A 270,175-nucleotide genomic window follows, 5' to 3' on the forward strand; every position below is an offset into this window, starting at 1 on the left:
CAAAACAAACATTTCGATCATGGATTACAAAAAAAAAACAAACATTTCGATCATGTGTTACAAAACATTCGATCATGGATTACAAAAAACTCAATCATGGGTTACAAAAAAAAAAAAAAAACAAAAAATTCGATCATGGATTACAAGAAAAAAAAACAAACATTTCGATCATGGATTACAAAAAATTCGATCATGAATTACAAAAAATTCTATCATGGGTTACAAAAAAACAAAAAATTCGATCATGGATTACAAACAAAAAAAAAAAAAAAAAAAAATCCGTACGGGACTCGCCGATTCACTGTTCGGACTCGCCCGATTCCGTGCAGTGAATCGACGAGTCACTGTACAGAATCGTCCGGTTCTCTCTAGAACCGGACGATTTCCGATTTTTTAGCCGATACGATCCACTTTTTGCGATTTCCGAGTCGATTCGGGCGAGTCCGGTTCGACTCGGCGTTTTTTAAAACACTGCTTTAACCGTTTGTGGACTTCGAGAGGCTACTTTCGTAATTAAAACTATCCAAACTCGAACAATGGGGCGGATTTTAGCAAATGTTTTCCAAAATGCCCCTCGATTTTGTTTCCTCGGCAGCTGAAAATGGCCTTAGTTTGGGTATAGGTCACATGCTAGAGACAGGCAAGCTTACTCCCATCATGCTGGGAACTTGGATATCATTCTGATTTAAATCATATAGTTTTCTTAATATTTAGACTTTTATCTTCTAACAACAATCCGGTTAGATGCGAAATAAAAGAATCTTTCAATCAAGATTTACAAGAAAGTAATATATTGTCAAATGAATCTTTTCTCATATTAAAGAATTGGTAGATGGAAAAAAAAAAAAAAATGGGGTTCTCATTTATCAGAAAAAACAATCATTGATAACTTCAAAATAACATGACGTCAACAAACACCTCAATCCATTATTTCAGTGGCATGGTTATTCCCTTAGCCCTAGTATTACAAGTTGAATATTGAGGGTGCCTCTATACAAAACCCAGGTTTGGCAGGTGGTGGTGGTGGTGGTGGTATTATCAGATTCAGTAATGATGCTTTTATAGTTGTTTTTTTAAGCCATTTGGATATGCATCTAACAATTATGGAGAGTTTCATACCCTTGAGGAAGGTATCCGCTTGACCATTCAGACAAATTGCTTTCCTCTACAAGTAGAAAGTGATTCATCTTTACTAGTGAATTCCATTCATGAATATTACTGAGCCCCATGGAGATTACATACAATTGAGGCTAATCGTCGAAGTAATATTTCAAATCGTATATGATCAATTTTTCATATCTTTTGTGAGGCCAGTATGGTAGCCGATGCTCTTGCTAAGAAGGCTTCTTTTAGTTATAGAGCTATTGTTTGGCTCTTTCGACCGCCACACTTTATTTCTTTTATTTTATTTTATGATTTGGCACAACTACCTTATTATATGATTGTAAATTAAGGAACCGTTTGTTTTTTAGTTTTGTTAATGGAAAATGGGTAGAGGGCTTTCTTCCCCATTGACTTACTTGAAAAAAAGAAAGCTTACTATATATCCTCACCCATATATATTTTGTCTCTTATCTCTAAGTCGTCCGATCTAATTGGATAGCTAAGATAAATATAGATATAATGTCATGAGTGTGTTACTAACCATTTGATCTAGATTTGACCTCTCAAAGTATTTATGTTTGATATTTTTTCTACAAATCAAATGAATTTGAATTTTGCTAAGAGACGAGGGACGGAGATAAAATATATATGGGTGAGGATGTACGATAAGCATTCCCTTTAGAGATTGTCTCATCCTTTCCCTCTTTCCCATATGAATACTCATGGCTTCAAGATTTAAGGAGGAATGCTTCAAATTTCTTGTATCAAATGCGGTTACCAGTCAGAAATCCTTAGAACAATACGGCCCTATTTGGATGCACTTGCGTTTGCGTGCACTCTTGAGAAGAAGTACTATGAAATGGGCATAATCACTGTTGACTAGTGTTTTAAAACCCGACGAATTCCCGTCTTGAAAATTGATCTAGATAGGAAACGGTCGAGACTGAATTAGTTTTAGTATAGTATGGGTCCCGGCCTAATTCCCCCTTAAAAGCTCTCATATACATATCTAAGGTTCAAATTGAACTTTTTTTTTTTTTGGGATTGATTATTGAGATGAAAAGAGTGTGTGTGCAAAATTTGAGATCATAAAAATACCACAAACATGATTTTCTAAAAGTATCGTTGCATTAAACTATGATACAACCGTTGCATTGGATCTTTGCTATATATATATATATATATATATATATTAAACTTGCCTGATGTTTTCATAGGTCCCTTAAATCCCTATTCATAAGCCTCTATGTTTATTTTTATTTTATTTTATCTATTTATTAATATTTTTTGAATTTATCGATTGATACCGATCTAAAACCGATTCGGATCGTCGATCAAGTGATTTGACATGGATTTATGGGGGAATGATCCGCCCCATCAATGCATGTTTTAAAAACACTGCCGCTGACAATATGAGTTTTTAGCGATAAGAATTATTCAATTGTTTTGTTAACAGCATTTTAGGGTGGCTTAGTTGCGGCTTCCAAAAGCCAAAGCTTCCATGAATTATTGCACTCTCATACCCTAATTAGGAGTGCTATTTGGCATTCGTTGCTTCCAGTGGCCTTAAAAAACAAGATTGTTTTTGGAAGAGGGGGCTTTGACTTCCACAAAACAATCGGAAGAGGGGGATTCAGCAACCCTTCTTCCACAAGACAAACGTGCCCTTAGGGACAAGAGAAACTCTAGCACAAATTCTAAGAGCCCGTTGGTGTTGTGGGACACCACCCACCGAAGTTTCCACTATCCAGGGGTATCCAGGGGTGGCAACAGGTCGGGTATAGGTCTAGATCCGATTGTAACCGCATTCACCAAATTTAAACCGATCAGACCCAATCCAAGAATTTAAATATCTATGTATATAACTATATGACCCGACAAATATTGCTAGGTCGGACCCAGACATGGACCAAAATAGTGCTTGGGTTCAAGATTTGAACCCGGACCTAACGCACTGAGTCCAATTTTTGAACCCATGCTCGAATCCGGATCGGTTCTACCCCTCGGGTCCCAAGTTGGGTCGGGTCTATTGCCAACCCTACCACTATTCTCTTCAAAAAAAAGAGATGAAGTTTGTATTCAAGATGTCGACCTTGTATTATTGAAGTAAGATGCGCCTTAAAAAAATCCTCTAAAAGAAAGCATTCTGATGTTAGAAACCCTCCAATTTGATCATATTAGTCTCAAGATGTATGGATAGGAAGAAAAAGTGAATTTCAAGTCTTAAAAATTATATAGTTGTAAAAATTTATTTGGACCTTTTATTATCTAGATTTTCAAGTGTCTATGGATCAACTCGGTCTAGACCACTTTTAGAATTTTAAATCTCATAACTAGAGATGAAATGGGTTTATAAGTCATAACAAGGTTTCCGAACTACATCTCCGGACAAAATTTAGAGGTGCGTCGTACTTCTACGGTGCAAGGAGGGCGCCTTGTACAAACATCACCCCAAAATGGGTTCCTAGGGCATTACAATTTCCTACAATGCTTTAATATCACCCCAAGTGCAATGCTAATGTAATTAAGGTCCCAACTTTTCGGATGGAGAAATGATGCACTCAAGCAATCCTTGGTTTACAGTAAATTGAATATTATTTTAAAAAATATGTTATTTTTATATTATTTTAAAAAACGTGTCTACCCCACATTATTTAATTAAAATGGATCATATAGAACATTACAACTTTACTTGTAAAATTAAAATTACAACATTACACAAATCGCACCCTTTATCAAAAAGAAAAATCAATATAAGGTTGAGGCCTTAAACCATCAAACTTAGGCGTACCTTAAAAATTCCCAAGAAGAGGTTATTTTGATTTTAAAAAACCCTCATCTCGATCTCGAGATATATGAACATGAAAAAAAATGAATCTAAGTATGGGAAATAGTGCATCTTGTAATGCATTATCTGGGCCATCAATTTTCAACATTTTCAAGTGTTTATAACTCTGCTCTATCTACACCGTTTTTGAAGCTTTAAATTTATAATTAGTTTATGAAAAGATTTCCAGGCCACCAAAGAATTTTCCCATGAAAAAATCATTTTTCAATACCATTTAGAGGTGTGCCTTACTTTGATTGTTTAGGGCCTCAGCCTTATAGAAACCACACCACTTATCAAGGGGTGTGGTTTGTATGACGCTGAGGCCCTAAATAATCAAAGTAAGGCTTCAAATAGTGTAGTGAAAATCATTGGAATGGCTTGGAATGGCCTGAAAATTTGTTTTCATCTCTAATTATAAAATTTAATTTTAAAAAATAGTATACATCAAGCAAATATACATTTGAAAATCTTGAAAATTGATGGTCTAAAAATGCATTACAAGATTCACTAATTGATGGTCGAAAGATGTTTTAGTACTGAAAATCACTATAATAGCTTAAAAATTTGTTTTTATCTTTAATTATAAAATTTAAGCTTAAAAAATAATGGACATCAAGGAAATCTACACTTGAGAATCTTGGATATTGATGGTCTAAAAAATACATTACAAGATGCACTATTTCTAAAACTTAAATTTTTTTTTTTTCTCATGTCTATACATCTTGAGGTCAAGATGATTGATTTGAGGAATTTTGGGCTTCAAAACAACCTTTTGTTAGTGAATGTTTTTAGGTGCGCTGTAATTTGATTGTTGAGGCTCCACCCTTATATAATTTTTTTACCTTTTTATAAGTATTCTAAAAGGGTTAGAATTAAGCCAAAAGATTGATCTCTATCATGACAATGTCAACCCTAAAAAAAGAGCTCCTCATATTTGCCAAATTAGCCAAATTATCCTTGACATTGCTTTTAGGATGTTGCTCAAAGAGACATGAAGGATTTCTTTTCTACTCGAACTTTTTCTGTTTTTTCACCCCATAGTTTCTTCATAAGATTTCATCGAGAAAGAAAAAGGCATGTTTTAATGAAAGCAAAAAGGTTCTCCAGCTCTAAAAACCCTGATTCAGAGGAGCTTTCACCCTAGAATCAGAGCCCACCATGAAAAAAACCAAGCTTTTTATCATCCCAAATAAGAGAGAGCCCACTCTTGTTCTTCCCAAATATGCTTTCTTCTCCTTCAAGCCTCTTTTTTATTCCCCGACACAAAGAGCTAATTATCGATGTAGATTCCAACCATTTCTGCAACAGGGCTGATCCAGGTCAATGGGGAGTCTCAAAAACATTTCAGCACCTCTCCCCCAAATTTAGCAGTGAGAATTGGATTGAACCATAGCATTATTCGGATGTCAACATCATCGTCAATGCCATTTCCAATTAACTGACATCGGCTACTTGAATCTTGATATGTCATTCTTCTCTATTAAGGGCTATATCTTCAGTGGGGCGCATTATTTGGATGTTACTGATTGAATATGCTGAATTTTAGCAAGAAATTACCGAACAAAATAAAAGTTTGGAGATCGGAAATACCATAGTCATCAACAGGGGACCAGATGGGTTGAGCCAACTAGTCAGAACTTCGAAAGGTACCTTGGCCAGTATGATCCAATGCAAATACTACGTTTGGCACGATCAAAACCAATTTTCAAGCAGTTTTAGCTTATTAGAGCAATCAAGTTTGACCGGTTCTACGGTCTACATAATGTTCGAAAAATTTGTATAGATTTCATATATTGAACTACTATTTATATTTTTTTTATTTTTAGAATTTATATCCCATTCGACTGGTTGTTGGATCGATTTTAACTGCACCAAACTCTTATCAGGTTCGGTGGCCAATCCTATCTTGATAACATTGGAAAATAACCATCTAACTTCTTAAATTGGCATTAGTGAATTCATTAGAAAAACTTAATCCAAGACAATGGGTTAATTTCCTTACTTATGCAGCATTTTCTTGAACTCCGAGTAACTTAATGTCTCATACTATTTTGCATCGTGACTCTTGATCCTAAAGCATTGTCATGATGGGTGGTACTTATAAGGGTGTTTTAGGGCTAAATTAGGATTTAAGATACTAGGACAGTTTCTATGAGTCCATGTAGGAAGGAGTCACTTTTTAAAAATCTATTTTTGAGCTGGATTTTTTGACCTAATTATTTAAGATGTGTAATCTCTAACATGGAGATCATGAATATGAATAAATAAATAAATTTTAAATATAAAAATAATAATTCTATTAAAAAAACATTTGGACCGTTAGTTTCAATTATTTTTAGATGGACCAGCTATTTTCATCCATCTTTACGATGGATGCTTTATACCTTAGGGACTGTAAATGTAGAAATGTGGTCCATGCTACATGAAATAATTTTCCTATTATATAAGGTTATTTGTTTTGGATTTGATGTTTCTTTGGGACAGTCATATTACACTTTTTGAGAGTTTATTTAGGTAAATAAGTGGGAAAAGGGTCTCTTAATATGAACGGAACTCAAGAGCTTATGTTGTGGTACCCACCACCTTGACCACCTATCCTAAGTTTATTCTTATACTTTTTTTAGAGTCCTTATAATAAATTCATTTGTTGTTTTGCCTAAACAGCATCAATCTCAATGTTCTTTTGCACCCTTTATTTTTGATATGTTTGTATTATGTTTTTTTTGTTGTTTATGGTAAATTTTCTTTCAAATTTTCACATTAATTTCTACCAATTGGGTTAGGGTTTTTTCCGGACCAACTTATGCACCCTTAGTAGGTCTTGTAATATTCTCTTATTCAATAAGTTTTAGGGGTTGATAATCTCTACCGTGGTGAACATGAATAAAACTAATAATTATTATTTTTTAAATAAAATAATATTTACTATTTTTCTCTTTTTTTTTTAACACCATTTTAAAATCTGATGGGACAATTTTTCGATAAGATAGATGTTTGATGCGGCAAGGCATGCTGATGTAAAACTACTTTCTCTTACGCATGAAACAGTTTTCCTTCTAAAAATCGTAAAATCTCAAATTTCTTTTCTTCTTGGAATCATGAGATTTTCTTAGACCTAGAGAAATTTAGGCATGGACGCAAAAATAATTTATGAAATTAATAGATGGTTTCGGATCTTTTTACATTCAGGTCTAAAATTCAGTGAGGTTTTTTTCATTCTCCGAAGTTTCAAATCTCTAACTCATCTTTTTACAGATCGAATTATAAACCGGTTGGGAATCGGACTTGGGCATGAGTGGTAAGCAGTTGAATTTTAGCAGCTACATTTCAAGTTCGATTCTTACGGCTGAACTGCATAAAAAATAAAAATTACAAATTGGTCCAAAGATCAATAAAAATCAAATTTATCCCGTAAGTTGCGTGTTCTATAGACTACTGACAACCCAAAACTGGGCCTAAACAAACTCAAAACCCTAGCTGTTTCGAGCTAACCGGCCAAAAAACCTGTGGATTTTGCTAACAATGCTTTGAACCACTCTAAACACAAAATAAAAACCGAGTGTGGGGGGTGAATGTCGAGCTTTTAATTACCATCCTTAATGAGGAAAGTCAAGTAGTTGGATGGTGAATCTTCGACCCAAGTACCACTTGGAAAAAAGCTAGCACTAAGAGGTCCGAAAGCTGGACCTTTAAACTGCTTTAAACTTAAAAAAAAACATGTACATGTGCGATTCGAATGTCCAACTTGAACCCGCACCAGAGCAGTGGGGTATGCACGCAGGATCGCAAGTTCATTCTTTGATCTAGGCCTGACTCGGATCAAAAAATGTTATGAGACAAATCAGGAACCGGACTCGATCAGATCCAAATATCAAAGTATCTATATATTTAAAAATATTTTAAAAATATTTTTAAATATATATACGTATTCTTTAAATATTATTAATAAATAATATATAATTATATTATTTAAAATATTATTTAAAGGGAAAAGTTTATATAAAATTGCAACCTTAAAATGTAGAATCACATATGCACCTCAAAAATCTATCGGAAATGTTGTTTTAATGTTGAAAAAACCTTCTAATTGATCATCTTGACATTGAGATGTATGACTATGAAAAAAAAAAAGATTTCGAGTCCCGGAAATACTGCATCTTGCAACACATTATCTAAACCGTCCATTTTAAAGATTTTCATATATTTATAGATCTACTTAATTTTAACTACTTTTGGAAATTAAAATTTTCTAATTAGGTATGAAAATAGATTTTAAGATAATAGTAAGAATTTTTTACAACAAATTACATGTTATGATAAAATTTTAAGGTGCGCCTTAATTGGATTGTTTAAGGTTGCAACCTTATAGAAACCGCACCCTTATTTAAATATCAAAATATTCGAGTCTGGTCTACATGGACCCGGACCCGGATAGTGTGCGAACCGAGATTTGGATGCGGACCCAACGCGTTAGATTAAATTTTTGGACCATACGCAGACCCAAGTCAGATCTACCCACTGGGTCCCGAATCGGGTCCGGATCCATTGCCACCCCTTCTTTGATCTGCCTACAATTAAGGTTGTTCAAAATTTGGATCTCTGAAATGTCCTTTTCAAATAGGAAATTCCGTTGGAAAAAATGAGGGTAAAAGGGGAATAAAAAAACTAAAAAAAATAAAAAATTTAGAGCTCACAGTTAAATGTCTGAAAATATGGGCAATTTTTTAATCCCATAAAATATTTTGGCTCCATACATAAATTTTCCTTTTGTTTTTTTAATATAACAGAGATCTTCCTAGTCTTAGGTTCAGAAAAACTTAATGCAAACATTAAGCTTAAATGTAAAATATTTTATGGAAAATTATATGTACTTTGGACTAGACAAACCCCCCACCCAACCCCTAAACCCCAAAAATACTTTTTAAATCACACAACTAAGCCAGTTAAAACTTGAAATTTGAAATTTTAGATCAAAAAACTATCTCAAATTTTTTTGAGAGAATATAATATTTCATGTTTTTAAATGGAAGAACTATCTCAAAATTTTTAAACAAAAAAGTTAAATCAAATTTTAAGTTTTTAGAGAGAAAATATTTAAAATTTTAAATTTTTAGAGAGAGAAATTATATTAAAATTTTTTAAAAAATAAACTTACTTAAATTTCAATTTTTAGAGAGAAAAAGAAAAAGTGAAGGGATGGGAAAGAATTGTGAGTATTTTTATCGGCTATTAGGTCTTTTTTTGAGGTTAGCTACAAAAACAAATAGTAATAGGGTGAGTTGTGTGACTTAAAAGCTATCGGTGTATACTTAGAAACTATGGTCTACAAGGGTATACATACGGGTAGTAATCGAGTCATGTCAACCTGCCTATCGGGTCGACTGGATCTGAGTCCAGGCCCATATTTTAGATTTGGTCCAAATGGTTTGGACGTGACCTAGATCGGGTCCCCTTTGGACCTCATCAGGGCCAGTAAAAAAAATATATTACATACAATATAAACTTCTTTTTTTTTAATGTCTAGACCCAAGTCCAGGTCCATGTGGAACCTATTTGGCTTGGTTCGGGTCCAAGTCGACCCGACCTGTTGCCACCCCTGCATAAATAATTTTTCCCAAAATTTTACAAAAGAAAATGCAAGTTACATTTCGCTAAAGCCAAAAGACATTCTATTCCCACAGGAGTAGAATGTCCATTTACGCCCGCAGATAAAATTCCACTTAGAATTAGTTTTAGGACTCCAACTTTTGGGGATGTTACATTTTCAACCATTGATTAACCTCAATAAAAAGTTTTAAAAAACGCAATGTCTAAGATTGAATAGAGACCATCCAATTTTTAGATGGTGAGATCCAAATGTTAGAAAACTCAAATTACAATTTTTTTTTTTGAAAATAAAAATCTGGTAATTATTAAGTGGTTCCCAAATTTTCGGACCGAGAAAATCCTCCGAAGTAGCTCTTCCAATGGAGGGAGTAGAAGTGAACCATGCTCCCGAGGGAGCATAGTATGAGTGTCGTTCTTTAAATTTCACAACGATCAAGGCTAATCACTTTCACTTTGTATCCTTCTATGTTTGTCTAAATATTCTTCTAGAAGTAATATTTTCTAATTTCCCTCTAGTTTTTCTATAGATATATTTCAAATTAAAATTTCAAAAAATATTGACCAGGAACTTCAACAAATTTAATTTAAGGTGTAGTTTGTATAAGACCAGGGCCTTAAAGTAAGGCGTGCCTTCAAATAGTATCGAAAGATGTTATTTTCAATACTGGAAATATTTGTGATAGTTTTAAAAATACTCTAGATCGATCTATGAACAATTGAAAATCTTAAAAATTGACGGTCCAAAATTGTATTACGAGATACATTATTTTTAAGACTTAAAATCTTTTTTCTTTATCCATAAATCTTGAGGTTGAGATGATCAATTTGAGGAACTTTGGGCATTGAAATAGTCTCTTCTAATGAATTTTTGAAAGATGTCTTAATTTGATTGTTTAGGGCCTCACCCTTATATAAACGTTTTTCTTTAATTTACGGGGTAAAGCAAGAACAAAATTTGTCGGCAGCAAGAATTTGCAAAAATAACATTTATTAACACTATCAATTTGTTAATCTTTAATTTTAAATACTTTTTTTTCGAATATTCTATTATTAGAATTTATGTTGGAAATTTCAAACATACCTCGTGATTTGACTCAAGGGAGACAAAGCTGTCACCCTGTTGCCGGGGCATGGATTGAAACAAAGGTTTCTTTTTCTACTTTATGGGTATTTATATTTTTACTTTCCTACAGTATGATATTTATCTTTTTGTTTCATTAATATACTATATTTTTTATTGTATTCAATTTAATTAATTTACTAAGATCAATGGGGATATTTGGTCTGCTGCCAAAGAATTAAAAAAAGGAGAAAACTGGGTTCTTGGGATTATAAGCTTCTCCCTCTAAAGTCTAAAACTTGTTTGGGCAGTGGGGGCCAATGGGTTTTCTTGTCCCTAACCAGTCCATTGGCTGCAAGCCCAAATTGCACCCTGCATGTGTCTATTAAACAACTCCCTTTGCGCCCCCCGTTTTAGATTTTGGGACCATAATCTTTTAGAGAGAGAGGAAGGGAGGTTACTCCAATTGCAAATACCTTTGAGATATCAGCCTAGAGAGAGAGAAATACCTTTGGTATTTTTCTTTTGAAACTAATCCCAGTTAAGGGAGGTACTGTCCAATTTTCAGAAATAGGATAACAGTACCACTAGATATGAGTTACTGTCGAATTTTCAGGAAGGGTTTTGTTAGGCTACATCATTTAGTGGTGTATACCTTTTAAGTCTTCAATATTTTGGACACTTAAATACCTTTATTTTATGGTGTTGTAGCTTTTTATCTAGAGGTATTTTTAGTAATTAATTAAGGGTAAGACAAAAATTCTTAATAGAAACAAAAACATTCATTAACAATAATGGACAATGACATCACCGATATAGTGTGTTACATCACCCACAAAATAGATTAATTGTTTTTTAACTATTAATAAAATGTTTTTTTTTATATAAAAATATCCACTCTACTCTTTTAAATGACAAAAAATGCCCCTACTTGAAAAATTTTGTATTTCAATTCAAAGGTATTTAAGTGTCTAAATATATTGAAGATTTATGGGTATACACCACAAGTGGTGTAGCCTAACAAAACCCTTTCAAGAATAGGTCAACAATAACTTAAGGGGTACTGTCGAATCTTCGAGAATAGGATGACAGTAAAAACTGAAAAACCTTAACATATATATATCTAGTGGAGAGACTAATTAAATTGAAAATGCCTTTTGAGATATCAACCCAACCTAGAGAGAGAGGTGGCAACTTCAACACGCAGAGAGAGCAAGAGAGCATTTCAACTCCATCCATATACTTACACTTAAATCATGTTGAGATATATATATATATATATATATATATATATATATATATATATATATATATATATATATATATATATATATATATATATATATATATATATATATGTGTGTGTGTGTGTGTGTGAGAAACAATCTTTCTTTATATTGAATTGATTGAATTAGACTATCATACAATTGTAGATTTATAGAGAATGTACATGCAATACTTCCTAAAACTATAAGATATAGTTTCTATATAGGTATAATATACAATTAGACACTAACAACTTTCAATTATTCAGTTGTTATATCTATTCATACTCCCCCTCAAACTTGAGATGATTTGAAAGGAATCATGGAGAGTTTGAAAACAAACTGTGAAAACAGATGCGGGGGATGAGACTCAGTGAAGAAGTCGGTGAGTTGTGCTACGGTGGGTACATATGGTAAGAAAATTGTGTCTGCTACATATTCTTGTCGAACATAGTGGCAATTGACTTCAATATACTTCATCCGCTCATGAAACTCCGGATTTTAAGAAATGTAAATAACACTCTTGTTGTTACAATAAAGTGGAGTAGGAGTAGGAGTAGAGATAGTGACACCCATGTCTTTGAGCAGCCAACGTAGCCACACAATCTCGGTAGTGGTTTGTATCATAGCCCGGCATTCAATTTTCGCAGTTGATTGAGCAATTTGTTTATGTTTCTTGCTTTTCTAAAAGATAAGATAATTATCGAGAAAAATGCAGAATCCTGTGGTAGATTTGCGATCACTCGAATTACCTACAAAATCGTAGTCTGTACAGGCTTGGAGCTCAAATGAGGTGGAAGAGGAGAAAAATAAAGCTTTGTAACAAGTATCCTTGATACGACGAACGATGCGCAAAACGGCAACGAGATGAACAGAATGTGGAGCACTCAAAAACTGACTAACCATATGTACTACATAAGTAATGTCTGGGCATGAAATTGTTAGATATATCAATTTTTCAACCAGTTGCCTATAAAAGGTTGGGTCAGGAAGAGCTTCTCCATCGGTAACCCGAAATTTGGCATTGACTTCAAGAGGGGTATCAACTCTTTTTGTATCATCTTGAAGTTGAGAAACAAGCTCTGAAACATATTTTAGCTGTGACAACAGATAGCCACGAGTAGAATAGACAACTTCTAATTAAAAGAAATACCACAAGAAACTCAAATCTTTCATTTCAAAGGTGTTATTAAGCTTATGTTTGATTTTGTGAATTGTCTTCATATCATCACCAAAGATAATAATGTCATCCACGTATGGTAACAAGAGAACCCGTCCTTCAGAAGTTTCGGACACAAATAGAGTTGCATCATGATGACTTTGTCGAAATTCAACCGAAAGAATTTCATTACGAAATGTATCAAACCAAGCATGACGTGCTTGTTTGAGGCCATATAAGCCATGTCAAAGTTTATACAATTGTTTTCTAGAATCCACAACTCCAGGAGGTAACTTCATGTATACTTCCTTATCAAGATCAACATTGAGAAAAATATTTTTGACATCTAATTAACAGAGAGGCCATTGCTGAACAGAAGCTACTGAGATTAGTGTACAAATTTATGTCATATGAGCAACGGGAGTAAAAATTTCTGCAAAGTCGATGTCGTATTGTTGATTGTAACTTTTTGCCACCAGACGGGCTTTGTATCGTTCAAGGCTGTCATCTATATTAGTTTTAATTTTATATACCTAGCGACAACCTACAACATTTTTTCCTTTCTAGAGAGGTGCTAGGCCCTAAGCATGCATACGCTAGAGAGCATTTAACTCATTAATCATTGCTTGTTGTTACTCAAGTTGACATGTAGCTTTTTTGTAAGTCTGAGGTTCAAAAAAAGAATGAACAGAAACAAAGAATGCTTGATGCGGAGGAAAGAAGGTTTCATAGTCAGTAAGGCGGGCAGGTGGGACAGAGACCCGGGTGCTCTGTCTAAGAACAAGAGCGGCAGAGGATCAATAGGTGCAGGGTTCTAATCAGGACTGTCAGCATGAGGTAGCGGAGTTCCTTCCAGGACTTCAAATGGAGGGACACGGGTGGAACGACTAGAGGAATTGAATAGAGTCAAAGGACACCAAGAAAGAAAGGTGAGAGGGTCAGGGATCATATATATTTTCAAAGAATGGAATGTATTCAAAAAACACCACATGTCGGGATACCCAAAGTCTTTTGGTCATGGGGTTATAGCATTGATAACTTTTTTTATGATCAGGATAACTTATGAAACAATATTTGACAGTTTTTGGAGAAAACTTATCTCTCTTAGTTGGGGGTAACAAGACAAAGCAAGTGCAACCAAATACACGGAGGAGGGAGTAATCAGGTGATCGAGTAAAGAGTTTTTGAAAAGATGTTTTGCCACATAAAATGGAGGATCGCATGATATTAACGAAAAAGATTGTTGTACGAATAGTTTCTGCCCAAGATTCTTTTGGGACAGATGTAGAAAAAATAAAGGATCTTGTGGTTTCGAAGATATTACGATTTTTCTGTTTGGTAACACTATTTTGTTTTGGTGTATAAGGACAATTTTTTTGGAGTTTAATGTTTTTATTAGTAAAAAACTATTGGAGTAATCCACGAATATATTCCTCTCCAGAATTTGAGCATAAAGCTTTGATTTTAGTGGAGAATTGGGTTTCTATATATGAATAAAATTGGGAGAAAATTTTATAAAATTTAGTGCGATTATTCATAAAAAAAACTCAAGAGTATGTTCATCAATAAATGTTACAAAATATCGTGACCCTCCTTTAGATAGAATCGATGCAAGACCCCATACATCAATATGAACAAGATCAAACATAGAAAATGAAATGGAAGTACTTCGAGAAAAAGGTAACACATGAGATTTAGCAAATTTGCAAGTTGCACAATGTTGGACATCAGTAAAAAATTTATTTCTAACCATACTAAGCACATTGCGAGAAAATAAAAACTGTAAACGAGAACCAAAGATGTAATCAAGGTGTTTATGCCATAGAAATACATCATCAATAGTAGAAATAGCAAAAACATAAGAGGTTGGCATATACAGATAACCCATGTAGTACAAATTTCCAACTTTACGCCCAGTCCCAATCAATTGCCCTGATTGCCGATCCCGTATATAGTAAGAAGATAGAGAAAAAAGAACATTACAGCTCGAATGGGTAATTTGACCGACAGACAATAAATTCATGGCAAGGGAATGAATATGATAAACATCATAGACCCTTAATTTACCAGAAGGGTCAGAGGTTAGGGATGTGGAGCCAATTTTTGAAACTTTCATAGTGGCTCCATTAGCAGTATATCTAGTATCAAAAAAAGACTTACAATCAAACTAGGATTGACTCGTTGGAGGTCATATGATGAGAAGCTCCTGAGTCGATCAGCCAAGTGTTAAAAACATGGTTATATGAGAAAGAAATGGTGGGTTCAAAGGCCAGATGTGACCGGAAAAGCATAGACTGTACTTGTTCAAGTGCAAAGGTCACAGTTGGTGAAGCAAGAGTGGGACTGTGACATCCAGTTTGAGTTGGTGGATACTTGAGAGAGATAAGAGGGAGAAAGAGAGAGAGAGAGAGAGAGAGAGAGAGAGAGAAATCAGAGAGATAAGAGAACGAGAGAGAGATAAAAGAAACCACACAAACAAAGACTGCGATTAGAGAGGTTTGAGAGAGATATCGTGATAGAAAAATTACTTAGAGTCAAGCTTCCACAGATCATAAATAACAGAGAAGGGTGAACTTGCATGGATTGCAGAGAAGGCCCAGCCAGTCATAGAGAAATAAAGTAAAGAGGGCCCGATAAGATTGCATATAACCAAATTCTGATACCATGTGATAAACAATCTTTATCTGTATTGAATTGATTGAATTAGAGTACAATACAATTGTAGATTTATAAAAAAAGTACAGGCAATACTTCTTAAAACTATATGATACAGTTTCTATATAGGTATAGCATACACCAGAGACAAGTCTCAATTATCTATTTACCATATATGTTGCAATTGTCATATCCGTTCATAAGAGAGAGAGAGAGAGAGAGAGAGGGAGAGAGAGAATTTGCAATGGTGGGTGCGTTACAAATTTCACTGGTTGAGGTGACCTGGTGAAGTCCGATGCCTCAAGCTGTAATGGAAACAAAAGAAAAAAAGAAAATGGAGGAAGAAGCAATTAAGAAGTGGGTATTCACAAATATCGATGTGATTCTTATTTCCCTAACAGTCGGAACTGCAATTTTAACTAAAATAACCAAAATGGAAGGATAGTCCCCATTTTTGCTACTTTTAATTGTGACAGGCTTCCATACTATAGAGACATCAACATCTTTTGTTTTGCATTGAGTCCTAGTGATACAGAGAGAAAATTCGACCCACTCAATAAAAACTGCCATTTAAATCAATTGACAAAGACCTGACACAGTTTCAATCGAGAAAGCGAGAGAGAGAGAGAGAGAGGTTTTCCTCCTCTCATTTGATGAAATTCTAGAGAGAGAGAGAGAGAGTTTTCTTTCTTTCGAAAGAGGAAAATTTGGAAACAGCAACACAGTTGAGGAAAGGGGTGTTTCTGGTAGTGTGGTATTGGATTGACCATGAGTCAAGAATTCTAGAGTTTACATGAAATCCTAAGAAAACTGTTGCTATGAGTTGATGGCTCTCAATCTACACTTGAGGCACAACAACTACACAGTGAAGCAGTAAGTTTTTACAGGTGAATTGACAGGTTTTGAATGATTTGAGATCCTAAATTATTGTGCTTGTCCCAACTAATCATTGATTGGAAATCTCAGGGCCGTTGGTTTTGGCCTCAATTTTTAGATATATAGAGAGAGAGAGAGAGAGAGAGAGAGGCATATGTTCCATCAACAAAACTGCCCACTACCCAAAGAGAAAGGCATCCTGGACAGTTTAAAAGCTGATCCAATCAGAGACTGAAAATTTTCAATGGGTCTCGAAATTTTGCCGAAATTTCTATAAATTTCGGCACCCGTAAGGGGCCTTATACTCTCTTCAGTTTTAATGGAATTGGCCTTTCTCATCCCTTATCCTCCCTAACTATGGTGAATTCTAGTTCAATTATGCTTGATTTCAATTGAAAATATGCATTAAAACTAACCAAATATAATAAAAAAATAAAAGTCAAAGGAATTCATGAAGAAAGTCAGTGGACCGGACCAAATGAATACTGACTATATGAGCTATTCGGATAGTAAGACTCGAGATAGATGAAGTCGTGGAAGCCGTTGATTTCTTCGGACCCGCAAAAATATGAATTTAGTTTCGTGAAATTCGCACCAAATTTTTTTGGGGCGAGTATTTTGAATATATATAAGTCAGGTTTTGCTTGTGGATTTGTAAGATGAAATGCTTAAATGTTGATGTCTATGAAGAAACAAATTATCAGGAAAATTTAATATAAATGGAGGCATTGAATTAGTAATATAATTGTCAGAGAAATTTAATGACTGGTTAGTTTGTAGTGGGGAATAAGAAAAATGGTCTAAATTTAAATAAATGGCACAAAAATACATGGAGTAAAGCAAAGTGGTTCGATCTAAATTTGATTTAGAGAGAGAAAGTCGACACTTCAAAGTGAAAATAAAGAAAACTTGGGGAGCAATAAAGTGCCTATTTGGATTAAAGCACTTTCTTTTGGATGGGCGAAAGATATGTTTTGGATTAAAGCACACCTCTTCGTTGAAACTTCATATAGAAATATAGAAAGGACAGAGATATAAAAATAGAGAAAGAAAGAGAGGGTTAGAGAGAGAAAGAGAGTTTTTATCTCTATAGGTGTACTAATATCAGAAGGCAATCCCACTGAATGTGATATCTTTTTATAAAGTTATGGCTTAATTTCCTACATTCAAGGATTCTGAACTTGACCAAAATAAAAGAAAACATAGAATAAGTGTGAGATTTGAGAGCAAAATCAACAGGTAGAATTTCAAAAAAAGCAGCTGATAAAAGGAATTCAAAAGTACCCACAGTGAACAAAGCAAATTGATTTACATAAATTAGAACTATATCTCAAGAACCCCCCCAAGAAAAAAAAACAAAAAAATTAGAATTCAGTTCTCAAATCTACTTCACTAGCAAGTATAGATAATAAATTAACCCAAGATCAGTCAGTTCCTTCCACTACACAATCTACTCTCTCTCTCAGACTCACTCTCATTCACTGGGACTCATCATCCTGCTCGATCTCGGAGGCGGGATCATCATCGTCTTCGAAAGAGTCGACACCATAGGCTGCATGGCCATGGCCAAAGGCCTTAATGTGATCCTTCAAGGACCTTTTGTGCTTGAAATCAGACCCACAAATGCAAAACCAAAGCTTCCCACAATTCTTCTCATGTGTTCGCCAATCTCCCCTTACTGCAAAGGCTTTGCTGCATTTTCTGCACATGAAAGGCTTGATTCCATGCTTCCTCTTATAATGGGTTTGAAGGGTTCGAAAATCCTTTAATGGCTTCGCTCGAGGGTGATCGATGTTGTTACGACAGCCGGGTGCACAGCAATAACATGGGAGCCTGAGCATTGCAGTTGGTTGGGTTCCCCTTAGGGATTCAGGCCCTTTCCTGTATTGTGATCCATGACCCCACATGTGCATCTGTACAGAAATTCATGTAAGAAACTCAAAGAGAAGAATATGAAATTTTCAAATTTATGAGTACAATAATGTTTATGCACATGGAAAGTTATCTATTGTTTACAGATATATACATTGATACCTAGCTAACAAAAGAGAGAGACAGGGGGGGGGGGTGAATTGTGTAAGAATTTATCAAATTTTGAAATGGAAAAGAATCTGCAAAGTGAGAGTTGAACATGGGTTCTCTTATCTGACAGAGATAGAAATAGTAGCATGACTCTTTATATAATAGATCAAAATCCCAAATGGAAACTTACATGAAATGGAGAGAGAGAGAGAGAGTTCAACTGAGAATTGTTTACATAATCTCACTCCAGGTACTAACAAATGTTACATTCAATGTTGGGGTTATAAGTTTCAAAACTTGTTCATAATTTCAAGGTCTTGATGGCAAGATTCCCAGATGTGTTCTTCCTTGAAGATTCTGAAACAGTCAGTAGCAAAGCCATTGGAGGATTGTACTGCCATTTACTGAATTTTCCATCTCGACAGATGTCATTGGTTCAGATAATTTAAGTGCAAGAGACTTAGGAAAGCAAAGAGCTAATGACCAGAGGACTTCAACACAATATCTGAGCTTGGTTAAATATTACGTAGTGGTTTTCCACCATTACAATCAGTTGGAGGTCAACTAATGGAGAACTGGGTTCTTTGGTTTCTTTTTCTGATAAAAACTAAGGATTCTTCTATTTCAATCAGAGAGAAAGAGAGGGAGAGGAGAGAATATGGAGGGGCAGAGAGGGAGAGATAGACATGTCTTGTTGATTTGAGCAGTGGTAGGGAGAGAGAGAGAGAGAGAGAGGGGTGAGGAAGAGAGAGAAATAGGGATGGGAAGAGAGAGAAAGAGAGGTGATGGGAGAGCGAGGAGTAGCAGACAAAGCTGTAGCCATGTCTTCTTCATTTGAGCAGTAAGTATTTTAGAGAGAGAAAAGGCTCCAGCCATGTCCTCTTGGTAATGATGAGTAGTGGGGGGTTCTTTCATTCAGTTGCAAGCAAAGGGAAAGAAGTTTAATGGACATTTCAGTGAAAGTTGGATCGAATGGAATCTGCAGGTTTTAGAGAGAGAGAGAGAAAGAAAAGAGAGCACAAGTGCAGTGGAGCTGAAAGAAAACTCAAGTGCAAGAAGTGAGAATTGAATCAAATCAAATCCTTGAACAAACAATAACTGAGCAGGTTTCAGTCAGATTTGACGGGTCTGCCAATGTGTCAAAGACACACACTCCCAAGTACACCAAAGGGCAGAAGGAAGTTAGAGAGAGAAAGAGAGTGGAGAAGAGAGAGAAAGAGGATGTTATGTGATGTTCAATCACAAGCCAAAAAGGTACGTACCCAGTCCCCAACACCCCACCCCCTTACTTTCCCATCCTGACCTTCTTCATACCCCATGCAAAAGGGGAGAAAAGTGGTGAGGTGAAGAGGACGACCAAACTCTAGAGAGCGAAAACCAACATCTAGAGAGAGAAACAGGACGGCGGATCATTCAGGGATACTCAAGAGAGAGGAAGACCAGAAAAGTCGAAAATCACATAGACCAACATACGAAACACTGATAAAGAGAGAGAGAAAGTGCAGGTCACAGAGGTTAGAGAGAGTTTATAGAAAGTGCAGGTCACACAGGTTAGAGAGATAGATAGAGAATTTATCTCCTAGATTTTACAGAAGTCGATGAATTATGTTCTAGCCTAATATCACCCAGCTCTGATAGAGAGAGAGAGAGAGTGATGGAAATCTCTCTTCTCAGACATCAAAATTTAGAGAAAGAGGGGAGCGCTGGAAACCTCTCTTCTCGTCCATCAAAATTTAGAGAGAGAGGAGAGATGGAAACCACTCTTCTCGGACCTCAAAATTTAGAGAGAGAGAGAGAGAGTCATGCAATGAACCTTCAACATCTAGCTCGAGCCCCAAAAACACTTCATCCAAAATCACACGAACCAGCACCAGAATTTGTCTGTGCACACAGAGAGAGAGAGAAAGAGAGAGAGGGGCACCTGCATGTTGTTGTAGCGGTTGAAGGTCTTGCAACAAACTGGGCAAGAGAACTGCGTAGGTCCAATAAGGATCTGAGCAGGAGTAGGGATCCAATACTGCCCTTTGTTGAGAGTGGCCGTAGGGTATGCCTTCTCTCTCTCATCAACCTCCATCATCTCACCAGAAGAACCTTGATGGCTCACCCCACTATAGCTCGGAAGCCCTATGCGAAGGGCCACTGTGACTTCCCCTTCATCATCTTCACACATGAGCTCCTCCTTCTCCTTGTAATTTTCGTGCTCATCTGTCCTTCTAGGGCTCAAGCTCAATAGGGGGAGGGCTTCTCTCAAAGGAGGTGAGCTAGGTTGTGTGTAATCTAAAGGGAGAAAGTTGCAGAAGGGAGAAGAAGAAGAAGAGGAGGAGGAAGAAGGAGTTGCAGGAATGGCAGTGTAAGTAGAATTGGGGTGCAAAATGGGGTTGAACCATCCTCCTGTGAAGTGATTTGAGTATGGATCATTCATGATGGAGAAATGGAGTGAGAAAGTGGGGAGATTTGGGTTGGGGATTATTATAAGAGAGAGAGATAGAGAGAATATAAACCAGAGGGAAAAGAGAAAGGAATTAATGAATAAAAACTTGTGGGGTTGGGTAGAGAGAGAGAGAGAGAGAGAGAAAGAGATAGAGAGGGAGTGAGAGAGAGAGAGACTTATCAGACATGGGGTGAATAAAGTATGGGATGAAACCAAAGACAAAGTCAGATTGGGAGGTAGAGGCTGTCTCCCATGACATATGTACATGTATTTTTTAATTTCCCTTTTGTTGGATGACCTATTAAATCACATATCTGGTCTTTCTCTCTCTAGACTACACACAAATAATTAGGGTTTATATTCTCTCTCTAGGTATAATCCCCTGATGTTTAGGCTTTATATTCTTTCTCTAGGTATCCATTACCTCAGCTTGTTATTTCACTTTTCCTTAAATATTTCCTGGTTTGACAATTAATTTGCCGTGCTCAAACCTGGTTCTTGAATTCCCTGTGACTTCTCTCTCAAAGCTCAAACAGATTTACATTCCCACTTGTGGGTTCTTAGCCTTTTTCCATATTCTCTCAAAGTTGATTTGACTCTTATGAAATTGAAAAAAATTATAGAATATAGATCAATATTCTCTCTCTCATGTGTCCATTCCAACGCAAATTTCTCTCTGGATTCTCTGACATATGTCTCTACTTGCATGAGTAAGGGAAAAAGTTTTTACACAGGGTGAACCTCATACGGTAGAAGTAATGTGCACATAAAAAGTACACAGAAAAAGGGTTGATCTGATGCTGAAAAACCCCATGAACAGATCATTTTACCTCTCAGATGCAAAGATATCAAATAATAATACAAGGATCTCAAATCATGAAAATAGTATATCATGGAAGGAATTATTTAGACCATCTATTTTTAAGGTTTTCAAGTATTTATAGATCTGTTTAGTATCGTTTTTTAAAGCTTTATACGTTATAATTTGATTGAAAAATATTTTTAGACTATCATCAGAGCTTTTTTCATCAAAAGATTTGGCATTTTTATCGTATCATCAAAGTTTTTTTTTCAAACTAATTGGAGTTGACTACATGAATTTTGATCTGGCATTTTAGATACTATTTCAGACCCACTAGATATCTTAATTAGATATAGACTAGTTAGGAATTAGACGTCCATTCGTATATTAAACTCGCACTATGAAAAAATATAAAAAAAAATAATAATATTTTCAATTAAATAAAATGACCAAAATACTTTTGAAAGTTTCAAGGGGTATTTTAGTCATTATATTTTATCAAAAAATTATTTTTAATATTTTTATAGGTGTGCCCCATTGAAAAGATGGCACGTATCAACTTTTATATCCATAGAATTATTATAAAAAATAAACTAAAAAATACTTTGAAACGTCAGATCTAAAATCAAACTGAGTGGCTCTCTTGATCAAAATTGAACTGCTGGATAAAAAAAGGAAAATGAAACTTCTATGGTGGAAGGGAAGCATAGAACCCTTTCCCATAAATATTACCCCTTCTCAACATTCTCTATAACTCATTGGATATGCCCCTCTCTCTTGAGTCTATAACCAAAAAACAGCTCTCTCAACGTATCAACCTAGGGTTAGCAATGGGCCAATCAGCCCAGCCCTAAAAAAGTAGGGCTTAGGCCACGAACTATGGCCTGAAGGCTAGGCTAGAGCTAATGCCGGCCTGGTTCGGCCCGGCCAAACCCTCTTTTTTTTTCTTGCTTTTTCTTTTATTTGTCGTCATTTGCTTTTGACCTGGCCCGATCGTAACGGTTGTCGGCTTGCCTTGTGGGAAGAAGGGCCGGACCGGGCCGGGCCAACTTATACCGAGCCAGTTGCCTCTCTTGTCTCGATATTCTCTCTCCTTGGATATCAAAACACCTACCCCTTTCTCTCTCTACTATCACCTTGGATCTCTCTCTCTGTCTCTAGATTGTGTTCTTGGGACATAGGCAATTTGAGTCGCCGGCATTTGCTTCGGTATGAGGGCTTGGGAAGAGAGTGTGTCGGCTCCCCTCAGGACTGAGCTCAACTCGCATACTGCGTCAACACCACCACCATCATTGTCTTATCCCTGACCACACTGTTCAACACTCATCTCTTCTACTATTCACACCATCACTTTTCTTCTTTTTCCTTTTCTCTCTCTCTAAACCCCAGTAACTTTTCCCCCTTTCCCTTCATTTGGTCTTCCATCTTATTTTCTTTTGTTTATTTTTCACTTTTGTATCTAAAAATAGTAGAGTAGTAGCTAATGTGACAGTAATAAATTTGGTTTTTTTTAGGATGAAAAGAAGAGGGTTTTATTGAGTTATTATAAAAAAGAACTTTGACGAAAGAGTCTAGAGAGGAGAATATGATAAATCTGAAGTAAAATAAAAAAACAGTATCCCAAAAAAGTAAGAAAAACTCTAGAGAGAGAAGAAGAGGGAGTGTGGCACCATAGGTAGAGAAAGATTCAAATAGCTTTTGGTTGGGACTGTTTTTGTTTTCTTCACCCAAATAAGATGAAAATGTTAATCTGATTCTAGAGGCCTGTATAATTGAAACCTGGAGAGTCATGGCATGGAGGATGGCTAGCTTCACCCAGTTGGTACAGCTGGTCTCTCTCTCTCTCTCTAGGGAGAATGCTTAGTGGGGGGGAGAGAGAGAGCAAATACTCAGGTGGGGTTGGGTGCCTCAACTCTCTCGAGTAAGAGAGAACAAATACTGGATGGGGTTGGAGAGAGAGACAGACCAAATACTTAGGTGGGGTTGGATGTCTCCACTTTATTTAGGAGTGGCAATAGACCCGACAGGGATTCCCTTGAAGATGAAAAGTATTTAAACGATTTTAGGTTGGGTTTGACATTTTGTTAAACTAAAAATTCGGGTCCACTTTCAACCGGGTCGGGCATAACAGGACTTGTACCCAGACCTAAGATTATACAGGTATCCTTTATTGCAACTGAATCCTACCCACGAGTTAAAAACCTGGATCCGTATCGAGTATACCTGACAGATATTGATCGGATCTGGTTCCATTGCCACCCCTACCCGACCCGTTGCCTCAAAATACTGTCATGGGGTTGAGAGAGAGAGAGGATAAATACTTAGATGGGTTATTATAAGAGAGAGAGGATAAATACTTAGATGGGTTATTATAAGAGAGAGAGAGAGAGAAATACCTTGGTGGGGTTGAGTGTCTCGAGTTTTTCAAGTACAAAAATGGCATAAATAGGGGGGAAAGAAGTAGCTGCGAACGCTGACCCGCATGTATTCGTAGATTACCAGTTTGGATGACTTATATCGTACTACACCTGCACTTGGAAAGGCCTCGTGCTGCATCGAAACCAGGAGAGAGAAACAATACCATTTTGTAGGAGAGAGAAACTGGTTTGAAATTATTGCACAAGTTTGAGTTGGGGTTGTAGCTTTTCCTTGGAAATCTAACCAGAAGACATATGGTACACTCTCTAGATAGAGAAAGAGACAGAGTATAGAGAGAGAAATACTGTAGGGCTTTAATGAGTATAGAATGTGGACAAAAGGAACCAAGCGTATTTTTCAGAAAAAGTTTGTGATACAATTGGAATGGTTTTCCATCTTTTCCATTGGGGCTTACCACATGGGTGATGCACTCCTTAAGTTCAATGTGGTACAATGTTTTGTAACTTTTCCCACTTTGTAAAACATTTCTCACCCACTTGGGGTGCAATTATTTGATTGGTGAAAAAAAAAAAAAAAACAAGAGAGAGAAAGAGAGTTTGAAGAGAGAGAGAGAGAGTAACATTCAAGGAGAGAGATTTCCTCAAAAGAAAAAAGAAGAAAAAACATTCAAAGAGAGAGAGAGATTTGAAAAGACCTAAACTCTTTTACTGTGTGATACTGAAACTACAGATGCAAAGTGAGAGAAAATAGAGGGGTGGGGTTGCACAAAAAAGGGCAATCTAGTCAGGAAAGGGCTCAAGGTTCATCCTATATACAAACCGACAATTTAGAAGATGAGTCCTATGCTAAAATCAAGGCAGAGTGACAAAAGTCCCAAAAGGTCCAGTTTCTTGACAAAAAAATTATATACATTCTCATTGCTTGATTACTCTGGTCATCACATTCCCAATAATATCTTGAAAAAAACTAAATCCTAAAATTGAAAAAAAAATGAGTTATGGCCTATCTCAAATACCTCAAAAAAAAAGAAAATTTGACTGGAAATATACATTCTCATTACTTACTTTTCTTTTTGGTTTTCACTGGAGGTACTTTCCAAAAGGCAAGCTTTTTATATTTCCCCTAATGTAAAGAAGTTATATACTTCCCCTTATCTAGTCATCTAAATGAACGGTTGAGATGGATCCTATTACAATGTCACGCCTATACATTGTTTAATTTTTATTTCTTTCCAAAGAATATTTTGACACCAAATATCGGGCCTCCATTTCTCTCTTAAAGTCACATTTGAAAAACTATAAAACAAATATTCTGGATAAAATAAAATGACCAAATACTTATGAAAGTTTTAGGGGTAGTATGACCATTTTATTTTATTAAAAATACTATTTTTATTTTTATTTTTAGTTGTGCCTCATTGAGATGATGGCACTTATCAAATTTTATATTCATATAATTTGAAGAATTAAAATTAAAAATAAAATACATCGGATCTAGATCAAACAGTCAATGACTTGATTGATCTGAATTGGATAGCTGTAAGGGGGGAAAGTACATAACTTCTATCTATACAGCAGGAGAAGTATAAAAACCTTTCCCATTTCAATATTCTCTCTCTCCATAGGCAAAGGCAAAGGCAAAAGGTTCAGTGAACTACTTTTCCACAATTTGAACCCTCTCTCTTTCTCTCAATCTAGGTTTGGTGGGCTGCAGGAGAAAGACAAAATTCTCTTGTTAAAAAAAACGTTGGATAGAAAGAGAGGCAAAATTCTAAAATTGTCCGTCAAAGACAAAATGTGGGCTAGGCCTTTTAGAGAAGTGGCAGTTGATTTTGTAAAGGTGATAATGAAACCATTTAAATGTTTAGTTATTCGCTTTGACGCCTTTTTTTAAAAAAAAAAAAAATTCACGGTTAAAAGTTGATAATGAAATCATTTAAATGACAAAAGAGGGATTAACTTGTGCCAAAGTTTCTAATTTACCATGTTTATGTTGAACTATTCAACATTATCTCTCACCAATATTACATAGACATATACAGGAATCAGCATCTAATACAGTTATGAGTGTCTGAATTGCCAATCTCAAAATTGGTCTTTTCAACAAGATATATTCATACACCATTTTAAAGAAGGGTGAGTAGAATTTAGATACCATAAAGTACTATGATACAGAGATTTTAGGAGGAAAAATTAAAACAAAGTGTTTTTATTTTTAAAGTGTCAAACACTAATATTATGTCTATCTTTCATATATCGCCAGAGCTTCCATCATACACTTTCCTACCTGTTTCTCTCCATAGTTCCATTTAGACAAGAGCTGAAATAGTTATGACAAATATTTCAATAAAAAAACTTTGCCTAAAGCTCATTCCCAATGGCATGTCAAAGAATCAATTAATATTTTAGAGAATCCATATTAGTTTTCTCATTAATTTTGTTTTTTTGACAAGATCGTAATCCTTGACTAATAATAAATAGTATGCTCATTAAATTCACAAAACAAAATACCTATTTATTTAAATGATTAGGCGGAATACTCAACCCGTGTACTCACCACAGGTAAAGATGTAAGGCGTTTTTTGGTGCCCTACGCACTCTACATTTATAGATTCAGGCAGTTTTAGGGTACAAAAACCTTATAAACGATAGGCAACTGTAGACAGCAGAAACTTGATTGATTCTTAATCTTAGATACATTTTTTAAAAGAATCTCACATATGGATATCCCCAGGTCCTCAAAACCTGGTATGCCTTCATGTCCACAAAAATTAGAGCCCTAAATCCAATATTTTTTGCCCCTGGTTAGGCCCTAAACCCTTAGCTCCTTTCACAACCCACCTCATTTCACAACCCACCTCACTTCGGGTCCGACACCTCCCATCCATTCGCATGCACCTAGACTTGTTCAACGCCGTTCAAATGCCTTGTAATGTAATTCAGTTCAATCTCACATCGACTTCTCAAGGATTTGCCTCCTCTCAAACTAGCCAGGTTTACGTTTGGCTCTCTCAAAGTTTCATTCCGACAGGAGCTATAACCTTCGTTTACTTCATTTTCTTTCAAGATCAATGGCAATTAGTTTGGAAAAGTATACAAATAGACTATCTACTTTTAATATAAAGAGGTCACGATTACTCTTGTCAATCAGATTTCAACTGAGATGATTGTAAGAGTGTCCTAGAATAGACTCAAAGTTAAAAAAAAATTCTCGAACTTTATTTACCCCCCAAGCTAAATAAAAAAAGTTTGGGCTCTAACAAGTTCCGAAGAGGATCAATAATGAACAGCTCTGTGATTGACCTTACCAATGACTTTGACATATCTCCCACATTCCAGGTCTCAGAACACGCCTACTGTGGGAACATGATACAGACCATGCGCTGCCAGGGAAAGCAGATGATGAAGTTGAGCGGTTGCTATGCAAGCACACAATCCAACCCAACTAATTCATTGACAGTACCTGGTTCAATGGAAGAACAAGGCGATGATTGAGAGCATGTGGTCATGGAGGAAGGACAACCAATGTTGGACGAGGAAAAGATTGACAGCATTTGAATCGAACTCGAGGTCCGTTACTTCTCTGCCCGTGGGGGGTTATCAGTCATACTAGGGTACTAAGAAACAGACACCAATGCCAAAAAGAGGATATCACATCTGATATAGGTCTTTTATGCCTTAAAAGAACCGAACTAATGCTTAGAGGAGCATTACCAATTTGGGGTAGCTCCATCCTACATGAGGTGAAGCCCACCGTAGCAGCTGTTTTGTCAAAATCGATCTTGGAATTTCAGGATTTAGGGGATCAATTGAGGAGAAAATAAGTAGATAAAAACAGGAAAGCCAACAGACGGGAATCGGATTCGAAATAGGGAACAACCGGATTATTCCTAAGAATCTGCATTGGTTCTTCACTCAAAGGGCCTCAATCCCTGAATCATATAGGCTTGGCTGGTTAAGCCAGATTATCTGGGTTAGGCAATACAGTTATAAATAGGTAACAAAAGGATAGAAACTTTAACAAGGTTTGCTTCTTATGTGATTCAATGGTGATTTTGTGAAGGCTGCTGCTTTATGCCATTGGTTGCTGGAGGAAGCATATGGAACCTTTCCTAGCCATGAAGCACAAGAAATCATTAAAACACAGTAAAAAAAGGAAATTTGGAAAAAGTAAGAAATGAAACAGTACCAAACAGCACTTAAGGACACTGATGACCTTAACAAAATAAAAACTCGAGACAAAACACAAACAGAGAGCCATAGCTAACATATACACAAAATAAGCACATCAAAACTATTGTGCAAAGGCACGAGTAAAACTGAAAATATTTTCATGTAAAAAAACTCCCACTATGTGATTAGATTTGAGTTTTTTCACGCCGAATAGCAACCAATTGATGTGAAATAACTCTCATTCTCGAGTTTTTTTTTTTTTTTCTAGAAGAGTTAACTATATTAAAATTAATGGTATAGAGGAGTGGTTTAAAAAACGGATCGGTGAATCGGTAAACGGCCGAATGGGTTGGATTAGATTTTTAAAAAATTCAAAAAATTTATTAAAAATCATTATAAATATTGTTTTTAAAATATCCAATAAGAAATGAGGGTACTACATTAATAACTTTCATTTTTTTACATCAATATACGAATATTGAGATATTCTTTCCTGTATGAATATTCTCATCAAACATTTATTAAAAATTAACTAAACATAATATTATACATTGAAATTAGAATTATTAGTTTGTGTTTTATTATTTTATCATGATTTTACTATACAAATAAGAATAAACTTGAAAAGTTTTTTATAATATTATTTAATTTAAAAAATATTATTTACAATTATAAGAAAAAATAATATATTACAAAATTTATAACATAAATAAATTAATAAATAAAATACAAGATTTAGTTATTAATAAATTAAAAAAATTTATATTGCAATGTGTGATAATTGATAAAGGAATTTGAAATAAATTATAAAGTGGTATGAGTTAGTGTTATTTTTTTCTCTTAAAATATCCTCTAATCTAATATTTTTTTAATATCCAATAAATTAATATTAGTATTATTTTTTGATTTTTTTAACATCTTATGAGCTAATACTAACTTTTCAATCCCGATTAGTTAATTAATTATTAATCATGTAATGACATAATTCCATAAGATAATATCCTAATAGAGTTTTTATATTTTTTTTAGGTAAATAAATTTAAATTTTTTTGATGAAAAATAGAAATGTTGAGCAACCAATTATTATTTTAAATAAATTTTTTTTTATAGTATAATTTAATTGCCACACGTACACCCCATGAGGCGCCCATTTATTAGAATGCAAATGTATTAAAGAATTGTATCCGATCGAAAGGATGTCGCAAGAAAAGAACTTTGAATGTTAAGGAATTTGTGTTGCTGGCCACGTGTTCGGTGGGCTTTTATGGACATTACGGAAAGTCGTTGAGGCTTTAATTCATCGATAAGGCTTTAATTCATGGTCCACGTACGTCATGCAGGCCACGTGTTAAGTGGACTTTAATGGACGCTGATGTTAAGTACTTGAGTTTTGAGGCTTATGGAGGTAGTTGAGGTTTTGAGGCTTCAATTAATGGGCTTGGTACCTCTTCCAACCCGAAGCCCATGAAATAACATTCTTAAAATCTCTTTCAACAAAGACCCCAAGTTAAGTTGTCATCAAAGCTTTGATGAAGATCTTAAAATCTCCTTCAACCGCCGTGCAAGAACCCCCAGTGTCATCAAAGCTTTGATAAAAAGATCTTAAAATCTCACGAAATAATATTCTTAAAATCTCCTTCGACCTCATCTCCTTCAACCACCAAGCAAGAACCTCAAGTGTCATCAAAGCTTTACAGAAGATCATAAAATCTCCTTCGACCTTCAACCACCAATCAAGAACCCCAAGTGTCATCAAAGATTTTCAGAAGAATATTCAAATCTCCTTGAAAATACTTTCACATTAAGTATTTTATTTTCACACGTACTAATCGTACCCTTACTAGTAATCAGCTCATATAACATTACTCATAAGGACGGAAACAGAACATGTATTCAAAAGAAATGTATTTCCTCAATCTAAATCGTCGGATTCCACCTCAGAGTTCAGAACAACAGCATTTTCAGTTACAAAAAATTTGAATTATGAGTTTCTTGACACATCATCATCATCATTGAATTCCAAGTTTCTTAATGGATGTATAAAAGAATTAAGAAAAATACAAGGAAAACTGAGTTAAAACCAGCAAGGAGCTCCTGCATTATAATTTATCTGTGAATTCTATTGTATGTGCAGCTCGGGCATCAAAGGGGACGAACATACAAGATAAACTAACTGAAGCCCATATTAATAAATAAATAAAAACTTTGCCCCCATAAATACCTTGGGCTATTTTACGCATGCCCAAACCCATTTTAAGGCCGCCTTAGTTGCCACAGCAAGGAACATGAAGCAACACTGAAACCTTCTCCAATGGAACTCAACCAATAAAACAAGAGAGAGAGAGAGACTAAGATGACGAAAATGGATGGACAAAACCCCTAAACAAAACCTCCTTAAGGTGGGGAGGACATGCAAATCAAGCATAAGCATCAAGAAAGAAAAGCCCTTGAACCTATCCAAAATTTTTCCCACTTTTGGAGAGAGAAATTAGTTAATTGCGAAGCCCAACTCCAAAATGGAACCTTTTAGCATGCCTATCATTGAAGGCATACTCGAGGCGCAGAGAACCCAATGGTGAATCAATGCGAATGCCAACTCCGTAACCATAGCCACTACCAAGCTTTCCCCTTGCACCAGCAGGATCGCCTGAAGTCCCATTCATAGTAAGCCACTCTCGTTTGTTTTAGAGAGCAAAATATATATATATATATATATATATGGGAAAAGCTAACAATAACTAGACAGCTATAATGATATAGGTGGAATCTCAGCCGTCAGAACTTCATCATGTAGTTCAGAATTATATAAATTTTAATATTTTTTTTAGAAGTTGGATCATAACAAAATTTTAGACGTGTACTAAAAAATAGGGTGCACAATTAAAAAATAAAAAAAAAATATTTTCTAAAATATAAAATGACCAAAATATCCCTGAAAACTGATGGGGATAATTTAGTCATTTTAATTTATTAACAATTATTTTTCTATGTTTTTATATGATGCACAACAATGTTAAGTATATACATCCAAAATTTCATCTTAATCAGATTTATAGAAAAAAAAATTAAAATTCATATAGTGATATGCATTCTGAACTATATGATGAAGATCTAACGGCTGAAATTCCACCTATATTACTATTCATTATAGCTCCCTAGCTATTGGAAGGTTTATTCTATATATATATATATATATATATATATATATATATATATATATATATATATATCGAGAGAGAGAGAGATAGAGAGAGAGCATCCCTTGCCTGGTACCGTTGAACCTGAACCAAGATCGCTTCCATAGTCTGCAAAAACCACACCTTCCACAGGTCCAAACTGCAAATACAGAGCATACTTCAGTTTGAGGAGGAAGAATTCTGCACAATATGCCAAATATGGATACTCACAAACCCAAGTCCCTACTTGATACACAAATTGACACCTAAAAATCCCCTACTGATCCTATGATGCTAAACCTCATGATCAGCAGCAGGCTCGTCAAAACCTGTGTGTGTGTGTGTGTGTGTGTGTGAGAGAGAGAGAGAGAGAGAGAGAGAGAGAGAGAGAAAACCTCAAATATGAGAGGTGAAAATGTAGTGTGGTTCCTTACCAAACGAACAGAAACTTCTGAGCTTCCTACTGCATACGAACGGCCAGAGCCCACAGCACCCTCCTCGTATCCTCGAACACTGTTAGTTCCACCAATAGCAAAAGCTTCATGAGGAGAGAAATTCCCCATCACATGGCCACCTGACAAACTGCAAAAACAAAACAACGTATCTTATCAACATCATATATCCATGAATAAAAATCTTAGTCAGCAGCTAGAGAATAGACAAGAAGATACGACCTCACAACAGAAGACTAAGATTTTGTTGTTTTGATATCTAACCCCCAGGTTCAAACCCATAGTTCATTTGGAAGACACTTATCCCTACCCTGTTGGTCGTGGGAACCCAGCATGCCTACCCAAAATGGAAAACTCACAGTCCCCCTCTAGCTTAAATTGAAGGTTGAAATTCCAATCTCGTGAATTTTCTTCTTGGTACTGTTCCAATCATATGTTTGTGGGCTCAAACCCAGCTTGCTTGCCAACAAGAAAAGAAAATCATGATTCCCTCTTGATGGGTGAACACACAAGTGCGCTGGCTAACTCCCCACTTCCTGTCATCGAGAACTTACATAGGATGGTCCCTCAAGTACCATATCCCATAATCCACATGATGATGATGACTAATCAGAGCGTTTTTCCAACCAATTGGGGATGGCTACACGAATCTTGGCATGTCATTTTGCTCTATTAAGGGTCATACCTTCAATGACGCTATAGTCCACATATCGTTTCTCACTACTTCCAACCATGACTTTTTGGGCCTATCCCTTGTCTTTTTTTAGCCTTCCACTTAGCACCTCCTAACAGCTATTGTACTGAGTCTATGCTGCACATGGCCAGCCCACCTAAGTCTATATTCTCTCATCTTGTCGCCTATTGGTACCACACCTAAATTCTACCAAATGTATTCATTTTTAGTTCTTTCCATCTTCTCTTGACACTCATCCATCTCAACATGCTCATCTCAGCTATACTCATTATTTGGATATGTTGTTTCTTGACCGCCCAACATTCTGCCTCATAAAGCAAAACAAGTCTCACAGTTATACTATAGAACTATAATCTACAGGATCATGGTATGCATTCCCATGTTCACCAACCAACATCAGTGACAACCAACATCAGCGACATTCACAAGTCTGTGTAGTGAGCTTGCCTAACCCTCACAAACTTCCAATAGTGACTCAATGGAAAGTATGAGAATCTTATATATATATATATATATATATATATATATATATATGTATATAGCATGAGTAGTATGAGAATCGCACCTCATAATAAGACGAGCAGGGCCAACTTCAAAGCCCTTCCTGACACGGGCATTCACTCTGTTGAAACAAAGCCACTCGGGCAAAACAGGAAGGCCTTGTTCCATGCTAAACATAAACTGCAACATGAGTGACATGGATGCCAATGAGGATACACAATTGACTACTTTTATAAGGGAAAAGTATAGTATAATCCAATGAACCATGGAAAACACCACTGGATCATCACTGTCCATTGAAATGTTGAAATGTGATAAACAAAGAGCCAGATCCCACCAGAAAAGGAAATGAGTGCAACGGCAGGAGTCACTCTACCAGTGCACATATTATTGGATGTCATAAAGTCAATAAAGGTTTTCCATAGACTACTGGATTTTAGTACACTTACACCTTTCATTAACTTGAGAATAGAAAAACAAAGTCTTAAGGTAGTACATACCATTGAAGAACCATGGTCGCTTGAACCAGTGTAAACACTCTCAAGTTTGGCAATCAGCATATCATCATGCTTATTTCCACTGGAAACAGACGTGGAAATCAGAAAGAGTGATCCAAACATGTAAATGACACAAACATGTGTACAAGAGAAAAATGTGAAATTAAAACTGAAACTTCCAAAAAGAAAAGGTGAAGATTTATAAACCAAACCTAAAAGTTAGGGGGCTGCCATACGCATCTTTAATGATAGGTTTCCCTTCATCATCACGGGCACCTGCATGCTGAGACAGTTAAAGTCATTCATAAGAAAACAAGCTATTCAGGTGAAGGATTTTGTGGTTCTAGGATGTCTTTAACTAGGAAACTGAGAGTATAGTTCATATTAAGATTCCAATAGCATCAATAAAGAGAGAAGAAGCACCATCCAATGAAATGACGGTTGGTGAAGAACGAAGAAAGGGACCCAACAGAACATGACATGACACCAATGGTGAGTCCAACTCTCTCCATAACTATTCATCATTCCATTGGATGATGATGAACCAAAGGACTCCTAGTCAACTGGATTACATTGAGTGACAATGTTCGGCAGCTATACCCAACTTTGAATATATTTGTAATGACCATCCACCCACAACCATAAAGAGTAAAACACTAGCTGGATCAAAAGAAAAAATAAAAGGCAGACTAGTGACCATACCTGGAAAATTACACCCGCAGTTCCATTCCACTTTGGCCTAAATGGCCGGCCATATTCGATACCTGCAGTCTCGCGGGCTATTGTAACTCCACCGTGGCGAGAATGGTCGCCATGTACTAGCATTCCAGGGGTCCTTGAATTCTATAAAAAAAGAAAACAGAACTTCCCTCAAACAATTTAACCAGGATTTTCCATAACAGATACTACGTATATATCAAAACAACATAATTTAATCCTTAAAATCACCTGCACCCATATTGATCTGGATGTTCTCTTATCGTCTCCTTGAATCCAAGGATCAGTGTAGTTTATCCGGAATATAGAGCCACTCTGTCCCTTTTCTAGTGAAATGTTCAGCTTTTGGTTGCGTCCAAAGACATTCCGATGGGAATATGAAAAGCTGCAAACAAATTCCTGATTTAGATGAACAGGAACATAGAAATAGTAATACCAATATCGATATAGGACCACATCATATTGCAAGACTGGAAAGCCTAGTTCTCGGTGCAAGCCAGATTTTTACAAACATCTCATTCCAAGGTTGGAACCAAATCTTAAGCATAAATGTAATAATTGAATGAACCCAATTAAGAGTTCCCCTTGTTTGTGGCATTTCAAAGCATACATTACCTCATTCAAGGTCGATCCCCATAATCGGATTATCCACTTCTATTCAGTTTAAAACAATTGTATAAAGATTTTATGCTAACTTTTCACTCATCAACAGGGTCAATTAACCCCAGCCATTAACAATGATCCTTATCCTCCAACACAAATTTCTAGACATAGATTACTCCCCCCTTTTGTCATAACCAATTGCTTTTGGCTTATCAGGGTATTTTGGTTATTTAGAACAACATAGCTTTTGAAAAGTGATGAATGTGTCCACGGCAAATCTTTAAATATTGGTCTTATCCAGATATAAGAGTAATGCATACTTATCGATGATGGCATGTTCATATTTTCAAAGGACGACGATTCACAGAAACTTCTCTTATACGTAACAAGACTTACACATCACAAAATTTCTAGAAAGCCTTAGCAACAACATTAAGTTCTGAAAATAATGCACTACTCTGCATAGCGATTCATATAGATCTTGCTATAAAGAACTTTTGGAATGAAAGGAGGGCAATAAGAAACAAAGTAGCCAATAACTGCAAGAGGAATATTCTCAATAAATGTTCAGCATTTACCTTCCAATAAGTCCAGAGGGAGGACCGTTGGTTATCCTACACAAAAAGAGTACCACCAAGTAAACAAAATGAATGCAGAAAAAAGATTTAAACTTAAAGAACTCAACTAGGTCTTCGAAATTTGAATGCTATTACTTACCCACTTGAAATTCCACCACCCGCAGAGAAACCTCCACTCACGCGCTCAACAACATTCATTGTCAAATCAACCTTACCAGTGTCTGCAAAGTTCCCATGAGGACTCCTGGTATCAGAAGTAAAACATAATAAAATCGACCAAATTAATGGTAAGAGGCCTTACCTTAAGATCGGCAGTAAAATTAAGATAAACAAACATAACATGTAATATACACATGCATAGCAGCAACTGCTAACGCAAGATGGTAAGAACTTCATGACTCCTATTTGGTTCTGTACATAGCATTAAGGAACGATGTCAGAACTCCTACAAGAATGCATACATCCTTTAGATTTCCTAGTAAACCCCCACCTTTGAAAACCAAAACAATGTATTTCAAAATTTTGAACCCAAATTCCCAGAACCTTTCTTCTTAGTCGGCAACTGAAGTGAGAAATTTAATCCTTATTTAAGCATGGCTAATTTTTTTTTTTAAAAAAAGAAATTGACTGTAATTTGTTTTAAACATAAGATGTAAATTTACAGATGACCGAGTACTGAATATATGGACATTTGACCAAAAATCTCAGGCCCAACGTTTCAAAAAACAATAAGCGGCCCCTAGGTGGCAGGCCTGGCGCCCAGCGCCTTGTTGTACAATTTATATAGATATGTAGTATATACATATATTTGTGTCAATTTTAGAATTTATTACATTTGAAAATATTGTAACATGTTTTTTTATGCATAAAAATATGGCATATCGCATATTGAGAATAAATTTGTTCAAATTTTCAAAATTCAAACCATACAAAATTTAAAAGTCTAATAGGATATGTATTAGTAATTGTCTCCAACTCCCCATATTTCATAATAAGTGAAAAGATTTAGGAAGGTTCTTCAAACCACAAAAAATACTTTTGATGGTGTAGCCAAGAGATTGAGGGTTTATGGAATTTTTCTTTTAACTTTGGGGGCTGAAAATAACCCCCATAACTTATTTAAACCTCAAAATTACCCCATTTTCCCTTTTGGCTATTTAAAAAACAAAAAAAAAAAACCACGCCCCTGGGCGCCCGCCCAGGTACATCCGCCCGTGTAGGGCCACCTAGGTCTAGGTGTGCGGTATTTTGGTCTAGGCCGCCTAGGCGGGTGCCTAGACTCCGGGCGGACCGTTTTTAAAAACATTGCTCAGGCCTCAACAACAATTGGCTATGAGCATCACAATAATAAAAGAAAGAGAATAGCCAAGTTTCCTAGAGTTAGTTGATGACGAAGCCAGCCTGATGGACTACTCCTTTGGCCAAGCATGAATAATGCTGCATGGCCACTTTATCTCAACAGTTGGATTGTAGGGTCAAATGACCCACTTAACCAATTTCTCTGAAAAAAAAGGCATACCATCCTAGTAATCCTATAGATTGTTAAAGGAGTAAAAGAAAGAACCCCTCTCTCTCTATGACCGCTAAGAACCCTTCAACAGCTATCCATCTTCATGTATTGTTGTCAAAGTGAAAAATTGAAAACAATGATATTCATGTGGCAAGTCCGATACATGTGTCGAACAGACCATCCTATATGTGTGAGTATAGGGAAAATAGTAAGTACTAAAAATATAGAAAATAATAAATGGTTTGGAAAAATTTACAAATAGGTGAATTTGGTAATGGATTTAGAAAATATATTGGCCCAAATAAATTGACTAAAAGTTAGTGTTATCTTTGGAACCCCCCTCAATACCACAGATGGCATTGCCACAATGTAATTGATATTTATCATACATTGAATGCACAAATCCTGCTCAAGCATTGCCACTTCTGGGTGACTAGTAGGACTACTTTTTCCTTTTTGAGAGTGAGTGAGAGAGAGAGAGAGAGAGAGAGAGAGAGAGAGAGAGAAGGTGATTTGTATTTTCTCAAAAAAGAAGATAATGTTTTATTGATTAAAAATCAAAAAACTAATTTCTGCAGCAGAAGAAGAACTAAAAGACATGGGAGATGTCAATGTAGCATACAAGAGATCCAAGGACCAAAAAAGGTCCATAGTTGGAGCATCAAATTTAACTAGTTTCAAGATGGGAAAGTAAACCATAATCCAAAGGAGAATGGCATATGGTACTGCAGAAAAGCATTTGATTATACTTCCCGATGCTTGTACATTGGTGACTGTTCTGATGGGCCCAAGAGTTCAATCTCCACCATAAGTCATTGACAATATGTGATCATGTGCATTCAAGAACCATATAACGTACTCTATTGCATTATGGTATATTCTTTTGAGATTCACTCAATGATCAAGTGTCTAAAATGAAAAAAATACTACATTAGCAAGCATCTTATCAAAAAGCATATACAACCAAAATTACCTATACCAATACAATCTCAATGAACAAATATTTACGACATAATTACGTACACCAGTCATACAATGGTGACAACTGCGCAATAAACAAAAGAGGCAAGCCAAATATGCAAACACATGCATACAAACAGAGAGCACAAGTTATCATTTGAGAGAACATAGATCCTTAAAAGAGGTATATAGATTTTGCCATCATTTCCAAGTACTAAGATATGTGCAATACCCCCTGCAGGCTGAGGAATGATGCTGACATCTTCCATTATTCCCATTGCCAGAACAGTCTCTACGTCCCTTTTAACTTGCTGCAAGCTGTAGACCTACACATGAAAGTTAGAAATATTGATTTCTCTTACAGAGTAGAAGACTGAAACTGGTTATAACCGACAGAAGATCAACCATATCAAAGAGATATGCATGTATGTTTTCATATTTTTCATCAAGAACAAGACTAATCATGGCTGTTAGCAAAAAGAAGATCACGGTTTCAAAGAGAAACAAATTCAGTTTTTGAGTATAGAAAATCAACATCTTTCACCTAGTAACAGACTAGCAGATATATTTCACATATAACACGAGTTTCAGAAAAAGAAAACGTACAGAAATTTATATCACTGTATAGATTCCTAGTAACTAAAGATGGAAAATCATTTCAGTTTTCAGTGTGATCCACACTTTTATGGTCCAGACCAACAGATGCCAAGCAATGGAGCATCGTATATGTAAACGAGGAACATAAATTAAAAAAAATGTGATTTCTTTAATATTAGAGAAAAAATAAAAATAAAGGTGATTTCTTTGGTATATTATTAAATGGGATTGTCTACAAAGAGACCATTTATCTCTTATACATGGAGGTCACAATCATTCCCACTCATTAGATGTCAAATTCGATTGCTTAGGGTGAGTCAGAAAGTCCGAGAATTTTTGTTTTTTAGAACTTTGTGTCTATTCAATGACACTCTTACAACCACCCATTTTGAAATTTAGGGGACAAGAATGATTGTGACCTCCATGTACAAAAAATAAACGGTCTCTTTGTAGACAATCCCTTGTAGTTTCCAAGCTATAGTTATCGGAATCTCTTAGCCTAGGTAGTGATTCTGCATTGGAATCCTGATTCAGTAATTCTGACAAGGAATCTTCATGGAACCTATTTCCTTCAAGTCAGGAATCCTTATTTAGGAATCTCGATTCCCTATTTTAAGAATCTCGATTCCAACTATTTCCAAATCTTGATACCAACATTTATGGAATCTCAATACCAACTTTTTAGAATATCGATTCCAACACTTGTTGAATCTTGATTCCACATTTGTTGATTCCAGATTCCATATATAATGAATCTCGATTTGATTTTTTTTTTAAAAAAATCCAGAATCCATAGCATCAAGTACCTTGGTTAGTAGGTGTAGGAAACTAAGATTCAATCAACATGGAATCTTGCTTCTACCACCATATAGATCTAGAGCCGAATTTTTCACAAAAGTGTGATTCATTGAACAAGGGATCTCACCTCAAATATTTATGTATTCTGATTATAGTTATATGGAAACCCAATTGGAGAACATTGTTTCCCATGGTTTATAGGTGCTACAAATAATAATCCAATAAACGCAATGCTGAAGTATTTGTAACACAAATCAACTTTCAAATACAAATGTTTAGAGTTAAGAAGTACCCAACATCTATGATTTTAATGTCTTTTGTAGGTAACAAAGGCAAGTATAACTATAGTGTTGGAGCATTAATGAGAGTACTAATGGTGATACAACTACAGCGTTGGAGCATTAATGGGAGTACTAAGAGTGCTAGGACTGGCTATAATAATGTTTCTAATAGTGCTAGGACTGGCTCGGATCATGTTTGTAACAGTGCTAGGATTGGCTACCTTTTTCTAAAATGTTATTGGTAAAGAGTTTTACATTCAAATAGGCTACAACACAAACAACACCATGGCACAAAGTCCTATTTTGAACTACAATAATGAAATCAAAATCACATTTCAAAAATACATAAGATAATATTTGTATCTTTTGTAGACAATTTCCCTGGTGGATTACGAGTATTTATTAATTGACCTTACTTCTGCTATTGTGTCTGAGGCTCCATAGTCAATAATCAATCAATATATTAACTTTATATCTACAGAGCCCTTCTTCAGGTCTTAGAGACCTCTGATCTCGATTGCTTGTTGAGGTTCTAAGTTGTCAAGGCACGAGATGTTATGGATGTAGGAATCTTGATTCTAAAGGGGCTTTTCGCATAAAAATAAAAGGGATTGAAACTCTTCCTATAAAGTTACAAATCTCGATTCCCATGTGGATCAAAACTCGATTCCAAACTAGTATGAATCTTGATTCCACATACATAAAAAACTCGATTCCAAAGATGTTGGAATAGCGATTCCATATATGAAGGAATCTCGTTTCCATATGGGTCAGTTCTAAATAGGTCAAATCTTGTTTCGATGTATGTAGGGGTGTCGGCTCTATTTGGGTCAAAACTAGATTCTATAAGTAGGTATCGCGTTTCCCGCAATTCCCCTTGTATGGACGTCAATTCTGATTCCTAAAACGATAGGGAATCTCAGGCGTTTAGAACAACTATGTTCCAACTTTAGCACCTACCAAAACTGCCAAACTGAAGATTGAATTTGATATAATCATAGTTAAAACAAATCCATACTCATATGGCAAAGCTTGATTTTCCTCTTGAGAAAACATCTAATCTTAAATAGTCATGATCTTGGAGACAAACTATTAAAGGTTTAACCTTTTCAAGGATGCAAGGTGCATAGAGATATGAACATGACAATAATTTTGACTCAAATAAATGCCTTTTGAATTGGCCTTAGCTTGAGAGGCCATTTGAACAATGGATCCCCAACGCAACAAGAATCCACAAAATGTCGAGGGAAAACAAAACATAAAATACCAGGAGCTGCAAAACCTTTTGGCTTTATAGATTATTAAGATGAGAAACTTGAATATTGGGAATACTTGGATCCCAGTACTTGAAAATAACTATTTTACCCACTGGTCATTTCACCATTTTGCACTTAATTTTAAGGTATTTTGAAAACCAGACCAGGGCATTAAGAAATTGATGGGTCTCGATATCGTGAAGTTTTCATACAGTTGTGACAAATTTTAGGATCTCCAACATATCCCTAGCAGCTCAACATATACCCAGCCCAGCCACCACAAATTTAAGAAATAGATTTCCCCAGTTGTTATGGGGCAAGCGGCAACTGTAGATCAAGAGGAGCAAAATTACCCATAATAATCTGTATTGTTAGATACCCACAACCTTATCCAAAATCCACTATCCAAAAACAACTGCTCTAGTTATTAGTTTTTCTTGATGGGTAACGAGATTTTATTAGGGTAAAATATATAATACAAGTTTATGCTCCTAAATAGGGCTATAAATACCAAGGTTGTTAATTACAGAATGCAGACCAGAGGCACTAGGGGATCCGATGCTCTATACAACTCGATGAGCCACTAGGCAGGTGCAATGGGCCAATGTTTTAAAATGCAGGATGCCGCCGTATGCGTTTAGGGGACCGATGCGGCTTGATGAGGTCTGGATCCAGGTGCATCGCCGCGATGCGGTCAATAAATGTAAAAAAATTCTACAATCTAAAAAAAATAGGTTAATGCATAGAAAAAAATATGGAGATCATATATGTGATAGTAGGTATTTAGTTTATTCAATAATTTTAAAAGTATCAGTTGTCAAATATTATGTATCAACTATATCATAGAAACTAAAAACTTGAAACTAGCTTCATAACATATTCAACAATCAACAACCATAAGCACAAATCTACGACCACAAACAATCAACAACCCTTGAAACCCTCGATTTGTTGTGACAAGTTCGCCTAAACTTCCTCAACTTCTTCAAATCAACACCCAAAAGATACAAATCAACAACTAAGCATCAACCAATACACAAATTGAAGAACTTTACAAAATAAAATTTCTGCCAAAAAAAATTTTTGATTCAATTGCTCCAATTAAAAGCCACGGATGTGGCTGAAAAATGATGTTTGGGCCCCAAACCTTTTCCCCCCAGTTTTGGAGGTCAAAAAGACCTTAATACCCCTGCTCGAGGGGTTCATTTTCCAAAAAAATGGCGAACCGTGTATGCAGTATGATGCACCCTATGAGGGATGCGACTATGATGTGGATTGATGCAACGCATATGCGGGCGCAACTCTCCAAACCGCATATACGGCCATCATCAAAGCATTAGGCAGTGAATAACGCCTGATGCGGCCACATTTTAAAACACTGAAGTCGGCAATAATTTTATAAATATATATAGGGAAAAGATCTTGTTAGCCCATGGGCTGATGGAATAATGTACGCCTAATGGCCTAGATTGAAACTTGGCCAATCTAATAATCATGACTGTGTTTCGTACTTTAATTTTAATATTTTTCCTACAAATCTAAATGACATGAAATTTGAAACATCCACTCTTCTCATTAAGGCGCACCTAATAAAAATATTAAAAAAATAATTCAAAAAAACTAAATTGACGAAAATACCCCCAAAAGTTTCTGTGGTATTTTGGTCTATTTATTGGTTATGAATTATTTTTTTATATCTTTATTAGATTTGCCTACTTTTTAAGAATAGACGCTCCAAATTTCAAGTGATTTGGATTTTTAGAAAAATATTAAAATGCAAACTCGAAATGTAATCGTGACCATCAGATTGATCCAGATTCAATCTAGGCTGTTGGGCATTTACTATAGCTACCAGCAGCTAGTGGGTTGACATCATAGATATACCCACACACACACAAATAATCACACATAATGCAAAAATATAAAGGAATAACACAAATATGAGATTACATAATAGTTAGGCATTTTAACTTAGTACATATCTGCCTCGCGACATCGTGCCGAGACGCACACCTCAATGCCCACCACCCGTGCTGTGTGTGGGTTTGCCTATATCGATCTTCCCGGTTACCATCGAGGCGCCGTGCCTAGACGCTCATCTCGATGCCCATCCCCCAACACTGTGTAGGTGTGCCTTGCTCGGGCATCCCACCGGTCCTCGGGGCCCCATGCCTTCAACGGTGCGCGTGGTGATGCACCCCGGCACGCAACGTTGTGCATTGAGGTGGTATGGGTCGTGCTTAGGGAAAATCTATTTTAGTTTCACCCCATTAGGTGTCACTCAGGAATTTCAGGTGTTTTAAGACATCACACATAAGCGCAGCGAAGGGTACCGGGAAGCCCGAGCTAAGCACACCCACGCGGTATGGGTGGACGGCTCCGAGGTGTGCGCCTAGGCACATGACGCAGCGAATGACCAAGGGTAGCCGAACTGGGGACAATCACGGAGTATCGGTGGTGGGCACCGAGGTGTGCGCTACGCAAGGCGTCGCGAGGGCCTATGGGTAGCCGAGCTAGGCACACCCACGCAGTATGCTTGGTTGGCACCGTGGTGTGTACCTAGGCACAGCACCGCGAGTGCTTACCGGCAGCACGAGCTGAGCACACCCACGTGGTATGGGTGGTGAGCACTGAGGTGTGCGCCTAGGCACAAGCAACGAGGGTCCACGAGACAGCCCGAGTAAGGCACACCCATGCAGTGGCAGCGCCTTGCAAAAATCACGCACCTCAGCCTCGTCCCACTCAAGTGCCCACCCTCCCAACCTATGTGTGATGTCTTAAAACACCTGAAATTCCTGAGTGACACCTAATGGGGTGAAACTAATATAGATTTTCCCCAGGCACGACCCATAACACCTCAATGCACGACGTCGCCTGCCTGAGTGCATCACCACATGCACCGTTGAAGGCAGGGGGCCTCGAGGGCCGGTGGGATGCCCGAGCAAGGTACACCCACACAGTGTTGGGTATGGGCACCGAGATGAGCGTCGCACGGCGCCCTGAGGTAACCGGGAAGACAGATATAGGCAAACCCATACACAACATGGGTGGTGGGCATCGAGGTGTAAGTCTAAGAACGGTGTCGCGAGGGCCAGAGGCAATAGGCACACGTCTTGGGTGGGGGGCACCGAGGTGTGCATCAAGGCACAGCACAGCGAGGGGTAATGGGAAGCCCGAGCTAGGCATACCCACGCGGTATGGGTGGACCACTCCGAGGTGTGCGCTTAGGCACACGGCACAGCGAGTGCCCAAGCATAGCCAAGCTGGGGACACCCACGGAGTATCGGTGGTGGGCACCGAGGTGTGTGCCTAGGCAAGGCGTCGCGAGGGCCTACGAGTAGCCGAGTTAGGCACACCAACGCAGTATGCTGGGTGGGTATCGTGGAGTGTGCCTAGGCACGGCGTCGCGAGTGCCTACCAGTAACACGAGCTGAGCACACCCATGCGGTATGGGTGGTGAGCACCAAGGTATGCGCCTAGGCACAGCGCATCAAGGGTCCACGGGTCAGCCCGAGCAAGGCACAACCACTCAGTGGTAGCGCCTTGCAAAAATCACGCACCTCCGCCTCGTTCCACTCAGGTGCCCCCCCACCAACTATGCAAGATGTCTTAAAATACCTGAAATTCCAGAGTGATACCTTATAGGGTGAAAGTAGCATAGATTTTTCTCAGGCACGACCCATACCACTTCAATGCACGACATTGCGTGCCTGGGTGCATCACCACACGCACCATTGAAGGGAGGGGTCCCGAGGGCCAATAGGAAGCACAAGCAAGGCACACCCACACAGTACTGAGGGATGGGCACCGAGATGAGGGTCTAAACACGGCGCCCCGAGGGTAACCGGCAAAACCGATATAGGCAAACCCACACATAGCACAGGTGGTGGTCACCGAGGTGTGCGTCTAAGCACGATGTTGCGAGGGCGAAGGGCAATAGACACGTCTTGGGTGGGGGGCACCGAGGTGTGCATCAAGGCACGACGCAGCGAGGGGTACTGGGAAGCACGAGCTAAGCACACCCACGCGGTATGGGTGGACCTCTCCGAGGTATGCGCCTAGGTACACGGCGCAGCGAGTGCCAAAGCGTAGCCGAGCTGGGGACACCCACGAAGTATCGGTGGTGGGCACCGAGGTGTCCGCCTATGCAAGGCGTCGCAAGGGCCTACGAGTAGTCGAGCTAGGCACACCAACGCAATAGGCTTGGTGGGCACCGTGGAGTGTGCCTAAGCACGGCATCGCGAGTGCCTACCAGTAGCACGAGCTGAGCACACCCATGCGGTATGGGTGGTGAACACCGAGGTGTGTGCTTAGGCACAGAGCATCAAGGGTCCACGGGTCAGCCAGAACAAGGCACACCCACGCAATGGCAGCGCCTTGCAAAAATCACGCATTTTAGCATCGACCCACTTAGGTGCCCCCCTCACCAACTATGGATGATGTCTTAAAACGCCTGAAATTCTTGAGTGACACCTTATAGGGTGAAACTAACATAGATTTTCTCCAGGCACGACCCATACCACCTCAATGCACGACGTTGCATGCCTGGGTGCATCACCACACGGACCATTGAAGGGAGGGGTCCTGAGAGCCGGTGGGAAGCCCAAGCAAGATACACCCACACAGTGTTGGGGATGGACACCGAGATGAGCGTCTAGGCACGGCGCCCCGAGGGCAACTAGGAAGACCGATCTAGGCACACCCACACACAGCATGGGTGGTGGGCACCAAGGTGTGCGTCTAGGCACAGTGTCGCGAGGGCCAGGGGCAATAGGCACAAGTCTTGGGTGGGGGGCACCGAGGTGTGTGTAAAGGCACGGCATAGCGAGGGGTACCGGGAAGCCCTAGCTAAGCACACCCACGCGGTATGGGCGGACGGCTCTGAGGTGAGCGCTTAGGTACACGAGTGCGCCTAGGTACAGGCGCAGCGAGTGCCCAAGGGTAGCCGAGCTAGGGACACCCATGGAGTATCAATGGTGGGCACCGAGATGTGCGCCTAGGCAAAGCGTCGCGAGGGCCTACGGGTAGCACAGCTAGGCACACCCACGAAGTATGCTTAGGGGGCACCATGGAGTGTGCCTAGGCAGGCGCCGCGAGTGCCTACCGGTAGCATGAGCTGAGCACACCCACACGGTATGAGTGGTGAGCACCGAGGTGTGCGCCTAAGCACAGCACATCGAGGGTCCACGGGTCAGCCCAAGCAAGGCACACCCACGCAATGGCAACGTCTTGCACAATTCACGCACCTCAGCCTCATCCCAATTTGGTGCCCACCCTCCCCAACTATGTGTGATGTCTTAAACACCTGAAATTCCTGAATGACACCTAATAGGGTGAAACTAGCATAGATTTTTCTCATGCACGACCCATACCACCTCAATGCACGACGTTGCGTGCTTGGGTGCATCACCACATGCACTATTGAAGGCAAAGGGTCTTGAGCGCCGGTGGGATGCACGAGCAAGACACACCCAAACAGTGTTGAGGGATGGGCACCGAGAAGAACGTCTAGGCACGGAGCCTAGAGGGCAACCGAGAAGATCGATATAGGTACACCCACACAGCACTAGTGGTGGGCATCGAGGTGTGCGTCTAGGCACGGTGTCGCAAGGGCCAGGGGCAATAGGCACACGGCACCGAGGTGTGCATCAACGCACGGCGCAGCGAGGGGTACCGGGAAGCCCGAGCTAGGCACACCCACCCGGTATGGGTGGACCGCTCCGAGGTGTGCTCCTAGGCACACGACGCTGCAAGTGGCCAAGGGTAACCGAGCTGAGGACACCCACGGAGTATCGGCGGTGGGCACTGAGGTGTGCGCCTAGGCAAGGCGTCGCGAGGTCCTACGGGTAGCCGAGCTAGGCACGCCCACACAGTATGCTTCGTGGGCACCGTGGAGTATGCCTAGGCAAGGCGCCACGAGTGCCTACCGGGTAGCACGAGCTGAGCACAGCCATGCGGTATGGGTGGTGAGCACTGAGGTGTAAGCCTAGGCACAACGCATCGAGGGTCCACAGGTCGGCCCAAGCAAGGCACACCAACGCAGTGGCAGCGCCTTGCACAAATCACGCACCTCAGCCTCATCCCACTCAGGTGCCCACCCTCCCCAACTATATGTGATGTCTTAAAACACCTGAAATTCTTGAGTGACACCTAATGGAGTGAAACTATCATAGATTTTCACCAGGCATGACCCATACCACCTCAATGCACTACCTTGCGTGCCTGATTACATCACCACACGCACCGTTGAAGGCAGGAGGCCTCGAGGGCCAATGGATGCCCGAGCAAGGCACACCCACATAGTGTTGGGGGATGGGCACTGAGATGATCGTCTATGCACGGCGCCCCCGAGGGCAACCGGGAAGGCCGATATAGGCACACCCACACAGCACGGGTGGTGGACACCGAGGTGTGAGTCTAGGCACGGTGTCGCGAGGGCCAGGGGCAATAAGCACACGTCTTGGGTGGGGGGCACCTAGGTGTCCATCAAGGAACGGCACAGCAAGGGGTACCAGGAAGGCCGAGCTAACCACACCCACACAGTATGGGTGGACTGCTCCGGCGCCGCGAGTGCCCAAGGGTAGCCGAGCTAGGGACACCCACGGAGTATCGGTGGTTGGCACCGAGGTGTGCGCCTCGGCACGGCAGCGTAGCTAGGGACACCCACACAGTGTGCTTGCTTGGTGGGCACCGAGGTGTGCTCCTAGTCACGACGCTACGAGTGTCTACCGGTAGCACGAGCTGGGCACACCCATGCGGTATGTGTGGTGAGCACCGAGGTGTGCGCCTAGGCACAACGCATCGAGGGTCCATGGGTCAGCCCGAGCAAGGCACACCCACGCAGTGGCAACGCCTTGCACAAATCACACACCTCAGCCTCACCCTACTCAAGTGCCCACCCTCCCCAACTATGTGTGATGTCTTAAAACACCTGAAATTCCTGTGTGACACCTAATGGGGTGAAACTAGTATAGATTTTCTCTAAGCATGATCCATACCACCTCACTGCACAACGTTGCGTGCTTGGGTGCATCACCACAAGCACCGTTGAAGGCAGGGGGCCTCGAGGTCTGATGGGATGCCCGAGCAAGGCACACCCACGCAGTATGGGTGGTGGGCACCAAGGTATGCGCCTAGGCACACAGCGTCGTGAGGGCTGACGGGTAGCCCGAGCAAGGCACACCCACGCTGTATGAGTTGACGGCTCCATGGATTGCGCCTATGCACACAGTGTCGCGAGGGCCTACGGGTAACCCGAGCAAGGCACACCCATGCAGTATGGGTTGAGTGCTCTGCGGTGTGCGCCTAGGCACACCTCAAGCCAGGGGCAATAGTTAGGCCTTGTCTTTGTAGCTAACAGGGTAATGTAAACATTATTGTTTAGTGCTTACCACTTTACATTGTTTTAGTAAGCATGTAAGATAACATGATCAAATCATAAGCATAATATGTACAGATACAGAAACTGGAAAATGTCAGACTTTTCTCCATGGAACGCTTCACTAAAGTTCATGCACATCAACACAAAGGTACAAGTCAACCATGTAGCACATGTCCAAATACTACGCAACATGGTAAGTACCTCAGCACAACAAATTAATGGACATATCAGTGTTTGTTGTCTATTTTTCTGCACACAAGCAGAAGATGCAGCCATATAGATCTGCATATGCGAGCATCTATGTGGCCTATGCCCTGCCTAGGTGGGCCTGCTTGCATCGCTTTGATGTAGCCACATAATGAGTAATATGGCCACATTTGATAACTATGATAAATACAATAGGAGAGGGAAGGAAGAGAACCAAAGACAATAAGTGAGAGAAAAAAGAGAAAAATGAAAACGACCCGAGAAGAAGAGATGTCAAGATGACATTCCAACTACATACTTCGGTTCAATTTTGAACATCGACAAGACTAGAAGCACCCCCTTGTCCACCCCTTCATTGGATAGCATACAAGCTTCCTAGGGGGATATGGCAGGATCAGACCTCTTTATCATCACAAACACTTAAAATCTCTATTTAAAGAACATCAACAAACACCAAGGAATCAGCCCTTCTTTCCAAGCCCATATTGTAACATTGAGGCAATTCCTCCCCCCCCCCCCCCACCCCACCCCACCTCCTAGGGCAATGTTACATGACACTCTCATTCCTACCAACAATGCATGTGTTTCAGCCTTATTGAATCCCAACAACCCAACGGATCCAAAAGTGTTATAATTTTAATACTATTTATATCTTTTGGCTTGTTGTTGCTTTGTGAACTGTTTTGTAATCCTCTATTTCCATCAATACAATGTTAATAGTATTAAAAAAAAATTACTATTTACATCCCAAAGTATACCTCCAGTATCCACCAGGCACGTGTTACCCTACGAACCTCCATTAGACATACCATCCCTAGGGTGAGACTAATACGCCACCAGTCGAGGGATATGGGAGGTTAAAGAGAACCACCAAAAGCCATTCTCTTAGAAAATTCGACACCTGTCCAATTGTTCCTCCCCTTTCATAAACTCAACAAGATAGCAAGACAGCAAAGCCTCCACATCATTTTCCCCGAAGGCATCCTAGCAAAGGAGAAACAGGAAGCATCCCCTTGGAAATTCATCCACTGATATTGACATGACCCAATCCGTCACAAAAAAACCCAACATTTAAGAGCATATCCCAGTAACTGCTTCACAATGAACTATTACATGTCTCATCATCTCAGGCTCCTTGCTGACATTAAGTACATGTTTGGCAAATAGAGTCCTCTTTTGAAGGTCACCTATTAGTAATTTAGTCTTTACATGCCATCTAAGATCTAACCTAACAACACCACTAGGAATGGAGCCTTTACCACCCACACCGCTCAACCCGAGGTGGTACTCTCAATCCCTTTCTCCCTCATTAGGGTCTTATAAATAACCTACAAGCGAAATTACCTCCACCCAATTCCGCCTATCTTTGCCTATTAATGGAACATTTTCTGTTTCAAGTTTCCTCAACATATCTAACAATTCACTCATCTCCTCTTCTCTATTAAAGCCCAATGGACCTAGGATCCCACACCCCTGTCCCTCCCAACCGGGAGAAGTACTCACCTACCCAAGACCCTGGTTTAGCTGCCTCTCCCCCAACAGCCAGTCCCCACACCACGAGTCACCCCAGAACCCAACTCAACTCCCATCCCCCATACCATACCAAATTACCAACTACACTGAGTGAACTCCCAAATAACCCCACCTATAGCCCTCCACACAGCTGATTCCCTAGCCCATCTCTTCTCCCTAACTGCTCTACTTATTAAAAACGCTCTAAACTCACAAGAGATATCTAAATATAAATAAAATTTTCAGTACCCTCATAGAAAAATATCAAGCGAATCATGTCTGGTTTGCATGCAAATTTGCAGCTTACATCACATTTAACAGCTTTGGAAAACAAAGAACCCACTGAAAAAAATATAAGGGAAATTTATCAAAATACAACTTACTTTTCAACAATTTAAGAGTTCACACTTTTTCAACTATTCCAACTTAGGGTCATATGTATTTTGATGGGCATTTTGAAATTAAATCAGAAGACATGGGTAAAATGTTAAATAGTAAATCTCTTAGGCGTATTTTGATAAATCGCAAAATATAATCTCGAAAGGTAAGAAAGAACACGAACAATGATCAAACATGAAACCATACATAACTTCAGCAAGTCAAAGAATTTCATAGGACAAATGCATCCAAATGAAATTAGCAGATAATATCAAACAGTATACTAAAGAAGCGGCTCAATCCTGCTTTCCACATACATTCTCATATATAAGCCAGAAACTGCATAGTTATATATCAAAAAGGAAGGTAAAATGTGCACAACAAAAGCATAGATTATCCTTAATTTTGAAAACAACATGGTGCGCACTTATATCATATACCTGTCCCTTTTTGGTAGTTAATTGCTGAAGTATAGTTTCTGGTCTTGTCTTTCCAGTATTTGGCTCACCCCTACAAAGGAAACTATGTCAACATATGAAATAAGTAGCATTTCAAACACAGGGAAGTACATTCCAATCTGATGAGACTACAGGAAAACCATTGTCAATGGGGTCATAATCATCCAATGATGGTTTTTACATAGTCCCATTGCACTACAATAAGATTTCCCTTTTTGCCAATGCTAAACTAAATATGCTTCCGATATTAAGGCTATAAACAAGTGGAAAACACGGTACTTACGTCTTTCTATCAAGAAAACGTATGGTAATATTATTGACTTCAGCCTCTGACACTTGCAGCTTAAGGATTCCACCTGAAAGTATCTCAATCTCTGATACCTATAACATACATACGAAAAAAAGGAGTCAATCAATAAGATCCATAGAAGACAGACAACAAGTTTCTACTTTAAGAAATCAGTGGAACAAGTTCAAGTTAGAGACCCAAGACAGCAAGCACTAACCATTCCAAATAGTCCACGCTCCATATACCATCCATTTATAGAGTTTATCACTCCATCCAAATGACGGATATTAACAACCTTACCTGCACAACTTGACAAAGAGAGTTAACTCAATTTACAAGGAATTTGGTCAAAATAATTTTTAACGCCTATTATAAGTTGTGATATGGAGAACAATACATGACAGATTCTGAGAAACTTGACTTTATTTCACTTCCAAAGAAATAACACGTAAATACACCTACCGTATCCATCTCTAAAAGCATCCTCTAAGAATTTTGTAGGTAGAACATTTGCTTCTTCACATATCAACCCCTTGAACTCCTGATTTGGTTCTACCTTGTAACAGGACATGTCAACAAAGTTAAAATTAATCCATTGATAGCAACAGAAAATTTAAAAATATCACAAAAATTGCCTTTGAAAGAAGGGGTTATGTAGAATTCCAGGTTGTAAATTTTAAAATTTCTTTCTTTTTCTTTTACTAATTGCTGGAAATACCCTAAGGCATGGAATTATAAGAAATACCCTAACGCATGGAATTATAACGATCATGTGTGATAATCAAGCCTCCATAGCCGTGGCAAAGGAACCAAGGTTCCATAGCAAGTCAAGACACGTAAGGGCACAACATTATCATGTGAGAGATGAAGTTGAGGCAGGTGAGGTAGATATGGTGTATATCCCTACTGAGGCTATGCACACGAATCCATTGACTAAAGGCCTCAAAAGGCCAAATGGGCGAATGTTGGATTTACGGCCTTTCAAGGCCTTAAATCTAGGGTTCTCTTGCCCTTCCATGTGACCACGTTAGCCCACACCATCACATAGTAACCAAGTCACCATATTCTGTCCTTTGGCAACCTACTTAATCTCTATCCAGGTATGCTTGAGCTTAACAAGTAAATGACAGTTGTTGGAGACTAGGAGGCCTTCTACAGGTTAAGATTCCACCTCAAGATTAACATGTTGTTTCCTAAATTGTGTGTGGCCTATGCATAAACTTACTGACAACATTAACAGCATCATGTATTAGAGGATAACCCATAACGACATCTAGGCAGAAATCAGCCTCTATGTGACATTTTCTACTCTTAGCATCCAACTTTCCACACTCCTTGATAAGCAAGGTATATTTCATTTAGGACAGAAAAATTCCTTTAGTTGATCTGCACAACTCTATGCCAAGGAAATATCATAGTGTCGCGTATGCATAAACTGACAGACAACACTAACAGCATACATAATTCAAGGCCGGGTAATATGTAAAGGCATTAACTTGCAAACGAATCCCCTGCACATATTGACCACAAGGCCCGCGCACCCATTGTTTGTGAAACTGGCATAGCCCTTATCGTTCGCATATTGGCTAGTGGTAAGCTAGTATGACACTTGCCAATGTAAATTTTAAGTCATCAGAACCCCATTCAGTCATTCCACACAAGCACAGATCCACGTCCCTATAGGTATGCGGACACATATGAATGCACATACAAATGGTATAATTTCATCCGTGTGTGAAGTAATTTTAAGCAACACAGCATTGAGGGTGATACTGGCACCATAGAGCATAATTCATAGGCCATAACTCTAACTTACCCAATAGTTCCCGACACCCTTCACATAATGATCTAGTGTACAAAAGGACAGTCCATCTAAATCAAAATTTAGCATTTAGGTTCACCCTCCAGCCCCGACCCTAATTGCTCACTTCCAATCAGCCAGACAAGAAATGGACACAACTCTAAATAAATTTGACTCATTCATTGAAACGGGGGGGGGGGGGGGGGATGTGGAGCTCAAATAAATTTGACTCATTCATTGAAACGGGGGGGGGGGGGGGGGGGGGGGGGGATGTGGAGCTCAAAAGTACAGAATCCAGGTTAAAACTGAATAAATGTAAGCCACAACTGCACTATGCACAAGCAATATACCCAATCAATGCTCAAACCTCATGAAGAATGGTGAGAGGAGATGAAGATAACACGTAATTAAATTGTTTAAGAATAAAAGCGAACCACCTAAAATAAAATAGTAACAACTTGAATAACAAAATATCAAGCCTCCCCATTTATTAAAGCATCCGAACGAACGACAAAAAATTGGAAGGCGAAAACCACGTGCATGTAAACCAGATCAGAATGGGGAACTTCCTGGTTTGAAACCCAACAAATTTAATCACAAATTTAAGAATTCTTAGACCAAAAATAAAATTAAAACATCTACAATGAATGGGTTATACAAATAACTAAGCACTAATGCACTGAATTAGAAGAAACAATGAATCAGGGAGCTACCTGAAATATCAAGCGAATTCCATCTCGTGTATCAACAGCAACAGGCATACACGACTGGAAATACCCACTGTCAATGATTCTATGAACATCTTCTTGCACTTCCTGAACAGTTAAAGCAGAGTTTGGCCTGCAAGATTTCAAAGCCGAGACTGCAACCCCAGCAAGCTCCTTGTTCTCAAGCTCCTCCCCATCCTTGTTCTGAACCAGAACCTCGCTAATCAAAACCCTCTCTTGATCTTCTCTACCATGACGTGATCCCTTCTGGTGAACCAAAACACCAGGACTCTGGCCCTCGAAGCTTGAAGAGAGAGTAGCCGAACACAGGAGAGGGGATGGTCTTAATAGATAGAATTTGAGGGGGTTTGTGAATGAATTGATGAGACTGTGTAGAATTTCAATGGGGTTCTGTGGACTAAAGCAGGGTGGTCTCATTAGATGCTTGAATTTGGGGGGTTTTGTAAGTGAATTGTTCAGTTTGTGAAGGAATTCATTGGGCTTTTCAGTGTTGGTGAAGAATGGGGTTTTGGGGCCGAGAAAGAACTCGGGGATTTTAATGGAGGATGAAGTGAATCGAACTGGGCAGGCTCTGTTTTCCACCATTAACGAGGGTTTTGAGCCCTGCAGTGGTACCGGAGATTGGTTATTTTCTGTGTAGAGGGCGTTAGTTGGGATTTTGATGGTGGACGATATAAATCGAATTGGGTTACCCTGGTTTTCAGCCATTGACAACGGTTTCGAGCTCTGCAATCTACTCGGAGATGGCTCCAAAATATTAGGGTTTCATAATACTTTGACAGTTTGAAACTTACAAAAAGGTCAGAGAAAACTATGCAGACATTCAAAAACAGAGTAGCCAAGACTCAGAAGCTCAGCTCGTGCAATAAGAAACTAGCTTCACGAGCAAAGCGAGTTAGGACCCAAGACTTACGAGAACAGAAAGAGGCCAAAACATATTCTACTCCCGCGGGAGTATGATGGTAATTTACTCCCTCGGACAAATCTCCACCCCAACTCAAATAAATTTTAGCCAAAAGATACCCCACTTACGCGAGAGTATCATACTTTTTTCTATTAGTTCTAAAAAAGGGCGGGGGAATCTCTAACTCCATTCTTACCAAACAGTAGGGGTTCAAATCTTCATTAATTTATCTTTTTTTTTCTTTTTTAAGTATCATTTTCTCCCTCTCATATCACACGTTCTACGAATACCTTTTAAATCTCACATTTTAAGGATATAACATCTACAACCCATAAACTAATTTCAATAAAAAAATCTAAAACAAATTCTTTGTGTTAAAAATAATAACACCTCAAGCTTGAATAGAGATCGCCCAAATTTTAAAGAACTAGATATAAGTATGACAAAATTTTAAATTCAATATTTTTTAAAAACATATTCATCTAGTAGTTATTATGTGGTTTCCAAAATTTTAGACTAAAATAATCTTTTTAAGTACGTGTTATGTGCGAGGGAGTAGACACATAGTATGCTCCTATACCTTTGCAATTTTAAAATTTAAAATTTAAAATTTTGGAGACTGGACCACTTCAACCCAATGTTATCAAATTGGCTTCGGCTCATGGTCTTGCCGCTTCGATCATATTCAGACCGCTTCGAGCTGCTTATGCCAGAGTCTCTTCGAGTCTGTTTTGGTAGAAGTTTCGGCCTACTTTAGTCAGAAAAGATATACCTATATAAAAACAAAAAACAAAAAAATTTAATTTTTTATTTTTTTATTATTTTATATATTTTTTACACATAAATATCTAGAAAAATCATCACAAATATACCTATATTTTAGTAAAATCGGAAAAAAAAAAACCTCAAATTTTTAAACCTTATCTACACCATTTTCACTATTTTTGACTTTTTTTTACCAAAATGACATTCGCATTAATTTTTTTACCATTACCATAATTTGCAGAAAGGTTCATACGATAATTTATATATTATAATTCTTAGGCATTTTATACGGTAATTAAATTACCCTAATACATTAACATAAAATTAAGGCACTCGAAATATAGTAATATCTTTCACAAATTACAGTACTCCCTCTCTCTGTCTCTGTCTCATATGGAAAAAAAAACCCACTTCTCAGGAGCCTCTTTCCTTAGAATATTTTCTCTCTCAAGACTTCCATAATCAAACTTGCTGCCTCTTTTCCCTTCCCATGCGATTTCTACAGAACGCCAGCAGTGAAGTAATAAGGGAAAAGAGGGGGAGGCGGAGGGGTGGCGAGCAAGAAGAGAAAGGAGGGTTGTGGAAGTGTAGCGCAGAGAGATGTTTGCAACAGTAGTGAGGATGAGGGCCAAGAAGCCCAAGCCAAAGATGAAACCCATACTGCTCAAAACACCACCAGAGCAAACTCACACAATAACCACAGTCATATTCGAAATTGTCAAAGAGCGCGGCCCCCTCACCATCGCTGATACTTGGGAACCTCAAGGCACCATTAACCCTAAATTCACTTCTTCATTTCTCTTTCTCTTTTTTTTTTTTTTTTTTCCAAGATTTCCATTTTCACCTAGTTTCCTAATTTTTTTATTAGTATTTTTCAAAACATCGCCGACAACCTCTCTTGAACCCAACTTTTTTGGAGCCTTGATATTAACTTCGACTTGAAGCTTTTCAACCAATAGGCATTTGAAATTGATCGGAAACGTATTACGGTAATAAGAATACCGTAAAGACTTCCCCAAACATTACAGTAATTAAATTACCGTAATAATAATTCAAACTATTACCGTATTTAACTTACCGTGATACTCTTTAAATTTTTTAAGGTATTTTAATTACCGTAAAGCTTAAAATGTGTTATGGTAAAAAGACTATTATGAAGGTCATTTTGGTCTAAAAAAAATCGAAATTTGTGAAAAATGATTTAGGCAAAGTTTTGAAAAGTTAAGGGTTTTTTTTTCGATTTTACTAAAATAAATGTATAGTAGCGATAATTTCCCAAAGATCTAGTTTATTTATATTAAATTAAAAAAAAAAGCTTGAAGTTTTCCCTCGAACCGAAGCACCAAATTGCTTCATTTTCCTCATCAAACCGAAGGAAACTTCGAAGCGAATCTGACAACATTGCTTTAACCTATTACTTCTATGCACTTGAAAAAAATAATGTCTCAAGATTGAATACAGGTCATCCAAGTTTTAGATGGTAAATCCTAGTGTTAGGAAGCTCAAATTTCAATTTTTTTATTAGGAATAATCATCTAGTAATTCTTTTTGAGAGGGTAATCATTTGGTATTTATTAAGTAGTTCCCAAATTTTCATATTGAAAAAAATCCTCCCAAGTAAATCTTTGGGCTAAGGGAGTACAAAAAAACTATGTGCTTCCAAGCGAGTGTAGTGTTTGTGCTCCAAAAAGAAAAAAAGCCAAATCTTGAAATGAACAGTGTGTTCCATGGGAGCGTACTCCAAGCTTCTTCTCTAGGGCAGCTCTAAATGAACTCAAATCACATATTTTGTTCAAACTTAAACAGTTACGGTGCACCCAAATCTGATAAAAAAATTAGTGTTTTTATGTCGAAAGTCTTTGTGATGATCTGAAAATATATGTTTATCACTAATTGTAAAATTCAAAGCTACTAAATAATGCATATCTCTATAGATATTGAAAATCTTGAAAATGGATGGTTGAGATAATATATTTCATGGTGCACTATTTTTATGACTACAAACTTTTTCTTTTTATATTCATATATCTCGGGATAGAGATGATTAATTGGAAGGTTCTGTGGCATCAAAACAATATTTTCTGGTAGATTTTCAAGGTATGCCTTACTTGTATAGCATAAGGTTAATATCTTATATAATCATTTTACCATTACACAAATTATATTCTAATTAATACATGGTTGAGTAGTGTTTGGCTTCCCTCAGTCAAAACGCACCTAAATTATACCCATAGAAACTCAATTAAAATTCATTGAAACCCACTTTTGAAACTCAAATGGGTGGGTCAATAGAATCCCATTCCAAAAGTCTAAGATATAGCATAGACAGGAGATCACACACAATTGGGAAAGAGCAAAAATTGCAACAGGTTATTTTTTGCATGGGATGCTTTGACTTATTAAAGTAACAAATATACAAAAATTTGTTTTTAGTTTGCAAAAAAATATATGGGATTATATATTATGAAACCATTGGCTTGTGGTATAAGGAGGCCACAATCAATTTTAGCCATTAGATTTGAAATCCAATAGATCGAATTATGTCATAATATTCGAGAAATTTTATTTTGAACTTTGTACCCGATCGATTAATGATACATCGTCAACTACTCGATTTCACAGTTGATGGTCAATAATAGTTGTGACCTCCTTGTATCAAAAGTAAATGGTCACATTATATACATGTTCTAAAATATATACATTTGATATATAAATTTTGGAAATACATACAATGAGACCATTTATTCTTTATACAAAGAGGTTACAATTATTATTGACGGTTGGATGTACAATTTGGTGGTTGATGATGTGTCATTGATTGGATACATCGTCCACTATAAAATTTATTGAGATGATGTGCTTATCGAACTCGTTGTTGCTAACCTATGAAGTCCACATCATAAAAAAAAAGACAAAAAGGGCAATGAATTTTCTCTACCAACCTCTCAATCTTTCTCCATTGTAGCAACAATACAAAGTTCTATGCTCGCATTCACAATATTAGCAGTCCTTTGTTTACAGACACAGAGGTTCATCATTAAGATCTTGACTTGGTGTCTTGGGCCCGTCATAGTATGTTAAAGTGATAGTTTCTTTATTTGCTATTCAAAACCCTTCATTCCTCTACCATGGAGTTTCAATTGGGCAGTTCTGGATTTTTGTTTTGCCCCATTACACAAACTTCAAGATAATATGGCAGAATCTGGATAGGCATCAAACCTCACTGTTTCATTGCCTTTCTAATCTTTGATTCATTGATCGAGAGATGGACGACACCATGAAATATACCTCAACTGCATTATATACCCTGTGAATGCTGGTTTGTATTATCACCAATTGCTACAAACTCTATTCTGTTTGCACAGACATGAGAGGTGTTTTGTAACAAGTTTGCATATTGAGAGAGAATGATGGGAAACAAGATGTGTTATTTTCAGTGAGACTTTTTTCTTTTCTTTTTTATATCCATATATTTAGAGGTCGAGATGATTAAATTAGAAGGTTTCCCAACATCAAAATTCTCTCTTCTATAGGATTTTTTAGCTGCACCTTACTTCAAGGTTGAAACCTTATATAACTTTTTTTATTAATGAAAGGACATCAATTCTGATATTGGCCTTTCGAATTGAGAGTGATCAATAATTCTCATAATTTCTTAGATTCATGACCAAATCAATTTAGTGGAAATTTTGACTCAAATATTTTTTCACCAATAACATTTGTTTGAACTTTTTGACCCCTGTATTTGGAGTGTCCTTTCATGCAACTCATTGGCTTTAATAAACAATTGATATTACATGATCAAAGATGTGGTACTGCTTGTAAAGCGTTCTATATATATTATATTAACATTCCAGATATGGTTGCAAGCAAGAAAATCTCTATTTGATTAGGCTTCTTCTTGTTGGACCTATGGAAGAATTTTTTTGCCTTTTATTATCAATAAGTTGATTATTAGATTAACATTCTAAATATGGTTGAAAGCAAGAAAATCTCTATTTGATTAGACTTCTTCATGTTAGACCAATAAAAGAATCTGTCTTTTATTAACAATAAGTTGATTGTTTTGCTCCTGTTTGTTTCAATTTTAGAACTCGTTTTGGTTTCTAAAATGAATAGGGTTGAAGAAATTGATCAAATAGCAAGAAAACCCCCAAATTCGGGGTTGAAAAACATTTGCAATATTTTTCACAATGAGTTTTTCTGAAATGAGCATTGTGGATTATGATGGAGAAATGTATTAAAAGGCAGCATCAGTTCTAGGTGAAAAAGTGATTGTTGGCCCCAATGGTGAGCCACGGGAAAATGGGGCTATTTTTTAAAATGAAAAAGAAAAGTGAAAGAAAGACAATGTGTTCTAGTACAGTATGCATAATTTTAAATTTTTTGCATTCTTTCTATTGCAATACAGGCGGTATCACTTAAATATGTCAAAAAATACAACTTTAATTTATTGAAATAAATCTTAATATATTCTTGGATTTTCCTACAAGCAATTACAATTCTTTGCAATAAAAACAAAAATACAATACATGGAGAATAAAAAAAAAATGTAGCCATTAGAATGACTAAATACTTTACCTCAAGTTACGCCCAAGGACATCGTACACCTCACACCGGGTATCTATTGATGGCGTACGCCTTTTTTGAATTTCAGCAAATAAGAAGCAATGTCAAACCTTTTACTCTCACAAAACTGGGGCTTTCGTTCTTTTCACACTGTATGGGGTGTACCCCTTACTTTGCTTCTCAAAACCCTAGGGTCGTGCCCCTTTTTTCTTACTTTGATTCTATGAGAAAGAGAGAATGGTAGAGGCAAAAAGAGTGGCATGCCACCTTGAGGGGGAGAGAGAACTCAAGTTCGAGGTTGTGTTTTAAAGACCCATAAGATGCTTACATGCGGTGAGAGATCTTAACCATACAATCCATTGATCAGCCATCATGATCTAATGAAAGGTGTTTAAAACTTATCCCCCAGCTTCTAAAACCTAATTCTATCAAATATTATATGTAGAGAAATTATGTCATACAATCTATAGAAAATATTATATGTAGATAATTGTGTCATACAATCCATAGATCAACCATCATGATCTAATGGAAGATGCTTGAACCTTATCCCTCTGTTTCCAAAACTTAGTCCCATCAAATAGTATATGCAGAGATATTGTGTCAATTATTTCCTTTTATTTTTTTAACAATTTCAACTCATTCTTTTTTAAAATCAATTAGCCCCTTTTTACAAACTCTTCATACATGATTTCCGAATAATTTTAGTTGGCTCAAATTTTAGAAGGTGATAAATAGTGGGGTTGTCCCACTCATGGTGGTATATTGGGCCCCACTCCCATATTAAGTTGGGACTGAAATGGTGGGCCCTTATGTATTATGGGGCCTCATAGTAATTAAGTTATTTTAAAACTCATAAAATGATTTTATAGATTTCTTGAAAGAAAGAAATAGATTCAAAGTTAAAGCTAAAATTTATGAGGTACTTCTAGATATTGAGCTTTTGAATTTAAATATTCAGCAAGGCGGGGTTTTGTCAAAGAATTTGAAGGTTGAGAGATCTAACAAGATTAAGTCTCTTAATGCGCTTTGTAGGGTTGAGGATATTTATTAGAGACATGGATCCATAACAAGATGGTTAAAGGAGGGAGATCGAAGCACCAGATATTTCCACACTATTGCTAGGTCACGTAGGTTGTAAAATGATATATCAGGCTAGGCTATCCAGGGGTTTGATCAGGATGATGAGGTGGCTAAGGGGGTAGCAGTGGTATCTCACTTCAAACAAGCTTTTACTTCAGAAGCAAGATTCACTCCTAAGCTTGATTGTGTTCCTTTTTCTTCTTTATCCATTCCTATTCTTCCTTGTTAGAGAGGGATATGTCAATGGAGTAACTTGAGGAAGTGGTCTTTGCTTTACCAGAGGATAAAGCTCCTGGTCCAGATGGATTTCCTTTAATCTTTTTCCAAAAGTTTGAAATTTGATTAAAGAGGAGCTTTTAGAGATGGCCAAGGGATTTTTGATTCGTGGCGAGTTGTTTAAAGGCATGAATTCGGTCTATATAGCCCTTACTCCTAAGAAGTCGGTTATTACGGAGTTGTTTGATTTAAGGCCAATTGGTCTGCTTACTATAGTCTCTATAAAATAGTGGCTCAACTTTTGGCATAAAGATTGAAAGTGGTGTTACCTCAAGTTATTTTAGGGCATCAATCAGTTTTTATCAAGGACAAACTTATAATGGCTAGTGTTTTGGTGGTGTAAGAATACATCCATTATAAATGTTTAAGTCAGATTCCTAAGGTTGTCCTTAAACTTGATATGAAAAATGTGTATGATAGAGTTGAATAGGGCATTCTACTGGAAATAATGAGGAGAATGGGTTTTGGATCTAAATGGCAGAGCTGGATTTACGGCTGCTTATCTTTAACATATTTTTCGGTGCTCTACAAGGGAAGTCCTAGAGGCTTCTTTAGAGCCTCTAGGGGATTGAGGCAAGTTTAGTCCCTTATCGCCTTTTTTGTTTACATTAAATGTTGAATGTTTTAGTCTTATGATCCGGAATGTGTCAGACAAAGGTAATTTCTCAGGTTTTGAAATTGCAACAGTGGTCTAAGGGTCTTGCATCTCTAATATGCTAACGATACTCTTATCTTTTGTGGGGCTGAGGTACTCCAAGTGCATAATATTGCTACATTCTTGAGGTGTTATAAGGCAGCTTTGGGCCTTAAGGTCAACTTTGGGAAAACATCAATGATAGGTATAAATTGTGATGATTTAGTCCTTTCAGATTTGACTGAGGTGTTTCATTGCAGAACTAGGTCTTTTTTCAATCATTTGCTTATGACTGCCTATCTCGAATATGAGTCTCCCTATTTAAATTTGGGACAAAGTGATTCAACAAATCCAGGTGAAGTTGGATCTTTGGAAGTTTAAATATTTATCATCGGGGGCAGAGTTACTCTTCTCCAAGCTTGTTTGTCAAACCTCCCTATTTACCAAATGTTGTTATGTAAAATCTCAACCTCTATTGTTAAAAAACTAAAAAAATTGATGAGGGATTTCCTGTGGGGCTCTTATGCAGAGGCCAAGAAATTTCATCTGTTAAATTGAGACAACATTTGTACTCTGAAGAGTGAAGGAGATTTGGGTTTGAGGAAACTGAAGTTGGTAAATCAAGTCCTACTTTGTAAATGGTGGTGGAGTAGCTTTACCTTCAAGGATCATCTGTGGTACAAAATCTTAATTAAGTAGTGTTATCGACTACTTTTTTACAATAGATGACGCTGGTCCCTACCTCAAGTTGCAAAAAATTGGAAGTGGCACATTCCTCACAAAGTTCAGATCTTTATTTGGTTAGCTTCTCAAAACAAAATCCTTACTATTAATAATCTCATTAAAAGAGTTAAGATGCTACCCAATGTTTATTTGCTATATAGAGGTGATGCAGAATATGTTGTTCATTTGCTTCTCCATTGTCCTTTTGCTTCAAGGATTTGGGGCTATTTCTTTTTTACTTTGGATTTTCATTTAATGATGCCTCGAGAAGTTTTAAGTGTTCTTTTGGAATTATCCATGCCATACTTGCCTAAAGTTAGTAAGGTAATTTGGATGATCCTTAGAGGTGTAGTTCTTTGAGAAATTTGGAAAGAGGGGAATAGATGTACTTTTGATGGGGATTTTCTTCTGTTAGAGATTATTGTGGAGAGAATCAAGCACTCCTTATGGTCTTCTCTTGTGGTCTCTAAGGAAGGTTGATGCATCTTTGAGGTCGATCTCATGACTAATCTCCATAACCTTATGTCTATGGGGGAGTTTAAGAGTAGACCTATTAGTTTTTTGTCGCCCCTAATGCAAGGTACTTTCAAACTTAATTTTGACGGTAGTTCTCAAGGGAACCCAGGGCCTATTGGTATTGGGGGTGTTGGTCGTGATTGAAATGGGAATGTGTTATTTTCCTATACAGGACTTGTGGGGAGCGTCTGCAAATCAAGCTGAAATGTTAGCCCTTCTTCAGGGCCTGAAAATTTTGCAGACAAAGAATTTGAGCAGCTTTTGGGTAGATTCATTGAACACTATCCAATAGTGTAATAAGGAGTTGCAGGTTCCTTAGAAGCTTGTTTCGATTTGGTCTCATATTGTGGATATTGTTGAGGTGTTGTCGATCTCTTTTCAGCATGTTTTTAGGGAGGCCAACTCTTAAGCTGATTCTTTGGCTAAATATGGATCTTCGCTTTATTCTGTTATTGTTTCTAATATTGTAATCCCGTTTGAGTAGTAGTTATCAATAAAAAATCATAACATTTGTATAAAAAAATAAAAATAAAGAGTTAAAAAGAAGCATGAATCGTGCTTGTTCACTATTAGCCGCTCATGAAATTGAATCAATGGAATGGAAAAATGGAATTCAATCACTATTTATCTATTTCTAGGTCGCATGTCATCCCCATTACATAAAAATTAGCAATGTCATGGTGCTAGTCACCATAGCATGTAATTGTCATATAATTGTGGGCTTTGCTTTAGAAATGAACTACAATCACAACGCTCCTTACATTACTTGTTAAATCTCTCCTTTCTCTCTCGTGGGTAATTTTTTAATGGTAATTTGGGGCTTTGGTAAGAATAGAACTTTAGGCCACGATACCGCACCCAACCACCTTGACCCCTCAGGCCAAGTACTCTCTCTGCCTTTGCCTTTTTTACTTGGTGTTATACCAAAGGAAGCCAAAAGATTTTATGCTTCTATGGGAGCATACTATCCATTTATTCCCTCAAGTAAAACTCAATGTAGGAGCAATTGTATGTCCTCAAATTTTTGGGATGCTTCTCTTCAACCCATAGGTGAACCTCAATGAAATTTTTTTCCAAGCGCACTCAATATTATCATTGTTATCAGAGCCTTTTCTTAACTAATTAGGGTCGGCTATACGAATTCTGGTAAGCCATTCTTCTCTATCAAGGATCATACCTTCAGTGAGGTCATAACTCCCTATACTTTTTCTTACTACTTTCAGCCATGTCCTTTTGGGTCTACCCTTTGCCATTTTTTCACCTTTGACTTGAACTAACCCTCACCTCCTAACAACTATTGTATTGGGTCTGACTTGTACATGGCCAACCCACTTAAGTCTGATTTCTCTCATCTTATTACTTATTGGTGCCAAACCTAAATTCTTTTGAATGTATTCATTTGAATTTTATCCATTCTTATATTGCTATTGATCCATCTCAACATCATCATCTCATCTACACTCGTTACATGGGTATGTTGTAACATTCGCCTCATAAAGCAAATCACAGTTGTCATATAGTACTTACCCTTTAGCTTCATTGGTATACGACGATCACATAAAACTTCAGTTGCACATATCTACTTCACCCACTAGCTCTAATTCTATATGGAACATCTTCCTTACTCTCTCACCCACTAGCTCTAATTCTATATGAGACATCTTCCTTAATCTCTCAAGTTTCTTAGATTATCAACCCTTAAGATATTGAAATGAGCTCGTTTTAGTATATATTAGTTGTCAATCTTAACTACTTCCTCATCTCTATTTCGATTATTACTAAACTTGCATTCTATATGCTTTTAGTCTAGTTAATTTTAAAACCTTTAGATTCTAGAGCATCCCTCAAAAGTTATAACTTTGTGTTGACGTCATTTCGCATCTCATTGATCAAAACAATGTCATTCGTGAATAACATACACAACAATACCTCTTCTTGTAGGTGCTTAGTTAAGTCATCCATAACTAAGACAATGCGGTACAGGCTCAATGCTGACATCTGATGCAGATCTATTGTCACTGAAAACTCACTTGTCTCTCCACTAGTTGTTCGCACACTAAGAGCTCACACATACATATCTCTCACCAAGTCGATGTAGTGTTTGGAGACTCATTTCTTTTCCAATATAATATATTTTGTCAGGGTGATCCTAGCCCCAAAAGATACATTTTGATTTTGAAATATCAATTTGTTTAAACCTTGCAACTACTCAATCCTAGGTTTCATGAGGAAGACCTCCACAATGTTAGGGTCAATCCTAGGTATTCACAAGATAGCTTATCCATCCTGCTTCCAATCGACTATCTTCAGTATCCCAACATCCCATCTCAATGATTTTTGTTTTGTTCAGATCAATATTCAGCCCACTGTGCGGGACAGGGTATATGACATCATGTAGAAACGATCTTGGTAACAAGTGCTTTAGCTATAATATTATAGAGGCTTCCTAAAAGAAGGATGGGTCGACTATCCTCCAAGAACTCTATCACATCATTTTTTGCAATCAGGGCAAAAAAATTAGCATTCATGGCCTTGTTCAACATACCATAGAAATTAAATTCTTGAAATTAGATGATCAATTCATCTTTAATAGGTATCATAAATATAGGAGTGGCAACCAATTGTGTCAAGTCCAAGTCTAGCCGGACCCAAAAAAATAGTGTAGGACTTGGACCCAGACCTGGACCTGACCAGACCCGATCGGACTCGGCCCAAAAATTAAAATATCTATGTATTTGATTATTTTTAATATAGTTTTATATTGGGAACCTAAAAATATTACGGGACCAGACCCGATTAGACCTATAACTGGACCTGAAGTGTTTGGATCCAAGATTTGGACCCGGATCATAACCACGAGGTCTAATTATTGGACCCATACTAGGATTAGGTCTACCCCTCAGGTCCCAGGTAGAGCCCGGATCCATTGCCACCCTTACAAAAAACTAAAAGAAAGCAATTGGGAAGTCTAGGTCTGATGCTTCATCCTGACCAACAAGCATAGTTCTTCATTTATTTCCTCTATTTCAAAAGCAGTTTTTAGCCACTGAGCTTTGGAATAGGACACTTGTGAGAATGATGCAGCATTAGTCTCTGTAGGGGGACCTCTCCTCTGTTTAGAGTGTTTCTTTGTAAGATGTCGACTATGGTTGCGTGAAGAGTCTCGGATTTCTCTGAAGAGACTCCTTGTGTCCATTAATTGATATGAATATGCAGACTTATCTTTTATATACAAATTACAGATGACACTAATAGAAACTAAATCATAAACACATAAACTATACATATACTTACCATAAAATACACGACACAATATCCTACCCTTTCCATAGTTACTGATTACAATATACACCTTCTATATTAACCATATATACAATATATAATTTCCTTTTACACTCCCCCTCAAACTCGACATGCTATGAAAGAGAGTAGCTAGCGTTTGAACATCAAGTCGCATAAAAGAGCAGTTGGATCTTCAGGTGCATACTCAGATTGCTTGATCAACAAGCACAAAAAACAGTGGTAAATCAACAAGCCTCAAGAACAGATAGCTTCAGGAACTCTTGGAAAATATCAAACATATCAGAAAGTCGAAATAAGACTCGGCATAGAGTCAAATAAGAGAGTTGAAACATGACTCAGCAGAGAGACATATTAGAGAGTCGATCATGACTCAGCAGATAGGGCAAATCAGAGAGTTGAAACACGACTCCACAGAGAGTTGAAACACAATTTGACAGAAGTTGCACTGACTGGGTGAGCAACAGACTCATCTTGAAAATTGGCGACAATGCTTCAGGGATGTGGAATGGACACAACTAAGATGAACCTCACTTTGATACCATGTGAAGAGCCTTAGGTTTATCTGAAGATACTCTTTGTGTCCAATAATTGATATGATTATACATAGTTGTCTTTTATAGACAAATTACAGATGACACTAACAGAAACTAAATCATAGACACCTAAACTATACACATACTTACCATAAAATACAAGACACAATATCCTACCCTTACCATATTTACTGATTATAATATACACCTTCTATATTAACTGGATATACAATATATACTTTCCTTTCACATCTTCTACTTCCCTTATATCCTGCTCCTTGATTCCATTGATCACAAGCTCCAGGAAGATATTTGATCTTCTTCTAGAATTGGAAATTGTGTGGACTAATTTTTTGTTACGATCTCCTTCTTTAAACCATCTGATACAAGAGCACTGATGCCAATAAATTTTCCCTACTTTAAGACAGTCAGACATTAGGAGTGGCAATCAAGGAGGTCGACCTACCGACCCAACTAGTCGATATGAACTGGGTCCAGGTCTGGGTCCATGTTTTGGACTAGGCAAGTTGGGTTTGGATCCAAATGCTTGCACCTGACCCAGGTCGGATTCGAGTCCAGGCTCGGCTCCAGCATAGACCCTATCAGGTCAGGTCGGGCCCAGTATACTAGACAATATGAATTAATTTTTTATTTAATTTCTAGAGTTCCACATCGCTATGATAAATTGCTAACATCTTTCATTGGATGTCATCAAGTACCTCATTCTTCCACTCCTCCAACTTTTGTTTGAGGATTTGCATCTTCTTGCAATAGCCATGCCATCTCTCAACCTAGTTAGTAGATCAAACACTTTCCATAAGTGATCCTACCATTTTTATTGCAATCACATAAACTAAAAATGAAATGGTAGGGCCCCATGAAGGGACCTTAGTATTCAATAAGATTGATAGATGGTTGGAGGTTAGTTTGTAGCCATCTCGATTCCAATCTAACTTTGTTATTTTAAATCTCTCATATGAGAAAATATATTTGGTCCAGATGGAATCCAGATTGCATGTAGAGCATTGTCATTCTATATTTTCCATGTCATAAGCCTATATTAGGTAGTAGGTCTAGGTTCAATCTCATTGACTACATCTCATAGACTTTACCCTATCAATATTACCTTTTTAATTACACATTTTAAAATTTTCAATGAGAGCTCCGGGAATAAAGGAACTTACGATTGGCATGAGAAAAAAAAAATTCACCTTTTTATTTCACAAAAGCCTCTTTAATCTTCTCGATATTTATCTATTCATAATTCCATGGCTTAATGGCCTCTCTATTACTACCTCTCTCTAACTAGGCATGGTGGCCTATCCGTATTCTTATCTCTCACTAACTCTTAATCCAACATGCCTTTTTCTATCTCTAGTTTGAACACGCTTTCTATGCTTCCCTTACCACATAAAACTTATATACTTCCCCTTATCCAACCGTCCATTATGAATGGAAGGCTAAGATTGCCCCAATCACAATATCACGTCTCTACACTATTTTATTTTTAATTTTTTTCTATAAACTATTTTGTCACCAAATTTTGGACGTCCAATCCTCTATTAAACTCGCACTAGTGAAAAATATAAACAGAATATTTTCAATAAAATAAAGTGATCAAAATACCCCTGAAAAATTCAATGGGTATTTTGGTCATTATATTTTATCAAAAAATTATTTTTAATGTTTGTTGTAGGTGCGCCCCAATGAGAAGATGACACGTACAAAATTTCATATTCATACAATTTGCATAAAATAATAAAAATAAAATACTTCGAGGCGTCGAATCTAAGATCAAACGGTGAGTAACACTCTTGATCAAAATTGGACGGCTGGATGGTAGGGGAAGCATGGATCTTCTATGCTGTAGGGGAAGTATAGAAACCTTTCCCCTCTAGTTCTACACAACCACTTGACTTGCCACTCTAATGGCACCATTATATATGGATCTGTGTAGGAAACCATGACTCGGGGACAGAACTCATAGCTGAACCCAAGTAGCCGAATAATTTGGGTTGAGTTCCGAGTTACTCGACCCGAATCGGGCAGGGTTTGCCCAGGGCAAAAAGTGTTAAAAAATAATGAAAAAATCCCAAAAAATATGAAAAATATGGTTTAAGTAAAATTAAACAAAACACATCTAAGTGAGCTTTAAAAAGTAATGAATGGATTTTGAAAAATAATTTGTGACAAAGGTATTATAGAAATAATCAAAAAGGAAAGAAAAATGTAAAAATAAATATTCATAGCCAAAACATTTTCTAATATTTATCAGAATGATAGAAAAACATATAAAAAAAACATATTACAAATAAATTTCTTTTTTTAATTTTTCTTAGATCTTTTATTTTTTTTACTTTTTATTTTTAATATACCAGCTTGACCACCAAACTCGGGATAATTGTGTCGCTAGAGTGGCGAGCTTGAGTTACTTGGACGCGTCTGGAGTGGCTTGCCCAAGTAATCAAATGCTGATGTAGACTTTATAATTCAGGGGTGACTCGCCTCACAAGTCATGTATTTAATATAAAAGGTAAGAGATGGTCTACAAAGAGACCAATTTGACATCTAATGAGTGAGAATGTTTGTGACGTACGAAAGATAAATGATCTTTTTGTAGACAATCCCAATAGAGGATTGTAAACAATAAGATCATTTACCTTTGATACAAGGTGGTTACAATTACTTACAACCATCCGATGTGAAGTTTGATAGCTTGGATGTGTCATAGAGTTCGAGAAACTTTCTTTTGAAGTTTGAGCTTAATCAATAGAACAATTGCAACCACCCAATTTCACATCTAATGATCAAGATTAATGTCTCACCTTGTACCAAAGGTAAATAGTCTCATTCTATACTTTCCCATATGGTAAATTCAAAATAAAAAGGGTTTTATTACAAACAATTTCATATTTATAATCTGTAACACAATAAAACTACTTACGCGGAACTTTTTCCTTACCTAAAATTTTGCAAATTTCCCTTATCTAAAATTTTGTAAAACAACTTTTGAACATACAACTAATCTTTTTTCAAATAGTTTTGCACTCTTAAAACCATCGATATTAGGGCTAGTGTGCACTGTTTGGGGTGAGATTCTTTTAGCCTATTTTTAGGGCGGCAATTGATATTTACGAGATTGTATATTATAAGACCATTTATCATTGTTACAATTAGGTTCACAATCACTCTAAGCCATTAGATGCAAATTGGATGGGTTGAAATGTGTCATAAAATTAGAAAAATTTTCTTTTAAAGTTTGAGTCTAGTAAGTGATACATTTACGATCATCCGATTTAAAACTGATGGACAAAGGGATTGTGACCCCCTTGTATTACAAGTAAATGGTATCTTTTTATATGTTTATTTATTTAGTTGAACTCCAAGATAGATGAATATGATCTACGAATTTTAGGGTCCTACAAACCCATGTAGGCTTTCTTTATGGAAGTAGGTCTACATTTTGCTCCCATTAAACATGCAATATTTTTTCATGAGTCCAATTCAATAGACATCGCACCACATCTTCTTTTCTTTTTTCTTTTTCTTTTTTTCTTTTTTTTTCTTTTTTTTTGATATGTTAATGGTGGCAATGGATGACATGATATTATTTTTGAGGCATGAGGGCCTCTAACTACCGAAGCTCCAAACCCATTCCCAAAAATCGTACTAGTTCTCCTTTTAAGCTATTTCTCATCAGACAAGGAGCCAATGTAGGTTTGATAAGCAATGCCACCTTTCATGGATGATTTTGTTTTATTTTTTATTTTTATTTTTTTGGGTAATTTAGTGGAAAAGACAAGCCCTGCTCATTTTTTCAAATAGTTTAGGTGTGAGGTCTTTTGATGCGTGCATTCTTCACATAGGAAGTACTCATATTGGTTATCAGCAAGCATTTATTCCCTTTCCCTCAGTACATGGAGGAAATGGAAATAAGGCCATCAAACGCATTTAACTTATAATTATGGAAATAAGGCCATCAAACTCATTTAACTTTGGCCTAAATTATCCATAGTAGTTTGTTGAATCTTTGTTTTTCCAAGCCCATTTGTTTTGTAATCCATTTACTGATATGAAAATTTATGATAACATTGTATACATCTAATTTTAAACAGTAAAACAACATGAATTTTAACACTGTGTAATTACTACTAATGTAAGTTTCATGGACGATTATCTGTTAAGTGTATATTTAATTGATACACGAAACTTCTAGATTAGTACCTCGCAAGATGCCACCATTTGGCGATCTAGGCCTCTTATTTTATTTCTCTTTTCTTTATTTCATGATGTTGCACAAGTGCCCATTGTAGGGTTGTAAAATAATAAAATGTAATATGTTTTATTTTTGTTAATAAAAAATGGGCAGGTGACCTTTTCCCCACTGATTTATCTCAAAAAAAAGAAAGTTGATTAATTGAGAATGAGCTCCATAATTAATTGAGAATGAGCTCCATGTTGGACTTCAAGGGTGAGATGTACATAAGGCGTCAATCTTAATCACAATAAGGCATATCTCTAAGTCTTGATAGAAGATGTAGTTCGAGTGTCGTAAACACTTATGATGGTCTAAAAATCTATTTTTACACCCGATTATGAATTTAAAGCTCCAAAAATATTATAGATTGAGCATATCTATAAACACTATACAACTTTAAAAATGGATGGTCAAGATAATATATTACAAAATACATTATTTTTAGGACCCGATAATTTTTTTTTCCCATATATATACAACTCAAGGTCCAGATAGTCAATTCTAGGGTCTTTGAGGTTCACCTTATTTCTACAATATAAGGTTGAATATAGAAGGAATGCTTTGGAATTAATGGCTACAATTCCAACCCACTAATATCACTTGTTTTCGTGTTTTCTTAATCACCTCTCCACTCCACTCGATAGGTCCTTTTCCTTGAAACAAGTTCCCACTACCTCTTGACTTGTCAGTTCTTTCTCTTATTTGCTTTCCTTTTGTGGCACTACCTTCTTTAGATTCCTGACTCATTGGTACCCCTCTCATATTCCCTGTTTCTTTCAAAAACTTAGTGACTCTCCTTTTCCTTCCATTTTCATTGTTTTTGCTTTTCTCAAAAGATCTAAAACAGGAGCATATTGTTCATTAGGAAAGGGATGACAACACCTCCATACCTAATTATCACGTTGTAGTTTTCAATCCTGTTGACACCACGCATTGAATTGGGTCGGGAAAATAATAATAATAGGGAGCTAATGTTATGGATAAGATTTAATGGATCCACCCATCCAAATTGTTAATTTGGACCCATGTGTCAAACTCCTAGGAGTGTTCGATGGTTACACTAACCAATGCCGCATATATGAGATCTAACCCGATTGTTAGAACATGAATGAGAACTGTTTGTCTAAAAAGCAATAAGGTATTGGCAAACTTTTAAGACTTACTTAATATTAGTTGAAAAGATATAGTGACTTATGATCTAATTCACGATAAAATATCGATAGAACAAATGCCGAAACATGATTTGTATAGCTAACCTTAACTAGTTAAGATAAAAAGCTAGGATGATGATGATAATAATAATATTAGAGGACAATATTTAAATAGGGATCATATATTATGAAACATTTAATTTTCACACCCCTTGCACCATCCTTAGCCATCAGATGCCACCAAGGATGAATGCGATTTTTTGTTCCTTTGCTCAAAGTCAAGGGTGGGCCGCGGGGGGGAATAAAGGAGATCTCATTGCATGCATTTTCTACTTATTATTATTGTTAATTTGCAATTTTCTCGTTTATTTTCAGTCTTTCTTTTTTTCATAGTGACCAAACAAAAAGGTTTTCTTGATTTTTATGCAAATATTAGAGATAACGCATGATTTCTAATACATAATTTCTAAATACCGGCGATCCGGATCGAGAATTGCGGATCTGGACCAGATTCACACCAACCTCACTCTTTGTTGGAACCGAGAATCGGTCCGATATCTATGGACTTGCGTAGTTCTGTTACAGCGAATCTGTCAAGAAACTAGGTTGATCTAGACCTATTGGGATCGCCGGTTCCCATATATTATATTTCTATTATTTTTCTTTTTCCATTTTTTATTCTTACGGACCGATTCTCACGCAAGAGAATCAGTCTCTTCTCCTTTTGCATTTCTCTTTTCTCGTCAATTGCTTGTATTCCTCGGCTTCTTCCTTTCTTTACTTATTATTGTAGTTTTGGAGCTTTGCTCTTTTATTTAATGAAAGTAATAGTTAAACATTCAACAAACAAAAAAATTATAGCTTTTAGGAAGTGCAGTAATAAAAAATGGGTGCGGTTTCTATAAAGCTGAGTCTCTAAACAATCAAAGTAAAGCACATCTTCAAATAATGTTGAGAAATATAGTTTCAATATTGGAAATTTTTGTGATAGCCTTAAAATATATTGTCATATTTAATTATAAAATTTAAAGCTTAAAAAATAGTGTAGATCGAGTAGATCTATGAAAACTTAAAAATCATGAAAATTAACGGTCCAAAAATGTATTACAAGATGCACTATTTCCAAAACTTGAAATATAATTTTTTCTCATGACTATGCATTTTGATGCCGAGATGATCAATGTAAGATATTTGCGCATCAAAACAACCTCTTCTAATGAAAATTTTGCGGTGTGCCCTAATTTGATTGCTTAGAGCCTCACACTAATTTAAACTTTTTCCTTATGCCAAGTAATTTTGCAAATGTAATCTTTTGCCTGGTTTTAAAAAGGGAAAAAGTTTATATAGAGCCGAGGCTCTAAACAATCAAATTAGGAAACACATCAAAAATTTCACTAAAAGAGGTTGTTTTGATGTCCAAATATCTTCAAATTGATCATCTCAACATCAAGAAGCATGAGAAAAAAAAATGGATTTTAAGTTTTGGAAATAGTGCATCTAGTAACACATTTTGGGCCGTCAATTTTCAAGATTTTCAAGTTTTTATAGATCCGCTCGATCTACACTATTTTTTAAGCTTTAAATTTTATAATTAAAAATAAAAATATATTTTTAAGAGATTTCCAATATTAAAACTATATTTCGAACATTATTTAAAAGTGTGCTTTACTTGATTGTTTTAGAGCCTAAGCTCTATACAAACCGCACCCTTTAGATTGAGTAAAACAGCGAGACGGCCCACCTGCCCACCGTATTGCAAAGTCAGTACATGCGAATATTGCGCGGGATTCCACTTTCTTATGCAAATATTGGGAGGGATTCCTATACAAAATGGTCAACTTTTTGGGGGAAAAGAACAAAAGAAACTCAAAAACCACTATAGCGACCGATAGAAGTAGGGTTATTTCAGATACCGCGCTCAAGTCCTAGGGGTAAATAGGTACTTTCTTTCTCCAAAGTTTTAAGGGGAAAATTGCAAACAATAAAAAAGGATAGACTTTAATTACATTTTACTTATCCAACTTTTTCTAGCAAATACCCCATATACAAGTTCATTTTTTTTTAACTAAAGTACCTTTTCTTTACCTAACAAATTATTTTTTTGATGGGGATGGCGGTTCGGCATTTTAAACAGGCAGTCCACTAATTATTTTTGCTGGAATGGCCGGTCCAGCATTTCATGGAAGCGGTCCGACGTTTCATGGTAGTGGTCTGATGATTATTTTTTGATAGAATGAGCGGTCCAGCGTTTTGAAGTTGCGGTTCATTATTTTGAAGGGCAGTTCGACATTTTGATATGGTGGTCTGAAATTTTGAAGGGCAGTCCGATGTTTTGAGGTAGTGATCCGGTGTTTTGAAGTGAACAGTTCGGCGTTCTATAAATGCTGTCGGACGTTTTCTTTTATTGGAATTAAAAAATAATTTGTTATACGAAGAAAATGTATTTTTGTCAAAAAAAAAAAAAAAAAAACTTTGTTTTGTATAAAGGCCAGGAAACACGATTTTTTTGTGGGAAGTTGCTAAAAAAAAGTTGGGTAAAGTGCGTAAAAGCCCATTTTAAGGGATTTTTTTTTTGCAATTATACTAAGTTTTAATTATAGGTATCCGTTGAAACCGGAATTTTAAAAATTCAAAATTTAAGCACTATGCAAAAGAGGCTTTAGACACGCAGCGCAAGGTCTTCGCGCGAAGGCCACGCTATAAAATACGCGGCCCAGTCCGCCGCGAACGACACAGAACTTGCAGCCTTCGCAGTCGGCGCACAAACTTAGGGTTTCTGGTTTTCAATTAGGGAATCAGGGTTTGGCTTTTCAGTTTCAGGATTAGTGTTTTCGTTTTCAATTGCTCCTTTATCATTGCAACGCCCATTTCTAGGGTTTTTCTCATCTCTTTTGAGATCGGCTCTGCGTTTTCAATTGCTCCTTTATCATTTTAACGCCTATTTCTAGGGCTTTTCTAATCTCTTTTGAGATCGGCTCCGAAGGTATGTCTGTGCAGATGTTATTTTCTGGGGGGCTTGAAACAGTTGGGAAATTGGTTTTCATTTTCTTTTTAATCGGGTTTGAAGATTGAAGGTGTTTTTCTATAGCTCTATTTGGACAAATTATGAAGAAAATTGATGAAGTTTCAATGTAGCGTTTAGAAACTCGCCTTGGGCCAGTTACTCGGAGCTGGCCCGAAGTGAAGTACTCGGGCGAGTCTAAGTACTACGCTGGACCAAAAGCCCTTGAAAAATGTTAAAAAATATAAATATAAAAATAAATGAAGTAGTGAAGGTGAAATAAAACCAAAAGAAACCTTAAAAGATCAAGTAAGCCTAAAAAAGTGTATGGAAAATGGATTTGAAAAAGCTGATTGATAGGTGAAATTTTAAAAAATCCAAAAAGGGTAAAATAAAAAAGGGAATATGGCAAAAAAGACTCACCAATCTTTGCCAATAGAGACCCAAATTATACATACAATTCCCACATCTTTCTATTTTTGGATATTTTTTCAATTTTTTATGTATACTGAGTTGTCCATAAAACTTGTCTGTTGAGTCTCGAAACACTTCGATGATCATCTGTTATTTTTTAGCAATTATGTGTTATTGAGAAGTTAGCCTTCATCTATGTTTATGGAAACATTTTTATATTGTAATGGATGATTTTATGGGGGAATTATTTATGCTCGATCTGTATTTGACTTCTAGATTTCCAATTATCTATTTCTCTGTTCTTGGTTATCCTTTTTTTATGCTTTTTATGTGAACCTTGCTGTTCTGTAATGGAAAAAGTTAAAAAGGAATCTTTGATGTTTGAATGGTTATTTATGTATATTTAGGTCTCTTTCTCTGTTTATAAATTTTGACAACTGATGGTATACATAAATTGACACTTTTGTCATTTTGTGCATAAATTTGAAGTATACTTGGTAGTTTTTGATATTCACAAGGTGATCTTTAATTTGTAGGGGTTTTCCTGTTTCTGAGGGTTAATCCATGGAAGTCATCTGCATATTTGTCATGTTTTATTTCTTATTATTAAGTTGGTGAAACTATTATATTTGGTGGTAATGGTTTGATTCCTGGGTTTTTCTGTTATTTGTGCTACGGTTTTGAAACTTTTACTTAGTTTCGAGTTTTTTGTTCTCTTTCTCTGGGTTTAGCTTTTGAAGTTTTCTGATTTTTACGCTGTTGTTCTTTTTTGAAGTTATGATTTATAAGCAACAATTGGTATATATTTAGGTTTTTATATCTTTTTTTGCTTTTTTTCTTTTCGGGTATAATGAATGGATTTTATGTTCGGATGGAAGTTTTTTGACCTTCATGTTTTTTTGCAACTCTAGTTTTTGACATGTTTGCATATTTTGTTAGGGTAAGTTTGGGTTTGGAACTGAACCGTATGTTTGAGACAAGGAGATACGTACTGTTGGGTTAATGTGCTTAGACCCAGTGTCCCTGCATATTGATGAAGTTTATTGATTCTGGTAAAGCTCAAGGATTTTTATTTTGGTTCATTAACTGTCTTATTTTATTTTGACAATTGGTTGCTTCCTGGAAGTTTATTGGTTTTTGTAAAGTTTGAAGATTTTCAAGTTTTGGCTTTACTCTTTGTTTTATTTTGACAATTGGTCGGTTCCTGGAAGGAGGAAACTGAGGCTTGTGGTTCTGCGAATGTTGCCCATTTTGTCACTCCAGGGAACTGTGAGAAATTCATCTTGAAGTTGGTATTAGTAATTATAAATGAAAACTGATGTGATTCTTGATATTCTACATCTATTTTAATACTGGAAATTTTTTATGTTGGATTGTCTTAGTGAGGTGATTATGTTCGGAAGGCTCTAATAGGTTTCCTTTATGTGCTTCTATATGTACTAGATAACTTCATATGTCGGAGCCATTTGTCCCTCTTAAAGATTACACAATAAAGTGTTGTACTTGAAGGAGAATGGAAAGGACTCCTTAAAATTTTAATAAGCAATTAAGAACAGAATTGACATACTTTTTTTTTTTGTACTATACAGTGGGATCTAGCAATACTGTCTTAAGATGGTATCTGAATTTTTTGCCTTGTATATTTTTTTCTGGTATGCAGATTCACTGAAGGAAGCTTGACTTGAAGAAAGGTTCTTGTTTGGCACTAAAAATTACAATTTGGAGTAGACATCATTGCTTATTTGCCCCTGACTGTGGTTTACAAAGTCTGGCTTCCATAAAGTTGGGTTTTATTTAGAAGGAATCTAATTTTTTTGTGAATTGGAATTGAGATGGTGAGTAGAGCATTTTGCTTGAGATTTATGGAGAAGGAAATGGAACCTGATGGAAAAGATCTTAAGGAGCCACTGCTACAGTATTCACAGAGTACTGTGGTCCCTCTCAATCAGCCACCTATAAATAAAAATGATGATACAAGAACACTTGTTTTCAGAGTCAGAGGCATTGAATGTGCTTCTTGTGCCGTATCCATTGAATCGGCAGCTAAAATATTAAGAGGGGTTCACAATGTCTCAGTGTCACTCCTTCAAGGCAAGGTTCTCATCAATTATGCCCCAAAGTTTGTGAATGTAAGTGGAAACTTCTTATCTTGATGTCCTTATCCTATAAGATTAGCAAACAATGGCTTGCCATCATGGTAATTGACATACCCATACTTTTGAGTTTTACCTACGGAATGTTGCTTACGAAAAAGAGAACTTTCTAATTATCTATGATTAAGTTGGTCCTTCTGAAGAATTAGGTGGACCATTTTAATATGCTTTTTTCACATAATCCTCAATTCCCCATTGCTATCAAAACTGGACTGGACCGGCAGGTCCAACCAGTCAGACCGCTGATCGGTGCCTTGGCCAGTCTGGTCCTCAGCACGTATAAGTTTTGACTGAAAACTCGTCAAAATAAATGTTTTACCTGTTTTGCACGGTCCGCCCAGCTGGTTTTGACCTGTTAGACAGACTAAACAATGTTAGGCTGGGTTAAGGGGGCTAGACCCCTCACTGGTTAGGTAGCCCGTCTGGTTATATTATCACTACATTTTCCTCTTCATTTGTGCACTTTTTTTTGTTGTGTCCTTGTATCTTCTTCCCAACATCCGACATCACTGTGTAAGGCATTCTTATTGTATCTGCGTGTTTGTCAAAATTAGAATTTGTGCCTTTATTTCTTTGGGTTATGTTGCATAGTCTTTATGGTATTCTTATTGTATCTGTCCGCTTGTAAAAGTAGAATTTGCTTTCTTGGAATTATCTTCTTATTATACTCAAATTCATTTGATAGCGAGTTATGGATGATTTAGGCATTTAATAATTTTGGTATTAGACTTCACCAAGGGACATGCTTATTGACTACCTACATATAACGTACGTCACTCAAAGAGTAAACCTTTATATTGAGCATGTGTTGAGCTCCAATTCTCTCTGGACATTGCTGGTGCCATCATATTATGTTCCATTTTTCCTAGTTTATCTTGTTCAAACCGTTGGTTCCAAGTTTAAGAACAGCTCAATGATAAAAGGAAAGGTTAATTGTAAGGTGTCTGTCATCGTAATCAACCATAAGAGAAAAATATATTATAGAATGGTTTTCATAGTTACTGAAATCCAAATTCAAGTACACTATGCCCACAAAATTACGTTTTAGTTCATTTCATTTTTCCTTAAAGTTCTGTCTTGGAGTTGGACAGATCCAACTTATTGCTGAGTGGCTTGGGCCACACATTGCTTGTAGATATGCTTTGGAGATGCATTTGACATGGTGTTTTATGTTCCTTTTCTTCTTTTTATGTTTGTTTTTGTGCATATCTTCCTGTATGCAATGGTTGCTTTTTTGAGCTCCCTCCTGCTTTGTCTACTTATCAAGTGCATATTATGTAAACATTCATTTGGAAATTCTGTCAAAGATTGTATTGAAAATAAGTTTACTTATTTATGTATTCATGCTGTAACTGTTAAGGTGAATGCAATTCGAGAGGCCATAGAAGAATCAGGTTTTGAATTAGAAGAGTTTGCTGAACAAGATGCAGCAGTTTGTCGAATTCAAATCAAGGGAATGACATGTACTAGTTGCGCTGAATCCATTGAGCGAGCCCTTCACAAGGTTGATGGAGTGAAGAAAGCAGTGGTCAGTTTTGCTCTTGAAGAAGCAAAGGTTCACTTCGATCCTTACACCATTGATTCTGACCATATTGCTCAAGCTATTGAAGATGCTGGCTTTGAAGCTGATCTTATCATCTCAGGCGATGAAACGAATAAAGTTCATCTCAGACTTGAGGGCCTCACATCACCCCAGGAAGCCACCCTCATTCAAAGCGCGCTTGAATATGTGATTGGTGTAAATCAGGTAGAGATGGATCCATCAGGAAACAAAGTGGCCGTAATATATGATCCAGATCTTACTGGTCCAAGATCCTTGATACAATGTGTTCAGGAAGCTGGTCATGGCCCTTACTTCTATAAAGCAAGTCTATACACACCCCCTAGGCGAAGAGAAATTGAGCGGCAAAATGAAATTCGCATCTATAAGAACCAGTTCCTCTGGAGCTCTGTGTTTTCAGTCCCTGTATTTCTTTTCTCCATGGTCTTCCCAATGCTTCCTCCATTTGAGGAATGGTTGGGCACTAAACTCTACAACATGCTTACCATTGGGATGGTTTTGAGATGGTTCCTTTGCACTCCAGTGCAGTTCATCATCGGGCGAAGGTTCTATACTTATCTGACATTTCATGTTACACCATATCTTTTATTTAGTTTTAGAAACCATATTTGAAAGGCCCTTACTTTAGCATTGAATGATGGAAATTCCCTGTAGATTTAGAATCGCAAAAATACCCATGAAACAAAGAGGCTGAACCCTGAGGAATGGTTGGTTAGCTTTGTCGGATTTTATGAACAAACTTCTATGGTTTGAATCTAGGCCTCCCACATTTTTTCAAGCAATCATTGGCTCTCAATAATAAGAAAAGTGTTAAGAAATATGATCTATTTTTATTCTATCGGCCTGGTTTAGAGAGTTTATATTGGATGGATTTGTTCCTCATTTTAATTAAGAAGCTGGAACACTAACCTTTTTATTTACATGATGGGATTGATTTGATTGTTAGCTTGTATTTTCATTGGTTATTATAGCTAGTCAACTTTTATATTCCTTGATTTCTTAAAAGTAGAAATGTTTTCGTTTTCGTTTTCGATTTCGATGAGTCTCTGGTAGCCATGGCCGTTATGACACTTCAAAAAATATGAGAGTTGTCATGATTCTCTAGTAAGCTGGGGTTTAGAGTAAATAACTGGAAATGTTTGTTTTGTCATTTATTCCTTGAGTTCATCAATGTTCTTATCGTGTTCCCCGAAGCTGATTTCTAGGTATGTTTGATCAGGTTTTACACTGGAGCTTATCATGCGCTCAAACGTGGATCAGCCAACATGGATGTACTGGTTGCTTTGGGTACCAATGCTGCTTACTTCTACTCGGTTTATACTATTATAAAAGCGTTGACCTCAGTTTCATTCCAAGGGCAGGATTTCTTTGAAACCAGTGTTATGTTGATATCTTTTATTCTCTTGGGGAAGTATTTGGAGGTGGTAGCAAAGGGGAAGACTTCTGATGCATTGGCAAAGCTTACGGATCTTGCTCCGGATACAGCATTTTTGCTGAACTTGGATGCTGATGGGAATGTGGTTTCTGAGATGGAGATCTGTACACAGTTGTTACAAAGGAATGACGTAATTAAAATTGTCCCAGGAGCCAAAGTTCCAGTTGATGGGGTCGTTATAAGGGGTCAGAGCCACGTGAATGAGAGCATGATAACAGGGGAGGCCAGACCAATTGCCAAAAGACCAGGGGATAAGGTTTGCTTATTTTACTAAACATTTGCTTTTTTGATAAAGTTTTTACTTCCATAATGATTTAACTATGACCTGAATTTTAAACAGGTTATTGGTGGAACCATAAATGAGAATGGATATTTAGTGGTGAAGGCCACTCATGTTGGTTCTGAGACTGCATTGTCTCAAATTGTACAGCTTGTGGAAGCAGCTCAGATGGCCAAGGCTCCTGTTCAGAAACTCGCTGATCAGGTTTCAAAATTCTTCGTCCCTTTGGTAAGAACCATCTTCATCGTTACTCTTGATCCTTTATACTGAACTTTGTCCAGAATCATTTGTTTCCTTTTGTTTGTTATTCTGATTTATGTCTTGTAGTTGTCATACATCTTAGTTGTTGAGTAATCCAGGATACTTAATTTCAAAGTTTAAGTTAAGTTTAACCAGCTTCCCCTTTTCACTAGGAATCTTATATTATTCTTTGTTGGGGAAATATATCGGGTAAAAAATGGATTAACATTTTTGCAACCTGGGAAAATTGATCCCATAACCGATGTAAGTGTCATTTAGCATCTAATGTCTATACAGGTTTATGGAGTCAGCATTGAGGATACTTTTATTCTGAGAAGCAAGCTAACCAATCTGTTAGAGGTGCCTTTTTATCAAATATTTGTTAAGAATTGCTTCCTTATGATTTTATTGAGGAAGCATTTATCCACCCTTGTCTCACTTGGTCTAATGTGTTTTGAAATGCATATTTATGGATACACACAATGGTGCTACACATTGCACATGCATTGTGCACATTGAGTGATTTGTGTTGTGCATGGTGCACAATACACAAGACTGAGTACTTAGTGCACTTTTGTAGTGGTTCGTGCGCATGTGTTTTGGGGAATGTAGTGCAAATCCCACGGTATGCACGTGCACAACGCTCTTCATAAGTGTGGGCAATGCGCCTACACTATGCACATGAATAGTGCACATTGAGTGATTTTGTTGTGCACAGTGCACAACACACAAGACTGAGTACTTAAGTGCACTTATGTAGAGCCTCGTGCACATGTGGGGAGATTTTGTTAGTGTGTCATAAAAGTTTTATTTGTCAAACACTGTGCTTAACTAGGTAAGATGCTTTTATAATATCCTGCTTTAAGAAGACTTTCTTTGTAAAGCAAAATTTATATTTTATATATTAGGCCATATTTTTGGTGACTTGAGGATCATCAGTTCAATGTTAAATGGAAAATTTATATGTACAATACCATTTCCTGGGCAAACTTACAATTGATCAAGTGATTTTGTGTCCTTTGGAGGCTATTTTCATGCACCTAGCTGATGATGTAGGTGTCTTGACACTTGTCTGAATTGGAACTTGGTTTGTACATGACTCTCACTAGACCTTTTGTACCTACAATGCTTTCTTAAGTTAAGTTTCCAGTCTCAAGGAACTCTCTCTAGGTCTTGTGCATCATATAGTTAACAAACCTGGATCGGAACCCAGAATCAATTACTAAATGGGTAGGGTCGATCAGGAACTCAATAGATCAACCCAGAAGGTCAAAATTCATAATCTTTAAGCATTATAAAAACTTTAAATTAGACAACGATTTAAAAAAAAAGAAGAGATATCACAGGAATCCCTTCCCAATCTGAGCCTAATATAGTGCAACCCTTTTTAGACTTATTCTCTATTCATATCGTCTTTGAGAGGGAAAAGTCTGATAGAATTGACATGAATTCCAAAGAACTGTCTGGTCAACTCATATGAGTCTCAGTTTGACCAGCAGGGTTTGCGAAATATGGTGTATCAGTTATTAAACATGTCTTATTGCCTCTTGACTTTTTTTTTTTTTTTGGGAAGGGGAGGGCAGAGTGAAAAGGGGTCCGTATCCACATTTTATATTGCTGGAACATCCCCCTCTTCTGTGATCTGTGGTCTTATTCTGAAAGCTTACACATGCTATTCATCATTCTATTGGTCAGATCCATTACTGTCCATCACGCATATGTTAATTATGTTGTTTTCACTTATCAAATTTCCTTTTTGGGCAGGTTGTAGTTGCAGCATTTCTTACATGGCTTGTTTGGTTCATCTGTGGGGAGTTTCATATTTACCCAAAACAATGGATTCCAAAGGCCATGGATGGGTTTGAATTGGCACTCCAGTTTGGGATTTCAGTGCTGGTAGTTGCTTGCCCGTGTGCCCTTGGACTTGCGACCCCAACAGCAGTCATGGTTGCGACAGGAAAGGGAGCGTCTCAAGGTGTTCTTATCAAGGGTGGAAATGCACTTGAGAATGCACACAAGGCACGTAGAAATGAGTCTGTGACAATTAGGGTGCAATTAACACCTGAAGAAATACCGGAAATGCACTTGTTATTTCATTCTCTTTTGGATGTGCCAATCATTTTCTAGTTTTCTGCAAGCTTGAATTCAGATAGGTCTTTATATGGGTTTTAGATACATAAAAGCAAATTGTTATTACTATTTCAGGAGATTATAAACATTATCCCCCTAAAAATTGGCATTTTGTAAAACTCTCACCTTAATTTTCATTTCAGGCGGCAAGCAAACTTCCCAAAATTCTCCATTTACCCCTTCTGTATGTATGTGCCCATTTCTCTTTTTCTATAAATTGCCCCTGTAAATATACCAATTCCTCTGAATTACCGAGCCCTAAAGCCTGAAGAGTTTGAATCAAATTACAGAAAATTCTATGTATTACCATGTCCAAAATGGGTGCTACTATCTAGGTCTTTAGGCTCAGAGACTAAATTAAGTTCATCATTGTATGTGTTAACGCTGCTATTTTGCCTAGAGTGTAGTCTCCCAACTATTTGCTACATCAACTGCCATCCTATTCTCTCACGTATCCTCTCTCTCTCTTTAATCCTCTCTTCTAATGCCGTCTCTCTCTCTGAAACCTCACTTCTCCCTCTCTGAAACTCATAAATCTCTTTCTCTCTCTTACACACACACATCATAGACACATTCCAACCTGCCTTAATTTTGTATCTCAACTCCTCTAAAAACAGGGGTTACAGTCTTGGTTAATCGTAGAAGAAAAGCAGAAGAATCCAAATACCAAGAAAAAAAACGAAAAAAAAAGAAATTTTTTTTTTTTTTTTCGGGGGGGGGCGGGGGGGGGGGGGGGGGGGGTTGGGATCGTTGTGGATTTTTTGGTTCAAGAAGATAGCAATTTGTGTTGGTGAAGCCATCACAGAGCGAGCTCCAATTTTGCATCGAGAATTGTGCTACTTCCACTTCTGCTATGTGAGAGCAAAGCTTGGGTTTTTGAAGGATTCCAGTCTCTGAAGAGGAGGCCTGTTTGGGGCTATCTTTAGAGCTTGATTTTCCCCAACCATCACCAATCAAATTGAGCCTACCTGATTGCAATTGTTTGGAGAGCTTGCATTTGTTGGTGTGCTTGATTGCAAGATGCCAATTAAATGAACACCAGCTCTCAAAGATTGCCAAAACAGGTGTAGTTCAGCTAAGTGTCTGCCTCTTCTTGCTGCTTTCTTTCACCATATCGCTTAGCTCCAAGCCCATCTGAATTATGCCCACGTCTTCTCCATTGTCATTGAAAGGGTGAGAGAAGAGAGGGACGGCTTCATCTTGTCAAAAAAAAAGAGAGGGAAGGCTTGGAACAAGAGGAAATATGGAGGGCTTTCATGTGCTTCGAGGCACCAGGAATCTCTGGTTTGAGACCACACATCTATGACTGTAAAATGTCACAATTGCTCCAAAAAATTGACTTCAGAGCCAAAAAAGGGACTGGTCTTGTTGCTATTCATTGTATTACCATGACTGAAATGGGTGCTACTACCTCTAAGGTGTTCACAGAGACTTAGTTAAGCTCATCAATGTAGTTTGACAAGAAAATGCTATAGAGAGACACAGAGAAAGAGGGAAATCTGGATATAGAAACACAAAAAGGGCAATTCTATGGAGATAAACATGATAAGCAATGCAAGAAACGAGTGGTTCTGGAGGGGGAGTCACCAAAAGGACAGGGTTTTTGATCTGGATTTATTTTGAAGTCACCAAGGGGTCCCTTTTTTTGTGGCGTGGTTGCGGGGGGGAGGGGGGTGGTTGTGTTTAGGGAGAGAGACTGCTTGTGATGATGGGAGGGAGAGAAGAGAGGGTTTCAGAGAGAGAGGATCCATGAGAGAATGAAAGAGAAACAATTTAGTGCTTAGGGCTTCATCGTAATTCGTATATTCATTCGCTGTTTTGTGGGGAGAAAAGAAGAAGGAAATAGGTGGATATGCACAGGAGGTGGATGAAGGGTTTTGGGAAGTTTAACATTTTCTGTTTCTTTTTTCTTTTCTTTTTTTGTTTTTTTTAATCATGTCTTCAAACTTTCTTCTCCCATGGTGTTAAGTTTTTTGAACTGTCACAATTCTTCAAGCAATGTTCTGGTAGTACTAGTTTGCCATAAATTTTAAGAGGAAGAACTGATGTGATACTTTGCATGGTTGATCTTTGGAATTGCAGGTGAAAACTGTTGTTTTCGATAAGACTGGGACTTTGACTGTGGGAAAACCGGTGGTGGTTAGTACAAAGCTCTTCTACAATGTAGCAATCCTGGAATTCTGTGAGATGGTTGCTGCTGTCGAGGTAGGGATTTTGAATATCAGTGAAAGTTAATCCATGCGAGAACTGGTAATTATGGTCTGAAGAATAAGATAAACTTCATTTTCAGAAAGTACTCTTATCATGGTTATCAAAATGAATAAGATATCTATCTTGAAGTTACCAAAGTTCATCAATTTTCTTGGAATAATATTTTTAGTCATTTCAATCAATAGGGACACCTTCTAATAGTATTGGATTTTAGACCTGCTAAAAAATAATTAAATTTCTTCTGCTATATATATGAAACTGATTAGACATTTGTTCCTCAAAGCGTAATTTGTAGAAATCAGATTTAAGAGCACAAATGGGTTCTCCAAGAGTAGCTTTTTTGCTTAGTATCATAGCACTTTTATGTTTGAACTTTGAACAATGTTGCGGCAAAATAAGATCTCTTTTACACTTGTTTTCCACCCACTCAAGTTAAAATGCTATGGGTTTGGCATCCCATTGCAGTTTGTAGAGTAGGAAGAAAGGGTTCGGGGGTTCTTTTTATAGGTAATTGGTGATAAAAAGCAGTGTTTTGAAATTCTGCTCCATAGCATAAGGTTACACTATTACGGTGTAACCATCATACGATCATGACCTGTTGACCACCATAGGATCATGCAGCTATTGCTTTTCAGTGCATTAAATACCCCTTCTCTAACATTGTCTTCAGTATATAAAAAGTTGAATTTGCATATAATAATTATGTTTGTATATTTCAGATCCATGGCCATCTTATTTTATCTGAATAATGAAACAACCTGCTAAAATTTTGCAAAAAGTTTCCCATTATCATTTAACATTTTAAGAAACATTAAGGGTATCAATTTAAAATCTTCTTGGTTTTGTCATTGTAGACTTTTTCTTCTTCTTGATCTATACCACATTTAAGGTTCTGAAAACTGGAGTGCAAGGGGAGTTTGGGAAAAATTTCAAAAATAACCCTGACTTTTCCCAATGGGGAAACCTTTTGTCCTTTCTGCAATGTCATCTCATATTTTGGGTAAAAACACTCTCCCTTAGTTCTAGATAAATTTAGTTGGAGTAGTAAATATCTAACTTCTTTGTGTGCAATTATTTTGAAGACCACCAACTCAAAAGAAAACTACTCTGGCTTAACTGGTTCTGAAGATCTACAAAAACCTTTAAAGAAATACCACACTGGTGTTTCGTAAAAATGGAGTCTGTATTTTTAACTATGGTACTGCACTCTGCCAAGGACTACATTTCTTCTAATGAAGACAACTCTTGCTTTTCCACATTGATAAATGAACTCCTCAAAGCACAGACCCAATTCCCACTCACTCTCTCCATCTCGCTTCACTGATGAGACACACGAAGGTGATATGGAGCTGACCTGGATGTCTCTATGCACGCACACACACACACACACACACACACACACACACACACACACACACACACACACACACACACACACACAGATGCCTATATATCAACCATGAACAAGAATATATTGATATGTTCCCTTTTATATTTTCTATCTTTTTATTTTTAATTTTATTTTATTTTTGGTGAGTCCCTGTATGCATATTTATTAGCAACTTAGGTTCATTCTGTTGAATTTTCCTATGGGACTGTATTTTAACATGAATTCACTTCACAGTCTAACAGCGAGCACCCTTTGGCAAAGGCTGTGGTGGAGCATGCTAAAAGGCTTCGACAACAATATGGAACCGATGCAAGCTTCATGCCTGAAGTGACTGACTTTGAGACCCATCCTGGAGCTGGGATTAGGGGTGTGATTGGTGGCAAAGAGGTTTTAGCTGGGAACAAGAAACTCATGGCCACCTATGGTGTCATACTTAGCCATGAGGTTGAGGATTACTTGGCTGAAACCGAGCAATTGGCTCGAACAATTATTCTTGTGGCTCTTGAAGGAAAGGTGGCTGGATGCTTTGCTGTGATGGACCCAGTGAAGCCTGAAGCTGCGCAGGTGGTGTCGTTCCTAAAGTCAATGGGGATTTCAAGCATCATGGTCACAGGAGACAATTTCTCGACTGCGACTGCCATAGCAAAGGAGGTTGGAATTCCTAAGGTCTTTGCGGAGACGGATCCTGTGGGCAAAGCTGAGAAAGTTAAGGAGCTACAGGTAAATTACTTGTACTATATATATATATATATATATATATATATATATATATATATATAGAGAGAGAGAGAGAGAGAGAGAGAGAGAGAGAGAGAGAAGCTGAGAAAGTTAAGGAGCTACAGGTAAATTACTTGGACTCTCTCTCTATATATATATATAGATATATATATATATATATATAGAGAGAGAGAGAGAGGGATGCTGAGAAAGTTAAGGAGTTACTGGTAATTACTTGCACTCTAATAGAGAGAGAGAGATTTTCCAGTTTTATCTTACGAGTCTTCTTATCCAAAGGGATCTATTTGATTTATCTATAAATTTTTTGAATGAGGCTAATTACAGGTATAGATCCTTTTATGGCAGTTTCATATGAGAGCGACTTTTTTAAATTCAAACTCAGACGTGGAACTGGGCGGGGCCAGAGCCCATGTCAGCAGGTCTGACATGGCCAAGTCTCAACAGGACTCAGTTGGGTTTTAAAATAGTACAGTGACCTTGGGAACCTGTGCGACTTGCCAGTTCCCGAGGTTTGTTAACGAGACCTGGCACCCTTTCTAGGCCTGAGTAACTTGGGTGAATCCAGTTTGGACTCAACAAGTTTGAAAGCACTGCATATGAGAGAGAGAGAGAGAGAGAGAGAGAGAGAGAGAGAGCTCCACAACCATCTTACGCCTTGAGATAGAACTCCACCTGACCATCGGACCCTTAAATCAGATGAAAGGGATCACAGTGGCAATGGTGGGGGATGGCATAAACGATTCGCCAGCGCTAGCAGCAGCCGACGTGGGGATGGCAATTGGTGCCGGCACCGACGTGGCAATTGACGCAGCCGATGTCGTCCTCATGAAGAGCAGCCTAGAGGATGTCATAACAGCCATTGATCTCTCGAGGCGCACTCTCTCTAGAATTCGACAAAATTATGTATGGGCCCTCGGCTACAATGTTCTTGGTATGCCCATTGCAGCAGGGATATTGTTCCCTTTCACAGGGATCCGGCTTCCCCCATGGCTTGCTGGTGCATGCATGGCTGCCTCATCTCTAAGTGTTGTGTGCTCCTCTCTTTTGCTACAATCATATAAGAAGCCCCTCAACTTCCATGAAGACCATGACCTCTCACGCTATTCTAGCTCAGTTTGAGCGGGGTGGGTTTCATATGTACATTAATGTTGGTACTTGCTTCAAATTGCTGTTGTAGAACTAGTTTGCTCATTGTTTGAAGCAGAAAGCAAGCTTCATTTCCATTTGTTTGATGAAGAAAGCAAGCTTCTTTTCCATTTCCATATTTTTTTTCTTGTTTGAGCATTTTAGAGTCGATATTTGGTGCCACCCACCACACATAGAAATTCAATGTTTTGCTTTGTGGAATGAAGAGATGCTCCTTTCCACTTTAGTTAGTGCTTTATGAGCGAGCTTGCCTTCCTTGGTGGGCATAAATTATGATTCACACTTATGGAACCAGCCATGTGAAAGATCAAGTGTAGTTTGATCTTTCTACATGTGTTAAATGTCCCTTTGATTTGCTCAGGGTTATCATCCATTGAGATGTTAAAAATTGATACTTCAGTTGAAAATGGATTGTTAGTAGGTTTCAGGTGGAAAAACTATGACCGTCGGGAAAATTATTTCAAGATTTTTGGCTTGAGGTCTAGCTCTAAGGCATCCTTGGAAATGCCAACAAACAATTTGTGACTGTTGACATCTGAGGGGAGATTGACATGAAAGCCTGATCAGTATCTATTTTAGCAGATGAAGTTAGTGAAAATACTGCAATACTTCTCTGCCTGTGCATCACCACTCAGTCAGTCTTCTTCTTTCTTCCACAAAGGGCAGAGAAAGGGAAGAGAAAATTAGACATCATGCTCTTAAATGTCAGAGCGTAATATTCTATTACCCTTCTAATTAGGTCTGAACGATTTTATTTATTGTATATACCTTGGCTATAATTAAATGAAGGATGCAGTTTCTATAAGGCCTAGGCCTTAATGGAAGAAAAAAGAGAGAGCAAAGCCTAACATTGAAACCTAGGAAAACACTTTGGGCATTAGAAATCTCTATTTTGGATCTAAAATGAATTTCCACCACTAATTATGTAATTTAAAGCTCAAAAAAATGGTACAGATCTTGTGGATTTGTAAATACTTAGAAAATAAAAAGTTTAAATAATGTGCCCCAACATACGTTATTTTTAGGGTTTGAAATCTTTTGTAAGTACCATAATGGTCAAGGCCAAGATGATCTATTTGAAGGTTTTTTAACGCTCTATGTGCAATTTTTTAGTAAGTTTTGCGGTGAGGCTTTACTTTTTTCACATAAAGCCTAGACGTTTTTTAACTTTTTCCATAATTAAAATAACCTCGGTATTTCATTTCCATAATGAGAAAGAAACAAACACTATGTAGAAGTTACTACTAAGTGGTTGGACTCTGAATTATGGGCTACGGGGATCTTTAAACCCATATAGGGATCTTTAAACCAAAACAAGTTTGTAAATTTATTCTTCAGCCGACCCCAATTAGTTGGGAAAAAGGTTCGACAATGATGATGAAACTTAATCTTCAGTATAAACTTAATCTAAACCATGGCGGAAGCTCATTTTCGAGCCCGAACACTGAAAGCTTGTTGTCCCACTGATTAGGAAAGAGATTCCTAACTAATTGTGAGCCAAGAAAGTCTAAACTTTGCACGACGGAACATAAATCGAGATTTCTCAGTTAACTGCAGCAAAAGATTGCATTTGGCTTCCAGGATTCATGAACTCCACGAATCTGCAACCACCTTCTGTAGAAGAATGCTCTGGGGCCATCTGACGGATTGAGAACCCATTTCACCCTCCATTCCCTAATTTCTAAGGTTCAAGAAAATGAGTAGGTGGGGTTAGGAAATCATGACTCTGGTTAATAGGGCTGAGAATCCGAAACCCGAATTTTGGATCTTATTTGGATTAGGGTATAGATCCAAGATTTGGATTTGACAATTGGATCCGGATCTGAAATATGGATCCGAATAGTAATTTGGATGGTTCAAGAAAATGAGTAGGTGGATTAGTAAACCACGACTCTGGTGAATAAGGGTTGGGAATTTACCCTGTTTGGATCCTATCTTGTTCTGGGTATGGATCCAAGGTTTGTATCCAATAGTCGGATCTGGATCTGAAATTTAGATCCGAGCCATGACTATGGTGAATAGGGGTTGAGAATTGCCCGGTTTGGATCCGAAACCAGAATTTTAGATCCTATCTTGATCTGGGATAGATCCAAGAATCCAATGGTCGGGTCCTGATCTGAAATTTAGATACGAACAGTAATTTGGATCGGATCTAGTTACAAGTGGTTCCGACCTAGTTATTAATATATTATATATTATCTTATATACATATAGATTACATAGTATTTTTATTATATATTATTCATATTATTTTATAGATATAAATAATATATAAAATAAATTTTTGGATGCAATCGAGTCCAAATATGGATCCCATATATACTTTTCATATTCAAATCCAGATCTAAATATTTCGAATCCAATCAGATCTAGATGTGATCTAGATCCTATATATACTTTTTGGATTCGAATATGGATCCCGGTGGATCTGGACCCGATCCAACTTATTCTCAACCCTAAAAAAGCTCATTTTGGTCTTTCTAAATGTGCCTAGTGAATGTTAGATGCAAATATTGAATTTGAATGGCTAGAATCTGCCCCAACTTCCTGAAGATAAAAAACATTGATCCAAACACACTTCTATTTTGATTATAAGAATAATCCATGATTCCTCACTATTTGAAAACGAAGTTCCCAAACTTCATTTAAGTATGTCAATTCTATTAAAAAACAAAGAAATTGTTTAATAAATTGTTGTATTGCCGTTAAAAGTCACATTTTCCCATCTGTCAATTTTTAATAAACAACAAGAAAAAGATTTGTTCACAAGAACATTCACAAAGTCCCCTTCATTTTCACTATTCTCAACATTATCCAAATATTCCACTAACCCATCATCTTCATTGACCTCAAACTCAACCCAAATACTTTATTGAGCCATCCTGGGGATCTCTAAACTCGGTGGTTCTATACAAAAGCTTACAAAGGGGCTCAAAAAATGCTTTACATCCAAAATATAAACAAGCTATTAATATACAAAAAATAGGGGGCCATGTCCTAAAAAAAGTGCTAAAAAAAAATCCAAAACCAATATTTCTTTCATTTGCATAGTTTCCCATTCTTCCCTTTTCATCTTCCTCACTGCAAGTGTTTATAACACTGAACTCCTTAGAACCATCATTACTGCTCCCTTTAAAATGTTATTCCACTGGTTCATGTAGATTTTTCATAGGTGCCTGTTGTCATTCAAATGATTGGTCATACTTTAACACAAGCAAAAAAGATTGGTCAAACTTTAACACGAACAAAAAAACTAACGAATTCCAAAGCACTCATTACCTTGATAGAACTATCAATTTCTTCCACATTGGCACTATACTATAAGGAATGATCCTCAATGGTTGCCTCCATGGTTAAGAGGAAACCTTATAATTTTTTGGTGTCTCTTTTTGACTTAGCAGCATGGAATGAGAATGGCATAATGAAGTGCAATAAAAATATTTAAACTTTAGAGGCAAACTCAATCAATTCAATTACAAAAACATATATAGTTCGAAAGACTTATCATGTGTCATATTCTATACCACCACAATAATAACAGGTTCAATATAGAAAAAGAAAAAAAAAATCAACATCGAAGGGTATGGACGACTAGGACTTTATGAAAGTGATTGAATACATGCCACTAGATAATAAAGAGAACTAAAATTGACAATGAAGAAATATTAAAGAATGCAATTACATTCTAATTTGAGAGCAAAAACAAAAAAGAGTAGTATGTTCCATCATGTTATAAGTAAAAGGCATTGCTCATGAGAGGAAATAGACATAACAGGAGCATTAGTATATGCATCATATATTGTTTTTTGGAGTTAAAGTACACAAAACATGGCCAAGTTAGGAAAGGGATTCATACAAAATTAGAAGGTAAAAGAACGGAAGTTTGACGAGCAATAAGCCATGAAGTTTTCATGTAGGCATATGAACAACATAGCATATGACTTCAAGTGGGTGAAACCGTGCATTTTACATTAGGAACAGGTAGAATTTGTCAACAACAGACGACAAACCATCAGCTAATACTAGGCTCATAGAGCAACATGATCAATAGAGCGGATTATAGAAAACCGTTTGGAATGAAGTTCACCCAAAATAGCTAAAGAATGAAGAGGAGATTGTTGTTTTTCACAGTTTTCTTAAGAAACTAATCCTAAAATCTACACAAAACCAAAACATTACTTTTGGGTAGCCTCTTAGCTAAGTGGTTCAGGCATACGGGGCAAGAACTATAGTCCAAGTTTTAAATTCAAAACTACGCCCAAATTAAAATAAATAACTTATTCGGAAATTATAGACTAACTGAATAAAACAAAGACAATTCAATCATTCTGATTGATTATCGGGACAGAGAGAAATGTTAGTGTTTAAATCATTTTAAAATTACCTTAAAATTTTCGAAGAACGTATACAATCGTTGGGGTTCTCGAGTGTCAGGATAGAAATCCAGTCATAAACCAGCTTAAAAAAGAACATATATATAAAGAAAATTCTTAAAAATATGTCAACTCTTAAAAACCTAGAGAGAGACCATAAAACTAGAGAGTGGGAGCTAGAGAAAGAAAACAAAGAGGGGAACCTAAAGAGAGAAAGACGAAATTATAGGGAGAAAAATTGGAGAGAGGGGAACTTTGAGGGAATGCGGGAGAGAGGAATAACACTTGCCTGGTTAGATCAGAAGAGAGTGAGAGAAATAGGCCTTATTTATGTCCGGTGTTCCATTTGCTGGATAGTGTATGTATCACCCAAATGACGAGTTTGTGCCAAAAGAAACAAAAATAAATAAAAAAATGTGGCAAATCCTTAGTAATACCGGACTCGAGAGGCATTTCTAGAAAAACATTTTAAAGTTGGCTAGGGTGGTTTGTGTAATACCCCCATCTTATAATAAAGGGTGCGTTTTCTATGGAGCCTAGGATCTAAACAGTCAAAATAAAGCACACCTTCAAATAGTATTGAGAAATACACTTTCAATATTGAAAATCTTTGTGGTAGCTTTAAAATATATTTTCATATCTAATTATAAAATTTCAAGTTTAGAAAATACTGCAAATCGAGCAGATCTATGAAACTTGAAAATTGAAGGTCCAAACATACATTACAAGATGCACTATTTCCAAAAATTGAAATCCATTTTTTTCTCATGCCCATACATCTTGATGTCGAGATGATCAAATTGGAGATATTTGGGCATCAAAACAACCTCTTTTAATGAAAGCTTTTTGTGTGCTCTAATTTAATTGTTTAGAGTCTCGGCTTTATATAAACTTTTTTCCATAATAAAAGAAACGAAAAGGTATTCATACCTAATTTCCTCTTTTTTAAAACCATTGGACCGCAATGAATTGCCATTCCGGATCCATCACATGAAAGATTCAAAATTAACAAAGAAGAGAGATATAAAGAGAGAATTTGCCGCAAAAATAAAAAGAAGTTAAAGAGAAGTGAGAGATAGGTAAATGCATTCTAGTATTTTATTATTTTTATAGAAAATTGCTTAAAACCCCCAAACATGGACTTTTTAGGCACTTTACCTTTAACCAAACTTTTTTAGCAACTCCCCCCAAAAAACTATGTTTCTTAGCAAATACCCTCCAATACAAAAAGTTTATTTTTTTTTGACGAAAATACTCTTCCCTTACATAACAAATTATTTTCGCAGAGGGCGGTCTGACATTTGGAAGAGGTGGTCCGACTGTTATTTTGCTGGAATGGGCAGTCCAGCGTTTCATTGCGGGTGTCTGGGAATTGTGCTATTGGAGAAATAGGCAGTCCGGTGTTTTGAAATAGAGGTCCGAAATTCGGTTATTTTGTTGGAATAGGCGGTTCAGCGTTTCATTGTGGTTGTCTGGGGATTGTGCTATTGGAGAAATGGGCAGTCCGGCATTTTGAAATAGCGGTCCGGAATTTTGAAGTGGCAGTCCGACATTTTGAAGTGGTGGTATGGCATTTTGAAGCGGCAGTCCAACATTTTCAAGTCGCGGTACGACATTTTGAAGGGGCAGTCCAACGTTTTAAAGTGGTGATCCGACATTTTGAAGTAAACAATCCGACGTTGTACAAATGTGATCCGATGTTTCTTTTTATTGAGATCCGAAAATGATTTATTGTGTATGGGAATAATACTTTCATAAAAAAAAATAACCTTTTTGTATCGGGGTATTAGCTAAAAGAGTTATTTTAGAAAAAAATATGTTAGAAAAAGTTAGGCTAGGGTAAAATGCCTGGCATTCATATTCGAGAGTCTCAATCAATTTCCCGTGTGGCAAATGTATCTCAGATAAATCTCTTTTTTGAAGTACTCGAATTTTTAAAGGTCATGTCAATTAGGTAACCTTCTTAAATGAGAAGCAATGAATATTATCAAAACGATTTCCTGCTCTTTGGGAGTATACTATCTATTTACTTCTTCGAGTATTACACATGCTCAAGATACTTTTTAGATCTCAAATTTCGGTATATAATCTTTACAACCCATAAATGACTCTCAATAAAAAATTTCAAAAAAAACTCCCTATATACTAGAAAAGTAATGCCTCAAGATTAAATAAGACTATATAATTTTTCATGACTCTAGATCTCAGTGTCACAAAACTCAAAACTCAAAATTTTCTTTTGAAACTTGTCATTTAGTAGTTCTTATGTGATTTCTAGACTGGAATAATATTTTTAAATTGATTTTTTGTGTAAGGGAGTTGACGTAGGGTATGCTGCTGCAAGAGCACAGTATACGTGCTCATGAATAATATTTGTACCGTGAAGTGAGGAGTACTTGCATTGTGAATATGGGTGACATCAACTTATGTTTGGTTTGGAATAAATTTATGAGAAAGCCAAAGACACACGGGTCTGGATTTGTTTGCACTATCTAAAAGTACAAGTTGGTCCCTCTTTCTTGACTTGTTGTGGGGCCTGCAAGCCTCGTACAAAAAAAAAAAGCCAATTTAATGACTGAAGGTTGGGCTAGAGAGAGAGAGAGAGAGGAGAGAGAGATTTGTTGTTTTCATGAACTTAAAGAGAGAGAGAGAGAGGAGAGATAGATTTGCTGTTTTCATGAACTTAAAGAGAGAGAGAGAGAGGATAGAGAGATTTGCTGTTTTCATGAACTTAAAGAGAGAGAGAGAGAGGAGAGAGAGATTTGCTGTTTTGATGAACTTAGAGAGAGAGACCTGCTTTCATGAACTTTCTACCCAATAACCAGTATTTCGTTTCTTGACTAATGTTCCATTATGAATAAAAATAAGTAAAGTATTTTGATAGAATTGCAGTCCTATCAAAATCAGTAAAGCAAATTCATCGAGGATTGCAGTTTTGTTAATAGAAACATTTATTATCTCGATCTTGACCAATATAGTTGTAAAAACAAAATAAAATTTTAAAATCTAAAAATGGTGTATATATTATAATACATTATCTAGACCGTGCATTTTCCTTATAAATAAGTGTTCATGGATCCGTAAGATTGGTATATTTTTTTGGCTTAAACTTTCGTAGTCGATGTTGAAAATTGATTTTAGAGCTATCGTGGAGATTTTGATATCCTGAGTGCTTTCTAGACAAGGATTTGAATGAGGTTTTATTTTATTTTCATAGAGCCTAGGCCTTATAGAAATTACATCATAAAAATAATGGGGAAAATTTTATATAGAGTGTGAATCGTTGATCCAAAAAGTAAAGTGCACTTCAAAAACCCCTCAAAGAAAGAAAAAAGAAAACAAGATTGTTTTGACACTGCAAAACTCTCCAATTGATCGTTTTAATCTCTAGATGTATGGATTAAAAAAAAAAAAAAAAGCTTTCAGGTTCTAAAAGTAGCACATTTTGTGATGCATTATCGGAGTCATAGATTTTCAAGTGTCGATAGATCTACTCAATTTGCACTATTTTTAGTGCTTTGGATTTTATGATTAGATATGGGAACTAATTTTTGGCCATCACAAGAGTTTCTAGCACTAAAAGTATAGCTTTTGACAAAATTTGGAGGCATGCCTTACTTGAATTACTTAAAGTTGACACCTTATACAAATCACACCCACAAATAACAAATAAAGGAAATAGATTGTATGAGTCCCACGATTCATATGTAGATACGAGTTCCCTCTCCTAGATCTTATTTTTTATAAACTCTGGACATCATTTTGGACTTCATTTTTTAAGTATATATAATCTCTAACATGGAGATTATTCATTATCGTCCAAGCCTTATTCCAACTATATGAAGTCGGCTATACAAATTTTGTTCTATCATTCTACTTTGTCGAAGACTATACTTTTAGTTAGACTATAAGTCAACATCTCTCATCTCACTACTTCTATTTATGTTCTTTTGGGTTTTTTAGGTTTTAATAATATAAAAATACATAATTTTTTAACACAATAAGTTTTTTAATAAAAATTTTGGATAGTTAGTTTTAATCTTTTTTGGAGGGATTTACCATTCTGCTTCCATCTTTAAGATGGATGTGTGATGCCACGGGAGATTAAAGGTAATTATGCGTCCCCAACGCATAAAGTAGTCTTTCATAAATAAAAGGAGAATTTGCCAAAAATACACTTGAGATATTAATTATTTAATGTGTTTCTTATGTTTTTTTATTTAATTTAAAAAAAATCTTTGAAAATGCATATGACCACGAGTTCATATAGCTGAAAATACACAAAATGTTAAAAATTGATAAATTAGGTACTTTGATAAAAAATTTAAACAAAATCAAAACCATGCATTCTTATTAAAATCCTTAGGCAGTTTAGCATATTATACCGGATCAGATTTTGGCATTTACTCGAAACTTATAAGTTATTCTTGTAGTTTGCACTATTTTCATAAAAAAAAACCACGACCTTTTGGGTTTGTTTGGCAACTAGAAATTTGGACGTCAGAAGTTGAAATTTCAAATTTCTATATCGCTATAGCAGTTCTTGGTTTGACATCTACGAATGCTATAGTGAAAGTGGGGCATTGGCAGTCCACAATTCTTGAATATGAGAAACGAAGACTTCCAGCCTCTAATCAAGCGGCAAATATCTCAAAAAATGAGAAACACGAATTTGTCATTTGCTCTCAACCTTTTCTATTCGCTCAATTGTAGTTTATTTTTCAAATTTAAATTGAAACGAAAATTCCAAAGTGCCCCCAAAGGTTTAAGTGTATTTTGATTAGTTTATTTTATGAATTACTTTTTATACTTTTTAGAGGTTATTTGAGGGTGATACGTATCATCATCACCATCATCAGTGTTTTTTTCAAAGATTTGGGGTGGGCCACACAAATCCTGCTTTGCTATTCTGGTCTATTAAGGCCATACACTCAGTGAAGCCATAAGTCCCCATGTCTTTTCACACTACTTGCAACCATGTCATTTTTTAGCCTACTTCTTGTCTTTTAAGCTTTCTTTTTGAACCAACTCGCACCTCCTAATATGTATTATACTAGGTTTGCATTGCACATGCCCAGCCGCCAAAGTCTAATTTCTCTCATCTTATCTCTTATTGGAGCCGCACTTAAGTTCTCTCAAATATTTTCATTTTAAATTATATCATTGTCTTGCCACTCATCTATCTCAACATCCTCATATCAGCTACATTGATCCTATGGGTATGTTGTGCTTTCATCGCCTAATATTCTATCCCATAAAGCAAAATTGATTTTACAGTTATCCTATATAACTTCTCCTTAACTTCATTAGTATGTAGTGATCACGTAAAACTCTAGTTGGACATCTCCACTACGTTCACTTAAGTCTAATTCTAGGTGTGATATCTTCTTCAATTTTTCTATATTATCGACCCAAGATATCGAGAGTGCAATATTTTTGGTAGGCTTTCAATCTTAATTACTTCCTCGTGTCTATCCCTATTATTAAAACTTGCATTCTGTATACTCTATCTTAGTTCGGCTAATTTTAAAACCTTTAAATTCTAGAATATCTCTTCGAAGTTTAACTTTGTGTTGATGCCATTTTGGGCTCCATCGATCAAAACTATATCGTCCACGAACAACATAACGGTATTTTATATTGTAGGTTCTTATGTAAGTCGTCTATAACTAAGACAATGAGGTGTGGACTCAACGCTGACCCCTGATGTAGATCTATCGTCATTGAAAACTCATTTGTCTCTCCGCCAGTTGTTCGCATACTAGTTAGTGTTCCATTGTATGTCTCTCTCACCAAATCGGAATAGTATCCATAGACTCATTTCTTTTCCAACATCACCAAATTAAATCTCGAGGTACTGTATCATAAGATTTATCTAGATCAATAAAGACCATGTTGAGGTTTTTTCCTTTCGGCCTAATCTTCTTAATCAGTTACCTAAGTAGGAAAATAGCTGCAATTGTTGACCTCCTCGGCATAAAAGTGAATTTATTATCTGATACACTCGTTTTATGTTTTAATTGTTATCTTCCACAACTTTATAGTGTGGCTCATAAGTTTAATCTCTCAATAGTTCACACAATTATGTATGACTCATTTGTTTTTGTATGTCTCGGTTCTTCGCACAATTTTGTATGACTCATTTGTTTTTGTATGTCTCAGTTCTTCGCACAATTTTGAAGGTGATACATATAAAAGTCTAAAATGTCAGATCAATTTGATGTACAAAATAAAATAAAATTGAAGTACTCATGGTGCTCTCAACCATCTGATCACGATAAAGATTGATAGTATTTTACTGGTGAACTATAGCATTTTTATGTCATCTATAACGTCCATTTTTTTACACCTACCATGGAAAAGTAATGATTTCGTAAAGTGATCCATTTACCATATACAATGAGACCATTTATTTTTTATACAATAAGGTCACAATCATTAATGCCCGTAGGACGTGAAATCGGGCAGTTAAAAATGTGTCATTGATTAGGCATAAGTTCAAAATAAAATTTCAAGCATTGTGACACACTTCAATCTATTAAATTTCATATCCACTGGTTAAGAATCATTGCGATTAATTTGTACCAAAAGTAAATGATCTAATAGAACACAATCCCTTAACAATATCACAATCTCATTAATGAAAACTTCAATGAACATTTAAAACTAACTAATTTTCAGATCTTCAGTTTTAACAAATCCTAGATAAAAAATCCTAGATTAAGTCAAATTTAGTTTTCCAAAATCCTCATAATTCTATACACATTAATTATACACAGTGCTTTTCAAACGTAGTACTAAAAATTATAACATTCAAACTCAAGAATTGAGAACTCCCGGTTCTAATTTGAGCTTCCAATTGTCGAGGGGTCCCTCAATAATTTTGGCCATTTTCGTCCCTTCTCAATGAGAAAAAGAACAAAAAAAAAAGAAAAAAAAGAGGAAGAGTTGGAGGGTACCGCCAACGCTTGAAAGATCCATATTGGAACCAAATTGGTTCCTTCGCAAAATCAAGAATTGATTAGAACGCGGCCCGATTTTGTTACAGAATCTTGATCACGGAACTAGGCAATCCAGATTGATAAAATTGCCAAGCACTCACCTAATTATTATTTAGTATTTTACTATTATTTAGTATTCTATTTTTATTTCAAGACCAATTCCGAACCAGTCCGTCTAATCCAGAAGGAGACAGTAATCCGGATTGATCCAATCGGTGACCAGATCAGAGTTTTAAAACAGCATCGGGTTACTCAAGTGTCATTTTAGAAAGAACAAGTGCCCTTTTTCGTCAATATGTAAAGTGAAAAGCGCAAAAAGAGTTTCCCGGTTACATATGGGCGAAGGAGGAAAGAATCGGAAGAAAGTGGTGCCCTACCCTACTTCGAGGCGCCCCGCCCTCGCCAAATGTCTCCCTCTTTCTCTCTCTAAAATCCCCTTCTCTCTCTAAAACCCCGCCCCCCCCCCTCTATTCCCCATTTTCTTTCTCCCATTTCTCTCTCTAAAACCCCCCTCTCTCTCTCTCTCTAAAACCTCGAAATGCCTTTTTTCTCCTTCTCCTCGAGTTCTCTATAGGTACCCATCTTTGTCGTGTGAAGGTCAGCTTCCCCACTTCCTCCTCTCTCTAAACCCCTCTTTCTGGTAATTTGTAGTCTTTTTGCTCTCAATTAATGATCCGTTGTTTTATTGTAGTTTTTTTACTTGTTTGGCCTTTACTGTGAATAGTTGAAAGTTGAAAATTTTGGGGAAAATCACTTTCTCATTTTATTGTTCTGGTGCCCCGAATTCTCTACCTTGAGCAGTTATTAGAAATGGGTTTCTAAATTTTAACTGGAGTTTTTTAGATTAATGGGAAACGATATGACTGTGTTTGAGATGATGGAAGCTCGCATGACTTGAGTTGGTTGGTTTTTTATTTGATTTACATGCATCAGTTGGTTTGAGTTTTTCTAGGGTTTCAATGGTGGTGAAGATAGGTTCTCCATGGTGTTTAAATGGTGTGATTTGATCACTTCTATGGGGTTTCTGTTGTGCTTGTTAAGGTTTCTGAAAGCTTTGAGGAAATCCGTAGAATCTTGAGAGAAAGAGGTGAAATTTGGAACATTTACCCCAGGCAATGTTTTGTTTTGGGAAATGGAGGACATGAACTACTGTTTCAAGAATGTTTCATGCATAGTGTGGTTGAAATGAGGAATAGGTTTTTATTGCTGTGAGTTCATAACTGAGAAATCAATCAATACAATTCGAATTTGAGCTATTGGGGCTTTCTAACCAACCAATGATGGATAACACAGTGATGGGGTCTGGTCTTTTATCAGGCCCATCACCTAGTATTTTAGGGCTTGATGCCTCAATTCACAGACACCAGCAACACCATCTCACTCACCAACAACTTCCCCATCAGCACCACATGCATGCAATGGCTGCCTTATCCGTAGACCACCATAACAACACAGGCATGGAGGGCGACCAGTCCTTTTCGATTTTAGAGCCAAAAAACCCCTCAAAAAATTTGGGAATTGGCACCAGAGTAAAGAATACTAGTAACACCAGTGATGAAGATGAACCTAGTTACAATGAAGATGGCACCGATGGCCAATTTATTGGAGCCAAGGGCAAGAAGGGATCTCCATGGCAACGAATGAAATGGAGTGATCATATGGTTAGGCTCTTGATTACCGTGGTTTCTTATGTTGGGGAAGATGGGACCCCTGATGGAGAGAGTGGGCACAAGAGAAAGGGTGGGATTTTGCAGAAGAAGGGTAAATGGAAGACTGTTTCAAAGATAATGATGGAAAAAGGCTGTTCTGTTTCGCCCCAACAATGCGAGGACAAGTTTAACGATCTTAACAAGAGGTATAAGAGGCTGAATGATATATTAGGGAGAGGGACCACTTGTAGGGTGGTTGAGAATCCCTCTCTCTTGGACTCCATGAACCATCTCTCTGCAAAAACCAAGGATGATGTGAGGAAGATCTTGAGTTCCAAGCACTTGTTTTACAAGGAGATGTGTGCATACCATAATGGCCAGAGGATCTCCAATGTCCATGAAGTCCATCCATTGATGTTGTGCAAAAGCAGAGAGACTCAAGATGGGTGTGATTTCGTCAAGGATGATAATGGGTTTGGGGGTGATGAGGATGAGGATGAGGAGAATGACGATGATGAGTTAGATAATGATGACGACGACGATGATGATGGTGATGATGATGATGGCAATGTCGGTGATGGTGATGGAGAAAGAATGGTCAGTTTGGGGAAGAGAAAGAAGGTCAATGAAAATGAGGGTTGTTTTTGGCCTCAAGGGATAGTTTCAGAATGTGGGAAAACTGGGGTTGCTGAGAACTTTGGGGTAGAGATGGCAGGGATGTTGCCTGATAATGCAAAGTCACCATGGGAGCAAAGGGAGTTGATCAAGAGCAGAGTCTTGCAACTTCAAGAACAGAGAGTTGGGTTACAAGCTCAAGCATTCGAGTTAGAGAAGCGCCGGTTTAGGTGGCAGAAATTCTGCAGTAAAAAGGATAGGGAATTAGAGAGGTTGAAGCTAGAGAACGAGAGGATGAGACTTGATAATGAAAGGATGTCCCTTCAAATGAGGCAGAAGGAGCTAGATATGGAATAGAAGAAATATCCACATAACTGATTAGGCCTGCTTGTTTCTCGCTGGCTAGGTTTGATGTAAGGGATCTCAGGATTTAGTAGTTGTTATGGATGGTACTTTTAGATCTAACACTCTTTTGGGTTTTGAAGTATTGAGATGTTCTTAATTTCGTTTTGTCCAGCTTGATGCTCCAAGACTTTGGTGGACCCACTGAAAATTCAGGAGAGGTAAACTGTTTTGATATCTTCATTGGGGTTTGACAGTTTTGTGCTGTACAGTTGTGGAGATGAAAGGAATTTGCTTTTGACTTGTACATCTTTCTTTGTCATGTGACTTTACAATGTTACTGTGGTCCACTTTCTTTAGTTCATACTCCATAGTCTTTGTAACTTGCTTGGCAATTGTGAGAACTTAAAACATTATAATCAAAGAAATGGATCTCACCCATGTGGGCTGATGATGTCAAAGAGAGGCATCCGTCTAAGCTATTGCATTTTCAAGATTTATGCAAATTTTGGGTAACAAACTCCCCCCTTTTCTGTTGAAACTTGGATCTCTTTTGTTTTTTGTTTCCTCTCTGTGATTTGGTAATGTTCTCTAGGATTTCACTATATTCGGCATCTGAATTATTATTGTTGGACTTAATTCTCAGCAATAATATCATACATGCCAAACATCCCTTCGTGTAATACTTTTAAGTCTTGGTTTCTATCTTTTCAATTGGATTTAATCTATATCTACCACAATAGAATACATTCACATGTACATGTTGTGTATGGCATTGCTGAAGGGGTATCTTTTTATTTTGCTTGCTGACATCGGAAAGAAAATTGTATCACTTTAAAAGCTATTATGAACTGTTTCCTTGGCGACTAGCAACCTGAGGGAAATTACAAATTGTTTAGGTGAATTGTCTCCTGGGCATCACAATGGATCGACAGGCTCAAGTGCTACGAACCTTGATAGATTTATCCCTGTATGGGAAATGTGGCACATATTTAATCGCAAACTTACAGGCATTTGGGTCGTCTGGCAGTTCCTTAATTGTAGGGTGTAACCCTTTTCTCGGATACACAAGCCAAAACCAGTAGAGTTGTTTCTACAACTATCAAACCACAAAACAATCCTCATTTATCATAGAAAAAAGGGATAAAATTATCATCCTCGACTTTGTCCCCTACAGCCCAACTATTCTCGCAGGGCCAGAAATCCATATGCCAAACAGTTAAAACACCCAATACCAGGTTTAAGCCACTCCTCATTAAGCTCATATGGCCTTTAAGTCTTATTCCTCCATATGGCGTATAACTCAGTCAATCATCTGTCACATGCTGATGCGCCTGTAGAGCCATCATGCTCCCCTAAAGCCATTGTATATCTCTATATTGGTGGAATTAGTTTAGTTGGGGTCTTGCTCACCTTAGAAGCGGCACTTTTTAACATGAACTAGCTTGAATAAAGTTGGGTCCTTTAGGGGATGAGATGGTGAATCAACACTATGTTAGTCTAGTCATTCTGAATTCTTTGTTGCCAATGCTCATACTTTTTTTGGAGGGTTGAGGTTAGTAAAGGAAAGGTGTTCATCATGGAAGTGCTTCCTTCCTGTTGTTCGTGGAACTGGGAGAGGGGCATCCTTTTCATGGCATTTAGCTGACCCAAGTCCCTCATGATATCAAGCTGTTGGGTCCTCCCTCCCAACAGGACTAACAAAAGGAACTCGGTTGCTTCCTTTGTAACCTTGGCCCAGCAGGTGTAGGAGACTTCTTTAGAAACAGTTCAGGCCATTTCTTGCTTTGTTTTTAGGGACTGATTGGCATGGGTAATTCCTGGATAGCAGAGGAGCAAGCTCTATTGCAGGGCCTGCGACTTTCCGATATACTTCCTTGGGGTCTCTATCTCCTTCCTTGGGGTTTCTATCTCCTTGTTGGAGAGTCCGAGAATTTGATCGCTTGGTCCTCAAAAGGCTTCCCTGTGTCCATGGAGACCGAAATCCATCTTCGACCCAGTCAGTGATACTATTAGGCCTTTCAAGTTGCCTTCAAGCACTCTTGGAGAAAACATGCAGCTATGGAAACAACGGATGCAATAGTGAAAGAAATTGCCCTTGCCAAACCTTTCGCGTATAATCCCCCTTAGTGCCCGCCTCACCCCACCCCACCCCACCCCACTCCCTGCCTCACCTTTTTCCCCTACTTGCAGTTTTCTAGTGTATAAACAGTCCGGGTTACATTTTCGTAAAGAACCCTTCCACCTGGGCCTTTTACATCTTTTAGACTTCTACAAATAATACAACATAGTCAATTTCGTCAATTATTCCTGGGTAAACTGACACACTAAATGAATTAAGTAGGAAATGCTGAAAACAAACTCAAATGTAGAAAATCCATCAAATAATTTAATGGGTTGCAGAAACTCAGACATCTTACCTATTAAGGTAGTCTCTGTCAGTCTGTTCTCTTTTGCATAGGTGGGAAATTGTGGAAGATACCAACTCCTGCTTTTTCTCTTTATTGGTAAGTATAAATGCATTGATCAATGAAAATAGCCCCCCCCCCCCCCCCCCCCCAAACACACACACACACACAAAAAAAAAAATGTGTACCCTAATATTATGGTGGTTGGAATTCCCAATTTTTAAAGCCAATATTCTTGCACTAATATTTACTAATTTATGGGCCATTTAATTTCACTTCCCTATTGTCATGGCCCACACTAATCACTTAAATTAGGATAGCAGTCGAGGCTTTCTGCATGGACATGGAGTAGAAGTGGTCACTATGTTCCTTCTGCCTTTGCAGCCTCTTTTCCTGTATACACAGATAAAGAAGAGCTGATGAAATATGAAGCCGTGGAGAGGCTTGAAGATTTAGGTTTTTTGAGTGAGTTTATCAGGAACTTGAGATCCTTTTTATGAAATGGTTCTCTACACTAACAGTTGTAGTGTAAATCGTTATCTTCTCTGATATTTAACACTAGTGTGGCATGAATCTCTGCAAATCGTATTGGTATCAGACAAGTATAGGTTTGGGCCCTGACTGGGCCTGAGTCTCTACAGGGCCGGCCTTGGCCCGATGACTCAATCCTAACCGGGACCGTAGGGACCCTGGCCTGAGCTGGGCCGGACTTGTAAACGACCCATGATACAAAATGCCTATGTTGTGTAATAAGAGTGTGTGTGTGTGAATCACTAGAATATTTCATTTCATGAGCATAATCTAAAAGATCAAATTATTAAAATATGTAAATTATTAAATTATCATAAATAGAACTAAGCGATTTAAATTTGCAATTACAAATTAATATTAGAATTAAGCAATTTCACTCATCAATGAAACTAGATAATTAGTAAGGATAGTGCTTAAAAAAGTGAGAGACCAAAAGCCTTAAATTTTAGTTGACTTCAATTCTAATATCCCCTTCCAAATAGAATTACAAATAGCGACGTTTCAGTTTTAGTAATTGTTGTGATTTCCAATATAATTGTGATTAAAATTTAAATTTAACAATGTTCACAATTAATATATATATGTTTAAAAATTGGGAGCTATTGTTATTCTAAATTAATTTCTAATTAATTTTTAGGTCGATGACATACTTTTATAGTTTTAAAATAGGGAAAATTACAAAAACCCCCATAAAGTATACTATCTATACAACTTATTCCCAGCTAACTTTTTCTCTCACGTTTTTCCCCACGACCATCTTTTTTCGCAAAAACCCCCCAATCCAAAACAAAAGAAAAAAAAGGCTAAACTATCCCCCTCTATCTTCGTGGCTTTTACCCACGACTCTCTCCCTATGCGCTCCGGCAGTCCATTTAAACGCTCCAACAATGAAGACATGTGCTCCGGCAATGCAAGGACTCGCTTCAACAGTACACCTTCTGGAGCCATAGCGCTCCGGCGGTTGAATAGGTCCCTCCGGCAATGAGGACACATGCTCCGGCAGTACAAAGACGCGCTCCGGCGCTACACCTTCTAGTGCCACAGCGTTCCGGCGGTTGAATTGGTCACTCTGGCAATAAAGACAATCACTCCGACGGTACAAATACGCGTTTCGACAAGACACCTCCTAGAGCCACATCGTTCCGGCGGTTGAATTGGTCGCTTCGGCAATACGCTACTTGGGATCGTCAATTGACTTTTTCTTTTTTTTCAAGGAAGGGTATTTTCGTCTAAAAAATAACGACTTTTTACGTTGAATGGTTTTTGCAAAGAAAAGTGATTGTGGGGAAAAAGTGAGAGGAAATGTTAGCGGGGATAAGCGGTAGTATACTTTGGAAAGTTTTTGTAATTTTCCCTTTAAAATAAAATCTATATTAAAATATTTTACCCCACTTTGCATGAAAACATAAGCACACCTCAACCCGTGAGAAAGCATTTCCCAGATTTTATTTTCACATGTGGACGTATTAATCACTATTCATTTTATTATTATATAACATAATATATATTATATAATATTTAATTTATATATTAAGTATTTAATATATAAATTATATTTAAGTAATATTTAATATATAATACAAATAATATCTTACATTAAATAATATATTAATTTATATAATATAATATATAATATATGAGTTAAATATAATATATTATATATAATATGTATAATATATTATATTACTTTATAATATAATATAGCATAAGTATACCCAGAGAATCATTCATAAGTATCTCTTCCCACTATGTGTCTGCGTATTTCGAATAACAACATTACTATGTGTGGATTCAAGTGCACAAAATATTATCAACTTTTTCACACTTAGGAATTAGATTTAAAGTACTCATTCTTCATAAGCACGATAATTCTTCATCATCATAAGCACGATAATTAATGTAACCTAATATACCATCCCATAGAGGTAATGACTCAAGCATGCACGCAGTGGAGAGCATATCTTTATTATACACACTTCTGAGGCATAACTCGTAGCAATAAAAATACCTGTTTGAAACCCCTCTTTATTATACACACTTCTGAGGCATAACTCGTAGCAATAAAAATACCAGTTTGAAACCCCTCTTATTCAACAGATATGCTTATCCGGCATGATCACATCTAGAAGAATAGGGACTTATATGGACAAACTTTAATTCGTTAGTCCTTTTACCAACAATTGTGACAGAAGAATGGCCCATTAAAAGAAAACATCTTCCCCACCATTTTGGTAGGTCTTAAACATGTTCCTATTATCAAAGACATGTTTGGTTGCTCCAGAGTTCACTCACCATTTTAAGGTCATATTCGCCTCGAGATCACGATAAGAAATCTAGCTTCTTTGAACTCATTGGCCTAACCCTATTGCTTCTTTTGAAATCTAACCACGGAGATCGTGACAACTGGTTCTTCTTCAAACAAATTGGCCTGAGCCTATTGCTTCTTTCACAGTCCATAAAATTACCTCCCTCGACCAGATTTGCACAAAAATAGCATATATGTAGTTTCTTTCCTTTGTCCTGAGTTGCTTTAGGCTTTGGTGCTTTGTTTTCTTTCTTCTCATCGATATTGATTCCTTTTTCAATCTTTTAGGTACCCCTTCCAAGAGGGAGGCAATATGTCTATTATCACACCCTCATGGAAGAACTAATCAAATTTTATTAAGTCAAATGCAAGACCATTGGCTAATTCAGAAAATCGTGGACTTGAGCTGGTGCTAATTTCACAGAGATCCTTTGCAATTGGCATGCTGGAATATAAGCCAAACAATGAGCCATTGAGAGCATTGAATGCGGCTTTTATAAATGGAATGTCTACAAGATACTATTTATCTTTTGTACATTGAGGTCACAATCATTTTGGTCCCTTAAATTTCAAAATAGATGGTTGTAAGAGTGTCATTTAGTAGATACAGTTTTAAAAATAATAATTCTCAAACTTCGTGACACAAGCCATCAAATTTGAAATTTAATAAGTGAGAATAATTGTGACATCCATGTACACAAGATAAATGATCTCTTTGTAGACAATCCCTATACGAATATAATCATCTTAGTCTCACTGTTGAATTCGTTCCACAATCTAATTACCGGTGGTCTGGCCACTGGCATTCGGCATCTGTGTTGAGGTTGAGGTAGCACCTTTCATTTTGGCAGAGGATTGCGGCCTCCTTAATAAACAATCTACTTTCAAGGCCTCAATAAGTATTTCTTGGTCTGTAATTTCTTAAAATTTATTCCATCAAAACATTTTTGTCTCACTACATCTTGACTCGTAGCCTTCAAAGAAGTATCAATAGTCATCTCAAGCTTAAATATTCAATACTTTGAAATTCTTGGTTTCCGAATTTCCCTTGAGACGAATTTTGGCCGTCTCCACACTATCCAAATCAAACTTAATCTAAAAGCTGAGTCCACCTGTTAATCTAGTTCAAACTAAGTTCTAAATTTAGACGTATGATGGAGTCAATGATCTACGTCCTAGTCCGGTTTCCACAAGATCCTGACATCAACAAGATCAACGTGATGAAATCTACTCATCAAATCCGATTTCCACAAATTCCGAATATCTAAGAAACTGACAAAATCGCATTCTAAAAGCTTGAAGTAAATTCGGAGCACAAGATTTTTTCACTTTCTTCGACCCTGATATCATGAGATTACAAACCCCTACTAGTTTTTAAGAAGAGTCAATTTTTTGAAAGTGCTGGTAAAAACGGCCGCCATGACATTTTAAATGGGTTTCATGTGGTACTACCATCACGACCCCAAGCCAATTTCGGAACATATATCTCATGATAAACCTTGTACAAGCTTCCATTTTGGATGGATCGGTAACTGTAAATGACTTGCGTACTCCCTAGATGAGGTAAAGAAGATCCAAAATGCCAGAGAGAGACTGAGAAAGGAGTTTATATATATAATCATGAGGCATAGTATGGTGCCGTCGTATGGTCTCCTATACTATATAATACAGGAGACCTTACTACGCCTCATGATTATGTATAGAATTGTGCCCCACATGACCATAAAAGACTCGAGTTATTCTACCATTCTTTTGGGAGATCTGGGAGAGGTATGTCCATAAAATGTGATAGAGATCGTCAAAGAGCAAGATGATAAAAAACACGGTTGCTTTGAATTTTTCTTTTCAGTGGATTTTTTTGGACAAGAGTGAACTCCGTACCCTTGGCAATAATTTCATAAGAACAAAAAGAATATCTATTCGATACTCGATGAGTATCAATACACAATGGGGAGATGGAACAATTATCGCTAAAAAAAAATAACAAATCCTCTCACAAAGTATGTCACCATCATATTTTTTGTGAACTCCGCATCACATTTCTTAACCGCAAGAACCACAGTTATTCTCTATATTGTTTATACAACCGCATGCTAGACTTTCCAGCTCTTTCAAAACCAAATGCGAACAAAAAAACAAAACCAAAATTTCCATTAACTCAAATACATGCAAAAATTCCCAATATTGGCAAACTACAGTTTAAAGGAACCCTCTTAGGCCTTCTAACAGAAAACCAAAAAGAAAAACGAAAGTAAGACTCAAACCACCAAATTTTGCAATACACTAATGCACCCCGTCCCCATCTTTGGCACTTGGCCCAACACAATTCGTGCAGAAGGCGATTCAAGTGCGTCCTCAAGGCCATGGATAGCCGAATCCACAACGAACCTAGTGGCAGTCTCATATGTTATTTTCAAGAAAGGTGAAGTGTTATAGTCGATTCCTTTCCTTGTAAAGGGCCTTAAACCACCTCCTGCTGTCATGAAATCTGATATAAGATCCAAGTGCCGCGAATTCACGGCGATACCATAGGACCCAAAAACACTCCTGATCTCCCTTTTGATGGTAGCTCTTGCAGCCTCGACTCCATAAGTTTTGAGCATTGCGTGTATATCATTGGAGACAAGGTGTTTGATATCAACATCCTCTCTGGTCCACATCAGTAGAAAATTGGTGCCAGCGGTCTGGATTGCGACAGATGATGGGGGCTCCCCTTTATAGTCCTCAACAGGTTGGTAGTCCACAACTGAGCATTGGTCAATGCCAAGCACCGAACGGACATAAGTATCATTTGCCACCTTCTCGGCTGCCTGCACAATGGAAAGGCTCGGCAATGACCCAAAATTTAGAATGGGTATTTACCCCAAAAAACAAGCTGGAAGCGTATTATAAACATGATGCATATGGTATATAATACATGTCCTAGGCATGGTATGTAGGGTGTCTTGTTTATAATGCATGTCCTGTGTCTGGCATAAAATATGCATTTGGGGCACGCATTGTCAATCCTTGGGAGGGGTGGTGAACTGCGACTCTATACGTTATGTGGAGAAAACATTATGTTGCAGCGTAAACAATGCACAACCAGCGCATTCAGTTTTCCAGTTTTAAGAGGTGTCAGCGATAAATTGTAACTCTGAGGATCGATATTTTATCTGATGCATCACTTCATCGCTACCATCCGTTTTGAGAATGGATGGGAGATGTATTAGATGTGTATCATACCCTTGCCCAACAAGAAAAAATACCCCCCCAAAAAAAAAAAAAAAATCTAAAAGGGCTTTGTATGCAAATGGACTGCTCGGATATATTTTCTTTGTAATTTGGAAACCTAAGAACTACATAATTCTTCATTTTTATCTGAACAGGTACAAACTCAGCTTACAGATACAAAATGAGATAAAAAGAATGTCAATTATCTTTTGGATTAGTTATTTGAGGAATGAAAAAGTACCGAGCAATTTGAGGTTCAAAACGTGGCTGTCTCAAATATGTGCTAAACCCATACTATGGCCATGAAAAACAAATTTTGAAAAAAAAAATGATAGGAGCATTTAAAAGAAAAGAAAGGCTGGGTGATTTTGACTAGGAAAAAATTCTCGTGGAAAACAGGCTTTTTCTCTTCTTCTTTTTTTCTTTTTTTTTTTCCATCAATTATATGGAGGACAGAAAAGCAAATTTAGATCACCAACCAGGCCAATTTTTTGGTTAATTTTATAAATTCTCAAATTTAGTAGGAGCATGATATTTGGTTCAAAATTCTATTGGTTTTCGAAATTAAGGATGTGACAAACTACGCATTTCTCTTTGCATTTTGACTCAGAATGGAAAGCCCAGTCAAATTAAGTTCTGAAATCTGCAAAAGGGAGTTATGAATTATCCAAAAGGAAAAAGAAAAAAATTGCAAATAGTGAAGCCTCTAGCTGAACTATAAAAGACTAGTTAAAAAATAGTACCTGAGAGAGAAGGTAAGGACAGCCCTTTGGAAATATAAATGGAGCCTCTAAGTCTTCTCCAGTGTCCAAAGTGTCAGCCCGTTGCTTTTTGGTCTTTCCACGATCCTTCTTACTCTTTTCCAAAACTGACTGCTTGACATGGTCTTGTTGTTTGGATTTTGACAAAATTTTCCCTGATTTCCTAAATGGTTCCCCACCTTCCATTTCTGATAAACTCTCCATTGCTTCCTCCTCAGTGATGGACCCCAACCCAACATTTTCACTTTTCTCACTGTGGTTGCCATCATCCTCACCTTCATACATGTTACTTTTATCTTCATCGTCACTACTAACTCCATCATCAACATCCGACACTTCAGTTTCCATCACATCATCTTCATAATCAACTTCATCATTCTCCTGATTTTTCCATTTCCTAGCATCTGCCCCATCCTGCTCGTCGTCTGCAACTTCCTCATGATCATCATTATGAATTGGAGTTTCATCATCAGTTGGAGTTTCCCCATCATCAGTGTCCTTAGGGGTGGCTACAGCGTCCTCAGGGCCAGTATTTTGATCCACTTTGGCAATGTCAAGGAAATTTGGCTGGCCCTTAGATTTGTTCTTGAGATACTTTTCTATGACTTTTGATAGTTTCGGGAGAAACTGACTCCTGAAAGCTTTCACACAGTCAGCCCTAGTTATGTCTGAGTGTTCAGGGAACAACTCCGGGGGATACAAACTAACTCGTAGTTTATAAACAGTACATGCCTCCCCATTCTTAACACTGAATGGTACAACATGGACCTGCATACTCTCAATGACATCTGCAAATTTGATCCTCGACAGTTTAGCAGCAAGCCGTTCTGCATCATCCCTGCACCAAAAAATGAAAGGTAACTACTAACAATCGCTCTTAAAATGGGTTGTGCATGTGTGTGTGAGTGAGAGAGAGAGAGATCTAATGCAATCAAGTACATATATAGGAAGTGTATACAATGAGACCAGTTCCCTTTTATACAAGGAGGTCACAATTACTTACAACCATCCGATGTGAAATCTGATAGCTTGGGTGTGTCACAAAGTTCGAAAAAGTTTCTTTTGAAGTTTAAGTTTGGCCAATGGAATAAATTCAGCCATCAAATTTCACATCCAATGGTCAAGATCAATTGTGACCACCTTGTACAAAAGAAAATGGTTTCATTGTATACTTTTCCATATATATATATATACATAGGAAAACTTTTAAAAACGCCTATAAGCGAAATTGAATCGTGTTTCGCCCCACCATGAACATGCTATGTCCGTTGCGGTTTTGCCTTAAAAACCGCCACGGATCTACGGAACCATGGCAGTTTCTTGTGTTTTTTTGCATGAAAAAATACAGCCACGGATATGCTATGTCCGTTGCGGTACCGCAACGGACATAGTAGGTCCATTGCGGCATTTTAATCCATGCCATCCAAAAAAATCGGACAGTGCCAAACCTATGGGCGAAAACACTGTTCATTTTCGCCCATAAACGTTGCGTACTGGTTTCCGAAAAAATTTTAAAAATGCCTATAGGTGAAATTGAATAGTATTTCGCCCCGATACGGACATATTATGTCCGTTGCGGTTTTGCCTCAAAGACCGCCATGGATCTACAGGAACCATGGCGGTTTCCCGTGTTTTTTTACATGAAAAAATACCGCCACGGACCTGCTATGTCCGTTGTGGTATCGCAACGGACATAGTAGGTCCGTTGCGGTCTTGTAATCCACGCCGTCTAAAAAACTCGGATGACGCCGAGCCTATGGGCGAAAACACTGTTCATTTTTGCCCATAGGCATTGCGTAGTGGCTTCCATATATATATAGGCATTGTCTACAAAGAGACCATTTATCTTTTGAACATAGAGGTCACAATCGTCCCCACTCATTAGATGTCAAATCAGATGGCTTGGAATGAGTCACAAAGTCCAAGAATTTTTCTCTTGGAACCTTGTGTCTATCGAATGACACTCTTACAACAACCCATTTTAAAATTTAAAGAACAAAAATGATTGTGACCTCCATGTACAAAAGATAAATGGTCTCTTTGTAGACAATTCCACATATATATATATATATATATATATATATATATATATATATAGAAGATGCTAGGGTGAGCCCACTAGCTCACAGAATATTATAAGCCCAATGGCCCAGATTGAATCTGGGCTGATCAGACGGCCGAGAGTGTTTAAATTTTAATTTTGTCTCTAAATCCAAATCATTTGAAATTTTAGGTGAATATTCTTCTCATCAAGCCGCACCTAATAAAAATATAAAAAAACTAATCCGTAAAATTAAAAATGGCCAAAATACCGCCGAAAATTTATGGGGGTATTTTGGTTATTTTTTTCATGTAAAATATTTTTTTAATATTTTTTGAATATTCACCTATTTTTTTATCAACACACATCTAAAATTTTAAGTGATTTCGATATGTAGAAAAAAAATTAAAATTCAAACACTATTGGGCATCCGTGATGGTTAGATCGGCCCAGATTCAATCTAGGCCATTGGGCTCATTTTTTCTTGTGAGCCCATTGGCTCATAGAAACCTTTTCCTATATATATATATATATGTGAATCTGGGCCATGGGGCTCATTTTTTCTTGTGAGCCTATTGGCTCATAGAAACCTTTTCCTATATATATATATATATATATATAATTACAGTTCTTCTAAGATACACCACTCTAATGGTGATCTTAGAATTTCCAACTCCATAATCCTTGACTATAAAATTGTCCTATATATTTAAAAATAATTTTTGGCTCTAACTAGTTCATGTATTTTTGGAAGGGTAATCTTGTCATTTTAAAATCCCTCCAAAAGTAAAATTTCAAATTTAATAAAATTCCTCGACTTTTCAAATTATTTTGAATTTGAGCAGTGTTTTAAAACTACGAATATGCCCTTTCTTAAATTTTAAAACAAGCTTTGTTAATGCAATTTTCAGATCCGTAAAGGCAATTTTTGGTCAAAATTTTTGGAGTACGAAATTCTGAGACATGCGTGCTCGCATGCATATGTGTGTGCATGTGTCTACGTGTGTGCGTTTATATATGCATGTATGTATGTATATTATGTATGTATGTATGCATGCGTATGTATGCTTGTATCATGAAATGGTTACATAATACTACAATAAAATTTCTCCTTCATAAACCACGTTAGAGCATTTTATTAGTTTAACCCCAAATTGTAAAAATACACTCTTTTCATTCAGATCAACAACATCAAGAAAACAAAGTTATGAAAGAAAACTCTAAAACATGGTTTTTTTAACACAATGAATGTAGGACATCCACTTGATGGGAAAATTAGATTTAGAATAGGCTAATTTTTAATTTTAACCAAAACATTTGAAATGGTCTTATCATCATAAAATGAATAGTTTTAAAAAAGAAAAAATGTGTTTGAGTTCTTAAATGACTAGATCCAATGTTTAAAAAAACGAGCGGTGACCTGAATCGATCTCACCCATAACAGTGTCGAATCGGTGGATCGAATCGGAGAATCGGCCGAATCAGCAATTCTTGTCTCAAAAGTTTTTCAAAAAATCGCTAAAAATAGTGTTCTTTTAGTTTCTAAAAGAAATTAGAAGTGGTGCATTAGGTATTTTTCTTATTTTATAAAAATAAATGAATGCTGAGACGTTTTCCTGTCTCGATACATGTATAATTATTAACTACAATATAGTATTATAATATTACATCAAAATAATTTAAAAATATTAGAAAACACTTCCATATAATCAAACATTTATTAATTCGCTTTACTCATCCAAATTTATCATAACCTAACTAACTATAATATTATACTGAAATTGAAATTGTTGATTTATATTTTATAATTATTTTAGTACAAATAAGAACAAATCTAAAATGTCGTACAATATCATCTAATTTAAAAAAAATCTTATTTATAACTATAAGAAATTATAATACATTCCATAATTTATAATGCAAATAAATTAAGGGAAAGTATATAGAATGAGATACAAGGTGGTCACATTAATCTTGACCATTGGATGTGAAATTGGGTGGCTGTAATTATTCTTTTGACCAAATTAAAACTTTCGAAGAAATTTTCTCGAACTTTGTGACACATCAAAGCTATCAAATTTCACATCAAATAGTTGTAAGGAATTGTGACCACCTTGTATCAAAGGTAAATGGTCTCATTGTATACAATCCCATAAATTAATAAATAAAATACAAGATTTGGTTATCAATATATTATTATTAATTCAAATATTATAATAAACGTGATTCAAATATTATTAGAAAATGCTTCCATATCAAATGATTAAAAATAAAAATAAAAACCCTTATAAAATTCAATGTTAATAAAAAAATTCAAAAAAATATTTTTACCCTAAAAAATAGAAAATAAATATATCAAAAATCAGAAAACAAAAAAAATGAAAAAAAAATGTTGAATCATATACCATGTACATCGTATAGTTTATTGGAAAAATATCTCCATACCCCCTATTTTTAGGTTTCATTTCACATAGACCTAAGGTTTTAAAAGATATCTTGGGACATAAAAATTGTAGATTTTCTCTTCTAACCCCTTGAGCTAATTTAAACCTGTTTTTTTAGGCCAAACAAATCTAAAAAGACGTATCTTTTCTAAAAGCCATCCTCCCAAACTTCTAGAGAGAGAAAAAGGCTTCATGGAGGTGAGAGGTTATTGGGAGGAGAGAGAAAGGTGTTTGGAGAAATACGGGAGGTGAAAGAGTGAGAGATGTAGGAAGAGAGGGAGAGAAGTTTGGGGTATATAAGTGAAGAGAGAGAAAAGATTGGGTTTAAAAAAAACATATCTTTCTCACATTTGTTTAAGTTAAAAAATAGGTTTAAAGTGGCCAAGGGGTTAAAAGATATCTTTTGAAACCTTGAGTTTATCAAGAAATGAAACTTAAAAATAGCGGATATAGAGATATTTTCTGTAGTTTATTTTACTGAATCACAACAACCATTTGTGGTTAGTTTGTATTTTTATAAACTGGACCTTACTTGAAGTATAATGTCTATAACTTATATAAAAATCTTACTTGTAAAAGTAATAAAATATCATTGGTTTCTAGTTTCTACTGTTTATTGCCTTATTTTGTATTATTGGGGTTAAAGTTTAAAACAAACGAGCCGATTTTTTTTTTTTGTAAAAGAAAATATGCAGTAGCTAACAAGACCCTCCTAAATGAAAATTTGAAATCGAGAGGATTGGATCCCTCAACATCTTGGCGCACAACACGCTACCTAAAAAAAAGTACTTAATATGTTAACGCATAGCATGCCTTTGCTTTTGATAGTTTCCATTATTTTAACCTTTCATTGATAAAGGTAACAACACGCATAAAACACGGAGGTACAAAGGGGCAAGAAATAGTCCCACATCAAAAAGCAATGGAAGTCCAAGGCAGCATAAAAAACACGCAACCCATTATAATTTCAATAGCTTGCAAAGTTCAGTAGAACTGTGCCATATGAGTGGGACGGTTTTGTCTTGGATAGCGGGTCCTCAAAAGTTGCCCTCAAGACAGTGTTGTAAAAGCATTATATGGGCAGCCAATTTACCTCTTTTGAGGAACAAAAATTAAAAAAAATTAAAAACTGTAGGAATAGGTGGGAATCGGTCGAGTTCTCAAAAGAGTTCATGATGTCATGTTATGCAGAATGGTCGAGTTCTCAAAAGAGTTGTGATGTCATGTTATGCAGAATCGCCGTTTCATGACATCATCACACTGATTTTATACAGTAGAATCACTAAAGCCCGTTTTATACCTAGATCCGGAATGATCTAGCCGATTCCGGATCGGGTCACTGATATTTTAAACCTTGACTAAATCTATATGTCCACCACACGTTGGCGTGCACTATTTGGGCGCAAGTTCAACCTTTTCTTTTTTAAATCTTGAGATAACTCTTATTGATGAGGGAGTGTTTGTGCAAAATTGAGTCATACAAGTGCCCCTAACATGGGTTCTTGAATAAGAAGTTTTGGTATATTACTAGGGATCTATTGGACGCCAATTTTTTTCACACATGTAAAACTCATCCAATCAACCCAAGAAAAATGGAATTCCAAAAAAAAAAAAAAAAAACGAGGAAAATGATTCCACCATGTTTGGCGGACGGAGGTCGTCCATTTGGTGCACGGTCCATCTAGGCCTTCAACTACTCAAAATTTATTTTCCTTTTTTAGATTGTTTATTTTTTTAATGAAAAACATACAAAAATTCACCCCAAAAGACCCCTTTAGCTGTGTGCTCAGGGCCTCAGCTTATATATATATATATATATAAGCCCATTAGCTATAAAATCTTATAGAATCAGGTCTGTGTATAGATACACACGAACAAACAAACAGAGTTTGATACTCTTGAGCAGAAAACAGCCATACCTCGTTCTTTGCTTCAGCAAAGGGCAAGTCATGACTGGAGTGCGGATGTCCTTCGCAGCCCCGAGAATTTCCTGCAAACGTGGGATACCGAGTGTCACATTCATTTCTCCTTGCCCTGCAAAGTGAAAGGTGTTCAGCCTGCAAGATTGACAAATCAATTCAGAGATTTGGAAAACAGGGCCCTAATCAAAGACAATAAAATTAAAATGCAAATGGAGTGAGCCCAGGAATCAGGGGATGCACTAGATACAACTAAGTTAAGGGTGGCAATGGGCCGGGCCTGGGCCGTGGCAGCCTTGGCCATGGCCTGGCCCTTGTCCCCAAAAGACCGGGCCAGGCCAAAAATAAATAAAAACATAAAGAAAAAAAAGACCGGACCGGCACTGGCCCTAGCCCGGCCCCTGGGCCACAGTTTGTGGCCCAGACCTACTTTTTTAGGGCCGGGTTGCCCAGCCCATTGCTAGCTCTAAGCTAATCTATCGACCATGTGACCAACATATCACCTAATAGTGGGGCAACCAGCTCTAAGAACCAGCTCTAAGCTAATCTATCAACCTTATGACCAACATATCACCCAATAGAGTACAAAGGAGATAACTTTAAAGCATTCACAAAAATAATAATAAAACAATAATAATAGCAAAGGAATGATGTATTTATTCATTGTTCAGTGAGGAAGACTTTAGGTTGACGGGTTATTGCTTTCATTTTTTTGTGAATGCATTTCTAATAATATATATAGACAGGATGTGCTGTTGATTCCTGAAGCAAACAATAAGCAATAGGATTTGATTATTTGGGAAAAGCTTGTAAAAAATGAAAAGGGATTTATGTCCAAGAATGCTTTACAAGTTTGCAAGCAAACAACAGTATCAATACAAAGATCAAAGAACTTAAACAAGTTGAACCAAATAGAAATATCATTTACCAAAGAAATGCAAATCTTCCACGGCCCTTTCACAGATAAATTAAATTGTGAAATCTACCATAAACTCAAAATGCATAACATACTACAGTTAACATTCTCAAAATAAACAATGCATAACATACTGATAAATGGAAACTAATAAAAAGGTTTAACATGTTGAACCAAACAGAAAAAATCACTTTACCAAAGAAACACATATCTTTCAAGGTCCTTCCTAGATAAATTTATCAGGAAATCAATCAGAAATTCAAATTGTATAATATACTGATACATTCGATCTTATAAAGGGAGTTGATGGATGTCTTTAAAACCATTTTTAAGAGTCTCCAACTCACAGAAATTTGTCTCTTGACACCAGGATTTTACGGATGGCACGTAAGAAACCAGCCAAGCTCTACAATTTCCAAAAGGCAAGTTACCAACTTCCAGATCATGTTTGAAGAACATTACAATAACATATGACAAAATATGACTCAGACATTAAGTGTAGAATTCGCTGTAATTACCACATCTACTTAAAAAACGTCATGGGATACTGCATACCGATAATAAAATTTCACAACCATAATTGCAATATATGCAACAATAAATAATGTCATTAATTAGAAGAAACAATGTTCAAGAAGACGGGGGCGAGCGCCAGGGTGGTTGGGTTCCCAACCGCCTAGGCAGGCACCCAGTGATCTGAGCGGCTCCTGAGTGGAGGGCCAAGGAAGAAAAAAAAGAAGAAACTGGGAGGCGAGGATGGGAGGTGGTTTGGTGTTTGGGCGTTGGTTTCCAAATTTCAAACTTGTGTCATATATTAGAAACAAAGCCACCAACACATCAAAAAAAAGAAAGAAACAAACAAACCAAGCCACCAATACATCAAAAAAACAAAAGAAAGAAACAAACCCAAATATAGGCAAAAATATATTATAAATTGTCAAATATGCATTATCAAGTAGAAACATAGCCAACCATAACAAAAAATATACTAGAATAAAAAAACTAGCACAACCCCTAAAAAAAGAAAAGCAAAACTTATAAAGATTCATAGTTTTCAAGACAACAAAGGGAAACGTGGCCAGAATGGAAAAGAACTCACGTCATTTGGGTTGATGGTTCTCCAATAGACTGGGCAGCAATGACACCAACAGCTTCTCCAGGTTGGGCAAGACTTGAAAAGTATTTGAGCTTTAATAAATTTCTAAAATGCTTCAGCTTCCTCAGGTGAAGAGAATCTCTCTTTTTCTTCGAAAGTTTCTCAATAAATTTGTTCATTTTCTCTTCAAGAGCATCAGGCAAATCCTTGATATAACTATCATATTCAGAAGGAAGCGCATCCTCAAGTTGATGAACCCCAAGTCTCGCTGAAAGAGTTTTTTTATTCTGAAGCAACCCAGTAGTCAATTAATTTTCAACCAAAAAAAAGAAAAAACACGTAGTCTTATGATAATTACTTTTCAGATTGAAAGAGACAAAATTAACATAGGCTAAAGTTTCAGGGTTCACAGCAGCAAGAAATTTGAATTCCGTTAGCCAGCTAGTTTTGACAACATCAACACCATCTTCTCCATAAATGAACTCGATAATAGATCCATCAGAATCGCGCACTGTATGATCATAATTTACTCTTAAACATTCAAGATTCTTCATCAGACGCCGTTGCAGGTAGCCACTACGAGCTGTTTTAATTGCAGTATCCACAAGCCTGCACAAAAGATAAAAGTCCTATGACAAAGAATTCCAAGCTATGTCAAATTGCAATACTTGTACCATGTCATGGTTGCTTTACAATCACCATCAACATGAAGAAAGAATTAAGGCACCATTTGATTTCCATAGGGTTTGTTCTCTTACCCCCATTGTATAACATGCCAAAGTCATGCAATGACAATAATGAACTTTGTGTCTCAATGACGGACATCAAGCATACTATCTAACTTTTGAACAATGATTAGAATTTTAACTTTAGAGCAATGATTAGAAGAATAATATTAACAAACCAAAAGAACACCTTAGACCAATGCAATGCCAAAATGTTTTACACATTCATTTCTTTTGGATAAGTAGCTCTATAGTTAACAGAATTGTTACACCCCCCTCCACCCCAAAAAAAAACAAAAAACCAAAAGCTAGCGATTCCGAGAAAGAATCGCGGTTCCACATTTCCGTGAAGGAATCATCATAGATCCCGATTCCTAAAAGTCAGGAATCTCAATTCCACATTTTTTGAATCTCGCTCCAATGTCTTTTGAATCTAGATTCCACATCAAATTTTGCGATTCATAGGTGCACAAGAACATGATGCAACCAATATGAGGCCTTGCTTCGAATGTCTAGGACTTGATTCCTATAAATTAGAACATAAGGCATTAAAAATTGAAGTTCCATTATGAAGTATATTTATATTTATATGTTTTAAACACAAACACAAACTCCCTAGCACACATCAACACGTCACAAGCCAAGTTTGTTATGCAAAAAACACTTAAAATCAGGTGGCATAATGATTGCCAAAATGTCAGTTGCTATAATGATTACCAAAATTTTATGAGAAAGCTTGGAATTTTTTAAAATTATTTGAAAATTTTTGTTATTTGAAACTCACTAGTAATTAATATATGTATCGATAAACTCAATGGGTGTAGACAACCTCTAGTTTATATCATTTCTAAATTTTGAGAATTTTTAACAATGTTTTTTTTTAAAAAAATATTATTAATAAATAATAAATAAAGTGATTTCATTTTCTTTGTTTAATCTAAAAATTATAGGAAAGTACTTAGTTAAGGGTACTCAACCTTGTTTCCAATACCCGTGGAGAATTGTGATAAAAGGCACTCAAAGACATTGACTCTAATAATAGGGGAGCCCTAGGTAAGCATACTAAATATATAGAATCCAATACTAATGAATTCTTGCGTATAGATAATTTAAAACCCTAAATCTTTAACCTTTTCAAACTCATTTCTTGATAATCTCTGGCATAGTTCTAAGTAATTTGGTGCTCGATTCCCGTAAGTTACGAGTCGTGACTCCATGTTAATGGGACCGTAATTCCAAAAAGGTAGAAATATCGATTCCTATTGGAGCGGAGACGATTCCCAAATGCTAGGAATCCCACTTCATGTGATATGCATTATACAGACGGCAATTCTGACTACCTGAATTATTAGGCCACCCACGATTCTGTGATTTCGATTCCTGAAATGACTCAAAAATACTGGTGTTTGCAACAACTATAAGTGAAACACACATTTTAATAGAGTTACAATCCAAATATTGGATTACCCTGGCAATAAACGAAAACGGAAGAAAGAAATATCACTTGTATAAAAAATAAATAACTTCTCCAAGAATCTAATGAACAAAAAACCAAAGTAACATTCTACAACAATAGCAGGTTGAGCCACAAAGATACAACCAAGGGTTTAGAAAGCGGATTGGTGATCACGATCGTCCATCCGGAAAACCAAGTCAGATCGACGGATCGGCAGTTCGGATTGGAGAATCAAATGGATCGACCGGATTTGGCTTTAAATTTCAAACAATAACTAAAATTTATCAAAAATCTAGTTTTTTAGGTTTTTCCAAAAAAAATAATGGTATCGAATTATAATTTTTCATTATTTTACATAAAATATGTAAATATTAAGAACTTGTCTCCTGTCTAAGGGTATGTTTGATGACCCCCGATTATCTTGATATTTCAAAATTTTAGAAGATTCAGATTCCTATAATCTAGTAAGCTAGAAAATGCGTTTGATAGCACCAAACCATAGCTACAAAGGATATGACCCTTAAATCATGATCCTCCAAATAACAAGTTCCACTTGAATTTTTGGCGATACAGATAAACACGAACTTCCGGGTTAGCATTCCTCGGTCACGCAATCCCATGGGATTGTGTCTTGACAGTTCTTGCCCTACCAAAGCTTCCCTCTATCAACAGAGGTTCATCCATTCTCTCTCTAAAACCTCTCATATCCACACCTTAGTCTGGCCATGGCTTGCCCATATTTTTTGGCTCTCTCTCTGCCCTTCAAGGAGCTCTAAAATCATCTCCCCTGTAGCTTTTGATTACCGTGCAACTATGGATCAACCATTGCCATTATTAGGGCTCCAAACTCCAATGACAAACCCCAACAAAAAATGGAGTTGTATTAAACTCTCAGCTTGGAATGATCTCTTGCCCTATCTCAACTTGGGGCTTCATTTATATCAGGGGGTTTCTAGGTTTTTATCCTTTAACTTGGGGTTTCAGTGTTGATTACAGGTGCAGTGCAATTTGCAAAATCATTTCTTATTTACTGGTTTTCTCTCACTTTGTGAGATTTTGTTGGTTGTGCCTCTTATGGTACAATTTTGCAAGTTCTCATGATTTAGGGGTTTTTTGGGGTAGGTTCCCTGCTCTCATCAGTTGCAGTTCTAGTTCATGAGCTGATAACTTCTCTATAAGCACCTCAATATTTTTTACCATCGAGCTTAATTTTTCTCCACATCTTGTTGGATCTTTAGAACACCTGATAAGCTTTTTGCAAAGACCTTTTTGCTTGCCAACGCAGCAAATTGTTGGCCCTCAAGCACATTGGCAGAGAATCAGAATTACCATAGACAGTCAAACACAGCTAAAAGACACCAATCAATATATTAGACAATCTTGATATGTGGAAAGCCAACGAGGGTTACATACAGATTTTTTAAAATTTGAATATTTAAATACTATTTCATCAAACATACCCTAAGTGTTTGCTATTCATTAATTTCACTTCACAGTAAAAAATTAATCGTCCTTATCTCAGTTATATAAATGAATAAATAAGGGAAAAGATCATGTCAGCCCACTAGCTGATGGAATAGTCTAAATCCAACAGCCCAGATTGAATCTGAGCCGATTTGATGATCACTAGCGTATTTCATATCCAAATTTTTATCTTTTTTCTATTAATTCAAATTACTTGAAATTTGGAGCGTCCACTCTTTACAAGGCATACCTAATAAAAATATTAAAAAAACTTATTTATAAAAAAATAAATTAACCAAAATACCCCTGTAACTTTTAGGGGTTTTTTGGTCAATTCATTTTTCGTAAATTATGTTTTTAATAGTTTTATTAGGTTCGCCTATTTTTCAAGATTAGAGCCTCTCTCTCTCTCTCTCTCTCTCTCTCTCTCTCTCTCTATCTCACACACACACACATTATACATCCCTCTCCCACTCTTGCTCTCTTGTTGCCTTATTTTAGCCCCACATCGGACTTTTCCAAAGAGTCATAGGGGATTAGAGTCTATAAATAGTGTGAAGTATATGGGGCATTGTCAGTTTGTGCTACCCAAGCACAAGCATGTGCTACTTAAGCACACATGGAGTTCCTCCATAAGAGGGGTGAGGCCACTCCTTCAATAAGAGGCTTTTAATTTATTAAACAAGAATTATAAAATTTGATAAACACATAAAAATTAATGCCTAGGGGATGGGCCCAACCACCTGTATCCTTAATAAAGAAATTCAATAAATATTTTTTAAATGGTGGCATGTTCACAGTAGAAGCGGTTGGATTTCTAACAAAACTAGCCGGTTCTGTCAAAGAACCAGATAGAACCGGCCGGTTCATGGGGGGGGAACCGGTACGTTCCCGATATTTTGCATGATCCGGATCGGTTCAGCCAATTCTAGATCTAAATCGGCCGGTTCCGATCTAGATCGCCAAATTTTCAAACACTAGATACAACTAATATAAAGCAGTAAACAACTAGGCCAATAAAAAAACTAGGGGCACTCATACTGGCACAAAAAGAAAAAAAAAGTTTCTATATTTAACAAACAAGAGATATTAAGACATGATAATACGTTGATGGAATAATAACTGAATTACCCCTCACGGCCAGCCATGCAATGGAAATAATACTCTTGTGGCCTAAGCCCATTCAGGAATCGATCACTAATGAAGCCTCCTGCACGAGCAGCGCTGTCCCAAGGAAGAAAGCAAGGCAGTGTTTTCCCAGAGACCATACGAGGGACACGTTTTCCTTCTAACTCTTGTTGGCCCAACAACGAGGAAATTTGTGTGAAGTTAACCTATAGATAGAGTTGGAAGCCACATCAATGGATGCTCTACAATCATAAGACGACATCAAACAAATACCAAACCTTCAGAATTTCAGAAATCATGAGCTCCAATCAATATGTAGCCATTAAGTTTATCTGAGAGTACTTATTATGGCTAATCACAGGACACAAAAGGGATAAACTCTATAAGCCAAATGAAATGGTCCTACACATGAAAACTGGACATGAGAATCTAGAACTGAGCAATGGTATACCAGCAGCAATCTTCACCTGCAGGAAAAATTTCATGATAATCCAGCTAAAAGATCCACATGCTAACGAGTCAGAAAATAATAAATGATACACATCTCAGGTTGAAAAAGTATGAATTAGAACAAACGTTGCATTCTCATTTTGGATGTAAACTTTGCGCAGTTATCAATTTTGGATGAAACATTAACAACGAAACATTTTAAGATGCAATAATTACAAAAACAGTATCAAACCCAAAATATTAACTACTCTCGTCACTTCAGCCTCCACAAACCAACCAGTAAATAGGAAAGGCTGAAAGAAATTCAAGTGCGACCATCAAACAATAGCAAATTCTTTGCATATTTAAGTTATCATGAAGATCATGCAAATGAAGTTATGTTAACTCACAAGTTTACAAATAAGAACAAGATAAGCGAGTTAAAGAACTTACTAGACCACCTTTTGCACCAGATGATGTCATCAAAGAAAGGCAGTTACTAGGAAAAGATTTTGACAGTCCTTCAGGGAATAAGCTATTGTTAACTTCAGAAGTCAGACGATTGAGGGCACTTGACATCATTCTGTCCAACCGAGCTATCGCAGATTCTCCTTTACCACGCACCAGTTTCTCAATCGCTGCTTGCATTCTTATAGGATCTGCAAAAGCAATCACTTAATACTCAGGACCACATTATTCTAGAGAGCCCAAATCGTACGAGGACCCCAGAAAACCATGTCCATGTTTCTTTAATCAATGATATTCAAGCATACACCAGTAGTATTGTTGGTGAGAAAGATAACAGCATTGCAATTTATGACCATACATCGAAACAGGTCCAGGTCATCAATATATCCAAAACCTCTTCTGCCCCTTTCCGCAAGCATCGTGATCTCAACTGTCTTAGGCTTTCACAATTTTGAGCAACCCAGCAACTAAATCAGCGTACAAATAGGCTTATGGCTAAAATCATTTTAAAAAAACAAATTTAAGAAAACATCACATGCAAAATAAAGATGGAACGGAATTTACAAAGAGAGCACCAAGTGTCCTCCAGGTGCCTTTTTTTTTAATGTTAACTTGGGATCTCGGTAGGAACAGAACTCTAGGCATTAGTTGTGGCACCATGCCACCTGACCGACCAGGTCGAGAGGATATTTGTGTCCTCTAGGTGCATATTGTTCAGAGTGTATTGATGAAATATACAGTACAAAGGAAAAGCAAGAAAATGACATTATGTAAGCGAGTAATACACAATTGTAAAATCCACATAGCATACTAACCCATCTCAGCATCCTTTGCACCAATGAACCAAGAATGGACATGATCGCCAATGGTTTCACTTTCATCTAATTTTCTTCTTCTATCCATCTCTGCGCATTGCCTCACCAGAAGATCATCAACACCGCAGGTAAACCCATGCATCTAAAAATCAGCAGCCTCAGTAAGTATATTCATTTTCCTTTATGTAAAATGCACATTTTCGATTTCCAATATATATTATAAATTCATTGGCGATAGTTCTGAAAGACTAACCTGCAAATATGCAGTAAACAATCGAGTAAATACCGAGAACAAACGGCCTGCTGCACTTGCACCATACAACTCGTGGACAGCATGAACCAAACCAAATTTCCCAAACTGTGCCTTGTCAATGACACCATGGACAAGCTCATTCTTGTGAACCAAAACCTTGTACTCTCCATTCTTTTTCCCAAAGTACCCTGCTGGGATCCGTCCTGCTCTTTTCACAGTAAATGGTGGCTGGCCCCTCGTGACATGGTCCAAAATTGTGCTAATAACCTGAATGTTATGCAAACAATTAAAAAGTACGTGTCATACAGAAGGAGATGAGCTTTGTGGCAGAAAATAAGTAAAATACCACATGCATATGCTTATTTTTTATTTTTATACAAAACAGTGAAAAGAGAAGCAACGTTTTAGCTCATCACGCCACAATCATGTTATGCAGCTACAGTTCAGCATCTTAAAGTGAAACCGAATCCAATATGACTGGCTGCACAATCACATAATCCAGTTGTTTTCTTTTTGGTTCTCCATATAGTGTAGCCATTGGGGTATCAATTAGCCCCTAAGTTCACAAACCTCCCAGTAAAAAAAACCAATAGAAAGAAGTATGCATGCATGCTTCCCATATTTTTGGCCGACGATTCTTTTTTCCCCAAATCATACTTTCTTCAAGTTTTGTCAACTGCCAAGGAACCTCCAATAACCGTTACCTTCTAAAGGCTGAAAAGCAGTATCTTAGGCACCCAGTTATATTTTCTTCTTAGTTCGTATGATATAATCGTCAAATTATTATGGTTCATGACCAATCAAAATGGGAACTTATAAATGGTCTGAATCATCATGTGAATGTAAAGTAAAACAGTCATGAATGAACACAGTTATGTAACAGGTATTCAGATGTTCTTTTTTCTTCCTTTTATTTCAACATCGACATCGTTCTTTCTTTTTTTATTTTTCTCCAATAGATTTTATGTTCACCTGAATGTTCCCTTTTTTGTATAGCTTCTAAAATTTTCAAAGTAAAAATGTAAATGAACAACATGAGGTCTTCCCATTGAAGAGGTCATTTGACTGATACACTTTACTTATTAAGTCAGATCAAGGGGCATCATAGCTAACCTAACAAAATTTGATAAAAAAAAGACAGAAGTACTACATATAAAGCCAAAAGTACTCTACATATATATATATATAGAAAGAGAGACACATATATTTCTTTTAGATCTAGTAAATATTGAATAGAAGAGGATAATATATTTTAAAAAAAGGCAAAGCAAACCTGTTTTCCAGTCCACAAGGGCTTTGGTTTCCAAATTGCAGGGAGCAGGGGACGTATTTCCTCATCAGACTTCACCAAACTTATTTTTTTACTAAGATTACCATGTTTGAAATCTGGAGCTACAGTGGACACACATGCAGAGTAAAGAAGGTGATGATATTCCTCCTGAGTTAGGAACGTGTCTTTCTTTGTAAGAAGCACTGCACTTACGATGTGATCCTGTTAAGTGAATAACTCAGTTAATAATGCCGATCCAGGGGAGATTAGATTGCATTATTAGTGATAACAAATAATAATAACAACAACAATCCAGCCTAGAAAAGAATAACAAATTTAAACCTGAATCAAGCCTCTTATTGGTTCACCACTTGTTGGTACTATGTATTGCTCGTTGGCATTTACAATGTTGTATGCTTCGGCTCGAGCTATTTCATCTTGTGGGAAGTGTACATTCATTTCATCACCGTCAAAATCAGCATTATATGAGCTGCATAAATCGCATATCTCGATACTAAGTCACATTTTATATACACCTACATATAGATACAGGTGTGGGTGCACATGCATGCGCAAACACAAATGCACGCGCAAACACAAATGCACATCCACTGAATTTATACACAGTATGCACAAAAGTATGTCTTGCATGTTCATACGTATATGCATGTCCGAATGTCTTTGACTGACTATGCAGATTGTTGCAGATTCACGACCATTAATGCTCAGTCAACAACAAGTAAAGGCATGCGAGTATTTAATTAAAGACAAAAGAAGCTGCTGGAGAAGGTTTTCTTAAGGTGACATTGTAATGGAAGACGAGAAAGATTGCACTAGGTCCCAGCACTGGAGGAGGTCATGAGATTATAAAATTCTGGTGTTTTAACACAGATAGAGAAGAAAATAGTGTCACAGTCCCAACTGTGCAACTTCTAATGGAAAAAGAGGACAAGGTTCTTGGGAAAGCTCAATCAAGCGTCATAATCAATGACAGTTGGGATTCTAAACAACCTGATGCATGCATGTTTATACTTGTAGAGTTTGTACATAAAATGGATATCCCAATCATGAAAAAATATATCCCTTCCCAAGGAGGAATAAAAATTCTGCTACACTGAGAAGCCAAGTGCCCATTAAGAATGCTGCTCGTGTGAGAAAGGCTATAGTAAGAAATTTTGGTCCAATCTAGGACCAGGTCTAGTGAGCAAATTCCAGAGGATTACAGTCAAATCAAACAACAAGGAATGCAATAACTAGATATATGCAAATGGTGGTAGCCTCGAGCAAGGGGCAAGTGTAAAGGCGGAAAGATGTTTTCCAGGGGCCTCATTCTGGGTAGTAATCGGCTATGCAAAGGGAACAAATCAAGAACTGGTCTACCAAACCAAAATTAAGGGAGTGGACAATAATGAGTAAAAGATGATACTGGGTAAAAAATCAAAGAACGGAGTTAAAAAAGTCAGATGTTTCAAAAAACTCAGGTTTTAAATGGAGACTTGCTAACTGTGGGCAGGAGGGTACTCTATACGGGGTCAGTTGTTTTATTTCTTATCATCTCTGCAGCTTACAAAGCTGTATGACTTATCATCAACTACAAAATAAAACAAAACAACTAGAATATCAAAATTTGATACCTGCAATTTGCATAATGCATACGGAGTGTCTTCTCCCCCTTCAATATGCGAGCAACATGTGCCATCATGCTCGGCTTGTGAAGCGTAGGCTGCCAACACGAAATATCAGGGGACAATAGTTTGGCCAAAAATCTCAGTGATAGGCACTACAAAGAATGGCATGCCAAACAACATTGAATAAGGCATAGAAAGGTTCCAAAGATGAGGGTGGCATCCGCTGGGCATAAGGAAAAAATGAAAATTTATTGACAATTGTGCATGGGTATTATGGAAATGAGTCACACAATATGGGAATCTGAAATCCAGGGCAGCAGAACATTCAGTAAAATATGGACTACTCACAACCATAAATGTCATTGTAGTTGCAAAGCCCCAAAATTAGCAGTCACTGAAGAGGAATGAACTCCTTGTAATCTTAAATTTTTTTCATTTATAAGCATGACATAAAACAACATCACAGTATTGTTCAATAAATATCAGGACAACACCAGCCATTACTATATAACACAATTGAAGAATGCCGGCAACCTAGTGTTGATTCCTAGGTACATTGACACTTGGCCAAAAAGGAAATTCCTAGAACGACAAGCTTTTTATTTGAATGTACACTTTAAAAACTCCATACTAGAAAAGTTACAATAAAATAACACATCTCAATTTAAACCCGATAAACCCGAGGCATCATTGTGCATCTATGGTTATTAGATCTTCTGTCATCCTCTCAAGAATCACTCATTAGAACATCACAAGTACTAATCTTACATACAATGGGCCAGGCTGCCCTCGGCCCATTGCTAGCCCTATTCGACACATGGTTCACTTTTTGAGTGGGCCAATTCCCTTTGGAACACGTGTACTGTCTTTCTGGGAACTCCTTCCACAAATGTTGTTAAGAAGAGCCCCTCTTTCCTTTGGCTGGCCTGGCTCCATTGTGGGATCTGAATAATTCTCCAGGTGAGTTTAGGTTTTAAAGGAGGAGGAGCAATTTCATATGTTCATCTTTATTTTTTATTTTAATATTTCTTTTATTTCAATATTTATGGTTTTGGGGTTCCATAACTATGCAGTTTCTGGCAACCAAGGATTCCCTTCTCCTGATGTTGTTCCCACTTAAGGTAGATTACGTGTAGACTGGGGACCCAGCACATACCTGAATTTCAGTCCAGATTACTATCGACTTGGGCAGTTCACAAGCCAGCCCTGCATAGCCACATACTCGGGCCCAGCCAAGCTCGATTGCATAAATGGGCTAGCCTAGGCTAGGGCTCCGGGCTTCACTGCCACGCCTAACCTATTGCCATCCCTAATTCTAGAAGCTTGAGTTCCACCTTAGAAAAGTGCTAGTTTTTGGAGGGCTCAAGTCCCTGATCTCATTCATGTTACTCATAATTGGTCAGGGGCATAATGGTAATTTTGTATACTGATGTACCCTATTATTGTATTTATAATTCATGTTCATAGTAAGGGACATATAATTAATTTGTACCCTTATCTAACCCTCAATTAATTAGGGTTCGAACCAATATATAGTTCATGTTCATCGTAAGGGACAAATAATTAATGTGTACCTTATCTAACCCTCAATAAATTAGGGTTAGAATCAATATAAATATATATCTTTGAGTGGAGCCTCTCACTCATGAAGGAACTAGCGGTCATGTTACTTATCTTTTAGCTTCCTCTTCATCCATCTCTACCAGTACCACAACTTGTTCTTCTCTCTCAAGTATTCAAGGTGATATTTTAACATGGTATCAACACCAGCTTCAATAATTAATGTGGCCCATTGACCAAAGACATCAAGATCTCCCTTTTATCTCATTTCTTTGTCCATCAGTATTTAGACGATCACTTATTGTTAATATTGGTGTGAAACCCTGAATATGTCCCCATAACCAGGATTTCCAGATCTCTCTTAACCTTAAATCTCTTCTACTATCTAAATCTCTTCTTTACCTAAAATCCCTTCTATTCCTTTGGCATGAAATCCTATGCATAGAACCCTAGATCTTTCTTAACATTAAATTTCATCTTCTCTCTAAATCTCTTCTTTACCTTAATTTCTTTATTTTAACATGAACAGTAAACCTTAGTACTATTCATGTGAACTACTATTCATGTGAACAGTAAACCCTAGTTATTTCTCACATGAACTGTAAAATCTGAGTTACAGTTCATATTTAAACAATAAATTCCTTCTCCTTTCAAAAAAGAAAAACTTATTTTTCATTACCTTCTAGCCATTATCTCGCAAGGGATATTCTACTCTGCATAATGTTCCTTGCCCAAAACTTACCATCAAACTTTATTTTTTTCAATTTCATTGTATGGAAAAAAGTTATGAATTCCTTTCATCAGAAGCCTACACTTGATGGGTCATTCTGATAGATCATGCAAGGCACCAACACAGTTCATCAACAAACTAGAAGTGAGTACAGAAGGAAAGACAGAAAAAGTAGTAACCTTTAACCTTGAATATGATGATTGGCTTGTCAAGGATCAAGGATAAATTGGGTGGACTAATTCTACATTGTCAGAAGATATATTAGCACAAGTGGTAAACATAGACACTGCTGTAAAATTGTGGAAGGAATTACAGTGACTCATAAACCCAGCAATCTCAGGCTAGTCTAATGCACATGAGATAGGAACTTTGCAAAAAGGAAGATGAATCTATATATAGGTATCTGGCAATAATCAAAGGAAAGAGTGATCAACTTGCTAAGATTCAATGTCTCGTGAGTGACACTGACAAAGTGTACATGGCATTGAAGGTCTTGGAGATCAACATGAGAATTTTGTTACTAGTGTTACCTCAAGACCGCCATATCCACTTTTGCAGAATTATATCATTTCTTCTTCAGTATGAGACCATGTTCTTAAATAAAAGAACAGCAGAAGCAATCAAGCGTATATTCTTATGATGTTATGTCTACCAACAACAATTATTCATCTCCTGGGAATGGGTTTTGTGGAGGTAGAGGCAGAGGAAGAAATGATAGAGGACAAGGAGGTTGTGGTAGAGGCAGATTTTACAAAAAATACTATTGGGCGAGGAATCCTACCTCCACCTAACAACAATAAAAATGGGAGTTTCAGTCATGGGAATAGTATTATAGTGTGTCAAATATGTGGAAGGCATTACTAGTCGGTTGTCCATTGCTATAATGGCTATGATGGAAACCCAGGACCACAATATGGAAGCAACCAACATGTTGCTCTAAATATATCCAGTGGAAAGGAAAGCCACTGGAAAACAAAGAAAAAACTTACTCAGGAAAAAAAATGCTGAAAAGTAGGCTATTCGCCCTTTCTATCCTTTCGTTATGGGTCACTCTAATTTTTATTCTTCAGTATTTCCTTGCCTCCTTGGGCTTTCCAATTCCAATTCCTATCACCGTGGCTGCTGGCGATCACGATGATAGGGATCAGGTGCCTGGTGAAGCAGAATTCCATTTATAGGGCTTTGAGTAATGAAAGTGGAGTTCATCATGTTGGATGTCAACTGGCTGCATTGAATACATCTATGGAGAATCACTCCATTACATCTCCATTTGAAGCTGCATGGATCTTTCATAGTGGAACAACTAACCATTTGAGAAGAATTAAGAAATGTTCTCTTCCATTGTCCCTCACTTAGGTAGCGGGTCTATTATAATTGGAGATCGTTCCTCGCACCACATTACACATCTTGGGAATGTCCACATTCCGTCTTCTAAAGGTCCTATATATCTCAAAAAAAATTTCTTGTCCCTAATTTCAAACTCAATCTTATTTGCCTCACAATAGGCTGGAGAAAATCATATCTTCTTTGTATTTCCTCACAATTATGTTTTATAGAAGGATCAACTATAGGTGACCCACATTCACTAGAAATTCATATAGTTGATGAGTCGAAGAAGTTCCAAACTCTGGTTGTGTCTTGTCGTGTCAATAAGGATGCCAATGTATGACATCATAGATTGGGCCATTGTAGTATAGAGTCTTTAAATAAGTTGTGTAAACAAGAACTTGCTTCCTCCAATATTGATTGTCCTACGGAGTTTATTAGTTATGGTTGTCAACTAGGAAAACATGTCAAGTTGCCATTTGTTTCTAACAATAAAGTAGCTCTTTATCCCTTGGAGTTGGGTCCAAATGACTTGGAACCAACCCGAGGCAGGGTCAGGTCTAGACCAGGGTTGGGCTTGGGTCCAAGTTAGACCTAGTAAGGTCGAGTCCATGTCAACCCCAACTCAGACTTCTTGCCACCCATACACAGAGGTGCTACTTTTTCAAATTAAATTCCTAAAAAATAGCACCTACACAAAGGTGCTAGTTGGGATAGGGCTTGGACGATGATGATGGTGATGATGATTTAAATTAATCTAATAAAGCAAAAAGAAGACAAAAGACAAATCTTCAACAATAGTACATTTTATATATAATATTTTCTTCTTGGTCATAGCGTAATGATATCATGACATGATTATTCATAATGTTTTATCATCATTTTTATTTTTCATGGAAAGAGTTTCCGATTGTATTTATTACTATGTTGGCATTATGCAATGCATACATCAATTTGTGCTTTGATGCATATGCAAGACAATTTATTAACATTGTCTGGCAGCATAGTTTCAAAAAGCACTAGACGGCACCCAGGCGGCCATGGGGGTCTAGGCCGCCCAGCGCATAGGCGGCCGCCTAAGCGGGCACCCAAAACCTGGGCGACCCAGTTGAAAAAAAAAACTGATGAGTGATGATTGATAATGATTAATCCATAAGAATTTTGATAATCGATAATACCATAATCCATAAGAATTTTGATAATCCATAAGACCATAATCTCAGTTTAAAAAAAAGATAGAAGTCAAGAAGAACATTTTGATAATCCATAAGACCATAATCCATATTTCCATACAATGCTAAAACAGTAAAACCATACAAGCATACACTGACAGTTTGATACATTGTAGACTGTACACACAAAAGTTACATAGTAGAACTAGAAACTAGAAACTAGAAACTAAAAATAAGAAAAAGCAAATATAAAGAAATTCAAAAAATATACAGTTTAGGACACAATAGTCAACACTCAACACAACAGTCAACAGTCAACAGTCAACACTCAGCACCAAGTGTCTTCAGTCATCATCATCATCATCAGAAGGCATAGGGTAAGCTTCATCATATGCATTAAAATCAAGACCATCATCATCAGAGTCATCAACCTCTTCAATATAACACTCGTCCTCCTCTGTTTCTTTGAATCTGCCGCTTCATCCTCTTCTTCTACCTCCCTCTTACTAGTATGTGCAGATCCTAGGAGTCTTGGCTGCTCCACCCTTTTCTATCTTTTTGTGCTTCTCTGAACTCAAATATTGTATAATTTCCTCCCTGGTAGGCTCAGGAACATTTTTACATGGGGTAACATCCCCTTTAAATACCGGCAAGCTGTTTTTTACACCGATAAAAGCCCCCATTAGTATCTTTTCCACAATAATTACATTTAATATAATATTTTTCATTCGGATTCGGGTTATAACCATACTTCCAACCTGGATCACCACTTCTAAAAGAACCTGGAGAAGATATCCCGTGTTTTCTGGTTCTTTTAAATTCAGAAGTTATCTAATCTCATTCCGAATAGCTTCAGGAACCCTTTTACAAGAAGCAACATTCCCTTTAATACCAACAAGGTGTTTCTTGAATCGGTTAATACCCCCATTGGTATCTTTTTCACAAAAATTACACCTTATACAATTTTTATCGTTTGGTTTTGGGTTATAGCCATGCTTCCAACTCAGATCACTTCTTGTAAAAGTAGAAAAAATAGATCTATTCAAATGACAAGAATTTTGTTCATCTTTTTGCTTTACAAAACTCATATATTGCTTAATCTCCTTTCCGATAGCTTCAGGAACATTTTTACAAAGGGCAACAGCCCCTTTAATACCGGTAAGATGTTTCTTAAACCGGTTTATGCCCCCTTTCATATCTTTTTAACATCATTTGGATTCGGGTTATATCCATATTTCCACCCGGATCTCCACTTCGACTAGATCCTGAAGAAGGCATCTCAAAATAAAACAAGAAATTTAAAAAATAAATTTTTGGACTTACTTTGATTGCTCGAACTCAAAACTCCCACCTTTGAGATATTTTCTGGTGCTAAAATAATAAAAAACGCCCTCTAATAGGATTATAAAACTCCAAAACTAAATCAAATCTACCTGGGTGATGTTTGGATCCGTTTTCCATAACTTTGAGAAACACTTTGATCCAATGAAAGTCACAAAATTTAGTTTTTTTTCTCTTTAAAATAGGCTTGGGTTTAGGTTTGAAATGAACCTAAAACCCATCCTTCAAACCCTTTATATTTAAAAAAAAATCAATGCAAAGAAAAACAATATTTTGCCCCTAGGCGGGGCGCTAGGCGGTTTCCATACCGCTTAGGCGGCCGCCTAGGGACTGCCGCCCAGTTTGGCCACCTAGGCCTGAGCGATTCGCCCAGACCTTCAGGACCGCCTAGGCACTGGGCGGTCCGCGTTTTTGAACGTTGTCTAGCAGTGAGCACAATTTTCTACCAGACTACAGGCAACTCATTGAGCATTCAAACCCTAAAGATATTCAAACCCTAAAACTATAGTTAACAATGTTGACATTGAATCAAGAAGGGAAAAAAAAAAAAGCAAATTCTAACAAATTCCTCAAAATGTTCCGTGACCATTTCAAAGAGTCCCCTAACTACGTTTTTGGTCAGGGGAACGTGTGTTCAAGGAGGTCTATGAGCACCAAATCAAATACCCAAGGGAGTCTTGTCATTGGATGCAACTCGAGGGAATTAGGGCCCTAGTATTATATATTGTAGTATATATATGCCTTGTGCAAGGCAACTAATTTTCTTGTCCATCCTTGTGTATTTCTTGTACCTCTTCCCTCTTTCTTGTGTAGTTTAAGATTACACATTTACAAATGTATGACAGTATTAGTTTGTTTTGATCCTTCATTTATTCTTGTGTATTTCTTGTATCTCCTCCCTCTTTGTTGTGTAGTTTAAGATTATACATTTGCACATGTATTATTTTGTTTTGATCCTTCATTTATTCAAGGTGATACAAACTTGTGGAAGACCATGCAGGCTTGTCTGGCAAGCTTTTTTTATTCAATGTACAAAATGGCATCAAAACATTATGTATTTGGGAAGATTTTGCACCCACTTTATGCACTATGTTTTCTCCCTTCCATTGGGCGTAACAAAAACTATTTTTTCTTTAGTATTAGCTCCACAATCCTCACTCGTGTCATCATCATCCAAGCCTTATCTCAATTATTTGGGGTAAGCTAATAGTCATTCATGTGGGTTTCACTAAATTTGGGTGTGTCATTTTAGAGAATTGATTGTGCTTATATGAAATGTAATTACATAGTTACTTACAAGACGGCAGATGAAGTGGAAGTTGCCAATGTCAATGTCTCTGATTCTGAATTGTTAAAATATCTCCTGGAATACTTGATAGAGAAGAACACGTTGTGGTGCAAGTAGAATGGATGGAGAGGAAGCCTAAAGATGAGTAATATGACCCCTATGCCGTTCATGAGTGAGATGCTGCACTCAAAGACATGTATTTACATTCTTTCTAACCCTAATTAATTGAGGGTTAGATAAAGAGTACAAATAAATCTAGAAATTACATATTTGTCGTTTATAATAAACATGAACTATAAGATACAAGAACAAGTTACAACACTATACAAAATTACCAATATACCCCTGACTAAAGTTGACTAACACTCCCCCTCAAGTTGCATGTGCTTTAACTACAACTTGTACTTCAAATATTGATTTGATTACCATTTTGTAAATATGTCTGCTATTTGATCTTTTGTGCCCACGAATCTAACTTCAATTTCTTTGGCTTCAATCCATTCCTGAATGAAATGATAAATAATTTGATTATGGCTAGATCTATCATGGAATGCTGGATTTGTTGCCAAGGCTAAGGCATTCTTGTTGTTGCAAAACATTGTGGATTTTTTAATTTTCATACCGAATGTGCGCATCATACATCGGGTTCAAAACATCTTCGATAAAATACTTCCTAATGCCCGAAATTCAGCTTCAGCACATGACTTGGCTACTGTCTTCAGTTTCTTATTTCTTAGTGATATCAAGTTTTTTCCAAGGTAAGCACGAAATCCATGGACTGAACTTCTTGAATTTGGGTCTCCAGCACAATCAGCATTTGAATATCCCATTCTTGATTCAATTTGGAGATTCTTCACACCGTTTTTATGATAGACTATTCCATGGCTCACTATTCCTTTAATGTATCTGATTATTCTCTTTAAGGCTTCTATATGAGATAAAGTGGGCATATGCATAAATTGACATACATGATTTACTGCTTATGATATATCTGGCTGTGTTAGTGTGAGATACTGTAAAGCCCCTGTAATACTCTTGTACTTCTCTTGTTCTCATACTTCTCCTGTTCTCTTAACAATTGCCCTTCATCCCGCTCAATCTGTTATTCATGGCAACATTCTTGAAGGCTTACATTTCTTCATATAAATTTTTCATAACAAATCTAAAACATACTTTTGTTGAGATAGCGTAATTTCATCGGAGTCTCGATCTACCTCTGTCCCAAGGTAATACCTTGATTCTCAAAAATCTTTTCATTTGGAATTTAGCATTAAGAAAACTCTTTTTTAAAAAAAAAACTCTTAACATCAGCAATCAACACATATGAAGAACACTACTTGTAATTATAATATCATCAACATACAAAAGCACAAAAGTACAAAAGCACATATAGTATCGTCAACATACAGAAGCACAACTATGATACCTGTGTCACTTCAATTTACCTACATACTCACTTGAATTTGCTTCACTAAATCCTAGTGATTGCTCCGTGTAAACCTCCTCTCTTAACTCCCTATGAAGACACACATTTTTTACATCCAGCTGATAAAGTGGGCAATCATAGGCCAATCTAATGATAAAATAATGCATACTATCACAATCTTAACAACTGGATTGAAGATTTTTTCATAATCGAGTCGCTGTTGTTGATTAAAGCTTTTAGCTACCAACCTTGTCTTGAATCTCTGTATACTTCCATCTCATTTGTATTTCACCTTATAGAGCCATTTGCAGCCTACCACAATTTTATCTTCTGGTCTTTGAACAATAACCCATGTATTGTTGACTTACATGGCCTTGATTACTCTTGCATAGCTTCAATCCACCTCTCATCTTTTGTTGCCGCTTAAGTATGTTAATGGCTCTCTGATTTTAAAGATCTCAATCGAGAGTACTTGATATTCATGAGTGAAACCTCCATAGCTTACCTATCTTTCAATACGATGTTTAATGCAAGTCGACCTCCTCAATAAAGTGGCCTCAACATCTGCATCAACTACAATGCTTAACATGGTTCGATTCAGATGCTTTATGGGCTGTTTTTTATATTCATTTGCTGGTCTTTCTGACGTGGTCGCTTGCTGCCCCATCTTACCTCTTCTTTTGTACACAATAACTTCACATGGATCATTTTGTACTGAGCCCCTACTTTGGCCTGTTTGCTGGTCATTTTTGAAGAACAACATAAAGTCTTCTCCTGGATTACAAGGAACAATGTCTTCATCATCTCCACCTTTTTTAACATTGTCTTCAACAAAATTCTTCATCTGATGTGGTCATATGAGGAGTGGTTTACTGTCATTCTTGAATTTGTTTCTTGCCTTTAGACACAGATTTTCTTCTGCAATATCATTCTTTGGAGGAGTAATCATTTTCAAATCTAATGTTACATGTCTAGAAATAAAAATTCTTTTCTTTAGGGGTAGGAACATATATGGCCTTTATGATCATCTAAGTATCCCACAAAACTTCATGTTCCTGCCTTAGGATCAAGTTTATTTCAAAGGCTACTGTCAATATCGGCAACACCACCATCCATAACTGCTCACGATAAAATAGTCAGAAGCTCTTCCATGTAGTGTTAAGGCATGGAGATTTCCATACAATACATCAATTGGAAGTCTATTTATCAAGAAGGTAGCTGAATGGAAAGCTCAGGTCCATAAATACCTTGAAATTCCACTAGAAAATATAAGAGACAATCCAACTCATTTGAATATTTTCTGCCACTCCATTTGCTGTGGAGTATAAGGGCCGGATATCTGTTTCTGGATTCCATTGTCTATTAGATATTTTTAAGACATTTGAGATGTGAACAACCATGAATTACAAATTTTGTTTATGGAAGTGCTTTTCAACAATTCCTCCATCACTATGAAAGTACAAAATTTGCTTATGGAAGTGCTTTTCAACAAACAACTTGAAGCATCTATATATATCAAACACATGAGATTTTATTAAGAAACCAAATCCATGTATATCCAGAGAAGTCATCAACAATATCACATAATAGAGGAAATGGGAATGAGAAGCAGTTGGCATTGGGCCCACCCATCAGGTCGGATTGGATCCAGGTCTAGAAATAAATAAATAAATTTGTATTATAAAATATACAGTTAGTATTATTTCGCTTGTATAGTTATATATTTGATACTTATATATACCGGGTCAACAATGGACAGTCTTGGCCTTATTGGAAATACCGGTGCAGGTGGAGGCCCTACTCTAATATTCGATGTCAGGGACATTTGGAGTTTGATCTACCAACCCAATAGGCTACAGCCAGACCCAGACCCAACCCCCGCAGTCCAACACCTGGACCCGGACCTCTATGCAAATACAAGCATGTCTTAGTGCCTCTAGGCGCATAAAACACCAAAAGTGCATAGGACCACCTTGCACTTCTGACTACTAGCACATAACTATTACACACACAACCTAGAACCGACCATTATGGAGATGTTTTCAATGTGAAAGTAAAAAATCGGCGAGACACAAGTGATAGATATACCATAAAGTATAAATACAACAAAGGTGCTACTCCTATGGTGAAAAGGGGTCACCATCTTTCGGACACAATGCTATAATGAGATCCTAAATGCAACTCATCACCAACTCCCAATGTGGTTCTTAATCTTTTTTATTTGTTTTTTTGGGAGTTAGCTCCCAAGATGAAGGTTTGCTTTCCAAATCAAAATCTCGGTGTTGATAAGGTGATTGCAATTAAGTAAGAAAATGAAGCCATTGTTCAACATTTAGCAATCAGAACTATCCAATTTTACCAGGGTCGAATAGGAAATAACATTGCGCCATACATGTCAATCACTGGCTCCCAAAACCCTCACGTGTAGTTTTTTCTATTGGAGAAGCAGCTATCATAACATTGTGTTTGACGCTAATGTAATAAAGGCATTGTAGCATGTAGCTAGGGACAACTGAAGCTATAAATGTGATGTACGAGAAGTAATTGGTTAAATAAAATATGAATCCAGTCGTATAGACAGTAATAGCAAGGACACCCTTCCTATATCCTAGAACAAAGCATGTCACATCATGATGCAGAAATTAATTCAAACAAAAACAAATAGTAAGGAATACTACTAGGCTCCACGACTTCAATACAATTACATTCCATAAAATAGTCAAGTCTGAAAACAGAAAACTACGGTCTTACCTGTCGATTCACAAGCACAATGTCTCCATCTTGTATGTGCCGATAGACAACCTTGCCTTCAAAGTTTGAGTTGAAACCCTTTCCAGAAACATCAGTAGAAACGGCTCCAGGAGTTGAAAGCAACTTTTTAGCAATAGAATTACGCCGATTTTCATTTTTATATTTTGAGTCGTTCAGATTATCAGCCAAATTAGTATTTCCCTGTTCATCATGATAAAGTGTGGCACCAGGATGAATTTCAGGCCCATTGAGCACAGCCTGCCTCAGCCTCTCAGCATTCCAGGGAGTCACTTTCTGCACAGATAGGGGTAAGGCATCAAAATAACATGTAACTGAATACAACAAATCAAAGTTTTTACACATTCTAGCTATAAATACCATTAGCACGTATTCATCCATGCCATGAAAAACAAATAATAAACATGAGCACCAAATAACATGATAAAAAAGACACAAAAAGCACACCAACTCCAAGACAACAGCCAATAAAACTGTCCCATTTATAGTAAGTTGTATCACCTATCCCATAAGGAATTATACTGACCTCAGGATATGTCAATTTCTTTGCAAAATAAGGAGGGATGCCAATCTCATTCACTGCCAAAAACGGATCTGGAGAAATGACAGATCGGCAAGCAAAATTAACCCTTTTGCCCATCATATTTTGTCGGAAGAGCCCCTCTTTCTTTTCCAATAACTGACGTATTCCAGACTCCAACTCACCTTTTTTACCTATACAAGAATAGAAAAGAAATAACCACAAAATGAATGCCTATGATGAATAAACTGGTGTCAATAAAAGAAAGATGCAGTTGGCATACGGATGCATCCGTAGCTGTAGAGCTAAGGTGCACCTTCAAATTTTATCATGGTATATAATTTTGATGTAAAATGTTCTTAGGATTATCTCAAAATCTATTTTTATATCTAATTATAAAATTTTAAATTTCAAAATTGGTTAAAATCAAGTAGATCTATAAACACATGAAAATCTTGAAAACGGACGGTGTAGATAATATGTTGTAAAATGCACTATTTCTGAGACTTAAAATCTTTTTATTTTTCATGGTCATACATCTCGATGTCGAGATGATCAATCAAAGGGTTTTTCAACATTAAAATTACCTTTTCCGATGGATTTTTGAGGTGCATCCGTAGTTCTACATTATAAGGTTGCATCCTTATATAAACTTTTTCCATAAAAGAATACTATCGAATAATCCACCTAAAAGCAATGCACCACCTACAAGACAATCTTGTAAAGCATTTCTCATGGGAAAGGAAAGTCATTTCACAAAGTAAGCAGCCAGTTCACCAAGTTAAGATGCCATTGACAAGAATGCATGAAGATACACGTACCTTAGTTAGTAGCCAGACTTCCTAAAAAAAAAATTGACAACTGTAGGAAGATGTGGCTTTCAAAAGCATTTTGATTTGAGCAATTTATCTGCCGTGTACTCCTAGGGCCGTCTTCCAATATAAAAAGTGCATTCTCATTCATGTTATCACTTCTATGCATTTGTCCTTGAAATGTATAACATCCACATCATCTGGACGCTTGGAGCACCCTTTCAACGGTCTAAGATTAAATCTAGGTCAATGTGAGGGTTATAAATTTATATAGTTTTCTATATTTTAGTTTTATTTATAGATTCAATTCACATGAAATTAGAAAGTAGTGGCAATGTAGAATTCCAGGCTATAAAATCAAAAAAAATCTCTTTCTTTCTATTGATTACTAGAAATTCTACCTACAGGTGGCACAAGTATAATAAATTCAGCTTACTACAATCTAGGATCTTTATAATCTTAATGCCAAAAATGAACTTTATTCAACTGAATACAATACCGAGACTTTAGGAAGCAAAATAAGACACTAAACCTAAATTAAATAAGGGAAAACTTACTGACTTTTGCCCAGGGTTACCCCTTCTAGGGCTTAGCACACCCCACACCCCATCACCTGACCAATGGCGCACTTAAAATTCTGGATCCTGCTGAACAATCAAATCTAAACTAGGAAGCACCCCTAGGACACCCTTGCTGAATTTTCTTAGACATAAAGAGCAAAAATAGGGTTTTTCACTAAGAAGACCCCCTTAGAAACTGCAGCATGCCACAAAAGCAACTCCCCTAACCTAGGGCTGGGCATGCCCCTCTTTTACTCTCTTCTAAAATTTGGGCATGCCACCCCAGACACTTATGGGGGGTGGCATGCCTCCAAGGAAGTGAGAGAAATGAGAGAGAGAGAGAGAGAGAGATCAGAGGTGTAGAACAAAGGGGAGAACCCCCCTATTTATAGACCCCTAGGGCCAAAAGTGTCCTAGTCAAATTAGAAGTTCAACTTATCTAAAATTATTCACGTGATCTGTGAGGTGAGAGAGAAATTTAATCTGAGTCATCCGTCTTCAAGATCAGCCATCATGATCTATAGTAAATCTTTAGGGACCTTATCCCCTGAGATTTGAACCATATCCAGTTGTAAACCATTGAAAACTTTGACCAAACAAAACTTATCCTTCAAAACATAGTTGTTGGAGACGATTCTGAATCCATATCGTTTTAGGAATCAGTATTGCTGAACCGCAACAAGCTAGAAGATTCCTATTTCGGAATCAAAGTATGTCCAAGAAGACCCAAATCAAAGTCTATGAGTTACAGATTCCAAAGAAAAAGCACAAGGTGGCTGCCGGCCCCTTGTCAGAAGTGAGGAGTTGTTGGCTAACAAATTCTTCCTCATGCATTGGCCCTAGTACATAGGAACAGGTAGTGAGCCGCTAAAGGGGTAACTGCAAAGGTGTTGAGCCTAATTCAAACCCACCCGTAGTCACTATGTTGGGGGATGAGACGGGAACAACGAGCCCATGCGTCAATTATCCTATGTAGCTTGGTCACCGAGTTCAGCCATTTGGGAGAGTTTGTATTCCGACCAAAGAATCCGTCGTGGCTTATGGAGGTATCACGGTAAACAACATTTCTATTTTATAAGAATCGAGATTCGACCAAAGTGCAACTGACATTCCTATTCTATGAAATCGCGTTTTCCTACCTATTTCGAGATCCCTTCATTTATGAAATCGAGATTCCAACATCTTTGAAATTGAGATTCCAAGGCATTTCGAATCAAGATTCACCATTTTCGAATTGAGATTTAACCCAAATTGGAATCAAGAATCATAGCAAATTAAATTTGAGTTTCTCCATCTAACAATTGAGATCTACAACCCCTTTATAATCAAGCATCAAGCAAACACATGGATCGACAGTAACATATTCAAATGTTAGTGGAAGATTACATATTGCACATAATTAATTAAAAATAACACTCATGGCCAGAGATTATAGAGATTTTGACAATAATGATAGCGGAAGATTACACACTGTACGTAATTAAAAATATATATATACAATGCCTTTCATCCACAACTTTCATTACACACTAACGGGAATATTGCATAGAGAGAAAGAGGAGGGGGAGGGTTCTTCCTTTTTCCACCCCTTTGGGCTGCAGCAAGGTGCTTATTTGTGACATCAGAAGATGGAGACACTCTGGGGTTGGGTCTAGGTAAAGCATGGCTTGGGTCACGTGCACAAGAGGGAGACACTCTACGGGTAAGTCTAGGTGAAGGCTTGCTTGGTTCACGCTCTGTGGCGGTTTCAATTGTTAGATCATCGATGTGTACTTGGTACCTCTTGAAGTACCCAGGGGAGTGACAAATGCTAAAGGTGGTAGGATGGTGAGCATACATTTGTCATCTTCATCATTGAATTTGCGGGATTCAGTTTTTCCGTCAAAATTGTTGAGTGTATCTCTCTTTAAGCTCATCTACTCGTCTCTCCTTTATCTCTTGGTAGGTACCCTCTCTTCCAAGCTATCCCAAAAACAAAAAGTTGCAGAACCCTACTCGTTTGATCCTTCTCTTTATCAAGAAAAGAAGAAAACAACACAGAGAAAAAAACAACTTCAATAGCGCCATAGATGTCTTCTGCTTTAGATTGCCCTTGGTACCCGGCCACGAAGACCACAACTTGGCTCTGCAACTCAACCATCTATAACTAGGTTGCTTTTTCACTCTAGCTCTCTCCATATCGTTGCTCACTTCGTTGCTCACTCACAATTGCCTCCATGAATCTACGTACAAATTTGAGAGGAAAACATATGGGGCTAAACTCTCGGATTTGAGCTTTAACAGTTCATGTGCAGCTGATTGCGCTAATTTGATATGATCATGAATTCTACAAGCACTGAGCAAAGCTCCCCAAACCTCTCTATCCGACTCAATTGGTATGGTCTGCATAATGGGCATGGCTCCCTGTAATTTTCCGTGCTCTTTGATCATGTAATCAAAGAATTCATAGGCTTCATCCACTAACTCCCCATAGTTAAAAGCTGAGAGAACAGAGATAAAGGTTATATGCGATGGTAAAACCTTTGATTCTTTCATCATTTCAAATAGCAGGATGGGCATGATGGGCATAACCCCACATCAAAGCATTCCAAGAGACCATGCCATCACATTGACCACCTTTGTAGCATCCCCCATGTCTCCATAAAACCTAACCTTTTCGTCTAGGGAGAGAAGAAAGAAATCCCTTGACCTGTAAGAATCCTTGAACCATGGGGATTCAAGATATCAGTTTTTAATGATGGGATGCTTGCTTTTTATGTTTCTCTGCTTCGATATTCAACAGCTGTTCTCTTTCTCTTGAAATCGATGAGTTAGTCTTTCTCTCTCTAAAAATCAATAAATAAAACAGTGCAGATCCTTCTAGAAGTATTATTATTATTGTTTTACAAATTTATTTACTTTTCGTTCAAACTTAATAAGTTGTACTATTTTATTTTACTTTTGCTTTATTTTTTGTATTTTTGTATTATTTTTTTCATGTGTTTCTTCTTGCATTTCTTGCCATGTGATTCATCGCCCTAGAAAAAATCATACATTTTTATCAATGTTCTAAAAGGCAGACCGCTCAGCGCCTAGGAGGTCTAGAGGGCCTGGGCAAGGCACCCAGTCCTAGGCGGCCTACCCCTGGGCCAGGTGTTTAATAAAAATTTAAAATGCTGGGAAATATGAAAGATGTGAAATACAAATTTCCAAATGACCTTGAGTGAGATAAAGCAATTGAGTGAGGTATCATGTACATAGAGTGATAGAAGATACTTGTTGTGAGGTTAATTATAAATGTAATATCGCACCAGAACTAGCATCTCACCTACTGCAACTTTTCATACAGATTAAAACAATAGTGGAAGGAATTGTATGTCCCTTTAGCCTTGGTAGCGTGTGTGAAAGCTACACTTCAAAACCCAAAATTACTACAAGTACTATCCATGGGATTATAGCCTTAAAATTTCAAGTGTGGTGTTCACAAAGTTTTGGGGAGAGGAGAAAACCATTACCCTTTTTCTTCGTTCATGAACAACAACTTTCCTTTTTTTTATAATGTTAACCTTCATGAACAACAACTTATTTTGAAGAAAATTACTCGACAATAAGAATTTGCTTCACATGAGAATCCTAACAGTGACCCACTTTAAGAGATTTATACTAGAAAATTGCAAAGCACATGCATACGCAAGTTTGTGCTAGCCTACATCTAAATGCAAATCTGCGAGCACCCTTATTCCAAGTCCATATCACAAATTAATGTATAAGGGCCCATTCAAACACATGAAATTTTAGGAATAGCACCGTTTTTTCATCCAACTGCCTAAGAGTGAAAAACAACCAAGCTAGGACTGCTACTACTCATGGGAAAACCATTTTTTCATAACCTAGCTTATCTACCGAACACCACCAAAATGCCCATGAGACAAAATATATTTCCCCTATTCTCAAATAAATAAATAGATTTTTAAGCATTGCCCACAAAGTTAAGTAGGGCTTTTCCTTTGATATGACTCTTAATGCACCAAAAGGGTCCTCAGATTAAGCCACTCAGAGATTGAAACAACTAATACACACTAAGCCAGGATTCAGCCAAATTTCAAGTAGTTTGATTTCTAATTCAGGCCATAAATCCCATGTTACGTACTCCACTAAGATTCAACCAAATTTCAATAGTTGAGTTTTTCGACTCATTGGGCCCTAATCCAATGTTCCTGGCACAACTTATGAAGATGGCATCTGTGTCACAGTTCACCAAGCAGCTTATATTTGATTCATGTAGGAGGGTATATGGCAAACCCATCATAGAACTGTTTCAAGGATCGGAAGAGAGACATTTCTAACTAATATGGCCTGATGCAGAATGGTAGGATTTCAAGGATCAGAAGAGCAACATTTCTGACTAATATGGCCCGATGCAGAATGGTAGGATTACCACATTGACAGCAATGATGGTACCATAGCAGGTCAGCAAAATCTATAACAACAATTGCAGGCTCCTTAGCAGAAACCTAGTGGTGCCATTAACGTGATCTAAATTTTCGGGTGGCGGCTGGAACTCCAGGGTGAGTGGTCACTGAACCATGTATCATGAACATTTAGAAATGGTTTTACATTAGTATGGGAAGGGCCATAAATTAGATACCTGCTGATCAAGGAGAGCCCTGAATTCAGATGTTGTCCATGAAAATAGGTGTTTCTGCACGGACAAGTCTACACCCCCAATTGTTGTGAAAATATCCACACTTCCTATCTATGTATAATTGCTCTCATCAAACAAAAACTCAATGAATGGTTACCATGTTAGAAAATCCCAGCAATGACCATAAGAACGTTGGCAGACCAGCTTGAAATTCAAGAAAGCAATATGATTTTTTTTTCGTTTCCTGAAACCAGCAATATGAAATAAATTAATAACATACTCACCACTAGCCTTGTCGCTATCAAATAACAAATCCACATTCGTTTGGAGATCTCTCCAACTATCATTTATCTTTGAATCTACCACATCTCCGGCCTTTATAGCATCCCCTAGGGAGAGATTGGCTTCAAGAACTCTCCTTAGCAAAGTAGTTTGTGTGTGTTCCAATTCCTACAAGGAATAATGAAAAGGCTGTAAAACATAAGTTCATTATCTTCACTTCCAATTAAAAAAATAAACTCATTATGTTAAATAGTGTACTATTCTGGGAGTAGGTAAAATTGGTTTGCATAAGAAATAAACTCGAAACCCACAGCCTTCCTCATTAAGACCAAATGGCACATGCTAACCAAAGGCCAGAGAAAAAATAAGAACATGTGCACAAATATAAAATGAGACAACAATGAGAGTTCCTGTCAAAACAGGAAGAAAAATCATAGGCACAATAAATTTCTAATAATGCGACAAGCCTTTGGGAAAATGATGGTCTATGTCACTCTACCTAGAATTTTCTACAAATATCAAAGACATTCATATTAACTATCCCAATTTGAAGGAAAATGGCGACCAAATTATAACAATATAAACTGATAATTCACTCAAATAACCAAGTCACTAATCCAATAACAACACATCATGGACTATGAGTCACAATAAGCTTTCCACTAACATAAATGTAAACTATAAAGATACAATATCCCCATGCAACTGGTGTACAAAGCTTCCTTTTGCTTTTTCCTTGTAGTATGCGCGCACACACACGCACGCACGTGCACACAGCCACACACAAATAAAACAAAACAAAAAAAGTTACGCTGATGACAATGATGATGATGAAAAAAGTTCGCACTGATTTTTGATATTCAACTGTGCTCTCTTCAGCCAAATCAGCCTCGAAATTGGAAGTTGTTTGACACAGAGGAATGTTCTTAACTGTCAGTTTGGGTGTGTGTATGTAGACTTAGGTTAGCAGGGTCTGCATCTCTTTCTTTGGGTTCAACGAAAATTTGGGAGATGTATTTAGTGTCTTAAGGATTCTGCTTCGACGGAATAAATAGGAGGAATTCACCTCCTTACCAGGAACTTGGCGAGATAGGAGCTCTGGTCTTCCATGATGTAGAAGCCCATGCTGCAATCCCCTTTTAGCCGCAAGTTGGAGGGATGAAATGTCCAAATAGTGTGAACTTTAATAAGTTTATCCCTTTTTTGATGATTGCTTCGCAGAGTCTTAAAGATAGGAAAGCCTTGGATATACTATGTACACAGTCAAGCGGTGGAGTATAATGGGTATTGGTGAGGGCTTTGTGTAGTGGAGACCTTTTCTCTATTTTTGGCTCTGTTTTCAGGGCAGGCAGTATTTTCTTTTCCATTATAGGTTGGCGGTGAGGATGAGGGTACGTTTAGATTTTTCCTGGCTATAACCTTATGTGGGCAGTTACGATGTCATTATCCTGGTTGGCGGTGATAGGTTGTTCGTAGGGTTTGTTTGATGACACAACATTGATGGCCAGTAGTTCTTGACCAATAATATTCTGTGTGATGGGATTTGTGTGCATGGTAAAACTTTTCTAGCTAAAGGCATTTCAACTTGCAGGAGAGAGATTTGGCCTTTGGTGTGATAGCCTTAATTCACTGTCTGAAGAAAACTCAGCAAGTTTTTCCCCTTTTCTTTTTTTTTTTTGGGACATTGAGTAAGAAACTGTTGCATCAGGTTGCTTCATGTTAAGCAATAAACTAGGACATAAACAGGGTCTTATAAAGAGATCTAGCTGGCTGTTGCCATCACGCACAACTGAATCTGCTAAGTCATTAGCCATTCATGGAACATGCAGGAAGGTAACTCGTGTACCACAGAAAAAATGATAAATCTCCTTTAAGACAGTCATAAGCCTCCAAGGGTCGGGCCTCCCTCTAGCCCGAAGAATACCATTTAAGGGATTTCCTTCCACATCAACATGCTAATTTCCTTCCACACAAATGACTCATGAATGATCATAAAATGCATTCCAGTGAGAAGGGCCATGGGCCTCCAATCTATTCGTATTTTCTCCCCCCGTTGGGCTTCTATAGGGAAATCAGTATTTGTAAAGTAGTCCCTGATATTACTCTTACACCAGATAGACCAGTGCTCACAAGAGAGCTCCAGCAAAGTTGAGTTTTAGAACCCCCATAAAAGGTGATCTTGTTCATCAATATCTGTGCTGCATCAGGTAAAGACCATCAAGCACGTGTAGGTTAGTCCTACACCAAACTACAAGCCACCTCATTTCAATTTCTCACCAAATCTATCACATGAAATCCCTGAAAACCTTTCTAATGAGTGTCCAACAAGTAACCATATCTCTTATTTGACTCCCTACTTGCTCAGGAATGGAATACGTCCCCTCATAGATTCGCGTATTGCTTTTTAGCCATATGCCCCACAAAAAGACAATACAGCTCAACATTCACAAAATACCAACCTTTTGTGGGAAAGATCAGAATTCCAGCTAGTGAACGCCTCCACAAATGAACTTGGAGAAACCCAATCCGTTTCAGAGAAGTGCCAAAAGTAGGCCCAAACCTTCCTTGCAATGAGGCAGCCTATGAACAAGTAGTCAATTGTTTCTTCTGCATCATGGCGCATGAACATACATTAGGAAATTGCAATCCCGACATTGGAGGTGATCCCCTAATACCACCAACCACCAAATGGATAAGACTCCAGGAGTAGGGATATCCAAACTCAGAGAATGGGACCAATCTCCGAAAAAGATTGAATCCTGGAGCATAATCTCACCTAAAATCACCTACAGAATCATATCACTACACAAGTATATCAAGGCCTAATCGAGGAATATATGTCAATTTCAAACATCCCAAAAGAACAAAGCTCATTCATTGCAAAATAGAGATGATGGTAAACCCTAATGAATATCAGCCAACAGCTAATCCCCTTACTGAACTTTTAGAACTCGATAACATCCCTTATGGTGCACCGACATTTCTATTTCTTCTAACCAGTCTTCCCAAAACAAATGCATAAGCTCAGCTCAGAAATATGTTATTAATTGTTATATATTTGCCAATTACTTTTTGCGTTTATTAAGAATCTTACGGTTATACTAGCATTAAATCTTGAGACAACAGATAATACTAGCATTAAATACAAGGTGTTGAGGACAACAGATACAACTCCTACACCTCCAGAAACACCTTGATATCATTCCAGGCCAAAATACAAGGTGTTGAGGACATGATCAGAAAAGCAAAAACAAATGTGAAGACGTGTATTACAAAACAACGCAGAACAATCCAAAGGCTGAATCCACGGCATAGAGAATAGAAACTACTCAAGAACACCAGAATGCCACTTCAGGCAAAAAAAAGTAATGCCACACATATTATATTTGCTTGTACATTAGGCCTTATCGATAGAGCACAAATTCCAAACAACCCAAATTTTCAAGAATTACTAAATTTTTCAGGTCCACTTCAGGTATGGAAAATCATAAACGTTTTTCAGATAAGACAAAATGGAATGCCAGTTACTAGATTCTTTCATCTCAATTCAACGGATGAACTGAGATGGGACTTTACATAACACATCAAACACATGCAGTAAATAAACAGCCAGTGTCACCATCAATCAGTATCCAAGTCCTTAATACACCATATTGTAGAGCTAAAAGACCATTGCCACAGTATGCATCTGGCCGGTAGTGCAGAAAAATCAAAATCACCATAACAACAGAAATAAACTCTTCTTTCTTTTTTCTTTCAATGAGGATAAACAAACTGATTTCTCTTACTAAAGAAAACAAAGAGGAAAACGAGAGTGAGAGAGAGAGAGACTCTGCCCAACTGATTGCTAGATTGTTGTAAAGAATGTTACTACTGCAAAATATTAAGACATGATCAGAATATTGAATAACTTTCAAGAGAAAATGACTACAACCATACAAACTGGTAAATACACCTCATGTGCATAACAAGTGAGTAGAAAAATTGACTTACTGAATCATTCTTTGTGTTAGGAGGGCGAAACCTGCAAGGTGGCACCAGTAGAACTTTGATAAAAAACATTAAATAAGTAGGACTCTGCCTACATGCCAGCAATTTTTTCTGTTGGATGTCCCACATAAGAGAGCAGATACGGGGTTCATTTTCCCACAGAAGCTTCAAACAATGTTGTACCTACAGGAAGTACATAATATTATTCACGCATATCATAATGTTATTCAAGTACAATAATGAATGATTACAACAGGAATTAATCAGAAAATGAGTAAAGAGTGGGGAACAATTGAAATAGAGAACCCAAAGTCTAGATACCTGGTAGACAATTTGTGAATAGCTAACTACAAAGAAGTTACTCAGTGCAACAGTGGCAAGTTAGCAGTTTTCAAAGCTTTCAACTTCCAAGTACATCATCCAGTTTAAAAGGAGCATTTCCACCTCAGTAAAACAGGAGGCATATTTTTGGGACACTTTTTTCATTTTCGTCAATTGCACTATTTTGGTTCGCTTTCGAGACTCGACAGCACAACAGGTTGTTCTCTAAGCTGGTATGAGCCCTCTTAACACCCCTGGCCCCACCCCAGAAACAGCACTTTTTTAAAACTTAACTTGTAATAGCCTCTTGGAGATACCAAAAGCATCATAAGATCCTAATAAGATACACAGTACAAAACTGGACAAAAAATACCATGCTCAACTAGGAAACTATTTAAACAATCCTGGCTAACAGAGATAACAAAGGAAACTTTGCCAGTGCATAATAGCCAATTAAGAAACACACTGAAAAGATACAACCAGTTAAAATACAATATGAAACTAAACAATCAGCCAACCTGGAGACAGAAAAGTTGGATGACACGGCTTACAGGTAGGGCTGCAGAGAGAGGCAGCAATTCTTCCAGGTGCACAATCAAATGGAGAAATATAGTGGTAGCAATTGAAGTCAAAAAGTCATTATAGCAGAAGAAAATTTCTGAACACCTGTTTGATTGAAATCTTTTTCACTGGAGTCCCTAGCATATCCAGTACCAAACAATCACTAAAAACGTGTAGACTACCGTATGCTAATACGAGTGAAGCATCTTCATGGGGGGAGATACAAGGTATTTTGTCCGCCTCAACAATAATTCAGAAAAGCAAGAAGGTACTTATATGTGGAGCCTATAAGATAGGAGATCTGGGTCTTATCTTTGGAGAAATAGGATGCATACAAGCAATCCTAAGGGTGATTGGTGGAGACGTGAATTCCAAAGCTGCATCTTCCACCAAATGTAGTATTTCCCTTATTTGAAAATGTGAAGTGCTACATATTTCCTCCTACGGCTTCTGAAATTGCATTACTTCCAAGATGTGGCAGCTTCCATGGCCCCACATAAAAGCTGCCACCACGGACGTTGGTGGAAGATGCAGCTTGGAGAGTCGCATCTTCCACCAATCAAAAACACCCAAAGAGAAGGACTAGAATCCATTATTTCTTCTTTTTTTCTTTTTCCTTTTTTTCCTTTTGGATAATAGTGGAAATATGGAACCCAAGTACGTCCCCTCAAGTGCTGAGCAATAGAAAACTTAGATTGAAAATATCTGTGGAGAAGTGATTGCAGTAAATCAGGTCATCTGTGGAGAAGTGATTGCAGTAAATCAGGTCACAATGGTAGGAGAAACTTGTAAAGTATGAAACCATCTAGATAATTGGATAACATGCCCCAAGAAACTTTGTGCAGGTCGAATGAAGCTTTATCCCCATATCCATTATGAAGGAAACTGAAAAGGATATGTTATCCGTACTACAAATGTTTTTGACAGTTGCAGCAGGCAATAAGGAGGAGCCTTCAATCACCCTGGAAAACGTATCATGCTTGTAAAGAACCACTAGTCCGACTAAGACAGCACCTCAAACAACCAATCAAAAGAACTGACAAGAGGAAAATAATTGACAGTGGTACCGGCATCTGGCTCGAAGTGAGAGGATCATCAGATGTATGGCCTGTAGACATGCAAGAGAAAAGATTGGCTGTACAAGATCAAAATTATTGAGGCCTGCTGTTGGGAGTACCAACAAATCCTACAAAGAGGAATTTTTACATGGATGAGATGGGAGGGATCCATGATGTGACAGAAAAAGGGCCAATTCTTATCAAAAGCGATAGACATCAAGGGGCTGCAGGGATTGTGCAACCCATCATGGCAGTTAGGGTTGATATTTGATGTTCAAGACTACATTTCACTATGATTTTGTCCCTTCAACATGTCAGAAGTCCTGCAAATTCTGCTGACGATGCATTGACTAACCCAAGCGGTACATGGAGGCCATTGAAATGCCACCTCAGCATCTCTTTCAGTGCCTGCTAATTAGATTCTTAATGCAATCTTCAGACTTGATAATAAATTTTTTATACTGGTGAAGAAAAATGATTGGGAATTCCAATGGTCAGAGACTGCAAGAGATAGGGCCACATAAGAGATACATACCCTAATAGACTGTTCAGCATGGCAAATAATGACTCAGGAGTGTGCGTTGTCCGATATCCTCTTGATTTACACTACCATCTGGTACTCTATGCTAGAGTTTGTAAACCCATCCGGTCAACACAAAACTTGAAAGAAGTGGCTATGTGGAATTCAAGGTTATAAAATAACAAAAAAAGTTCTTCTTTTCTCAATTATTAAATTTGCATTCTACTTACAAGTGTCCTAATATAAATTTGTAAAATAACATTAAAACCCTAAATACAACTTAGGACCTTTCTTTTTACTGCCAAAATAAATAGAGATACAATCCGAGAATAAAAACCAAACTTCTACTATTAATTTGAGTGCAAATAATGTTCCTTTAAAAATCACAGTAAACATGGAAATACGACTAAAAAACAAAAAAACAAAAACTGGGAAGACTTACTTGATTATGCCGAAAGTCACCCTCATACGACTTAGTACATCCCACACCCGATTTCCTAACCGATGGCATACTTCAAACCTATTGGTCTTGCTGAACTTTTAGAGCTGGGAAGCATCCTTAGGCAATACCTTTTAAACTAGAGTTTTAGAGAGCATAGAAACGTAATTAGGGCATATCTCAAAAAGGCCACTCCCTTTTTCTAGGGTTAGACTACTAGTCCTCTCTCTACAAAACCCTAATTAGGGTTAGGCATGCCACCCTCTTTAATTTGTCTATGGTGGCATGCCACTAATGGTGTGAGAGAGAATAGAGATGGCCATTATAGTAATGAGAGAGAGAGAGAGAGGAGAATTAGGGCGTGGAGCGAAAAGAGAGAGAGAGGCTCCAAAATTGTGTGTAATGGGATGGGGTACAACTCCTTATATAGACCTCAAGTCTCCCCCTAGGAATGTCTATCCAATGACACAACTTGACCAATATGAAACTAGGAAATCTGTTAGGTAAGAGAGAATAAATCAGAACCATCCATCACACAAATCAACCATCATGATTTCTTTTTGAGTAAAGTTAACTTTGTATTATTGGAAGAGCATCAGGGAATAAGAGTGGGAACTGAGACCACCCACATATAGGGTCTCTCGTACAAAAAATAGGTCAGTACACAATGACCCTATACAAAAAATTGGGGCTTATAGACTCGCCCGATTACAAACAAAGTTCTGAACAAAACAAAATACAATGCACCCGCGGTGGTCCAGAGCAAAAAAGGAGATGAACCAGCGACTAAAGTTTGAACAAAACATTGACCCAGAAAGTCGCGTTTAGGTAAGTACATCTGCTTGGGCCCTAGCTCCATCCTTAACCAGATGATCTGCGAACTCGTTCGATGTCCTTCAGATATGCTTCCATGAGACGACCATATCCCCGCAGGTGTCAGCAATTTCATCAAATATTGAGGATAGGTACCAAGAAGGTGGTGAAATCCCAACGGCCCAAGAAATGATGTTTTGAGCATCCCCCTCCACAAACAACTGAGATCCCCAAGAAAAGTCGAATCTTTTAAGCCCCAAGAGCAGAACCATGGATTCAGTGAACTGAGAATCATGGCCTAAATGCTCATAATAGGTGGCCAGGACATTGCGCGATGGTCCCGGTAAACACCCCCAGCTCCTGCTGGGCCTGGGTTCCCTAGAGAGCAACCATCAAAGTTGAGCTTGATGGTGCCTTCCGATGGAGGCATCCAATTGTTGGGTCTTGATACCCTGTGTGGTTGGAGCTTAAGGATATTTTCCCATTAGCTGAGGAAAGTGCTAGCCGATATCCCGTTAAAGGCCCTATGATTAGAGGCCCAAAAGATTACTAGGGAAGTAGCCTTATGGAAGAGTGCTAGAACTTCAATCTTGAGGCCTTGGAAAATCCTGGAGTTGCTTTCTAGCCAAATAACCTAGATAGTGGCTGCGATAGCTGCCTTCCATAGGATTCTTCCAGCCTTCGGCCAATGAGAAACGAGAGACGAAGAAATGAGAGCCAGAACAGAGCGTGTAGTGACCCATGAGAGGCCAAACAGTTGGATTAAGAAACTCCACAGATCGTGGGCTAGGCTACAATGAATGAACATGTGTGGGTTCGATTCCTCCTCACACAGGCACAATACACACTAGTTAGGGATCGAGATCCCTTTTCTTTGAAACCGGTCCACTGTGAGAACTCTTTGAGAGCAAGCAATCCAATTGAATGCTTCCACTTTAGGCGGGGTGATGGTGGACCAGACCTTTGAAAGTACCGAGACGGGGTTGAGTGGGAAAATGGGTGGCTAAATAATTTTTTTGTAGAACGAGGCCACCGAAAATGAGCCTGAAGGGGAGAGGGTCCAAACCAGAGAGTCCCTCCCTGATAGAGCTATGAAGTTGGAATGAAAAGAAGCCGAGAGGGTTAAGAAAAGGTCAGTTTCCTCTTTTGTTAGATATCGTCCAAAAGAAGAACTCCAGACTCTGCGGCCCCCAAAGACGACCATTTCCTCTACGATGGTGAAGGCTTTATTGGACGCAAGAGAGTAGAAGGAGGAGATGAGGTCCCTAAGAGGAGTATGGCCTAGCCAAAGGTCTGATCAGAACCTTACTCTTGTACCTTCTCTAGGATGGAGGCGGATGAATTGCTTGAACAAAGAGAGGGAGGACATGAATGACTTCCACGCGCCTAAGGCCCTATTCGTCGATCTCCCCTCGGGCACCCAATTATCTTCCGGGACTCTATATTTGTTGCGAAGGACCTTTGCTCAAAGAGAGTTGTTTTGAGTAGCAAATCTCCGCCACCATTTCCCTAGGAGAGCTAGGTTATGTTTTCTGAGGATCCTGATCCCTAGCCCTCCCTGAAGTTTATGACAGCAGACCTTTTCCCAAGAGATGAGGTGGAATTTAGTTTTCTCAGCTTGTCCTGAGCAAAGAAAATTCCTCTATTAGTTGGTCGAGACGATTGGCCACCGAGACAGGTATGTGGAATAATGACATTAGATAGACCGGAGAGTTTGCCAGGGTAGCTTTGACAAGCGTGGTCCGGCCTGTGAGGGATAGGCACCTCCCTTTTCATCCTGGCGTAGCCCCCTCGAGGAAGGGAAAAAACCTTTGGCAGCCCTATTAATAAGAACTGAGAAATGGGGATTTGAGTAGCAGCCCCTCTCCACTTCCTCCAAAGTTCCCCAAACCCCATTCTTAACATGGTTTCATCCAGTATTGACCAGTCAGCACGGTTGTACGCCTTCTCCCAATCTATCTTGAATATAAGGCCATGTTTTTTGGCTAGGTGTCTGGAATGCAGACACTCATGAGCCACTAGGGCCCCATCAAGAATTTGCTTATCCTTTATGAACGCAGACTGGGAGGGCGAGATGATGAGGGGGAAGATTTGTGTCGGCCTAGAAGCCAAAACCTTGCCCAAGATCTTGTAGGACGAATTGACCAGACTAATTGGACGGAAGTCCTTGAGTTCCTCTGCCCCTTCAATTTTGGGGACTAGAGCGATGAAGGTGGCATTGATGACTTTGTGGAGGATTCCACGTTGGAAGAATTCATCTAAAAAACTCTTAAAGTCTGCTTTGAACGATTCACATAAGGTCTTGAAAGGGGATATGGGAAAACCGTCAGGGTCAGGGGCTTTGTCTTTGCCCAAGTCATCAATAGCCTCCAAAATCTCAGTTTCAGAGAAGGGACGCTCCAACCATTGTGACCACTGATCCAGAAGGGTTAAGAAATCCAGGTTGGCCATATTCTCGGTCTAGGACCCGAAGGGACCGCGTAGAAGTCCTGAAAGAAACCATGGATAGTTGATTCAATTTTCGCAGGTTGGTCTAGGTTGCGATTGCCGATCATGATGGTAGAGATAGCATTGTCTCTTCTACGGCAATTGGCTACCCGGTGAAAAAAATTGGTGTTTTGGTCCCATGCTTTAAGCCAGTTGACTCTAAATCTCTGATATCAATACAATTCTTCCTTTTTAAGGGTGGAAAAATATTTCGTCTTGGTTTGGATCCTGTGGATGAATTCGGTAGCCGACAGAGGCCGGGATTCCTCTGTTCGATTCAGGTCTTCAATGGTATTCAACAGGGAGGACTTGATTTGAGAGTAGTTCCCAGGGATGGAATTGCTCCAGGTTTTGAGAGAGGCATTGAGAAGTAGTATCTCAGATTTTCAGTTTGAAGCCTATAGCCTGCTCTACCCGAAACCTGGGGGAAAAAAGGTTCCACCATGTTGGAATGAGGATAGCAAGGCTTCTTCAAGCCAAGCTAATTCGAACCGAAAAGGTTTCTGTCCACTCTAAACAGCTTGAATATCCAAGATGATGGGGTAGTGGTCCCATGTTGGTTTCGGTAGGGCTAGTGCATGCGAACCAAGAAAAGCGTCTTCCCAATCCGAGGATAGTAGGAATCTATCCAGTTTAGAAAGACATGGGATGGGAAGAGTGGTCCAATCATGTGAAATGATTGCCTTGAAGGACAATATCCATGAGTTCGTTACGAGAGATGAAATCTGAGAAGTCCATCATTCCCAGGGAAATTCTGGAGGTAGAATTTCTCTCGTAAGACCATCATGTAATATTGAAATCCCCTCCCAGACACTAAGCAAAATGGGGGAGGGAAGCTACAAGGTCCAGTTTTGCCCAAAAAAGTGGCCTGAGGGTTGCAGAGTTTGAGTCGTAGATTGCCGATAATTTTCAAGGAAAACCATCAGAAATTCGAAAGAGGATCGCAGTGACTGAGTACTCCCCGATGTGGGAAGAAGGAAGAACATGTTCCGATGGGTTCCAGACTACCCATATTCCACCTGATGCCCCTACTGCAGGGAGAGAAGCCCACTAGCAAGGCCTCCTACCCCAGACATGGCAGACCAATTAAAGGGTAGGATCTAGCTGCTTAGTTTTTGTGAGGGCTAAAATGGAGGGGAGATGTTTTACTGTCATATCCTTGACCGCATCCCATTTGAGTGGTTGTCCCAAGCCTCTTACGTTCCATTTTAGGATTTTCATGAGCTAAAGAGGATGCAGAGGAGGAGGCCAGTCTGGGAGACCTCCCTGGAGAAGAAACCCAAGGGGGAGAGGGGAGGGGGAGAGTCCAGGGGGCCCTTCTAAACCAGGTTTAACATAGTTTATCGAGGAGAACAGGTTAAGGAGCTCCTTGTGTCCTCTGAAGCTCACCTTCAGTCGGCTCTGAGCATCCGAGAGAATGAATTGGTGTGCCGGGCCTTCGGGTCATTCGTGTTGAAATCCCATGATTATGTAAATCTCCTTCATCCTGTTAAGCTCTCTGTTGTTCCCGATCCTGTCGACCCCCTCTGAGCTAGTATCGTCCAAGGGGAGAGAGATTTAACAGGTTGGTGTCCTAAGGACCTCCCTTGCAGGTGAGGAGGGCAAAGAGAAAGGGTTAGCCGGGTAGAGGTTTGTCGACATCGTGGGAAGAGATTCGAGGAAGGAGGACAACATATTAAGGGAAATGCAAATAGGAGAGTGGGAGGAGGGTGGGGGGGCTAGGAGCCACAACTGGAGAGGATGAAGGTGGTGAGATTGAGGCAGGGGTTTGGGAACCCTGAAAAAGGTTAGGAAAGGTAGAGGGGTAAAGGGTAGAACTTAAGGAGAGAGCAGGCCCGGGGTGGTAAACAGAAGGGTGGTAAGTTAGGTAGTGGTGAGGTTGAGGATGTTCGAAGGAAGGGTAAGTCCAGGGGGGAGAGGGGTCAAAAGTTTGTGGAAGGAAGTGGAAGGTTCGAACATGGCAGATGTGAACCGGGTGAGGGGTGAAAGGAAAGTAAGGGGTCAGAAGGGCAGAGATTTGGGCTGGGTCAGGAGGAGAGGGGTCTGTGGAATGGACAGCAACGATGCTGAGGGGGAACTGAGACCACTCCATGGGGTTGTCGGAGGCAGCAAAAAGTGCGTGTGAAGGTGGAGAAGAATCTACCAAGGTGTCTATCTCGAAGGGTATATAGGTCAAGGATGAAATGAAAGCAGGTGAAGAGGGTTACGGTGAGCCAGAGTATAGAAGGGGTGGGTTCGAGCTACTCTAAGGGGGATACCAATGGATGGAAGGGGTTCAACGTCCAGCGAGTGGAGGGTCGTCTTCAAGCGGGAGGATGATAAGGGTAGGGCGGTTCTGCAGTAAGGCTGAAGGGGAAGAAGCGGAAGGGAGAGGCGGAAAGGCAACCAAGGCCGGGAAGAGAAGGGTCAGGTGAGGGGTGAGGAGGGGGTGGGGGGGCAATCGAGACTTCAGGAGAGTTTGTTGGGATCTCGAGGTCTCGAAGCTCTAGGAGAGGGCAGGTGTCGCCAAAAAGGTTATAGGGGGAGGGTGGCACCACTTCAACCGAAGGCGAGAAAGTTTCGGGGTTAGGTGAGGGTGACAGATGGGATGACAAAGGCGGCGGAGGGTGAAAGGTGTCTACAGGGCAGGGGTGTGGGCAGGAAGGGAGGTGGCCAGCGTGGCCAGTGTCGGGGGAGGGTGAGGGTCACTTGGGATAAGAGCCTTTCGAGAGGGATCCGAAGGCGGGAGAAAGCAGCTGGCAACTATTGGGCTAGGCCTAAGACGTAGCGGGCCTGACCCGATCGAAAGGGCCGACGACTGAGGCAAGGGGGCTTGTGGTCAACAACTACACCTTTGTCGTGGCGGTGTGGAGGGAAGCCAGGTGGCTCAAGTAGGGCCAAGAAAGTATTGACACCAGCTCCACCTTGAGGGGTGACACCAGAGCTCGAGGACAGCTGGATGGCGTCAAGTCGTTGGACCATCATGCATGACTTGGGAGGGCATATTAGGAACTTTATCCCTTTAATCTTTGACCCATAACCACTTCTAGTCTAATAAGGATAAGACCAAACTTAAAATCTTTTGGAACTTCCTTGCTATCTCTTTAAAAATGTAGGAAGTCATAATAATATTTCTTGATCAGAACCAACTCCCACAAAATAGTCACATGTAATATGTTCTTTTTAAAATGTTATCTAACTTAAAACATATTTTAACTAAAACAAGAACTAAAAGAATAAGCAACGTGCCACTCCTATGGGTGACATGTGGCCCTTGTGGGCCCCAAACCCCACCTATGGGGTGTGGCACACATGTGGGGTAGGATCCAGAGGTTTCACATGTGCCCTTCACTCATATAATTTCAAAAATACCCTTTTCAAAGAAATTACAGCAGAACTAATTTTAAAAAATCTGAAAATTTTCTAAAATCCACATAAACATTTCTAATATTGAAAATAACATATTTAGAAGTGGACTGATACCAATGAAACCCATGTCATGCCAAGGCTCATGACTGGCTCGCCAACGATAGCCAATAAACAATGGAACCACAATCCCGGAATGTTGATTACAATTCCCTCCTTATGATAAAATTGAGCGCATAGCACCATAGTGCAAGGGGGACTCTCTCTATGCACATGTATATGTATCCCTCTTCAAGGTTGCTTCCCAGTGATGCGAAAGTTTGTTGATGATTTAGCCCTTGCTCTCACAAGCCAACATCCGCACACAAAAGGCCACACAGCTCTCCCAACCTACAAACTATCCCAAGCATCTCTCTTGGACATGACTAGGTCATAGACCGCCTAAACCTTGGTCGGTCAAATAATACACACTTCCATTGATGTGTATAATCCACTATAAATGTCTTTTGCATGCTCTCATGGACTTTAAAAGGCCAGAAAACATGACAGAACTTGGAGTTTGTCAACCAGACCCAGTCCTTTGACAAGTTAGTTTAGGATAAAACCCAAACCATGTTTGCCATTGTTTTTAAAATGAAAAACAAGCACAACTTTAAAATAGACCAAGAAATAACCATCTGCCAGCTTGGTTGACAAACCCGAGCCATAACTAACAAAGTGTGAGCACAGGTTCAAGTTTGCGAACAGTGCCTTATGCAAGTTCGTCCATAAATGGCCATATCTAGATTTGGTGCCTGGAAAGTTTTCCAACAGGAATTCAGCACCATAACCACCTTGTATGAGAAGTACCTTACGATGTAAATTACCAAATAATCCCTCAAAACCCTTAAATTTATTTTGTGATTTTTTTTATCTACTTCTCCCCACTTCACCGAAATACAAATTAGGGTATTTGAAGCTGAAACAAAGAAAATTTGTAGTGTATCTACAGTTTTAAGAAATTTTTCATTTTCTCTCAAATTTGCTGTTATAGAACTACTTTTCAATTGGTTTGGCACTTCATTCAAGATTTTACCAATATCCCATCTCTCTTAGGAATAGTGTCATGGGGAAGTAAAAAATTTATATATATATATATATATAGTAAGAAAAATCCATAAATAGCCTGGTTCAACCTTGTATCGCTATCTCCAGATGAAGTTTGAAATCTAGTTTTTATATTGTGGGCCAGTCTACTGCCTCACATGCTTCAAATTAGAGACCGCTTTGCTTGAAAATAAGCTACTGACTTATCTTCAATATTATAAACTTGATACAAGTGTTTCTTGAACGATGAACCTAGAGCAGCCACTCCTACCTCCTCCTCAAGTTGTATTATGAGTTCATCAACAGTAAAATCATCTCAGGCTCATGCCATAGCAGCATCTTATGTTGTGTCTCATGGATCTCTTTCTGAGGAAGCAATACAACAGATACTTCAAGCACATTCAACACATTCAGTCCCTTTTTCCTTCAAGTATACCTAGTGCATTCTCTAGTTCTTCGCAGCCCATCTGCTTTATTGACACTGGTGCAACTAGTCATATGACTTGGAGCAACTAGCCATATGACCTGGCATATAGCATTACTGTCTTCTACGTGTGTTTCGCAGGAGATCAGTCCCTCCAAAATCCTAATGGTTCTAAATTGAGTACTAGCAGAGAAGGCTCAATTAACAGTCATACTCTTCAAAGTTCCCAAGTGCTCAAATTCATATCCTTATTTTCTCATGATAACAATCAAAGCTGGATTTGATAATATTTGAAATGGAAAACTGGAGCAAGATTTACAGCTTCTATACTCACTCCTCTGCTCCTCCTCATCTCCCGCTCCCCCCGCACCCCCTCGTGGTTGACCCCTCCAGTCAGCTGCTCCCCCCTCCACCTCCACCCCCAACCTGCTCACCGCATTTGCCTCATATTCTCGTAACCCTTGCAGAAGTATCTTCTTCCCTAAGGTCGATGCTTCGCTTTTCTCTGGTGGGTTCTTTCCAGCCTAGGCACGATGACTTCAGAGCCATTGAGAGGTGGGACCAACGGACTTGGGAGGAGCCACAGCTTGGTTGTCACAAGCTCTCAGACAGCTCCATTCTCTTCAGCTTTCCCTCCAAAGATAGCACGCTTCGGGCACTGCAGTTTGCAGTTGCCCTGTCTTTCAAAGGGGCCTCTTGTCTTATGTAAAATGGTCAGAGGTCGACGGTTCCTTCAGGGAGTTTGGGTCGCGGCCTTCCACCTCCCCCTCCATGCTTGGTCTCCCATCACCTTCAATCGAGTTGCAAAAGCTTGCGGCTCTCTCGTTCAGATCCATTGGAAATCCCTGGAAATTCTTCCCCCCGGGGTCCATTCAACTGCTACTCGAAGTTCTTGACCCTAACCTCATTCTGTCGTTTCTCTGGCTTGAGGTAGAGGGCTCTTTCTTTCGCATCTCCATCTCCCGGTCACCCGCATCCCTTCCTCCCCGGATTTACCCCTCTTCGGTCATCGCTAAGGCTCAGCTTCACGACCCCTCCTCCTAGACCGCTGTCTCCAACAAGTGCCACCAGGTCGAGAGTCACCATCCCCCTTGGGGTAACCATCCCCTCCCGAACTCCCGTATGAGACTGCATGCCCCAGAAGCATTCCCACCTCCCTTCGCCAGCTGTCGTCAGCCGCCTTCCTCCCACCTTCCACAACCCGAGCCCACCCCCTTGGAGAACCCTCATGCAACTTTTCCCCTGCATCTGATGTTCCCCCTGAGTGACATGTCGACCCCTCGACTTTCGCACCTCCCATCCCCTCAGCCACCAGCATTTATCACTCTTGCCTTGGTGGCAGCCTTCGTTGACCCTTCCTGTCATCATCCCCCCTCCTCAGGATCTTCACCCTCTAACCTGCCCACTTACCTTCCTTCTCTCTCCTCTCCCCCGCTTCCCAACCTTCCCCGACAGCAGTCAAGCGCATCTCCCAATGGCCTCTTCCCCTCTCGACTCCGTCCTCGAGCACCTCACCACCCTCGCTCTCTCTCCTCCCTACCTCCACATGTCCCTCCTCTCCCCCCACCAACCCTTTTGGGGACACTCCCCCCTGCCGCCCCTTTGCCTCGTAACCCCCACCCTCTCTTCTAACCCCCCTCCATCTTCCCTCCTCCCTCGCCCTAACCCTTCTTCCTCCTTTAGACCTCCCTTCTTCGCTCTCGCCCCTAGACCGCTGCCTCCCTTCTCTTCCCCCCTTCCCACTCCTCCCCCCCCCTCGCCTCCACCCTCGAAGATCCCTACCTTCAAGCTCCTCCCTGAAGACTCGACCCACAGCCCCATCTTACCTCTCGATCTTCCCCTCAGCCCCTAGTGGAGGCCCAACTTCTCCCAGCGGGCCTGCATTCTCCCCTCCCCCCCCCAAACGACCCCTTGGTTCCTTCTGATCCCTCGTCCCCCGCAGACTTCTCAGCCAACCTTCTCAACTAGCCCCTCCAATCGACTGGTCATCCCTCCCTGCCAGTGTGCTAGTTTTCTAACAACCCTACTCCACCGAACCCCTCCACTCTAGAATCTCTTCTCTCACCTTTCCTCCCGTACCAGTCGTCCATCATTCCCTTGTTTCCAACCTCCTTTGTCACCCCCCCCCCCCTCTTCCCTGCTCTTCTCTCCGACCCCCTCGCCTCTCTCATCCCTTTCTTGATCACCCCGACCCCGGCCATCCTCCACTCACCCCCTCGCCTCTCTCATCCCTTTCTTGATCACCCCAACCCCGGCCATCCTCCACTCACCCCCTCTCCCGCTTCCTCTTCCCTATCCCCACGCTCTCACCTCCACCTCCCTCAACCCTCTCTCTCCCTCTTACCCCCCCTCCCCTACCCCGCCACCCTCCATCCCCTATCCCTTGACCCTCCCTCCCCCAGGACGAACTCGATCAAGTGGCCTCCCTGCCTCACCCCTCGTGGTGTTTGGAAGGGATTTCAACATCACCCGTGGTCGTTCAACAGAAACTCCAACTCAAACATCCCCCAAGGAATGTGAGACTTTTTGAACTCCATATCACTGAACGAGCGCATTGACATTCCCCTCCAGGGAAACCAGTTCACTTGGTCCGATCATTCTACCCAACCTTCCCTGTCCAAACTTCACCGGTTTCCTTTTTCCACCGGCTAAGACAATGTTTTTCTTGGTTCTCATGTCGTGCCCTTGCCCAAACCCACCTAAGACCACTGTCCTATCCTCCTAGACACCCTCTCAGTTGCAAGCAGCCCCAGACCCTTCCGTTTTGGGCTCTTGTGGTTAGAAGAATCGGCCATTTTCTCTCTTATTCCAACTTGGTAGCTCTCTTTCTGCCCTCTCATCTCAGGTAAGGCAAGATGCATGCTTCAAACCAAACTCCATCTACTTAAAGCCTCCCTCGATTCCTGGAGTAAAACCATCCCTGGGAATTTCAATCACCTTAAGACCTCTCACCTCCGCAGTTCAAGCCTTGGTCCTCATTGAGGAATCTCGACCCATGTCAAATTCTGAAACTAATCTTAGAACCCTACACAAACTTGAGTACTTCTCCACTCTTAAAAAAGAAGAGATCTTCTGGTTCCAGCATTCCAGAGTGAAGTGGCTGCAATCCGGAGATCTCAACATTGGATTGTTCTAGAGGATAGCAAATTGTTGGAGCCAAGACAATTTCATCTCTTGTATTAAGATTGGCAACATGATTTTAGATAACCTCTTGAGGTCGAAGAGGCCATCTTATCATACTTCAAATCTCTCTATACTGCTCCTTCATGACCCAATCCTAGAATGGCTGACCTTCCCTTTCGCACCATTCCCGGACACCTAACAGCCTGGTAGGAGCGTCCTTCTTCAGAAACCGAAATTCTAGCAGCCCTATCAAATTTAGGACAAGACAAAGCCCCGGGACCAAACAGGTTCCCCATAGCCCCCTTCAAGGTTTTTTGGAATTCTTTTAGACACAACTTCCTCAAATTCTTTTAAGATTTGTTTCATCAGGGGATCATTCACAAAGCTATGAATACGATCTGTATTACCCACGTCCTCAAGGTCGAAGAGGCTGAAGAGCTAAAGGACATTAACAAGATTAGACTAATCAACTCCACTTACAAAATCCTCTCCAAAGTGCTCGCCACTCGGCTTAAAGAGGTCCTACCTAACGTTATATCCCTCTCCCAAAGTGCTTTCATCAAAGAGAGACAGATCCTCGATGGCGTGTTCTGGTTGCACACGAATGCGTCCATTCAAGGCACCTTGCCAAACATCCGATACTCATTTTTAAGATCGACTAGAAGAAGGCCTATGACCATGTCAACTAGGCAATTTTGAACGAAACCATGTACCGAATGGGTGGATTGCAGTGGAAAACTTGGATGAAAGGCTGTTATTCCCAACCTTTCTTTTCAGTTCTCATCAACGACACACCTAAGCGCTTCTTCCCGACCTCTAGGGGACTTCAACAAGGGGATCCCCTTTCCCCCTTCCTCTTCGCGATTTCAGTGGATGTCTCCAACCAATCTATCTCCCGCATTTACCAGAAGGGCCATCTCACTGGTTTCAAGAGTAGCCCTAGGGGTCCCGTCATATTTCATCAACAGTAAGCTGATGCCAGACGACACTCGTATTCCTTAACGCGATACCCCAAGAAATTGAAACCTTCCGTCTTTTCCTCAAGTGCTTCGAGTTTGTCACGGGGTTTAAAGTAAACTTGGGGAAATCCACAATGATTGAGGTCGCTCTCACTTCGCCCGAGACTCGATCCCTCGTCCATGGTTGGGAGTGCAAAGTGGATGACCTACCAACAAGCTATCTCGAAATGCCACTGGGCCTCGGTAAGCCCAAAAAGGGGTAGTGGTCCCACAATATCGACAAAGTTGACCGCCATCTGGCTTGCTAGAAACGACATTTCCTTTCCTTTGCAGGTAGAACCACCCTCATCAAGGCAAACTTAGCCAACACTCCCTCTTACCTCATGTCCCTTTTCCACATGCCAACTGCGGTGACCAACCGCCTTGAACAACTTATGAGGAATTTCCTGTGGGCAGGAGACACAAGTACCAAAAAATACCATCTTATCTCATGGGAGAAAGTATGTCAGCCCAAACACCTTAATGGTCTCAGTATCCGTCTTCCAACGAAACACAACAAGGCCTTGCTTAGTAAGTGGTGGTGGCGTCCAACAACTAAAAATAACCTCCTCTAGAACCAAGTCATCTGCAGCAAATACCATATCCATGTCAATGCTTAGCTACCAGCTGGAAGCCCTCATAGTAGATCAACCGGAGCTTGGAAGTCCTTTTTGTCCTCCTTAGCCCTTTTTCAGAGTAACATCCGCTTCCACTCAAGGGAGGCAAATCGGATTCTGTTCTAGTCTGAGCTCTAGCTGGGTCACACCCCCATTTTGGGACCTTTTCCCCCCTCTTTTACCCTTAGCCATTAACAAGCTCTCCTCTGTTGCAGATGAGAAGCCGCTCTCAAGCTCCTTCATAGTCTGGAATCCTTCTTTTAGGCGACCTCTCTCCGATCCTGAAACCTTTGAATTTCTTACCATGTCTTCCTTGCGACACTCGACTTCCTTAACTCCCTTTGTGCCTGACCATATCATATGGACCCCTTCACCATGGGGTAGTTTTATGTAGCCTCCTTTAACAAGAAACTCTTGATGCCACCTACCTTCCCCCTCTCCCCTAGGTCCATCGTAGCACAGGCCTAGTCCTCTATCGCACCCCTTAAAGCTCAAGCTCTGACTTGGATTACCCTCTCGCAAAAAGCCCTCACTGTGGACCATCTCCAGCATAGGGGGGTTCCTATCTCCAATCGTTGATCTACATGCCTCAGGGATGAAGAGAGCAATTCCCATCTATTATCCACTGCCAACTCACAAACAATTTATCGGGTTCATGCTCCAACTTTTTGGTTTGCACTGGGTTACCCCTCCCTCCATCCCAGCCTTATACAATCTTTCTCTCGACACCGCGTGGCCCAAAGCAGGCAAGACTTTGTGGAAGGCGTCCATAGTTGCCACGATTGCGGTCATCTCAACCGAGAGAAACTCTAGAATCTTCCGTGGAGTCAAAAGCGAGGACCCGCCCTCTTCCATAAGATAACTGTAGCTATCATTTTTTGGGCCTCAAACCGCAAGTATTTCAAAGGAACCTCATCCGCGACTTTCCTACTCAAATGGAAAAACCTCATCAACACCCGCTCCCCTCGCAGCTCTCGGTCCAATGTTTGGTCCCCTCCCCTTGAAGGCTCCCCTTGAAGGCCAGACCAAATTAAATTTCGATGGGTGTTCGTTTGAAAATCCAGGCGCAGGTGTGGGTGGTGCCTTCTGAGACCATCTCAGGAACATTCTCACCTCATTTTCCAAACACATTGGTCACGCCGACTCACAGCTAGCTAAGCCTACAGCCCTCCTCTCCAGACTTAGGCACTTCGACTCCTCTTAAGGTCAACCCCTGACCATCGAAGGAGATGCTCAAAACATCATCACTTGAGCTTCAAGCACATCGCCTTGCCCATAGTACCTCGCTACAAATTTTGATGAGATTATTCATATTTGCAGGGATATGGCCATCGCATGGAGGCATACCTGGCAGGAGTCCAACGCCCTGGAGAACCAACTGGCTAAAGATGGAGCGCTTTCTAGCTTTTTGTGATCCAGTGTGCTTGGGCTTTTTGTATTTGGTTTTTCCTTTTTCTTATGTAAGAGTTTCCGTGTTCTACCTAAAGCATTTTTTGTAAAAAATACCATCATTGGTTAATCTATTTTTTGGCAAGAGGCCTGGCCTATGGGTTTTCTCTTTGCACTATGTACTTATTCTTTATATATAATACAGTTCACAATTTCATAAAAACTATTCATACTCTTCAAGATGATGGACAATATGTTACAGGTGTGCAGGTTCCAGTTATACTCCCCCATCAGTTGATCCTATTGATCATGAAGAAGCAAGATCAAGTAACCATTCCTACTTTGAGTCCATTATTCATAAGTACGATACAATTCGTGTTTCCTCCTGATCATTATGATTCTGAGTCAACATCTTTGTCATTCAGCTCTTGTTACTTTCTCTGTCTTCTATTCGTTAACCTAGTAATTATCACAAGGACATAAACATGAATGATGGGAGCACACCAACGCTAAGGAACTTCAAGCAATGGAACAGCATGATATTAGGCCTTAGTCCTTCTTCCTCTTAGAAACGGTCGTCGGTTGCAAATGGAATTATAAGATTAAGACCTTCCAAGATGGTAGCATCAGCAAGATACTTGCAGATTGACTACAAGGTATCATAATATTCTTGGTGATTCACTTGTTTTTTGCCAATGCAAGAAGCACGATATGGTTCAAAAACCTGCTGAAGTTGATTCTCATGCTATGGCTTTTGCCTCTAATGGGATTATCTAAATTTACATGCTACTCTTTGATTCAGGTGTCCTACCTTCATCGCCTAAACCTCCCCAAGAAGACAATATAAATGCGATCAAGATTCCCAAAAATCAAGTATTTCATGTTCAGAACAAGCATTATTGAGCCTGATTCTCATTCCATTCGATAAAGATTTGTCAGTGGCCTTCTTACTCGCCCTTATATTTCTTACGAAGATCAACTTGCTGACATATTTACCAAAGCTCTTAGTAAATGGCAACATGATTGTTTTGAGGGAGGTGTTAAGATACACATTGGAATTGTATAATTTAGGTACTTTTGTTAATTAGTTTGCGTGTAGTTTTGTTTTATTATTGTAATGGTGTATTTATGTACTTTGGACAACCATGCCATATGGAGATATCATATTGGACACTAATTCCAATCAATGAGAATTCTGACCATATTTTATCAACTCTAACAAAGTCTAACGCGAAAGGAAATAACAAAAACATCAATGACAGAAGTGCGGACAGCCTTATCACAACCTCAGAAGGGACTTGAGAAGGAAATTTACTGTTTGGTTTGTAATTAGGCAAGCAATAAGGCTAGCAGACTGGATTACTACTCAAGAGCCCAGGAAAAGGTGACCACAGCTTCACAATTCATGGGGACCTTACAAGGGATAGAAGAGATTGAAGACCCAAACATGTTTTTCGTACAAAAAGTGTGTATTCTTTCTACCAATGTAAAAAGCCGAAGTCCTTGTTTTAGAGGGTTGGGAAAAGGACGTTATGGAAACATCCAGACCTCTCAAAAGACGAATATCATGCGTAGAACATGGAAAACAGTAGCCATAGGAGGAAAGGGAAAGCCAAAGATGTTGTGGATCTGGAAAATTTAAATATGATGGAACTCATCGAGGGATGGTGTGATAAAGGCAAAAGAGAACCCGCATGAATATTCCATCCTGCAGTGATTGGAATTTGGGGAAAGCCAAAAGAAGGGCACTTACGGACTCAACCAAAAAAAATCACAGATACTAAAATATTTTAATGATTCAAAAGTCAAATATGGAAGAAGTTCACTACCCTCTCATTCAAAGAAGCTGGGGGAGGAGAAAATGCAGATGAGCTACATTACTAATGAGAACCTCAAGAGGTGTGTCATCTGCAGAACACCAAAGTCTATTCTTCCTAGGGATAACGTGCCTTATGAGTAAGGAGGTTAAAACCGTGGCTGCAGGGGACACAGGTGGCTTGTGGAGCTCAACAGGGGCCATAGGAGACTTATGGAGTTCCACCTCTTAACGAACAATGGAAATAGAGCAGAGATGTCAACCTCTCTTAAGAAGAACTTAATTACGGATGAGTTGAAAAAAAACAGGAGTTGATCAAGATAGTAACAGAACCTACAGGAAGTTTTTGGAAGGATTTGTGACTGAAATTCAAAAAACCTCCATAAAAATCTCATATGGCTTTGTAAGTAGTTAGTGTTCAAGAAGGCGGGTTCAGCTGCTTCGATGGCCAGCGATCCTAACGGCCTTAGCGGCCGGCCGGCCAAGGAGAGCACCCAAATACCTGTGCAGCCTGCACAAAATAGGAGAATAGAAAGGAAAAAAAAAAAAAACAAGAATAAGAAGAAAACCAGGGGGGGGGGGGGTTGTGCATGCTGGACTTTGATCCTTGAAGATGAAATAGAGGGGGTTTTGGTAAGTAAATCTCCCAGATTGAGGTAATCAGGAAGGAGGGGGGGGGGGAGAGGGGAAGAACTGAAAAATAAAAAAAAGACGCAATAAAATAGAAAAAAAATAAATGTATGGCCCCTTTTCATCCGTGGACAATATAAGGACTAATAAAGTAGAACAAAACTTAGCATGCTTAAGTTTATTGACATCCTTTTAGGAACGAGTTGTCCAATCCTAAGAAAACGTCAAAAAGCTCAAAATGAAACCACACTTCGATAGAACAATATGCCAAAACCAAAGAGGGAAAAAAAGAAAAAACATAAACAATAAATTAAGTGAAAAAGAAGAAAAGAGCCAATCCAAACCCAACATTTACATTTATAAATATCAAGAAACCCTAAACCAAGAAATGAAATGCACTCAACTCTCAAAACCCAATAGAACTGGGCTCGAATTGGTGAGCATTGGTTGCCGAAAGACTTCGTTTGCAGCTTCACAAAAAGTTTCGGATTGAACACTTTTCAATTTTGCAAGAAACTGAAAAGTTTGAAATTGTTTTCGAACTTCAAAAAAAAACTCAAAATTTTAATATTGAGATAGTTTTTCATGGAGAAACTGAGCACATAAGGTTGGGGTGGCTAAAATTTAAAGTTGTGGCTATGTAGAACTCCAAGCTATAAAATCAAAAATCTTCTATCTTTTCTTTATTAATTGCTGCAAATTCTACTTACAAATGCTGCAAAACAATAAAAAATAAATCTGCTACAATCTAGGATCTTTAAATGTTACTGTTAAATAAACTGAATACAAAAGTAATAACTTTAGGAAGCAAAAATAAGATAATAACAACAAGAATTAAATAAATAACTGGACAGTTGCCAAGGGTTACCCCCTTAAATCACCTGCCCGATGGGGCACCTAATTCTGGATCTTGCTGAATCCACCAATCTGAACTCAAGAAACACCTCTGGAACACCCTTATCAGGAAAGCTCTGGGGCTGGGAGCATGGGTCACACTTAGGCTTACACAAAGAACCCTTTTCACCAAGGCGTGCCACAAGATGGCATCTCCCCAATCTAAAACTAGGCTTGGGAATGCTCCCTCTTGTTGGCTCTCTTTTAGAGGTGTGTGCCACCCCAAACACTTATGGGGGGTGGCGTGCCGCCTTTTTAGATAAAACACAGAGGCACTGAGAGAGAGAGAGAGAGAGAGAGAGTGCTGTGGAAAAGAGAGAGGAGAGAGACATCTGAGAAAAATGTGTAAAGAATGAGGGGGGGGTCCTCCTCCTATATATCAGCCTCAAGAGCCCTAAGGTGTCCCCGTCAAATTAGGATTCAGCACTATTCAAGATATTTAGGTAATCTGAGAGGCGAGAGAATAAATCAGAGTCATTCATCCCTAAAACAGCCATTATGATTAAGAGAGAATATTAGAAAAAAAAGGGGCCCATTGATTCTTACTTCTCCCTCCAGATCCTGAGGTGGCAATTCACGAAAGAGGGTAGGCTAGTATTTAGAGCCGCTTTAAGAAGGATGACAGGGATCTGGAGTCTCAATTTACAGCCCAATGGTTTTATCAAGCAGGTCTTCCATTCAATACTATTACTTGAAGAGCTTCCAAGCTAATGTTGGAAGCAATGGGATAGTTTGGGCCAGGATATATGGCCCCTACACTTCACGAATTCAAGGTGCCTTTGTTGAAGAAAGAGGCAGAGCTCACAAATAAGTACCTCAGACCCGCATGGAGCAAGAGTGGGGTGACCATTATGACAAACAACCGGACCGATTAAAGGACATGCATTATGAACTTAATGGTGAATTGTCTTATGGGAACAATATTTTTTAGGTCCATTGACGCATCTAACAACATTGTTGATACGAAAATCATTTTTTAATTAGTAAATAAGTGTATTGAGGAGGTGGGCGAGGCACTTGTGGTGCAAGTTGTTACGGACATGGCTAAGACCAATATGGAGGTTTCTAAAATGTTGGAGTCGAAGTGGCCACACATTTTTTGGACACCTTGTGCGGGCATTGCATTGGCCTCGTGCTTAAGGCGATCAGCAAGATAAAAGTGGCAGAGGGGTTACTAAAGATAGCAAAAAATATTACAATTTTGATATACAGCCGCACCAATGTCTTAGCCATGATGAGGAAGTCTACAGGAGAAAAATACTTGGTGCGGCCAGGGTCACGAGGTGTGCAACTTTCATAGTTGTCATTGAAATCTATAAATGATGAAAGAGATAAACATGCCTTAGAACCATGTTTGTCAAAGCAAAGCAAGTCATCTATGGATTTGAAGGGGAAAAGGTGTGTGAAATTGCAAAAGTACCCCAATTTTTTAATGGCATTAGCTACTGCATTAATCTTTTTGAGTCACTTGTAAAAGTTTTGTGTCTTATGGATAGTGAAAGGGAATCAACAGTCGGGTAATATTTATAAGGCAATGAGGTTGCAAAAGAAGTCAAAAGGAACTTGAAGAATGAGGAAAGTAGATATGCCCCTATTTTGAAAATTGTAAAAAACAAATGGGCCACTACCTAGAAGGGTACTATCTCAACACTATGTATTACCATACTGATCCTGAGATGGAGTCCAAGAGTTGTTTTGTGCAAGCAATTAACAGGTGCCATGGAAGGCTCAACCCCGATGCAAATGCCCTAGTGTCTATGGAGCTTAACAAGTATCGGTACTCCATGGGGACATTTGGGATGAACCTTGCAATAAGGCAAAGAACAGAAATCTAAGTCGATGATGCATTTGTTATTGAAGTTCTTACTTCTATGTTTTAACTTCTAGGTTCCAGCATAACTTCTAAATTTGCTCGTACATATAGACTCTATTTAATTTTAATGCATTGTAGCTTCATGGTGGGCCAACCATGGGCAATGCGACAATCACTTGCAGATGATGGCTCAACAGTTTCAAACTTGAGTTGTAAATTGCAAACCACTTGTCCTCATCTCCGACCACCTTAACTTCTACTACAATTTTCAAGTAATAAATATCTAATATTGCAATCATGTGTTAAGAAATAGATACATGGGAATAAGAGAAGTAGGCTTGAGCAAAAGAGATTGAATGACTTTGTTTCGTTAACTATAATCAAAAGCTGAAGGAGTGTCATTTATAGTGGAATGAAATCGTCCCCATCCTTGTGAAAGATATGGATGAATCAAGTGAGTGGTCAGTCGAAGAGGATGCTCGAAATGAACCCATATTCATGGGAGAGCTTGACACGGACTCAAGTTCCGTTGGTATGGCATTGAGCCCTATGCGGACTACTATCTCAAACTCAAAATGGGAAGGGGAAGGGAAGAGAAAGCAAAGGGGAAGATGACAATAAAAGCAAAAGAAAAGGAGGAGGCGGAATCGGAGACTAGGGAAGAATAAGAATATGAGGATGACTCTAATGATGATGGCTTGGCATCATCATTAGATTCAGGAGTATTTGATGCTAGTCATAAACATGGACGCATTGTTGCTAGTAATGATGAAACTAAACATCGCATTTGAGTTCATCATATTTGTCGTCTATTTATGTGTTTGTTAGTTTGTCCTTTACGTTGTGACATTTTTGTCAATTGTGAGTTGTGAGATCTAATTTATATTGAAAAATTAACATGTACTAGTTATTTAGATTTTCTATTGTTGCATAGTGGATGAATCTTGGGTAATTTCCATTCATTTAATGTTTGTCATTCAATTTCCCAGTTCAAAAAGTCATATATGTTTAAGTTTGAACTGAAAAATAAATCTATACAATAATTCTTCCAAAAAAATAGATATTTTATGCATACAAGGGGTCTAATCACCAATAGAACCCCCCATAATCCCCAATGGCCTAGAGCCCACCTTTTTAACAGGCCACCCAGGTATCAGGGCACCTGCCTAGGTAGGCTAATCTGCCTTCTTGAAGATTGGTCCACACCAACTCCAAGGGTTAAGCCCCTACACAATGAGCAATTTTAAGACATGAACCACGACCTAAGGAACAATCTTCCCAAGTTTCATGAAGAGCTCGAAAGAGAAATCAAAATTTTGTTTGACAACTCAAAGTCCCACTTCAATTTGTACATTGAGTATTTGATAAAATCGTTAATTGACGAAGATCGTATACAGGAAAGTGGTGGGATTTCATCACCAACTATTCTAGTGGACTTTGAAGAATGCGATGAACACAACAAGCTCAAAGTCGAGCCTCTCCCAACCCTAGGAGAATGATGTCATAAGTTTATAATTTTCTCTTCCAATTTTTTGAGATACTAAAATTAGGATTAGATTTTATGGCCTTCTAGTTATTTAAGCTACGACACTTATGTCTTTTCTAGTTGTATTTTAGTTGTACAGAAATTAGGGGTAGAGTTGGACATTTACTTTTTAAAAGATGTTTGAATTAAATATTTTTTATAGGTCAGAAGTTAATATTGATTAGGATTTCTTAAGGAGCAAGTTATGTTTTAGGGTTCTCTTCTATAAATATATAACTATTGAACAAGGAAACAAAGAGAAGAGAATAATAATTGATTTTCCGTCTTGTGAAAAGATCTTTTTGAGATTGGAATCCCCTGCAGACCCTCAGAGATGGTAAATCCCAGCACTTCATTTTTTTTATTTTTAGTTTATTTATTTTCTTTCCCTTCTTCTTACACAAATCTGTCACACATCACACCACAAACTAAATGCATGTCACAAATAATTCCTTTTTCAATTTTTTGTACAATAACCAACCTCAGTGTTCTCAATCATGTCAGTGCTTTAAGCATCTGTTATTTTAGGATGCAATGTGCTTCCAAAACAATGGAGAAGTAAAATCAGAATCCCAGACTATGCCATTGCACATACTACATCAAACAATAGAAAAAACAATTTCAATTAGCTGGTAAAATTCATGACACAATTTCATAATATATATATATAGCACAAGCTACACAAGGCTTTACTTAACCAAAAAGAACACAGCATAGCTACTTATCTTTTTTAGAAAAAACAAATCCCATAATGAAGAACAAATGATTAGTTACCCAAAAAATTAAAAAAAAAAACAAAGGATCAAATCATATAAGCAATATAACGTTTTCATCTTAAAATCCAGGGAGATAGCTCACACAGAAGCAAAACTCGTAAAAGATGACTTGTAGTCTTCAGCATGCAAGATGAATAAAAGATGCTATACATACAGAAAACATGGATTCAACTAGAAGGGTATATGCCAATAAGATATACCTGATACAACCGATTCACACTAAGGCTGCTAATCTGTGCATTTTTAGTACCGCACATATCACATATTTTACTCGTCTTCTCTGAGATCATTTTATTTAGAACAGTCATGGCTTTATGATATTGAAGTGACGTCCATTCACATTGGTTTAAATTGGATGCTTCCACTGTTTTTCGAGTCACAGTACTTGACTCAAAGCTTTCCTCAGAGGTCGCATCACCAGTCAAGGCCTTAATCTCACCATCATCAACAACAGCAATGTCACCTTTCACAATAAGCTCCAGTTTAGAAGCAAACATTTGGACCTAATACACAAAAATGCAGATAATCATATACTGAAGGACATTATCACATGATGGAGAAGCAAAGATTCCTTTCGTGAAGGAAACATAGAACCAAACCACTTGTCTGCTTACAGAAAAAAACAAATTTAAGGAACTCCAAACTGTTTTCATTGAGTTAATAGAGGAGAAGATAAGGAAGATACTCTTCGTCTATCCAGCAAGAAATGATGGCAATAGAAGCAAACACGCCTCACAAGCTTTAGCAGAGTATTCATTAGCACAGGGTTGTAAACTGGTCTAGCAAGCTCAATATGCCCACAATGGCCTGTGCAATTGTAAAAAGTCTCACCACATGTTGTACACCTGTAGCACAACGACAATGCGAAGAAAATTACGCCAAGATTTTCAAAAGGCAAATTTTAAAAAGGAATGATGATGAACTCTTAAAAATCACTAAAATTTCATAAACCTTGCAAGTGCCAACCTATAGTGCCCAGCCAATACATACAGTTGAAGCTTATGAAATTATATAAATATGACAAGATGAAAACATTCATATTTATGCTAAGCATACAGAAATCAAATAGATAGACTTTGATAGAATCATATGCCCAATAACTAATTAAGTCATTTATCACAAAGAAGATATCATCTGAGGTATTGTTGCATGTATCAACAACACCTATTCAGAGAATCATCATGGCATGAAACACATGGAAAAGCTTGTAAGATGAATTCTAGAATGCATATATGACCCACACAGCATTATAAAGCATCAAAAAGAAGATGTGACAAAACCTAGCCACTCAGCCAAATGCTCTTTGGGCACAGGTTCTGAGGCATAAATATAAAGTACCTGTGGATACCTGGCTGCCAGAAAGAACTCAAGTCTATAATGCTTCAAGAGCTTGGAAGTCCTTCTCAACAGTCCTGGCTACTCTCAAGAGGTACATTAGGTTCCATCCAAGGGAAGGTTTGAAAGTGAAATTTTGGCAAGACCTTTGGTTAGGACCTTCCCCCCTGCGAGAGGCATTTCCAAATCTATTCTCTCTTGCCAGAAACCAAGATTCCTCTATTGCTCAGGAATTAAGCCTCTCAGGAGGTCGTAGACTTTGGAAACCTTCTTTTCGAAGGAACCTAACCGATGAGGAAACCACGAACTTCCAGCCGCTTTTGACTACCCTTCATTCCCTATTTATCCTGTCCCAAGGAAGTGATGATATTGTTTGGACACTAGCACCCTCGGGTAAGTTCTCTGTTGCTTCTTTCTACAAAAGCCTTACCATCTTACCCACTACCCCATGATTCTTATTCCAGAGTTTGGTCCACTATTGCTCCACCAAAAGTACAGACCTTCAAGTGGCTCGCTTTTGCTCAAAAGGCCCTCACAGTTGACCAACTACAAAAGAGAGGGGTCCCCATCCCCAATAGGTGTGCTCTGTGTGAATGTGCGGAGGAAACAAACCCTCACTTATTCCTACTTTGTGACTTCTCCTTTGACCTATGGGGCAGTGTGCTGCAACTATTTGGCATAAAGTGGGTTACCCCGCCCTCGATAAAGGCCCTCCTATCCTACAATCTTGACTCAAGTTGGCCTAAGGGCGGAAAAATCTTGTGGAAGGCGACTATAGCTGCAACTATTTGGATAGTTTGGCTGGAAAGAAGTTCAAGAATCTTCCAAGGCTCAAAACTTCAAACCCCGGCACTGCTGCATACAGTTATCTCTCTGATGACCTTCTAGGCCTCCAACCACAAGTTTTTCACGGGAATCCCAGGGACTCTCTTCCTATCTCAATGGAAGAATATTCTCCATCACCAACCACAGGGGGTAACAAGGCCTAACAACTGGGTACCACCACCACAAGGTAGTATCAAGTTAAACTTTGATGGGTGTTCCCTAGGGAACCCGGGTCCAGCAAGCGCAGGACGGATCTTTCGAGACCATGAAGGCAATATTCTCCTAGCAATTTTCGAATACCTTGGTCTCAAGGACTCTCATCAAGCAGAGGCCTTAGCCCTCGTTTTAGCATTGAGAAAACTTAATCCCTCTTGGGGCTCACATCTTATAGTAGAAGGAGACTCAAAAAATGTCATCTCTTGGGCTAGCAGAACAACCGATCCCCCATGGCACCTGACTCCAGATTTTGACGAGATTCATCACATCTGCAAAGCTACGGACGTCTTATGGCAGCATACTTGGAGGATGTCCAACGATACCACAGACCGTTTGGCGAAAGAGGGAGCTAGAATGCAGAGACAGGTCACTCAAGCCGGGTCCACATTCTTTTTTGCGCTGGACCAGTGGAACTCAACCTGAACCTGAACCTCTTGTACTTAATACTTGCTTTTGCTATTCGTGGTCTTTTTGTAAGCTTTACTGTGTACAGGCACTCTTACAAGCCTTGTTTCGCAACTTCCTTGTAAACTTTGTAGTCCATTTTTTGCACAGGAGTTTTTTTTAAAGCTTTTTGTAAATCCTTGTGCAAGGGCGACTCTATTAGCCCTCTTTCTTGTTCCTTTAAACTACGCTGTAAAACCAAGTAACTAGGCATTGTAATAGGCCACTGTACAAATCTGTTCTTGCGATTTTTTACCGAGTCCCCTACTGTGGGTGACTTCGGAACTCTAAATTTGTAATCTCTTACAATATTAATACAAGTTAACCTTTCCTTAAAAAAAAACTTTGTAAGGGGGCATTCTTATAGGCCCAATTTTTTGTACAAGGTTTGTTGACCTATTTTTTTACCATGAGTCCCATCTAGAGGGTACTCTTGGATCAAAACCTAAATTGTAATCTATCCCTCAATAGCAATACAAAAGTCAACATTTCTCAAAAAAAGAAGATGTGACAAAACCTCGCATATCTTAGATCTGGAAATGATACAACTGGATCCTTCCTAGGGTTACTCTGTAATCCTTCATACAGCACATACATTAACATCCTCTCTAAAAGTGAGATTTTGGATTTCTATATACAAAACTAAGAATCCTATCTATCGGAGGAGTATCAAAATAGAAATTCAACTCGTACTTTTTTGTTTGGGTGAGTCAGTGGAGAGAGGGCCCCTACCCTTGGTAGGAATTGAGCCTAGGACGTAGTGTTGCAAATCGTCAAGCGCTAACCAATTAAGCCCGAGCTCTTTTCCTAAATTCAACTCGTACTTAAATGAGTAATTAAGCATTTTCAATATTTTTACAAGCCTTTAAGCTGGTGCATATATTTGTGCCATGTGCTTCAAGCCCATTCCTAGTCCAATGAACGCTTCTCTATATTTAAGGTGCATACAAAGTACTAACGCTTCTCTAGATTTAAAGGTATATACAAAGTACTTGCCTATGGAAGTTAAATGCCTCGCAGAAGGATTTTCAAGGTTGAAATATACATGCACAGATTTTTTCAGGGAGTTCAAGCTGAATTCCAGATGATTAAGGGCTAGAGTTCCAAGGTTCCTCAGGTTTACTAATAGATGTGCTAAGTGATGGCAAGATCTTGATGTTGCATATTATACAACAACGAGATCTCCCAACCATGCAAACCAGTATATGTGGTGAAAATTCTGTGGGAGGAGGGAAAAAGTGGAAGTGGTTTGTAGTGGAGGCTTTTGGGGTCTGTGGCCTTTTAAGGCCTTGAGAGCATATAATACTAGATGTCTTAGAGTGGATATTCACACTCTAATGGGAGTGTTCGTTGACTACATTGAGGTTAGTGGTCTATGGCCCAAGGTCATTGTCCAAAACCCTTACCCCTAGGCTTAGGCACTACCATTGAGGGTTTTAATGGCTCATCCATTGTTTAGGAGGGACAGATGTCCAGGGATAATAATGAGAGCCAGGAGGCCACCAGGAATCATGCGTGTGGTTGTGGGCCTGTGAGGGCAAGGGCCAAATCCTCGACAGCCACTGCAAGACATATACACATGATAATTGCATTATGGGAAGCAGCCCCAAAGAAAGAGAACAATTTGCATGTGTATAAGAGAGTGTTCTCCTTGAACTATAGTGATATGAACGTGTCATCATCATCATCATTTTAGCCTTTTCCCAATTAACTGAGGTCGGCTACATGAATCCTGATTCTCCATTCTGCTCTACTAAAGGCCATATCCTCAGTGAGACCATAAGTCCCCATATCTTTTCGAACTACTTCCAACCACGTCCTTTTGGGCCTACCCCTTGCCCTTTTCAGTCCTTCCACTTGAACTAATTCGCACCTCCTAACAGGTGTTGTACTTGGCCAATGCCACACATGGCCAGCCCATCAAAGTCTACTTTCCATCATTTTATCGTCTATTGGTGCCACGCCTAAATTCTCTCGAATAGATTCAATGCGAATTCTATCCCTTCATCTCTTGCCACTCATCCATCTCAACATCCTCATCTCTGCTACACTCATTCTATGGGTATATTGTTTTTTGTCCGCTCAACATTCCACCCCATAAAGCAAAACTGGTCTCACCGCTGTCCTATAGGACATGGCCTTCAGTCTCATTGGTATGACGTGATCACATAAAATTCCAGTTCCACATCTCCACTTCGCCCACCCATCTCTAATTTTGTGTCCGACATCTTCATCGATCTCTCCATTTTCCTGGATTATTGACCCAAGATATCGAAAGTACGGTCTTTTTTGTACGTCCTAGCCGTCAATAGTGCTATGAACGTGTGTGCATCCTTATGAATATGACTTGCTCTTGGCTGTGTGCGTGTGTGTGTGTGTCGGGGACGTGGGGGGGTGGGGGGGGGGGGGGCATGTTATCCACACACTAGGTTTGTGGTTCCATCATTTATTGGTCACCTATGATGAAACAATAATGAGTCCATGCGACTAACTATAGGTCATGGGTTCTATTAGCCTGGTTTGAGAAGATGGTCGTGGATCAAGAATTCTAGCACAGGTAGAGTGCCCCAGGATGTCACTTATTCTTGGCCCATGGGTACCAATCCACTTTTGGTTTCGTATTATTTGTGTTTTAGAATTTTGGCATATCAAAATTACTATTCTTCAACATTATTTATAATTATGTGATTTTTAAATAATTTTCAGAATTTTAATAAATTTATTTCATACAAAAAAAACCCCTAAAAGGGTATTTCTAAGATTTCCAAAATTGTGAGGGGCATTGTGGGACCCACAAGAGGGCCAAGGGAGCTCAACACATTGGTACCCCGCAAGGGGTTGGAGGGGGGGGGGATGTGAGCCCCACTAGGTCCACATGTACCCTAGTGATAGGGACACCCCATTGTATTTTGTTCCATTCTAAGGTCTAAAAACTCAAAGAAAGTCTTTAATATTAGATTTAGTTGATTATGAGAATATTTGATCTTGAAAATCCGTTGGAATTAGACCTTCTACTCTGAATTTGAATTTCAAAATTAAAAATATTTCTATGTGAGAAAGAGTCCTAATTTTGTGGGACTATATAATTATAGTCTAAGTAGAAGTGCATGTGTTAAGGATCTACGGGATAATGGTTTTAGGATTCCTGCTTGATCACGATGGCTGATCCGAGAAATGGATGGCTCAAATTGAATTCTCTCTTCAACTCACAGAAGAACCTAGAACTCCTTGGTCAAATTTGAGTTCCATTAGAAGTTGGCATACCGTAGGCCATGAGGCCCTATATAAAGGGGGGAAACCCCTTAATTCCCACAATTTGTTATTACAGAGACCTCTCTCTCTCTATCTAGCCTCTTCTTGAGATAGGTGACGCCCCACCTAATAAGGTAGGGCCACAAGAAGATCGCACACCACCCAGGCTTAGCCTGAGAGGAGGCCCGCCAAACACAATTTTCTGCAGTGGTTTCATTTTTTAAGATTTGAAAAGAAACCCGTTTCTTCAGCTCTCAACCCTAGTTTTGTGAGAGGGAATTGCCATAGGTGCTTCCAAGATTTGGAGGACTCAAGCAAGGTGAAGTCATATGCAACATCGGTCTGATAATCAGGTGTGGATTGTGCGAAGTCATATGGGTGTGACTCTAGGCAAAGTTCAGATAAGTCTTCCCAACTTTTCTTCTTTAATTCAGTTTTAATTCTCAATTTATTGTTCTTAACTTAGAATTCTATTTGTAGTTGCATTCAGTATATGAATAAAAAAAAAAATTCCTCTAAGGCAGTAAGAGTTAAGATCCGTGAGATTGCAATAATTTCTGTTCTTTGCTTCCGCAATGTAATTTGGCATTGCAAGTAGAATTGCCCGGTTCTTAATAAAAAAAAAAGAGAAAAAAAATTGGATTCACACTCTGGGAATCCTACGTAGCAAATAGTATCAATCTTGTGGGGAATGAAGCACTTCGAGGAGGTATTTTCTTGTGAAAGAAAATAATAAGGACCATTGGTACTGACTATAAAATAAAAGAACCATTAAGATTCTAGTAATACAAATCCAAGATGGGTTGCTGAAAGAGGGCACAAATAGCAAATGTTAAACTTGTAGCAATAGATCAAGATGCCTAACAGGTACATGATGGAGAATATTGCAGCTCAACTCTTTTGGGGAAATATTGCAGCCATTAAGAATCCTAATCTTGTTCTAAATGGAAATTCCATTCAAACCAATTACCCATCTTCAAAAAGTTAGATAAATCAAAATGAAGGATGAGGTGAAGAGCATATTACTATATCGAGTGAGGAACGCTTGCCCATAAAGGAGGAACAAGGATATTGGTTTAAGGGTGGGAGAGTGATGGACTCCCAATAAATAAAGGTCATCAACATACCCATAGTTAAATTATGCTTGATCTCCAAGGCCCTTAGGAGATGCAGGAGATGAACTGCTTGACTGGTAGCATCAAGATGGCTGAGGTTTGCACTTTGAACTGGGCAGGAATCAGATAATATGGAACCAGTGGGTTGGCATTACAGTTTGGGTTCAGAATGGAGAACAGCTTTGAGGTTAATGAGCAATAAATCATGTTAAACACTTTCTGAGGGTTCTATCTTAGCATGGAACCACATATCCAGTCATGATGAAAACAGACAAGTTTCTTGTATCTAGAGATCAGGAGAAGCTCTTCCATATAGTTGTGAAAGGTAGTGCTCCAAAATGTTAATCGGCCAATAGCCTCTAGTAATTGAGATCAATTGATGGGATTGGGACAATTCTCATTGTCCCCTTAAGGTTCACAGAGATGTTTGTTTTCAATAAGCAAATCTCAAAGACTTCGTTTTGTAACTTCTCAATCTAGCAGCTTCCTCAAACAAACGGATAAATTAACATTCACTTCTCTCAATAAAAAGTCATACTCAAGATTAAATATGAAAACTGGAAATGAGCAGCATAAATGCATAAGAACTGGAAACTTCGTTCAAAAACTCTGAACAGTTTCATGGATGAATTTTTAAGTTGACTTCTCCACAACACTACCCTTCAAATGAGATTCACTATTCAAGAAAGACCACAAGGATCATGGTCTAGCTTCAATCTGCAGGGCATTCCCCCATTGTACATCAAAGTATCTCTTTCATTGTTTTGTTCAAGTAATAATTACTTAGTTTTGTTTTTATGGGGAATATGTTCTATGTTGGAAGCTTGAAGCTTTCCCTAACATCAAGGAGAATGTCTTAATCATCCATCAGTAGTCAATAGGCACCAAAGAAGCCATAAAATATCTGACATGAGCACTGAGCTAAGAGAGCCCCCAAATACACTCAATACCCTGCAATTGAGATTTCTCAAGTTAATTTTGATATCATTTAAATCAAAATATCACAAAATTTACTCAAACCCTCATGTACCATCGAAAATATGTTAAGCAATCAATCTTTGTTTACTATTTGTTAGACCTCCTTTACAAATCCCTGGCGAAAAATTCACAGCACCATCCAAATTACAATGGATAAATCAAATTAGTTTACAACGAGTGAATCACTGAGAATGCACGAGGTTCACTGATTTCAAGACTCCCTTTTTCTTTTGAAACGTCCCTGGTAACTAGCCAAACCCCTCAATTGACACATTAGAATAATTAAAAATAGAAAGCACCTCATCTATAACTCCATATAAAATGCAAATTGCCATGCTTACCTTAATAGTGGTTCGTTTGCACGGGGTGCTCTGCTTGGTCCCATTGCAAGGTCATACAAGCCCCCAGGAACCGGGTACCCCATATGTACAGACACAGGGCTCGTAACTCTTACTACACTAATCTTCTTAATTTCCTCCTCTGTGAATAAATTGAACACAACTGCATCCACACTCGATGTAACCACCTGCAAGATGAATTTCTAATCAGAAAACAGCCAAAAACCCGAAGTTACAACCAGAAAGGAACCACCTGCACTATAAATTTGGTAGGAAAACCATCTAACACCCAAGAATTCGAAGCCACCAGAAAATAACTAAACCATAGGTTAATATTTTGTGTTGAAAATAATTGGTTTCTTTGATTTGAGAAACTTTTGAGGTTTAAAGAGAGAGACCTCAGAGTTGTCACGAGAAGCCATCGTTGCATAACCCTAAACAGAAGCAACCGAAAATAATACGCTGATTTTAGGGTTTCTAGGGTGTTAGGGTTTTGCAGGTGTGGGTCTTGTATAGCAACTTGTCTGTTATGGCGCCCTGACAGCAATGGAGCTTGACATCGGTTCCCGCCCCCATATAAACCTCTCCCTCTGCAAGGGTTAAGGTTTTAAGAATGGAAGACGGTAGCGCCGATATATCGGACAACGAGAATCTGGGTTTTATTATTCCTGAAAAGTTTATATGCTCGCGCGGGAGCAAATGTACATTTGCTCATTCCAACAAACATGCGCAGCCTAGGGTGTTGGCAAAGGGCTGCGCATTTGCCTGGCCGGACCTGGGCCTGGCCCGGTCACAGTGCCTATACAGCCGGCCCTGTCCGGGTCGAGCCAATTACCTACAGAAAAATCAATAAAATAAGGGGAAAACAAGGAAGGCTGGACCGGCCTTGTCGTAACCTTGGCCCAGAAATGGCCCCTAAAGTCCCATTTTGTAGCCTAGGCACTAGTTTTTCATGACCACCCAGCCCTTGCCATCTTTATAGCCTAGGCACTAGTTTTTCATGACCACCCAGCCCTTGCCATCTTTAGTACGCTGACCCCAAATTTTGGAAGGTACTAAAATTCTATACTATTTTGAAGTAAAACTTAGCTCAAAGTTGTACGTCAAAATCCACGACAAATGTAGATTTGATGTGTGAAACTGGGCCAAGAAATCTATTTGTACCCCAATTTTTAAATTTAAAGAAAATAGACAATCTAAATTATGTGATAGAAAATAACTTGAAATCCATTTTTTCAAATCTAATATTGCGGTTGAGATGGTCAATTTGATGTTTTTTTACCCGCCGTGGCTATATTTTACAACCAGGCGGCGTTAGGCCTTGTACAAATTTCTTATTTGTGCTTTTTTCTAAATGCCTAATCTTAATATGAAAATTCACCATGAAATGTAGAATAAGAAAATCATCATGAATCCTAAGTTCATTTCTATGCAATGGAGTGAGGGCAAATTTTGCTCCCACTAGGACATCACATATAGAGGTGGCGACGGGTCTGGTTCGGCTGGACTCGGACGTAGACCCAAATAGTATTTGGGTTCAAGTTTTGGTCTCGGTCCTAACCTGTTGGGTCCAAAAATTGGACCCATACTCATAGTCGTCAGGTCTCGAGTTTATCCCGTCGGGTCCCAAGTCTGGTCGTTCCATTGCCACCCTCACTAGTAGGTTCTTTTTTGTTTTTGCCCTTTTGTTTATCATCATATACTCGTATTATTGGCAACAAGGTCACAATCATCTACCATTAGATTTCAAGTCGTCTAATTTATCGTTTAATAGATAAAGATGACTATGAGTTCTCACTATAATATTATCCTTAACACACATACGAATAAGCCTTTAAGTGTTTTATCTCCAATAGTTTACAGGTATGGATTGGGTTCAATCAAACCCGGACCCATAATTGAATAGTGTTAGAGTCCAAGTTTTGGACCCAAGCCCGACCGGTCGGGTCTAAATATTGCACCCATACCCAGACTCGTGTTGGGAGTTCCCGACGGGTCCCAGGTTGGGTTTGGTCCACTGCCACCCTCAAATCGCACAATGGTTTAGAGAAGGCAAGGGAAAAACCTCAAATCGCACAATGGTTTAGAGAAGGCAAGGGAAAAAACGAGTCGAGCAATGGTGTTAGAAATTTGCGAGAGACAGTCTCTAAGGGTGTATTTGTTTGCCTAAAATAAAACTTTCAGAAAGAAAACACTCTTATCACTGTAATAGTTTGGCTGCACAGGAACTACTATAGTAAAATAGAATTTCATCTTTCTACAAACCTTCTCCTTTACTTTTAAAACACGAGAGTTTAAGTTCCTTTTGGGGGGGGGGGGGGGGGGGGGGACCTTCTCCTTTACTTTTAAAACACGAGAGTTTAAGTTCCTTTTGGGGGGGGGGGGGGGCGGGGTAAGAACTTAATACTTTAGAATTTATTTTTGTTTTATGTTCATGGTGATCACGATTTACTATTAATTATTTATAACATAATATATATTATAAAATATTTTATTTATATATTAAATAATATTTTAAATATATAAATTATAGGAAAATTATAAATAAATATACCTTAATTTTTATCTAATTGAAGCAAAATCCTAAACTTTCATAAACCTCGTCCACACCATTTTTCTCAATTTTAACATTTTTTATCAAAATAGCCTTCACAATCATCGTATTACCGTAATGACCTGGTCAAGCATTACGGTACTTTAAGTGCAGGCTAAACGTTATGGTACTTTAAAGACCATAATGCTTACTAAATCACATTTGACTACTGGAAATATGAGCATTACGGTCTTTAAAGTATCGTAATGTTTAGCCTGGGCTGGTCATTACGATAGTCATTATAGTAATATGACTACCATAACGTTATTTTGTCCAAAAAATGTTAAAATTGAGAAAAAAAACGTGTGGACGAGGTTTACGAAAGTTGTTGGTTTTTTTTTCAATTAGGCGACAATTAAGGTATATTTATGATAATTTCCCTAAACCATATTTCCATAATATTTAATATAAAACATATAAATAATATTTGTATAAATAATATATTATATATTATATTATATTATATATTTATTATAATATAAATATATAATATATAATATATAAATATATTTATATTAAAATAAAAATATATATATAGTAATATTTTATATTATATTTTATATATAATACAAATATACATTATCAATAAATTATATATAATATAAATTATATTATTTATATTGTTAATATATATTTGGAGGGATATTATAGAATCCATAAGGTTTTAAAATTAATCAAACTAAGACAGAGTATATAGAGTACATGTTTAGTAGTAATAGGAGTAGATACGATGAAGTAGTTAAGATTGATAGCTATGAAGTACAAGAAATACCACACTTTCAATATATTCGGTCGATTATCTAGGTAAATAGAGAGATTGAGGAAGATGTCGCATACATAATTAGAGCTGGGTGGACGAATTGGAGATATGCAACTGGAATTTTATTCAATTGTCGCATATCAATGAGGCTGAAGGCCAAGTTCTATAGGACAGCGGTGAGACCAGCTTTGCTCTATGGGGCGGAATGTTGAGCGGACAAAAAACAATATATCCATAAAATGAGTGCAGCATAAATGATGATGTTGAGATGGATGAGTAGCAATACAATATAGGTGTAGCATCAATAGATGGTAAAACGAGATAGAGTAGACTTAGGTGAGATGGTTATGTGTGGCGCCGACCAAGTACAACACCTATTAGGATGTGCGAGTGAGTTCAAGTGGAATGATTGAAATTGGCAAAGGGTAGGCCCAAAAGGACGTGGTTAGAAATAGTCCGAAAATATATGGGGACTTATGGCCTAATTGAGAATATGATATTTAATAAAGCAGATTGGAGAACTAGATTTCATATAGCCGACCTCAATTAATTGTGAAAAAGGCTAAAATGATTATGATGATATTGTTAATATATATTTGTTATCAAACACAGGTACCCAATACTTCTTTAACATTCCAGTAAGTTATCAAATACAGTATTCAGAACTTTAAACTTCCAAGAAGATAACATTCTGCTTCCCAAGACAGAATAACTTTTTTTTTTTCAAAGAACGTTTATATTCCAGCAAACAATTGCATGCTTAAAATTCTTTCTCTCGTTTTTCGTTACGTCTTAATCTCCTTTTCTTAAAATATGTCATTTAATTCTCCTTCCATCAACGCTTACAAATCTCTTATCCTACTACCACAATGTCTTGTTTCTAGGGCACTGTGAAGCCAAACAAACTTCTAATCCGGAAAATTCTGAAATTTTAAAACTATTTGGAAATTAAAAATGAGAAATTATATTATAGGACCCTTCCCCACCCATATGTGTAAGACCCCAAAAGATCACCATTAAATTTGGCACGGATCTATATAAAAAGTCAAGTTCTACACCCATGTGATAACTTTTCTAGAGATCCATGCCAACTTTAATGGTGATCCTTTGGGATCCTATACACATGGCTGGGGGAGGGTCCTATATGATCATTACTCATAAAAAATTGTAGTTTTGTTTTTGAAAATTTAAAACTATATGGAAATAAAAAATTGTAGTTTTGCTTGTGGAAAGGGTTTCAATTAGTGCAAAATATTTTTATGGGTCCTACACATGTTTTTGAGGATCGATAATCATTTAATATTTATTAGATAGTTGGTTATGAGCTGACAACAGAGGTTGATACCAATTAACCATGTTAAACTATAACCACTTGATTGATGTGATGATATCATTAACTCGTGGTCAGTGCACAATGCCTCACCCAAGTCCACTCGGACTCGGGCGAGTAACTCGACTTGGTCCTACCATAAGTTATGCGTGAAAATTGGGGTACAAAAAAATAAAGAATAAAAAATCCTAAATAAATTCTTAAAAAGGGGCAACCGAGGCCTCTCTCTCTTCGTGGCGGTAGATCCATCCCCGTTTCATATCTCCCTTTCTTTGTAAATGAGGGCCAAATCCAACCACATCTCTCTCTCCGTGTTATTAGTTTCACTTCAGAGTCTTATTCGGTTTGTGATAAAAATGAAGCAATTCGGTGCTTTGGATGATTCAGGGGAAGACTTTGGACTTTTTAAAAAATTTAATATAAAAATAATAATAATAAATATTTTTAAAAAAAGAAAAATGCTTTAGTATAAATATTTATTTGCTTAGGCCAAAGAACACACCCGAATTTAGCTGAAATGGCAAAAGTTTAGCCTAAAATCCAAAACTTCGCTTTGGTCTAGCCTAAAATCCAAAAGTTTTCAACCGAAGTGAAGTGAATTTGACAACACTTTTCTCTCTATCTCTCATGGATTTTCACTGTCCTTTCTTCAATTATTTGTTCGCCCCTGCAATTATTGGATGGGAGAGAGAGAGAGAAAGAGAGATGTTAGATATGTGAATCCATTGCTTCCTGTTTTTTAGGGAACCATACATTATGTATTTTGAGTCAATATCATCTCCTATATTGTAGAAGAGATAATATGTTAAGATAAGTCATTTGTATGTTTTGGTTTAAGCCAAAATAGATTCTATCTTGTAGACTACCTATTTTATGGGAAATAAGTTCCTATTTTTCTAGGAAACTAAATCCTAGTAGTTGTGGGAAATCTATGGGAGTTAGGATTGAGGTAAAGATGGATCAGGTGAGTCTCCCATGGGGTTCCTCTTTATAAGTAGCATATTAGAGAGAGAGAAAAATATACATTGAAGAATTCTTCAAGTAAAAGTCCAGAGAGAAAATGATTAGTTCTTTAACCCTCGTGTGGATATTCCAGTGAGAGAAATATATTGTTTTAGGGCTTGAGAGAGAGCTTGTAATCCTTTGTATTCTTCATCATTGCATGATGTTTTTCTTTTTAGTGAAAGAGAACTTTGTTGCCCTAAGGATGTAGGAAACTTGTCGTGCCACGTAAATATTTGTGTTTCGGTTTTTATTTTTTGTACTATTTTTCTTTCCCTTGTTTTTGCCAAACCTTGGTTTTTATTCTCTAGAATTGGTATCAGAACCTTAGGGTTGTTTAAGATCCTTGTTGGGTATATGGTTTGTGACAATCGCATATCTTTGAATATGGCTGGAGGAAGTTCAACCATATATGAAATTTTAAAATTTGACGGTTCGAATTTCTCAACATGGAAATTAAAAATGTACGTGGTGTTAATGAAAGATGGTTGTGTAGTGCCTTTAAAAGGCAGATAAAATAAACCGAAAAATATGGATGATGAAGAATTTGATGAGAATGATGAATTCGCCAGAGCGGATATTTTCTTAGCGCTTGATGAGCCCGTTTTATTCTATGTCTCTTCATAAACTTTTGTGAAAAAATGATGAGATAGGTTGAAAAATATTTATAAAGGTAAGTATCTTCCTAGTAAAAAATTTATTCGTTGGAAACCTTACAATCTCATAATGGTGCATTTTTGCAATGGCACTTATATAAGTTTAACGCCTTGATTAGCAAGTTGGTGTTACTGGACGTAAATGTTGATGAAAAATAATAAGCAGCCATTTTACTTTATTCTATACTGAAATCTTGAGGTGGATTAATTATGAATCTCACTAATGCAAAATCTATTGAATTTGATCCCGTTGTTTCAGCACTTCTGACAGAGGAGTCTAGTCAAAAGTCTAGTCATGATTCCTTTGGAAATGTGTTTGTAACACAGGGAAGCTCAATGGAGAGAACTATAGGTAGATGTCAGTGAAGATCCAAATCAAGAACGCATGAGAAATTGAAGTGTTTGAGCCATAGAAAGTTAGGCCATATGAGGAAAAGATTGTAAGGCATAGAAATAAAGCTAGAAAGCCCTAGATATGGTTATGATGAGGAGCCTAGTTCAAGTAAATCTCAAGGAAATCTAGTAGAAAAAATTGACTTTTCTGAAGATGGGAAAGTTTTGCAGTTTTAACTATTTGATTCAGGTGCATCACACATAGGGATTGGTTGTATAGGTACCAACCATGTGATGGAGGTGTTGTTTGCATGGGAAATAATTACTCATGTAAAATAGTTGGAGATGTAAGAATCAAGATGTTCAATAGAGGCATATGCTTCATCCCAAGTGTCAGATATGTTCCGGGTTTTAGAAGAAGTCTCTTGTCATTGGGAAAATTGGATATGCAAGGTTTCAAGTTTAAAGATGAAAAATGATGTCTGAAATTTTTAAAATGAACACTAGTGGTTGCGCAAGGAGACTTAGCAAACAATTTGTACAGACTTGTTGATGAAACAGTGTTGGGAAAGGCTAATATTGTAGAAGTGGACTCTGTCATGACTCTGTGCAGAAGTTGTTTGTACAACTTTTTTTTCCTAATCAATAACTCTCCCAGTTTTGTTATTGACTACAATACACCACAATAGAGGTTTGGATAGATAAACCTATTGATTGTTTTTTCCTTCGTATTTTTTGATGTGATGCATGTTATTTGATCCCAAATGAGACAATAACTAAGTTGGATGAAAATCCAAGAAGTGCATTTTTCTTGGCTGTACTGATGGTACAAATGGGTACAGATTGTGGGATCCTACTGACCACAAGGTCATAGTAAGTTGAGATGTTATTTTCAATAAAAATTTTATGCAGAAAAAGAAAGATAAGCTAAATGCAAAAACTAAGATAAGCTAAATGCAAAAACTGTTGAGGTGTAATGCACTCATGAGAACCAGCGAGATGGTAGTCAGGACCAAGAACCTGAAATTGTCTAAGTGCTTGAAGAATATTTAGGTGATGTTGAATTAAGAAGATTTGATAGACCTAAAAAAGCTCCCGTGAGGCTTAACGACTATGTCCTATCCTATGCTTGTCTAACAAAAGAAGGTGAGCCGATTTCTTTTCGTGAGGCACGTGAAGTCGATGAAGTCGGTCAATGGAGAACATCTATGGAATAAAAGATGGAGATCCTGCGAAACAATAAAACATGAGACCTCGTCAAACTACCAGAGAAGCGACAGACAATCGGTTGCATGTGGGTCTTCAAAAAGAAGAAAGGTCTTGATGATATTGTTGAAAGGTGTAGAGCTCGATTGGTTGTGAAAGGTTATGCTTAGAAAGCATGTATTGATTTTGATGAGATATTTTCTCCTATTGTATGCCACTATTAGAGTTGTTTTGGTTATGGCTGCTGTTCTTGATTTAAAGTTTGATCAATTAGATGTAAAGCTGCATTTTTGCATGGTGACTTAAAAGAATAAATTTATATGAAAGGAAAATAAAAATAATTTGGTTTGTAGGCTTAAGAAATCGTTGTATGAGTTGAAACAAGCGCCGAAATATTGGTACAAACAATTTGACTCTTTCATGTTGAGCTTGAATTTTTGTAGATGTGAAGCTGACTATTGTGCCTATTTTCATGGCTATGGTGTGAAAACTTTATTATCATGTTATTGTATGTTGATGACATGATTGTTGCATGACCAGACAAGGAGAATAATGTAACATAGCTGGCTAGGGAATTTTAGATGAAAGAATTGGGAGCCGTAAATTGAATTCTTTAGATGAGTGTACTTAGAAATATGAATAACAATAAAATCTGGTTAACTCAAAAGACTTATGTGGACATGGTTTTGTGGCGCTTCAATATGCATAATGGCAAAAGCAGTTAGTACCTCATTTCCTGTGTATATGAAGTTGTGTTTGATACAAAGTCTTCGCATCGAAGCATGAAAGACACAGATGCCTCAAGTACCATAAATTCATCTGCAGTAGGGAGTCTCATGTTTGCTATGGTTAGCACCAGACCTGACAAAGCACAAGCAGTGGGAGTTGTAAGCAGATATATGGCAAATCCTGGCCATGATCATTGGACTGTTGTGAAGTAGCTCATTCAGTATTTGAAGGGAACTTGCGATGTTGGTATTTGTTACAATGGAATAGATTTGAAAGTCACTTGTTATATCGATGCGAACTTTGCATGTGACTTGGATAAAAGAAGATCTACTACCAGATATGTTTTTTTTTTTAGAGGTGGTGCAGTTGGTTGGTTATCAAGGTTGCAATTTGTGGTGGTGTTGTCTTCTACAGAAGCTGAGTATATGTCACTTACTCATGTATCTAAATAAACAAATTGGCTAAACATGTTACTTGGTGAATTTTGAGTTGGGCAATATGGTATTCCACTTCATTGTGATAACCAGAGTGCCTTGTTTCTAGCAAGAAATCCACCCTTCCATGACAGAACTAAACATATTGATATTCCGTACCACTGTATTCACGATGTGGTAGAAGATGGAAAAATTTTATTGTAGAAAATTCATATTGATGCCAATCCAACATATTTGTTGACTAAGCCCACTGGGAACGGGAAGTTCACTTCTTGCAGGGCTTCCTTGACGCTTGTGGTTATTTGATGATTAGTAAACGGTGCGCAACAATTTTACAGCAGACTAGTCATACTGGAAATATGTCTTCTGGTGGGAGAATGTTGGATATGCGAATCCTTTGTTTCCTATTTCTTAGGGAACCATATGTGATATATTTCGAGTCAATATTAACTCTTATTTTGTAGGAGAGAGAATATTTTACGATAAGCCATTTGCGTGTTTTGGTTTAAGCCAAAATAAATCCTATATTGTAGACTTCCTGTTTTAGGGCTTGTGAGAGAGCTTGTAATCCCTTGTATTCTCCATGCGCTTGCATGGTGTTTTTTTGATTAGTGAAATAACACTTTGCTACCCCGTAAAGGTAGAAAACTCGTCGAACCACGTAAGTCTTTGTATTTCCGTTCTTTTACTTTTCTGCACTATTTTTTTTCCCTTATTTTTGTCAAACTTTGGTTTTTATCATCTATAAGAGAAGGATTAGTTGCTTCAGATGAACGGACCATCAATCTTCTCATATTCTTGAATAACAAATCAAGCAACGGAGAGAATCGAAATATGTTATTTGGCTCCTTAGCTTTATGACAATTTTAGTTTTTTTAATGTTATTGTATGAGTATAAACTCTTTATTTAGCTCCTTAGCTCTATGACAATCTTAGTTTTTTCTATATTCTTGTATGAGTATAAAATCTTCGGACTTCCATGTTGGGGGTATTCTCTATAAATTTCCATGTGGGGATGAGAGAAGGGGGGAGATGAGATGTCATGGCTGAGAGAGAGATGTTATGATCAGCAGGGAGAGAAGTGTGAGAGAGAAGGGCTTGTAAAATTAGAGGGAGAGAGAATTAAATTCCATTTGGCCACGCACAGTTGCCTTTACTTTATAATTTTTATTTATTTATTATATTTTTAAGTATATACCGCTCTGACGAGTCCATTGGGACTTGCCCGAGCAACTCACCTCGGGCCAATGGCTAGCAAACTTGGTCCGCGGAAATCTTTAGAACATTGCTAGCAGTACTTATTGTTTTTGGGCTACAATTAATTCAAAAAATGCGTACACTATTGCAGGCTCTTTGCCAGTATTCCGAGCATGTTCAAAGGGGTTCCTTAGACACATACGAAGTATATATGTATGATATCCCATAAAAAACTCCTCGTTAAAAAGTATTTTTCAAATAATTAAACTACAATCGTTTTGATTCCATTAGTAGGGTACTTGCAATGTTAACCAATAGATTCATTGTAATGCAGAAATACAAGTCCCACCTCCTATGAATTGTTCACACACTCGATGATGGATGAGAAGTCTTCACACACATAAACGCACAAGAATTAAGGGGTAAGCTTTATAAATAAAAATACGTTTGTTTTAGAAAAACAAATATATTTTTATACTTTGTTTTATAGGATTACGATTATTTGCTATTATTATAAGAAAATAGCAATCACCCTTAACTGTTGGATGTGAAATTCAATAGCATGGGGTACGACAAAGTTTGAATTTTTTTTGAACAGGCAATACAACTAGCAGCCTGATTTCCAAACTACAGTCATGGATAATTGGAAAAATCCATCAAAAGAGGCATATTGTTGCATGATTTGTAAAAAAAATTATTCACAGTAACTCAAGTGAACTTTATTTTTCAGAGTTTACCGATCATTTTACTCCATAAATATGAAGTCTATGTTAAGACATAAATAGTTATTAGAGGACGATGATAGTCCATGAAAAGATGTGCATTTTCTTATTTAATTAGAGGTCATAAGCATAATTATCCCTGTAAAAGGGCAAGTGGTCCAAATCTATTGCAGCTTTATATCAAAACCAGGATTGTCAAAATTGAAAATGGAAAAGAAGCATGTTGCTAACTTGAATTTGAAGCAAATCTAAGTTATAAAGCCAGCACCACATATAGGAATCACACTAAGCTTTGCTAAAATAGTCTCTAGAAAAAGGGACTTGCAATCCAACTTTATGCTTTGATGGAACCAAAACAAAGTAGAGCTTTTTTTATGCAAATAGTGTCGGCATGGACGTATTATGTCTAAGAGGTGGTCATTCTAGAGAGGGATGGGTGGGTTGGAGAGAGAGATAGGTGGTTCTTTATGATTTCTATTATCTTAATGAATATCATATTTTTTTTTAAAAAGAAAAAGAAAAAAATAAAAATAAAATATGGGTGGGTTGAGAGAGAGAGGGGTGGGTTGGGAGAGCGCGGCCCTAAATATCTTGGGCCTCTCGTGGCCTTAGGTCCAGGCCTGGGCTAAGCTACTACGGCATGAGGGTTGGCTCAGGGCCATGGGTATTGCGTTCACATGCCGTGAGTACTTAAAAGGTGAGCTTCAAGGACGAAAGATGAATTTTGTTTTTTTTATTTAATAATGATATTGGTATGAAGTTCAGGTCTCATTTCATAGTTATAAGTAGAATTAAATAAAAATAACAAAAATATACCTACGTCCCAAAATTGAGGTAAATATTTATTTAAATACAAAATAAAATATGGAATTAAAAATTGGCCATTACATACAGTATTGTGAAATCTCAACCATTGAAATATTGCTTGTGCACCCTTCCACGTGTTTCCTTTCTTGAATTGTGTTTGGCCCCGCCCGACCCAATCGGCTTAGCCCAGACAATGCTTGGGCCAAGGCGTCTTTGGCCCCGTCTAAGCCAAGCACAGCTCAAGCCAAGCCTCTAAGGACCACGGTTGGGCCAAGGCCAAGGTTGACTTAGCCTCTGTTGGGTTCATAGTCATCCCTAGGTGGGTACAGAGGACCTTCCCATTGAGAACCAAAGGGAGGGAATGTTTGTACAGAGTACGAAAGCACATGTGGGTGTGCTAAGGCGCTTAATATCACCTTTGGCTTATGCATAAGCGCAAGTCCGAGCGATTTTTTTTTTAATAAAAATCAGTGAGGAATAAGTATTATTTTGAATAAACAATCATTTACATTTAATACGAGAAAGATTGAAACTTCTCTTTTGATAACTACCCATGGTTGGGAGTACAGTCGAATGGCAATCGTTGTTAGAGAAAAGTTGGGAGTCACGCCATTCTCACGTGCCAATCCAATCGATACCCTTTCCTTGACGTGATGGTTATTTCTAGTCAAGCAATGAACATATTCCCTCCCTCTCTCTCTCTAAAAGACCCCACCACCACCACCACCTATAAATATTCGCATTGTTCTCTTTTTGGGCATTTTACTTTCCCCACCAAAACCACGTCTACCCCAAGTACTCGATTAGGGGATTCGTTTGCATTTTGATGGAGCCGTTCAACCGTCTGCGTTTTTTTCCTTAACCAACACCTTTTTAGTAGTCCTAATCCGGTGGAGAATAAATGGCGGTGGTAAAGTTTGGCTGTGTATGCTTAAAAGTAGGCCATTTCTTCTTTGACAGAGGTCAAGTAAGTTAGTTGTATGTTGCAACTAATGCTTGAGTATGGTCCCTCACACATACACTCTCTCTTGACAATTTTTGTGTTCACTCTGTAAAAGTTTCTCCCTGAGGAGACACTTAGGCAAACATGAATGTTGAAGCAACTATTGTTTTTAATGGCAATTGAGAGATGTAGAAATTAGATAAGGGCGGCAACTGGTCGGGCCGGGTCCGGGATAGCTCTGGCCTTGGCATGGCTTTTGTCCCCATTGGGCCAGGCCTGATACAAATAAAGACAAATAGGAAAAAACAAGGGGGGACGGGGGGGGGGGAGGGAGGGATGGTGGCATGGCTTTTGTCCCCATTGGGCCAGGCCTGATACAAATAAAGACAAATGGGAGAGTCGGGCCGGGCCAAATTGACCGGCACTGGCCCTAACCTAGCCCTCGGGCCACAATTTGTAGCCCAGGCCTTACTTTTCTAGAACCAGGCCCAAGCCTAAAACTAGGGAATGAATTGTCATTTTTAGAGAGGGAGAGAGATACTAAAGGGGGAGAGAGATACTAAAGGGCACACATGCGTTGTCATTTTCATGTGATCGAATAATATCTTTTTTAGAGGCATTTTTTTTTTTGTGATTTTGAAGGCTTCTTGGATCAATTTTGTCCCTTCTCCACCACGTTTTCTTTTTTTTTTTAGGCAAATTTTGTCATTTTAAAGGATTTTTGAATCATTTTTGGCCCCTTCCCAACATTTTTTTTTAGTGGCGAATTTTGGCATTTTTAGGGCTTCTTGGATCAATCTTGTCCCTTCTCAACCTCCTTATGGCTACAGACTTAGGCCTAATAGATAGTTATGGCAAGAGCTACTCCAAAGTTTTTCTTAAATTACCACAGTATCCAATAACTAAGCTCCCTTTCATCTTTGGAGACTTCTTACAAAATGTTTGGTAAATGACAAGAAGTGTGGGATGCCGAATATCACTTACGTCGTGTTTGATTGGTGGGAAATTTCAATTTTATAGCATTTTCCGTGTATTGTTATGCGGGAAGCGTGGCTAACGGCTTCCAAACTAGCCTTAAAATGAAGATGATTTGCGGAAGCCATGATAGAAGTTGGAGAGGAGCATGCTATCCCATGGAAGCTTGGGCTTTTAGACTTGGTTGAAGAAGATGTCATTTTGGCAGTCGCTTATTCCATCAATCAAACATGTCTTTAAGCTCATGTCTGTAACATTTGAAGGACTACAAAATAACACGTAGACCCTAAAAAAATTCATTGGTAATCCATTAAAAATAACGCCAAAATGTCCGAAACCTTCACATTTTATAAAGGCTCACACAGTTGGATTATAGATATCCCTTAATAAGAATAGTTGCTTTGGAGGATTTTTTCGATTGCTGGATCACCTTCAAAATTATGCAATGAGTATTTTCAAAAAAAAAAAAAAAATTGAATTTTGAGTCTCTAGATAGTTAGATTGAACCATCTGAAAATTGATCTTTATCTCCTCGATATTTGGAGGTTACCTCTTTTCAATAAAACATATTTAAAAAATTATTTTTGTTGATTTTTAAGTTGGCTGCTAGGTTGAGGAGGTTATGTCCCCTAAATCTGAGATCCTACCAGTATTCTTAAACGGGTTTTACTCGAGGGAATAAATAGACAATATACTCCCTATGTAATTGGACAATATTCTTTGGCACGCGCATATAATCTTCAGATTAAATTCTTCTATAGTCATCCATATTATCCAACTACACATCTTTGTAAGAATATAATCACTATATATTATCGGGTAAAATATTATCTCCTTGTCAAGTATGATTCAGACAATATTATTCTCGCTTAGATAGCATGGTCACTATAGGAATACTCGTCTTTCTACTGGGAATGGGATTGGTGGTTTGGGAGGCAAATGCTTCAACATAATATCCTACCCACCGTTAACATAGTTTTTTTTAAAAAAATTGTCTTCCTTCTATCACTTGTAAAAGCTTTGCGGTCCTATTAATACATGTAGGTCTCTATTTATCATTTTTTTAGCAATACCGCTTTCGAGCAATTTAAATTCAGCAGTAGGAATCAAACTTGAGAAGTAGTATTGCAACCATCACACTTTCACTGTCGTCCCTGATTCCTGCATCAGACATGCAGTGGGATGGACCTCCATGTAAGCTATAAGTGAGGCTAAGAATAGGTACATATTCAAGAATGGCCTCTTACTCGGGGAAAAGTATATATGTATGAAGATGTATCATACAATTAGCATGATACATGTCGATTCTACCATCCATACTCAATGACTAACGGTAGAAATGAACCAGCATTTTTGCTCAAGTTCGCCATTGTCTCTTTTTCGACGAGACCATATCATTTCCACCATTTCTCGAACACAACACTTCCACCATTCATTGAGCATGGACACGGGAGAAGATTTATTGGATGATTTCCACTGTTGATGTGCAATGAATATACAAGCCCACCACCTTACAGCATAGTGAAAACTAAGAGGACCGAGATCGAAGGAGGAATTCGCAGCCCGCATTTGCATGTCGAATAAAAAAAATTTGAGAAAAGTTGGGGGCTAATGAACTATTACGCACCAGTAGTTTCACTTATGCTAAGAAAAAATGAAGAGAATTGACATAAAAAATTCGAAGTAAAATAGATTAGTGATCCTCAAAGCTCAACCATATTTTTTATATTTTATCTTTCAATCTTGGTAGCTTACCCTACGATGCAAGCCCGCTCATGATCATCCTCTCTAATAGCCCTTGCTAAGTCCTAGGGACAAGGTAGGAATTTAAAACATTGAGGACCATTTCAAATATATCTTGTGGGATTATATAAGGCCATTAATTTTTTGTATAGGATGGTCATAATCACTGTTAACTATTGGATGCAATATGATAGATTGAAGTATATTACAAGATAAATTTTATTTTAGACTTTGTGCACAACCAACGACACATCTTGATGGATCGAAGTAGATTACAACATTTGATAAATTTTATTTTAGACTTTGTGCACAACCAATGACACATCTCAATTCACATTTAGCAATAAATAATCGTGACATCCTTATATAAAAAATAAATAGCCTTATTGTATATATATTTTTTTATCTTTTTTGTATTATGAGATTCAACCCATTCAAATACAATTACGTCATTTGTTATCATCACATCGTTAAAATTTTTTTCCAACTAATTGAGATCCGCTACACAAATCGAGGTCCGTCATTTTGCTTTATTAAAAGTCATACCCTCAATAAGGTTATAAATCTCTATATTTTATCTCATTACTTCAAATAATGTCCTTTTAGATCTACCACTTGACTTTTATATCGGTCACGTACTTAACACAACCCAACCCCTTTATTCGAGCATAGGATGGGTTAAGGGAAAATTTAATACCCTCACTATTCTTAGATCAAATTGCGACATTTGTCAAAACGACCCTATACCTATAATCCAAGGCAGGCGGGGTAAGAAAGAAACATAAGAACATTTTCGGGACCCATTCTCTAAAGATCACCGTCCATCCACAAATTGGAAGGTGTTGAGTCACGGGACCATTGATTTGCGATTACATGGATCTCAATACACCTTCCAAAAGAAAGAGTCACCCTAGAACAGCGTTAGGGGCCTTTCCGGATTTCTCGACTTCAAGCACAAAAACTACATGCCCAATTCTGATATTCCGCCAATTTATATAGGGCTTGTGCGTCATTTGTGGTGGCGGAAACGTAAAACGGACTCCTCATGTACTTTGGCTTTATGACTACGTCATCCAATGACCGGATTCCACGTGTCGAATAGGCCACCTGCACAAAGGCAGCGGCGCTCAGGCTAGAGTCGCGTGGTCATTTGCTGGAGCCATAAAACGCAAGTATACAAAATCCATTCCCCTCTCATTCTCCCTCTCCTTTCCTCTCGCTCGACAGGGACTCTCTTCAAACGCACACCCTATCTCTTGAAAGGCACATTCTCTCTCTACACAGGCTTTCTCGCTCAGTCGCTCTCTCTATCCTTAAGTTCACATTCTTTCTCTCACTTCACAGGTACTGCCACAACAGTGCCTCTCTCCCTCTCTGCATCTCGCCTGTTGAAAAAAAGCAAGAGTCATGAAAAACTCGACGAAGAGTGATCTGAGATAGTCCTCTACATGATTTTTTTGGGCTCCGGAACCCTAGATTTTAGGCTTCTGCGGGCTTGCATGGCGGAATTTTGAGAGGCGGGAAGGAAGTGTTTGAGAACCGCGAAAGATAGGATGTATAAGGTGTGTTCTTCGCCTTGTTTTCGGTGTGAGGTTGTAAATCTTGGCTTCTTTGTTTCTTCGATTTCTTTTGATGGAAATTATGGGAAAAAGTGGAGAAAACTAATCAAACTGGCTATTGGCCGGGATTGTTAGGTGACATTCATGCTTTTATGGATTTTTCACCTTGTTTTTCCAGGTTAGGTTTCTTTTTGAACTGGATATGGAGGAGGAGATTTGAGTATTTAGAGGATGATTTTCAATCTACTTTAAAACGAGGTAATATGAGATTTTTAGGTGGGGAAAGGGTGAACATTTTGTCTATCTCTGCATTTCTTTAACTTTTGGCCTTATTTTTAAATTTTTGTGCAGATTTTGGCCGAGTTTACGTTATCTTTGAAATGAGGTTAGTGCTCAATCATAAAAGCTGCAGAATTGATAATTATGACGGAAGCTAGGTTATTTAGTGTATTATTTTTATCTTGTGATGTAGAATCGAATGAATTTGTCGAGCTAGGAGAACCTGTTAAGATGTGCTTATGATGATATCATCTTTTGAGCAATGGTAAATTTTATATGTTATTTTTAATCTGTTGAAGGATTGGCCTATCAGATACGTAATGCTTCCTTTTATTTTTTTAATTAGTTTTTCTTGTAAACATTACAGAAATCTGGAAGGAATTGAAAGAAGCTTGCGAGGCTCTAATTCTATTGTGCAGGAGTTGAAATAATACTGGAGTTTTTGGCAGAAATTCAGCAACATTTGTGTTGTTTAGTTTTTTAGGCTCTGTTATTTTAGCAGATTTTAGAAGATTTTGTATTGATAAAGTGAGTTCAGCCTGCTCTCTCTCTCTCTCTCTCTATATATATATATATATATATATATATATATATATATATATATATATCTCTACCTGTTGAATTCAGTGAAAGTGAAGAAGATTTTCACATATTTGTTTAAAGGTGATGCTCATGTTTTGTTGGCCATTTTGTTCCCGGAGTAAAGATTGAGCTTATTTTTTGCTGGGAAATCAAACTGAAACTAATCGACACAGCCAAAGCTGCTTTCTGAGAAGGTAATTCGGGTAATTTATGATTTTCTTGGCCTTTCTTTGTATGAGTGTTGCAGGACTTGGCCAATTCCACTTGGACTCGGTCGAACAACTTATATGGCCAAGGCGATTTCCAGGGGCCAACTCGGCCACTGTTTAAATGAATAAAAATGCTAATTTTTGTTAAATACATTTTTAGGTCGTTTATATGGTTTTCATGATGATTTGGGAAGTTACATATCAACATTTCCAATTTTCATTTTTCATTTTTTATTTTCTGAATAATTCAAGGTATAAATCAAAATTTTGAATTATCCATCTTATATGCGTTTTTTGGAATTTTATGGACTTCTAATAAATTTTATTACTTATTTTACATTTTCCTGTTTTTAATATTTTTAACCTTTTTATTTACATTTTTTTTAACATTTTTTTTTGACATGTGCTCTAGGTCGAGTTACTCGGCTCAGGCAGCTGAATACCTGTCATGAGTTAAGCTAAAAAACATTGTTTTGTATAAAAATGAAGCTCATCTCTTTTATGCTACTGTTTTGGTACAGATTTTGGAGGATTATAATCCTGTGAAGTGCTTTCAGAGTGCGACAGTGAATTTTTGTAGAACTTACGATTTGAGATCATTAAATTTTCCATTCAGTCAGGTAATGCTGTTGTGTTGAATAAAAATATGATGATAATGCGTTCCATGCATTTCTTTGGCTTAAATACATTTAAATGATATTTTGTCATGGAATTGGAATATTTTCAAGGGTTAAAAGTGAGAGTCTGATTATTAGCGAGCTTTATTATATTCAGATCAATGATACCATGTTTAACTTTTTCAGGCTTTAATTTGTTTGTTTCCAACTTTAACAAAAGATACCAGAATGAACAGCAATAGACAGCTCGAGATCCATTACATAAACACAGGGTTCCCTTATACTGTAACCGAAAGCTTCATGGATTTGTTTGAAGGTCTTGCATATGGACAAACGGATTTTTCTCAGGTTGGTTGTTGTCCTAGAGTCCTCTATCAGAAGTTAGTATTTATGCTCTATATTTTAAATTTGTTGCCCACTAAATATCTTAGAGTGATTGAGTGCACTATTTATTGTAATATGAATTCTATGTGCCTTGCAATTATTCTCTTAGGTATATGCATTGGAATCGTAGCTCACACATTATTAGCCATTTGATCTGTGTTGCATTGCTTACTTCTGAGTTTTGATGAACTTTTATGAATCTTACGCAGGAAAGTGCATACTGGTCAGTACACGCGAATTCCATCAAGCATGGGTCATCAGGCTCAGGGAGCAGTTCGTATTATGGCCACAATATGGCTTACGAAGCCAGCAATCTTGCCATTGGAATGGATGGAGATCGCCGAGGTTGGGACCACCATGTGTCTGTGGAGAATGAGGAAACACCTTCTGCCCTTCATATGCATGGTGTGACTGATACAAGTTCTATGAATTCATTTACAAGACCAGAGGAATGTAAGTTACCTTTGCTTTTACTTTTCTTGATTTCAATTGGAGGTTGGAAGGGGAGTGTGGTGTTAAATCATTGGTTGAAACATACTTAAGTGGATGGATGAATGTGGTAAATGTAATTATTCAGTGCAGATGCTCTAATATGAGTTATGGGCTATATGGTTTGTCACATTGTTGATTTATGTGCCTATGGCTGTTAGCTATCATGCACTTGAGAAATACATTATAGAAACAAATGGAAAAACTTGTTATGAACCTTGGCATTCAAATTCAGATACTGGAATCCAAGACCATTTACTATTGCTAAATGAAAGACTTCCAAAGTTTGGAAGCCATTAATGCCTGATTTGGATCTGAGGTTGTAATTTAGGTTTTCATAGAGTTCTAGCATTCAGGCTTCCTACATTTCACCAACATCCGACCAGCAGTCCAACGTCAACCGCTAATTGTTGGTTTACATTGATGATATAGTAAGTGCAAATTTGTAGCAGTGCAACAAATGTTAGACATTTAGACAGTCACTTTACTGTGTTTTTGGAGTACATTGATGATATAGTAATTGTAAATAATGATGCCTCTACCATATTCAAGATCAGATCAACCAGACATTACAACAACAACTTCAGATGAAAGGCAAATATCATATTTCCTTGGACATGGGATTATGTCTTTGTGTAGCGGTACACAGACTAATATGGCGATCATCATAAATATATTGAAACACTTTATATGGCATGGAGATAAATGTTCCACTCTACACATGATGCTCAGATCCAATTATCTGTAGGTTCTTGGTTGTTGAAATTTCTGCATCTGGAAATTTCTGGATTGGGCATAGGGCATATATTGTGCACACCTAGTGCTTTATATATTGCTATAGTCTTCTGGGAAGAGCCTGATTGATATGATATTGTTGATGAATCTTTGTTTTTGTGTTTTGGTTTCTGTTGATGAATCTTTTCACAACATGTGATTCATGACAAGGCAACTAGAAAGGATGCTCATTCTGGGGGTAGCCACTCTTGTGACTTTGTAATAGGCATCTTTGTTTATATGCTTATTTATTGCATTACACTACAACTTGATATACATCTTCCTTGATATACTTGTAACTCACGAAAAAACAAAAAGAAGATCTCAATGAAGGAAGTATGGTGTTAACCTTTCCTTCATAAAGATATAAAATGCTTTGACCCAATTTTGTCCAAGTTTTGTTCTACTCCCTAGTGATAGGAAAGTCAGGCTACTTACTTCACAAGTGCAATTAAAAAATATAATTTGTTATAATCAATGGATGATCTGCATGCTGTCTACAGTAATAAACTGCATTATGTGTAGCTCATCACACATGTTTCATTACTTACTGTTGATACGCAATTCTGTGACTGAGCAGTCTAATCAAAGTCCTATCTGTCTGAGATCATGTCCAAACTTAATATTTAAGGGCGTGTTTATTTTTGGAAGTTGGGGTTTTGGAAATCACGTCTTCCAGTACTGTAACACTTCCTTGTTTGATAATGGGAAGTGCTATGCTAAAAGTGGATATTGCCGTATCCACTTGCATTCATTTTAATGTTAAAACCGCAAGTTCCATGGTCACCTACGAAATTTGCAGTATCCACTTCCCTGAATGATGCAGTTTCCAAAACCAGGTCTTTCAGAAAACAAACACAACCTAAACGTCAGCAGAGGGGGGTTCTGTCAAATTTAGATTTACAGAGGTCAGCCTTAAAAGACCTATTCTTTGCATATCTGTGGCCGAGCTGGCTTAGATAGTGTGAAATCTAAAAAAAACAAAAATGAAACGTGAAAACAAGAATAAAGTACTAAAAATATATTTAAAGCATAAAGATGAGTAATGATGAAAATAAAGACAAATAAACTAGAGATCAGAATAATGTAAAGCAAATAACAAATAAAATAAAATGGAAAAAAAAGAAGAAAGAACCTGCTAAGCACCTCGAGTTGGCCCTGATCAGATGGCAAAGATAAGTCCTTACTCCTTGATATTCGAAATTGATGAGCCTAAATGGTTGCTTGCACTTGGGGACAGAGGGATGCTATGGAATTTTACATTTATGGCTTTTGTATGGTTGAAAAGGAGTTGTTTTTATCATTGAAAATGGTTGAAGTACGGTCCTAATTCTAGGGTTTGAATAGCTTAAGAAGGATGCAGGGTTCTATGATTTGGGATTAGGGTTTTGTTTGTAGTTCTCCTTATATCGGCTAGAAAAGGCTCCATTTATGGTCAAGAATGTCCCAAAATAGGAAAGCAACCAATTAGGGGGTGACACATGTCATCGATGTGCATTGTGTCGTAGGGCTTTTTGACTCTAGTGATGCAATGTGCGTCGCCGAGAGCTAATTTCCACCACCTTATGAGAAAATTCAGGATTTTGATTTTGATGATATTTTCTTACCAATGATGCCCAAAAATCTTGGTTCGAGAGATTTTCAAATAGTCTCTTACTACTCTGCACTGGAACCTGCCTATTTTGGGTGATTTGGTTCCCAAAGTCTGAATTATAAGGATATTTTGGAATATTTGGCTTCCAAAATGGAGGTATTTAGGGTATTTGGAATATCTAAGAAATATTCTAAGCTGGATTAAGGTTTGGGGCTGACTATGGCTAATGTGTCCTAAGGTGTACTAGGATAGAGTGCTCCAGGATTTTGGAATTCATGAATAAAACTAAATTCGGCAGGGGCGTATGCGCTTACTCCAAGAAAGGCTCATATGTGACAATCAAATTGCAATCTACATGGCTGGCAACCTTTGGGTCAGTTATACTCCATGATCCAAGATATGGTTCGTGCATGAGAATTTGTCATAAGGTTTATTTTATTTTTAGAATATTTATTTATTTTAGAATCTAGATCATAGGTCTCACATTTTTACCTAACACTCAATCAAGTGTAAAAATGTCAATCTAATTTAAGTCTTCAACTCAGTGCATCTCAGCTTCCAAGAGGGTATTTTGAGGTCACTAATATGTCTTTGTTTTCATCTTCTTTCTAGTTATGCACTTGTTATAGCATCTTCATTTCTGAGTGCTCAAAGGGGAGTTGTACAATCTAAAAATTGCGTTTCTTTTTCTTTTTAAAATGCATTTTGCATTTTGTTTATTGATTACTTTACTTTACTATTGTCGTGGTGAATATATTGCGTAATTTTTCACCTCAACTTTCCCTAGGGTAGGTCTGGTCTAGGACTTTTTGGAGCAAGTTAGAAGGTTCACTCCTACATGTATCGTCGGTTTTCTCCAATCATTGATTCTCTACATTTGAAAGGAGAGCAATTCCTTGATAGAAGCTTATTCTCTTCCATATATAATTGAAGCTTCCTAGTTTTGGAATGTCCTGGTCTTTTCTGAGCTATACATCAACCGTGGTGCAGGAATCCCAATATAGAAGTCGATATTCGATTATCAGTGTTCATTTACACAATTTATTTCTCATCAATGCATGCCTCTCTACAAAGCCTTGTGAATCATGTGAGTTGTTCTTGCAATTGTTTTTACACAACTTAACTATGTGACTAAGTTATTCATCCCACCATGATGGGGACGTCCAAATTGCATTTGTCAAGACTATTGTCCCATGAAAGGCTGTGTAACAATGTTTTTCATACATTGAATTTATTTCTAACCTACAGAATCCTTCCTGTGTAACATTGTCAAGATGTTTTTAAATATGAGCTCGATTTGATGCCTCAAGAGTGCAATGACAACATTTCTAATCCAATTGTCTTTACTTGGAAATTTTGAACTCTTACCATTTGTGAACTATCTTACTATTTGTGAATTTTCTTAGTGCATCTCTTTTTATTATCTTGCAGGCAGTCGCACTCACCATGTTGCAAGCAGTTCTCAGGTGAGAAAGTTTGTAGAACCTTATATGCAAATATTTAGATACAGTCCCATTCACCCATTCAGATTTTTCATTCTATTTTGTGCTTGTCATGGATTCAGTTCTATAGAGGTTTAACAAACAAATCATGTTAAGCTTTTGCTTTAGACTTGAATAGTTTAAATAAATGCCACTGGATCATGTGAGAATTGCGGCACTTGGGTGACATTGAGTTATCATTCTGACAGAATCCCTATTGGAAAATAATTGGCTGGTGTCCTGTGATAAACTTGGCTTAAAATTTTGCTCGAACATTTGTTAAGAATGGAAAGCGTTATGGATATGTTGATCATAGATTTCTTATGTTGAGAGGTTGCTCATAGCAGATTTCTTGAGTCGTATTGAATTCAAGGTGTTTCTTATGTTGAGGTGATTGTGTCTGAACCAGTTTAGGATTTAGTGGGTTTTGGTCATATGGTCTGGAGCCTCTGGGCTGATTGTGAGTAAGACTAAGAGATCAGCTGTTATCAAGGTTTTAATTCCGCCTGCTTCACAGGGATGCACGGCAACAGGCTTCACATGGAGCAACCTCCAACTTATCTAGAGATGGAATTTTTGAGTGCCTACTTTAGATGAAGATTCCTTGTGTCTCACTCCCTAGATTAGGGACATCGTGGCATTTTCTTTATTTTTTGATGCACCTTACTAGCCTCAGCAAATGATTTTCATGACAGCTGGTGTTGCATCAATTCATCTGCAGCTTAATTAATATAGAACATTTTTCCTATGCATGCTGTTTTAAAGCATTGCAAGGTGATAAATGCTACATGAAAGATGAAATTTACTGGGTTTTCCTACAGTAATGTGTTTGCTCCATACATAATTTCTTCCTTTAAATTCGAACCAAATCGTGTACTTGTTTGCCCAGATTCTAAGACATTGGTCTAGAAGATGGAGTTCATGTGTGAGATCATATGATCAAATGCATGACCTTTTGTCAAACCTATGTCCGGAATGTGACAAGGAATGGTTCAAAATATGGTGTTTATGAGATAAGTACTTCACAATACTAAATACTTCATGCTAACTTGTGAACTTGTCTAGTTGGGCTGCATGTTCTACATTTGAAATCATTTCTGAACTGTAAAACTTTCCTCTGGGGATGTTTGTTGAAAAATTCACTTCAGGTTTTAACTGCTTTTATGAAAATTATTTTTATCAAGAAAACCTTTCTTTTGAGGATGTTTGCCGAAAAATTCACTTCAGAAATTTGCTAGGTTCTTTCCTTGGCGAATAAGACTTGGAAAAAAGAATCATAGTGAAACACTTCCATATAATATTAGAGTCATATGTTGAATAAGGTTTTAGAAAGGTCATTTGGAGTAATGTTTAATAATATGCGATTCAAAACTTTCTGGTAATATTTATGAATTGATTCAAGTGAGGTTTAGGCATTGCATGTGATCAAAACAACTATCCTGTTCTACTTACCCAATGTCAATTGAAGGTTGTTAAGATTCTGGTTATCCTTGAAACGAGTCCCTTCAACATTGCTTATGTTGGGGATGAGGTTACCTTGGAACTTATGGTGAGGTGATTAGAATTTTACCTGCAGATTTCATGCGGTGAATGAGGATATTGCTTGAACATTTTATGATCACTTGGACACAGTCTTTGTATTAGTGAATTTACGGAAGGCTCTACAATATTTCAAACAACCTTGAGGGATGACATGTTCTCCAACATATATTTGGGGGATTGATGTGAGTCTAGCAACTGAGATTGTACAAAGTACATTGCTGTGTATGCTACTCAGCCATATGTCAATAATCTTGGTGGCCTCACTAGGAGGCTTTTGAGTGGACTTGTTGGGTACTCGAAGTTTTAATACGTTCCTTGCTGTGACTGCAAAACACTTGAGAGCTTATGCTGAGGTAATGTTGTAGGACCATGCGGTTTTGGCTCTTAGAGTGTAACACACAAGGTGGGCATAAAAAGAATTAGGAGCTCTAAAGGTTTTCTTTTGGTTCTACAAAGCTTAGGACTACAGGGTTTTGGAAGACTTATGATGTCCTATATTGAGTTGGAGTCGATGATAGGAGGCTTAATAGAGGCAGGATCTAGCACTTTGGCTAGGTCAATTGGGAAGGGTTTGGTACGATTAGGGCAGCAATTAGATTTTGTTTAAAGATTTAGGGTATGAACACCTTGGTGAAAATTGACAGTCTAGCAAGATAAGATGATGGTTGCAAAGGAAATCTACATGTTTAAACTTGGGTTTGAAGGCTATGTAGGGCAGGCATAGGGTTAGGATTAGGGCTGCCGCTGCGCTGGGTTTGGGCTGGCCCGAAAAAATGCGGCTTAGCTCGGAGAACGCCTGGCCTGGCCCGAAAATATCTTTTGGACTGGGCCCAAATTCAAGCCTGGCCCCACCCAATTAGAAGCCTCTTTTTCTCTCTTTTTTTATTTTTATTTTTTTATTTATTTAAATTTTTTAATTTTTTAATGTCTTCTTGTTTGTAAGTAAAAAAAATCTAAAAAAATTAAGCTAAAATATTTTAAAAAAAATTTAAAAGCCCTAAAATGCATTGGAAAATAAAAGCATTGGGAAGAGGGTGGGGACACATGGCCACTCACCCACCTCATTCCCCCACCCCCACTGCCCCCTTCTCTCTCTAAAAATCTGTTTGCTCTCTTTAAAAACCAGTTTTCTCACCCCTACCGCCCCGTCTCTTTCTCTCTCTAAAATCCATTCTCTCTATCCAAAAACCCATGTTCTTGAACTCTCTTGTCTCTCTCCAAAACCCATTTTCTTGAGCTTGCTTGTCTCTCTCCAAAACCCATTTTCTCTCTCAAGTTTTCTTCTCCACAGCTGCAGAGAAAGCCCGCCATTCTTGGTAACTTGTAGGACACATTCGGACAATGATGTGAAAATTGTTTCCTCATTTGTTCACCAATGGTCCACTCTCTCTCTCTACCACCTCCTCTACTAGTTTCTCTCTCCTCTGTCTACCATCTCTCCCTCACTCTCTCCACCTTCCCTCCTCATTTTCATCTGTCTACCATCTCTCTCTCACCACCTTCTCTCGTTTCTCCAATGTCTACCATCTCTCTCTCTCTCTCTCTTGTTGTCTTATGTGTTGGGGACACCATTCCATGGAATAGTGGGGCCAAGCAAATGCGTTATCCCATCCCATTTTGATGTATGCAGGTGCTGTGGACTCCTCTCATCGAGAGAGAGAGAGGGAGGGAGGGAGGGAGGGAGGGAGAGAGAGAGAGAGGGCTTCCAGCTGGGGGAGCGAGAGAGAAGCGGGGGAGGGCTTTCGGGCCGGGGGGAAAGATGGGCAAGGAGGGGTTTCGGGCATTTCAGGCCATTTTTTAGCTGAACTGTTAAAAGCCTGACCTGTCTTTTCTTTGGATCCTGCCCGAAGCCCCTATTTCACACTAAATGGGCCTGAATTCTTGGCCTGGCCCAAAATCCTGAGGCCTGGCCCAGTACATTGGCAGTCTAGTTAGGATAGCTGTTTTGCTTGGTTGTCGAAGGTTTGGATAGGTATGGCTAGGGTTTGTGGATGGTTTGAGTGGACGGTTGTACTTTGTCATGGGGAATCTTAGATGGGGATGTGCTACTCAAGAGGGGGAAGAAGAAAAGGTCCCAAGTTTGCATAGGGAAAAACTCCAATCCACAAACTAGGGTTTGGGGAAATCTCTTCGGTTCAAGAAGAAAAGGGGCTCTCACCTTTGGCGAGACTTTTCTAAACCTGGGCTAAAGTTGTAGAATTATATTCACTACAAAAATAGTCAAGGAATCTCTCTCTAAAGGTGGCCTTTCATCACAATTGGAATCTAAATTTGATTAACTCCACTTGAATTAATTTGCCATAGGCCCACAATAGGGTTTGAATCCGTCTTTATTTGACTTAGCTTAGAGTTCAGTCTGTCTCTACTTTCCTAAACTTCCTAATCTTCTACCTTGGAATTAAGTATAACTAGTTCTTTTATAGTTTTAGGGAAGTAAGAACTTACAATACATCGAAAGAGTCTTTCAGGACTCTCAAACAATATTGAAAATCAACTTTCCAAACAATGAAACAAGCAAATCACTAAAATTTTACAGACTTGACTATCTACTCTATGGAGCTCACAATCTTGTAGAAGATTGATTTATCTATAACTTTGCCTAGGTTTCCTACCTAGGGTTTCTTGGACTTAACAATGGAAACAAAGGAGCCTAACATACTATGGTTAATAATATTCATCTCTAATTTTTCCAGGGAGGCTATCTACCATGATTCGAACGCCCAACTTATGAAAAACCCGTCGAGATAAGGATTGTATTTCTCGAAGAGATTTTTGATTTAAGCTCTGGATAATGGACACTTGGGTGAAAAGTTCTGTATTGATGAAAGATATGATTCCAGATACCATTTTTTCTAATCGATGATCTGCACTTCTGATCTTAGAAAGACAAAAACATTCTCGCCATGTCGATGTGTGAATTGTGCCGCACTTTTGCTCCATTAAATTTTTGTTGTACTTTTATATAATGATATACGAGAAAATATTCAATGTGAAGAGTAAAACAAAGTACCAAAACTATACATCACCTTTTCCAAACAAAAAAGAAAAAAAGAAAAGAAAAAGAAAAAGAAAAGTAGCACAATTGACATCATCCCAGCAGTCAGGTGTCAAATAGTGTTGGACAGCTGTGTGTGTGTTCCTTGCTCAAAGTCCATCCAAAGTTTTTGATGCTAATAAAATCATATAATTTTTTGAATTCCAAAGTTTTTGATGCTAATAAAATCATATAATTTTTTGAATTGTATTATATGTCTCGCACTTCTTGGCATTTCACTTTGTATTATTTGAAAGAAGTGCTACTTATGCAAAGAAAATTGAAATAACATCTTGATAAACTTATATTAAATATATTTTAACTAGAAATTTTATTTATTTATAAAAGTTTGATAAAAAGTATAACTTTAATTAAGTTTATATGACTTTCATTCCTTATTATTTTTTGTGTGGCTATATATTATTTATTTTTATATAACAAGCTTTTTCAGATGTTTTGGCATTGGAAATTTCCAAACTGCCTTGTCAGACACTCCAGATATGAGTGGACATGGATCCACATGTCTACGATCACTTGACATTCCTGGGGTTGATTGATGCTGATTTTTGTGCAATATTTTGTATGCATTATGTGTTACCTTGATAAATATGGTCGCACTTTTTTATTATGCTGTCTGTATTGCCTCTTGGTGAGACCTGAACCATGGAAATCATTTATGAACACTGATGGGACTTTGCTCGTAAAGGTACTCTGAAACAATTGTGAAATTTCCTTATATGTCACTTAGTTTCCTATCTTCACCTTGTATTTCAAATAAATTGCCTCCCTTCATCTTCAGTGTAGGAGTTTATTGAAGAATCCATTAAGCGGAGGTTCTAATATTATTTTTGTTCTACTTTTGTCGTAGCATTTTTTGTTCAATTATTATTTTTTCTGAAGCTCTTGTGAGCATGTTTGCTCCATTATTTCTCATGTTTCTTTGCTGATTGGTCCTGTATTTTGTATCCATTTCAGCTCATCTGGCAAGATAATATCGACCCGGACAATATGACATATGAGGTTAGCAACAAATCTTTATTACCTTGTCAATAGTGCCTTAAAGTATGAAGAGCTATTCATTGTAATGACTATTTTGTGCATATATATATATATATATATATATATATATATATTTTGCTACAGAATGCAATACTTCAAATTAGTGAAAATTCTAGAATGAACACTAACATGAAGATGTTTTTGCAAAAGAGCCACTATAATAAGCATTCTATGCAGACTACAAACCTCCCTGCCCCATGAGCTTCTAACCCCTCACTCTGGTATTTGTTCCCTCTTCTTATAACTGCAAAATCGTGCGGTGGCCAAAATGCACTCACCAATGGACAGAAGTTTCTATGACCCTTTAATCAGTGGTGGATTGGAGTAGGTCTACACTCGCTGTATTGCGTTATCAGTAGCTGTCTAGCGGGAACTGGATCCAATTCCATGGATTTGGAGGGCTGTCCCTCCAACTCCTCCCAGATGTCATCTTGGATGACTTCCATAAAAATCATATTCGCGGCTTCGGTAGCTTCGGTAATGGTCCCAAGAGCAAGTCCTACAGCCCATGAAAGATCACCATAACAAACCAGTTTTATTAGGGCTAAAAGGAGGGACCTCCCCCCCCCCCTCCCCCAAAAAGAACGAATAGGACTCCTAAGGCTATGGCTTGGTGGTTGAGACTTCCATGATTTTGCTCTGCACCATGTAGGGCCCTTGATTTAGGTCATATCCAGTTGACATTCTTCCATGAGCTCTAGGATCTAGTCAAGCAGGTCCTATGCAGGCACTGCAGAAGTTCTATTGCACTGTTTCGACAAAGAAAGGAGTGAATGAGACTTTTATTAAGTTAAGATCATGAATGTGATGGAGAAGGTTAATGACTGCAATCATTTATCAAAAAGTATGAAATGGAAAATATTAAAGATTACCTTTCTGTTACCCTATTGAGTGATGTGTACGGTATCCTGGCTAAAGTTCTCTTCCAGCAAGAAGCACTTGCTGGAGTTTGTTGACAAAAGTCTCTTTGTCAAGGTTTACTAGAGCTTCAACGCCATCCTTATTGCCCATGAGTTTCTAGTCTTGAAAAGGAACCCCAAGATGTTGTGTAGTTAATATAGAGAAAATGTATGATGATGTAGATTGAGGTTAATCTACGACACATGGATAGTTGGGACACGAGCAGGGACTGTCTTGTGTACTTGGCCTATGTTCTCAATTATTGTGAACAATTCACCAAACACATTTTTGGTTGCTTGAGGGTAAGGCTTCTTGGGAGGGGTGATGATTTAGAGAGGGTGGTTAGCGATTTATGCAACAAACGATCGAAGGTGCCTGCAAATCTTTTGTAGACTCATGGCAAAAATAAAGGCAAACCAATATGATGCCAAGATATTTGCTGTCAAGTTAAAGGTCATGGTGGAGTGTCTGGAAAAGAAAGTGAGGCTATCTGTGCTCCAATAGTTTTTTTATAAGCCTATGAAGAACACGACAAGGGGGATAATCTGAACAAGACTCTCCTCTTTCCTTCATTATCTTCCTCAATCTTCCTTTCTTCCCTCTCTCTCTTCTTTTCATGTCTAACTCGACACTCTTGCTCCATATCTCCTAATCCACAATTTGGTTTGCGCTGATTTACTTCATTCTTCTCTCTCTTCTCTCAATCAAGTCCTGCCCCAGTTTTTGGGCTCTCTACTTTCTTCTCCCTCTCTCTGTAACTTTTTTTTAAAGAGAACAAAATGGAGTAATCGGTGGTTTTTCCCTAACTTCATGTTGGTCATTCCCCTCTCAATTAAGACCAGTTCCCTGATTTGGGTAAAATTTGGCATTTGGCAAAATATGCGGTCTTACCACCCACCATTAGTATATCTCTATATGGAGAGAATAACTGCTGGCTTTGGTTTCCTTTCTTCTTTTTCTTCCCTCTTTGTCTTTGCTTTTTTCTTTGAGGTTATCAGATGCGACTAGGTCACTGATTACTCACTTTGCCCTTGATATACAGGGCCTGGTCAAGCTGTAAATTTGTATTCAACTTCTTATTTTCTAAAATAATGATAACATGTTCAAGGCATTTCTACTCTCTTTCTCTCTCTTGCAGTAGCCCTTGATATATACAGAGGCTGTTGAGACTCTAAATTCTCAACTTCTTGAGTTATGATATGTATTCAAAAGTTTGGTAGTCTTTCTCTCGCTCTCTGATTCTCTCTTTTTATCTCTTTTCTATTCTACTGTAAAGAGAATCTGGGTGTTGCTCCATATCCCATAAAATTAATTATATTTCTGATCAATTACATAACAGCTTCTGTACCTGTGAACCACAAAGGGTTCATGGTATTCGAAAAAATGTAGTGTATTTTCACCTTCTTAAACCTCAGGAGAGAGAATACTATACAAGGTCGAAGAGAGAGAAAAGGGGGGAGGTTTAGGTCTATGACTTCCCTTCCCCTGCCATTTGTATTTCCTTAATTAATTTCAAATAGGGATACTGGCTGCCTAGGTTCCCCATTTTTCACTTGAGCTCTATCCACATTTGATTTAATGAAAGTTGGATAGACTAGAGTGAGCAATCATGCAGTGTGCTCCCTCAGCAGTGCGCTCATTCACGTGCTTTCCTTCATATATCAGAGAAAATATTTTACGAAATAAGGTCTGGCTGTTTTGCTACTATGCTGTCAGATCCTTTTCCTTTGCCATATCATTTTTGAAACGAAGCTGGTTTATATCTCTTAAAATTCTTTTTTCTTATGAAGGACTTCCCTGGCTTAAGTTTCCTATGATGCTTTGTCATATTTACAGGAATTGGTGGAGCTCGGTGAGACGGTTGGCACACATAGCAGAGGTCTTCCTCAAGAGCTGATTGCATCCCTTCCAGTCTCAAAGTACAAATGCTGCTTTTTCTCGAGAAGAAAGACACGAGACGAAAGGTAATGAGTCAAGTTCTTTGAAATCCTTGTACTTTGCCAAGTTACTTTTTTTGTTTTTTATTTTTTATTTTTTATTTGCTATGCTTATGTTGTGGTCACACATTGGGCTGGGGGGGTGGAAGAGGGAGAGGGCTTATGATCTGTTTAGTTCTTCTCTTGCTATTGAGGCACTTTATGATGAAGTTTTGGTTGGAAGGTGTGTGATTTGCCAAATGGAGTATAAGAGAGGCGACCGTCGGATGATGCTGCCATGCAAGCACCTCTACCATGCGAGCTGTGTAACCAGGTGGCTAAGCATCAATAAGGTATGTTAAATTATTTCCCCTCTGCTTTTGTGTATATGCGTGTGTATAGTTTTTTCACTTAGATACATACATGTTCACACATATAACATATATTATTTGGAATTCGCCAACATGTACCACACTCTGAATTTTAACATACCAGGAATTTGGACATCGTCCGTTCTAGCAGGCTAAAATTTATGGGCATTATTTTATCATTTGCATGGCCGAATGGAAACTTGGGTAGATCTAGGGTATTTGTTTCTGGGGCATTTTGACAAAATTCATACAAGTAGACATGTTAACAAAACCCTAACAGTTTATAAGTGTACTATAATTCAATGGCTGTGGAGAAACTAGTATATTTATTATTGGGTCATCACCATCAACTGAAATTATGGATGGTAATGGAGATCCACACCGCTGTCATGTGTTAGCAATGTACTATAATTCAATTGGCTATGGAGAAACCACATTATTTTTGGGTCTTCAACATCCAATGAAATGGTGGATGGCGATGGGGAGACTGGGGCCAGTTTTGGGGCCACTCTTTTTCATCAGTCTCTATCATTTAATTGAGCAAGTTCCCTCATAGCCTGATGTGCACATTGATTAGAGTATGCAAGTTCCCTCCTAGCCCCATGTGCAAATCAAATGGAGTCCTCTTATAGTAGGTTAATCCAACTTGAACACCATGAATACTTGATGCTGCCACAATAGACTCCTTCTTAAGACCTCAAAATGACCAAAGTACCTGTACCCACCCGTAATTAGACGTTTGCATTTAGACGGTGTAATGTGGTAATTTGCTAGGCTATGGCATTGTTTGGTAGTACTAGACAAATGATCTCATTGTTATTGTAAATTTCTATTGATCTCTCCCTTATTTACCTATCATGTTTCACTGTTTGTTTCTTTTTGTTCTTTGTTGTCTTTAGGCATGCCCTGTGTGCTATGTCGAAGTGTTTGGGGAGGAAAGGGGCGATAAATGAATGAAGTGAGCTTTGGTTTTGATTACGGTCTGTACCACGAGTTTCTGAGGTGTGTTTTTGACCCCATGAACTTGTTTTTCTTTCTCTTTGTGCATTGTGTGATGATGCCATTCATTTTCCCTCTCCCAATTTGTGCTGTTTTCTTCTAATGCTGGTGTTGGACCTTGTTGGGAAACTTTGTTGGTTTACTGGCATATATAATAATAACAACACTATTGAATAATTTTGGGTTGTTCATCTGAAGAGTATTTCAAAAATTGACATGAGGTTTCTCTTGGGGGGGGGTTTGAGGTGGTATGTATGAGTTAGTTATCATTTTGTATGGCGTTTTGTGTATCACATGGAACAATTATGTAGAATAATTTGGTTTGGGAGTGGTTTCTTTGAAGACTGAGATTTTGAACACAGCTATGTACACTGGTATGATAATATTGAGCAATTTCATTGCAAAAAACAAAAGCACAGGAAGTTTAATCCTTTTTTATTTTTTTTGGGTTATATGAATGCATACGAGTATTTAGGCTGATAGAGGACAGTGTTCGGGCCGTGCCGAGCCGTTACTATAAAAAAAAATTATGAAGTAAATGTAGTAATTATATTTTTTATTTCTATTTTAATACATATTGATAAAAGATTTTCAGGCCTGGTCATTACTGGCCTGGGCATGGCCCAAATATTATTTGCCTTTAAAATCAAATGTAAAATTCTCTCTTCAAGACAGCATGATGAGAGAGTGAAAGAGAGAGAGAAGGGGGGGGGGAAATAGTGGGGCCTCAGTTTTTTCTCCCGTATAGTTTCAATTAGAGTGGATAAGAGCAGGCCTTTTCTCTTGACTGGTTGCGCTTATGTTCACATTTCATAATTATTGCACAAGAAGCTATTCATTAGTGGATAAGAGCAGGCATTTTCTCTTGACTGGTTTTGCTTGTGTTCAAATTTCGGAATTATTGTACAAGGTCTGGATACTTTCCCTACGTTAAGCTACTACCTTGGGGAAAGGTACAGTGCAATCCACCATGATCACTGACGATATATAGTCAAGTGGATTGTCACTGCCAATAATCAATGGACGTGTAGACTATACTCCCATGGGAGCCTATTCTATATACTTATTTTTCCAGGCAGGCATTCGACTTGGGAGGAGTTTTCTGATCTGTAATTTTGGGTGTCACATACAAATCAGTTGTTGATTATATAAAAATAAAAACTTTACCTGTAGATGGTTTCTATTCAATCTTGAGGCACTTTTTTCAAGCTATAGAGAATACAGTTTGGAAATTTTTTTTATCGAGTATAACACATGTATTGAAGAGGTTGCATTCCTAAAGTCTGAGCCCTAACATATTCCTGGGTTGGGTTTTGCTCGAGGGGAGTAAACGGACTGCATGACTTGGAAGCTTGAAATCTTTTGGCGTAATTGAATAAGTTTTGATAGTATAAGGGAAAGTGAGTGACTAATTTATTTCCAGAGGTATTCAGTTCCTTCTATTTTACTGTTTAATGTATGAATAACGTTTCGATGAGTCTGCTGACTCATTTATTTCCAATGCTCCGCCCTCCAAAATCCATTTCGACAATGGTGAAATGTTGAACATGAATGTTAAAAAAAAAAAAAAAAATCTTAAAAAGAAAAAAAATATTTTTTTGACTATTTTAACACCTACAATTTTAAATTTTGCTGGGACTTCCATATTTTCACATCCACCTTTAAGATGGACATTGATGCTGCATGGTATGCTGCCCCTTTATATATATATTTGTTATTATTTTCTATCGTCAGTATTTGTTCTCTCCAATATCTTATGTACGGTTTAGTAAATTTGGTCCGGTGAATAAGCCCTCACGTCTGGTCAGGATGTACCTAGTCGATGATCCAACAAAAATTTAAAATTGAAAGACAATGAAATCAAAAGAAAAAAGTTTATATATGTATTGAGGCTCTAAACAATCAAATTAGTGAGCACTTTAGAAATTTCACTAGAAGAGGTTGTTTTGGTGCCCAAATATCTTTAAATTGATCATTTCAACCTCAAGATGCATGGACATGAGAAAAAAATAGATTTCAAGTTTTGGAAATAAGGCATCTTGTAATGCAGTTTTGTACCGTCAATTTTCAAAATTTTCAAGTTTTTATAGATCTGTTCGATCTACACTATTTTTGAAACCTTAAGTTTTATAGTTAGAGATGAAAATATAATTTAAAGCAATCACAAAGATTTTCAGTATTGAAATCATATTTCTTGATACTATTTGAAGGTACGTTTGATTTTGATTGTTTAGAGCCTCGGCTTTATACAAATTACACCCAAATTTATTTTACAGAGAGCCATCCTGCTTATGATTAGATCATAAAAATTAAGAAATATTAATCGTTTGTTATGGGACAAGATTAGAGAGATTAGGGTCAATTCTCTATTCGAGGTGGTCGGACTCAAATCCTGAGCTGGATCTAATCCAGATTGATGGTTATTGAAACCGTAATATGGTTAGGGCAAGGAGCCAAGGATTCCTAAGCATGAAAACAGGCGCTGTGGGACCTAGTGGTAGGCATCCAGTGTAGGTGAGGCGAGAGGACACAAGGGTTGGACCCTATAAACGAGGTCTAACCCAAACCGCGTTTACCAACCCGCCTCCTTTTTCCAGCCCATCAACCTACCCAAAGAAGCGGTGATGAGATTTGAGTTTAGCCCGACTTCCATAAGTCTTAAAAATTTGACAGGTTCGTTGAAGTTCCTTGGCAGGCCTGAAGAGTCTTCGTTAGTTTGGGTCACTGATATGAGGGAGATTCATTTTACTGTAGAGGGAGAGCGGTGGCAATGGGCTGGGTGGCCCGTTTCGGCCAGATTAGCCCTTTCATAAAAAAATGTGGTATGAGGGCCAGGCAACCATTATCCAAGGTTAGGGCACGACCAAGATTGGCCCACCCTTTTTTTCTTTATTTTCTCCCTTCTATTCTTTTTTTTTTTTTTTGATTTGGCCCTGGTAGAGGTTAGGGCACGACCAAGATTGGCCCACCCTTTTTTTCTTTATTTTCTCCCTTCTATTCTTCTTTTTTTTTTTTGATTTGGCCCTGGTAGGGCTGGGGCTGGGGCCGGGGCCGGGGCAGGGGCCGGGGCCGGTCCGGGCTGGGCCGGGCCGGCCCGGGTTTGGGTTAGGCCTAGCACTGCCCAGGCCCTGCTTGTTTCTAACCCTAGAGAGAGATTCCATTTTACTGCTGTTGCATGTATATATAGTTCTAATGTGTCTTTTATACCATAATTTTGTTTAGTATTAGTAATTTTTCCTCTCTTTTAAAAGGAAATTAACGTAAATTTTCTTTGATATTTGATGTACTTAACAAGTTCTCTTATTTATTTTGTCGTGATATTCATTTTCTTGCACATTTTAATTTGGGATTGTCTACGAAGAGACCATTGATCAACTATTCTCATTCATTATATGTCAAATTGGATGGCTTGGGGTGAATCACGAAGTCCAATATTGTTTTTTTTTTTTTTTTTGGAGCTTTCTGTTTATTCAATGACACTTTTAGAACCACCCATTTTAAAAATTAAAGGACAAGAATGATTGTGATCTTCTTGTACAAGTTGTATCTACTCCCATTAAGAAAAAGTATGTCCAAATGTTCTTACTTTGAAAAACACCCAAGATACAACTTCCTTTCCTTTTTTTTATTTTTTGAATTTTTGAATTTTATCGCAACATTGATAAGCTTCAAAAGTTATATCCTCTTTTCTAGAATTTCTAGAGTGAACCAAAAACTAATTTTCCCTATAAATCGTCTTCAGGTGAAATTTCAGAAATAAGGTTATCACTACACGATTCACCTATTATTTGGCTTAATGTCCTGCCCCTTCGTGTTAAAATTGAAAAGATAAATTGATCAAAACATATTCAACAATTATTAACATTCTACACATTTTCAACTATTCCAACTCATGAAAATATGTATTTTGATGGGATTTTTACAAATAAAATTGAGAAAATAAATAAATATTAAACAATTCATATCTCATAGGTACAATAGATAAATTTTCCAATAAGAAATAACAGCCCCAAAATGGAAACTTGGAAGAGTATCTTCCCACATAGATACAGATAAAGCACCCAAATCTCCCTGCATTTACAAGAATTTTCCAGGTAAAATCCTTTGAAGAATTCATGGAAAGGAAAGAGAGAGAGGTGAGTTGACTTCAAGACCATCATCTCAACCAACAACCTTCATTTATTTGATTCTTTCTAAACAATTTATTTTTTATTTTTTAATCTCTCATCATTCCCATTTTGAGTAATTCATATTCCACGAGAAAGGACCAAGTCCCTTAAGACGTGATGCCTTGGACAAGGACAGTTGCCTCCCACCATTTGTCTTCTCCTTCAACGTAGGACCCTTTCACACCTAAAAACAAATATTAAAGGACTCATGGTAATATATCATGAAACATAGAAGAAGAGCTAAAAAACAAGATTCCAATTGAAAATATACATAGAAGAAGAGCTAAAAAACTATATTCCAATAAACCAACTGGGGAAATTGATATAAAATGCAAAGAAACACGGTGTCATCCAGGTAGGACTGATTAAAATATTGGACTTGAGAGAGGGCTAGTGAAGTGGCAAGTGCTGTATAAGGGGCAAGCCTTGAGCACATTAGCATCCAACTATCCAAAAACAGTGAGGAGTGTTGGAGTTGTAGTTCTCTTTGTGAAGTAAAAGAGTGGTGATGGAATTGGTGGCGCCACTATCATGGTGCCAAAAATGGGGAGCCATTATTGGCCCCACCTGTCTTTTGCAGCCATTTTATGCTTCTTCTCGATCAATGTAGGGGCAATTAAGCTTGACCCATATATCTACTCTTCTCCACCACCTCGTTATGTCTACAGGTCTCCACCACCACCTCCTTATGTCTATAGGTCCCTGCCACCACCTTCACCATAACCACCGCCTCCATACGTTACAAGTCTCCACCACCACCTTCACCGCCGCCTCCTTACATTTATAAGTCCCCACCACCACGTTCACCATCAACCCCACCTCCGTATGTCTACATATCTCCCCCCTCCGCCTTCACCATCACCATCACCATTCCTCCTCCTTACACATACAAGTCGCCACCACCCCCATCACCTTCACCACCTCATCCTTATGTGTACAAGTCTCCACCACCACCTTCTCCATCGCAACCTCCTCCTTATGTCTATAAGTCTCCACCTCCACCTCCACCTTCACCATCACCACCACCTCTTTATGTCTACAAGTCTCCTCCACCACCATCACTATCACCTCCTCCTCCATATGTCTACAAATCACCTCCACCACCTTCAACCTCCTTTTGTTTATAAGTCTCCGCCCCCACCATCTCCATCTCCTCCTCCTCCTCCATATGGCTACAAATCACCTCCACCACCTGCACCTTCACCTCCACCAACTTATAAGCCTTATGTTTATAAGTCTCCACCCCCACCATCACCATCTCCATCTCCTCCTCCTCATGTTTACAAATCTTCCCCCCCCCCCTTCACCTTCACCACGACCTCCTTACGTTTACAAGTCTCCTCCACTACCTTCACGCTCACCTCCACCGCCTTATGTTTATAAGTCTTCACCCCCACCATCTCCATCTCCTCCTCCTCCTCCTCCTTATGTCTACAAATCTCCCCCACCACCTTCACCATCACGACCACCACCACCTCCTTACGTTTACAAGTCTCCACCACCACTTTCACCATCACCACCACCTCCTTATGTCTACAAGTCTCCTCCACCACCATCACCTCCTTCTTCTAATATCTATAAGTCTCCTTCACCACCGTCACCATCGCCACCTCTTGCTTATATTTACAAGTCTCCTTCACCGCCCTCTAAGCTTCCAACTCCCCTATATGTGTACAAGTCTCCACCACCACCACCATCATCATCACCTCCTTCTCCTTATTCTCCTTATGCCTACAAATCTCCACCACCACCCTATAAATCACCACCACCTCCTTATGTCTACAAGTCTCCACCACCACCTTCACTATCACCTCCCCCTCCATATACCTACAAGTCTCCACCTCCGCCCACTAAATCGCCAACACCATTCTATGTTTACAAATCTCCACCACCACCTTTGCCATCCCCACCACCTCATTACCACTACAAGTCCCCACCACCACCGGCCATTGTCTACTAGATGAAGAGAACATTTACTTCACTATTTATCCAAGTTTGATTGCTTACATTTAATGAATGAAATACCAAAATTGAAGACTTGGAGGTCTTGCTCAGAGTAATAAAATAATGGGCACCAGAAGAAAATTGAGGTGGTCTACTTGATAGTTCGATTTTATTAGCACGTGAAGAAAGGCTTATTGTTTCTTTTTTTGGATTCAAACAAAAATGTATGTTGTTTGGCCTTGTGAAGGATTTGGGGCATGGAGCCACGTAATTGTTCATTTATGAAAGGCTCTTCTTGCTCAAACAGGCAAAACTTCAGTTTTCATTTTTAAATAAAACATTGTTGCATTTTGTTAGTAATGAATCTGGCTATTACATTCATTCATTCTTGTGCCTACTATCATCATTTTCTTCTTCTTTTTTAGCATCCAAAATCTTATCTCATGCGCTACAGTGAAGCTCCATTAACTAAGAAAAAAAAAGAAGAAAAATTTATCAAATTACTTATAAGAGATGAATCATTCGATATTTTACTCGTTTATGTCTATTCCAACTTGAGAAAATGGATATTTTAAAATTAAATTAAAAGACATGAGTTAAAGGGTAAAGTTTATATAGAGCCGAGGCTCTAAACAATCAAATTAGAACCTGCCTCAAAAATTTCATTAGAAGAGGTTGTTTTGATGCCCAAATATCCTCAAATGGATCATCTCAACATAAAGATGCATGGATATAAGAAAAAAATGGATTTCAAGTTTTAGAAATCGTGCATCTTATAATGCATTCTTGGACTGTCAATTTTCAAGTTTTCATAGATCAGCTTGATCTACACTATTTTTGAACTTTAAATTTTATAATTAGAGATAAACATATATTTTAAGGTTATCACAAAGATTTTCAATGTTGAAACCACATTTCTCAACATTAGTTAAAGGTAGGCTCTACTTTGATCATTTAGAGTCTTGGCTCTATGCAAACCGCACCCAAAAGAAAATCTTGCAAATCTTTATATACTAAATGAACAATGATAAACATCAGAGAATATGGTTTAACTTAGATTCAAAAGCACATATCCTCTTACTTAGTCTGAATTTATGCGTTGTTCCCCCGTTGCTTGGCCTATTTTGTCAAAGGAAAAGTCTACTTAGTTATGGGGGAGAAAACTGTACACTTAGGGCACATTTTCATGTGAAAACATGAAAGAATTCATTCATGTGGTTCAGTGTGGGAATACATTCATATCAATTGATCTCAGTGCATATTTTTACACCAATTGAAAGTTAATTTGTGTGAAAACATTCCCACACCTGACTACAAAAAGAAATTTTCCAAGTGAAAATATTTTTATGTGAAACAAACATGCCCTTACTCGCTCAAACAAAAAACTACGTAGGATTACTTTCTGGATGCCAAGGTGTAATCACCTGCAAACAAATTGCAAATTGAAATTGCATCCTATAAATGCCTGAATAAATCCCGTCCCAAGAGTGAACACAGATCATCCATCTTTGGACAGTCAAGTCTAGGTGTATAGAAATTTATTCAGGTGGTCTTAGGGAATCCAAAATTTTAGATCGAACAAGTTCTCTTAGGTGGGTGTTTGCCCAAGGGGGCAAGTGTACAATTTGCTCCCTGGGGTACACAACATGGACCCTTATAAAATGTTTATTTTGAAGGTAACGCAATAAATGATAAGTTTCATACTTTGCCAGCAAATTGATTCTTGATTTCTTTTGAAGTTGTTTCCTCGGAGGAGTCCAAGCATGTCCTCACTTTCCCCAAAGTTCACTTTTTCGCAGTGTTTAAAACCCGGCAGTTTTCAATCGATCGGTAATCTGGATAGGGCACCGAACCGGTCTTAGGATGATATGGCCCCATCCCGTCCTCCCTAAAACTCCCTTTTCATTTTTTGCCCTTTTTTCAGTTGAAGTGTATCTCTTGGTCCTCTTGAAAGCCCACCTCATAAACCCTTATTTCAAAATTTATTTTATTTTATTTATTTATTATTATTTTTTGGATCATCATTTCTAACAATTCGAGAATGATCCGGATTGCCGATCTGGTTCACACGAATCCCATATCAAAATTTTTCAACTGTTAAATCACTTTTCCCTCTCGTTAAGTATGGCTGATTTCTTGAAACTTATCAGCTTGTGAATTTCTAAAGTTCTCCTAGAGATGAAACGTATTTAACATGAAATTACTAAGCCCTCTTGGTTCTAAGCATATCAAGCACTATTCCTATTCTTTTGTATCGTTCTTCAATTGCCAACTTCTCTAGAAGTGATGGTTGCTCTCCCATTTAACATAAAATCTAGAAATTAATTTTCATTTTTTGTTAACTTGAGAACATCAAAGAAACACTAAGAAAACAAAAGGCATATTTTTCTCAGGCTAACTTCTACATGTTTACATAGATGCATGCTTATGTGATTTTGTATGATTTTCGACCATCCTTGGTTTTATTTGTCCTGGTATTTATCTAGAACCATAGTCAAAATCACATCTTCTAGAAATCAAGCACACCTTCAATATAGTTTTTTAAATAACTACATAAAATGTAAAATGCGATATGTACAAAATCACCGATCCAAATCAGTGATATATGCACTAAATCACCAAGTTCAGTGACACAATTGGGCAGAGTAATTCTTGATTTTTTATTAGAATTAGCCCGAGTGCCTGATCTTAATAGGCGATAGCCGATTCAGATCGCTATTTTTTCAAACCCTGCTTAGAGTTCAGACGGTGACGGTTGCCCGCCACAATGCATCACCTTGTTCAAAGTAAGGGTCCCTCACAATATAAATAAATCACATATAAGGATTAGCGATAAAATATCATTAAAATGCATGCGACAATATTAAGAAAAACAAGGAAGTCCTAATAATCTGATATGGGAAATATATATTGGAAAATGGTTTTATAAGGTTGCAGTCCTATGAAAATAAGTAAAGCCTCATCTCATTATTCATCAAAAATTGCAATTTCAAGCATTGGAAAACCTTTACATCAATCATCTCGACTTGAACATTATGGTTGTGAAAATATTAGGATTTTAAGCTCTAAAAACAGTGTATATTGTCATGAATTATATAGTCCGTCCATTTCTCCCTAGAAATAAGTATTCACAGATCCACAAGATCTATACCTTTTTTGAGTTTTAAATATTATTGTTGGTATTGGAAATTGATTTTAGAGCCGTCATAGAGATTTTCGTTGTCGAAAGTGTTTTCCAGACAAGAATTTGAGGTGAGGCTTCATTTTATTTTCATTATGCCTAGATCTTATAGAAACTTCATCCATATATTGGATAAGTTTTGGTGTGCCAACCGACTCACCAAGACATATGTATGTCCTTGCGCAACAGACATCCCTCTTAGAGGTAGCATAAAAAAAGTAGTGGTTCTACCATCCATCAAAGTGGATGGTAGATATATATATATATATATATATATAGGGTGCGGTTTTTATAAGGTTGCAACCTTAAACAATCCAATTAAGGCACACCTTAAAATTTTATCATAATATGTAATTTAGTTGTAAAAAACTCTTAGTATTATCTTAAAATCTATTTCCATAACTAATTAGAAAATTTAAAATTCCAAAAATGGTTAAAATCAAGTAGATATATAAATATATGAAAATCTTGAAAATGGACGGTCTAGATAATGTCTTGCAAGATGCACTATTTTTGGGACTCAAAAACTTTGCTTTTTCATATTCATACGTCTCAATGTTGACATGATTGATTAGAGAGTTTTTTCAATATTAAAACAGCATTTTTGATAGATTTTTGAGGTGCATATGTGATTCTACATTTTAAGGTTGCAACCTTATATAAACTTTTCATATATATATATAAATTTTAATTTTAAAAATAAAATATTCCAAATTTATAGTCACCATGATAGTTGAGATTTATAAATCTTGGATCCAAAATCCATAATAGAGATGATTTTTGAAAGGGGGCTGCACATCTACAAATGAGTCTCGCTAACTCACCAAACACTTTTTCATATATATTTCGTTCACGTATATCAGCAGTTACTTTAAAATGCAGTCTCATTAATTGATTTTGATATAGTAAAAATCGATGGGTTTTTTCCTCTTTCCCCATAGTGTACGTTATCCAATCCTATGGGAAGAAACCTTTGTTTAAAAAATCGCCGACTTGAGCCGGATTCGCCCGGTTCGACTCAGAAATCGCTATAAAACGAGTCGAATCGGCACAAAAAACGGGAATCGCCCGTGTCCAGAGAGAACCGGGTGATTCCTCATAGTAGACTTGCGATTCTGTCCGAGTCCCAATAGTAGAATCGAGAGTCACCCGGAAGAACACGGGCTGAACAGTGTTCTTCACGGGATTTCAATATTTTTTGTCTTTTTTTGATTGATTTTCAACGTTTTCAACCTTATGAACGAATATTACAGGCTTTAATTCAAATTTCGAATCATTTTCACTCAATAAAACGAATAAAAAACCATTGATTTTTATGAACAAATTTGGTTCGCAGAGTGAGTTTTAGGGTTTTCGCCATTTCAGTGATTTCAATGAAAATAAAGCTTCATTTTTTGTAAAATTTCAGGCTGAGTGATTGTAAGAGTGTTGGTCAGAATTTTGTGTTCATAATTTGTGATTATCTTGGAGGAATACATATCAATTTTGAGTTTGAAGGCATGGATGCACGAAGAACAGGTAAAAACTCAGGTTTTTTTTTTTTTTTGTCCCCATGTGATCAAATCCAGTCGATATTTTACAAATCATGTATTAAATTTATAGGGTTTTGATGTCTTGTAGTGTTGTTTATCACTAGATATATTCAATTTGATTATATTTATTCAATTTGAGTTGGATTTTATAGAAAATAAGAGTGATGTCTGTTAACAAAATAGTGGACTGTTTTTTGATTTTTTTTTTCCCGCATTTTCACGATTTCAGTCGAAATAAAGCTTTATTTTTTGTAAAATTTCAGGCTGAGTAATTGTAAGAGTGTTGGTCAGAATTTTGTGTTCATAATTTGTGATTATCTTAGAGGAATACATATCAATTTTGAGTTTGAAGTCACGGATGCACGGAGAACAGGTAAAAACTCAGTTTTTTTTTTTTTTTTTCCCCATGCGATCAAATCCTGTCAATATTTTACTGTCAATATTTTACAAATCATGTATTGAATTTATAGGGTTTTGATTCTTTGTAGTGTTGTTTATCATTAGATATATTTATTTTAATTATATTTATCCAATTTGAGTTGGATTTTATAGAAAATAAGAGTGACGTCTGTTAAAAAAAAAGTGGACTGTTTTTTTTTTTTTTTTTCCGCCATTTTCACAATTTCAGTAAATATTTTACAAAGAATGTGTTAAATTTATAGGGTTTTGATTCGTTATAGTGTTGTTTATCATCTCATGTATCCAATTTTATCTGATTTATTCAATTTGAGATTGATTTTTGAGATTGAGTGATTGATGTCTGTGAAGAACTGCGTTTTTTTTTCCCTCAATTCAATCAATTTTATTTATTATTTTGATAATAATGTGTTAATATTATAGGCTTTGATTCCCTATAGTGTTGTTTATCAAAACATGTATTAAATTTGATGTAATTTATTTGATCTGAGGTGGATTTTTTAGTTGGAATGACTGATGTTAGGTTGGTTTGTGAAGAATTGGTTCATTTTTATTTTTTTATTCATGATCAAATTTTTTGAGAAATCGTAATTTTTCGAAAAATTGTTTTTGATTATCTTGAGGAATTAAACAATATTTTTAATTTTTATTGTTAAATTTCTAGTTCAAAAAATTGCATGTTGATAGATTATTTATGCAAAAACATATATGTTATTATATTTTTAATATGTTGTTAATGCAAAAAAAATACATTAACAAATACATGCTGTTAAACTGTATTATATTTTTAATGCAGTTTTGCATTAAAAAAGTATTTTTAATTTTTAAAATTTTTAATACAAAAAATACGTGTTGTTAAATTGTATTATCATGAGGAATTAAAGTGAATATCATCTTAAAAAAATCGTGGCATGTTGTTATATTTTTTCATGAAAAATTGTATTTGTTAATTTGTTGTTAATGCAAAACAATACATGTTGTTAAATTGTATTATATTTTTAATGCAGTTTTGCATTAAAAAAGTATTTTTAATTTTTTAAATTTTGAATGCAAAAAATACATTTTGTCAAACTGTATTACCATGAGAAATTTAAGTGAATATCATTGTAAAATATCATGTATGATAATTATATTAGCTTGCAATTATCAATTTTATTATTAAATTTTTAATGCAAAAAATGTATGTTCTTGATAATTGAGTTGTAGGCATGTTTGGAGCTTGCTTTTTTTATTATATTATCTTGCATATTTGTTATTGAGATGTATGAATATTTGGAATATGTGACTTATATAGACTTTTTTTTATCTATAATCTTACATAAATATTTTTTTTTTCTCAGTAGGAACTAATTCATATTTGTCGAAATGAAGATTTGTGACAAGTCCATATGTATTGGCATTGTGAATTACTATACCATTGTAAATATATTTTTTATTGATACTATATCAATGTAAATTTATTGTTCTTTATGTAGTGGCTGATATAGGCTATTTTTATCTATAATGTTGCATAAATAAATTATTTTTCCCAATAGGAGTTAAAATAATTTTATCAATAAAAGTATTTTGCATTAACTAACAAATAGAACTTCATGAACTATCCCTACATTTTATCACTACACATGGTGATTATTTTTCATGTTCAACTGTCAGGTTAATTTTTGACCGTTTACATTTTAAAGTTGAACCATTGCAAGATCTGCAGAAGACCCTGCATGGCAACATGGGGTCAGACTTGATCCCAACAAAAAAGACAAAATTATTTGAAATTATTGCCAAAAAGTGATAAGTAGTGGGGTACATAGGTTCAAGCAACACTTGACGGGGGTTAAAGGAGATGTTTATGCGTGCAATAGTGTCCCTAATAATGTAATAAAACAGATGACGGCATTTCTCAAGGCTACCAAAGGAAAAAAAATTGCAAGGCAGAGGATAGATGAGGAGATAACTAGTTTATATACGCCATCAAGTGGGAATGATCTAGAAGAGCAATATAATAATGACTTGGAGATGGCCACAAGAATGAGTTTACATGAAACATACTAGAGGAAACGTAGGTTTATAATGCATGGTGGTTATGATATGGGCATGCATGGTGAGCCTAGCTCTGACGTGCATGGCGGGCCCAGCTCGAGCATGTATGGCGGGCTTAGCTCAAATATTTATGGAGGGGTTGGTGGAAATATGTATCAAGAAGAATCAGACGTTGAAGAAATTGTTTCTAGGTTACCTAGGAGTGCCAGTATTGTAGGTCATGGTCGTATAGACCTATTTCTCTCAAAGCTTAAGTCACAACAGATGACATTAAAAGGCATGGTTAAAGGTACAAGAAACATGTTGGGGAGCTATGTTGATAAATGGTTCTACGATAAAGGGATTCTTTTTGATGCAGCCAATAGCCCATATTTTCCACCTATGGTCAGTGCAATCCAGAGAGCCAGGCCTGGGGTAAAACCCTCAACGGCATATGAGCTCAGTGGGCCAATATTAGATGAAGAGGTGGAAGAAGTTACAAAGTGGATTGAAAAATATAAACAAAATTGGCTAAGGACAAGCATTACTCTCATGAGTGATGGTTGGTTGAATAAAGTTAGCAAAAATGAGTTTTTAAACTTCTTGGCCTATTCCCTAAAAGGTATTGCTTTTTTGTCTAGCAAAGACGTATCAGGGACGAAGAAGGATATAAACTTCTACATACGACTATATGATCAGATAGTGGACGAGGTGAGAGATAAGCATGCAGTCCAGTTTATTACGGACAATGCGCGTGCATGTGTTTCTGCGGGCAGCAAGTTGATGGATAAGAAGAAGCATCCAGTATGGACCCCGTGTGCTGCACACAACATTGATCTTATGTTAGAGGAGATCAGTGAGATCAAAATTGTGAAGGAGACTCTAGAGGAAGCAAGGTTGGTGTTGAGATTTATATACAACTACTCTAAAATTTTATTTCTATTTAGAAAACACTCTAAGAAAAAAGTGATAATAAGGCCGGCCATAACCCGCTTTGCGACCGAGTACTTAGCTGTGGACTCCATTCGGGAATTTGAAGGTGCATTAAAGAGATTGTTTACTTGTGAAGAGTGGTTAAATGACCGCCTCTCGAAGTCCAGTACCGGTATAAAAGTGGACGGCATAGTCTCAAATAGGAGGTTATAGTCTCGATGTTCCAGTGTTGTAGAGGCCACTGCCCCTTTGCTCTCGGTATTGAGAATGGTAGATGATGATAAGAAAGCTACCATGGGCATCCTTTATGAAGGAATCGAGAGGGCGAAATCAGCTAATTGGGGAGAAGTGTAGTTTTGCTCGCAAAGTGATCGAGATTATAGAAAGGAGGTGGAACACCAAATTTGGACGTCCAATTCATTATGCTGGTAAATATATATTTATATAATTAAAATGTTTCATTTTAAATCATTTTTTTATGAAATTGTAAATGACATTTTTCTATCTATATATTTTTTAGGTTACTACTTCAACCCAAATTTTTTCTATTTGACACTTGAACATCCCCACAAGATTATGGATGGGGCTAGATACATTATTGCAAGGTTGGAGAGAAGCCATCGAAGCCAAGTAGCAGCATTACAAGAGATATTATTTAATGTTTGGGTAAGAACTTCATTGAGTTATTATATTTGTGAGGAATAATGCACTAAAACGAAATATATTTGTTTTAGCTTGCTATGTATAGGGATGCTATAGGATCCTTCGAAACTAGACTTGCCAGGAATTCTCGAACTAATATGGATCCAGGTTATCTCCTCGCTAATATTTTGTTCATTCATATATTTAATCTTATGAATTGTTCTTGGCCTTACAATGTTTTTTGCATTATAATCTAGCTGAATGGTGGGAGATATATGATACTGATGTCATCTCACCTAAAGAGGATAGCAATTACGGTGCTCTCCCAAACATGTTCTGCTATTGGCTGTGCGCGCAACTAGAGTACGTTTCAATGGTTGCACACTACTAGGAGGAATAGACTTGCTTCGGAGAAGCTTCATAAACTAGTCTACGTTCATTATAACTTAAACCTCCGAGAGCGACAAATAAGAAGGAAGCTTGAAGACTATGAGCCGATAGACTTAGACACAATATTTGTCACAGACATAGCAGACCAATGGGTAGTAGAAGAGGAGGAGCCAGTGTTGCACAAGAGAGCGTTCCTTGAGGCTATCAGTGAGAAAGATCTTGAAGAAGGTGATGAACAACATGAAAGAGGAAGCAGTCAGCCAACGTATCCACAATTCGTACGAGATGTCGGTGATATTGCAGCTAGTGAAGGAGAGTGGGAAGGGGTCTAAGGGAAAATGAGAGAGATGATGATTATGAGGCCACCCTATCTCAGCCATATTATTCACATATCAAGTCCCAATAGCAACAGTGTAGGGATGAGCACGACAGTGTAGGTGAGCATGAAGGATAGACAAGCATCGGGATTTTGGATTGGGAACACAACAAAACACTAATACTCAGGGATTTGGGTATAGTCAAACGCCTGCTAATATCGATGATTCGTTTTTAGATCGAATCAATGAATTGTCAAACGAATTCAATCAATGGTACCAACGTGACCAAGAAGAAGAACGACGTCGTCTGTCATTTTATTTTTAGATCGTATGTTACTAATTGTATGTCTTATTGTAGTCCATGTATGTTGATATACTTATTCCATGATAATTCTATATTTATCCTTTTGCGTGATGTAAATTAAATGATAAATAGTAGTTCATGCAGGGAAAGAACATATCAATATTCGCATATTCATGCAAAGAAATGAAAATTCTTAATGGAGTACCCTCTTTTTTTATTGAATTCCTAAAAAACAATATTTATAATGAATTTTAATAATTTTTTTGGATTTTTTTGAAACTTTATTCTGACTGATTCACCCTATTCTCGTTCCGGATCGCCTATTCGCCGATTCGGATCGATTTTTCAAGTGCCCAATCAGGATCACCGATCTGCTTTTTAAACCATTGGAAGAAACTGAGATCGTTAAGTAAATATTTTTCAGGAAACATGTAACCGTAACATAATAAAGGGGAAGTTAAAGGTATGGGAATGCGAAGAAGAGCAAAAAAAAGTAAGAGCTTAATTTTAGAATTTTTTTTTTTTGGGATGAATCAGTGGGGATATCGGTCCTTACCGTTTTATTAACGAATAAATAAATATTACATGAACAGTTCTTAAACAGACCTTGACAAAATCAGGGGTGATGAGCACGCCACACCATTGCTCCATTCATATATGCTTTTGAAGATTGAGAATATATTACATTCAAGAGGATATATGCTTTTGATTTTTTAATTAATTTCTTTAATTTTTCTCGAATATTCTTCTTCCAATTGTTCACTAGTAAGTGCTTGGTTTTGGTCAGTTTCATTACCTATCTTGCACTAAAATACTAAGATGCGTTCTTCTTCTTTTCTTTTTTTTTTTTTTTTTTTTGAGTAAACAAGGTGAGGTGATGAAATTTTGCAAAGCACCGTTGCAATATTTCCCTTTAGAGAGTAGATTAATCGATTTTAGTCAATTTTCTCCTATATAAAGCATAGCAATATAAACAAATCAGAGCTCCAAATTCATTAATGGAAAAATAATGCCACCATATTTATTATGAATGAAATAGGAAGTGTGTGGCCAAAAAGAGCCTTCAAAATAACAACAATCATGTGGCCTCATGGACCAAATCCTTTTACAAATTCCAATAGTATGTATATTTCTTTGGATCTCAAGCAAATCCACTATTCAACTAGTAGAAATATGGAGGTGGGGGAGATGGTGATGGAGGAGGAGGAGACTTGTAGACATACGGAGGTGGGGGCGATGGTGATGGAGGAGGAGGAGACTTATAAACATAAGGAGGTGGTGGTGAAGGTGACGGTGGTGGAGGAGACTTGTAGACATAAGGAGATGGCGATGTTGGAGGTGGAGATTTGTATATATATGGGGGTGGTGGAGATGGTGATGGTGGGGGTGGAGACTTGTATACATATGGAGGAGGTGGCGATGGTGATGGTGGTGGTGGAGACTTATATACATAAGGAGGTAGTGGAGAAGGTGAAGGTGGTGGGGGAGACTTGTACACATAAGGAGGAGGAGGAGATGGAGATGGTGGGGGAGGAGACTTGTAGACATAAGGAGGTGGTGGTGGTGGTGATGGTGAAGGTGGAGGAGGAGATTTGTATACATATGGAGGAGGTGGTGGAGGAGATTTGTAAATGTAAGGAGGTGGTGGCGATGGTGATGGTGGTGGCGGGGACTTATAGGCGTAAGGAGGGGGAGGTGATGGTGAAGGTGGTGGTGGAGACTTGTAGACGTATGGAGGAGGTGGTGAAGACGATGGGGGAGGTGGTGATTTGTAGACATAAGGAGGTGGTGGTGATGGTGATGGTGATGGTGATGGTGATGGTGGTGGAGGAGATTTGTAGACGTAAGGAGGTGGGGGCGGTGGTGAAGGTGGTGGTGGAGACTTATAGACGTAAGGAGGTGGCAGTGACGGTGAAGGTGGCGGCGGAGACTTGTAGACATAAGGAGGAGGTGGTGACGGGGATGGTGGTGGTGGTGATTTGTAGAGGTAAGATGGGGGTGGAGAAGAATAGTAATATGGCTCAGCCACTACATTTGTAGCCAGAATGCATGCAGTGGTCGCAAAGGCCAGCTGAGGCCAAAAATGCCTCTCCATTTCGGTCACCATGAAGGTGGCGCCACCAATTTCACCACCACTCTCTTTGCTTCAAAGAGAGTACCACTGATCTTCTCTCTTTGGTTTGTGTTTCTTGAGTGCTTTAGGGCTCTCTCTAAGCCCCTTTGATAGTGCTTTAGAGCTCTCTCTAGCCCCCCCATCTACTCTTTCCCAAGGCAACTATACTATCGTTTGTCCGACCTGGCCAAACCATGTTTTCTTCTATTCTATTTACAAACCCCATTAAAGTAATTTGATAGTTTCTTATGGTTGTTTTATTTAATGTTAGAATGCATTTCTAGTGGATATTTTTATTTATTGTGAATTGGATTTGTTCTTAATCTACTGTGATTGGTCTCATTATTACTAATTGTAAGGTTAAATGTCTTTTTTTAATGTTATCACGTCTACATGATTTGTTTTAAGAGTTTATTAAATATTACAAATTTTGAACCTTGAAAGCTTCATCAAATACGCCTGGGAGGGTGCTTCTCATTGGATAAAATCTATGCAAAAAAATTATTAAAAAAATGGGAATATAATTGTTGAAGATAAAATGATCACTAGAAGAAGTCAATCTCTACTTTGTTCCCAATGCGTTGGCCATTAATGTGCTCACATTTACATGTTGAAAGGCTATTTTCAGTAAGGGGAGGCCTTGGAAAGTGGTCACAGTTGATATTAAATAAAAAGCAAGTGGTGCTTCGTTACTCCCTCTTTGGAATAGGCTAATTTCAACTTTCTTATAAAAAGAGAAATGAAAAAAAGTATTGAATGCAGATCGCCGATCCGATTTGAAAATTCCCAAATTGGGTCAGGTTCGGGAGGTGGGTTCCAGTTCATGGAACCCCGGATTCTCCCTTGTTTATAGCTTTTTAATTTCTTTGTTGACATCACCCGGAATTGGATCAGGCAGATCAGAATCGATTGCCTGCCATTCAAGGCGCAATTCCTCTTGTTTGTTTGAGCCGACATGGATAATTAAGCCTCCAATTAGTAGATTCCACTTTTTGTGTCCCTTACTCTTTATCAATGTTATCTGGATCGAACCAACCACTAGATTGGGGAGGCGATTTGGTCTAGTCAAAATCAATCACTATCGGGCGAACCAATCTGACTGAATTTAAAAAATATATAAAAAACAACATAAAAAATAGTTAATAATATGTAAAATGTTAAAAAAATTTGCCCACTTTGTTTATGTAGTCAAAAAGTTTAAAACTAGTCGGTTGGAATTACCAATACTAGTTAAATATTGGTTTTGACTAATTTTTTATCAAATCATATTTTTACTCTAGACCAGACCGACCAAGGTATTGATGAGCATCAGACCAATAAAATCGCCAATTCGATCCGATCGTAATTACCATGGATGGACTGGAGATCTCTTTTCGTGGTTTTACAGTGGAACAAGGTGAACCGTCCATCCAGTCACCACCCCATTTCTATAAATCAAAATGCCCCTGGCGTGAAGGAAAACTACAAATTGTCCCTGTCTCTAAAATGCCTTTGCCTAAAATGTCCCTAGCAGGCCGATCTCCAAGTGCTTGCAGTGCTTCTCCTTTGTCAAAGACGTATTCCTGCCAATCATTCAGCTTCACGCTAATAAAAAACTAAATAAATAAAAAACAATAAGACTATTACATATTATCTAAATTTAACTAGGCTCAGTGATCAATAATCATAGGACTCCTAACACTACAATTTTTCACATATGGGGGGGATCTCATTTTCAATTTTATATTTTATTTTGTTGTTTTTTTTGGGTAATTCAGTGGAGAAGATGAGTCCCACCTGGATTTTTCACGTAGATTAGGAGTTTGCTTTTTGAAAGTATTAGTGGGATGGTATTAACAGTGGGAATGAAAATATTTTTGTTGTTGGCAATGTATTATATGAAAAAAAAGAAGAAAAATGATAAATAAATAAGTAAAGGAGTTCATCTAATTGTTATTCCGATCAAGAACTTAAGCGGAAAATAAGGAAAACTCAAAACAACTTTAAGGTGATTGAGAGGCTCTGGACTCCACTTTAAATTGGAGAAAAGAAATTGGGAAGTTTTGTTGCCTAATAGAACATTCAACTGAAATTGTATTTTCTTGAATATAGAATAATCAAGGAAACAAAAACAAGAATGACAAGAAATAAAAAAAGCAAAGAAACAATAATGGCATGAAACAATAATCGCAATGTTTCTAAACTCGGCTCGGGCCTCAGACTAGGCCCTTGCCCTAGCCTAATAGTACTCGGACCAGTAGTGTACAAGACAAAAAAGTCTAAAGACAAAATTACTGTAACAAAATTATTAAAAAGAACTCACAACCATAAGAAAGTAATGGAGAAGTCCATAAAAGTCCAAAAAGGTATATAAAAGATGGATTATTGGAAATTTTAGTTGGTACCTTGAAATACTTTGAAAAATGAGAAATAAAAAATTAAAGCATTTTGAGAGAAAAATTCCCAAATTATCATAAAAACTACCTGAAACATATAAAAATGAATTGCTAAATCAGTTAATTAAGATTTTTAATAAGGATTAGGTATTTTTTATTGTTTTAAATAGGGCCGAGTTGGCCCCTAAATCTATGGTCGAGGCCGAGTTACATGACTCAATCCATGATTAGCCGACCCACTGTGGGATTTTCCACATGCCGTAGTCGATATGTAAAATTTCAATTTTGGTATATAGATTTTTGGAAAGATTATGCCTACCATAATAAAATATCTAAATCATGGACAAGTTCAAAAATATGAGAAATTTACGTGAAGTTGCACCCACCATGGCTTTCGTATTTTTCCACATTTACCTCTCGGTCTGATAGTTTCAGCATTGGACCGGTTTTATCTTTTATTTATTTTTGAAATGTAGGACTCTCTCGCCAGGGGCATGCAATATTTGGAGCAATCCAATGTTCACAACATCAGACAATGCTAAATATGGGCCGTTCAATGTCCTCAACATTATACGACGTTGCTCTGTTATGTCCAACAAATGGAATATCAGACCGACCTATTCAATATTCCGAATATCGTACTCACCTCGTGTGTTTATTAGTCTCTCCGATAATAGAAACGTCAGACCAACCTGTACACTCAAGTCCTATATTTTCTAGATTGGATCGGTCTTTTTCTTTCCTTTGTGTTTTTGCCTATTGAATTTCAAATCGAGATAGGGCATAAAAGCCACATTTCGAATCAATTTATTCACAAAGAAACCCCACACTCACTCATATCTATCCCCATCTCCCTCTTCCCCTATCCCGAAACTCCTATACAAGCTCTCTGTATCAGGTAGGTCTTTTTCATTTCTATTTCGTTCGTGGCTTACTCGACTGTCAAGAGATTTGTAACTTGTGTAGTGTTTTTTATTTTTCTAAATATTCCAAGGCTTTAAGCCTTTATTATATATTTTTCATTCCTATTTTGAACACACAATAACTAATCAGAGGCAATATATCATAGATGAATTTCAACAACAAATTGAACAATCAATAAGCACTTTATGTTCTGCACATCATAAAAAATACTACATCAATAATTAAAGGGTGGTGTGGTTTCTATAAGGTTGCAACCTTAAACAATCCTATTAAGGTGCACCTCCAAATTTTATCATAACATATAATTTTGGTGTAAAAAATTATGAGGATTATCTAAAAATCTATTTTCATATCTAATTATAAAATTTTAAGCTCCAAAAATAGTTAAAATCAAGTAGATATGTAAACATATGAAAATCTTGAAAACTGACGGTTTAGATAATATGTTGTAAGATGTATTATTCCGGAACTCAAAATCTTTTCTTTGTAATATTCATACATCTCTATGTCGAGATGATCAATTAGAGGGTTTTTCAACGTTAAAACAACCTTTTCCGATGGATTTTTGAGATGCATCTGTATTTCTACATTTTCAGGTTGCAATCTTATATAAACTTTTTCTGTAATTAAAACAAAAAAGTGCAAAATAATCCGACTGATGGTAATGTCGCATAATTTTCTTTTTTTGGGATAGCAGAGAGATTGAAGTTATGAGAAACGTAAAAAAAATTAAAAACTTTAGAAACATGCCTGACTGAGGATAAAGATTGGAGGCTTTGCGAGTGAGCTCATGTTCGGGCTTGCTTTGAGAGACAAAGTAATGAGCAGTTCGAATGCCCTAACTCCAACTTGCTCTAAGAACTAGTTCGAATGCCCTAAAAATCAAACTGCTTGTGGCAAAATATGCTCAACTTACAGTCCGATGTTTGTAACATCGGATCGCCTTTTAAGCAAAGTGTGATATCTTTAATATTAGACTGACTAAGAGTATACGGTCTTGTTTTGAATATTGAGTAGATGTTTAAAACATAGTTACTGGGTGCGGGAACGGCTCTGGTTCTGGGAGCAGAAGCGAAAGCAGGAGCGTCGAAGTGACGTCTGCCCAAAGCTCCAGAGCGAGTTCCGGTGAGGGTAAAAGTAGCGGATCGAGATCCTGTATGAACAAGGAGCGTGTTCCAATGTATCGGGATTTTGCGCCCTATTTAACGGGAGCGCTTTCCATGTCAAATAGGATCGTGTTCCCATATTCATTAGGATCGTGTTCCCATCAATAACAAGATCGCGACCCATCTAAGAATGACCGTGTTCTTATTTGGAAAGGATCGAGCTCCATTCAAGGAAGGATCGCGTTCTATGCATGATTAGTCCGCACTCCCATCGCAGAACTCCACTTTTATGAAAATTTGGCTTAAAATATAATTATTTTATTTTAAAAATTGATTTTATTTAAGAAGTTTCTTTTGGGATGTTTTGGAAAAATAGGGATGGAGTTCCAGAAATGTAGGGATCGTGTTCCTAAAACTATGGGAGCGGGGATCTCATTTATTCAGGAATGAGATCCTAAAATTTAAGGAATGTGTTCTGTGCAGTATCGGGAGCGAGCTCCGTTGTGAATAGAATCGAGAATCCTAAAAATAATAACGAGCTCCTAAAAAGTAGAGAACGAGTTCCGGTCGAGATCTCGGCTACGAAGCACCAGAGCTGGGTTCCGAAGCGGAAGTGCCACCCTAGTTGGGCGCTCCCGGTAACTATGGTTTAAAATGCATCCAGCACTTTTATGATATTCCACATACCGGATATCCTACATTGAAGGCCATCAATGTTTGAAACATCAGATATCCCATGCTTCATAAAAAAAAAGAAAAAACGAAATTCGGTCTCATGTTCTAACTATCGAGCTTTGGGGCAAAGAATGGAGAAAATCAAAAAAAGGATTGTGTGAACGAAATTCGGTCTCATGTTCTAACTATCGAGCTTTGGGGCAAAGAATGGAGAAAATAAAAAAAAGGATTGTGTGGTGCTTTTGAGAAAGCAAGTTATAAACATAAGATTGATGGACTTCCGTGTAAATTCCCCATGTTTGGAAACAGTCCGTATTTACAATAATTTAATATGGTATGGATGTAGGATGTAGTTACCAGTCCGAAATTACTATGATTTGGGACTAGTCCATAAAGTTTTAAATTATTTCCCTAATTTTTTTTCGTTTTCTTTCACCCTATCAATCCATTTTTGTAATTTATCTTTCTTCATTTCATAGGCTTGCAAATTTAGCTGATCCAGATGACTCGATTTAGCCGATTAGGATTGGCACAGTCAATGGCCATATTACCTGCCGATTTGGGTTTTTAAAAAATGGGCAATTGTAAAATATCTCTTTTTCCTAAAATATATGAAACAAACCCAGAGGTTTTGAAATTTACATTCATACTCATTCATGTGATATATAAATTTTTTATGAAAATACCCTTCACTATTTTATTAGAACTGTCATGCTTCAAAGACTTCTCGATGGCCATGAGGCGTTACGACACTGTTAGTGCCGTGATGCTTGTCATGACATTGTCATTATCATGTTACTAATATCAATTTAGGTAATCTTAAAAGTTTCCGTTTTTTAAATTTGAAATATACTCAAATTTTTGGAAACTACATCCATACCCATTGACTTGACGGTTTTTTTTTTTTTTTCCTAACATACCTTTCAAGGTTCTATTAGATCCCTGATGTTCCAAGGGCCTCTAGATGAACAAAATATATCTTGGCGCTATTAGTACTGTGATGCTTATCAAATATTATTAGTGTAGTGATAGTCATTAATATCAATAGTAGTATTATGGCTTGTGACACTCATTAATATATAATGAGTTAACTATTCAAGAAGTATTGAATAACGAGTATTAAAGCAATATTAGTGCCGTAATACTCACTATCCATACTTGTTGTATAGGGTTCAATAACAAGTGTTATACTCACAATTAATGATGTGATACTTACAGCGTTAACAATGTCATGATAAGCATCACGACACTAATAGCGTCGTGATGCCTTCCATGAGATTCCGTGGGCATCAAAGGGCCCATGGAGCATCACGGCTCTAATAGAACCTTGAATGGAGTTTTCAAAAAAAGATATAAACCATCATGTGAATGGGTATAAATATAGACTTCAAAAAATTTGGATACGATTCAATTATTTTTGAAAAAAGGTGACCCTAGAAAATTAGTCCCGCCCATTATAAATTATATATGTGGCTCGGTGTAGTTTGGTAGTGTCAAAAGATTTTATGCTTCCGCAGGTACATGCGCCCTCGGTAAGAATCCCGCTTGGCTAGGGACCCAAATGCCCTAAACAAGACATTAAGGAAAAAAAAAAAAGTTAAATGGAGACCATCCAATATATGGACGGTCAGAAAAACGTTCACAGAAACTCAAATTCCAAATTTATTTTTGTGAAGACACTCGTCTAGTACTGATTCTGATATGTCCCTGAATATGAGATGAAGAGATTACTCATAAGTAGGTTTTTCACCGAAGAGGAGTAAGTGTATAATTTTATCCCGAGGGAGCATGCTCTACACTCCCTCTTCCAAATATTTTCTTATGGGTGGAGGGCAGGGTCCACATGATCCATCTTTCCTTGTCACTTTTTCCAGTGGATCGGCTGGCAAGGACCTTTGCCATGAGTCATGAATATTGACTAAGAACATGAAGTTGAAATTAATATGATGTTGACTAGGAATAATTCATTAGATATCGGTTAATAATACAAGATAACGATTATAAAATAAATAATGCCTTGTTTAGTCCTAACATTGTCCAAAAATATAAAAAAATACAAGATTTGTGCCTCAAGTTGCTTGGCAAGCTGATTTCACCTTGTACGGGTTTGATCTATACTAATTATTAAACTTTCCTTTAGAAAAATAAGTTTTTCTTGTCATGAGCAAATGATACTTGCGGCTCAAATTGTCAAAGGATTTCATGCTTCCGAGGGAGCATATTGTCCATTAACTCCGCTGGGCAGAACACAGTCTAGGAGTGTTTTTAGGACCCCAAATTTTTGAGGTGTAACCTGATCAACCCATATGTTATACTCAACGAAAGGTATGTGAATAAGAAGTGAGAGCAAAATGTAACATTGTCAACGCTGTGGAAAAAAATAAGGGATTTATCCAATGCGACTATTTGCCTTTGAGACAAGGAGGTTACAATTACTTAAACTTTAATGTGAAGTCTGATAGCTTCGATGTGTCACACAGTTCAAGAAAATTCTTTTGAAGTTTGAGTTTGGTCAATGAAATCAATGCAGCCATCTAATTTCACATCCAATGATCAAGATGAATTGTGACCACCATGTAATAAAGATAAATGGTATCGTTGTATACTTTTCCAAAAAATAAAACATATCTACTCCCTTCGTATTCACATGCCTATAACCCACAATGTATTATCTCACTCAAAATGCTTTCATTGGTATAGCAAATAATTAAGGGTGCTCCCTCGGGAACATACTGAACACTAGTATATGATTGGACAACAGGTAGGTTAAGGCATGTGGGTAAGAAGTGAGAGCAAAATAAGGTAAGTTGAGAGCTTACTTTTAGAGAGATTGAGAATATTGGGCTGTAAGGTACCTTGAGAGATTGAGTTTTGAAATAATTTTGATTACATTTCCCAATATTGAGGTAATGGATTCCTCTTTGTTTCCCTTTTCTCTTTTTTCTTCTTTTTTTTTTTTTTCTCTTTTTTTTTTCTTTTTTTTTGTTGGTTAAATACAGTGAGGGATTGAAATTCCATGTAGCTTAACCACACTATTTCCCTTTATAGAATAGACAAATCGACTTTATATGATTTTTGTCTAGATAAATCTCAAAATATAGAAACATAGCAATGGACACGAATAAGAGCACAAATTTCATTAATGAAAAAATAATTCAACTAGATTTATTGAGATTGAAGTAGGAAGTGCGCGGCCTATAAGAGCCATGAAAATAAAAACAATCATGTGGCCTCATGGACCAAATCCTTTAACAAATTCCAGTAGTATGTATATTTCTTTAGATCTCAAGAAGGATCTTTCTCCAATCCTCATTATTGCCGAATCGAAATAATCAACTCGAATTTCAATTGGTGTCCATTATTTCAATAATCTGGAAAAAACCTGAAAAAATTGTGAGAAGGCATAATAAAAAAAAAAAAAAAAAAAAAAGGTTAGGGGAATGCATGTAAATAAAGCAATCCTGAAAAGATAATGCATCCAATGTTCCCTTACATAATTGACTGCAAAGCATTGTCGTTACTTCAACTAGTAGACAGTGGTTGGTGGTGGTGGAGATTTGTAGTAATATGGATCTGGGGGTGATTTAGAGGGTGGTGGAGGAGACTTGTAGACATAGGGAGGAGGAGGGGATGGTGATGGGGGTGGTGGAGACTTGTACACATAAGGCTGAGGTGGCGATGGTGATGGTGGTGGAGGGGACTTGTAAATGTAAGGAGGTGGTGGAGATGGTGAAGGGGGAGGTGGAGACTTGTAGATATAAGGAGGCGGTGGTGATGGCGATGGAGGTGGAGGAGATTTATAAACATAAGGAGGTGGTGGTGAAGGTGATGGTGGTGGGGGAGACTTGTAGACATAGGGAGGGGGTGGTGATGGAGATGGTGGTGGTGGAGACTTATAGACATATGGAGGTGGTGGAGATGGCAACGGTGGGGGTGGAGACTTGTATACATATGGACTAGGTGGTGATGGTGAGGGTGGTGGCGGGGACTTGTAAATGTAAGGAGGTGGTGGGGAAGGTGATGGTGGAGGTGGTGACTTGTAGACATACGGAGGTGGAGGTGATGGTGATGGAGGAGGAGGAGACTTATAGACATATGGAGGTGGTGGTGAAGGTGATGGTGGTGGGGGAGACTTGTAGATATAAGGAGGAGGTGGTGAAGGAGATGGTGGTGGTGGAGACTTATAAACATATGGAGGTGGAGGAGATGGCGATGGTGGAGGTGGAGATTTGTATACATATGGGGGTGGTGGAGATGGTGATGGTGGAGGTGGAGACTTGTATACATATGGAGGAGGTGGCGATGGCGATGGTGGTGGTGGAGACTTATATACATAAGGAGGTGGTGGAGAAGGTGAAGGTGGTGGGGGAGATTTATACACATACGGAGGAGGAGGAGATGGAGATGGTGGGGGAGGAGACTTGTAGACATAAGGAGGTGGTGGTGATGGTGAAGGTGGAGGAGGAGATTTGTATACATATGGAGGAGGTGGTGACGGTGATGGTGGTGGAGGAGACTTGTATACATATGGAGGAGGAGGAGATGGAGATGGTGGGGGAGGAGACTTGTAGACATAAGTAGGTGGTGGTGATGGTGAAGGTGGAGAAGGAGATTTGTATACATATGGAGGAGGTGGTGACGGTGATGGTGGTGGAGGTGATTTGTAGATGTAAGGAGGTGGCCGCGATCGTGAAGGTGGTGGAGGCGACTTATAGACATAAGGAGGGGGTGGCGATGGTGAAGGTGGTGGTGGAGACTTGTAGACATATGGAGGAGGTGGTGAAGGCGATGGGGGAGGTGGTGACTTGTACACGTAAGGAGGTGGTGGTGATGGTGATGGCGGTGGAGGAGATTTGTAGACATATGGAGGTGGGGGTGATGGTGAAGGTGGGGGTGGTGACTTATAGATGTAAGGAGGAGGTGGAGATGGCGAAGGTGGTGGTGGCGACTTGTAGATATATGGAGGTGGCGGTGATGGTGATGGTGGGGGAGGTGACTTATAGACATAAGGAGGTGGCGGAGATGGTGAAGGTGGTGGTGGAGACTTGTACGCATAAGGAGGTGGCGGCGATGGAGAAGGGGGAGGTGGAGAGTTGTAGACATATGGAGGTGGTGGAGAGTTGTAGACATAAGGAGGAGGTGGTGACGGCGATGGTGGTGGTGGTGAGGTGTATAGGTAAGGTGGGGGTGGAGAATAATAATAATAATATGGCTCCGGCTTTTTAGCCACTACATTTGTTGCCAGGAAGCATACAATGGCCGCAAAGGCTAGCTGAGGCCAAAAATGCCTCTCCATTTTGGGCACCATGAAGGTGGCGCCACCAATTTTACCACCACTTTCTTTGCTTCAAAGAGGTAGCACTGATCTTCTCTCTCTTTCTTTAGTTTGTTTTTCTTGAGTGCTTTAGTGCTCTCTATGAGTCCCTTTTATAGTGCTAGCCCCCCAACCTCTGCTTTCCCGAGGGAAATATACTATCATTTATCCAACCTGGCCAAACCGTGTTTTCTTCCATTTTATTTACAGACCCTATTACAGTAATTTGATAGTTTCATATGTGTTTTATTTTATTTTTAATAATGCATTGCTATTGGAGTTTTTTATTTGGTGTGAACTGGATTTGTACATGGTCGTTGAAGATGAAATGATAATTGGAAGAAGTCAATCCCTACTCTGTCCCCATTGCATTGGGCATTAATTGGGTCACATTCACATGTTGAAGGGCTATTTTCATTAAGTGGCGGCCTTGGAATTGGTCACAATCGATATCAAATGAAAAGCAAGGGGAAGGGGTGCTATATTACCCTCTCTATACAAATGCCTATTTCAAACTTTTTCCCCAAAAAAAAAAAAAATTCAATTAAAGATTGCCGATCTGATTCAAAAACACCGACATTTGGTCAGGATCGGGAGCTGGGTTCTAGTTCGAGATGGTTCTGCCATGTTCATATATTTTTAATTTCTATGTATAAATAAATTCGATCCGACCCGACCCGAGACTTACATTGCCAAATTAGGATTGAGCGCAGTTGATTTAAGGCTCAATTCCTATTTTTCAGTCTATCGAGCCGGAATTGAGCCGGCATGGGCAATTGAGTCTGAAATTAGTAGATTCGATTTTTATCTCCCTTGCTCGCTATTTAGATACTAAATATACAAGGAGGAGACCTTGTCACAGTTGATACTAAATAAAAGCCATGTGGTGCTTCGTTACCCTCTCTTTGGAAGGAAAGTATGTAAGGTTATTTTTAACTTTCTTAAATTAAGAAAAAGGAACTCGATTGAAGATTGCCGATCTGATTCGAAAATGCCCAAGTTGGGTCAGGATCGGGTTTGAGAAACCCCAAAATCGCTCCGATTCTCTCTTTTTTTGTAGCTTTTTAATTTCTTTGCCGATGCTAGCCCTATCTGATTGGGGAGTTGGATAAGGCACATCAGAATCGATCCCTAGTGATCAAGGCCCGATTCCTACTTTTTAGTCACTGTTTGACCGAGCCAGCTTGGGCAATTAAATCTACAATTAGTAGATATGACTTTTGTGTCCCTTGCTCTCTATTAGTGCTTTCTGGATCGGACTGCCATTGAACGGGTAATGTAGTTTGGTCTTAGAAAAACAATTTGTTCATTTTGTTTAGCTGGTCAAACTAGTCGAAACTGGTCCAAGAGCGGCTAAAACTTGTTAAATATTAGTTTTGATTTTTTTTTTTTTAAAAAAAATCTCATTTTTATTAGACTAGACTGATCAAGTCACTTATCAACAATTCAACCAATGAAATTGCCAATCCAATCCACTCCTAATAACTATGGATGGATTGGATTTCTTTTCCACGTTTACATTAGATCAAAATGAACCGTCCATCCAGTCACCACCCCATTTCTATGAATCAAAATGCCCCTGGTGTGAACGAAAACTACAAAAATGTTCTTGACTCTAAAATGCTTTTCTTAAATACCTAAAATGCCCCATGCAGGCCGATGTCAAGTGCTTGGCACTGAGCCTCCTTTGTCAAAGACGCGTTCCTGCCAATCATTCAGCTTGACGCTAATAAAATACTAAATAAAATAAAAATAATAACGAATAAAATAAAATAATAGTCACAATAAATAAGTAAAAACATGTGCTTGGACCTATGTCAAGGACCATGCATGTTGATCAATGCCCAAACAAAGATTAGCGGAATTAACTTCCATTTTTCACATATGGGGGAGATCCCATTTTCGATTTTATATTTTATTTTGTTGTTTCCATATGTATTCTACTAAAAAAGAAAAGAAAAATCAAATAAATGAGTAAAGAAATTGATACTTTTTTTAAAGTAAATTTTCTAAAAGGTGGATTGCCAAAAAGATAATAAGGTTCCACTCTGGAGCCCTAGATTTCAAATTATAGTTTTGCAAAACATTTTATCTGTAAGTACGGTTTTCATCCAAGAGGATTTCAAATTATAGTTTTGCAAAACATTTTATCTGTAAGTACGGTTTTCATCCAAGAGGATTAAGTGTATAATGTTATCCCGAGGGAGCATGCTCTACATTCCCTCTTTCAAATATTTTCTTATGGGTGGAGGGCAGGGTCCACATAATCCTTTTTTTTTTTTTTTCAATGGATCGGCTGGCAAGGAGCATTGTCATGAGTCATGAATATTGAGTAAGAACGTGAAGTTAAAATTAAAATGATATTGACTAAGAATTATTCATTAGATATTGATTAATAATACAGGATTTGTCCCTAAAGTCGCATGGCAAGCGGATTTCATGTTGGATGTATTAGGTGTACCTTGTACGGATTTGATCTTCGTTAAATATTAAACCTTTGTTTGTAAAATAAGTTTTTCTTGTCTTGGGCAAATGATACTTTCGGCTCAAATAATTATTGTCAAAGGAGTTCATGCTCTTTCAGGAGCGTATTGTCTATTAACTCCCTTAGATAGGTAGTGTATGTGTATTTTAGGGATTCCAAATTTTGGGGATTTAACCTCTTCAATCCACATGCTGTCATCATCATCGTCATAATCTTTTTTCAATTAATTGGAGTCGGCTATATGAATCCCGGTCTGTCATTCAGCTCTATTAAAGGTCATACCCTTAGTGAGGCTATAAGTCCATCTATTTTTACAAACTACTTCCAACCACGTCTTTTTGGACCTATTCCTTGCTCTTTTAAGTCCTACCACTTGAACTAACTTGCACTTCCTAACAAGTGTTGTACTTGGTCGGCGGAATACATGGCCAGCCCATCTAAGTCTAATCTCTCTCGTCTTATCACATATTGGTACCGCACCTAAATTCTCCTAAATGGGTTCATTTTAAATTCTATCACTTCTTGTCTTACCACTCCTCCATCTCAACATTCTCATTTCCGCTAAACTCCTTTTATGGGCATATTGTTTTTTGTGTACCAAATATTTAGCCCCATAGATCAAAGTTGGTCTCACAATTGTCTTATAGAACTAGCCCTTCAACTTCATTAGTACAATGTTATAACATAAAATTTCAGTTTCACATCTCTACTTTGCCCACCTAGCCCTAATTCTGTGTACGACATCTTCCTCAATCTTTCCATTTTCCTGGATTATCGACCTCAGATATCGAAAGTGTGATTTTTTTCATCCTTCCTAGTCATCAATCTTAACTACTTCTTCGTCTCTACTCCTATTATTACTAAACTTCTATTACATATAATATGTCTTAGTCCTGTTAATTTTAAAACCTTTGGATTCTAGAGCATTCCTCTAAAGTTCTAACTTTATATTGATCCCGTTTGGGGTCTCATTGATAAAAAATGTGTCATCTGCAAACAACATGCACTATGGTACCTCATCTTGGTGCCTAATTAAGTCGTCCGTAACTAAGATAAAGAGGTACGGGCTCAATGCTGACCTTTGATGTAGACCTATTGTTATTGAAAACTCACTCATCACTCCACTAATTGTTTGTACACTAGTTAGTGATCCATCGTATATATCTATCACCAAGTTGATGTAGTGTTTGAAAACTCATTTCTTTTCCAACACCCACCAAATCAAATATCGACGTACTCTATCATAAGTTTTATCTAGATCAATAAAGACCATGTGGAGGTCTTTTTTTTTCACCCTAAACTTCTCAATCAGTTGCCTAAGTAAAAAAATAGCCATAGTTGTTGGCCTTCCTAGCATAAAACTAAATTGATTTTTAAATAAACTCGTTTCATATCTTAGTCGTTGCTTAATCACTCTCTCTCAGAACTTCATAGTATGATGCATAAGCTTGATCCATCGATAGTTCGTAAAATTTTGTATGTCTCATTTGTTACTGAAAATAGGTACCACAATATTTTTTCATCGATTCGTCTGGTATTTTCTTTTCTCAATACCTAATTGAATAATTTCATTAGTCACTCAATGCCAATCTCCCTCCATGCACTTCCAAACATCTATTGGGATACCATATGATCCTAAAGCCTTTCTATCTTTATCATTTTTAAAGCTTTTTCACTTTCGACATCCTGATCCCACAAATGTATTTATGACCTACGCCCTCATTTGTATTACTAGTTCCTTTTACCGCTATGTTCTCATTGTATTCGTCATTTTAAATTTTTTTGAAAATAAACTCTCCACCGTTTGTTGACCTCGTAATATTTCACCAAGACATTTTGATCCTCACTCTTAATGCATTTTATATGGTTTAGATCCTATATCTTTTCTCTCTAATTTTTGCTAAATTTGAAGACATTTTTTCACCTTCTCTTGTTCCTAGTTTATTGTATAGATTATCATATGTCTTAAGTTTAGCTTTACTTACTATTTATTTAATGTTTTTCTTAGCTTTTTAATATTGTTCTAAGTTTTGATCGTTTCTATTACACTTTCAAGTTTTATAACATGATTATTTTGCTAATAGCCTTTTGAACCTCATTATGCAACCACCAAGTTTCTTCATCGAAGTTTTTTTTCCCCTCTAAAGTCTCCTAAACCTTCTTTTGCCACTTTCTTGATATAGTCAGCTATCTCATTCAATATTATATTGACATCACGTTCAGAGGTTCATTTTCATTCTTCAACTAATTTATCTTTAAATAAGTTTATTTTCTCAGTTTTTAATTTCTGCCACCTAGTTCTTAGACCCCCATTACTTTCACCCATTATCTTCCATGTCTTTATGCAAACGTCCATAACCACGAGCTTACGTTGAGTAGTCAAACTCGCTTCTAGGATAACCTTGCAATTTTTACATGATGGTCGATTTACCTTCTTAATTAGGAAGAAGTCACTCTGCCTTTTATGTGATCTATTTATAGTTTATTGGATGTTCATCTTACTTTTTAAAGTAAGTATTTGTTATTATTAGGTCGTAGGCCATAACAAAAATCTAGGATAGTCTCACCCATCTCATTTCTTTCCCTAAACCCATATCCCCCATGTACCCCTTTATATCTTCTAATATCCTTCCCTACATAACCCCTTCATATCTACTAGCATTCCTCTTCTTTTTCTTTTTTTTTGGTTAAATAAAGCGAAGGATTGAAATTCTGTGAACCCCAACCACACAATTTCCCTTTATAAAGTAGAATAATCGATTTTATATGATTTTTATCTTGATAAATCTCAAAATATAGAAACATATCCATTCACACAAATTAGAGCACCAAATGGATTAATGAAAAATTAATACAACCAGATTTATTGAGAATGAAATAGGAAGAGTGTGGCAAATAAGAGCCATCAAAATAAAAACAATTGTGTGGCCTCATGGACCAAATCTTTTAATAAATTCCAGTAGTATGTATATTTCTTTAGATCTCAAGAAAATCCTTCTTCAATCCTCATTGTTGCAGAATCCAAATGACCAACTCGAACTTCAATTGGTGTCCGTTATTTCACTAATATAGAAGAAACCTGCAAGTGAGAAACTTGTAAGAATGCATACAAAAAAGAAAAAAAAAAAGTTAAGGGAATTCATGTAAATATAATAACCCTGGAAAGACAATGCATCTGATGTTCTCTTACATAATAGATAACAAAGCAGTGTCGTTACTCCAACTAGTAGACAATGGTTGGTGATGATGGAGATTTGTAGTAGTAAGGTTCTGGAGGTGATTTAGAGGGTGGTGGAGGAGACTTGTAGACATAAGGAGGTGGTGGAGATGGTGATGGTGGTGGAGGGGACTTGTAAATGTAAGGAGGTGGTGGAGATGGTGAAGGTGGAGGTGGAGACTTGTAGATGTAAGGAGGTGGTGGTGATGGGGATGGAGGTGGAGGAGAATTGTATACATAAGGAGGAGGTGGTGAAGGTGATGGTGGTGGGGGAGACTTGTAGATATAAGGAGGGGGTGGTGATGGAGATGGTGGTGGTGGAGACTTATAAATATATGGAGGTGGTGGAGAAGGCGACGGTGGGGGTGGAGACTTGTATACATATGGAGGAGGTGGTGATGGTGAGGGCGGTGGGGGCGACTTGTAAATGTAAGGAGGTGGTGGAGAAGGTGAGGGTGGAGGTGGCGACTTGTAGACATATGGAGGTGGGGGCGATGGTGATGGGGGAGGAGGAGACTTGTAGATGTATGGAGGTGGTGGCGAAGGTGATGGTGGTGGGGGGGATTTGTAGACATAAGGAGGAGGTGGTGAAGGAGATGGTGGTGGTGGAGACTTATAGACATATGGAGGTGGAGGAGATGGCGATGGTGGAGGTGGAGACTTGTATACATATGGGGGTGGTGGAGATGGTGATGGTGGGGGTGGGGACTTGTATACATATGGAGGAGGTGGCGATGGTGATGGTGGTGGTGGAGACTTATATACATAAGGTGGTGGTGGAGAAGGTGAAGGTGGTGGGGGAGATTTGTACACGTAAGGAGGTGGTGGTGATGGGGAAGGTGGAGGAGGAGATTTGTATACATATGGAGGAGGCGGTGACGGTGATGGTGGTGGAGGAGATTTGTAGATGTAAGGAGGTGGCGGCGATGGTGATGGTGGTGGCGGAGACTTATAGATGTATGGAGGGGGTGGTGATGGTGAAGGTGGTGGGGGAGACTTGTAGACATATGGAGGAGGTGGTGAAGGCGATGGGGGAGGTGGTGACTTGTACACATAAGGAGGTGGTGGTGGTGGTGGTGATGGTGATGGTGGTGGAGGAGATTTGTAGACATATGGAGGTGGGGGTGATGGTGAAGGTGGTGGTGGAGACTTATAGACATATGGAGGGGGTGGGGATGGTGAAGGTGGGGGTGGGGATTTGTAAACATATGGAGGAGGTGGGGATGGTGAAGGTGGGGGTGGTGACTTGTACACGTAAGGAGGTGGTGGTGATGGTGATGGTGGTGGAGGAGATTTGTAGACATATGGAGGTGGGGGTGATGGTGATGGTGGTGGAGGAGATTTGTAGACATATGGAGGTGGGGGTGATGGTGAAGGTGGTGGAGGAGACTTATAGATGTAAGGAGGAGGTGGAGATGGCGAAGGTGGTGGCGGAGACTTGTAGATGTATGGAGGTGGTGGTGATGGTGATGGTGGTGGAGGAGACTTATAGACATAAGGAGGTGGTGGCGATGGTGAAGGTGGTGGAGGAGACATGTACACATAAGGAGGGGGCGGCGATGGAGAAGGGGGAGGTGGGGACTTGTAGACATATGGAGGCGGTGGAGAGGGTGAAGGTGGTGGTGGAGACTTGTAGACATAAGGGGGAGGTGGTGACGGCGATGGTGGTGGTGGTGATTTGTAGAGATAAGGTGGGGGTGGAGAAGAATAGTAATATGGCTCCGGTTTATCAGCCACTACATTTGTAGCCACGAAGCATACAATGGCAGCAAAAGCAAGCTGAGGCCAAACATGCCTCTCCATTTTGGGCACCATGAAGGTGGCGCCACCAATTTTACCACCACTCTCTTTGCTTCAAAGAGGGTACCACTAATCTTCTCTCTCTTTCTTCGGTTTGTGTTTCTTGAGTGATTTAGTGCTCTCTCTATACCTTTTATAGTGTTATGCCCCCACCTACTGTTTCTCAAGGCAACTATACTATCATTTATCCAACCTGGCCAAACCGTGTTTTCTTCTATTTTATTTACGAACCCCATTACAGTAATTTGATAGTTTCATATGTGTTTGATTTATTTCTTAGAATGTATTGCTATTGGAATTTTTTTAATTTAGTGTGAACTGGATTTGTACTGAATTGGTCTCATTATTAGCAATTGTTAGGTGAGGTGAGGTATGTCTTTTGTTCATGTGACCACGGCTTCATGACTTGGAATTTTTCTCCTTTGAGAGTTAAACATTAAATATTAGAACCTTGAAAGCTTCTTCAAATAAACGTGGGAGGAAGCTTCTCTTTTGATAAACCTATTAAAAAAAATATTCAAAAAATGAGAATATAGTTGTTGAAGATGGAATGAACACGAGAAGACGTCAAATCCGTAACTTTGTCCCTATTGCATTGACCATTAATGGGGTCACATTTACATGTTGAAGGGCTATTTTCAGTGATGGCGGCCTTAAAATTTTTTCACAGTTGAGATTAAATAACAAGCAAATGGTGCTTTGTTATCCTCCCTTCGGAAGAAAAATATGTAAGGTTATTTCCAACTTTCTTAAATTAAGGAAAAAAGAATGGAAAAAGCATAAGGTTGCAACTTTAAAATATAGAATTAAGGGTGCACCTCAAGAATCCATCGGAAAACATTGTTTTATTGTTGAAAAACCCTCCACTTGATCATTTCAACATCGAGATGTATAAGTATAGGAAAAAAAAAGGATTTTGAGTTCCAAAAATAATGCATCTTGCAATATATTATCTAGACCGTCCATTTTCAAGATTCTCATATGTTTATAGATCTACTTGATTTTAACTATTTTTTGTGTTTAAAATTTTATAATTAAAAATAAAAATAGATTTTAAGATATTTTTACTCCCAAATTACATGTAATGATAAAATTTGGAGGTGTGTCTTAATTGGATTGTTTAAGGTTGCAACCTTATAGAAACCAAACCCAAAAAGAATATTGCTGATTTGATTCAGAAACACCCAAGTTGGGTCATGATCGGGAGGTGGGTTCGAGTTCGAGGAACCTTTGAATTGCTCGGAGTCTCCCTTGTTTGTGGCTTTTTAATTTCTTTGTTGATGCCATTCCGATCCAACCGGGGAGTTGGATAAGGCAAATCAGAATCGATCCCTAGCAATTAAGGCCCGATTCCTACTTTTTAGTCACTGTTTGATGAAGCCGACTTGGGCCATTAAGTCTACAATTAGTAGGTTCAACTTTTGAGTCCCTTGCTTTATCAATGTTATCTGGATCAGACTGGCAATTGAATTGGTGAGGTGGTTTCGTCCAATCGAAATCGGTCTTATTGCCGATCAAACTAATTTGATCGAATTTTAAAAACATAAAAATGAATAAATAAGAGTTTAATAATGTGTAATATGTCATAAAAAATTTGTCCATTTTGTTTAGCTAGTCAAACATGCCAAATTTGGTCGAGGAGTGCCTACAACATATCAAATTCTGGTTTTGACTCTTTTTTTTTTACTAAATCTCGTTTTTGTTTTAAACTAGACTGACCAAAACGCTGGACAACTATTCACTTAGTGGGATTGCTAATCTGTTCCAATCCTAATAACTAATGGATTTAATTTCTTTTCCTTACTTTGGATCAAAATGAATCGTCCATTCAGTCACCACCTCATTTCTGCGAATCAAAATGCCCCTGGTGTGAAGGGAAATCGCAAAAATGATCGTGCCTCTAAAATGAATATTGTTTCCTGCGGGCTGGACCGCATGACTACATATGCGGTCCAAAAAGTGTAAAGCATCCATCTTAACGATAGATGCAAGGAGGCATTCCATTTTAAAACAATGGAAACTAACGGTCCAAATGTTTTCTTACTAGAATTATTATTTTTAGTTTTCAAATTTTTTTTATTTTTTCATATTTATGATCTCCATTTAGAAATTACATGTCTTCAATAATTAAGTTAAAAAATCCATCTCAAAAATAGATTTATTTAAAAAGCTCACATTTCTACATATACGGGCTTGGCCGCATAAAAACCGGATCCCCTCTAAAATGCCTATCTTAAATACCTAAAATGCCCCATGCAGGCCGACGACATCCAAGTGCTTGGCACTGAGGTCTCCTCTGTCAAATTCTCGTTCCTGCCAATCATTCAGCTTGAAGCTAATAAAATATTAAATTAAATTAAATGATAACCAATAAAATAAAATAATAGTCACAATAAATAAGTAAAAACATGTGCATGGACCCATGTCAAGGACCATGCATGTTGATCAATGTCCAAACAAAGATCAGGAGGATTAACTTCCATTTTTCACGTATGGGTGAGATCCCATTTTCGATTTAATATTTTATTTTGTTGTTGGCACATGTATTATATGAAAAAAAGAGAGCAAATGCATAGATGCAATTGTTTTAAGGGTGCAGTTGGCATGCGGATGCATCCATAGCTGTAGAGGTAAGGTGAACTTTCAAAATTTATGATGGTATATAATTTTGATGTAAAATGTTTTTAGGATTATCACAAAATCTATTTTTATATATTATTATAAAATTTTAAATTTCAAAAATGGTTAAAATCAAGTAGATCTATAAACATATGAAATTCTTGAAAATAGATGGTGTAGATAATATGTTGTAAAATACACTATTTTTTAGACTTCAAATCTTTTTATTTTTCATGTTCATACATCTCGATGTCGAGATGATCAATCAAAGGGTTTCTCAACATTAAAACTACATTTTCCGATAGATTTTTGAGGTGCATCCGTAGTTCAACATTATAAGGTTGCATCCTTATATAAACTTTTCCTTTTTATAAAAGTTTTCTAAGACATATACTTGGAACCAATGGTTCAAAAAGCGGATCGGTGACCCGGATCGAGTACCTCAAAAACCGATTTGGATCGGCGAATCGGCGATCTGGATCGGGAATTAGGTGAATCGGTCAGATTAAAGCTTAAAAAAAATCCGAAAAAATTATTAAAATTCATTATAAATATTGTTTTTTAAGAATTCAATAAAAAATGAGGGTACTCCATTAAGAATTTTCATTTCTTTGCATGAATATGGGAATATTGATATGTTCTTTCCCTGCATGAACTACTATTTACCATTTAATTTATTTCACACAAAACGATAAACATAGAATTATCATGGAATAAGTATATCAACATACATGGACGACAATAAAGTATACAATTAATAACATATGATCTAAAAACAAAATGACAGACGACGATGTTCTTCTTCTTGGTCACGCTGGTGCCATTGATTGAATTCGTTTGACAATTCATTGATTCGATCTAAAAACGAATCATCGATATTAGCAGGCATCTGACTATATCCAAATCCCTGAGTGTTAGTGTTCTGTTGTGTTCTCAATCCAAAATCCCCGAAGCTTGTTCATCCTTCATGCTCACCTACACTGTCGTGCTCATGCCTACCCTGATGTTGTTGGGACTCGATATGTGAATAATATGGCTGGGATAGGGTGGCCTCGGAATCATCATCTCTCTCATTAGAAATATAATTCAGTTTTGCATTAGAATTTAGAAATATAATAACATGTATGTTTTTTGCATAAATATTCTATCAACATGCAATTTTTTCAGCAAAAACTTTAACAATAAAAATTAAAAATATAGTTTAATACCTCATGATAATCAAAACCTGGTCACTATTTTCACATCTTTTCAAAAAATCACGATTTTTTTTAAAAAATCGATCATGTACTAAAAAAAAAAAACAAATAAAAATAATTCTTCACAAAGCCACCTAACATCAGTCATTCCAACTCAAAAATGCATTAACAACAAATTAAAAAAATACAGTTTTGCATTAAAAATATAATAACATGTATTTTTTTGCATAAATAATCTATCAACATACAATTTTTTCAACATAAACTTTGACAAAAAAAAATAAAAATATGGTTTAATACCTCATGATAATCAAAACCTTGTCACGATTTTCACATCTTTTCGAAAAATCATCATTTTTTAAAAAATTCGATTTTGGATAAAAAAAAAAAAAAAACTACAGCAAATTTTCAAAAAATTAGATCATGGATTACAAAAAAAAATGCGATCGTGGATTACAAAAAAAAAACCACAAATTTTCAAAAAATTCAATCATGGATTACAAAAAATTCAATCATGGATTACAAAAAATTCGATCAAGGATTACAAAAAAATCGATCATGGATTACAAAAAATTTGATCATGGAATACAGAAAATTCAACCATGGATTACAAAAAATTCGATCATGGTTTCCAAAAACGAAAAAAAATAAACAATAAATTCGATCATGGATTACAAAAAAATAAAAATAAAAAACAATTTTTCAAAAAATTCGATCATGGATTACAAAAAAAAAAAAAAACAATTCGATCTTGGATTGCCAAAAAAAAAAAAATTCGATTATGGATTACAAAAAAATTCGATCATGGATTACAAAAAAAATTCGATCATGGATTACCAAAAAAAAAATAATATGTTCTTCACAGAGCCACTTTACATCAGTCATTTTAACTCAAAAATCCACCTCCAAACGAATAAATTACATCCAATTGAGTACAGTTTTTGATAAACAACAATATAAGGAATCAAAACCCTAAATTGTAAACATGTTATCATCAATAAATCAAATCAAATAGATTAAATTGAGCAAAAAAAAAAAAACGCAGTTCTTCACAGACAACAGTCATTGAATCTAAAAACTGAAGCTCAAATTAAATAAATCAAATCAAATTGAATACATCTGATTACAAACAAGACTATAACGATTAAAAACTCTAGAAATCTAACACATTATTTGTAATATATAGTGAACAAAAAATCGAAAGGCGGAAAAAAAAAAAAAACAACAGAAATTTTTTTTCACAGACATCACTGTGTTCATCTAAAAACTCAAGCTGTAATTGAGCAAATTAAATAAAATTGAATATGTTAAATGATAAAAGACATAATAAAGATTAAAAACCCTATAAATGTAACTCATTATTTTCAAAATATACAGTGAAATTGATCATATGGCGGAAAAAAAAAAAAAACCCCAAAGTTCTTACCTGGTTTCGTGAACCCGAGCCTTCAATCTCCAAATTACTCTGTTTTTCTCAACGATTATCACAAATTCGTAACAGAATTTTTTGATGAACAACTTTACGATCAAAATGCCTACAAATTTTCACAGATTCATGCCCTATTTGGCATGAAACACAAAGAAAGGCGGAAACCCTAAAAACTCAACTTTCATGATCCAAAAACACAAAATTTCTCTACCATTTAATCCATGAAAAGGCTGAAAAAAGCTGCGTAAAGCCTGCATATTCAATCACATGGCAAAAAAAACAAGAAAAATGATAAAAAAAAATGACAAATTTTGAAGAATCCCATGAAGAACACTGTGCAGCCCGTGTTCTTCAAGGGACTCGCCGATTCCGTACAATGAATTGGCGAGTCACTGTACAGAATCGCCTGGTTCTCTCTGGAACCGGGCGATTCCGTGTAATTTGCCCGAATCGGCACGTCTAGTGCCGATTCCCGAGTCGAACCGGGCGAGTCCAGTTCGACTCGACGTTTTTTAAATCACTGCTTGGGACTATTGCTAAAGGGTGGAATGGCCAAAAGAGAATAAGGTTCTACTCTAGATCCTTAGATTTCAAATTAAACAATGAAAGATATATGGAGGTCACAATTACTTATAACCATCCTATGTGAACACTGATGATTTGGGTATGTCACAAAGTCCGAGAAAAAAACTTGTGTAAATTGGTATTCTATTCAAGAACTAAAGTGAAAAATAAGGAAAAACTCAAACAACGTTAAGGTGATTTAGAGGATCTGGACTCCAATTTAAATTGGAAAAAGAAATTGGGAAGTTTTGTTACCTAAGGAAACGTCCAACTGCAATTGGATTTTCTTGAATAATCATAGGAAAAAAAATAAACAATGATAAAAAATAATCAACATAAAGAAACAATAATGGCATGAAATAAAAGTCAAAATGTTTCTAAACTCGGCTCGGGCCTTAGATTGGGCTCTGGCTAAGGCCTCCGAGTAGTCAACATCACATTAATTTCCCCTTTTTTTTTTTTCAGCTCCATTGGATCGGCAGCTAAGGAGCTTTGGCATGAGACATGAACATTGAACATGGTTGAAAGTAACATGATACTGAAAAAGAATCATTCATTAGATTATTATTGTTAGTTTTGTTCAAAATTAACCATGAATTTCATTACCTCAAAGCCAAATACAAAGAAAAGTTACTAGAAGGATGAGACGAATGATTATTGTATTATTAATCAATATCTAATGAGAAAAGATGAGATATTGATTAATAATGCAAGATTTGTCCCTAAAGTCGCATGGCAAGCCGATTTCAGCTTGGATATATTAGATGTACCTTGTACGGGTTTGATCTATATTAAATATTGGGAAAAGTTTATATAGAATTGAGGCTCTAAAAAATCCAATTGGAGCCTACCACAAAAATTTCCCTAGAAGATGTTGTTTTGGTGCTCAAATATTCTCAAATTGATCATCTCCCCATCAAGATGCATGGACATGAGAAAAAATTAGATTTCAAGTTTTGGAAATAGTGTATTTTATAACTCATTTTTTGACCGTCAATTTTCAAGATTTTCAAGTTTTCATATACCTCTCGATCTACACTATTTATGAAGCATTAAACTTTATAAATAAAAATGAAAATATAGTTTAAGGCTATCAAAAAAATTTCCAATATTGAAACTACATTTCTCGATACTATTTGAAGGTAGGCTCTAATTTGATTGTTTAGAGCCTGGGCTCTATACAAACCCTTAAATATTAAACCTTTCTTTGTGAAGTAAGTTTTTCTTGTTTTGGTTAAATGATACTTGCAGCTCGAATAATCATCTTCAAAAGATTTCATGCTCTCGAGGGAGCACACTTTCCATTTACTCGCTTGGACAAAAATTTGAATTATGAGTTTTTAACACTTAGATCTCACCTTTTAAATATTTTTTGGAGTTCCTAAAATAGTCTTACACTAGTAGCCCAAGGGAGTTAATACACAGTATACTCCCTCAGGAGCAAGAAATCACTCGACTATTATTTGAAAGAGGGAGTGTAGAGCATGCTCCCTCGGGATAACATTATACACTTACACCTCTTGGGTGAAAAACTTACTTATGATTATTCTCTCCATCTGATAAATTGGGATACACATTAGAATCACTACTAGATGAGTGAGTTTACAAAAAATAAATTTGGATTTTGAGCTTCTATGCACTTTTTTCTGACCGTCCATGTATTGGATGGTCTCGGACCTTTCTTTCTTAGTGTATGAACTTTGTTCCACCTTAGGGCACTTGGGGTCCTAACTAGGCAGGATTTTTACCGAGGGTGCATGTACCTGCGCGAGCATAGAACCTTTTGGCACGATAAAACTACACCCAAACACATGTATAAGTTAATAATGGGCAGGACTAATTTTGTAGGGTTATAATCAAACGTATCTCTTTTTATGAAAAAACTCCAAACATATTCAAATTCATTGAAATCGACGCCTCTACCCACCTTACAGTTTCTATCTCTATCAAAAATGCCATTTACGATTCTATTAGAACCGTGATACTCCAAGGGCTGCTTGATGTTTGAAGGACTTTATGGGATGCATCACAAGTGATGTTTATCATGACATTGTTAGTTTTGTGATACTCATTAACATCAATAATGAGTAGCACTGCGCTAGACACTCACTAATATATAATGAGTATAATACTCATTATTCAATAATTTTTAAAAAGAACTCCATATATGTAATATGAATAGTAAGTATCACGGCATTAATGATGCCTTAATACTTGCTATTCAATATTTATTGACTAATGAACTCATTATACATTAGTGAATTCAAAACACTATTACTGCCGTAATACATACTATGCTACTGTCACGATACTAACAATGTCATAATAAGCATCACTAGTAGTGTCGTGATGCCTCATGTGACCATCAAGAGCCCCATGGAATGTCGTGGTTTTATATCACATGAATGCATATGGATGTAGATTTCAAAAAATTTAAGTATGTGTTTTTTATAATTATATAAAATCGATACTAGTAAATAATATGACACTAACAATGTCGTAATAAGCATCACCGCACTAATAGTATTGTGATGCCTCGTGGCCATCAAAAAGCCCTAGGAACATCACAATCCTAATAAAATTGTAAGGATATTTTAGAAAAAAATATAAACCATCACATAAAATGGGCATGAACATAGATTTCAAAAAATTTAGGAATGTTTCAAATTTTTGAAAAAAATGGATTTTTTTTAGTTACCCAATTTTTTAAAACCCAAATCGTCAGGTGATCTGGCCATTGGTTGTACCAATCCTGATTAGCTCAATCAAGCCATCTGGATCGGCTGAATTTGCAATCCTATGAAATGAAGAGAAAATAAATTTAAAACAAAAAAAACCTAGAGATGACGAAATAAATAAATAAATCAGGGAAAGAATTTAAAACTTTACAGACTAATCCCAAAATATCATAATTACATATGGGTCCCAAAATACATCCCAAAATACATCCTACATCCATACCATATTAAACTATCGTAATTGCATCCTACATCCATACCATATTAAACTATCGTAATTACATCCTACATCCACAACATATTAAACTATCGTAGTTACATCCACACCATATTAAACTATCGTAGTTACATCCTACACCCATACCATATTAAACTATCGTACATCCATACCATATTAAACTATCTTAATTACATCCTACATCCACACCATATTAAACTATCGTAGTTACATCCACACCATATTAAACTATCGTAATTACATCCTACACCCATACCATATTAAATTATCGTAATTACATCCTACACCCATACCATATTAAATTATCGTAATTACATCCTACACCCATACCATATTAAAATAACATAATTACGGCCTGGTCCCAAAATATGGGAAATTTATGCAAAGGTTCACCTACCTAATGTTATAAACATCGGACATGTGCTTTTTTAAAAAGCACCGCTCACCGTTTTTTATTTTTTCCATGTTTTCTCCAAAGTCTAGTTAGAATGTCGGACTGAATTTCTCTCTTTTTTTTCTTTTTTTTTTTTTTTTTTTGTGGGGTAGGATATCCGATATTTCAAGCATCCGATGGCCCTCGATATAGGATATTCGGCATTTGAAATATTGGACAGTGTTGATTGTATCTTAAACAATTGTCCAATATTTACGAATGTCCAACTATATTATCTTGGTCAGTTAGACATTAATAAAATCACACTTTGTTCAAAATATGGTCCGATATTACAAATATCAAACCGTAAATTTGATATATTTCACTCTAAGCAAGTGGACATTCAAACCAGTTCCCAGAGCAAGATGGAATTAGGGATTCAAATGGGTCCTCTTCCTCTCTTGAAGCAAGCCGGAGCTCACTTCCAAAGCACCAAATCTCCGTTATCGTCAATCAGGTATGTTGTTGAAGAATTTTTATTTTTTTTTAATGTTTTTTAAAACTTTGAATTCTAACCCACAAAAAGAAAATATGTGCACATTACCATCGATCAGATTACTTTGCTCCTTTTTTGTTTTAATTATTGCTGTGGTTTTTTATGATATTAAACAGATTATCATTATTGTTATATTTAAATTGGACGGTCCATATCCTTTTTATTTTTTTTTGAATCAGTAACAACTTTATTTCATAACGTGCGACCCAAATACATCAATCAAGAGACCAAAAAGGCCAAAAACAAAATTACAGCATAATCAAACTTGTTCAAGTCTTCCACTTTAGTTCTTGTTTAGAATACCAATTTACTTATTTTCTTTCTTTTTTTTTTCTTTTTTTTTTTTTCAAAACAACAATTTGAAATCTGAGGCTCCAAACTAGAACCTCTCTTTTGCCTGTCCCATCCCCTTTAGAAATAGTCCCAAATGACAAATATGTCTCGGAAAACTTCCTTTAAATAGGGGTGTGGTTTCTATAAGGTTGCGACTTTAAACAATCCAATTAATATATTATCTACACCATTCATTTATAATATATTATCTACACCATTCATTTTCAAGATTTTCATATGTTTATAGATCTACTTGATTTTAACCAATTTTGAAATTTAAAATTTTATAATTAGATATAAAAATAGATTTTGAGAAAATCCTAAGAACATTTTACATCAAAATTATATACCATGATAAAATTTGAAGGTGCACCTTATCTCTACACCTACGGATGCATACGTCTGCAAACTACACCCTTCTTTTAAAATCTATTTTCATATTTGATTATAAAATTTTAAACTCCAAAAATGGTTATATGAAAATCTTGAAAATAGACGGTCTCGATAATGTGTTGTAAGATGCACTATTTTTGGGATTCAAAATCTTTTTTTTTTTCATATTCATACATCTCGATGTTGAGATGATCAATTATAGGGTTTTTCAACTGTAAAACAACATTTCCGATGGATTTTTGAGGCGCATAGGTAATTCTACATTTTAAGGTTGCAACCTTATATAATTTTTTTTCCTTTAAATAAAGGCTTCTTTATCTTTTACTCAATTATTTGTTAGGTTTTTCCCATTTAATACATGTGCCGACAAAAAAAATAAAATATAAAGTCCAAATTGGAATCTCCCCCATATGTGAAAAATTGAAGTGTTTGGAGTCCTAAAGATTAGAATATTAATCAATGGGTCTACTTAAATCTTGATAAGTTAATGCTCCTACTCTTTGTTTGAACATAGATCAACATGGATGATTCTTGACTTAGGTTCATCTCTTTACTTATTTATTATTACTATTATTTTTATTTTATTATTATTACATGTTCTTTACTTATTTATTATTATTATTATTATTATTTTATTATTATTATTATTATTTTATTTAATATTTTATTAACCTTAAGCTCATTGATAGGCAGGAACGCGTCTTTGACAAAGTAGACCTCACCGCCAAGCACTTGGAAGTCGGCCTGCTAGGGCATTTTAGGTATTTAAGAAATGTATTTTAGAGTTTGGAACAATTTCCCAGTTTTCCTCTACAGTAGGGGCATTTGGGTTCATATATATGGGGTGGTGACCGGATGGACGGTTCATTTTGATCCAACGTAAATGAGGCAAAGAAATCCTATCCATCCATAGAGAGTAAGGGAGATAAAAATCGAATCTACTAATTCCAGACTTAATTGCCCATGCCGGGTCAATTCCGGCTCGATAGACTGAAAAATAGGAATTGGGCCTTAAATCAACTGCGCTCAATCCTAATTTGACAATGTAAGTCTCGGGTCGGGTTGGGTCAGATCGAATTTATTTATACATAGAAGTTAAAAAGATATGAACATGGCAGAACCATCTCGAACTAGAACCCAGCTCCCGATCCTGAGCAAATGTCGGTGTTTCTGAATCAGATCGGCAATCTTTAATTGAATTTTATGTTTTTTTGGGGGAAAAGTTCGAAATAGGCATTTGTATAGAGAGGGTAATATAGCACCCCTTCCCCTTGCTTTTCATTTGATATCGATTGTGACCAATTCCAAGGCCGCCCCTTGAATGAAAATAGCCCTTCAACATGTAAATGTGACCCAATTTAATGCCCAATGCAATGAGGACAAAGTAGGGATTGACTTCTTCTAATTATCATTTCATCTTCAACGACCATGTACAAATCCAGTTCACACCAAATAAAAAACTCCAATAGCAATGCATTCTTAAAAATAAAATAAAACGCATATGAAACTATCAAATTACTGTAATGGGGTTTGTAAATAAAATGGAAAAAACACGGTTTGGCCAGGTTGGATAAATGATAATATATTTCCCTCGGGAAAGTAGAGGTTGGGGGGCTAGCACTATAAAAGGGACTCATAGAGAGCACTAAAGCACTCAAGAAAAACAAACTAAAGAAAGAGAGAGAAGATCAGTGCTACCCTCTTTGAAGCAAAGAGAGTGGTGGTAAAATTGGTGGCGCCACCTTCATGGTGCCCAAAATGGAGAGGCATTTTTGGCCTCAGCTAGCCTTTGCGGCCATTGTATGCTTCCTGGCAACAAATGTAGTGGCTAAAAAGCCGGAGCCATATTATTATTATTATTATTCTCCACCCCCACCTTACCTATACACATCACCACCACCACCATCGCCGTCACCACCTCCTCCTTATGTCTACAACTCTCCACCACCTCCATATGTCTACAACTCTCCACCTCCCCCTTCTCCATCGCCGCCACCTCCTTATGCGTACAAGTCTCCACCACCACCTTCACCGTCTCCGCCACCTCCTTATGTCTATAAGTCACCTCCCCCACCATCACCATCACTGCCACCTCCATATATCTACAAGTCGCCACCGCCACCTTCGCCATCTCCACCTCCTCCTTACATCTATAAGTCACCACCACCACCTTCACCGTCACCCCCACCTCCATATGTCTACAAATCTCCTCCACCGCCATCACCATCACCACCACCTCCTTACGTGTACAAGTCACCACCTCCCCCTTCACCTTCACCACCTCCTCCATATGTCTACAAGTCTCCACCACCACCTTCACCATCACCACCCCCTCCTTATGTCTATAAGTCACCACCACCACCATCGCCATCACCGCCACCTCCTTACATCTACAAATCACCTCCACCACCATCACCATCACCATCACCACCTCCTCCATATGTATACAAATCTCCTCCTCCATCTTCTCCATCACCACCACCTCCTTATGTCTACAAGTCTCCTCCCCCACCATCTCCATCTCCTCCTCCTCCTTACGTGTACAAATCTCCCCCACCACCTTCACCTTCTCCACCACCTCCTTATGTATATAAGTCTCCACCACCACCATCGCCATCGCCACCTCCTCCATATGTATACAAGTCTCCACCTCCACCATCACCATCTCCACCACCCCCATATGTATACAAATCTCCACCTCCACCATCGCCATCTCCTCCACCTCCATATGTTTATAAGTCTCCACCACCACCATCTCCTTCACCACCTCCTCCTTATGTCTACAAGTCTCCCCCACCACCATCACCTTCACCACCACCTCCATATGTCTATAAGTCTCCTCCTCCTCCATCACCAACGCCTCCACCTCCGTATGTCTACAAGTCACCACCTCCTTACATTTACAAGTCCCCGCCACCACCCTCACCATCATCACCTAGTCCATATGTATACAAGTCTCCACCCCCACCGTCGCCATCTCCACCACCTCCATATGTCTATAAGTCTCCACCACCACCATCTCCATCACCACCCCCTCCCTATGTCTACAAGTCTCCCCCACCACCATCACCTTCACCACCACCTCCTTATATTTATAAATCTCCTCCACCTCCATCGCCATCACCACCGCCTCCTTATATCTACAAGTCTCCACCTCCCCCTTCACCATCTCCACCACCTCCTTACATTTACAAGTCCCCTCCACCACCATCACCATCGCCACCTCCTCCTTATGTCTACAAGTCTCCACCACCCCCATCACCATCCCCTCCTCCTCCCTATGTCTACAAGTCTCCTCCACCACCCTCTAAATCACCCCCAGATCCATATTACTACAAATCTCCACCACCACCAACCACTGTCTACTAGTTGAAGTCACGACAATGCTTTGCAGTCAATTATGGAAGGGAACATTGGATGCATTCTCTTTTCAAGATTGCTTTATTTACATGCATTCCCCTGACCTTTTTTTTTTCTTTTCTTTTTATTATACCTTCTCACAATTTTTTCAGGTTTTTTCCAGATTATTGAAATAATGGACACCAATTGAAGTTCGAGTTGATTATTTCGATTCGGGAATAATGAGGATTGGAGAAAGATCTTCTTGAGATCTAAAGAAATATACATACTACTGGAATTTGTTAAAGGATTTGGTCCATGAGGCCACATGATTGTTTTTACTTTCATGGCTCTTATAGGCCACGCACTTCCTACTTCATTCTCAATAAATCTAGTTGAATTATTTTTTCATTAATGAAATTGATGCTCTTATTTGTGTGCATTGCTATGTTTCTATATTTTGGGATTTGTCCAGACAAAAATCGTATAGAGTCAACTCGTCTACTCTATAATGGGAAATAGTGTGGTTGGGCTACGAAGAATTTCAATACCTCACTGTCTTTAACCAAAAAAAAAAAAGAACAAGAAGAAGAAGAAATAAAGAAAAAGGATAGAAAGAGGAATCCATCACCTCAATATTGGAGAATGTAACCAAAATTATTTCAAAACTCAAAAGCATATATCCTCTCAAGATACCTTGCACCCCAATATTCTCAATCTATTTTATGGCACGTTTGGTTCACATGAATTTTTTTCTAGAAAACATCTTCACATGAAAAAATTCTTTCATTTGGTTAAGTAGGGGAATTTTTTCATACCTATTGGTCTTACTATATCTTTTCACACCAATTGACAACTAATTGATGTATAAATATTCTCACATTTAACCACATGAGAGAAATTTTTCATGTGAAAATATTTTTTAGAAAGCAAATTTACGCAAACCAAACAAGCCATAAAACAAAGCCCTCAACTTACCTCATTTTACTCTCACTTCTTATTCACATGCCATAAACCTCCCCATGGTCCATTCATATACTAGAGTACAGTATGTTCCAGGAGGAGCAAACTATATGCACCCATAATTATTGGCTACACTGGTGAAAGCAGTTTGAGCTAGATGAAACTATGTTTAAAGGCATATGAATATGAAGTGAGTATATATGTTTTATTATTTTCCATAGGGTTGACAATGTTATATTTTGCTCTCACTTCTTATTCACCTACTTTTATTGCGTATGGGTTGATCATGCTACATCCCAAAAATTTGGGGTCCTAAAAATATTCCTAGACTATGTTTTCCCAGTGGAGTCAATGGACAATATACTCCCTGGGAAGCATGAAATCCTTTGACAATTTGAGCATCAAGAATCATTTGCGCAAGGCATG

At 37.7% G+C, this 270,175-nt stretch overlaps 10 protein-coding genes across 28 annotated transcripts; 5 read left to right on the top strand and 5 right to left on the bottom strand.

Annotated features, from left to right (window-relative positions):
- Positions 1-17,801: 17,801 nt before the first annotated feature.
- Positions 17,802-22,445, bottom strand: LOC18439958 (zinc finger protein WIP5). The gene is made up of 2 exons (XM_006850113.3): positions 20,500-22,445; positions 17,802-18,469 (listed from the first exon to the last, which is right to left on the bottom strand). The coding sequence occupies exons 1-2, from the start codon at positions 21,274-21,276 to the stop codon at positions 18,035-18,037; spliced, it is 1,212 nt and encodes a 403-aa protein (XP_006850176.2). The 5' UTR covers positions 21,277-22,445; the 3' UTR covers positions 17,802-18,034.
- Positions 22,446-30,432: 7,987 nt separating this feature from the next.
- On the bottom strand, positions 30,433-54,649 carry OEP80 (outer envelope protein of 80 kDa). Of its 7 annotated transcripts, none has more exons than XR_016052848.1 (16): positions 53,722-54,649; positions 51,670-51,763; positions 51,425-51,507; positions 51,202-51,299; positions 50,901-50,970; positions 38,283-38,376; positions 35,720-35,801; positions 35,581-35,616; positions 34,631-34,784; positions 34,385-34,525; positions 33,895-33,958; positions 33,686-33,764; positions 33,250-33,365; positions 31,973-32,120; positions 31,629-31,698; positions 30,433-31,009 (listed from the first exon to the last, which is right to left on the bottom strand). XR_016052848.1 is itself a non-coding variant. In XM_088863069.1 (16 exons), exons 1-16 carry the CDS (start codon positions 54,442-54,444, stop codon positions 30,855-30,857), a joined length of 2,214 nt encoding a protein of 737 aa, XP_088719195.1. In that variant the 5' UTR covers positions 54,445-54,649; the 3' UTR covers positions 30,433-30,854. The 7 variants fall into 7 exon arrangements, 4 of the variants coding, with proteins under 4 accessions (XP_088719195.1, XP_088719196.1, XP_088719198.1 ...); XR_016052850.1 differs by having other exon boundaries at positions 35,720-35,824; XR_016052849.1 differs by having other exon boundaries at positions 33,895-33,965; positions 35,720-35,824.
- A 20,534-nt stretch (positions 54,650-75,183) lies between these two features.
- HMA5 (heavy metal atpase 5) lies at positions 75,184-89,264 on the top strand. Of its 6 annotated transcripts, XM_088863076.1 has the most exons (11): positions 75,184-75,434; positions 76,806-76,918; positions 77,078-77,135; positions 77,527-77,995; positions 79,380-80,125; positions 80,800-81,271; positions 81,356-81,523; positions 83,300-83,554; positions 85,748-85,870; positions 87,501-87,986; positions 88,701-89,264. In XM_088863076.1, exons 4-11 carry the CDS (start codon positions 77,699-77,701, stop codon positions 89,121-89,123), a joined length of 2,970 nt encoding a protein of 989 aa, XP_088719202.1. In that variant the 5' UTR covers positions 75,184-75,434; positions 76,806-76,918; positions 77,078-77,135; positions 77,527-77,698; the 3' UTR covers positions 89,124-89,264. The 6 variants fall into 6 exon arrangements, with proteins under 6 accessions (XP_088719202.1, XP_020526354.1, XP_006850179.2 ...); XM_020670695.2 differs by lacking the exon at positions 77,078-77,135; XM_088863074.1 differs by lacking the exons at positions 75,184-75,434; positions 77,078-77,135 and adding an exon at positions 76,371-76,501.
- Positions 89,265-101,314: 12,050 nt separating this feature from the next.
- Positions 101,315-103,591, top strand: LOC18439962 (uncharacterized). The gene has a single exon (XM_006850117.4). It carries the CDS (start codon positions 101,802-101,804, stop codon positions 103,143-103,145), a length of 1,344 nt encoding a protein of 447 aa, XP_006850180.2. The 5' UTR covers positions 101,315-101,801; the 3' UTR covers positions 103,146-103,591.
- A 6,905-nt stretch (positions 103,592-110,496) lies between these two features.
- NRPA1 (nuclear RNA polymerase A1) lies at positions 110,497-186,486 on the bottom strand. 6 transcript variants are annotated; one of them, XR_016052851.1, is made up of 20 exons: positions 186,337-186,486; positions 185,942-186,126; positions 178,121-178,280; positions 177,636-177,938; positions 152,804-152,983; positions 148,813-148,978; positions 142,539-142,726; positions 141,995-142,288; positions 130,407-130,495; positions 129,115-129,262; positions 128,776-128,994; positions 127,503-127,769; positions 127,250-127,391; positions 126,420-126,625; positions 125,541-125,743; positions 121,175-121,373; positions 120,768-121,051; positions 118,753-118,867; positions 112,331-113,186; positions 110,497-111,184 (listed from the first exon to the last, which is right to left on the bottom strand). XR_016052851.1 is itself a non-coding variant. In XM_020670661.2 (20 exons), exons 1-20 carry the CDS (start codon positions 186,358-186,360, stop codon positions 110,633-110,635), a joined length of 4,803 nt encoding a protein of 1,600 aa, XP_020526320.1. In that variant the 5' UTR covers positions 186,361-186,486; the 3' UTR covers positions 110,497-110,632. The 6 variants fall into 6 exon arrangements, 4 of the variants coding, with proteins under 4 accessions (XP_020526320.1, XP_088719203.1, XP_088719206.1 ...); XR_016052852.1 differs by having other exon boundaries at positions 118,753-118,890; positions 125,533-125,743; XM_020670661.2 differs by having other exon boundaries at positions 118,753-118,890.
- An 18,330-nt stretch (positions 186,487-204,816) lies between these two features.
- On the top strand, positions 204,817-219,334 carry BB (RING/U-box superfamily protein). The gene is made up of 7 exons (XM_020670778.2): positions 204,817-204,962; positions 205,208-205,451; positions 209,287-209,321; positions 214,888-214,932; positions 217,708-217,835; positions 218,032-218,140; positions 219,058-219,334. The coding sequence occupies exons 1-7, from the start codon at positions 204,843-204,845 to the stop codon at positions 219,109-219,111; spliced, it is 735 nt and encodes a 244-aa protein (XP_020526437.1). The 5' UTR covers positions 204,817-204,842; the 3' UTR covers positions 219,112-219,334.
- A 3,306-nt stretch (positions 219,335-222,640) lies between these two features.
- LOC18439969 (uncharacterized) lies at positions 222,641-225,651 on the top strand. The gene has a single exon (XM_006850124.4). The coding sequence runs from the start codon at positions 224,495-224,497 to the stop codon at positions 225,284-225,286; it is 792 nt and encodes a 263-aa protein (XP_006850187.2). The 5' UTR covers positions 222,641-224,494; the 3' UTR covers positions 225,287-225,651.
- A 19,655-nt stretch (positions 225,652-245,306) lies between these two features.
- Positions 245,307-247,595, bottom strand: LOC110006764 (uncharacterized). 2 transcript variants are annotated; one of them, XM_088863081.1, is made up of 2 exons: positions 245,686-247,595; positions 245,307-245,574 (listed from the first exon to the last, which is right to left on the bottom strand). In XM_088863081.1, exon 1 carries the CDS (start codon positions 247,498-247,500, stop codon positions 245,719-245,721), a length of 1,782 nt encoding a protein of 593 aa, XP_088719207.1. In that variant the 5' UTR covers positions 247,501-247,595; the 3' UTR covers positions 245,307-245,574; positions 245,686-245,718. The 2 variants fall into 2 exon arrangements, with proteins under 2 accessions (XP_088719207.1, XP_020519473.2); XM_020663814.2 differs by having other exon boundaries at positions 245,307-245,563; positions 245,686-247,589.
- A 5,206-nt stretch (positions 247,596-252,801) lies between these two features.
- LOC18428551 (uncharacterized) lies at positions 252,802-255,194 on the bottom strand. Of its 2 annotated transcripts, XM_088863083.1 has the most exons (3): positions 254,471-255,118; positions 253,182-254,269; positions 252,802-253,070 (listed from the first exon to the last, which is right to left on the bottom strand). In XM_088863083.1, the coding sequence occupies exons 1-2, from the start codon at positions 255,021-255,023 to the stop codon at positions 253,215-253,217; spliced, it is 1,608 nt and encodes a 535-aa protein (XP_088719209.1). In that variant the 5' UTR covers positions 255,024-255,118; the 3' UTR covers positions 252,802-253,070; positions 253,182-253,214. The 2 variants fall into 2 exon arrangements, with proteins under 2 accessions (XP_088719209.1, XP_088719208.1); XM_088863082.1 differs by having other exon boundaries at positions 253,182-255,194.
- An 11,909-nt stretch (positions 255,195-267,103) lies between these two features.
- Positions 267,104-269,228, top strand: LOC148782704 (uncharacterized). Its single transcript, XM_088863085.1, has one exon. It carries the CDS (start codon positions 267,194-267,196, stop codon positions 268,814-268,816), a length of 1,623 nt encoding a protein of 540 aa, XP_088719211.1. The 5' UTR covers positions 267,104-267,193; the 3' UTR covers positions 268,817-269,228.
- The last annotated feature ends 947 nt before the right edge of the window (positions 269,229-270,175 follow it).

This window comes from Amborella trichopoda, chromosome 3, assembly GCF_054954075.1.
Source record: "Amborella trichopoda isolate Santa Cruz 75 chromosome 3, AtrichopodaSantaCruz75HAP2 v2.0, whole genome shotgun sequence".
In the NCBI taxonomy this organism is placed as follows: domain Eukaryota; kingdom Viridiplantae; phylum Streptophyta; class Magnoliopsida; order Amborellales; family Amborellaceae; genus Amborella; species Amborella trichopoda.

What these genes read in the sequence shown, in the direction of transcription:
- LOC18439958 (XM_006850113.3), bottom strand. Translation starts at nt 21,276, where the DNA reads ATGTACATATGTCATGGGAGACAGCCTCTACCTCCCAATCTGACTTTG. An exon ending in ACCGCTACAACAACATGCAG is followed by an intron (nt 18,470 to 20,499) that starts GTGCCCCTCTCT and finishes ATTTCTGTACAG; the next exon opens with ATGCACATGTGGGGTCATGG.
- OEP80 (XM_088863069.1), bottom strand. Translation starts at nt 54,444, where the DNA reads ATGGCTGAAAACCAGGGTAACCCAATTCGATTTATATCGTCCACCATC. An exon ending in CATTCCTCAGCCTGCAGGGG is followed by an intron (nt 35,802 to 38,282) that starts GTATTGCACATA and finishes GGAACTTTGCAG; the next exon opens with ACACTGGTAAGGTTGATTTG. An exon ending in CCAGATCAATATGGGTGCAG is followed by an intron (nt 34,526 to 34,630) that starts GTGATTTTAAGG and finishes CTTTTTTTATAG; the next exon opens with AATTCAAGGACCCCTGGAAT.
- HMA5 (XM_088863076.1), top strand. Translation starts at nt 77,699, where the DNA reads ATGGTGAGTAGAGCATTTTGCTTGAGATTTATGGAGAAGGAAATGGAA. An exon ending in CAGTTCATCATCGGGCGAAG is followed by an intron (nt 80,126 to 80,799) that starts GTTCTATACTTA and finishes ATGTTTGATCAG; the next exon opens with GTTTTACACTGGAGCTTATC. An exon ending in AGATGGTTGCTGCTGTCGAG is followed by an intron (nt 85,871 to 87,500) that starts GTAGGGATTTTG and finishes TTCACTTCACAG; the next exon opens with TCTAACAGCGAGCACCCTTT.
- LOC18439962 (XM_006850117.4), top strand. Translation starts at nt 101,802, where the DNA reads ATGATGGATAACACAGTGATGGGGTCTGGTCTTTTATCAGGCCCATCA.
- NRPA1 (XM_020670661.2), bottom strand. Translation starts at nt 186,360, where the DNA reads ATGGCTTCTCGTGACAACTCTGAG. An exon ending in TGCATGGCTGGCCGTGAGGG is followed by an intron (nt 121,374 to 125,540) that starts GTAATTCAGTTA and finishes TCTTTTGTGCAG; the next exon opens with GCTTGTGGATACTGCAATTA. An exon ending in GTCCTTACCTTCTCTCTCAG is followed by an intron (nt 111,185 to 112,330) that starts GTACTATTTTTT and finishes TCCATTGTGCAG; the next exon opens with GCAGCCGAGAAGGTGGCAAA.
- BB (XM_020670778.2), top strand. Translation starts at nt 204,843, where the DNA reads ATGAACAGCAATAGACAGCTCGAGATCCATTACATAAACACAGGGTTC. An exon ending in ATTTACAAGACCAGAGGAAT is followed by an intron (nt 205,452 to 209,286) that starts GTAAGTTACCTT and finishes ATTATCTTGCAG; the next exon opens with GCAGTCGCACTCACCATGTT. An exon ending in AGAAAGACACGAGACGAAAG is followed by an intron (nt 217,836 to 218,031) that starts GTAATGAGTCAA and finishes TTTGGTTGGAAG; the next exon opens with GTGTGTGATTTGCCAAATGG.
- LOC18439969 (XM_006850124.4), top strand. Translation starts at nt 224,495, where the DNA reads ATGGCTACAAATCACCTCCACCACCTGCACCTTCACCTCCACCAACTT.
- LOC110006764 (XM_088863081.1), bottom strand. Translation starts at nt 247,500, where the DNA reads ATGGTGCCCAAAATGGAGAGGCATTTTTGGCCTCAGCTAGCCTTTGCG.
- LOC18428551 (XM_088863082.1), bottom strand. Translation starts at nt 255,023, where the DNA reads ATGGTGCCCAAAATGGAGAGGCATGTTTGGCCTCAGCTTGCTTTTGCT.
- LOC148782704 (XM_088863085.1), top strand. Translation starts at nt 267,194, where the DNA reads ATGGTGCCCAAAATGGAGAGGCATTTTTGGCCTCAGCTAGCCTTTGCG.